This window comes from Dunckerocampus dactyliophorus, chromosome 7 (assembly GCF_027744805.1).
Source record: "Dunckerocampus dactyliophorus isolate RoL2022-P2 chromosome 7, RoL_Ddac_1.1, whole genome shotgun sequence".
Taxonomy (NCBI): Eukaryota; Metazoa; Chordata; class Actinopteri; order Syngnathiformes; family Syngnathidae; genus Dunckerocampus; species Dunckerocampus dactyliophorus.
The window spans coordinates 32,097,240-32,385,597 of record NC_072825.1 but is presented as its reverse complement, the minus strand read 5'-3'; the positions used below and the strand labels follow the sequence as shown (position 1 = coordinate 32,385,597).

Sequence of the window (288,358 nt, the reverse complement as noted above, 5' to 3'; positions counted from 1 at the left end):
ATAACCCCCACATTGACTGGGCTAAATCCACCATTATTAATTGGAGCGTTTTTTGTCACACACACTGTCTCAAATCAGCATGTCCACGAACTCCGCCCGCCCAGATAGAATTGCCGGAAAGAATTGATCTCACCTCGGTACCCTCAGTTTACCACGACCTCCGTGAAGCATTCAGTAAAGAAAAAGCCCAGTCACTTCCTCCTCACAGACCATATGATTGTGCCATTGAGCTACTTCCCGGTGCTACCCTCCCATCCGCACGGCTATTTAACATTTCCAAACCTGAAAGGGAAGCGTTGGAGCAATATATCGCCACGTCTCTCGCAGCTGGCCTCATTCGTCCTTCATCGTCCCCATTAGCTGCTGGGTTTTTTTTCGTGGACAAAAAAGATAAGTCCCTCCGCCCTTGTGTAGACTACCGGGCTCTCAATGATATTACAGTAAAGAATAAATACCCATTACCGCTCATGGATTCCGCATTTAACTCCCTCCATTCCGCCAAGATATTCACTAAGCTTGACCTTCGTTCTGCCTACCATCTAGTTCGTGTCCGAGAGGGTGATGAATGGAAGACCGCGTTCAATACCCCTCTCGGACACTTTGAATATCTAGTCATGCCTTTCGGACTCACCAATGCTCCAGCCGTGTTCCAAAGCTTCATAAATGACGTCCTGCGAGACATGCTCGGCCGCTTTATTTTCGTTTATTTGGACGATATTCTAATTTTTTCATCCTCACTCGAGGAACACACCCAGCACGTTCGTCTGGTCCTCCAAAGGCTACTTGAGAACAAATTATTTGTTAAGGCAGAGAAATGTTCTTTCCACTCGTCGTCCGTTTCCTTTCTGGGGTTCATTGTGGAACAAGGCCAAGTTAGTCCCGACCCAGCCAAGATCCAGGCTGTGGTCGACTGGCCCGTTCCGACATCAAGGAAGCTTCTTCAAAGGTTCCTAGGCTTTGCCAATTTCTATCGCCGATTTATTAGGAATTTTAGCCGGGTCGCAGAACCAATGACGAAGCTCACATCTGTTAAAGTTCCTTTTAGGTGGACCCCAGAGGCAGACGCAGCATTTAGTAAGCTAAAATCTTTATTCACCTCGGTTCCTGTGCTCATTCACCCTAACCCCTCCTCTCAATTCATTGTCGAGGTTGATGCGTCAGACACCGGCGTAGGGGCCGTCCTCTCCCAGCGCTCGAGCGACGACCAGAAGCTCCACCCCTGTGCCTTCTTCTCCCGCCGCCTGACCCCGGCCGAACGCAACTACGACATTGGCAACAGAGAATTATTGGCACTCATCCTGGCGTTGCAAGAGTGGAGGCACTGGCTCGAGGGTGCTGAACTCCCGTTCATTGTTCACACTGACCACAAAAACCTGTCATACCTCCGCTCCGCTCAGCGGCTCAATCCCCGACAAGCACGATGGGCCCTTTTCCTCACTCGATTCAATTTCACCCTGACCTACCGCCCGGGCTCCCAAAACACCAAGCCCGACGCCCTCTCCCGACTACACGCACCGGCCCCGGAGCAACCCCGCCAGGAATACATCGTCCCCCAGTCCCGGATCCTGGGTGCCCTTCAGTGGGATATCGAGCGGCGGGTGGCCAACGCTGCTGAAGAAATCTCCACCCCTGAAGGTTGTCCGGCGGCACGGCTGTTTGTCGTCCCGGGACTCCGCTCCGAGGTCCTCCGGTGGGCCCATGAGTCCAAGGTAGCATGCCACCCCGGAGTCTCCCGCACCGCTTTCCTCCTGGCGCAACGGTTCTGGTGGCCGTCATTCCGAGCGGACGTCCAGAAGTTCGTGGCCGCCTGCCCAGTCTGCGCGCGGAACAAGCCATCTCATCTGGCTCCAGCGGGCTTCCTGCGACCGCTCCCCATCCCCTCCCGCCCATGGTCCCACATAGCACTGGACTTCGTGACAGGACTTCCACCATCTAACGGAAATACAGTCGTCCTCACCATAGTGGATCGCTTTTCGAAAATGGCTCACTTTATAGCACTCCCGAAGCTCCCCTCGGCCCTGGAGACGGCAGACTTACTAGTCTCTCACGCCTTGAGACTGCATGGAATCCCCCTGGATGTGGTCTCAGACAGGGGACCACAATTTACGTCTGCTGTCTGGAAGGCGTTCTGCAAAGCCCTCGGAGCATCACCCAGTCTGTCCTCGGGCTATCATCCACAGAGCAACGGTCAAACCGAGAGAGCCAATCAGGACCTGGAGGCGGCCATCCGCTGTGTTTGCCATCAACAGCCCGCCTCCTGGTCCCTCAACCTGCCGTGGATCGAGTATGCTCGCAACACCTTGGTCTGCTCCGCCACGGGCCTGTCCCCGTTCCACGTCGCCTATGGTTACCAGCCTCCGGCATTCCCATCCCTGGAATCAGAGGTGACAGTCCCCTCCGTGGCCGCCCACCTACAACGGGCCCGCCGGGCCTGGCGCAACACACGGGCAGCCCTTGGTCGGACATCAGAGCGCAACCAACGCCTAGCCAACCGCCACCGCTCAGTCGCCCCTGATTACAAGCCAGGACAGAGGGTGTGGCTTTCTTCCCGTGATTTACCCCTCCATGTTGACTCAAAGAAGCTCCAGCCCAGATTCATCGGCCCTTACCCCGTGGATCGTGTCCTGAACCCCTCCGCTGTTCGACTCCGTCTGCCAGAGTCCCTCAGGATACATCCGGTTTTTCATGTTTCACTCCTTAAACCAGTTACCACCAGCAACCTCAGCCCTCCGGAGGTGCCTCCCCCTCCCCCCAGGATGATTGAAGGCCACCCAGCATTCACGGTCAAGGCCATTTTGGACGTGAGAAGAAGGGGCAGGGGATTCCAGTATTTGGTTGACTGGGAGGGGTACGGCCCCGAGGATCGTTCATGGATTTCCCGGTCCCTCATTCTCGACCCCACCCTCATTTCGGACTTTCACAAGCGTTTCCCAGAGAAGCCAGGTAAGCCGCCGGGTGGCGCCCATTAAGGGGGGGGGTACTGTCACAATGTGCTAGTGACTACCATTTGTTGTGGTTGTCACTGCGTGGTACCTGCCTTCTTCTGGCTTGTTTTTCCTTTATTGTTGCAGTTACACCTTAAGCGGGCTGGAGGCGGGGACGCTGGGCACACCTGTGGCTAATTACCCAATACTCATTTAAGCAGACTACCCACAGCTGGCAGCCGCTGGTTCATTGTTTCGCCTCTGCTGGCAACACACCCGAGTGCTTCTGCTACCAGTCGTTGTTCCATGCTCATTTGGACCTGCCGCCTCCCTGCCGTCCAGCTAACTCCAGTGTTTGTACTTTTCTTCATGGTGTAACTTTCATTTGCCTTTTGTCTCTATTTTTGCCACAACACCATCGTTTTCTGTTTTTGGATCTACTCTCTCTTGCACTTTTTGTCATTAAAAATCCTGAATTACCACACGAACTCTAAGCCTCTGCATCTGGGGTCCTAACCACACCGAGAACCTGACAGAAAGCAGGGTATCACACATTCCCTCAATAGGCAACATGATTGTAATGCATGTGTATGTGTGTTTGTGTGTGTCCGCCATCAGTCCACAGATAGACTATCTCCCAGACACTAATAGTGTCTCCTCAGCCCAGTAGTGAGACACAATTAGTGAACGCAACAAGTCTGTGCTCTTTCATCAGCAGCGTGAGGGTCTCTGGGGTGTCTGCGTGGTCGCTTCTTTTTTACGTTCCTGCTGCATGTTGGAGGTCAAGAGTGGCACTGGAGGCTAAAATAACTTTCCAGCTGAAAACACAATACAACTATTCTGTGGCATCATTGCTGCTGTGGCTGCGCCTGTCTTATCAGGCCGCTGCGAGTGGATGCTAACGGCGAAGGCCTGCTGTTCCCAGGGAGGGGGGCGGGCCCCAATCACTGTGTGTTTGTATACTGGAGTCGGGGGGGACTGGTATGGTGTTGACAGGGCCTTGCCTCATCCATATTTGTGCATGTTTAGCGTGTCAAGATGCCGCCAAGGAGCTCATTCCTGTTTTATGTGGGGACCACATGCATCGTCAGTGTTTCCCATACATGAATTTATTTGTGGTGGGCCTCCACAAATGAATTAGGAACGAACACAAATAGATTTGCCGCTACCGAAACCCTGAAGGTAACGCACATCCTGGACATTATGCCATATTTCTGACTTTGAATCAGTGTCACGTTTGTTATTGTCTGAATTTGGACCAAAAAACTGAGAAGTAGTAAACACGCAAATGCTCTGAAGTTCACATTGTGCAACAAGGCAGAGGTCAGCTCATTTGCATACGGTCTTCCGCCATTCAATTTGAGTTACAATGTGTGCGGACCGTGCTGGTTTGCGATGGTCAAAGTACATGTTATTAGGTGTGATGCTTTGGAAACCACAGCAATGTTTTGAATGCAACAAAATGAGGTGTTAACCACAGCAGCTGAAACATCACTTCCACTGTTTGGTATTTTTTTCATCGTTTTTTGTTCATTTTTGACTGATTTCATTTTAAAACATAATGAAGCCCCCCCCATCCTCCATCCGCAGGAAACGGAGCCCGGTCCGCACCGGGCCACCCCATGCCCGACCGCCAACACAGGACCGCCCCGCCCAGGGACGCAGGAGGCACCGCTCCCCACCCCCCCAACAGAGGCCCGGGCAGCAGAGATGTAACACCCAGCACCTGACCCCACGGAGCAAACCCCTGTGTACCTCCCCCCAAAAAATAAAATAAAATAAAATAAAATAAAATAAGTAAATAAAAAAAAGCACGTGCACACACATAAACACATTGTGGTCAACTGCCCGATACCCGGAAGCCTGGCTGCCAGACGTCCCCCGCCAGGGACCCTGGGCGCACGGAGACACACGGAGACACATGGAGAACGCGGACCACCAGGGAGCAGGAAGACCCCAGGCCATGCCATCCCAATGGCAGGACGCTGCCAGCAAGGCAGACAGAGGAGCTGGCGAGGAGGAAAGCCAGCAAATGAGCAAGAGGGGGGGCAAACGGCCGAGCAGCCAGGCGAAACCCAACACAGCGCCAACCAACACCCGCAGGGCAGCAAATCCCGGAAAGGTAGTGGGAGTGCCGCAACCCCAAGCCGCAGGGAGGCCGAGCACCAGAGCCGGGAAGGCGAGACCAGCAGCAGACCAGCAGCCGGACCCCACCTGCCACCGGGAGCCAGACCACCCACACGCCACCAGAGCCGACGGCGCACCACCCGCGTACCGACCAGCCCGCGGACAGACAGAGGGAGGCAAAGATGCAGACAGCGGCCCAGCAGAGCACAAAAACAAGTGGCGACAAATGCCCAAGCACCCAGCAGAGCACCACCCCGCCAGCAGGCCCGGCCCCAGGGCACACGTCCCCCCCCACGTCACCCAGGCCCATGGTCCCCGTGAGCACGACCAAGCCCCACCCCACCAGACAGACTGGCGCCCCAGCAGCCACCACAGCGCAGCAACCACAAGCCACCACGGCGGCATGCAGGCCATCCTTAGTACCGGCAATGCCACCTGGAGACTGCCGAGTCTGCCCCAAGAGCGCAGAGGCGCCCGCAGCACATGTTAGTCCAAGGGAAGCACCGCAAGCCGCCCCCCCAGCGCAATCCCCGGCATCAACAGGCCCCAACGGGCCACCCCAGGGAAGGGCAGGCGAACCAGACAAAAGCACCCCGCAAGCCAGGCCACCCCAGGCGAGCCACTACGCCGCGATGGCAAGCGGACAGGTCCACGGCCTGTCCGCTTGCCATCCCCGACCCCTGCTTGCCATCCCCGACCCCTGCGGACAGGCGCTGCGGAATAGGCAGGAGGTACCCCAATCCAGCCGGCTCCACCCGTGTATGTGATAAGGTGTGATTGTGTCTATTATGCAATTAAAAATATAAATAAATATAAGAGGACAGCTCTGAAGAGCTGGTCTCTGTGTCCCTGAGGGGTGTATGTGTGTGCATGTACAGTATATGATAGGGGTGTATGTGGGTGATAGCTAACGATGCAATTAAAATTGGGGCACAGCTGCAGTACGGTCGGCCCCTCACCTGCTCAGCCCCCCCAAACCCTAAGTGTCTACTGTGCAATTGAGGGGCAACAGGTCAGTGGCATGGCAGGGGCAAAGGAGCCTCCGCAAGGCAACTCCATTCCTCCACCACGCCTGACCGTTGACCACCCCCCAAAGTCCTATATGTGCAGTATGTGAGGTGGTGCAGTGGAACAGGAAGGACGAGGGCACTTAGCTTACCTTAGCTTAACTTAACTCTGCACAGTCAGACATAAATACACAAACACATCATGACAATGCTTATTAACAACGAGGGAGGGGGAAATGACGCGTGGTTAACTAATTTAACCATCGGGCTCTACTTTTTGCAACGTTAACTTCTCTTTCTCTCTCGCTCTCTCTTTTTTTTGTAACTTTGAAAAGCTTTTCAGAGTGATAAGGCACAAGCGCGCCTTCCCTCAGGATAGATCTATACACACATATACAGTAAATATACCTAAACACACACATACAGTACTGTACACACATATACTGGATATCTTATTCATTAAAAGCTCTATTTTTTACAGTTTAGTCAAGGTCAGACCTGTCTGGCTCAATGTGATTGCCTGCCAGACAGGAAGTGACTCAACGTTGCTGTCCAGAAGGTGGAAACAAAGTTGTGTTTTTCTCCCACACGACGATAGAGCTATCAGGACCCCCCCCCCGGTCATCAGGAGGAGCCAGCCAATAAAGATAAGCTTGGCAGAGGAGTCATCCAATAAATGATAAGAGTCAGAGCATGCCAGCCAATAAAAGATAAGGTGGATGGGGTGGTTATGTGTATGGACTTCCTGGCTAGTTTTTTATTTCTTTTTTTGCCGAGCTGATACGTGTCTCGTTGCTGATACTCTTGGCATCCTGCTGGCATCCGCAGAGACGCAGGACATTCTGGCGAGCAGCAGCAGGGTTCCTGTACATCCTAACTTTCTTCTTCCTTTGCGGAAGGCGTGGCAGCTCAGCAGTCCATTAACTGCTGCACCTGCTGGGCTTAAAGCACTTGTTTCACAAGAAAACACATGGATGCATGCCTCGTTTCTGTAGATTTATCTGAAAGGAACAGTGCAGTAAAACGAAGGCTGATGTCTTGCATTAAAAGTGTACAGCGACAGTAAGTCCATGCAGTCCCACCTTACTTTATACTTACTTTTCTGCTGCTTGTTTGCCATTTTGCTCAAAGACTTGTCTCGTCTGCAGTTTCAAATGGCCATAAAGTTGTAGTAAACGACATATTTTGCCGCTTGTACGTTATAATTGAACATTTTACACACACGAGAAAATGTGGAATTGGGTTTAGCTTATCTTCAGCATTACTCTTCAGCACTATTGGACATGTGAAAGGGAATTCTTCTTCTTCTCCTTATTGAATATACAGTATTACTAAAGATGAATGCTGTGTCTCAACTTGAGTACATCTGTCAGCTCATTTCAATAAGTGTAGAGTAGACCCCCGCTGTTCACCAGGGTTCAACTTTGAGATGCAGCAAAACAGTGAGTCACTTTTGACACACAGCTCGCTCCTCCACCTCCAAACCTTCATACGAGCTCCATGTTGGCGTTTTTCTCTGATTTTGTTAGATTAGATTGGCCTCCAAAACCATTCCCTTCTGTCTTCAGTTGCCATTGTTCACCCATGCCACAATCCGGGCTTACGCCCTAAATGCACCGCACACACTTTTGACAAGGCATTTCACGTCTAAAATGTATAGTTACTCACCACTAAGAAGGAGCATGAAACAGATGGAATCAGAGTCACGGTCTAACCTTTACCTGGTCCTCAGGCTAGCACTACAGCGGCGCTCCTGTCTGTTGGGGGGTCGCCTCCACCTCCCTCTAAGCGGTCGTCGGAGAAGGCGTTTTTTTCTTCCCAAGCTGCATATTCCACACGGCTTGCCTGTTTCATCACTACTTCAGTAAAATGATCTTGATCATATCCGAACTTGTGTTCACCTCACTGCAGGCCGGCTTGACTAGCGCCGCCATCTTGCAATGGCGTCACGTGGTTGCGTGGTACGCCACATGTATGTCACACATTTTAGGATGTATTGTTATATAATTTTTATAAACCACTGACTTGGGGTGAATGAGATGTTTTCTGCTGAAAAAAACGGCCTATTTTTGGAGAATAAAACAAAAAACAAACAAAAAAACCCAAATGTTTTGATGTTAAAATCTGCATATTTGTGGGGTCACGATTGCTGAACTGTACTGTCTACAAAGCCTGCTGTTGTGCACTTATCAGAAATGATGATCACAATATTTATTAGGTTTAGTTATTTTTTGGTTTATTTATTGAAATATGAGTTTTGTATTTTTACTTTGGACGTTTGTATTTTTTTTTCACACTCCACACCCATAGGGGGCAGCATATTGTTCCAAGTTGTATTGGAGTGATGTAAAGTGAAGATAAGCTAAGAATGACCAAAGAGCATTCAGGTTACATTTGAATCGTGAGTGAAATCCACCCGTATATCTCCTTTCTAGGCCGCTTATCCTAATTAGGGTCACGGGGGTACTCGGCGGCACGGGGTACTTTGGGTGAGAGGTGGGGTATGCCCTGGACTGGTCACCAGCCAATGGCAGGGCACATACTGTATAAGACTTACGATGGTGAGTGAAATCAATGTTATTGACGTATTGGCAAAAAGAATGTTGGACCTCAGCTTGGTGGGCTGATTACGCAACATAAAGTGTCCTGCTATTAGTCTTTCCTTTTTTTAGATTGCATTGTTTGTCTTTCTTGCAACGACAATGGCAACGGTTGGAAAAAGTGCTGAGTGGACAGGAAGGTCTGTGATGGACAACGTCAGTGTTTGTACTTCACGGACGTGTCCTGGCTGATTGTTTTTCACTTTCTTAAACGGCCGCATGTTTGATCATCTGACGACGGTGAACGCACACATTATTCTCGCGCGCTCGTCTGCGTCTGACGGGCCCCTAATGGGACACGCGCGCCAGACAGACACACACACACAAATGTGCACGGCAAACAGCGCATGAAGACGGACTTTGAGCTATCAAAGATAAAGTGAGAGTCCTGCTCCATGTCTCTCACACACACACGCACACACACGCACACACACGCACGGACAGCACCATCAACCACCCTCCTTCCTCCCTCCTCCCCTCCACTGCCACACTGCAGTCGCTAATGATGGACAGCTGAAGGCACACTCTTGGGGCGCCAATCAAATTTGCAGACCTGTAATTGGATTACAGCGGGCAGGGGGGAGGGCTTTTATCCCCCCTCCCCATACACACACACATATCCCCCCACCCTCACTTGTTTGTGCTCTCGTCTAAAGTTGAATGATGGACAAAAGGGCGGCCTGTCGACTGGAAGGCTGAGTGCTGATTGGTTGGAGGCGACGTGGCTTTGTTAGAGCTTTTTACTAACATCGTCGTGAGTGTGCGTGTGTGTCGCCGTGAGGCACCAAGGAGCCAAGCATCACTCAGCTCGTTACCTCGTCTCTGTTGCCTTTTCAGCAGGGCTCAACACCAGAACCAGAACCGCTCAAAGGACGGGCCGTCGTGCTGCGATGCAAACGCTGCGTTACTCGCACAAACATGATTGTGGAGATTGAACACGCTGCTGACGAAAAGTTTTTGGAACAAAAGCCAATTTCGTTCGCTCCTGCGGCAAAGTCATGAAACACAAGTTTGGCGGAAATCAGATAAAACACACATAAAACATGATGTTTTATGCACCGCATGCCGGAAATCATTCATATGCCAACTGTACTGTATATTTCATCATGGTTTGGTTCTATGTCAAAGTAAGGATGACTAATATTTGTGTACAATACGTTTTCAGATTTCTACGTTGTAATCAGAATCACTTTTATGATTTCTAAGGTAGTTTTTAAAAATACATTTTGCTGAATTACTATTAAATCATTTTATTTATATTTGAAAATGAATGAGCATTTTTCCGAATGGACTAAAACACTTGTTAAAAAATGCTCTTTATGATGTTGCCTTGACAGTTAACAGCTGACTTGTAGAGTGTCACACTATAGAAAAATTAATATGAAATATTCAACACAAACGCCTGAAGTTATTTATTTGGTGCTTTGAAAAATGATTGTAAAGATATTTAACAATTTCTATCATTGTTTCTGTAGCTGATTTGTGTTATTTCCGACATACTGCAAGTTCATGAAGACACTGACTGTGTATAGAAATACATGGCATGACATATATGCATGCATTTTTACCTATTTTATATTATATTATATATAGGAATATGCATTTTCACATGTGTCACAGGTGAAAGTTAAGAGGCGGTCCAGCACGCGTCCTGGGTGTCTGTGTGGTGTCTGTGGAGATGCTCCACGTGGGAACGTTGTGGGAACGTTGTGGGAAAGTGCGTCCTATCAGCGCTCTCACGCCGGGAAGCTGTCACCTCAGTCAGCCGACAGCAGCCCGGAGTGTCAAACGGAGACGCTAACTGGTGTCGCTGCCTGATGTCACCGCCGTTGCATAAACGGACAAAACATATAACAACAACAACAACAATAATAATAATAATAATAATAATAATGCATCACAGTACAGTATATGCTAGTGTGATAGGATGCCTTGAACGTCTAGTAGGAAAAGCAATAAGATAAAAAAGTTGTGATACATACCTGCCAACCCTCCCGTTTTAATGGTGTCCCGTATTATTCCTGTATTTTAACTTTCATGAAAGTGATGTGCCGGTTGGAAATTATAGTGGAAAGACCAGAATTTCCCTTAATTTTCCCTAATTTTTCTGGAAAATGTACCTTCGTTTCTAATGCAAATGTTATGATAATATGGAAAAACAGCGAAATAAAAGTATCTCACACTCATATGCAGTATTACGAGTACAGTATAATAATCACTCCAATAGGTAAAACACGTGTTGTTTTACTGTATTCCAATCAGGGTTCCAACATACAGTATGTCCAATGATTTTAATGAGAACAATACTATATTATGATATATCCCCCCCATCAGATTGCTCACACATTACATCCAAATATATATTGCACGTAATGGGAGTATGCTGTACGTATTTCTACATGCACCACAGCATCCAACATTCACACCACCAGGGGTGGGCAAACTGCAGCCCACAGGCCAAATCAGGGCCACCATTTCCAATTTCCTTTTTTTTTTTAAACATTTAACATCAAAACTGTAGCTGGCAGCATGATTGCAGCGCTATTGTGGCACGCTTGAGTCGGCAAAATAGTCTGATGCAAACTGTAGCGTGTAGAAAAAAGCAACCTAAACAACACAACACACATGACACAACACACTACTGCACCATGTGGGCATACAAATATCTATGGGCAATACCCATGACAAAAAAACAACCATATATTCCCACCGCAAGGCATGCTGGGTAGCTTGTGGTACTCTTCCCAACGTTTTGCCGTGTTTGTCGCATTTTTGCTAGATTGAATATGTTGAGGAGGTGGCCGGAGAAGTAAAAAGGAGGAGTTAACCTACTCTTGATATCCTGTGTTTTATTGTTCATAGTTCATATTCTTGTTGCAGCTGATCTACCTAGCATGCCTTGCGGGCACAACAGTTTTAAGTTGCGTGTTATGTTTAGCGCTTAGTTGTTGATTGATGCGATGCGTTAACTTGCTGTGGATGTGTTGTGTTTTGGTTTCGTTGCAGCGTGAGCAACTAGAGTATGCCGTTCTGCTTGGTGCCACCTACCGTATATATAGACGGCCCCTTTAGCCCAATGTGGCCCGTAAGTCAAAAGGTTTGGCCACCGCTGCTATCAAGAATGATGAATTATTCAAGTGTACGTGGGCTAAGCTGCAAATCTCCTTCAAGCATCCTCTCACTGCCTAATCTGTCTTTTGTATGCGTGTGCTGCACGACTTCCATGCTGCAGGCTTACATGTCCAGTACAGGCAGTACTGTATTCTTTCAGCGGTGTGTGTGTGTGTGTGTGTGTGTGAGTGTGAGTGTGAGTGTGTGAGAGAACGCTGGCTGACATCTTCCAGAGCCTCCTCCCTAAGAGAGTGTCGCTCAGCCTTGGCTGACGCTGAAACAAACTCAGGACATGTTAATCCTGCAGAGCTCGCCTTTATCAACGCAAAGCTACACACCACAACCCCCATACCCCCACGCCTCCGTACGGCGAGCCATCGCCTACTTTGCTAGCACTTGTTCAGCCCTGTATTTGTTTGCGTGTCCATTATAAAGTATTACAAAACTGTCCACATCCACTTCTTGAAGCCTGAACACTTCACTTGCATTTTGTAACGTTGCTAAGTGCCACACAAGTATAAAAAGAAGTGAAGCCAAGCGTAACATGAAGGTTATGTTTTTTCTTGCTTGTGTTTTGCTTCTTTGTGTTTGCTTGTTTGTTTGTGTTCAAAATAACGTGAAAAGTTCGGAATGGATTTGGATGAAATGTTCAAGAGTTGTGGGAAATGGGATATGGAAGAACTAAGAATATTTTAGGGGTGATCGGGATCATCGTCTGGATCCAGGAATTTTTGAGTGGATTCTTTCACATTGCGAGATAGGACCATTTTCGGCAATTGTGCAACTCCACAAAAAATGGTCAGAGCACTTAGGGAAAAACAATACAGGACACGGTTCTACAAAATATCAATAACTGATCCAAAAAATGTAGGATTATTGTTTTGGTGTGAATCCCAATAAGGGGGGGAACTACGGCGCTTGGCGGGGGTCTGCTTGGCGGGGGTCTGCGCTCTCCGAGTGCATTTGTCACAGTTTAACATTCTTCAAGTGTAAAAAGAAGTGAAGCACAGGTAATAGCATAGAAGAGTCTGTGTTTTAAAATCACATCTTAACATCCTTCAGTGTCATACAATTGTAAAAAGAAGTGACGCTTGGCCTCACCCTTCCTGAGGTGCTGGGATGCCTGAGGATTAAAGTGTACTCCGAGTACCGGATCTGTTTTATTTCTTCAGAAGTACCCGTGGGCGTCCCGCACGGAGGAGCAGTGTGTGAAAAAGTACTGATTGTTGCGTTGAAGGCGTGTTTGCGGAGTCATAAATACAGTCGGGATTAGGAGCGTGTAAACATGTCGGCAGTACCACACAGTGATGGGAAAGTGGAGTGGCTGGAGTGGCGCATAAGTCTGTCTGCTCCTGTTCTTGACACACTCAACAGGATATTTGCTTCAACAACAAGCTGCTGTGCTGACACTTCAACTTTAGCACAAATGAAGGACTCGATGCTACCACTCACGTCAGTTTGAGGAAGACAAGAAGAAAACATGTTTGACATGCTATGAAAGTGATGAAATTGGAAGATTTGCCCACCTTTTCCCTGCTAGGAGATGTTGGGCATTCATTCAACCAGATTTGAGAGGCCGAAATCAAAACAGTTGTCGGTTAATCGGATAATCAATCATTGATCAATTGTTTCAACTCATTCAATACCAACCAAAGACGTATTTCTACGTTTTTTTTTAACCTGAACGCTCTCTCCCAGTGACGAATTGATGTTTTTTACGTTTATTGTGCACGAGAGGAAAAAAGAAGCGATGATAGAGGTCACTGCACTTTTAAGCCACAAAAACGGCCACAAGACATCCTCTACTCCCCTCTCCATAACTGATGATCAGGTGAGAAGTCAGCTGAGGAAGATCAAGGCAAGGAAGGCCCCGGGACCGGACGGCATCAGCCCTAGAATCCTCAAGGACTGTGCTGACCAGCTCTGTGGAGTTCTCAGGCACTTGTTCAACCTCAGCCTGAGCCTGGAGAAAGTCCCGGCCCTTTGGAAGACCTCCTGTGTGGTCCCGATCCCAAAGACACCACGTCCCAAGGAGCCTAACCACTTCAGGCCTGTTGCCTTGACCTCTCACCTGATGAAGACCATGGAGAGGATTATCCTGCAGCACCTGCGACCCCTGGTGGGCACTCAGCTGGACCCCCTGCAGTTTGCTTACCGGCCTCGGATCGGAGTAGACGACGCAGTGATCTACCTGCTGCACAGATCATTGCTACACCTGGAGGACAGCGTGAGCGCTGTGAGGGTCATGTTTTTTTTACTTCTCCAGTGCCTTCAACACCATCCAGCCGTCACTACTCAGAGTGAAGATGGAGAGTGTGGGAGTAGACCAACACCTGACTGCATGGGTTATAGACTACCTCACCAACAGACCACAGTATGTGAGGCTCCGTCACTGTGTGTCTGACATGGTACTCTGCAGCACAGGTGCCCCTCAGGGTACGGTGCTCTCCCCTTTCCTCTTCACCCTCTACACCTCGGACTTCACACACAACTCCCCACAGTGTCACATCCAGAAGTTCTCAGATGACACAGCCATTGCGGGTTGTGTTTCAGAGGGGAATGATCTGGAATACAGGACGGTCATCAGGGACTTTGTCAGCTGGAGTGAGCTTAACCAGCTGCAACTCAACACCAGCAAGACAAAGGAGATGATCATTAACTTCCAGAGGAAAACGTCTCACTTCACACCGGTGAACATCCAGGGAGCAGACATAGAGTTGGTAGACAGCTACAAATTCCTGGGTGTTCACCTTAACAACAAACTGGACTGGTCCGTCAACACCCACGCCCTCTACAAGAAGGGCCAGAGTCGCCTCCACCTGCTGAGGAGACTGAGGTCCTTTGGTGTGTGCAGGACTCTTTTACGGACCTTTTATGACTCTGTGGTGGCCTCAGCCATCTTCTATGCTGTGGGCTGCTGGAGAGGGGGCAGCACGGACAGGGACAGGAGCAGGATCAATAGGCTGATCAGGAGAGCGAGCTCTGTCCTGGACGGTCCTCTGGACTCCGTGGAGGAAGTGGGGGAGAGAAGGATGTTGGCTAAGCTGACATCCATCATGGACAACACCTCTCACCCGCTACATGACACTGTGGGTTCCCTTAGCAGCTCCTTCAGCAGCAGACTGTTACACCCACGGTGTAAGAAGGAGAGGTTCCGCAGGTCCTTCATACCGACCGCTGTCAGGCTCTGCAACACCTGCACCACCTGAACCATGTTGTAGTCACTATGTATTCTTTACTTGCGTATCTTGCTTGCTGCTGTAACAAGTGAATTTCCCCGCTGTGGGATAAATAAAGTACATACATACATACAAGGTGGCAGAAGTGCATTTGATGAGCACTCGGCATGGATTGCATCTTTTCCCTCCATCGTCTGTCTGCACCGCCCATTGTTTTCTGTGTCCTGATTAGCTGTAGACCGTTGTCAATCAATCTCCTTCGTTCCGTCCTGCCGTGTCTCCTGTGTCATCGCTAGCTTGCTCGCTTGCTAGCTTGTAAATGAATCTTCGGTTGGTCTGCATCATTGAACTCTATACTACTGAAAGGGGCGTCCCTGCTGACCGCATGAAGCCATTGGTCGGCCATCTTGCTTCACCCAAAAAAGCACACACGCATACACATACATGTATCTTCATTCACTACATTTATTATGTTTCGGTATAAACACGAATTAACAAAAATTCCATCGAAACAGAGTAAATTTACTAGACCCAAATCTCAAAATTTCCCTCCAGTTTAAGGTTTTTCCTACCTCTATGGTGTGAAATTACAATGCATAACAAGTCAATTTCAGTGTTCACAAGGTATTTGTTATGATAAGGATCTACGTAGTCCATCCATCCATTTTCTATACCGCTTCAAACTCATTAAGGTCACGGGGGCATGCTGGAGCCTATCCCAGCTGACTTCGGGCGACAGGCGGGGTACACCCTGGACTGGTCGCCAGCCAATCGCAGGGCACATATAGACAAACAACCATTCACACTCACAGTCATACCTATGGACAATTTAGAGTCGCCAATGAACCGCACCTGCATGTTTTTGGGAATGTGGGAGGAAGCCGGAGTGCCCGGAGAAAACCCATGCGCACACAGGGAGAACATGCAAACTCCACACAGAAATGCCCAGGGGAGAATCGAACCAATCTCCAGGCTGTTCCTGTATTGGCCAACGTGCTAACCACTAGACCACCGTGCGGCCCGGATCTAAGTAGTATCAAAGTTAAATGCTAGCATACCTTTAGAAGATGATCAGGAAAGTCAAATATTGTTGGAACTGCATTTTGTCCTAATCTAACAGTCTGGCCGGTCCTGTCCAAGTTCTCCTCGGTGAAATGACTTGAACAGAGTTGCGATCTGGCTGCAGGAATCCACCTGTCTCTCCGCATATTTACTACCCATTGCTTTAGAAGTTGAACATTGCAGTGTGGAAATCTAAAGGAGAATAAGGGCTCATTTACAACTACTTAGATGAAAAGATGATTACAGATTTAAAGTATCTATTTTTATTATTTATAAGCATTTACCTACCTGTGAAATGTAAGTCCCTTCTGGCGATTTTCACGAGTATCACGATTTGTGCAATTAATAGCAGCACAAGACGGCATCTCCAACTCCTCTTAGTTCTGAGGCTTTCTTGTTTTGGGTGAAACAACATGGCGACTTCTATACTTCCGGTGGCTTCAAGCCTCCAATGCGCAGCAAGCGATCGGGGCCATTCAGTTATAGAGTTCAGTGGTCTGCAGCAGCATGTTTTATTAACAAGGATACAAAGACGCTACAGTACAGCAGGACGGCGCTGGGACAAAAAAGGCACGGTCACAGGACTGAAATATGCGTGAGTTACGTAATCATTTCTTGTGTTGATCATTCAAATTCAAACGAAGGTTTGAACTTTTTTGAGAGTGTTTAAAGGAGAGAAATGTGATAAAATGTTAATGTCTGCATGAGAAAAGTGTATCAAGTGTGTGGTGGGGGGTTTGACAGCCTTAAAACATAGAGTATATAAGCATTGGAAAAAAATGAAGTTGGCTACTTGGCGGATTTCACTTATTGCGGCCTATTTTGGGAACCTATCCCCCGTGGTAAAGGAGGGAACACTGTATTTCATTTCAAATGTGTCTTTGCCACAATTGAGTTTGAAATAAAAAAGTATGCTAACATTTACCTATATTTGAGTGCATTCTATTTGATGTACGTACATTTGCACCACAACAGTAGCAAGGCTTATTTTGGAGGAAAACTCAACACTTTGAGTCAAGTCACTGCAATAAAAATCTTTGAGACAAACTAGAAGCGGATCAGCACTTTGCTTCTGTTCTGCTGATTCCTTCTTGCATGTTTGTTCTTTGTCCCCAGGCGGCACTCTTAAGAGGCAAAGTGGGCCGCCATTCCACCTTAAATCCTCCCAAAGTCTCTTGAGTCAGGTGTGCAAAGAGGTGCGTTGTGTACAAGATGACAGCCGGGCTTATCTCCTCTTGTGTGCTTCTCATGCGCCGAATGCCTGACGGCCTCCACAACACGCAAAATGGGACAATTTGTGTGCCGCGCAAGGGATGCTTTGAAGTGAGAGGAAGACGATGGCTCGTCTTTTAACATCCCTCGTCTTTTGCGTTCGCCAGGAAGCGCCGAGCTAAAACTTGGCAGATCAAAGCCAAGATGGCTGACAAGCGGCGGAAGACGATGACCTCGGGGAGCGCTTGCACACATTCATGCAAATCCGACCGAGACAGCCATTTTATCTTGGCACAATAAATGTCTGACTTGCACATCATCACACGTGACAACCTGAAAAGGAAGACGCAGGCCGGCTAAAAGCTGCGTCTAATGTCTGCAGAGAACGTTCACGTTGGATCGTTAGCGCAGCTTACCTGCTCTTAGACAAGGGCCTTTTTCCACTGAGGGCCACATGGTGAAAAATGGAAGGATGCAAGGGCCGCTTTGATACTTTGTAAACCGACCCATGTAGACATTCTCAGAAGTTCTAATAGAGTTCAAGAAAACTTTGTGATGTATATGAATTGTTACAAAATACCCCAAAATATCACAAGGTCATTCTTGTAAAATTGCAACTTTTTTTCTCATTTCATTACAATATTTTGACTTTATTCTCAGAAAATGACAGCTGTTCAATTTCTGCTGTTTATTCCCATCATATCTGGACTTTTACATTTTACCCAACCTGATTTTTGCAAAAGTTACAACTTTCTTCTTCTTCTTTGTTGTGTTTGTTTCTCATAATATTACGATTGTAAAAAAACATATTTTTTCCTTTAATGTTTGAGCTTTGCTACTAAAATGACATTATTTTTCCTCATATTACCAGTTTATTCTCCTAAAATTGTGACTTTTTCCCTTGTTAAAATGAACTTTTTCTCATAAGACTGCTGTTTTCCATTTCTGCATTTCTTTCCCCGCAATGCTACCATTTTCTGTCGAGACAGAAGAATGCCTACGACTTATAAAAATAACATGTTTTCTTGAATATTTCAGCTTTATTCTTCCTCATAATATTACTTTACTCTTGTGACTTTTTCCAGTTAGATTACAACTTTTTCTCTTAATATTTTGACTTTATTCTTGCAATGTAGTGTCAATTACTGCTGATTTTGTCATATGTTTGTTACTGTCTGCCACCTGGCGCAAATGGCCCCCGGGCTGCAGTTTGGACACGCTGGTGTTAGATGTTTGCTAGGCTCCAATTGCTCATTCCCAGTGGAGTAACGCACAGAAAACAACTGAAGAGAAAAGTAAAACTAGTAAAATTGTCCTAAAAAGTGTGTAAAAGCAGAGGGATCCTCTTGTACTGTATCTGTCTCGTGGGGTTGGAAATGTAATAGTTAAAATATTAGCTCATAACCTTGCTTAAAAAAAGGAAAATCATGCAAATATTGTCCAAAATCTGTGCCGTTCTTTATTTTTAACTTGCAAGTTGAACAGAATGGAGTTTCCCGTACTATCCCTACAAATGTGCCACGTCCTGCGGTGACATCTGCTGGTCTCATCCTCAGGTTTCTGTATTGCTACTTTATTGCTTGCTGGTACCCCCTACTGCTTCTGCTTTTGTTTGTTCCTCAGATGCTGGTTTACCTGAGTTGGGCAGAGCTACAGGATGAGCACAACTGCGTTCCATCCGCTCAGCTGCAGCAGCACGGCGTGGGATTATTCCTTCTTGTGGACGCTTCACCCTATGAGACTCCTGTGTTATACCACTGTTCGTTCCACGCGTAGTTTTCTATCTTTGCTCTCCTTTTGCTGATTTAGTTGCTCATCCTAGTAGCTCGCCTGACCTGCAGGTAGTTTTTTGTGCTTCTTAGTCTATCCTGCTCTTTCGCAGTGCAACTCGGACTGTATAGCGCAGTCGTCCTCAGTTTGTATTTTTGTGGTTTTTGCCGTATTTTATTAAACCTTTTCCTACCTGGAGTTGCCTCGCGCATGCGTTTTGGGATCCATCTGCTGAACTCCAAGCCTGACAAAATGTTGGTCATGTTTGGTGCCACCTGTTCACCCTCACTCATAAACACATTATAACGGGACTGTCGTGAATGTAGCTCGTCATTCCAGCTCCGTACAGTGGGTGACTTGAAAACATGACCTCGCTCTTCTCAACGAGCAGCGGGTCCCGCTGTGGATTGGATACCAATTAAATAAATCCAGGGCCAGTACCTACGATACTAATATTTGTAGTATTTCTTATTTAGTTATTTTTTCAAAATGTGTTGATCATAATTATTCTATTCCGTTTTCTTCCACCTACCCAGGTCCGGGTCACGGGGGCAGCAGTCTCAATACGGAAGCCAAACAATTAAACAAGATTTAAATTTCCCTTTTTATTACATGGATTTCAGCAAAACATGCCAAATAAGTAAAGGAAAGTAAAACCGATCAGATATACGAGGAATACGTGGAATGGATGATATCCATATTTTGATCAATCTGACCACCTCCGCTATCCAACGCGGTCTGCTCAGAACGCCCTCCATCACCTGTTCAGTTACATCCATTTTTTGTGAGACTCCCCCTCCCCCATGGGTTAAAATATGGGTGGTCTCAGGGCGAGGGCCAGGAAATGGCCGTCCCTTCAATGGCTTGTAAAAATGTGACAAGTAAAACAAGCAGCGAGTAATAAATGGCGTCCCGCTTCCCAACGTGTGAATGAGTGAAAGTGCCAGAGGAAGGGGGGTGGGGGGTACGGTTTCCAACTGGAGGTACTTTTGTCCTCCAAGTCAGCAGTGGACTGTCGTCCATCTTGGCACCCAAGTGGAGTTGCTGCTACTTCCTGTTGAAGGAGACAACGTTCACTAGCTTTTATTCTGACATTTTGGAGATGAAATGACTGGTCTGTCACGTAATCACCACACTATGTTTTTTTGGACATTTTCAACTTGTCCAGATAATGGGGACACTTTTTCTGAACAAACTAAATATACTGTATATGCTGTACATGAATGAGTGTGACTATATGACAGTTGCACTCCTGAAATAAAGTATTTATTGTAGTAAAGGGACAATGAAATAAACAAAAATGTTTTGATTTGAGAATGGTAGCTGGTAATCATATTCCACTACAACATTATTCATTTTTATGACTGATGATCCATTTTCACAATTCTCACAAAGATAAATGGCTTTAATCCAATATAAGAGAACATTACAGGTACATACTGTACGTTGATACAGTATATGCTGTGTCATTTCGTGTCAAAGAAACTACACTGTGCTCAGTTGTGTGGTTTTTTTGTTTTTGTTTTTGGAAATTGTTTTTGTACATTGATCATTTAGAGATGGAATATCAGGATATTTTTGTTATGTTTTATATTTATAATTAAAAGTAAGTATCTGTGTTTAGTAACTGCAGTACCTGTAATTGTATCATTTTGGACAGTGCAGTAGTTCCTCATTTACCCTCCACACCAACAGGGGGCAGCAGACCAACGCACTCACACTGCTGGGAGGAAGGAAATGCTAACTGCGCTCTGCTAACTGACGTCTGCAACAAGAAGAGTGTAAATGTATGACATTTAAGCTAACACACCCCTGTTTGAAACAGATTAGCATTCAACAAATGCTAATATGCTGCATTTGTTGTCCAGTGCAGCACATTTAGGGATTTTCTGCAGGTTTTTTCTGTAAAGTGAATACTTCATTCTTTTCAAAAGGACAATGCCCTCAACACTCACAATTACGCACAATGCAACTATTTTGGCAAAACATCGGAACTTGCTGAGGTTCATTCTTACATTTTTGTCATAGCAGACGGTTCGTCTGCGCGCACGCGTGTGTGTGTCACGTTATCAGTGTTTAACATTGCTGTGACATATTTTGTGTGTCTTATTTGTGATAGCATTGCCTTTATCCTGCCTGCTGGCTTTTAAAAGGGACAATCAACCCAGGAACCATATTAGGTAACATTAGAGGGCACTCAATGGCGCAGTAGAAATGACTTCTACACGCTTATAAGCCCTCGCTTATTGGGGTTAAGTGGTCCCACACACGACTGTAAGTGTATTTCCGTGAAGTAGGATTCCTTATTTACAAATCAAATATTTTTGAAAACCTCTTTATGACCTTCTACATATATTTTTGAACCTTAGAGCCGTCTCCACATGAAATAACACCCCTATTGTCACCTTCAGACTCGTATTGCCCAAGTCAAGTCAAGTCAATATAATCAGAGGAAATAAGCAGTTGAAGACATAAATAAGATTTGTGCTCTTGAAATAAAAGTCTTGTGGATGTGTGAACAGGAATAGATTTCGGGGGACTGACATGAAAGCTCTTCGCTCTTCTCAACGAGCAGCAGGTGCTCTCAAAGGCAGCTCTGTTTTGTTTGTCAATTTAAATCTTTGCACGTTTTGACTCATTTTTTGCAAGTGCGTCATGACCGATCAATTTTAGACCCCCCCCCCCCCCCCCCCCCCCCCCCCCCCCCCCATGCAACACACCACTGCCAGAGATAAAAACACTACATTATGATGATGCGCATTGTAACGTAATTCTTGAAAGTATTGGAATGAAGGTCTTAGACAGGGCGGCCATATTTGTCTTGAACACTTCCAAGAGTGTGTGTGCGCGTGTGTGTGTGTGTGTGTGTGTGTGTGTGCGAGCAGGATATGCAGAAACGTCAGGAATGCTAACAGACGGCTCCGACTCTTATCAGGCTGGGCTGGCTGGCAATCAATTGACGCTCGGTGTGGACCAACCACAGGCCCGGGCTCCCCGAGACAATAATAACAAAGTTGTCTTTTAAAAATGTCATTTATGATAAAGTGGCTCAAACACACACACATGCCAAACATTCAGTCCAGCAGCTCTGGCTGTAGCTCCACCTCCCGATGACATCATCGGCAGTCGGCCGGCTCTGTGAGGCCTCGGTTGTGTTTATGGAGCCGGGCTAGAGATTAGGAGGACTGGAGCGTCCTCTCAGGCTTCTTCTCAAGGGGGTCCCCTTATCGAAGGTCTGGAGACTGGCCCGCTGACACTATCTGCTGGTGTGTGTGTGTGTGTGTGTGTGTGTGTGAGGGCCAGGCTTAAAACGGGTCAAAGCATCAGATATGCCTGTCGCCACAGCGCTGTCATGCTATGGAAATGGCAGAGCTTCATGGGTGGAGCCTTGTCAACAACAACAACAACAACAACAACAACAACAACAACAACAACAGGACACGCTTGAGTCAGGGCGATGACTTCATGGCGCCCACTCAGGAAAAAATTCATACATGTTTGTGTGTCACATGACCTTGTCCACGTATACAGTACGTGTGTGTGTGTGTGTGTGTGTGTGTGTGTGTGTGTGTGCGTGCGTGCGTGCGTGTGTGTGTGCGTGAGATAAGGAGAAGTGTGATGGCGCCGTGTTGATCCTCCTCTCAGCAACACTGCAAAAGTTCCCAGGCTGTGCATACACCTTTAATGAGTGAAAAAAACCTCTCAAGTCAAACACAATAAAGCAAATGACGGAATTAGAAATGATCTGTTCCAGGGTCAAACTGTGGCCGTCGTAAAGGCTTGATAAGCGTACAGGCAATACTGTCACAATGAAGCGGTGAAGCTTCAAAACCATGAAGTCAGACGGAGTCGTATTGCTTTTAAAAAAGGCAAAGAAGAAGCAAAACACGCAGAGTTAAGCCTCGAATGCTTGCTGAACTGCGCTCTCGTTTCATCTTGCATGACGTTAAGCATGATCATTTTCAGTTTGATCTATTCACATGTTTTAGGGCTTTGACTTCATACTTAGACGGCCATTCTGATACTATTCTCATCTCCATGTTGTATTGGGGGTGGGGGCTACATTGTGCTGAGCTCGGGTGTTCAGCAGCCTGTTTCTCCATTAATGCTCCATTAGCCAAATTAGAGGCCTAATTGGGAAGGCGAGGAGATCTCATAAAGGGGAGAGTGTGTGTGTGTCTTAGATGTCCTTTTAAATGTCTTCTTACTCTCTGAGACAGGAGGACAGAAGGGTACGCAAACGAGCGAAGGTGCAACGCCGCGTGAGACTCTGATGACAGTTGCTGACGGCAAGCGGCTGTCTTTCTGCCTTAAAGGGCCAGCGACCGCTGACGCCATTAGCGGGTCATTAGCTAATTAGCTAGCCTGCTTGTGGATGAGCCCCCGGGCCGGTGTGGACTTCTTTGTGTGTGTGTGTGTGTGTGTGTGTGTGTGTGTGTTCTGTTTACGGTAACATCGTGGGGGCCCCTTTTGATGACACATCCAGTCAGACACTTCATTAGGTACATCATATAATCATGCTTTTCATTTCATTTTCACATTACAAAATAGGGAAAAATGGAGGATAATAAGGGAAATGTTCCTAAAAAATACAAAGAAATGAGGGGAAATGTTCCAGAAAAATAAAGAAAAATTATGAGAAAAAAAGGGAAATGTTCCAGAAAAGTAAAGAAAAATGAAGGAAAATAAAGGACATTTTCCAGAAGAAAAGGAGGAATAAGGGAAATATTCCAGAAAAATACAGAAAAAATTGGGGAAATAGGGGGAAATGTTCCAGAAAAAAATGAGTAAAAATAATGGCAATGTTTCAGAAAATAAAGAAAAATTTGGGAAAATAATGGGAATTTCCCAGATAAATAATGGAAAATGAGGGAAAAAGGGATTAATGAGGGAAAATTCTGGTCTCCCACCAAAATGTCCACCAACAACCCCCTCTGGTATAACAACTCAACTGCCAACTGTAGCGCAGCCGTGTTATTTTAGTGGTGGGTTTTTATTTATTCCGAAAGCCTGACTTTGCTGGCTACATGGCGTGTTGTGTTGCTCGCCAATGTTGTCCGAGTCTTAGCAAGCGGACCGGAAGCTGTGTTGCTCTGGCAGAACCATGCCTTTTTTCATGCTGGTTAAAATCGGGGAAACTATTTGACAGGTATGCATTTAACATAAAAAAACTTCACAAAGATATTGTGAAAGATGAAAATATTAGAAACGGGTCTCTCTTAACTTCTCAAGACTTTGGCCTCGTCACTTCTCTCTTCCCTCCTTGATGACTGGCAGCGTTGTTTACCCAGAAAACACAGCAGCATCCACGTATTGTGTCTCCGCTTCCGGGCAAGAGAATGCATGTCGGTGAGATGTTGTTGGACGACTGTGTGTGTGGTCCAATGGTCGACTGAGGTTGGATCAGGTCACACCAGTTTCACACTAAATATGACATACGTGTGCATTTCATCTTCTTCTAGTTCAACAGGACGCGTTGACACATGACCTTTCACGGCCCCTGGGATGATGATCAATCATTTTCATATTTGCTGCTAATCTTTGCTGAGCATCTCTCAGGGGACAAGAAGTGATCGATGAGATGGAACAACAATAATCCCATCACATTGACTTTTGAAGTCACCTCAGAAGCCTGATTTATACAGTAAATGACGGTTTGTAGCTCAGACCAACACAGCATTAAGTATTGGGACAGCTGCAGGAAGTGAGAAGTGAAGTCTTCCCACCAAGTCGGAAGCACACAATGATCCAACAATTAAGATTCAGCCTGGTGCAACCTTTTGTCTTTTCTGTGAATAGTCGTCCTCACAAGGTCCTGTTGCCCTCGTCCTCACAACAACAAAGTATTTTAGCGATGATCAAAGTGACCTCTGTCCCACCGAGCCTTGTGGGCTAACCAGGTTACCTGCCCTGTAATTTGGAAGTAATACAGTAGATGCTGTCCTGTCCTGGGGATGGGCGGTGGGGCATGGGGTGCATTTAAGGAGGCCTCTCCACTTCAATCCTGGTAAACTGGACAGAAACAGGATTAAGTTAAGGGAAAGTGCACTTTTCACATCCCTGAGAAGAAGGTTGAAAACATTCAGTTGATTTGACTCCGGTGTATAGATAGCAAGTATATAGTATGTAGAAAGCAACGCTGCTGAATTGATGAACTAGCCATTTCTGCAAATATGGTGCCTTATGTGGTTCATACTTTACACCAGGAGATGGTGGGCATCTCTAACGTCCATATGAGCAACATTTGTGGGCCTTTCTGTGCAAAGTTTCTAAGTTTGTAGACTTTGAAGCCCCGTCCACTCACCACGACGGTCCACACGCAGCAAACTTGAGTCGATGTTTGCTGAACTGTCTTCGGGGTGGCAGGAGGGGACGCGGTGGGTTGTCAAAACACCTCTGTAAAAAATACACTGCTAATAGATATAGTAGATATGCCCTGAGAATACAATGACCTGGATGGATGACAATATTCACAAGCATGATAGATAGATAGATAGATAGATAGATAGATAGATAGATAGATAGATCTATGTAACAATAGCAGTAACAGTAGCGGTGGAGGCAGCAGTGATGTTCAAGATCAGACATTTGGATGAGCCTGTTGATGAACGGGTATTGTGAAGACAGGGGTCTGACTAATTCTGAGCCTGGTGACATCATAATATGCAAATGAGATGAATACATTTACTCCCATCACAAACTTTGGGCCATACTGATGAGTTCTCTAACATACAGTAAGCCTTTATCTCTAACTGTTTTCAAGCTACAAGCTTTTGAAATAGTAATGTCAAAACTGAATACAAAATCTGGCACCTAAAGGGCGAAGGGATGACATGCTACAGATAGCAACAAGCTAGCTTGCTCAGTATGTCTGCAGTCCAACTTTATCATGCACAATCGGTGTTTATTTGTGAAACACGTCACAGTGAAAGAAGCATCGTGTGTTCATGATACAACATGAGTTCAAGAGAAGAGCTGCTCCCTACAGTGTGTTGGTATCTGTTGATATCAGTATCACAAACGAAGTGCTGGACAATAATCAGTATAAGAGATATTGGTAAGAAGGCCAGTATGGAGCATCTCTACATGCTATGATATGCTGTGATGTATTAACGAGTGCATTTTCCATGCAGGTGTGCGTAATAAAGTGGTGTGTTGTGTGGATAGCTACTGTTTGTTAGTGATCATAGACAGTGAAACCCATGTTGCTGTCCCTTTGATTCTTCGCTTCCGCCAACACAAACGTGTCTCCTGTCCCATATGCGGTTCAGTTAAAGTAACATTTCTCTGCGGAGGCTTGTAATCAAATAATGCCCCCCCTATAAAAGCAATTGTACCGCTATTATCTTCTTAGGGCCCCATTTGTGGGGGGAGGCACTTAGAGCGAGATAGTCGCCAGGACTAATCTCATATTTGGATTTCTAAGTCATCAGATTCGTCGGCCACGCTGCTCCAATGTCAAAGCCGGCTGCTCCCGCTCACCCCAGAGCCGCAAGATGACGCCGACGGCGAGGTTGCGGCGACCTCCTGACTCGGTGGCTGTTTGTGCGCCTCAGCTTAGGCGAGTGTCGGCGTGTGAGGTCATTTAGCACATTGGCGGCCATACCGCGGGGGCTTGTGGAGATGTTTGATGGTGGAAGTGAATATGGATGATTGGTGGACTGCTGGCCAATCAATATCAGTGTCAGCCACTGGAAAGCTTTGATGCGATTAAGCCAATCTGCCTGAATGTGACTCCATGTTGGGAATGTAAACAGTCCTCCAAACGTGGTGACTCAGCATGAAAGGTTTTGGCCAAGCATGTCCACTTTGTAACATAACGATACATGCATGCATGCATACTTTGTTCATTCACTCATTTTGTGGGAAAGCAACATTTTTGGAGGGCAGAAAAGAGGCTAATTGTTGGTTGGTTGTCATGTATGGCACTTTGTTGTATTGTATTGTATGGCACGTCATCCCATAGCTTATCAGTTCCATACCATGCTCGTTGAAATACTATGACAAACCATACAATACCACTTCAGTGTTTCCCACTGTTCTTCCTGAGTGTCCCACATACTGTACATGAGTATTTGTTTTTAGCAAAAGTTCACATGAAGAAAGAGAATTCTACAAATTGTCCATGAACAGTGTGTAACCGTACCCAGGGAGACGGTCAAGGGAAGAGAAGACGATATCCAGCAGGGTGTGGGTTTTGCCAACGTAGGGCTGCATATTGAAGCACACAGCATGTAAGATTTGATATCGGATTTTACGTATAGACTCTGAAAGACAGGCCCCCATGCCACCGCATCTTGCCCTCATCAACGCAAATGTTTTGCCCTGTGTCGGTTTGAATTTATCAACAAGATAATTGGAAACTGGGCAAACTTTGTAAAGTTTGTCCGTTCAATCGTGTGTCCTGTTAATACTGAAATGCAAATGATTTGGTGTCTGTTCCTGGACGTACAGTAGGTTGGCTAAAGTATGGAGCAGACGCCACCTCATCCATACTCCAGTACATCTGAAGGCTCGGCTTTTCCATGAACACATTTGACTTGTAAGATTTGGTGTGGAGAATATATCCTTACACGCCTTACCCTATGGACCAATTTGCTCCCATTGACTTCAATTATTTTACGTTCCAAAAATGTTTTGAGAAAATCTTGCATATTTTTGTGTTTAGCTGCATGTTTGTTACGATACATGTGCAGAAATGAAGTCATTGCTGCCTCAGTCTATGGCCGCAGCACCCCCCTTACTTGGGCATGCGCATGACAGCCACAAATGCCCTCATATTGTGCAGATATTATATTCTGCGAGCTGCAAGTAGTGGAATATGCAGCTGAAAAGAGTGATGGAGCAGCAAAAAGAAAATTTGGAGTGAACGAGAAGGGCCTGCAAAAAGAGGAGGATAATCTAACTCCAATGAAGAAAACAAAGCTGATCGCTGGCTAAAAGCTAGATGGCCGCAGCAAGCGGAACAGGTTGACAGATGGATTCTAGAGCAACGTGCTGCTGGGACAGCTAACAGTGCAGCAGTGCAGGTACGTCTCCACGCCCAGGTAGGTGCAAGGCGATGACTTTACGGGTAGTTTAGGCTCAAGTTAGCTCAGTAACTACACTACCCGTCAAAGGTTTTAGAACATCACTGATTTTTTTCCCAAATGCCAAATCCAAGTGTTTGAAACTGTGTTTTCTATCACTCTCACAACGACAGGAAGTCCCACACGACAGACATGCTTGTTTTGGCTTTGTGAAGGGAAAGTCGCTACATGCTGCCTGCTGCAATGGAGGCGGAGCTGATCGGCAAAGGGGATTGGTGTTTAAAAGCAAGTATCAGGATATACCGATGTTGTGCTTTTACAACAGAAATCGGCTGATACTGATCGGTGGCCGATCGATCGGAGCACCCCTGGTTTAAACACATGATAATGCACCTGTTCTGCTAGAGAATATGGAGCAGGAGGGATCAGTGTTGCCAAGTGAGCAACTTGTTGCTACATGTATATTTAGCCAGCCACTCTTTTAAAAAAAACGACTACGGACAAATCTATTCAAGAGTCTTTTGGTGAGCCTGACATGAAATCACATATTGCTGTTCTGAACGAGCAGCCAATGCAGCTGTGGGTGCGTCCTCCATCTAAAAGCACTTACAGGCGGCTCCATCTTGTTTGTGACACTAAAAAAGTGACAAAATGAAGCGACAGAAGAATGCGCATTTATAGCTACCGTACCATACCACGTAGACCTGCTCCTCTTGTGCTGTCACGCACCTTTAGTTTGGGAAATGTGTGGTGGTTGTCATGGTTTCACTAATATCAGTGAAAACGCTCTCTCTCCACAGGAAGTGGCCGTTGAATGACATAAATACTGGGGTGTTACATAAAGATTGGGTGTATCGTTGTATGGTAGCTGACGGAGGGTGAAGTGGGTGCACCCTCTCCGCCTCCACTAGTAACCTGCATCCACACACACACACACACACACACACACACACACTCACACAGGGGCACTCGGTCCGATGCACGATGGAGAAATGTTCTGCCTGTTCCAGCCGATATTGATCGTCAAACATGGGATTATACAGTCTGGCTCTATAGGCTGAGCGGCCTTTCATTCCCCGGCTGAATAGATAGACTGACTTTGGCTCTATACGTATCTGGATCAATGCAAATCTGCTTCTAGCCTAGCCGTTCAATTGTAAGTGAATTCCATTGACCATAAGTAAAACTTTTTGCTGGCTAATGTGATTACAGAGGGAGCTCCTCACCAACCCACAGAACCTCCCTTTTACTCCTTCCCTGCTTTCCTCTCCTCTCACCTCCATCCTACCTCCTCTCCCACACTGTGGAGGAAGTGATGGCAACAAGCACAAACATGAGCTTTTGCTCATACAGAGGCAAAGCGGCCGTGTACTGCTTCATGTTTCAAAATCAGGAGGGTTCTTGCACTGACTAAATGTCAATCGGAGATATTTACCATCGTCATCATCATCATCAGTGTCTCTATGATGAATTTAACACTTAAATGATTCATTTGTCTTGACTAAAAGGACTGCACACCAAAATAATTACTTTTCTTGTCAACTGGTTCTTCACAAATCAGTTGTTTGTTTTTGCACATGCGTCATGGCCAGCTATTGAAGTTAGACAATAATAGTAACAACAAGTATTGCAGTGCTGTGTGAAACACTGTACAGTAACCCATCCACTGTCATGAGTCCATTGACGCAAAGGAATTAATGCAATATTTTTCTCGCTAGAGCTAACAAGATTAGAGCCCTCCAGACATGAAGTAACACCCCGATAGTCACCTTTACACCCGTATTAGTCAATATAGTAGACATATAGAACATGTGAGGAATGGCTGATAGAAAATTATAAGACATAAATAAGACTTGTGCTCATGTGTCTTGCTGTAAATGTGTTCCAGTGCTAGGGGAGCTGAGTGGGGAGCGGACAGGAAGTGAGTTTTAACTTTTCTTAGCCAGTATTAGGGATTATTGCTTTTTTATTACCTCTTGTGAGAGCTTCAAGACCCGCAATAAAAGCCTCGACCCTAAAGAAGAGAAGCGGTATAGACAATGGATGGATGGATGGATCACAGGGTCTTTGAATGTGTCTTCTGAATGCTGCAAACTTCAATTAGAAGACACTTCATTTAGCCATTGTTATACTTGAAAATCCTTAATTTAGGCAAAAAATACAAACAATTTGCTTAAATATGCATGTTTTTTGAACTAATAGGCCATATTTAATTACAAAGCAGCATAATGTATTCCATATATATTTTTTATGTTTACTCCTGTCCTGTCCAGCCTTTAAAACAGATAGAATTGTAGATCTAAATGCCCTCAAGTGCTCAACAGAGTTACTCTGCCAGGGAGAAGTGTGATATACAATTCCCCTGTTATACAGAATTTATTTGACTTAGATGCTTGTTATTAAGTAAATTTGGAGCAGGAGGGGATAGAGAAGAAGAGAAAAGAAACCAGGGCATAGCAGGGGGACAAAAAAGACAGAGACAAGGACAACAGCAGCAACAACAATTGTGACAACAACAACAGAAACATACAGAACTACATCAGCAAATGTCTGTGATGATTATAAAGACCCTGACGGAAAGGACAAAATAATATCAACAACCACAATGATAATACTGCATTGAAACAGTCACACATTATAGTAGTAATGAAATGATGAACTATGATAGTGATCACAATGATAATACTGCATTGAAACAGTCACACATAATAGTAGTAATGAAATGATGAACTATGATAGTGATCACAATGACAATACTGCATTGAAACAGTCACACAAAATAGTAGTCATGAAATGATGAACTATGATAGTGATCACAATGACAATACTGCATTGAAACAGTCACACATAATAGTAGTCATGAAATGATGAACTATGATAGTGATCACAATGATAATACTTCATTGAAACAGTCACACATAATTCCATATATTTCTGTAAAACCGTGATAGAGTGAAGCTGCGCAATTGGAAGCCAAAAGTGGTGAAAGATTACGCTGTATCTTTAACGACAAGGTATTGTCTTATTAGTCATTAGCGTCAACATTTAAGCATGTACTCTTAACACGGTGCATTTTTGCTCAATTTTTCCACTTTTTTGTTGTTTAATTTTCTATTTGTACAATATGCCGCAAACTGCAAATGGCCCTATGGCCGCATTTTGGACAGCCACAAGACAGTGAAATACTAAAATAACATTAGAATGAGCTATGTGAATTCAAATCATTTATCTTTGGAGGTCTGTTGTGGAAAAGTATGAGGAATGCTGCTTCGTTGAAGGAGGACATGTATGAGAAAGTGTTGAATAAATTAAATGTTCAAATGTTTCATTCCATTTCTACTCATTTATAGTGTTGGCTTACTTTTGGACAATCTTATTACAGTAGACGCCCCTACAACGTAAATAATCAGTTCCGAGAACCTTTACGTTATAGGGTTTTTATGTTATACGAAGCGTAAAATACATGTAAATAGCCTAATCTGTTCCAAGATCTTGCCAAACTCACCCCTTTGGACCTTCAAAATATTCAAAGTCCACCACATATGGTGGGAAAATATAAGAAAACGTTAGCATAAACATTGTAGAGTAACATTCCAATATAAAATAAGGTAATAAATAAGATTACTGTAAATGAATAAAACTGAAAAACAAAAACAATCCTACCGTTCACGAGATGTCTTGATCAGGAGCGCAAGTGGAGGCAGGAAGGAGGAGGAGGAGGACTAGCCTGAGTCGAAACGCGAGTCAAAGAGTCTAAGAGTCAGCTGGTCTCTACACAATAATGCTGTGTGCAACATTTTAATTTGTAACTTAACTTAATTGTTTAAGTTAGTTTCAGGGGGACTACGAAGAGGAAGGAGGTTGAAGGGAGAAGCCTGTCTCTCACAAACTCACGCACGTGCTGTATAACTCAGCCAATGAGATGAGAGCGTAGGCGGTGCCCCGATAACCAGCCAATGAGAGCGTGATGAGTCAGAAGGTCACCAAGTGTTAGTCTGAACTTGCACCGACTTGAGGCATTAATAAAGTTGACTGACTTGATGCTTTATGTTATATGGCATTTCTTCTGTAATACGAAACTAAAATTTTACATAAATTCTTTCTGTTCAGTGGAATTTATGTAAAAGGAGGTTTATGTTACGCGAGGTACTACTGTATTTTCATTTTTTTAATGTGTGAAAGTATAATTTGCTCCATTTTGTTATTGTATACACTTTAACTTCAGCAATTAATGTCAATGTTTGGGTTTTTTTTAAATTTTGACTCGAGACTTGAATTGTTGGCAATAACTTGAAGGTTTTATTCTGACGAGTAAGGTGGGCGTCATTCTCCAAGAAAAACCCCAACCAAATCTGTTGTAAAAAAGAAAACACAGTTGTACATTATGTTCTTGTTCGTGTTTTCGTCCCCAAAAGCGATGTTTCAAGAAGCAGAGGGGGACAGTAACGAGACAACCAACGTCCACTGATTGGACGAGAGGCGTCCTGAGAAATAGACTGACATGCGCACGAATGAATGCTGCGGGTAAATCTAATCTTCCACAAAGCTCCGCTGGCAGCTGTAGTCGCAAACAATAGCGCGGCTAATATTAGAACAAGAAGCTAACTCGATTTGCGTCTTTTTTCCCTTACAGCGATGTGCTGGCGTGTGCACGTAGCGAGCGCAGCTGCCTCTTGATGCACAACGAGCATCTTTGTGGGCGATGGCGGGCAGGAAGCAGAGGTCACTGCCTGTCAGTCAAACATTTGTTTGCGGTCTTTGATATGTCAGCTGATTGTTGACATTGGTTTTACCGTTCAAAGGGTGTCCTTTCACGTGCCAGTATGGTCTCTAGACGGTCTGGACTTATTTTCAAACCATCTAAAATGTCAACTTCAGGATTTCTTTTGTGTAATTTGACTTCCCTTTTCAGTGCGGCCCCGCTGCTGCTTTGCAGGTAAGGAAGCATATTTGGTCACCAAAGTTACAGTCTCATAATGCTTTGCCTCTATGCCGCTCTTCGATCACTCAGCGTCGGTTCCTTGCCGCTTAAAAGTCGTCTAACAAGCTGCTGACAGGCGACTGAATCAGGACAGAAGCAAAGGAAACGGTGGAGATGGATTTAAGCATGCCGGCCATCATTAGCCTCAACCTAATCAAATCATTTTACTCATTGGGAAGTTGTCAGGGACAACGAACGCTGTCTGAGGGTTTCATTCTCTGCTGATACTGCTGCCAAACAAGATCACTTAGCAGCTTTTAATTTGTCCTGTGTGCAAACGTGTGGACACAAGCCTCACAACTGGGAAAAAAAGTGCAGAAAAATACTTCATTTTATCAGCCGACGCAAAACACATGACTTATCTTGTGATGTCACACATTTTCATGGAGCTAAAGCACTTTTTATTAGTACTTGCTGCCGGTGTGACTCCATAGTGTGGCTTCTACAAGCACCCCCAGAGGTCCATGGAGTCTTGTCTGTTCATTTCAGGAAAAAATTGTGGCCCGGTGGCCATTTATACAGATGATAGAAATATAGAAAGTAATAAACACAATGTAAGAAAAATGTAAGACAGCAACACAATGTAAAGAGAAAAATCAGAAAAAATATACACTCATGATCAAAATGTTAAGGCCAGTTGAAAAATGGCAAGAATTGACATTTTGCACTGTTGGCTCTTAAAGGACTTCAAAATGCAAAAATAAGAAATGGGAGTGAGACAAAAAATGTTTTGAGTAAGCAATTGATAGCAAACAAAAGTGTTCATCAGCTGATCACAAGTTTAAGAGCACAGCCTTCAAAAGGCCAAATCTTGGCAGAAATGTGGATTCAGTGTCATTTTGTGTCAGTATTCACACGGTCATGATCTCCTGATGGTGAACACGCGCGGTGGGATTGTTGAGCTGCACAAGCGAGGCCTCTCTCTCGCAGCGCGCCACTGCTGCTGAGGTTGGACGCAGCGAGACGGTCATTTGAAACTTCTTCAAAGATCCTGAGGCTTATGGAACAAAAACGTCAAGTGGGAAATCCAAAATCCAAAAGATGTCACCAGTTCTGAGCGGAGGATCCGATTGGCTGTCTGTAAAGACACGGGACCATCCTCGGCCCAAATGAAGGTTGTTACTGGTGCGGAGTGCAGTCCAGTAACCATCAGACGGCATCTGCGAGAGAAGAAAAAAGGTCTTCAAAAGCCTTTTCTCCGGGAGAGCACCAAACATGGGACATTGAAAGGTGGAAGAAAGTTTGATTCTCCCTTGACCGTCTGATGGCTTCCAAGGTTACTGGCATGACAAGGAGATCCATAGCACAGTGGAGGGGGCGACATCATGATCTGGGGTGCTTTTTCCTTCAGTGGGACAATGGAGCTTCAGGTTGTGCAGGGGCGTCAAACAGCAGATGGGTTTGGTTTGGTTTAGTTTATTAGAACATGAAGGTTCCAATGGAATACATCTCATGAATCATCATTTCACACTTCCACATGTCCAAAAGGAGTAGGAAGAAGCAAAGCTTATTTAATCCTACCCCCCATCCATTCTACATCTAGTACAGTACATGTTGTTCACTTCCTGTATTCCATGTCATGTTTTATATAATAATCAGAATAATAACACATAATAGATAACGGTTAAGACCCCCCCAATATATATAATAATAATAATAATCATAATAATAATAAATAAATATGAATAAAGAACAAAACTTTTTTTTTAAACAAAACGATAAATAACAAACCTGACGGAACATCATTGTGATGATGAAGACTCTTCTGCTTGTATTTAGCAAACATCAACTGCTTGTATTGTTTATGAATGTGCTCATCTCTGTACTTTGTTGGACTTCCTTACTCAATCCATTCCATAGTTTAATTCCACATACAGAAATGCTGTGGCTTTTCAGCGTAGTTCTGGCATATCAATGTTTTAAGTTGAACTTTCCTCTAAGATCATATTTAGTTTAGTTTAGTTTAATTGAACATGAAGGTTCCAATGGAATACATCTCATGAATCATTCTTTGACAGTTCCACATGTCAAAAAGGAGTAGGAAGAAGCAAAGCTTATTTAATCCTACCCCCCATCCATTCTACATCTAGTACAGTACATGTTGTTCACTTCCTGCGTTCCATGTCATATTTCTCCTCTCTGATTGAGAAATACTGGATGAGGTTTTTGGGTAACGAGTTATTATTAACTTTATACATTATTCTAGCGGTTTGAAAGAATACTAAATCTGCAAATTTTAATATGTGATATTAAAAATAAAGGTGTGTATGTTGTCTATACTTGGTATTATGAATGATCATCACTAATATGTGATATTAAAAATAAAGGTGTGTATGTTGTCTATACTTGTTGTATATTTTTAATATGAGATTTCCAACTCATTTTTTCATCTATTATGACCCCCAGGAATTTATATCCTTCCACTTTTTCAATGTCCACTTCGTCTATTTGTATTTGGTCGTACGTATCCTTTCTGCTATTTCCAAATAGCATTATTTTAGTTTTACTTAAGTTCAGGGATAATCTGTTCCTGTCAAACCATGACTTTAATATGACCTTTTCATCCTTGACCTTTTTAATGAGTCCTGTGTGCTTTCACCAGAACAAAATGCGGTCGTATCATCCGCAAATAAGACCAATTTTGCATCCTTTGTAATTTTACAAATACTGTTTATATACAAATTGAACAGTTTAGGTCCCAGTATGGACCCCTGGGGTACTCCACACGTGGTGTATAAACTCCCAGATGTGTATTCTCCTAGCTTTACTAATTGTTTCCTCTTTGCTAGGTAGCTTTTAACCCAATTCAAGACTAATCCTCTAATTCCGTACCTTTCTAACTGCTAGCAAATAATTCATTCTTATTCATACATTTGTCCAACCTATTATTAAATAACTTCTCCACAATTTTAGAGAATTGTGGTAACAAGGAAACTGGCCGATAATTTGTAAATTGGTGTTTGTCTCCTTTTTTGAAAATTGGAACCACCTTGGCTGTTTTCATTTTGCTAGGAAATATTCCAGTCTGAAATGATAAGTTACTAATATTTGTTAACGGGTCTGCGATCTCATTGATGACCCTTTAATTGTTTCCATTTCCATTCCATAACAGTCAGTTGATGTTTTTGCCTTAAAATGTTTAACAATGTCAGTGATTTCCTTTTTAGTTCCAACAGTGAGAAACATAGAATTCACATTCCTATCAATAATATCATTCATTCATCAATTGTGTCTTGTTTTGGAATTTCTTCTTCCAGTTTTGGTCCAATATTTACAAAATAATCATGAAACATTTCAACTACCTCCTTCATGTCCTTCCTGTTAGTGTTTCCAACCATGAAATAGTAGGGGTAGTCAGCTTTCTTACTGTTGTTCTTAATGGCCATGTGGAGATGTTGCCGGTGGCATCCCTCATAACTGAAGGCCCTCGTCTGTCTGGTGTTAGGGTTGAATGGCTATTTGAACAGCTTTAGACAGTGACCCAGGTAGCACATAAGCTAGCAACAGCTCACCAGCTGATGTTGAGTAGCTCACCAAAGGATATTTGCTTCACATCTTTTGATTTTTGTCAAATACAGTATTTTTATGTGTTTTCTAAGTGTCTGTTCAAACATGACACCTGTATTTAGTGACATATGAGCACCCTGAGTGGAGGTGTGCTTTGGAAATAAAGCGCCATTTATATGTTGGCAGTGCTCTCAGCAGCTCTGCCATTAAATTAACAGTTTTTCAATTTCCTCGTGTAACGAATGCCAGCCTGTCAGGCTGCGCAAGTGTACGTTGGTAAACCCCACTCCCTCTGCCTTACACATGGTTGACAGTCCGAGTTTTTAGTCGTGTGGTCAGTGCTCTCGCCTCCCATTACGAAGGTCCTGTGTTCGATCGCCAGTGAGGGCAGTGCGAAACATAAACCGAGTGGAACCACTTGGTTTATGTTTGGCTAGTTGTTGAAGAAAATTTCATAAATAAGTCATTTAAAAATTGCTATTTGTCTTTTTTTTTTTTTTTAATTGTAGACGCAGCAGCGGTACGACACAGCGGCGGCAGTCCGCCCTACCATGCGGCCCACCGCCACAGCTTCAAAAAATCCTAGGGGAAACCTTGGGATGCCCTTCGTGAAGCCATCTTCACCACCTGGAGAAACCTTCCTGCTAGCCTCCTGGAAACGCCCAAGCCTATTTCTAAGAATGGTGTAGCCACTCATGACTGAGTCCTTTTTGAACATTTCATTTCTATTTTCGGGGGGTTTGGGGAGCTATGTTCATCAACTTTGGAACTTTGAAACTTTACTTGGAACCTCCTTATGATCCAGCAGTGCAAAAGGTAAATTCTGAAGAGTTTGATTAGGAGTGTATGTAATGTAATGTAATGTAGTATAATACAAGAAGTATTATACTACATTACTTACTTACATACTACATTAGTACATATTAGTACATTAGTGTCATTATTGGTAAAGAATTGAAATAGTGTATTAAATAGTTGCATTGTTGCATTTTTTTTACATCAACTAAATATTTATTGAGTTTCAATATAGATTGAATATAAATATCCATCCATCCATTTTCTATTCCGCTTCTCCTCATTAGGCTCGCAGGGGTATGCTGGAGCCTATCCCAGCTGACTTCGGGCGACAGGCGGGGTACACCCTGGACTGGTGGCCAGCCAGTGACAGGGCACATATAGACAAACAACCATTCACACACACATTCATACCTATGGACAATTTAGAGTCGCCAATTAACCTCACCTGCATGTTTTTGGAATGTGGGAGGAAGCCGGAGTACCCGGAGAAAACCCACACAAACTCCGAAATCCCCAAGGGAGGATCCAACCCAGGTCTTCCCATCTCCAGGCTGTTCCTGTGTTGGCCAACGTGCTAACCACTCGACCACTGTGCGGCGAATATAAATATAACCAAGTCAAATAGCTGCAAAATAAAATGGCATGGAACCACTTGAGAGAAAATGCTAATTTTTGTAGTATATGGGATGTGAAAAGTTAAAAACTGATGAAATAGAGAACAGCAGTGAGAATGACAATGAAACTCTTGCTAATCTTTTCACCTTTCAGCATGGACAGGGATGATTAAAGCAGTTACTCTGACAATGGGGTCCAAAATAGTTTGTGAGATGACATTTTTCCCCTGCTTTGGAGCAAAGGCCTAACAACGGATGATTCATTGCCCACATAAACATACAACTAGAATATTGTGACAAGTCCGAGCTGCCAACATCCCACCAACTTGTCTTCATGATTTCCAGACGCCCAATGATTGAGTTTTGAAAGAGTGTACGTATGCATAGTGTGTATTTGCTCAGGCCAGGCTGCTCACTGACAGATTGAAATCTCTCTGGAACTTGGGCTTCTTCTTTCTTCATCAATGCTGGCGGCCACCCGCTGCACATGTGCTGCGTGCATGTGCTGTGTATGATTAACATGACGTGCTTACCACGCAGCAAAGCGTGACATTGGTAGCCTTTACGGTGCCCACAAGATGGCCGTGAAGTTAAGCAGACAAGTAGAACTTTGAGTGTGGGTCAAAGTGTTCTTGACAGGCAGAGAGGATTCCCAGTAAACACCTTCAATGTCAACTCGGTAAATTAGTTTAGTAGCTCATTTTTGACCATTATCATCAAAAAGCCACATTGTTGGTGGTGGGTTTGGGAGGGGTTGATGTCATGACATCGTCACATTTGGGCATTGGTCAGTAAAAAACAAGAAAATCAAAGTATTACAAATGAACCTCGCTTATTTTTTTTTTTTAATTTCACAAACAAAACAGCAACATGGTTGCTGAATAAGTCACATGAAGCCTTGGTGTTGCAGTAACAATTTGTTAAACGGACAGTTCCTGACTTACTGTTAATAAATAACGATGATATTTGGCTGTCTCAAAGCTATAAAAGCATTTTAGGTCAAATCCATGGTTTTTATTGAATGTATTATTTTGCCACTTATATATTTACAGTATAATACAAATACAGTATACGTTTGGGGGCAATTCCATTTCCAAAGTTTGGACTGTCTTTCTGTGTTGTATTTTAAAATAAGTGAAAATAATGCTTTTCCCATTTTAGATTCACACATATTGAAATGAATTTGCCAGCTGCTACCGGGTAGGAGCGAATGCAAACAATGACTAATTGGCTGCAGTGGCAGCTTAAGATGAAGCTAATTAGCTTAGCCACTGTGTTGTGCTGTGTGGCGTTATCATGTCATGTTTCTGCATCAGCTCTATAAAGTCAATCTCAAAAGTGTCCCGACATCCCCCTCCTGTCACACACATTCCTATATTGATGTATTTATTTTAAGAAGGCGTCTCTTCCAGGAAGTTTGTCCATGATGCCTGTAGTCCAGTCAAGGCTCAACATGGCTGCCTTCCTGGACGCCCCTCTCCCCCGCCCCACACCGGGCCTCAGCTGCTCGTCAGGGCCACTCGTAGTATCGGCAGCCGAGAGTGGATAAAGATGTTTACTGACAGGCTAATGAACGGACGGGCCCTGCTGAGTTAACCTTGATGAATGGGCGGCCCAGGTGTTTTCAATAAGCACAATAAGCACGGCCCGCCGCAGCCCCGCTGATACCGCTCTAATGCATTATTGGCCCATTAGGGCCCGGCCCGCAGAGACCACTTACGCGCTGGCCTATCAATAACGCGCGTGTCCCGACCCGGGGAATTAGTCATCCTGATATTCTATTTAATCAGAAGGCATAAAGAACTTCATTAGATTTGAACAGGGTTACAGTAACCCAGCAGCAGAGAGGCTTTCATTTCCATAAGAGCATCCATTGCTTAGTGATGTCACACACGGCAAATACAATGATAACGTGTGTGTGTGTGTGTGCCTTCACAAAAACAAAAGGAAGTCCAGCGTTCCTGCAGAGTGTTTGAACTAGAAGAATGAGAAAAAATAGCATCTACTCATATGATATACAGATTTGACTGCAAACACCTATGTTCAAAATCAACAAAATCAATAGCATTCTTGGTCCCGCACATGGCCGTTGAACAGTCATGAACATAAGCACCCAAAATGGACAATGTGCTCAGTGCCTTTTGACCAGTGATCTCAAGCACCTTGGACTTAGTAGGCCTTCAAAATCAATAGGGCCCTGACAATACCCCCCCACTATTGCAAATCATCGGTGTTCTTGCTCTGATATTCCAAAACAACAATACAATGACCCTTGACCACCGATGTCTTTAATTCATAAGGTAACATCCAATTTACTTGCTTAACAAATCACAAATAAAAATCTGTATTATAACATAAATACACAAAATACAAAAAATTACATAAATAGTAATTATCAATACACCAATAAACAGCAGTTTAAATGAAATAAATCACTCTAGAAGTTACATTTACACGACACAATAACTCCACACATCAGCGAAATAAAACACACACACACACACACACACACACACACACACACACACACACACACACACACAGTATATGCAATTTGTACTAATATTAATTAGGCATTGCTTTGCATTTCAATCAATGTGAGTTTTTCCATTGGAAGACTTCATAGTAACTGTTGGAGTTTCACTGAATTATTTGAAGGTTACACTTTGTATTTTTTAGAGGCCATCGTGCTCTTAGTATCCACCTTTATTGCCTAATGGGCCAGCCAGCTCTGGACCACAGCAGCACCTTGCATTGAGAGATTAATGCTTCAGTTTTCTCCAAAACCAATAGGGTTCTTGCTTTGATACACATAGAAATCTGTGTGGTCTTTGTTGACATGCAAACCCCAAAAAAGTCTTAAAGTGCTGCTGAAAGGCATCTCTCTGCACTTGTACACACACACACACACACACACACACACACGCACACACACACACACACACACGATAGCCGTATTGGCATGCAGCTATCAACGCCTTGGTGAGTGCGGCCGAGGGCCCCTGCAATAATAAACTGCTAATTGAAGGAGTGCAGTGAGCAGGGAGGTGTCAGCGGCGCGTCCGGCCGCTGAAAGATCAGTGCGCCTCTGCAGCTGACCCGGGTGCGAGTGCCGTAAGAGGCCGTTACAGCTCGCTCCTGAGTGTGTCACATGACTCCTAACTTGTTCCACGTAGCGTCTTCAATTCAGTCAAGGCTGTGTCAACACGTCCAAACAGCCAATAATGCGTAATAGCCTGGAACCAACCATCTCACATCTGTATCTGTTGTATCCCCTACACGCTACATGAACCACTACACTACCATCAGGTAGAGTCAATAGTGGCCATCATAAAAGCTTGATTAAGTGGACATGCAATGTTTTAAAGTCACATTTGAAAACTCTTGACGCTCATACAAGTGTAAAAAGAAGTTAACCACTGTAAACACACACACAAAAACACTGAATATAACAGGAAGGTTTAATGGTCACCTTTCTTTTTTCTTTTTTTTCTTTTACATTTTCAACTGAAGCAGTGTTAATAGCATAAAACATAAAGCGTAAAAAGAAGAGAAGCAGCGTTAATTACTTGAGAGAGTTCACTTTTAAAGTCACATTTTAACATTCTTAAGTCACGTAGTGTAAAAAGAGATGAGGATGTTTTGTTTTGTTTTTAAGTCACGCTTTAACATTAAGTGTCATACAAGTGTAAAAAGAAGTAAAGCAGTGTTAATAGTATAAAATGTTGCCTTTGTTTTTGAAGTCACATGCTAACATTCTTAAGTGTAATAAGAAGAAAAGCAGTGTTAATATGCTAACATTCTTAAGTGTAAAAAGAAGTAAAGCAGTGTTAATAGTATAAAATGTTGCCTTTGTTTTTGAAGTCACATGCTAACATTCTCAAGTGTAATAAGAAGAAAAGCAGTGTTAATATGCTAACATTCTTAAGTGTAAAAAGAAGTAAAGCAGTGTTAATAGTATAAAATGTGGCCTTTGTTTTTGAAGTCACATGCTAACATTCTCAAGTGTAATAAGAAGAAAAGCAGTGTTAATATGCTAACATTTTTAAGTGTAAAAAGAAGTAAAGCAGTGTTAATAGTATAAAATGTTGCCCTTGTTTTTGAAGTCACATGCTAACATTCTTAAGTGTAATAAGAAGAAAAGCAGTGTTAATATGCTAACATTCTTAAGTGTAAAAAGAAGTAAAGCAGTGTTAATAGTATAAAATGTTGCCTTTGTTTTTGAAGTCACATGCTAACATTCTTAAGTGCCGTACAAGTGTAAAAAGAAGTGAAACGTTGGCATAGAAGAGTGTGTTAAGTTTGTGTAAGGCACATTTTAGCATTGCCATACAAGTGGAAAAAGAAGTGAAGCAGTGCTCCACAGTAGCTTGTTGCTGCCTGGTGACGCCTCCGAGTTTCTTCTTTTGCTCTTGTCATAACTGGTATAGCCACTAGGGGGTCATAGTTAGTTAGAAGTCTGAATTGGCAACTTGTTAGATTTCTTGGGCGGATGACATCACCTCCTCTCTCCCTACAAGGGCCTCTGTCTGCCCCCCCCCCACCACGGATGAACCGAGGGCCCTTGCCAGCAGAAAACAGACCCTTATGCGGCATGCAGGAAGCCATGCAGAATGCTCATAATCTTTTAATACGTGCACAGGCAGGAAAGATTAAACCGTCAGGGTGTTGACAAGTGACACAGGAGCCCACGTACAGCCCCCACACCCCCCACAACCCTCCTGCCACTATCCAAGCCTCGGACTGCTCAGTGACTGTTCACCTTCATTAAAGCAATTGGCTTTCCAGATTGTTCCCAATACGCCATCATTCACGTCTGGGTAGTAAGAGGCTTAGTCCCAAATGTCTGTGGTAATGAGAGGGGGGGGTGTCAGGGAAATAAACACAGAGCGGCAGACGATGAGATTAGCGTGAGAGAAAGCGCTTTGGGATGAAAGAAAAGTCACGTTAGTAAAAGTTGTTGTGTGCAGAACAGGACAGCAACTGGGGGGGGGGGGGGGGGGGGGGTCCTCTTTTTCACACACTCAACTGTAGCTATTTGCTTGTGGAAGCTAACTCTTCTACTCCTGAACGGCTGCACACAAAAGGGGGAGGAAATGCACGCCCCATAGGGGACCAAAGCAGAATTTGACTTGGAACCAGAATTTAGCTGCATGTTGTAGAGTAATACAAATACATGGGAAACAGATGAGTGGCACGCAGCAGCTGTACCATTACACCACCAGGGACTGACAGGGGAGCGGGTGAGTTGTGCCATTTTATTCTCTTATTCTGCTGCGCTGGCAATCATTGTGGCAACGGGTGTGGTGTCAGATAACCTGTCTTTTTATTTTTTTCCTCTGCTGCCTCAGGATGACTTGGTGCACTATGCCCCCCTTGCACAAAATGGGGCCTCCCATGGACAGTGGGGCCCTTTGCACAGCGCGCAAACCCCAAAGTTTGACTTGAAATTTATCACACTTCCCCCTGTAACTTGAGGGTGGCCGAATCACCAGCAAATTGTTGGTACACACCTTTAAGGGACTGACAAGCACATGTGAGCAAGACTGGTTGCTGTGCGACGAATGAAGCCATTGGCAGTTTGTCCAATGATTACAACTGTGACTTCCACAAAAAAATTGTATTTCTTCATGTTAAATTTGTGGCCTTAAAAAGCTGACTATAAGCATTTCTGTCAGTTACGTCATGGAAACGGCCCAAATGCCAAATATCTAAATGGCCGACTACCAGTGCACTTTGCAGGAAGTCTAGTTTTATTATCCGCATCACATGTTGTTTTTATTTTACATGGCTGACGTTCCCTGTCAGTCTAACAGTCCACATCGCTCGCCTCATGAGTCCATTAGCCACAAAGTCCCAGCTGGGTGAACCAGCACCCCCCCCACCCCTCCCCACCACCAGAGGGGCCCCAGTGGCATTGTGTGGGCTCTGAAAGGGAGGTCACTGATTTGGGCTTATTATATTACAAGGACCTTCCTCAGCTGGATGCTTAGCTGCGCATGTAATGGTGCATGTTAGCTCGGCGCTTTGCCTCACACTGTGCACACATACCACCAGCAAATCCTTGATGAAGACCTTTGAAACCGAAAATATAACTTCTAAAGTAACTTTATACGGGAAACCTGAAGACGTGTGGTGGTTGCAACTTGCATAGCACAACAAGACACCAAGAATAACTGAGCAAAAACTTGAGACTACCTACAAATGGACTCATGATAGGACAAGAGACAGCTGGGCAGGATGCCAGGGAAAGGAGGGAGCTGATTGGTTGACACAGGAAGAACAGGCCAGACTCGACCAGGTGGACACAATTTAGGAATGAAAAAATGAAAAAGCCTTAAATAAGATGTGGTATTGCACCTTCACGTTTGTACGGCCAGTGTCATTTGAAAGGGATAGCAGTGCAAGTACGAAAAGAAAGAAGTATGGACATTATGCTCCATATATTCATATGCATACATGGTTGCAAATATGTAACGTGCATATTTATGGCACATGATTTTAGGGCAGACAAGTGCAAACTATGGGCTGATAGGACTAGGGCTGTCCTATCTAGTCTTTGTGTACTGTATTTGAGTTGTCTAATCTATTCTCTGTGCATGAATAGGACTAGAGCTGTCTTATCTAGTCTTTGTGCATCAACAAGACTATAGCTTGTCCTATCTAGTCTTTGCGCATGACTAGGACTATAGGATGAACCGATGACTACTCTTTGAGCATGAACTGATGAAGTCTGCTTGGAAGAGATGCAAAACGTCTTCTCAGACAACCTGAGCAGTCCAGTCACGATCGTTTTCGTGCCCTGAGAATTAGAAGTCAGAGCACAACAAGGACAACCTCAACCCGTCAATCCTGTGACTTCATCAGCCCTCGATGCTTTGTGGTACAAATCTTTATTGTACCTACTTGAGCACCGCTGGGCCCAACAAAGGTGTACTGTGGTTGATCTCCATCACCTGTCAGTCTGATTGGAGATTAGACAGGAGCTTTGGAGAAGCTCGGTTCCATTTGAAAGTTGAGCACCATCAGCTGGCTTTTACTTAGTCTCGTGTCGGAGTGTCTTGAGTGTGACTTTGCAAATAACCACTTCGGAGTTGGCTGTATATACACCTTCTTTTACATTTTCATACTCCCTGCTTTTCCTCTTCCATTTAATTGCCCCGTGGATGGAAAAAAATGTAATTTCGAATCTGTGTATGTCCATGATATCTGGTGAATTGACAATAAAGGCTCTTCAATCTGATGAAATTCTTAACTTTCAGAACCAGAAGACACACTTTTCTGTTGTGTTCAGGGGACAACACTGTGAGAGTCTTGATTCATTCATTCATTCATGCGCAGCGCCGTCATATGACTGCATGCTCTGCACATTGGCCTAATCATGGGGAAGAGATGATCATAGGCCAGGAAATGGCAGCACAAGGCCAAAGGAAACAATCTTTCTGCACCGTCTTAAGCCAATTATTCTCTCAACCCTGCCACTTGGCCCCCGCTTTCAGCAGTTTTTCTTCCAAGTCTGGTTTGTAAATGTATTCTGTTGAGCTACGTTTTATGGACTGTTCACAATACCCTTAAGGTGTTTGGAAATGCAAATCTTTTGTAAAACCAAACGTGTGATTATAAACACTTTCATGGAGCAACATGAGCCAGAGGCAGTTTTAGTCTAATGAAACCAGACAACTGTTCTGATTCGTATCAGAGTGAGATGTCCCCTCGTTGTCTGGCTCTTATTTTACTTATCGTTTTATCTTCCCATCGGAGCGGCAGGTGAGGGCGGCCGACAAGCTTTGTCCAAGCAAATGCAGGGATTCAAATGCTGGAGGTCAACGTACGTCTTAATCCCAGCAGCTGTGTTGGCAGGATTAAGACTTTCAGGGCATTTCCATGCCGCTGACCCAGGAATTAAACAGCCAAAGGTGTTACACCTGCTGGACTAAAATACGTTTTTTGTCTGATTTCTCACTAATAGTAATAGTAGGTATGAGATAAGATATAAATATAAAAATACTGCATGGTTCCAATACAGATAAGAATGTCACAAGATCACATGAGTCCGACCTAGGATGTGATAGCAACCACCCTCCCCTGCGGTCTGACTGATGTGGTGTTGGGGGGCTGAGGGTGCGTCCCTGGAGAGTGCTAATTGAATTGTTTTCCAGAGAATACTGAGGAGGCTTAATGTTGGGATAAGTGATACTTAAGCAAGGAGTGATCATTGACAGCATGTGTTGCTGCTGCCTAATAAACGTGTCACTGCTACACAGGGGGCCAGTTGGCCTCGAAATGAATTCCCCCCTGCTCGTCCTACCCCGCACATGTACACTGCGGGGATGTCTGCATTCAAATACCCAACAAAGACAAATAGAGTACTTATTGGGAGCACATATGGACCATTAGATCAATGAATTGAGATGAAATGTTCCATATTATAGTATTTTTCACCCCTTTTTAAATGCGTCTGAGGTCCCATAATTGTCCAAAATCTAAACTTGATGCTGGAATTTAGACTATTAGATATTATTTTGGATTTATTTTTTGTAATTATTTTTATTTTTTATTTGAGAATTGTATTTATTGAATAAATACCTGCCAGCAGTTTGCAGTTTTTTTTTGTATATTTTATTAAATGTAAAGCTGTTTACACAAAAGCTAAGCAGTTTCATGGTATGTATTTTGCATTTAAAGGCACCAAACCTTGACCTTAAAACCGAGGCACATTCTGTGATTATGGCGTACTGTTATACGCTGTAACTTTGCGCTTGTCCAAGGTAATGGATGTCCTGAATCACATAAAACATTGTAATGTTGACACAAACGTTACGATTACAGTCACATTTCAACAGACATGCTAGGTGAGCCTATTTGCTGAAGCAAACAGCATGATCGTACTCCCTATGTTGATGACAGACAAATAATGTAAGGCTCCAGGCTTCGTTTTAAGATGTGTAACAAAGCCTGCTTTTTTAATTACAATATTTTTTTTCTACACGTCTGTGAAGTGGTGGCCTCAGATGTGAGGCAGGCTCATCTTGCTAAGAGCGGATCGGAGCCCAAATGGAAGTCACGTCAACAACCAGTGAACCTGCCAGTGCCACGCAGTTTGCTTTAAAAACACACTTTTCAATACCTTGTCCAACACCATCGTCACAAACTCAACCCTCCACAACCCCGACAACAAGTCCACCTCACTTGTATTTTGGCCAGGTCGGGACAGGCTGGGAGTCGGTGAGGAGCAGCAGAGGGTTCTTGGTCGCTTAAAACTATGGTTGATGCTGAGCGACGGCAGAGATGCAATGTCAGCAGTTTGCCAAATGTTAGCAAGACTGCTTGTTAGCGAGCCTTGAGTTTCCATCCAATTTTTGCTTCGTCCAGATGTCTGCTGCTGATGTCTGCCGCCACACACACAAAACCACATCATCCACCGAGAATCTGTTTATTCTGGGTCTGGACACAAAGTGCTCAGTCTCCTCATTGAAAGACAATGAAGTTTGCCACAGCCTGATGAGGAGCACAGGGCAGGTGTAACTGCTGTACACTTACTAAAACTTTACAAAAACACACATTGTGAAGTATAGTTCAATAATTGAGGGCACAATGGATTTAATGAACGTTCGTGAGGATGGACTTTTGCGGTCCTTTGTCGACATCTGCTGGAACGTGAAGGCACTACGTGGTAAAGCCTCTGGTCACCTTACGTCTTGCATGAAGAAAAAGACCAGGTGTGTATTAAATGCTGCTTTTTTAGGAAGTCCTGGAGAGCTGATTACACAGGCAGTCAATAGACTTACTTATTGACCCCATCCTGTCTCGTCTCGTCTCGTCTTCCTTTTCTTCTTTGGTGCTGTCGCTGTTTGGGACTATTGCACAGACCACGTTTTGTCAACTGTAGCCCATTAAGGAAAATACTACTGGGTGTAGACACACCAGGAACTGTTGTTTTCAAGTGGACCTAGCGTTATTCTTTGTAGGTTGGTGTTTGTTGATGTTGCCTTTTGATGATGAAGAAGCTTTCCCAGGTGACTTGTATCTCCTCCTTGAGGCTCCACAATTGGACCCTGTTTTCCAGAGAAATGAAGACGTACCACACAAGCTAATATTACAAAGAATAATGACCATTTTAACTTCATCATGTACTTAATGTTACTCCAGACTTACTACTTTGTGTTGGGACACCATCAGGACTCATCTTCCCTTTCTTCAGTTCTGGCAGGCCAAGGGAAGGACTTCTGCAAAGAGTGTAATAATAATAATGATAATAATAATAATGCTTGGGATATGACATCAGCATTTGTAACACATAAACACCGGGACCTCCAGTTTCAGAAGTGGGCCAGGTCCTTTTCCTCGTCTCTGAGGTAGTAGCCTTACTACTTCTTGGTCTCTGGACATCATTTAGGGTTCAATTTTCTTTTCTTTTTCGTTGGCGATTCTCTGTGAGGATCAAATATTGTAGGCCTTAGTACTGGTGTGGTCAAATACATTTTTCTCTTTGGAGATCCTACAAGATACAGCAGCTTCCAGTCTATAGGTCATTTATAGATAATACTGACTGGGAATTGAAAACGGGTCTAAAAATGGGCCTCCGCCATTTTCTTTTGTGGTGACGTGGTCCTACTGGACAAATGCGGTAATTAGTGATGATTTTTGTGCAAAAAGAACTTTCGAGGTTTACAGAAGATGTACCTTTTGGTGTCTTCCGTTTGTCCCCCACTCTTTTATTGCTGCCACAACTGAAATGACATTAGAGTGAGATACAAATATAGTAGAAGAGTTAGCTGAAGACCACAAAGTGTTACTTGGTGTTCCTTTGCGCTGAAGAATCGGCCGTGGCAGTGCTCGTTGTCATATCAGAGTCCTCAACCTCAACTGAACCGTTAAGAGAGGAGAAAACATTTTGTTCAAGACCTACGCTGGTTTGAAATCCAACAGCAAAACTAGAGAAACTTGTAAATATGACCACAAGTGTACGAACCCGTCTCATCAAACATGATTTCAGATTGGGTTACAACAGATCAACGATTCCCAAACATTTCCTCTGGTATGTTCTTGCATGACCCTTACCATTTAGCGTCCGGTCACCATTGGGGATGATCTTCCCTGCCTTCCTGTTTTGTAAGTTTCTGCAGAAAACAAGTAGGAATATAACTTGCAGATTTTGAAAGCAATGTAAACCTATCTAGACATTTACAAACCTTGACTGGTTGTCGTTTGGCCCTGCTGACTCAGCTTTGGACATCCTGTCAGTCATCTCTGAGGAAACATCTTTAGGATGTATGGGAACCAAAAGAACTGCATGTCAGTGTGCATTGATCCGTTAAGTACAGTACTGTACCGTTAAGTTTCAAATGTACCTCTTTGTCTCTGGATACCATCCTTGTCCTCCTTTTGTGGTTTTCTGCAAACCAAAGACTCAATGAAATATGCAACAACAACAAACCAGCATGTGTTAAATGTGTTTCGGGCATACCCTGATACGGGACACATTTTTTTATGGGGTGGAGACTTGTGAAGGCTGATAGCAGCAAGCTGATGCGAGATCGCCATCTGTGTATCTGAGGAAAGGTCCTTGAGATTGAGGCCCCCCGTGATGCGTGACGAGATCCTCAAGATGTCAGGATGCTCTCTTTGGCTTTGCCAAAGGGGGGTCTTGCTGGTGGTTGCCTCCTGGTCCGAGGCCAGTGACTTGCTGGCCTGAATGTCAGAGCTTATGCTTTGATTCTGACAGACCTCCATCATCTCACAGCTCAGTTTCACACTTGAAGAGAAGATATCGGGAATTTAACCACATTACCTTAAGTGACTTATGGTTGATTGACTGTGAACGTACTAGAAACTGGTGGCGTGGCTGACGATGTCAGCCATGGTGATAAAGGGGTGCTGGAGAATCTGACTGGGTGTAAGTCGCTGGCTGGCATCAGGCCTCATTAGCTTTTTCAACAAATCCACAAAGCTCTCCTGGTCTCGGACTTCTGCTGTAGTATCCTCATTTGAAAGATGAACAACCTGTCGAACCTGGACCAAAACAAACCAACAAACCACAACTTTTATTGCTAAGACACAAGCATCCTTTCTTTTATTCCTGAAGAAAATACCTCCGCCATTGCCTAGTTGTTTCACACTCAACATATTGGGCTTCTTTTTAAAATATCTTCTGACCTATTTCTCCAGGAATGTTACAGGGGAGATCATGGACAACAAAACAACAGTATCCCTGGAATTCATAGCTGTGTACCCAAGTGTGCAGCTCTGCCTGGATCTCAGCATGAACTGGTATAATAGCTGTCAATTGGCATTGCAGTTTGACAATAATATTTTTCAGCATTCATGTGTGGAATTCTGAGGGAAGTGACATTTTGGGTTCTTTCTATTGTTCTCTGCAGTCACGGTGGTAAAATGGATGAAAGCTTGATACCTCACAAAGGTCATCCACAGAGTTGATAAAACTGTCAGTGCAAGCGACGTATCCGTACTCGTTTGGCGTCTGGAGAGAAATATGTGAATGAACAAAAATATCTGAATGCCACAAGAAGGTATCGAATCAAGGGCTGTTCTATTGAGATGTGCTGGTAGGATTAATGTTTAAAAACAAAACTGTCAATACAGGAGGTTCCTGCTTTTGAATGAGGAGCATTTACCCGAGTAGGTTTCCAATGGCTCGTAGTGGATGAGAAGCTCATCCCTACAACTAAAGTTACTGATAATGACTTTGAATGTTTTCATTACCTTTAGTCTCCAGTGAAAGGACCGAAACCCCAACTCTTTCTTGTAAAAGTAAATGGTGTTCAGTCCAATGTTCAGAAGTCCTTGAGGCAAATGGCCAAGGATGTGCTCTATTTTTCTCAACTGTAGAAACAAGATGGCACAAAGCATGAATCAGTTATGATCAGTTAAGGTGCTGACATGTCATTTTAGAACTTGCCATGTCGTATTCACAGGTGCTATAAAAAAGTGGTGAGCCCAAAAACAGCTCTGCAATAATGCAACCCAGAGACCACACATCGATGGCCTCTGCGTAGGGCAAGCCGAGGATGATCTCTGGGGCCCTAGTAGAAAGTAAAGTAAGAAAGAAATACCAAATTATGCAGTAAATATCAGCTATTTCTTAACTGAATATCTCCTTCAAAGTGTCCGTAATGAACAATCAGGCAAAACTATGCTTTGTGAGGTCTACTTTGCTGACCTATAGCGACGGTTCTGAAAATGTCTGCCCTGGTTTGTCTCTGAGACGTGCTGAGCCAAGCCAAAGTCGATGATTTTAACTTTGTATGGCTGGTTGACGTGGTCTACCATCATGATGTTGTTGGGCTTCAGGTCTGCGTGGATAAGTCCAATACTGTTCAGAAAATGCAGGCCGGTGGCCAGCTGAAGACATGAGTACATATAAATGGGGTTTACCTATTTACACCTTTGTTTGTCAACAAACAAATCTAGCTTAGTTTCCCAATGAGCTAATTGACACGTTGTGCTGCATACTATTCAAGATTCAAGATTCAAGAGTTTTATTGTCATATGCATAGTAAAACAGGCAGTTATACTATGCAATGAAATTCTTATTCTACTATTCATACTATTGTTTCACTTGACACAATCAGTTGAATTTCTATCCATCCCTGTTAGACGGTGATGACACATTTCTCAACCATAGACCAAACTCGCAGCAATGACCTTGCAGTATTTGACATTATGAGTTGAAATGTACCTGATGCAGGATGGGCCGGATCTCTTTGACAAGGAGGCATTTAGTGGGTCTGGTGTTCATGAAATCCCAAAGATTTATATCCATCATCTCAAACTCCAGACACATGTAGACTCTGTCTACAAAGATGCTTTTGCACTGGATCAAGTTGACCTTGTCCGTGTCGAAAGCCATCAACGTTTGCAACGTGCTGACCTGGCACACGTGTTGACATTTGAATATGTTCAAAGAACCGTCATCCGTTTGCTTCTCTCACCTCTTTCTCAAACTTGTCCGGGGCGTCGATGTGCTTGAATATCTTCACGGCTACCTCCTCTCTGGTGGCCGTCTTCAAACACTTGACCACATCTCCAAAGGTGCCCTCTCCCAAGAAGTCGAGAATCTCGTAGTCCGACTTTGGAGAATGGAGGACGTTCAAGTACCTGTAGGCCTCAAAAGGCGAGCAGGACTGAGTGACGGCCTTCTCTTCAGAGGATGTGAGGTCTTTTGCTGGTACCCTGTAGTCTGGGTTCTGGAGGACAGTAAACATGTAGTTGTACTTCATGGTTTCTGAGTTGTTGATGCATTGAGACCTTTTGAGTGGTCTACCATAGTTGAGTAGAATGCAATGTAATGTATTCTACTCCATTAGGATTTTACTGCTGCTACCAACCTGTTGTGAAGCCATTGTCTTTTCATGGCCGACACAAAGAAAGAAAACATAAAAATTTTGCAGCAGATTAAAAAAAACAAAGTAAAAAACTCAGTTAAGGGTAGTTTGTTAACTTTAGAGGGGAACTTTTATTTTTATTTTATTTTTTACATTTTCAGAATTGTCTTAATTGTGAAATGAAATTCAAGTGGTCAGGTCCTGGAAGGTTTTTGATGTTGTCATACAGCTCTAATACGAGGTGACAGCTCTGTATGGTAAATATCTATATCCTCTTCATGCCCAAGTGACATCACATTGTGATGACATCACACTTATCAGTGACAGCGTGACCTCGTTAGTTCGCCACATGTAATGATAACAGTGGTACAGGAGTCAGGGGAGGCAGTTTGTGAGCTGAAAGGTGCTTGTCGCTGCCGTCCTTCCGCAGAGAAGAAAAGACAGTGTTTTTTTTTAACAGCAGCACCAGCTAGAGCTAGATTTAGAAACAAGCCAAATACATTAAAGATATTTTAATGCCCCGCTGAATGAAGGAATGAATTTGACTGTCAAGATGGAAGATTATATATCTAAGCTCACCAGAAGGTGTTGAGACTTTTACAACAAAGTATCAGAGTTATTCCTAGAGAAGGATACGGTGCATGTAATGTACTTTATAAACAAAACAAAAGGTAAGACCACAAATGATTTTTACTTTATAAATAACTCAATAAATGGGACTAAGAAGTAATGATTTCAGGTTATTTATTTCAGACTTGTTCCCCCATTATGAGCCTCCTCCCCCAGGGCTGGCATGGAACCTGCAGCGTGCACCGTTATACCAACAGGTTCATGCATCCTTTGCGCATTTGCAGAGAATGTACCCCCTTGCACGAACTGGGCCCCTCTGTGGATCAAAGTGCCCTACGCACAAGAGTTAGTCCCCGTAGTTTCCAAGGCATGGTGCTGCAAAAACAGTAATTAAAAAAATGGCAAAAAAATAAATATTGATTGGCTCACTGGGAGCACTCACAGTACTACAGTATGTGTAGTGTTTCAAGGTATTATATATCTTTATATAATTATATAGTTTTTCCTCTTTTTTTGTAATATGAAACATTGAAATGAAGTACCAATGAAGAAAAGGCAGCTGTGGCCATTAGATAGTGGAAAACCACCTTTGGCCACAAGAGGCCAGTGTTGCATCAAGAGATTCCTCGGTTGTATTTTTGACAAAAATACAGAGACTTTTATCCATCCATCCATCCATCCATCCATCCATCCATCCATCCATCCATCCATCCACCCACCCACCCATCCAACCATCCATCCATCCATCCATCCATCCATCCATCCATCCATCCATCCATCCACCCATCCATCCATCCATCTTCTATGCCGCTTATCCCCATTACGATCGTGGGGGTGTATGCTGGAGCCTATTTTGCCATTTGTTTAAAAGTAATTTTTGGTTTAAAAGATGCTGTTGCAAGGAATTATACTAGATTTTTTTTCATAATATACATCCGTATATATATTTGTGTGTGTATATATATATATATATACATACATATAAGATTCAAGAGATTCAAGATTCAAGAGAGTTTTATATGCATAGTAAAACAGGCAGTTCTACTATGCAATTAAATTCTCATTCTGTTCATTCTCCCAAGAAAAGAAAGAAAACACAAGAAAATGAATAAGAACATAAGAAACATAAATACCAATAAATTAAGCAACAACAACAGAAGAGACATTAATACAGCTAAATAATGCAAATAAATAAATAAATAAATAATAAAGTGCTATGAGTGTGTGTGTGTGTGTTGCGTGCGGCGTGTGTGAGTGCTTCGTTGAGAAGCCTGATGGCCTGTGGGTAAAAGCTGTTTGCCAGCCTTGTGGTCCTGGACTTCAAACTCCTGTAGCGTCTGCCTGACGGTAGGAGTGTGAATAATGAGTGTTGTGGATGTGTGCTGTCCTTGATGAGGTTGTGTGTTCTTCGTAGGACTCTAGTTTTATAAATGTCTTGCAGTGAGGGGAGGGCTGCCCCAACAATGTTCTGTGAGGTCTTGATCACCCGCTGGAGTGCCTTCCTATCACGTGTTGTACAGTTACCGTACCAAACAGTGATGGAGGCGGTAAGGACACTTTCCATAGTGCATCTGTAGAAGCAACTCAGGATTGTGGTGGACATGCCAAATTTCCTCAGTCTTCTCAGGAAGTACAGTCTCCTTTGGGACTTCTTCAGAATTTGTTGGGTGTTGTGAGACCAGGTGAGGTCCTCGCTGATGTGTGTGCCAAGGAACTTGAAGGTTTTCACCCTCTCCACCTCAGTCTCATCAATAAACAGGGGTCTATGCGGCTCCTTTTCCCTTGTTCTTGGGTCGATGATCATCTCTTTAGTCTTATCTGTATTGAGAAGGAGATTGTTATCACGACACCAAGCTATGAGGTCCGCCACCTCTCTTCTGTATGATGTTCCAACACCACCAGTGATCAGTCCGATGACTGTAGTGTCATCCGCAAATTTAATGATGCTGGTGTTGTTCTGGGAGGCCACGCAATCGTAGGTGAAGAGCGTGTAGAGGAGCGGACTCAGCACACACCCCTGTGGGGTCCCAGTGCTCACAATTCTTGAGCTGGATGTGCGATTGTGGACTCTGACTGACTAGGGCCTGCCTGTTAGAAAGTTAAACACCCAGTTACAGAGGGAGGGTGACAGGCCTAGTGTGAGGAGCTTATCTGTGAGTTTGTGGGGGCTGACTGCATTAAAAGCAGAGCTATAGTCTATAAATAGCATTCTGACGTATGTGTCCTGGCCCTGTAGGTGAGAAAGGGCTGTGTGGATGGCAGTGTTGACTGCATTATCCGTGGACCAGTTCTGGTGATATGCAAACTGTAGAGGGTCCACAGCGGCCAGGATACTCTTTTTGATGTGGGTCATGACTATTCTTTCAAAGCACTTCATTACAATAGGAGTGAGTGCTATAGGGCGATAGTCATTCAAGCAGGTCATGTTGCTCTTCTTGGGTACGGGCACTATGGTGGTGGACTTAAAGCAGGTCGGTACAGATGCTTGTGCAAGCGACAGGTTAAATATGTCAGCAAGCACATCAGCTAGCTCTGTGAGCAAACCCGAAGTGCACGTCCTGAGATGTTGTCTGGGCCTGCTGCTTTTCGTGGGTTTGTTTTGTTCAGAACCCTCTGCACATCAGCTGATGTCACCATGAGAGGTGAGTCCTGTGTGTTCCCCAAGTTCAGCCACCCTCTCTGCTCATCAGGAGTTTGGGTGTCAAAGCGGGCATAGAACTCGTTCAGCTCATCTGTAAGTGTGGTTTGGCTGGACGTGGCTACGCTACTCTGCTGTCGATAGTCTGTGATGTGCTGGAGCCCCGCCCACATGCGCCGAGGGTCTGAGGTGGAATAGTAGCCCTCCAGCTTCTGTCTGTACTGTCTTTTGGCCTCTCGTATGGACCTCCTCAGGTCATATTTGTCCTTTTTGTAGTCCTCAGCGGTGCCCATGACAAATGCAGTCGAACGAGCACGTAGCTTAGCCCTTACGTCACAGTTCATCCACTGTTTTTGGTTCGGGTATTTTCTGTAATACTTGGTGGTGCTAACAGTCTCTATGCATGTGCTAATGTAGCCAGTAACAGCAGAAGCATATTCATCCAAATCAACAGTACAGTCTTCCCTCCCCGCTGCAGTTTTAAACACATCCCAGTTTTTGCAGCCAAAGCAGTCCTGAAGTACTTGATCAGTTTCTTCATTCCACACTTTAACTGCTGTACTTACAGGGGGAGCTTGTTTGAGAAGTTGTCTGTATGTTGGATAAAGGAATATAGAGATGTGGTCAGCCTTTCCAAAGTGGGGTCTTGGAACAGCCTTCAAAGCACCTTTCATGTTGCTGTAGACTTGGTCCAGGATGTTATTTTCCCTTGTGGGAAAGCTCACATGCTGGTAATATTTGGGGAGGACAGTCCTGAGGTTGCAGTGGTTGAAATCGCCAGATATAATGAATACAGCGTCTGGGTGTTTGGTCTCGTGTTTATCAATGATGTCTTGCAGGAGGCCTAGTGCGTTAGCAGTGTTAGCTCGTGGTGGAATGTAAACAGCAGTTAAGTACACAGCGCTAAACTCACGAGGCAAATAAAAAGGTCTGCATTTACCATCAGCAGCTCAATGTCCTGCGAGCAGTGCTTTTCCATCGTCTGTACGTCTGTGCACCACCGTTTGTTTACGTAAACACAGACGCCGCCACCTCTGTGTTTACCAGACGCTAAAGTCCGATCTCCCCGGTAAGCGGCAAATGTTTCCAACTGGATCGCCGAGTCCGGTATATCCTCCGTCAGCCAGGTTTTTGTGAAGGTGAGGACACAGCATTCCCTGATCTCACGTTGAGCTGTAATCCTTGCTCTTAGTTCGTCCATCTTGTTTTCAAGAGAGCGGACATTGGCTAGCAGCAGGCTAGGTAGCGGTGGCCTAGTCGCTCTAGCTTTTAGCCTAGCATGCAGGCCGGCCCGCTTGCCTCGTTTACGCCTCGGATGCTTTGCTCGCCGGGTATTCCGCTCACCAGGCCCGCAGGCTGCTGCGTTCTCCCGGCACAGAAGAAAGCCAAAGTCTGAGAAGATGAATGAAAGATCATGATGAACCATGCCGATGTTCAAGAGTGTCTCTCTGTTGTAATGTACTGCGTGAGTGTTGAATGTCCAAAATGAACAATAAAATAGCAAAAAATAGAAAAAAAACGTGAGAGTGAGACAGAGACGTCTGCCACGGAGGGCGCCATCTTTGAATTATTTGTGTATATGTATATATATATATAAATACAGTCAAACCTGTCTTAGCAGCCACCTGTATAGAACGGCCACCTGCCTATAGCGGCCACTGAAACTCACGTCGCCGATGCACTTTAATCGCTTTATTAACAGCAGTTTATTAACTAGTACTGTAGTTCTTTACAACTTTTATCCGCAGTCCCACAGTGCCCTCTACTGGTCAACATGTAACAGTATAATAACATGTATCTGCAAACACAAGAAGCTTCTAATCACAGAAATGTTAATATGTGCGCGAATGGCCGCCAACATGTCTATCACGGCCACCTGTCTATAGCGGCCACTTTTGCCGTTTCCCTTTAGTGGCCGCTATAGACAGGTTTGACTATATATATATATATACAGTATATATATATACAGTATATATATATGTGTGCGTGTGTGTGTGTGATGAACTGGGCCAATCTGCTTCAATTAGCAATCAATCAATGAAGTGAAGAGAGTGGTTCGGCGTTTGTGGTTTTGTTTGAAGCCAAAGCTCCTTTTAATGATCTTTTTGCTCCCCAGGCTCTGAGCTCATGCTGTATGGATTAGAGCGGCTTTAAATGAACACTTTATTATCTTCTCTGGAATATTGACCTGAGAGGGCTGGGCTGTGGTATTATTTTCAAGTCGATACAAAATGAATGAGCGCATTTTTGTGTGATTGTAAAGATGATGTATGCTCGTGGCTTCATTTGTCCACTGTGCTGCATCTAAATGTCCTTTTACAAGCCACATTTGTGTGTTTACCCTCCATATGTGCGTGTAATGCGGCCCTCAGGAGTCGTGCTGTAGCGGGTGAAAATGACAACGGTGGCAGTTTGCAGCCCACAAATATCTTCAGTCTGACAGGCCCGTCAGTGTATGATGCAGTGGCTGACCTTTGAACTCTGCAGGTGTACACTTATTACAAACTGAGTCACTGTACTACCAAATGAAGAACTGTTGCACTGAAGGAGGTAAGTAATGCGCCGCTTGTCAACCGCATTCATAATTCTAGTGAATAAGTCTTATTTTTACTCCACTGTGTGCATAATGCACGCATGTCCAAACTTTTTTCACCGGGGGCCACATACGGGAAAATCAAAGGCTGCATTATGATATTTTTCATTTTTTTAAACAGGCTAAAACCAAACTAAGTAAACGTGCTAAGACGTTCTACACGTTGAAGGATGTATTTTATTGTAGTTAGCATTAACATTTCAACTTATTCTCATTGCTTAACTGACCTTTACTTTCTTAAATATTCAGCTTTGAGCTTTGTTAACATTTTAGACCTCCGAGCACTGTGGCCACCAAACAATTATCCATAAATTGTCTAATTGACTGTTTAAAAAAAAGAAAACAGAAAAAAAATAGTAAAGCACATTATTTTTTCATTAAGATGTCAGGGAAATCCTTGCAGATAACCAAGACAAGGACTGGACTGTATAACTACTCAAAGGAACAGACTCACACCAGCCAAGATTGTCTTTCACTCGAGTAGGACAGCAGAGCTCACACCTGCATGTTTGCTCCTCTACTGTCAAAGTTCCGCCGTCCGCGCCCGCTTTTTATTAAGTAGGAAGTAAAGTCACACAAAGAAATGGAAAATTACTGGAACAGGGTGAGGAGGGGGTCAGCTACGGGAGTAAGGTGAGGAGGGGGTGCTGACCCAAAACCTATGACCTTGGCCATGTGCACAGCACACTGCTTTGGTGTTTTAGCACATTTTCATAACTGCACAAGATGACTCTAACAAAGACTTCTTTCACAACTCCCTCCTGTATGGTGGCACAGGTACACCAACATTACCACACCCATGGTCACCAAACCAGATCTCGTGGGGTAGTGAGCGAATGGGGAAAAATGTTAGACTCATCTTCCCCACTGAAAAAAAATTACCCACCAAAGCAGTATGAATTTTTCCCATGTCAAACAAATGCGGAAGCATTTCCAATGGTGGAGGTACCAGGACAACCAGGAGGTGGTCCTGTGTATGTCTACCGACCTTAGACGCTTACTGAAATTTAGCGTCCTCCATGCCCAAACCACAAGATGACTTGGACCAGTTTTTACAAGATTTACGAGCCATGGTACATAGTCACCGACTGAATGGGGCAGAATTGGCAAAATTAATGGCCCTGACAACTGGAGCTAAATACGGAGCGTGTTTCACACATTGCTTGTCGCTCTGCTGCCGCCTGTCTGCCATATGTCCGCAGTGCACCTCAGCCGGTGTAGGCGGAGACGCCGGAGCGCACCTGCGGGCAATCAGCAATCGGGACTCCTCTTAAGCAAGGCAGCAGCATCTGATCTTTGCCAGATTGTACTCCATGACCTCCTGTTCCTTGCTCCCGCTCAGTCCGGCTCCACTACCCTTACCCTGCTTTCTGGCTCATTACCTTTGCTTGCATTTACCTGCTCTGTACTATCTTAGTGTTTTCCTGTTGGTTTGCCTTCAGTGTTTTTTGTTGTTACTTCTAGTTTTTTCCTGACAGCCTTGTGCTGTCAGTGTTTTATGTTTCTTACCCGTAGTGGATTTTCCTTTGTTTGTACTTTACCTGTTTGGACACCTTTTGTTATTAAACTTTATTTTTGCATTTAGAAGTTGCCCTAGTCTTGCGTTGGGATCCTTTTTTTCTTGCTGTGGCATCCGCCACTCGTGACAGAACAATCTGGCCAAGATGGATCCCGCAGACATGGAGCACTTCCGCTCGGCCCTGGCACATCAAGGCCAATTAGTCGGTGGCCACGAGAAGACTCTCCAAGGCATCATGGAGGCCATATCGGTTCTCTCCGCTGGCATGGACGCTCTCAACCAACGACTTGCCAGCACCTCCTCTCACCCACCACTAGAGGTCGGTACGTCCCCACACGCCTTAGACACTCCTAATGGCGCAGCTGCGTACGCACCTGTGCCTCATCAGCCGCGAGAGCCAAATATCCCTCACCCCTCTCGCTTCTCTGGAGATTCGGACTCCTGCAACCAGTTTTTACACCAGTGTTCTCTTGTGTTTGACCAGCAGCCCACCACGTACTCATCGGACCAATCAAAGGTAGCATTCATAATGAGTTTACTCTCGGGTAGAGCCGCTACGTGGGCTATGGTCACGAGCACTTCTATGCCTGTCATACGCACCTCCTTACCTATGTTCCTTGAAGAAATCAGATGAGTGTTTCGGTGGCGGACTTTTCTATTGATTTCCGAGTGCTTGCTGTGGAGAGTGGGTATCCCGATACCGTCCTCCGAAGTATTTTTCGCAAAGCACTCGATGTACATATTAAAGATGAGTTGGTGGCCAAGGACAACACTACCTCTTTCAACGGCCTTATAAACTTGGCCATTGAGCTAGAGAACCGCATAAAGGAGAGGGTAAGAGAGTACACCCAGGAGGGATACTACGGCAGGGTGTCGATTCCTAGGAGGATACCATGACCACCTCCTGAGGGACAGACGCTCGAACCAAGGATCGGGGACGCCGTGGCCGTACTGCCAGAGGTTCCCATGCAACTTGGAGGACGACGCCTCGCCGCCGAGGAAAGGGCACGTCGTCGCAAGCTGGATCTCTGCCTCTACTGTGGTAATCCGGGGCATCGACTCCTCCAATGCCCCATTCGACCCCATCGTCACCAGGGATCGACTCCTGGATCATCAGCGGCGCTAAAGCCAAGATCCAGGAGCAACCAACCGGTTCCTGAGGACAATTCAGCCATGGGGAGCTGTGAGTATCCCCAGAGTTCAGCCACTACAGCTGAGGAGGGTCCCTTCAAGAGACTTCAAATTAAGGGAGTAGTCATAAAGAAGGGTAGAAGTATTGACATAGCCGCCCTTATTGACTCGGGCGCTGATGACTGTTTCTTGGACACAGCGTTTGTTCTCAAATATAATATCAGTATGATTAAGTTACCTGCTACTAAAGAGGTCTTGTCTTTGGGTAGGCGCTTCCTGGCAGCCATTACACACCAAACCGAACCGCTTATCCTTCACCTCTCCGGTAACCATTCCGAGACCATCCGTTTTTATATCATGCCCTCCCAGTCCGCGCCACTAGTTCTGGGGTTAACCTGGCTTAAGCTTCACAACCCACTCATAAATTGGAACAAGTTGCACGTCTCCAGTTGGAGTCCATTTTGCCATGCTAATTGCCTCCGTTCAGCAAGGTCCAATGTTCCCTCTTCCGTATCCCCAGAGGAAGTAATAGAACTTACAGGAATTCCTAGCGAGTACCATGACTTAAAGCAAGTGTTCAGCAAGGACCGTGCTCAAACACTTCCCCCTCATCGACCTTACGACTGTGCCATAGAATTACTCCCTAACGCCACTTTTCGTAGCGCCAAATTGTATAACATTTCCGCTCCAGAACAGAAAGCCCTCAAGGAATACATATCCTCCTCCTTAGCAGCCGGTCTTATTCGACCATCTTCCTCGCCACTTGGGGCAGGCTTTTTCTTTGTTGCCAAAAAGGACAAATCTCTATGGCCCTGTATCGATTACCGGGGGCTCAATAGCATTACTGTCCGCAATAGTTACTCTTTGCCTCTTATGGATTCTGCCTTTTCCGCCTTACACACGCATTTTTTCAAAATTAGATCATCTTGTGCGCATTAAGGATGGAGATGAGTGGAAGACCGCGTTTAACACACCGCTGGGGCATTTTGAATATCTGGTGATGCCTTTTGGTCTCACGAACGCCCCGGCAGTGTTCCAAAACCTCATTAACGACGTCCTCAGCGACATGATAAATCAGTTCTGTTTCGTATATCTGGATGACATACTTATCTTTTCCAGGAACCTTCAAGACCACACCACTCATGTCCGACTAGTTCTCCAACGATTAATGGAGAATAGGCTCTACGTGAAGGCAGAGAAGTGCGACTTTCACGTCACTTCGGTGCCATTTCTGGGGTACATTGTGGAGAAGGGTCAGCTGCGTGCCGATCCCGCCAAGATCCAGGCGGTGGTCGAGTGGCCTACTCCTAAATCAAGGAAGCACTTGCAGAGGTTCCTCGGGTTCGCCAACTTCTACAGGCGATTCATACGTAATTTCAGCAGCAAAGCAGGACCTCTGACTCGGCTTACATTGCCTAAAGTTCCGTTTGTATGGACCCCAGAGGCTAATTCTGCGTTTAACACACTCAAAACCTTGTTTACATCCGCTCCGGTTCTGGTACATCCTGATCCTAATTTACAATTTTCTGTTGAGGTTGACGCTTCTGATACGGGAGTGGGAGCCGTGCTGTCCCAGCGGTCCCCGGTCGACCAGAAGCTGCATCCCTGCGCCTTCTTCTCGCGTCGCCTCACACAGACTGAAGGGAACTACGATGTGGGCAACAGGGAGCTGTTGGCCATCGTTCTCGCGCTGCGGGAGTGGCGGCATTGGCTGGAGGGCGCAGTTCATCCTTTTATAGTTATCACCGACCACAAGAACTTATCCTACATCAGAACCGCCCAGAGACTTAATGCCAGACAAGCCCGTTGGTCACTGTTCCTAACACGCTTCAATTTCTCCATCACCTACAGACCCGGTTCACGCAATATTAAACCTGACGCCCTGTCCAGAGTCTTCAGTTCCACGGAGGAGGGAACAGCGCCGGAAACCATCATACCTGTGGCCCGGGTGTTGGGCGCTGTTCGGTGGGAGGTGGAGAAGAAGGTGTCGGAGGCTACGGAAGGGGAGGAGTCTCCAGAGGGTTGTCCGGCTGGTAAATTGTTTGTTCCAGAGACACTGAGACCGGACGTATTACAGTGGGGCCACGCATCTAGAATTACCTGTCACCCAGGAACCAGACGAACTCAGCTGGCATTGGCGCAGAGGTTTTGGTGGCCCTCCATGGCGGCGGATGTGAAAGAGTTCGTCGCGGCCTGCTCTGTCTGCGCCAGAAATAAGTCGTCGAATCAACCTCCGGCGGGTTTGTTACAACCTCTGCCCATCCCGACCCGTCCCTGGTCACATATAGCTATGGACTTCATTACTGGACTAACCTCTTCCAGAGGAAACACCACAATTCTGAACATTGTTGACCGGTTTTCAAAGATGGTACATTTTATTGCATTACCTGGATTACCTACATCACTGGACACAGCTCGACTCTTGGTGAGACATGTCTTCCGCATCCACGGCATTCCACTCAATATTGTTTCCGACAGAGGACCCCAATTCACTTCCAAGGTATGGAAGTCCTTCTGCAAAATGCTCGGGGCATCGGTGAGCCTATCATCCGGTCATCATCCCCAGACCAACGGCCAGACAGAGCGGGCCAACCAGGACCTCGAGGCCGCCTTACGCTGCGTCTGCCACCGACACCCGTCATCCTGGTCCGTCCACCTCCCCTGGGTGGAGTACGCGCATAGCACCCTTGTCAGCTCGGCCACAGGTATGTCACCCTTTAAAGTCGCTAATGGATACCAGCCTCCTCTTTTTCCGTCTCAGGAAGCGGAAGTGTCAGTACCATCGGTCCAGGTCCACCTTCGCCGCGCCCGAAGAGTATGGCGAGAGATGGTAGCCGCGTTGAACCGCACGGCGGAGCGCAATCGCCGCCTGGCCGACCGCCACAGAATTCCAGCACCCGTCTACCAGGTCGGTCAGGAAGTCTGGTTGTCATCCAGGGACTTACCACTGGCCGGAACCAGCCGGAAGCTTGCACCCAGATTTGTGGGACCATACCAAATTGACTCCATCATCAGTCCCTCCTCCGTCAGACTTAAACTACCATCAGCACTCAAGGTACACCCGGTATTCCACGTCTCCTGCCTCAAACCTGTGTCCTCCAGTCACCTGTGCCCCCCGGTCGAGTCGCCTCCTCCGCCGCGCCTGATCGATGGCCATCCAGCATACACAGTGAAGGCCATCTTGGACTCCCGAAGGAGGGGCAGAGGGTTCCAGTACCTGGTCGACTGGGAGGGTTACGGTCCTGAGGAGCGTTCTTGGGTCTCCCGCTCCCTTATCTTGGACCCGTCACTCATAAGCGACTTCCACCGTCTCCATCCTAACAAGCCAGGTAAGCCGCCAGGAGGCGTCTTATGAGGGGGGGACATACTGTCACACATTGCTTGTTGCTCTGCTGCCGCCTGTCTGCCATATGTCCGCAGTGCACCTCAGCCGGTGTAGGCGGAGACGCCGGAGCGCACCTGCGGGCAATCAGCAATCGGGACTCCTCTTAAGCAAGGCAGCAGCATCTGATCTTTGCTAGATTGTACTCCCTGACCTCCTGTTCCTTGCTCCCGCTCAGTCCGGCTCCACTACCCTTACCCTGCTTTCTGGCTCATTACCTTTGCTTGCATTTACCTGCTCTGTACTATCTTAGTGTTTTCCTGTTGGTTTGCCTTCAGTGTTTTTTGTTGTTACTTCCAGTTTTTTCCTGACAGCCTTCTGCTGTCAGTGTTTTATGTTTCTTACCCGTAGTGGATTTTCCTTTGTTTGTACTTTACCTGTTTGGACACCTTTTGTTATTAAACTTTATTTTTGCATTTAGAAGTTGCCCTAGTCTTGCGTTGGGATCCTATTTTTCTTGCTGTGGCATCCGCCACTCGTGACAGCGTGTGTGGGTGCGTTTGACGGACGTCAGCCAAATGGCAACCCCATCCCGTATGAACTCCTGGCAGCACCTGAAGGTTTGTTCGAACAACTCATGACACAATGCGGTAGAGTTTACCGTGCATTCAGCGACCCCCGAAACATCACTAAATGTTTCCAGAAATCAGACGAACCAACCGACGAGTTCTATCACCGACTCAGAAAAATATTTAAAGCACATAGTAGAATACTGGAAAACAATCAAGAGCTGTTTGCGAGATGATGTGGCTAAATATGTGAAAAAACATAATGTAAGAGTAAAAATAAAACAGGCAAAACATCACCCGATGACTCATCAGGTGATGAACAATGACTAGACGTGGTCCAGGAGGGTGCGCCGTGGCTAATCCCAACAGCACCTCCTCAAGAGACACCTAAAAGTGAGGATGAAGAGGAGGATTTAGACATTATGAACAGTTGCGTGGATAACCGTTTTGACGTAGAAGAATTATTGCTGAAACACCAAACTGACCCAATGAAAAAACCTGAAGTCACCCTATTGGTCGAAGGAACCCCCACTGTCTTTTTGGTAGATAGCGGAGCCGATAATGCCAAATGTATATCAATTTGTGAACAAAAAAAACCATCTCAAGCCGTTAACATTTTTGGTTATTTATGAAAAAGTAAATAACCGTAGCAGGTTGAATCTACAACACGCACATTTCTAGGTTTTATTTTTATGACATAAATTGGTAAAGTACTATACATTGGATTAGTCTGAGCGTGGCCCACGCAGCCTTCAATTTTTCTGTATGCGGCGACGGCTGGCCCTTTAGGCAATATAGGCGGATGCTGAGGGTGCCGTGGCCTTCAGGTTGTGTCCAAAAATTCACATTCAAGATCATTTTAGAAAATATTTTCATATTTATTTTGTGATAAAGAATGTATACTGTATTTAGGATTTTTTTTGTATTTGTAATTTGTTCAACTTGCAGTCAATGAGGTTAAATTGGACTGTGGGGCAAACACAAATGAGCAACATTGTGTAAAATATAATCATTTTTGCACTGAAGGATTCATTTTTTTCTGTATGTGGATGATTGCAGCCATATTAAAAAATGAATGCTGAATTTTCCATCAGAATAAAAAAGCACACATGTGGACATTAAATAGAAATATTTTTATAATATACAAATTGTACAGCTGTGGCGAACAATAAGAACGAGGACGCCAGCATAGCAAAGGTAAAGAATACTTTCTCTTCCTCCATTTAGCACAGCGACGACACTCAAGACGCTCCACGGAGGTCAGCATCAGTAACCAAACAATAGCGCACGTGACATCACGGGAGAAAAGATGGCAGCTGATTGGACCGCGTCCTGCCTGTCATCACGTATTACACAATGACATCATCAGCAGTGACATCTCCATGTTAGCTTCTTAACACAATAGGTAGCTGGAATTAGAAATATTCATATCAAACGCTACGTTAGACCCAAAGTCCTCCTTTTTAATGGTCGTCACTGCAACCAATCGGCACTGCAACCAATCAGCCCTAATGGAGCACGGTAAAACAAAAAAAACGCTGTCGTGTGACCTTGATGACGTCATTGATGTGACACTTAAAAGATGGAAAACAAACCCAAAACAAAGAAAGTACGTTTGTTTGTGTTCTTGCCATGGTTGATTGGATGCTTCAAGGATGAGCCTTGGGAATACATCATGGACAACCTCCTGTGGCTTGTCAGAAGTTCTTGAAACTTTCATACCTTTCTACCCACCAGTGCGTACAAGCTAGCCAACTAAAATTTTGACCAGGATAAATAAAATTGGGTGTGTTTTCTGTTATGCCATCCATCCATCCATCCATCCATCCATCCATCCATCCATCTTCTGCTTTTCTGAGGTCGGTCGCGGGGGCAGCAGCCTAAGCAGGGAAGCCCAGACTTCCCTTTCCACGGCCACTTCGTCCAGATCCTCCCGATGGATCCCAAGGCCTTTCCAAGGGCAGTTGAGAGACATAGTCTCACCAACGTTTTCTGGGTCTTCTTCAGGGCCTTCTAAACACCTCCCCAGGGGGGTGTCCAGGAGGCATCCTGACCAGATACCCGAGCCACCTCATCTGGCTCCTGTCAATGCGGAGGAGCAGCGCTTCTACTCCAAGTTTCTCCCAGACACCCTACGGAGAAAACTCATTTCAGCTGCTTGTACCTGCAACCTTGTCCTTTTGGTCACTACCAAAGCTCATGACCACAGGTGAGGGTAGGAACGTAGATGGGGGGGTCTTCACCACAACAAACCGATGCAGCGACGCTGCACCAATCTGCCTGTCCATCTCGCGTTCTATCCTTCCCTCCCTCCTGAACAAGACCTCGAGGTACTTCAACTCCTCCACTTGGGGCAGGATTTCATCCCCGACCCGAAGATGGCACTCCACCCTTTTCTGGGTGAGAACCAAGGAATTAGACTTGGAGGTACTTATTTCTGGTATGTTACCAATGTATTGCTTCCTGATTTAAAATATGAGCCCACAGCAGCTTTAATAAGGCCCCCTGCTACCATGGCAATACAATTGTTTGAAATACAGCGGGACCTTGTTCATTCATTCCACAAGGTTCAATGGAAGCCGCAACACACGTAAACCAAGGTCATTTTTCCCATAGGAAATAATCCAAGTCCAATGAATCAGTTCGAGACACTTAAAAATATTAATAAAAAATACATTTTAGAGAGAATAATTATAATTTTGCATGCAGAAAACAATGTGAAACATAAATGAGGAATGGGAGGAACTTATTGGGGATGCAGACTTCCCATAAGTCCTTTTTGTCACCTTGTTTATCAAATTGCTGCCACTCGCAAATTTCTTTGGCCCCATGGTGGGTTATTTAGCAGTCGCACTCAATAAAAAATGCACAGATGGTGAGTCAGCAACGCATAGGGTGCTACTTGGTTACGTGCAATGTTGTAAGAAAACCAAGGTTTGACTAAATGTGGACAAAAGTATTAGGCCACCTACAGGAAATGAAAAATGAAGTCAATAAGCTTCCATTTTTAGGGTGCACTCATGAGGCCATGCATACCATGCTGTACTTTGGTGCGGTTGCCCCTCTTTTTCCTGGCCCCCAACGGAAGTAGCCGAGCCGCAGCCCATTCGTTTGTCCTATCACTTCTATTCTGCTGTTTTACTGCAATTTTCAATGACTTTGTGGGTTATTTCCAGTCTTATTTGGTGTTATTCTGCATGATTTCTACTGCGCGAGGTGGTGGCTCTCATGAATTGCTTGAGTGAATGAAATGTCTGTTACGCACATGAGCGAGCATGCCGTGGGTTTGTCTTTTGCATTATTTTGTGTCTTTGTCTTGTATTTATATGATGTTCATATGGCCTACCCCTTCCAATCGTGCCAAAAGGGGATGTGTGCTGTGCTGTGACACGTGGTGACCCCTCAGTGTAGAAGCAGGAGCCCCCAGGAGGTAGCTTGCAGGATCAGTCAGTCATTGGTCACTCCAAACTTTTTTCATCAATTCATTTTGAAAACATTTTTAAAATGCTTTTAAGACTGCAGACTGAAGTTTAGCAATAATAAGAATTATAAGAATACAAACAGTAAGGCTAAGCTGGTCTTCTCGGCGCCACACCAGAACATCAGCAGACAATTGTTGAGTTTTCACACCCAAAAAAAGAGAAAGTTTTATCTGTTGGCATCAGATTGATGCAATGACATGTTGTGGCCAGTAGGGGCGCAGCTAGTCAATAAACCAGTTCTCAACATTCAGGTGTTGAAGAAAACGAGCATTTTTGCGGTCATATCTGAAGGCAATTTGCTCAGGTACCGGGGGGATTTAGTTGTCAATATCGGCCTCACTTAGTCCCCCTCCCCCCAACTCACACCCTTCAATAAATGCATGCTTCCTGACAGACACCCTACCGACAAAATCCATTAGCGAGCTAATGACAGCCATGCAGCGGATGTTGCCTCCTCCCACCTTTTGTGACCACCGCCAGCCCCGTTTTTAATACTACAATGCTGCACAATGCCGTGACAATAAGCTACTGTTGCAAATGATGTTTGCAAGGGGGTACTTAACGAGAGGTCAAAGCAATCCAAACCGATTTATTCTGGAGCCAATTTATTGTATTAATGGTGCCACTTTCTTTGTCTCCATTTGGCTGGGTAAATACAGCTCTACAAACTCAACAAAGGTCCACAATAATGTATCTGGAGATTGCCCTTCAGTCGCAAACAACACAACCCCTGCTGTTGCTAACGTTCAGCTCGCAGCCATCGTTAGCATGTTGACAAACTGTTGCTGAAAATGAAAGCGAAAGCGTGAAGTGAAGACATCCGCTCGTGTAAAAGCTACATTGCATTCAGATGAATTTCACATCCTCATGTTTGGAACATTCTGTATGCAAGGTGAGCTAGCATCTTCTCGCTCTGAAAACACCTCAGGGAGGCTCGGAGCTCGGCATAAACAAAGATCTCTTCACGCTACTTTGGATTGCCTGTCGCAAACAAACACCTCCACCGGTGTCCCCCACCCCACCCCAACCAAGTTGTCATTACTGCATGAAGGAACACTTTGACAACGCAGAGTAAACTAAAGATAAATCTTTTCTGTCTTCAGACAGCCAGTAGTATCAGCGTTCTTTGTCATTGTCGTTCCGATTCTGTCTGACCTTTCTCCAAAAACATCAACACTGCATGTTGAAGTCAGTTTCTGTCAGTCGTAAACATCTCGCACACAGCCCGGCCTTTTCAAGGCAGACGGTGTGCAGGCAAGCTAAGCGCTAACAGATCGCTAGCTAGCTTGGTCATCGACGCCAAGGCTCAGACGCTAAAATGTAATACATTTTTTTTGTGGATCCTCATCCGGTTCCTTCATAGTGACTACAACACATAATACATTCACAATGTGGTTATACAGCAGAATCAGTGGGCACGTGACAAGCTACAGGAAAGATCTCTAGACTGCGGCAGCTTGTGGAGATCCACAATGAACCCGGTATGGAATTCAAGAACTTAAGAGGTAGGGTCTACTCTTGTGAGATCTCATTCATCGTTGTGGTCGGAGAGTCCATCACGCTGTCCTTAATGGTGACCTCTACGGTTTGTGATTTCTCTGGGTCTTTATCTTTTTCGTTCCCTTCGTCCTTTTCCACGCCATTTTCAACCACAGCTTCAACTTCTGCCTCCTTGTTGTCGGAGGTCTTCGGCTTGGTCGGGACAGTTGCGGCGGTTTCTGTCACTTCCAGGACATCTGTCTCCTCCAAAAGCTCCGGGTGGAGTTCAGACTTTACTGTATCACCCGTCTCTTCTTCCGCTCCTCTGTCTTCTGTCTCAGCCATGTCCTCTCTCCTGTGGACAGGCTCTGCGTGGACATCGCTCACGTCTTCAATCTGCTCATCCTGCTGTTTTGGTTTCTCACCCTTTCTGGTTATACTTCCTTTCCTCTCATTGTCTTCCTCGTTTCCAGCCTTGTCTCTGCGGTCGGGAATCTTGGGACTGTCTACGTTTTTGTCCATAGTTTTGGTCTTTTTGTTCTTGGCTGTGTCTTTGATGCCATTCTTGTTGGACTTGCCGCGGGGTTTGAAGATCAGCTTCTGCAAACATTGGAAGTTTATGTTAGCATGACAGCATCTGACAAAGATGAAGACTCACAGTCTTGAAGGTGTTGCTCTGACATAACTAGCAGATTGAGAAGACTGTCTGGTGTGGACTATTGAGAAGAGGAGTTTGTAGCCGGCAGGCGAGCACTCTGCGCAAACACAAGGCTAAACTAATTGAACACGCTACTGAGTCATTGAAAATGTCAGCGGGGTCCACAGCCTGCATGGATAGAGACAACGTGCATGGTTAGCTACCTGCTAAATCTTCGACCTATTCTGTTTGTTGTGATGGTGGCTTAGCATACATTCAGGTCACTCAAAGTCATCATGGATTCATTGCATTCGGACAAAGGTTAGCTTTATGGGTTATCTCTACAACTCCAGGTCATCTCTAACAAATTGCTTCTGTAAACACATTTCGTCCACTGCTGAGGCTTAAAAAAAAAAAAAGATGATTGGTTTGTTTGGAAGGGAAAATCTGTGAAACACGGCCGTGGCAAAAGGGCGGTAATGGCCGTGGATATACGATTGGCGGCTGTAGCGGTGACAAGCAAGCGACCTCGCATGAGCCAAGAATACAAGGAGAGGTTGTGTACCTTGGATTCCCTCTGCTTTCGGCCCAAGACGGGTCGCTGCAGGAACACAATCTGTTTGGTCGCCAGACTACCATCACTACAGAGGACAGAATAAGAGATGATCATTCATGAATAATGAATAGTCCTTCATGCAATTAATGGCTCAGTAGTACTTTGGTACACAGGCATTGAATGGATTGCATTTACAAATACATCAACATCAGGCATTGGTGTCTTTTTAAGATTTATTAGTATAAACAGACTAATACTTAGTAGGGCATCGACCTCTGCCAAGGCCAAACTGTCAGCAAAAGAGAATGACCTTGGCTTAGAGTTTCCCAGTGAGTTTAACCTTGGGTCATATTTTGCCAAGAATGTCAAGCTGTGGGTCAGAGTTGAAAAAAAAAATGTGACCAGTGAAAGTGTCTGAAACTACAGTTAGTAGTAGTTTGAATAGTACGAGTAGTACTTGTAGTTGGGAGAGACTATCAGTGTCTGATCCACCTTGTGCATATAAAAATGCCAAGTTTTCGGTTTAAAGATGATTTATTTGACTTCTTTACTACAATCAAACACTTTGGCGACGTTTGATGTAAATAGCGAGGGTGCCCCGCCTACATTGCTGCTGCTACCACATTAGCACATGCTGTTGTTGTGAGCATGTGGGTTCCAGCTCGGCGCTGCTGGACAGAAGTGCTGGAGTGGAGTCTGGAATGGACTGCTTGTATCCGAGTCTGCAGGCCGATATCATCTGATTAATTTTTTTGCTGATATCGGACCGACATCTGATAGGAATACCGTATCAGGACACCCTGAGTAAATACCGTGCTGTAGTCACATGAAAGGATTTCGTGTACAGCTAAGGTTCCCAAAGTGGGGTACACAGATTTCCATACGGGGTATGCGAATAAAAATTTAAAACAGCGTGACAACATTAGCGCCTAGCACTGCGATTTGCAGAGTGCACTCGAACGCCTCATGTGAACAGCCACAGTGCCGGTAGTACCGTGCAGGAGAAAGGTGACCACGTGAAGTTGTTTGCTGTTCTGTGTGCATTTTATGAACAAATAAGTAGGTTTAATATTAAAGATTTCATTTATGCACTCAGGATCAAAATCTGAAGACCAGTTGAAAAATTGCAGGAATTTACATTTTGTGCTGTTGGGTCTTAAGGAGGTTCTAAGTAGAGCTTCAAAATGCAAAAAGAAGAAATGGGAGTGAGACAAAAACAATTTTGAGTAAGCAATTTATTGCAAACAAGGATTAAAGTGAAATAGGCTGTTCATCATCTGATCAAATTCTAAGATCATAGCAAAAAAAACAAAACAAAAACAAAACTCCCTATAATAGAAATAAATTGTTGGAAAAAGGCCTCAGTGACGAGTAGCTGTGCCATTCGTGTTAATTACCTAAAAACAGGTTTAGGCATGCTTGATGCCAGTGTTTCCAGGAGGCTAGTGGGAATGTTGTTCCAGGTGGTGAAGATGGCTTCATGAAGGGCATCCTCTGTCTGGAACTGATGCCCATTTTTGTAAATGTCCCATGCCATCCATCCCCAAATGTTCCCATTTGGATTTAGATCAGGGAAACACGCAGGATGGTCCAAAAGAGTGACTTTATTTCTCTGGAAGAAGTCCTATGTCAGGCCAGCATTGAAAGCGGCAGCCTTGTCCTGTTGAAAAAGCCAATCATTACCACACAAACAAGGGCCTTCAGTCATGAGGGATGCCCCCTGCAACATCACCACATAGTCATCTGCCGTTTGACACCCCTGCACAACCTGAAGCGCCAAGTAGACGAGACCTTTTTAAGATGTTTTTTGTTCTTAAAAGCCTTCTCTCGCAGATGGCGTCTGATGGTTATTGGACTACACTCGGCACCAGTAACAACCTTCATTTGGGCCGAGGATCGTCCCATGTCTTGACGAACAGAGATTTGGGTCCTCCAGCTCAGGGCCGGTGACAGTTTTTTGGTTGTTTGACTTTCTGTTCCATAACCCTTACGATCTTTGAAGAACTCTAAAAGGACTGTGTTACTGCATCCAACATTAGCAGCAACGACGCGCTGCGAGAGCCCTTGCTTATGCAGCTCAATAATCCCACAGTGTTCAAAGAGAGAAAGCTTTTTTGCCTTTGCCGTCAAGACATCATGACAGTGTGAATACCTGACCGAAGATGACATTCAATCCGCATTTTTGCCAAGATGTTGGCTTTTAAAGGCTATGGTCTTAAACTTTTGATCAGCTGATGAACAGCCTATCACTTTCACTTTTAATGCTTGTTGCTCACTCAAACTTGTTTTTGTCTCCTATTTCTTCCTTTTGCATTTTGAAGCTCTCCTTAGAACCTCCTTAAGATCCAACAGTGCAAAATGTAAATTTTTGCAATTTCTAAAATGGTGTTAAAATTGTGATGAGGAGGGTACTGTGTGCTAAGTGAGAGCGGGTCTACCGTGGTGCTGTGACTTATTAGTACGCTTGTGAGCTGTATGAGCCTTCATTTGATTGTTCACTGGATGCAATACGACTATGGTAGAAAGTTCTTATGCTTCTCTAACAACTTGTCTTCTTAGGGCCGTTGGGCGGTCCTTGAACAGGCCATAGTTGTGTGCAGTGTGATGCAGATTGAGACTTACAGTATGTGTGTGAGACTTATGGTTGACTGCCTTAGATGTTACAAATGGATGGAGGGTACCAGTTGGATTCTGGGATGTACGGTCCCATGGTTCCATTTACGGTGAACAAAAGTGGAGAACTTTACTGGTCCTGCACCTTATTGCCATAAAGACGTCACAGAACTTCCATGGCAAATGATGATTTTCTTGTTAACCATTTTGTACTGAGCAGATATTCAGTCAGATATTCCTCTGCAACTTTTCTACGTTGCAATCGTTGTCACTTACTAAGGAAATGTTGCCAATTGTGAACTGAGCTAACTTTCTGGTATTCAATGCAATGACACCGAAATGCGACTAATCCGACTTGTTTGGAGAAACCAGCTCACGTTTGTGGTAGGACCTCTTAGCTGCCATCATCCGTCAGCGTCGCTTTCACGCTAGAGCTTGCAGGAGACACACTTTGTAAATTTGTCTTTGAACGTCTCTTCTGCTGTCCAAACAAAAGCTTCTATCACTTCCACATGCCCGGTGTCATGCTTTGGTTGGCGCCCCTCTGTGATCCGCAGCCTTTATTCTTTATTTATTCCGCTCTCATTAATGAGACGTCGGCTTGGTTTTATCATCCAACGCAGCCTGATTGTGACAACTTTATTGTTGTTTCTGCTTTATCGCTTTCATGTTCTGTCCTGCTGTTTTGGGCTGAAACAGAGATATGTTTCCTCACCGCGATGTCTGCCTCCAGCTTAAATAACACATGCACACAAAGGTTGAGCGTGTTCCACATTAAGTTTCCACATTGCTCTGGCTTGATGATGACTAGGAGCCTTAAAAGCCGGCTACAAATCTTCCCATTTTCAACATAAAATAGACGTTACAGTCCTCCAGCAGAAGGCTTACTTATAAACCACCCAAAGCCTAATAGAACTTCTCTTTTTTCCATTATCTCTTCCTTTCCACCATCTCTCCACAAGCTATTTTCTGGCCTGTCAAGAATGCTGGACGGCTTCCTGGAGAATCAAAGCTGAGCGGTAAGTGTGCACTTCCCAGCTAAAGCTTCAGTCTATTACAAGAGAAGACGGGCTTGTTGAGAAAATTACAGGTCTTTGTTAAAGCTACTCTGCTGTGCTATTAGGACTTGAAGCCCCGGGCTGGATCTACAGACCCTTTCCAAAAAATTAGAATGTCATGGAAAAGTTGTTTAATTTCCATAATTCCATTCAAAAAGTTAAACTTTCATAGATTATAGATTCAGGGCCCACAATTTAAACGATTTCAAGTATTTATTTGTTTATTTTTACATAATTTGGGCTTCCAGCTCATTAAACCCACAAAAACAGGAATTCAAAAAATTAGAATACTGTGAAGAAATCAGCCCAAATTTTGCAGGGCATGAATGTTTTAAACTGAGTGTCACACACTAATCATCTACTAAAGTCAAATCACCTGCACAGGCTTCCCCAGGTGTCATTAAATTGCTTCAGTTTGGTTCAATTGTCTCAGTTGGGTTCAATATGGGGAAGACTGCAGACATGACAACTGGCCAGAAGACCATCATTGATACCCTCCATATGATGGGTAAGCCACAAAAGTTCATAGCTAAGGAGGCTGGTTGTTCACAGAGTGCTGTGTCCAAGCATATCAATGGAAAGTCTAGAGGAAGGGCAAAATGTGGCAGGAGAAGATGCACCAGCAAAAGAGATGACCGTGGGCTTCAGCGGATTATCAAACAGGGAAGATTCAAGAATCTGGCAGAGATCCAGAAAGAGTGGAATGAGGCGGGAGTCACAGCTTCAAAAACCACCACATTCAGACGCATCCGGGAGATGGGCTACAACTGTCGGGTTCCTCGGGTCAAGCCACTTGTGAACCTGAGCCAACGTAGGAAGCGTCTCCACTGGGCCAAGGAGAAGAAGGACTGGACTGTTGGCCAGTGGTCCAAGGTCCTCTTTTTCCCATGAAAGTAAAGTGTGCCTTTCATTTGGGAATCACAGTCCAAGGGTTTGGAGGAAGACGGGTGAGGAACAGAACCCAAGCTGCCTGAGGTCCAGTGTGAACTATCCACAGTCCGTCATGATTTGGGGTGCAATGTCCGGTGCAGGTGTTGGTAAACTCTGCTTTCTTAAATCCAAGGTCACCGCAACAGTCTACCAACATGTTTTAGAGGACTTCATGATTCCTTCTGCTGAGGATCTGTATGGAGATGCAGATTTCATCTTCCAGCAGGACCTGGCCCCTGCCCATACCGCCAGAAGCACCAAAACCTGGTTTGATGCCCATGCCATCACAGTGCTTGACTGGCCAGCCAACTCACCGGACCTAAACCCCAATACCCCAATCTATGGGGTATTCTCAAGAGGAAAATGAGGGGCACCAGACCCAACAACAAAGAAGAGCTGACAGCAAGCATCAAGGAAATCTGGGCTTCCATAACTCCCAGGCAATGCCACAGGCTGATTGCTTCAATGCCACGTGGCATCGAGGCAGTGATTAAGGCAAAGGGATTCCCAACCAAGTATTGAAGATTGACATATCATTTGGAAAGTACCATATTTTGATTGATTTGATGTGATCCTAATTTCTTTGTTTTTTTTCCTGCAAAAACTGAGAATGGTGATTTCTTCACAGTAATCAAATTTTTTGAATTCCTGTTTTCGTGGGTTTTATGAGCTGGAAGCCCAAATTACGTAAAAATAAACAAATAAACACTTGAAATCGTTTAAATTGTGGGCCCTGAATCTATAATCTATGAAAGTTTAACTTTTTGAATGGAATTATGGAAATCAAACAACTTTTCCATGATATTATAATTTTTTGGAAAGGGTGTACTTGCTGCTAATAGTACCTGGAAAGATTATCACTACCTGCCATAAAAAACCCTGAACAAAACAAATACTGCACCTTAAAATGAATAGATTCTACACCACATTATTGTCATTGTGTCCAGTGAGCAACTGGACCAGGCGGGATCTGTCCTTTCATCCACCGCATCTAGAGATGTTTCTTGTAGAAGACTGAGTTCAAACTAAATGAAACAGTTTGTCAATATCCAAGAAGAGCGCCACTGGTTTGGAAGGAAAAAACGCACAAGGCATGGCAAAGGTAGTTTCGGGTAAAAAGTGAAATCAGACCATGTTTGGTTTTGGCGCTCAAGCAGTCACAACTTACAATGAATCTGCGTCACACTTTCAAGCGTTGTTGGTCCACAGCAAGAACGCTATTCATTTTAATGGATACCATACCACACAAGGCATACCTGTGGATGTTGTTATTCATCCAAGTCAATGAATTCTCAGGACATTGAATCTACTGCATCTGGACTGTTCAGGTTCTTCGAAGATGTTTCGCTTTTCCAGGGGAAGAAACACTTGTTTTTCTGTTTTTTTCTCTTTGTCCTATCTAGTCGAACTAGACTAGACAGGACAACTCTGTCCTGTCAGACTAGACTGGTCAGACTTGACAGTCTATCGACAACTAGGTGGGACGACTCTAGTCTCACACATCTCACAAGATGTCCTGTCTAGTCTATTCTGACTAGTCTGGGACTATGGAAACACGACAATGATATGAACTGACACAAGACTCAACATTCTAATGTCAAAGTTTGCATCATCACCACTTTGAAGCGGTCTTTCTCACATTCTTGCCATTAGCCAGCGTGTCTACAATCCTTGCATGCATTAACGTAACAAAGCCTTTCACATCCGTGTTTTGTTGCTGAACGATGACAAATGAACACCCACTGACTGTAATGTAATCACCATCTTGGTTAATTGAACACAGCCAACTAGAGACAAACAGCCAAGACAGTTCATGTCGTGTGGAAGACGTCGCAGAGCGTCCGCCGGAATCCACACCAGACCGCAAACGCTTTGTCCGACGACACAAAACGCGAGGAGTGGAAGGCGCACGAGCGAGCGTAATGGCTATGGCCCCAGTGAAATGTATCATCAGCCGTCACGCCTCAACTCAAATTGTTTGGAGGCTGGGTGAGAAAAGAGCTGCTTGTTGGACTGTATCTAGGCTAGGCTGATTAATTAGCCCTGTTGTGTTGCTCTAAAGGGGGGTGTGGTGGGGGGTTGTAAACGACTGAGATAATAAATCATTTGTGAAAGAGCAAAGAAAAGACTCGGTCAGTGTGCTGATGGGAATATCACACCCTTCTACATCAGTGCTACTTGTGGACGATCTCAAGTGATGGACTTCAAGAAGCTCCTTTAGAGCACGTCTCACATGTCTTACATATCTTACACGTCTCACATGTCTTACATGTCTTACACGTCTTACACGTCTCACATGTCTTACATATCTTACACGTCTCACATGTCTTACATGTCTTACACGTCTCACATGTCTTACATATCTTACACGTCTCACATGTCTCACATGTCTTACATGTCTTACACGTCTTACACGTCTCACATGTCTTACATGTCTTACACGTCTTACACGTCTCACATGTCTTACATATCTTACACGTCTCACATGTCTCACATGTCTTACATGTCTTACACGTCTTACACGTCTCACATGTCTTACATATCTTACACGTCTCACATGTCTCACATGTCTTACATGTTTTACACCTCTCACATGTCTCACATGCCTCACACATCTTACGCGTCTTACGCATCTTACACGTCTTACACGTCTACACGTCTTACGCGTCTTACGCGTTAAACGTCTTACACATCTTACACGTCTACACGTCTTACGCTTCTTACGCATCTTACGCGTCTTACACGTCTTACACGTCTACACGTCTTACGCGTCTTACGCGTTAAACGTCTTACACATCTTACACGTCTACACGTCTTACGCTTCTTACGCATCTTACGCGTCTTACACGTCTTACACGTCTACACGTCTTACACGTCTTACGCGTCTGACACGTCATACACGTCTACAAGTCTTACGCGTCTTACACATCTTACGCGCCTTATACGTCTTACGCGTCTGAGGCGTCTTACACATCTTCCAGGTCTCACATGTCTTACGCGTTTTACGAGGCTTACACGTCTTACACGTCTACACGTCTTACTCGTCTTACGCATCTTAAGTCTGCTTAAGTCTTACACGTCTTACGCGTCTTAAACGTCTTATACGTCTGTCTACACGTCAACACGTCTTACACGTCTTACGCGTCTTACACGTCTTACACGTCTTAGGCGTCTTACGCATCTGACACATCTACACGTCTTACGCGTCTTACACATCTACACGTCTTACGCTTCTTACGCGTCATACATGTCTTACACGTCTTACGCGTCTTAGGCGTCTTACGCACCTAACGCGCCTTACACGACTTACGCGTCTTAGGCGTCTTACGCATCTTACACGTGTCACACGTGTTACGCGTCTTACACGTCTACACGTGTACGCGTCTCACACGTCTCACACGTCTTACGCGTCTTACGCGCCTTACACGTCTACAGGTCTCACACAGCTTACGCGTCTTACACGTCTACACGTGTTAGGCGTCTTAGGCGTCTTACACATATTAAGTCTGCGTAAGTCTTACACGTCTACACGTCTTACGCGTCTTACACGTCTACACGTCAACAGGTCAACACGTCAACACGTGTTACGCGTCTTACATGTCTACACTTCTACACGTCTTACGCGCCTTACACGTCTTACACGTCTACCCGTCTTTCGCGTCTTACGTGTCTTACACATCTTACATGTCTACACGTCTACACGTCTTATGTGCCTTGTACGTCTTAGGTGTCTTGCACGTCTACACTTCTACAGTACATGTCTTACGCATCTCACACGTCTACATGTCTTTCGCGTCTTACGTGTCTTACGCATCTTACGCGTCTTATGCGTCTTACACGTCTTACACGTCTACCCGTCTTTCGCGTCTTACGTGTCTTACAGATCTTACGCGTCTTATGCGTCTTACACATCTTACATGTCTACACGTCTACACATCTTACATGCCTTATACGTCTTTGGTGTCTTACACTTCTTACACATCTACACGTCTTACGCGTCTTACGCATCACACGCGCCTTATACGTCCTACACGTCTAAGGCGTCTCACGCATCTTACACGTCTCACACGTCTTACACGTCTTACGCGTCTTAGGCGTCTTACGCATCTGACACATCTACACGTCTTACGCGTCTTACACATCTACACGTCTTACGCTTCTTACGCGTCTTACGCGTCATACATGTCTTAATCGTCTTACGCATCTTACGCGCCTCACACGTCTTACGCGTCTTACGCGTCGTACACGTCTTACTTGTCTTACGCGTCATACATGTCTTAATCGTCTTACGCATCTTACGCGCCTCACACGTCTTACGCGTCGTACACGTCTTACTTGTCTTAAACGTCTACACGTCAACAGGTCAACACGTGTTACGCGTCTCACATGTCTACACTTCTACACGTCTTACGCGCCTTACACGTCTTACACGTCTACCCGTCTTTCGCGTCTTACGTGTCTTACGCATCTTACGCGTCTTATGCGTCTTACACATCTTACATGTCTACACGTCTACACATCTTACGTGCCTTATACGTCTTAGATACAAGATACAAGATACAAGAGAGTTTTATTGTCATGTGCATAGTAAAACAGCAGTTATACCATGCAATGAAAATCTTATTCTGTTCATTCTCCCAAGAAAAGAAATAAAACAAATGAAAGAATAAGAACATAAGAAACATAAACACATAAACATATATACCAATAAATTAAGCAACAACAACAGAAGAGACATTAATACAAGCAAATAATACAAATAAATAAATAAATAAATAAATAAATAAATACATAAATAAAGTGCTATGAGTGTGTGCGTGCGGCGTGTGCGAGTGCTTCGTTGAGGAGCCTGATGGCCTGTGGGTAAAAGCTGTTTGCCAGCCTTGTGGTCCTGGACTTCAAACTCCTGTAGCGTCTGCCTGATGGTAGGAGTGTGAATAATGAGTGTTGTGGATGTGTGCTGTCCTTGATGAGGTTGTGTGTTCTGCGTAGGACTCTAGTTTTATAAATGTCTTGCAGTGAGGGGAGGGCTGCCCCAACAATGTTCTGTGAGGTCTTGATCACCCGCTGGAGTGCCTTCCTATCACGTGTTGTACAGTTACCGTACCAAACAGTGATGGAGGCGGTAAGGACACTTTCGATAGTGCATCTGTAGAAGCAACTCAGGATTGTGGTGGACATGCCAAATTTCCTCAGTCTTCTCAGGAAGTACAGTCTCCTTTGGGACTTCTTCAGAATTTGTTGGGTGTTGTGAGACCAGGTGAGGTCCTCGCTGATGTGTGTGCCAAGGAACTTGAAGGTTTTCACCCTCTCCACCTCAGTCTCATCAATAAACAGGGGTCTATGCGGCTCCTTTTCCCTTGTTCTTGGGTCGATGATCATCTCTTTAGTTTTATCTGTATTGAGAAGGAGATTGTTATCACGACACCAAGCTATGAGGTCCGCCACCTCTCTTCTGTATGATGTTTCAACACCACCAGTGATCAGTCCGATGACTGTAGTGTCATCTGCAAATTTAATGATGCTGGTGTTGTTCTGGGAGGCCACGCAATCGTAGGTGAAGAGCGTGTAGAGGAGTGGACTCAGCACACACCCCTGTGGGGTCCCAGTGCTCACAATTCTTGAGCTGGATGTGCGGTTGTGGACTCTGACTGACTGGGGTCTGCCTGTGAGAAAGTTAAACACCCAGTTACAGAGGGGGGGAGACAGGCCAAGTGTGAGGAGCTTATTAGTGAGTTTGTGGGGGCTGACTGTATTAAAAGCAGAGCTATAGTCTATAAATAGCATTCTGACGTATGTGTCCTGGCCCTGTAGGTGAGAAAGGGCTGTGTGGATGGCAGTGTTGACTGCATCATCCGTGGACCGGTTCTGGCGATATGCAAACTGTAGAGGGTCCACAGTTGCCGCCGGGATGCTCTTTTTGATGTGGGTCATGACTAGTCTTTCAAAGCACTTCATAACAATAGGAGTGAGTGCTATAGGGCGATAGTCATTCAAGCAGGTCACGTTGCTCTTCTTGGGTACGGGCACTATGGTGGTGGACTTAAAGCAGGTCGGTACAGATGCTTGTGCAAGCGACAGGTTAAATATGTCAGCAAGCACATCAGCTAGCTCTGATGAGCAAACCCGAAGTGCACGTCCTGAGATGTTGTCTGGCCCTGCTGCTTTTCGTGGGTTTGTTTTGTTTAGAACCCTGCGCACATCAGCTGATGTCACCATGAGAGGTGAGTCCTGTGTGCTCCCCAGGTTCAGCCACCCTCTCTGCTCATCAGGAGTTTGGGTGTCAAAGCGGGCATAGAACTCGTTCAGCTCATCTGGAAGTGTGGTTTGGCTGGACGTGGCTACGCTACTCTGCTGTCGATAGTCTGTGATGTGCTGGAGCCCCGCCCACATGCGCTGAGGGTCTGAGGTGGAATAGTAGCCCTCCAGCTTCTGTCTGTACTGTCTTTTGGCCTCCCGTATGGACCTCCTCAGGTCATATCTGGCCTTTTTGTAGTCATCAGCGGTGCCCATGACAAATGCAGTCGAACGAGCACGTAGCTTAGCCCTTACATCACAGTTCATCCACTGTTTTTGGTTAGGGTATTTTCTGTAATACTTGGTGGTGCTAACAGTCTCTATACATGTGCTAATGTAGCCAGTAACAGCAGAAGCATATTCATCCAAATCAACAGTACAATCTTCCCTCCCCGCTGCAGTTTTAAACACATCCCAGTTTGTGCAGCCAAAGCAGTCCTGAAGTACTTGATCAGTTTCTTCATTCCATACTTTAACTGCTGTACGTACAGGGGGAGCTTTTTTAAGAAGTTGTCTGTATGTTGGATAAAGGAATATAGAGATGTGGTCAGCCTTTCCAAAGTGGGGTCTTGGAACAGCCTTCAAAGCACCTTTCATGTTGCTGTAGACTTGGTCCAGGATGTTATTTTCCCTTGTGGGAAAGCTCACATGCTGGTAATATTTGGGGAGGACAGTCCTGAGGTTACAGTGGTTGAAATCGCCAGATATAATGAATACAGCGTCTGGGTGTTTGGTCTCGTGTTTATCAATGATGTCATGCAGGAGGCCTAGTGCATCTTAGGCGTCTTACACGTCTACACTTCGACACGTCTTACACATCTCACACGTCTCACACGTCTACACGTCTTACACATCTTACGCGTCTTACACGTCTACACATCTACACGTCTTACGCGTCTTACCCGTCTACACGTTTACATGTCTACACGTCTACACGTGTTACACGTGTTACGCGTCTTACGCATCTTACATGTCTCACACGTCTCACACGTCTTACGCGTCTACACGTGTACACGTCTTATGTGTCTTACGCGTCTTACACGTCTACATGTCTTTCGTGTCTTACGCATCTTACTCGTCTTATGCGTCTTACACGTCTAAAGGGTCTACATGTCTTACACGTCTTACACATCTTACACATCTACGCGTCTTACATGTCTTACACGTCTACACGTCTTACGCATCTTACATGTATACACGTCTACACGTCTACACGTCTTATGGCGCGTAAGATGCATAAGACGTCACGTCTTACGCATCTCAGGCGTCTTGGGCGTCATACGCATCTTACAAGTCTCACACGTCTCACACGTCTTATGCGTCTTACACACGTCTTACACGTGTACTCGTCTTACGCGTCTCACACATCTCACACGTTTTATGCGTCTTACGCGTCTTACACGTCTACATGTGTACACGTCTTATGAATCTTACGCGTCTTACACGTCTTACACGTCTACACGTCTTTCGCGTCTTGCGTGTCTTAGGCCTCTTAGGCGTCTTAAGCGTCTTACGCACCTTACACGTCTTATGCGTCTTAGGCGTCTTGGGCGTCATACGCATCTTACAAGTCTCACACGTCTCACATGTCTTACGCGTCTTACGCGTCTTACACGTCTACATGTGTACACGTCTTACGCGTCTTACACGTCTACACGTCAACATGTCAACACGTCTTACGCGTCTTACACGTCTTACACGTCTACACGTCTTACGCGCCTTATATGTCTTAGGCCTTTTACGCGTTTTAGGCGTCTTACGCATCTCACACGTCTTACGCGTCTTACACGTCTTACGCATCTTACACGTATTACGCATCTTATGCGTCTTACGTCTATACGTCTTACGCGTCTTACATGTCTCACACGTCTCACACGTCTTACGCATATTACGGGCCTTGCACGTCTTACGCGTCTTACGCATCTTACACGTCTCACGCGTCTTACGCGTCTTACACGTCTACACGTCTACAAGTCTACACGTCTTACGCTTCTTCCGCGTCTTACACGTCTACACGTCTTACGTGTCTTACGCGTCTTACACATCTTACGCGTCTTACACATCTTACGCATCTCACACGTCTCACACGTCTCACGCATCTTACGCGTCTTACACGTCTTACGCATCTCACGTCTCACACGTCTCACGCATCTTACGCGTCTTATGCGTCTTACACGTCTTACGCTTCTTACGCGCCTTACACGTCTACACGTCTTACGTGTCTTACACGTCTTACGCGTCTTACACATCTTACGCATCTCACACGTCTTACGCGTCTTACGCGTCTTACACGTCTTACGAATCTCACGTCTCACACGTCTCACGTATCTTACGCGTCTTATGCGTCTTACACGTCTACACGTCTACATGTCTTATGCGTCTTACACGTCTCATACATCTCATGCGTCTCACACATCTCAAACGTCTCACACGTCTTACCCGCCTTACTCGTCTTATGCGTCTTAGGCGTCTTACGCATCTTACACGTCTCACACGTCTCACGCGTCTTACACGTCTTACACCTCTACACGTCTTATGCATCTTACGCACCTTACACGCCTTACGCGTCTTAGACGTCCTAGGCGTCTTAGGCGTCTTATGCATCTTACATGTCTCACACGTCTTACGCGTCTTACACGTCTCATACGTCTCACGCGTCTCACACACCTCAAACGTCTCACATGTCTTAGACGTCCACACATCTCACACGTCTCACACGTTTTACACGTCTATACGTCTCATACTTGTTTGGTCTCATTTCCTGATTTCAAAAAGCATATTTTTATATTCCTTTCATCCACACGCAAATGTAGCTTTTTGTTCCTGGAAAAGTCATGAACGAGTAAGGAAGTTGTTGACTTTAGTGTTGCTTTCATTTCGTGAGGTGAACTTATAACCCGTCCGGACGAATACGACAAAACAGAGCATTAAAATATCCGACTGGACAAAATGCTCCTGTCACACGATGAGTGTGTTTTAATGTGGACGGGTGTGGATGTAGATGTTTTTATCACCGGTTGGGAAAATGTGTGTTTTTGAAAATATATGTACATGGCCTTAGACAACATTTGAGTCGTTGTCTAAAGTAAAGCAGTCAAGTCTTGGGCGAATCCGCTAATCTTTTTTCACCGTTTTCGCCTTGCCACACCGTCCCACCGTTTTGGGGGAGTGAATCCATACTTCCTTTTATTAGAAAATACAGTATTCACATAACACAGTCAAACACTCCTTACTTTTTGTACAATTCGGTTTTCCACCACAATTTTTGGCAATATTTTGTCCCAGTTTTTGTACACGTTAGGGTCAAACATTGCACATATCATTTTGCGGAATTTTATGATTGATTTTCAACCACAATTTTCCCACTAACGCGCTACTTTTTGTACTATTCAGTGTTCAACCACAATTTTTGACGAGATTTCATCCCAGTTTTTGTACACGGTGTCAACTTTTCTATGGTACCGAAAACCAAGGTTTCACTGTATTGTTTGTGGTACGCCTGCAGCATGTACACGATCAGAAAGCCATTGCATCATACATTTTGACTGACATGACTCCCAGTCAGAGTTTTTCTACTTTGGCTTTAATCCGTGTGTGTGTGGACAGGGCCTTAAAGGAGCGGTGTGTGAAGAGCTTTTTAATTTGAACATAGAAGCTTTCAAACCTAGTGAGAGCTGTCACTGAGCTCCTTCTTTAAAGCCAAAAGCGGATGTCGCCGCCACCAGTGATGCGTCAGCGAGGACTTAGAAAACTGTAACGGTTTCTTCGAGGAGATTTTCCTGTGACAAACGCAGCTTCTCTACTTAAAAAAAAAAAAGTGCTTCCACTATGACTTGGTGTGAAGCAGATTTAGGTCAGCATCTTCTGCAGGAAGTTTGTTCTCACCACAACCCAGACAAGGTGTGCCACTTTAAACAATGTAGGCCAAAGCGTTGTCTTTTATACCCTCACTGGCCACTTCATTAGGTACTCAGTCTAAACAGTCAATAGCAGAGCCGCAGCAAACATTGTCATGGGATAGATCTTGTAATCGTGCCTCGACTGCTCAATTTTCACATCAAACTACAACAAAACATGAAGTACCAGAGCAGCATCAAACACGTCGCTGCAGTTACAGCTAGCCATCGGAAGAGAGAACAACCGACAACTCCTTTTAGTGAACGTTGATTACCTGTTGGTTTTGATGACAGGTGTCGGCAGCACACAGGTGAGTCTCCAGCCAAACATTGCCAAGGATTGCAGCAAGGGAATATAATCAGCCTTCACCTGCAAACCCTGCACACAACACAACACAAAGCCTTTATTACACGTCTTTTACAGTTAGAGCAACGTGTCCAACGTGCTGCCCATTGCACATAAAAAAAAAAAATACAATTTTACATTTTACAAGAAAATTAAAAAACAACAGCAAAAGTGGAAAAATCAGTTGTCATTTTACCAGAATAAAGTGTAAATGCATCCATCCATTTTCTATACCGCTTCTCCTCATTAGGGTCGTGGGGGTATGCTGGAGCCTATCCCAGCTGACTTGGGATGACAGGCGGGGTACACCCTGGACTGGTGTCCAGCCAATGGCAGGGCACATATAGACAAACACTCCCATTCATACCTATGGACCATTTAGAGTCTCCAATGAAGCTAGCATGCATGTTTTTGGAATGTGGGATGAAACCGGAGTACCCAGAACCCCCCCCCCCCCCCCCCCCCCCCCCCCCCCACACACACACACACACACACACACACACACACACACACACGGGGAGAACATGCAAACTCCACATAGAAATGCCCAAGGGAGAATCCAACCCAGGTCTTCCCATCTCCTGACTGTTACTGTGTGGCCAACATGCTAACCACTAGACCACCGTGCGGCCCTAAAGTGTAAATATTAAGAGAAAATAGTTATAATCTAACAAGATGAAGTCGTAATTTGACGAGAATAAGGTACTATTATGAGGAAAAATAATGTCATTTCAGTAGCATAAAGTTGCAATATTAGAGAGTTGGACTATTATGAGAAACAAATAAAAGAACCACTAAAGTTGGCATTTTGAGAAAATTTGTTGTGTTACAACAATAAAGTCAAAATAGTGTGGGAATAAATTCATAATTGGCGGAAGAAAATTTACAAGAAGGAAGTTGAAATAGTTGGGGGAAAAAACAACAGCAGAAATGGAAAAAAACAGCTGTAGTTTTACAAGAATAAAGACAACATTTTAAGAGAAAAAAGTTGTTTTTGAAAGAGAAAAAGTCACAACTTTATGAGCATAAACGATGTCATAAATGATGTCATTTTACCAGAGTTGAAATATTAAAAGAAAATTTTTTTTTTTTTTTAATGTTGTCATATTATGAGAAACAAAACACAATAAAGTTGTTATTTTTGGAAAATTAGGTTGGGTAAAAACTTATATATATTGGAATAAGGTCATAGTGTTATGAGGAGTCCTCATTTTATAATAACATTTACAAAAATGTAAGAAGGATGTGGAAATATTTGGGAAAAATAACAGCAAAAAAGGGGGAAAAAAGAGCAATGCAATGCTAGGTAATACGCTTTCTCACCTGTATCACAAATATATCACAAATATCTCCATGTGCTGGTTTCAAATATGCAGGTATCAAAGTGGCCCTTGCATCCTTTCATTTTTCAGCATGTGGCCCTCGCTGGAAAAAGTTTGGACAGCCCTGGTTTAGAGGTCAATCGATAGAGAGGTTGGACATCAGGTAGACTCCTTAGTTGTCCTTCATTTTCAGCAAAGCGTCTGCCAAATGAAACTCTTCACTTTGAAGCAAACGTGTCTTTTGCTGCTGTTTGTGCTTTTTTTGTGTGTGTGTTTGTTTTTATTCTCTTCCGAGTGAGTCATCGCCGCTTTGTGTCGGTGACATCTTTAGATCACGCGTGGATAAAAATAGCAAGGATACTTGAGGGAAAAGATCATGTTCATCGTAAACACAAGAAAAATACACACAGGACGTAACGTGCTCTCACAGAATGCAGCAAACACAACCTTGACAAAGATATTTATTTAAAAATAACATATTTTCACCTCTCTGATGTCAAAAATGTTATCAAGCCGCATGGAAACATACCTGCAGGCTGGAAAGTGCAACAGGTGGCGCTATTAATCCTGACTGTGAAGCCATTTTAGCCAATCAGAAGTATGAAAAAGTCATTTCTGGACAAACAAAACAAAACAAAGAAGACGCTTTGCCTCTCATCCGAGCAGGCTTCATCAGTTCATGCTCAAAGACTTGATAGGACAGCTCTAGTCTGAGGAGACGTTACAGAATCCAAAGTATTTATCCTGTTTCAGTTGGGGTGTACCTCTGCCTTTAGAGAATAAATACTCGGGTCCTGCACCATCCTCTCAGACTAGAGCTGTTCTATCTAGTCTTTCAGCAGGAACTGACGAAGCCCGCAAAACGTCTTGAAGAAAGAACAGTCCAGCTGCGATGGATGACCGGGATGGATGAGAATATTCACAGACCTCATTCCATCCTTCCCACTAATTTCAACTAAATCATCAAACAGGCCCTCAAGAAGAAGAAATGACCTCATTTTCAACAAAATCATCGCGGCCCGAGACAGTTAGCATTAGCATACAGCCCTCATTTGCCTAACGACCCTCTCGCTGGTTGATGATGCGATGCGAGCAATGATGATGAGTCGCGAAGGCGTCAAGGCCGAACAAATGATCTCAAAGAGCATCACAGAATCGTGGCCTTTCACTTTCTGCATGGACATAAGCTATCTACCATCATTGCCGATGATTCTTTGACAAAGAACACTATTTATCAGTCAAGAGATGCAGAGTTTCACAATAAAATATCTCCTACTTGTTTCTTCAACGTTAGCATTAGCCACCCGGTTGCTACTTTAGACCTGCCAACCTTGTACCTTTTTAAGCCATGCTAGCTAGGCTAGTCAGCCTTTTTCAAGAGAAAGCCTCTCAAAGTTGAAGCTAACTGAAAAGGTTGACAGCTTGAAATATGTCCACTTCACCAACAGGCAGAAGTCTCACACAAAAATGGCGACGCCCTGTTTAAGCCAAGGGTGTCCATTACATCGATCGCACGTCAGAAGCCTTTAAATAAAATTGCAGATGCAATTGTAATAGCTTTATTAATGTAAGCTACTTTTTATGATACTCTTATTTTATTACCACTATTAGACAGGATGTGCCCCGCTCTTATTTTAAAGACCGGAAGTGTGATGTGTGTTGAAAATGTGTTTTGATTATGGCTGAGTGAAATAGCTACGGAGTGCGTCTTGAAGCTGTGGCTGTTGTCCCTATTTCACACGCAACTAAAATGCTGGGTTATGCACTAAAACACAACTCATACAGCCTGAGTAACACACACACACACACAGACGCTTTAGCATGCTCTGCTAAACCAAGCTAACCCAGCTAGCTTATACTGGCTATTGCTGTACGTGAGCTAATGCTGACGTTCGGTGGCTAGGAAGAGTATCAAAGTTTTTTTCGCCGACTTAGCCGATGTTTCTGGTTGCCGCCTCGACATTTTTAGTTCAGGAGAGACCTGCCGCTGCGAATGAGCGGTCCGCTGCCGAAATATTTCCACACACTCTTCCCGTGCGAGCTCCCCGCACCATGAGAGAGCAGTCCGGGCACAGCGATGGGGAACTAATGCTGTCGCTACGGAGTCGAATATCTAACTGCCAACGTGAATTAACAGCAACACACACGAATATCCAATGTCCAACATGAAACTAACTTTACCAAAGTGCAGAGTGAACCCTTTTGTCATCCAGCCCGTGCGGTAAAGAGAGAGGAAAACAAACACGCATGCGCACGTCAATTTATCAAGGCCAGCAAAATGGCCGACTTTGTTTTTTTTATCGTTCGATTAATCGATTATCATGACAGGCCTACGTTGACTTGTAGCAGCTAGTTATGTTGAAAGAAGTAAATTGTTAGATGCTCTGCTCCGCATCTTGAACTCCACTATAGAAATGTGTGTTTTCTAGCCTTTAGCTTGTGCAACTATTATTTCATGGTTACGTTGAAAATGTGCCCATTGCTGAAACTTTGTTGCCTTGACTTCAGCTTATTGTCGTTTGCATAATCATTCTCATTTCCGGTAATGTTTGAAAGCAAATGCTAAGTAGACGTAGTACATGATCAATGTGTATAATGAACACAACATGGCTATCTGTGTGCTGCTCTGCTGCCCTCTGGCTGTTTTCTGTTGCAGCACACGTGTACTGGCAGGAGGATCTAATTTGGCACACCTGCATGCAATTAAGGAGGCTCTTCTTAAGCTGCAGCCAGACACTAGTCCAGTGCCGGATTGTTACACAGCCTACGCCAACTACCTGCTCTCTCCAGCATCTAGTCCTCTTGTGTCGCTACTCTCTGGTCAGCTACTACAGTGTATGCCTTCCCTTCCTGCCGTTGGGTATTTCCCTGCAGTGGTGAGTGTCTTTTTCCTGCTTGATTGTTCAGCAGTGTTTTCAGTTGTTTTCTGCCTACTTTTTGTGCAGCTTTTTGTGTTTTTGTATTTTCCACTCTGCTAGTTTTCCGCAGCACCCTAAGTTATACAAGTACTACCGTTTTCCCTGTGATTAGATCCAGGAGGTTTCTGTTGTACTTTGTATTTTTGTGGTATGTTTTTCCACGTGTGGACATCTTTTGTTACGAATTTGCTGTCTCTGCATTTTGGAATCCAAGTCCTGGCATAGCCGTTCCTAACAATTTTGGCTGACATTACTGAGGTTATCTACAAAACCATTGAGGAATTATGTGTCATTATTAGGCGTGTCACAAAACACTCATGAGATCAGACGACATGCAATATTGGGCTCACGAAAACAAGACAAGACGATATTTTTACATTACTTTAAGAAAACTACAACAAAATATAGGAGTGGACAGACATTTTGACTTAAGTGAGTCACAAAACAATTTTTGAAGTGTTTGATGACTTTGCATGCATCACCTAAGCGTGATGCTTTTAATGTCACGTTTGCTTGTTGCTCTGCTGCCGCCTATATGCTGTGTCCACAGTGCATCTCAGCAGGCGAGGGTGGAGTCACCAGAGCGCACCTGTGGGCAATCTTAATTACAGAGGACTCTTAAGCAAGGCAGCAGCGACATACCATTTGCCAGATTGTACTTCCTTACCACCCGCTTCTTGCTACCGCCTAGTCCGACTCCCTGCTCCTTACCCTGCTCTCTGGCTCCCGGTTTACCTGAGCCTGCTTAGTATTTCTGATCTGCTCCTGTAAGGTTTGCCTTCAGTATTTTTCTGTTGTATTATAGTTTTTCCTTTTTCCAGCCTTTTGCTGTTAGTGTTTTTTGTTACTACTTACATTATTGGATTTTCCTTTTTGTACTTGCTCAACTCTTTTGTCTGCATTGGGATCCTAACCCCTCGCCGTGTCCCACGGCAACTCCTGACATTTAACTTTTTTTTTCCCAGAAATTGAAACAAAAACTAAATGATCAAAGTTACAATAATGACGGCAGTCATCGATGTTTGGTTATGTAAAGAAACATGTAAAATAGTTTTGCAGTAGATTCGCTTTGTGTACGCTAAAAGAACTACACTTCCCACGATGCTTGGAGTGCTGACTCGGGAAGCTGTGAAACAGACGCTACTATCGCATGTTTTGTTAGAAGTCTTCTGCAGTGATCGTGTTTTGATCTGACAAATCTTAAGTAACTTTGATCACATGTAGAATTACTACAGCTTCTGCTTAGACATTAACACCGCGGCAGCTGTTCAACTCCGATGGGGGGAAAAAAAAACGCCACACATCGCGAGTGAAGCTGGAACACCAAGGTAGGTTGGATTGCAACGTCTATAGTGTGTGTGTACAGCACTTAATGTGCAGTTCCAATCCTGCCTCGTGCACTGTCATTTTGATAACCAAGTTGACGTACCTATGTGTTAATGTGACTGCATCATCGCTGTGTTTGTCAACCAAGTGTTCAATCAATGTCAAAGTGAGGTTAAATGTTCACTGATCCCCATGCATTCATGAATGTACAGTAAAACTATCAACTCAATTTCATTGGATTTGGGTTTTTTGTGGCAAGAATTGGGTTAGAGTGGGTTTCAGCTTCTAGAAGGGATTCATGACACTAACTGAGCTTCCGTGGTGTTTCCTACTTCCAAGCCGTTCCAAACGCAGTCCAGCCAAGCTTGCAAGGCAGGGTAATGAAGAAACCAAACAAAGCACATATCAACACGCAGCTGCCCCTTTTCTCATTTGCTTGAGGCAGAGGTGCATCTCTGTCCTACAGAGGTTTATGCTGGCTTTGTTCCCAGAATAAGGCTCGCCTCCATAGCCTGTCGACTAAATAAATGGAGAAATCATTTTCCCTGGAATGACTTTGTGCTCTTTGTAGTAGTTGAGAGTTAATCACACTCCCGCCAGTGCAGCCCTGACTTATTATGCACGACATCAGTGACCAGCCAGCCCCAAAAACAAAGTCATCACGTGGCAGTCTTTTTCCATCGCGCTGTCGGAGATTGTAATAAAGGAGCATGCAGGAAGAGGAGGGACCAGTTGTCCCGAAATCATCACGGTCGGAGCTCCTTTAAATAAAAGGATAAAGTATAGACCACTTTGGCAATTGAACCTTTGGAGTGCCTGCCCTTTCTATGTGAGGATATTTCATAAAAGGTGGAATTACTTTCTCCCATATGTTAATTTATACGACAAAATAATACGATAACCTTGCAATCGAAATAGCCATATATTTTCCTTTTGCTATCAATTTGTACAAAAAATGAATCCATTTTTCCATAGTAAATAATGTCAATCTCAAGACATCCACAAATATGCAATTTATACAGAATGCTTAGAATTTTACATGCAGAAAATGCGAAATAAGACCAATTTCTTTTTGAAATGCACTACTGCCACCTACAGGACTGGAGTGGACCAGTATCACCACAGCCTGTCGTCCAGTCCCACTGCAAGTTCAAATGCCACAGTGTTTTTCCTAACCTTTGCCGCGATCAATGCACGTAAAGTTTGTTTTCAGGACTCGGCGTTGCAGGCTGCATGTATGTCAAATTGCTCACTAGGTCACTCCTTGTGTTTTGTCTTTTAAATCAGGACTTGACTGTGGAAAGTGCAATGATAAGAAAGAACATTGAAGTAAGGTTGGGCTCTCGCAACCACGAAAATGAAACCTAAATTAACAGTTAAGTTTTCTCACTGGGGATGCTTAAAGAACTTGACAGACTACTATTGAGGATTTTGGGCGGACAAGACCCAAACTGCATGTATTCATGGTTCTGCATAGATTTTAGCATTTGGATAGCTTGTAGCATATCCTCCACTTCGGCAAGCCCTGCAAAGGGTGCCGCAACAAAGCGGCTGAAGAGCTGCGGGTTGCCGAACCCTCTGGTCTGGAGCCTAACCGATTACTCGATTCATCAAAGCAAGCTTCAGATGAATCAACTAAGAAATTACAGTCAAACCTGTCTTAACGGCCACCTATAGAGAAGGGCCACCTGCCTATAGCAGCCACTGAAAAATCCCCCCCAGCAAATGTACATGTTATAGACCCTGTGTATACCAGTCACCTGTCCAACGCGGCCAGCAGCCACCCATTTTGTCTCCTTTGGTCAATATCTGACCGCATATAGCGGCCAAATTACCAACTCAAGTAGAAGCTTCATGCACGAAAAAGTTTTGTTTTTCAATCAATGAAGCCGTCGTGTGTAGACTTTAATTACTGAGTCCTAGCTCAGTCACAATCATTCACAAGATCCACACAAACTGTCAGCTGTTCCACATAAAAAAGCCGTCTTCTTTTGAGCTTGCTATTTCCTGGTCAAACATGTAACTTTAAGAGCATTTGCACCAAAACATTACCGCAAAGTAGGCTGGGAACAGGACGTGCTCCCAGCGACGCTACAATAAAAAAAACATACGCTAGCATGCATGCGGCAGCGGGAGCAAAACTGAGTTGGGTTGAACTTAATTGAAGTATTTTAGAATGTACTCACGTTATTTTTCATCAATCCTCATCCACAAATCCATCAAAGTCCTCATCTTCTGTATTCGACACAAACAAAGCCGTCTTCTTTTCCGTTCGCTACTAGTCTGTTAACTTGTCAGTGTTATTCAGCTCCGAAGCAAAGAAGGAAACTTCTCCTGTTGCTTCTGCCAACTTTATTTATTGAACGCGGCCACCAGACAGCAGCTCAGAACACACACACATCTCTCAGCATCGTCTCTCCTTCCTGCTTGCCCACAAGGCAAAGGTTAAACAAGCCCCACTACATAGCTGTCCAGCCAATGCCTGTAAGAAATGACGCCGTTTATTTCCTGGTGTGCACTGGTCAATACTGTAATGCCGCTTGTTGTGGGGAAGGAGAGACTCACGTCGCCGATGCACTTTAATGGCTTTATTAACAGCGGAGAACACTGCAGGACTTTACATCCACGCCAACATAAACACACTTCCCAACTCTCTCCAAACTCACAGCTAGCACTGAGCCTAGCTCTCCTGCTCGGGACGCCCACCGTCACTTCCCGTCACTTCCTGATGAACTAAAGCTGTAATGACACTCTGCCGTATAAAAAGTAAAATATTAAAAACAAGCGTAAGACATTACTAGCACAGCTTTGTTCTGTGGGTCGTGGATAACAAGCCTAGTAGTGCTGTACAACTTTTATCCAGTCTGCAGTGCTCTCTACTGGTCAACATTATTATTTTTTTCCCTTGTTTTTTCTCCTCTACTGGTCAACATTCAAACTGGACGCCAACCTGTCTATAGAGGCCACCTGTTTACAGCGGCCACTTTCGTCTCCCTCTAGTGGCCGCTATAGACAAGTTTGACTGTAATTGTTAGTTGCCACCCTTCCCAATGTCCGATATGCTGATATTTTCCAATACCCATGCAGGCAGCAGCTCTTCCCTCAAACGGATGTTGGGAACGCCAGCCAGTCCGTGGCGTCAATGAGGTTGGGCAGCACTGTTTTAAATCGCCTCTGCAGAATCACTGGAAATTTTTCAACAGCAAACCATGCTTCTGGTTTTTAGTTCGTCCAACTTTGAGACCTGATCCAGTCAGAATGAGGGCAAAAAAAACCTAGCAAAACATCCTGGTTGGCACACTCGTGTTAGGATGAACCTTCATCATATAGTTTACTTCTCAGCTCCTATGTGAGGCTTACTGCACTTTACTACAATTAATCTTTTCCAAACTAGGCTTTGGAAATGAACTCCTTTGATTTTGAACGTTATGAGACTCTCCGGCTAGCTGGAGGTCAGCGTTGTTCCTTCTCTTATCGACCACTTCCGAGCCCAGCCTCTCTTTCTCTCAGCGATGCTGCAAATGAGCCTCTAGCTGTCTGTCTAACCCCCGCCGCAGAAGACGGATACATCAGCCAAAGGACACTTGTGAGACATGTGAGTTCTACACCACCAGTCCGTCCTCAGAGTGGAGGGCGCCGCTGATGAATGCTTGGAATTAGCAGTGTACCCTGGTATTGCAATGCACATTTTCCCCACTGCAGGGTTAATAATCATGTTAACAAGCAGTCGAGTGCATGCTGAAGCAGTAGCGGGATCTTCTAAATAAGGGTGTGAACTAGAGTGGGTGAGGTTCCTTTAGGCGAGCATCTTTAGGCAAAAGCCATTGAAAGTCACACTGTCCCACTTGATGAATAAAAGTGGATGAGCAGCGAGTGAATGAATGAATGAGCACAAACAACCCAAAGCTTGACGTAAGCCAGCTGGTGGCAAAGACTCTCCTCCGTGAGGTCTTCATCAGCGCAACGGTGGACGTTCAAACATCAGCCGTCCAATCGTAGAGCGGACGGCTGTCCTAAATGTGTTTTTCTGCTAACGACAGCGGGATGACATTTGAAGTGAGTCTTTTGCTTGCCGAACACGTCCGCTTTTTGTCCTTTGTTTCCTCTGACTGACATTTGTATGTTTTTAGCTTTTTTGTTGTTGTTTTTTCATCAGTGCTTCCGCTGCAGGCTGTGTTTTTCCATTATTTAGCTGAAAGACTTTTAACTATTTGTCTGTTTGGCATTTATTATTTGTTTTTACCTCGCATGTGACAGTGTCTGTTTGTTGGCTCCATTTACCTTTTTTGCATTTATTAGTTTCTTATCATTAAATTAGACTTAATTTCCTTTACTTCTTTTTCAAGCATCTTCCACTTTATTGCGTTTTGCTTCGTGCATCTTCTGAACATCAGCGTTGGGCAGTTGAAACCATGTTATGAATGTTCTTTGACATTTTACTCACTCAGAACATGTGTGAAGTAAATATGTCGTCCACACAGCTGAGCTTCAGTGAACATTGCTGACACTGCACAACCTGAATGCTTCTTTTAGTAGCGTCAGAAGACATCTTAGACACATTTATACTTCGAAACATCCAGTCTATGTACATTTTTACACTCCAACATTTCAAAGTCAGCCCCAAATGGACACGTTAGCGTAACGTCCTGCCTGGGAGCATTGATTTCACATAGCAACATAGAAACAAACGCTACACCCAGCACGAACTTTTCTTTTCCAAACTCAAAAACAAAAACACGGCAGCAGTGGCGGCAGCGTCAATATGTTGCATTACCTTGAGCGCTACGCTAATGCAAGATGGCGCCCTCCGTGGCAGACGTCTCTGTGACACTCTCCCGTTTTTTTCTATTTTTTGCTATTTTATTGTTCATTTTGGACATAAAACACACTCACGCAGTACATTACAACAGAAAGACACTCTTGAACATCGGCAGGGTTCACCATGAACTTTCATTTAGCCTCTCAGACTTTGCCTTTCTTCTGCGCCGGGAGAACGCAGCAGCCTGCGGGCCTGGTGAGCTGAATACCCGGCGAGCAAAGCATCCGAGGCGGAAACGAGGCAAGCGGGCCAGCATGTATGCTAGGCTAAAAGCTAGAGCGACTAGGCCACCGCTACCAAGCCTGCTGCTAGCCAACGTCTGCTCCCTCGAAAACAAGATGGACGAACTAAGAGCAAGGATGACAGCTCAACGTGAGATCAGGGAATGCTGTGTCCTCACCTTCACAGAAACCTGGTTGACGGAGGATATACCGGACTCAGCGATCCAGTTGGAAACATTTGCTGCTTACCAGGAGTTTGAAGTCCAGGACCACAAGGCTGGCAAACAGCTTTTACCCACAGGCCATCAGGCTTCTCAACGAAGCACTCACACACGCCGCACGCAACACACGCACACACTCATAGCACTTTATTTATTTATTTGTATTATTTATCTGTATTAATGTCTCTTCTGTTGTTGTTACTTAATTTATTGGTATTTATGTTTCTTATGTTCTTATTCTTTTTCTTGTGTTTTCTTTCTTTTCTTGGGAGAATGAACAGAATAAGAATTTCATTGCTTACTATAACTGCTGTTTTACTATGCATATGACAATAAAACTCTTCAATCTTGAATGCGCTGTGTGCGAATATGAGGTGAAGCTAGTGGCTAGCCGGTGTGGTGTGGCGAGGTGCGTAGTGACGCCATAACGTAGTTGTTGGGTGTGTTAACAACAATAGTAACAATGTCGCTGTGGCTTGGTTAACATGCAGGAGCGGCCCTGTCTCCCATTTCGTGCATCTTATATCTTTAGGATGCACAGAAAAGGGAAAGAAATGTGCTCATGTCTCACATAAGGATTGTGGATGATGGGCGACATTCGTCAAAAAGTGCAGTTTTCCTTTAAGTTGTATACATGTCAAATCTGCATTCTTCTCCTCTTCGCCACAATGCTCCGATTTCACGCCTTTACGACTGGTCAGTCGCTGAGGACCCCCTTAACCGGTTAGGTGCTAATGATTATCAGCAAATGGTAAAGAAGACGTGCATATCCAGCGTGGAACAGTCCTTCGTCCACTCCTGCCTGTGGTGTGGCGAGAGCACGGTAGGTCTTGAGCACCCTGAAGTAGCAGGGGTAAGTTAAAAACACAGCAAGCTCATGATATGGCACTTCCACATCATGGTGAAAGGAGTACAAACATACATCATTCTGAAAACTTGTAGAAAAATGTAGAATAGGGACCCTTTAAGGACAGTCAGATTTGACCTTGAATCTGATGTGTGCATTCCTTTATTTTCATTCTAGTACGATAAATTGTATAGTAGAGGAGAAAGATGTTTAAAGTGATGTCAGATAAAGGCAGAAAGCTTAAATGTGGAGAAATACTTGAATTAGTGGAGTGGCGTGAGAAGGAATGCACTAAACTTGCTTTCCAGCTTTTTATACAAGCCACGCTTGGTATGCTTTGGGGAAAGAAATGCTGAAAATGTAAAATGTCAAGTAAAAGAGAATGTTCTGTGCTGGTAGAAGCTGACCTTGGAGTGTAAACAGACTTCACAGTTCATCCTCACCTCACGCTCACGAGCAACGTGACCGGCTGATTGGACCGAGGCCCCCATTAGCTCGTTTAGCTCGTTTAGTCGGTCAGTGCAGAATCCGAGCATCATATGGACAAGAAGATGTCCTTGCACACACGGAAAAGTCTAAATTCAATTACCAAGATAGCATCTGCACACATCCACAACAACATACTACACACAAGCAGCAGACTGTTACACCCACGGTGTAAGAAGGAGAGGCTCCGCAGGTCCTTCATACCGACCGCTGTCAGGCTCTACAACACCTGCACCACCTGAACCATGTTGTAGTCACTATGTATTCTTTACTTGTGTATCTTGCTTGCTGCTGTAACAAGTGAATTTCCCTGCTGTGGGATTAATAAAGTACTACTACTACTACTACTACTACATACACAAACACACTTCCGTACTGTACCTCAGGGGTCGCCAACGTTTTTCCTTGTGAGAGCTACTTTTACAAAATGAAAATTTTGTAAAAGTAGCTACTCACTCACCCAAGAGCTACTCATTTTTGTAACATTTATTTTCAGAGCTTATTTTAAACCCAAACAAAGTGAATATGCTTGTTTTACCAGAACATGAACAAAATGCTGGTGTCCACAACTCACATGTTGTATTTCACAATGCATTTCTTTCTACTGTTCTTTCATTATTAACTGAACACCTGAATGAAAAGCAGGCTTGCGGGCACCTCATGTGGTCGTGGGGGCTACCTGGTGCCCACGGGCACCACGTTGGTGACCCCTGCTGTATGTACTTCAGTACACGTGGACAAGCCACACACCTTTAAACGACATTGGACAGAAATACATTTGAACAGCAAACATTTGCTGTGGACAGATGTAATCTGGAACAGATAAGAGCTTCTTTACAGTGACATAGCACACACACACACACACACACACACACACAAGGGGTCCATGTCAATAAAATGTACTGTAGCATTTTAACAGCCATTAACAAATACCACCTCAAGACCAATAAAACGGCAGTGATGACGACAAAAAAGAACCAGTGGATGATTTTAACCCCAGAAACCTGACAAATGTGACAGATGAAACATTCCACAGAGGTCTTGCTAACTACTCACATCGATGATGGTCCACTGCTCCACCACGATGGCGTCATATATGGCACTGACCTCGCTGTCACTCGCCTCCTGAAACACGAAGACACTGTCCACCGACTTGGGGAGCGCATCTGCACACAAGAAGACAACCCTGCAAATTCACGATTTTTGGTCAAACATTTTTAAACATTCTTTTTTTCCTGCTAAAATATGCCCTCATCCGCCCTAAGTCAGTAATAATACGTGAGACTAATGCATAAAATGTACAGAATACATACAGCCTGATGTACTACTGACGTGGCACCAGTGCAAGATGTAGGCGCCCTTCAGCGGCACTAGCACCCAAGGTCACCTTTCTTATAATCTGGCCTCAAAACTTGCAGCAACGTGAACACACATGACTTCATATATGACGATAAGTCATACTGCAGGCAAGAAGTGTGGATTATGTAGACGTGGCTTAGTCTGCTACCTTCTAGCACGAGCCTGACAACCAGGCTAAAGGCTAGACCATGACTGCCATGCCACCTGATTATCATTTACATCACTTTTATTACAACTGGTGATCCAACATGGAAGGGGAACGTCCACGTTGGGCTGGCAGGAGGGTTCGGAGCGGGAGGAACGAGCTATGTGTCTGAGATACATTTTTATGGCCGTCTCAATTACTCTCAAGTGGTCATGGACGCATATAGTACTGTACACCAATCCCTCGTTTATCGCAGTTAATTGGTTGTAGACCCGACCGGGATAAGTGAATTTCCGTAAAATAGGATTCCTTTTTTATATAAATAGAAGATTTTCACAGTTAGAGCACAGAAGACCTCCTCAATATGTTTGTTTTTTACATTATCAGACATTTACATTATGAAACAACACCTCTATACTATGCTATATAGTATTACCCAATGCAGTAAACATGATTCAGAGTTGAGTTTTAGCTTGTTAACAGTAGCCCGTGTTCGGGATTGTTGTGCCTGTTGAGAGATCATTCAAATCTGCAATAAAAGCCTGTTGTTGTGGCAATAAAGTCTGGTGCTTGTGTGTCTCACCCAACATTACAGTAACATTACTGACACCTAGTGACCAGTGTAGAATACTACATCTCGTCTGCCTGCGTTATATTTGTATTTTAGTCTATTTATGCTTGAAAATGCTTCATTTATGCAAAAGTGTGTAACATTTCCCTAATTATGTATTTTTTACCTATTCAACCACGAAACAGAATGATTGAATAATACGATGTATTTTTGACCAACGGTGATAGACTGAAGCTGCGAAAAGGAAAACACAAAGCGGTGAGGGATTACTGTACACAACAAAATTGTACAATGACATGAGTATCGGGAAACCTCCAGGAAGTGATGAGTGAAAGCTGTGGCGTCTTTGCAGGTGGAAAAGCTTCCACACTTTTGGAGAGTGTCACCAATGTTGGAACTGTCCTCGATCCTCCACTCCTCCAAGCATGGCACTTGCTTCGTGCTTTGGGAATAGACAAGGCTCTCCCCCCCACAGTGGTCCCACAAATTGGAAGCAAAGATAACCATCATGAAAATCAACCTCATTTAATTCTTGAAGAGTTGGGATGGTGTACTCCTCGACTGGGATGTCATGAAGAAAAGACTTGTCTGATGACAAACCAATCAAGCTCCCAGCTTCAGGAGATGATGGATGAACGCTGGCAATGCGTCAGTGCGGTCGAACTACGAGGTGTGGAGATACTTGAACCTGTCTGTTAGTCTCATCCACGCACAGACGCCTTTTCTCTCTGCATGGCTTATTGTCATGTGACTGGCATCCTAGACAGAAAACCACTGCAGGCCTCATGACCTCACACACACACACACACACACACACACACACACAGTCTTCCAGGCTAGTCTGAGTGCTTTGTCATGAATGCCATGCCATTACACACTAATACAGTTTGTTGTAGCCCAGACGCAACACAAGATACTCCACATTTCATTATTAGACCACAATAATAGTGTTGGGAGGGGCAAGGCCTGTGGCTGCAGCGACAGGAAGCAGCATAGAAAGGCAGACGAATGGTATACCCCACCCCAAAACACAATTAAGGCCCGTGCACTCTCAGTTTGAAAACATCTCAGACATCTGCCGGTTCGCTCCACTGCAGACATTGTTAGCTCTAGCTCCGCCCCCTCCTCCTTCAAAGCTTCCAGACTGTGTGCGAAGGTGTTTGGAGCAAAAGTACGTGCAGTACACAACGGGACATGACTGTATAAGGCGATAGTCAGGTTGTCTTTCTCTTTCACTTGCAGATGCCATGACTGGATGAAAGCTGCTCAGTGTCAGTGCCATGCATGATTGGTGCTTAGTCATCAATAGGTTGCCTTCAGTCCCTTGCCACATTGCAGTTTGACGTCACTTCCTGTCCACCACCCATTATGCTGCCCTACTAGCACCGGAACACATTAACTGCGACACACACAAGCAGGAGTTTTATTTCTGTCTTATCCTGTGTGTGTTATTTTCTCTGATTATATCTACTACAGCAGGGGTCACGTTGGTAGGTGGTCCTGGACTTCAAACTCCTGTAGCGTCTGCCTGACGGTAGGAGTGTGAATAATGAGTGTTGTGGATGTGTGCTGTCCTTGATGAGGTTGTGTGTTCTGCGTAGGACTCTGGTTTTATAAATGTCTTGCAGTGAGGGGAGGGCTGCCCCAACAATGTTCTGTGAGGTAGCTTAGCCCTTACATCACAGTTCATCCACTGTTTTTGGTTAGGGTATTTTCTGTAATACTTGGTGGTGGTAACAGTCTCTATGCATGTGCTAATGTAGCCAGTAACAGCAGAAGCATATTCATCCAAATCAACAGTACAATCTTCCCTCCCCGCTGCAGTTTTAAACACATCCCAGTCCTGAAGTACTTGATCAGTTTCTTCATTCCACACTTTAACTGCTGTACTTACAGGGGGAGCTTGTTTAAGAAGTTGTCTGTATGTTGGATAAAGGAATATGGAGATGTGGTCAGCCTTTCCAAAGTGGGGTCTTGGAACAGCCTTCAAAGCACCTTTCATGTTGCAGTAGACTTGGTCCAGGATGTTATTTTCCCTTGTGGGAAAGCTCACATGCTGGTAATATTTGGGGAGGACAGTCCTGAGGTTACAGTGGTTGAAATCGCCAGATATGATGAATACAGCGTCTGGGTGTTTATCAATGATGTCATGCAGGAGGCCTAGTGCATTAGCAGTGTTAGCTCGTGGTGGGATGTAAACAGCAGTTAAATACACAGCGCTAAACTCACGAGGCAAATAAAAAGGTCTGCATTTCACCATCAGCAGCTCAATGTCCGGCGAGCAGTGCTTTTCCATCGTCTGTACGTCTGTGCACCACCGTTTGTTTACGTAAACACAGACGCCGCCACCTCTGTGTTTACCAGACGCTAAAGTCCGATCTCCCCGGTAAGCAGCAAATGTTTCCAACTGGATCGCCGAGTCCGGTATATCCTCCGTCAGCCAGGTTTCTGTGAAGGTGAGGACACAGCATTCCCTGATCTCACGTTGAGCTGTAATCCTTGCTCTTAGTTCGTCCATCTTGTTTTCAAGGGAGCGGACGTTGGCTAGCAGCAGGCTTGGTAGTGGTGGCCTAGTCGCTCTAGCTTTTAGCCTAGCATGCAGGCCGGCCCGCTTGCCTCGTTTACGCCTCGGATGCTTTGCTCGCCGGGTATTCAGCTCACCAGGTCCGCAGGCTGCTGCGTTCTCCCGGCACAGAAGAAAGGCAAAGTCTGAGAGGCTAAATGAGAGTTCATGGTGAACCCTGCCGATGTTCAAAAGTGTCTCTCTGTTGTAATGTACTGCGTGAGTGTGTTGAATGTCCAAAATGAACAATAAAATAGCAAAAAATAGAAAAAAACGTGAGAGTGAGACAGAGACGTCTGCCACGGAGGGCGCCATCTTTGATGATGCTTAAATAGGGGATGAAATATGCATGCATTTAGCCTTCTTTGGGCCTTTCTGCACTGGTAGTGTGGAGTGAGCATGTGACCCCTAAACAGGTAACGGCTGTTGGTTTTCCAGTCATCTGACAGCTTATCTATATTTCAGACGGGCCGACAAGACGACCGGCGTCTGTGATTGTGTGTGATAGGCGTCAGTGTTGCTGGGCAGAATATGTCTGGCACTGGCACTCTTTTTCATGCCATTTTGGACATGGATTGATTCTTCTAATTGCCTGTAGGAATTGTACAATCAGTAGCAGTTAGTAGGAGCCGTTCCTCGACTGTGATGTAAGTCCCGTTTGTAAGTCTGAACTTATACCCAAATGGAACCCGACTGGTTCAGTCATCCCCACGCCGCGCCTGGGCTTGAACCAGAGACTGCAGAATGAGAGACGGGAGCGCGAGCCATCGAGCCAAAATCCCGAGCTGTCCACTCAATGTCCAGTGTGTCTCTTAAGGTTTCAGGGGAGTGAGCTTTACCAACGCACTTTTGCACCGTTACACGAGTTATACCTCAATGATCTCCTAAGTCACAGAACACATGAAGGACATGTCAAATACAATAAGTAATACAAAGATTAAAAACAGTCATAAAAAAGAACAACTCCTCCTTTTTATCTTCGTGGTTATCCTACCTTATCGTCCCGGTCTAGACTGTAAGGATAACCCCCCCCCCTTCTCCCAGTTCTCCTTGTAACAGCGCACGGAATCCATGACTCCTCTAGCATTCATTAACATTCAATCATCTTCATCCTTAATGATGGTCGCCACAGTGGAGCGCTTTTTGGCGGGCGTTTCTTCTCTCTCTGAGCTTTTTATGATGTTCATCCGTTCATGACTTTCCTTTTCTTTGGCACACTTTCTACCTGGCAGAATAATGGGCGCCACACACGGGTGGCAACATCGCCTCTACTCCATTCATTTGTCACGGTCACGGTCGGGTCTGGAACCGATTAACTGCGATAAACGAGGGATTACTGTAGCATTTTTTTCTTTGGTAAATGTGTCATAGGCATTGCTAACTGTAGTGATTCAAAGTACCTTGCTACGAGTCTCAACAACTCAACCTCTAAAAGCACATCATGCACTTCATTGGGTACACTTCCACACTCATCCAATAGACCACTTCATTTTCAACAATGTTTATTGTGCTTTGCAGTGGTGTCCAAGCGCTCATTCTAATATTTCGAGGCTGTGGTGTAGCAAAAGATGCTAACATGATTATTGATGCTTCTTTCCTACACTAGACGATGTAAAACAAAGAAAACAAGCAGCATCAGTAACGTTTGTGGATCACGGCTAATGCTCAGCAAATCCTTTGTTAGTCCTGCACAGTCTGATGTGTAACAAAAGGATTATCTCACTGCATGAATGTCAGCTTTTTAATTGATTTTATAATCGGCCTCCACAGTGGACGCTCGTGCCAGCTGATGTGCATTTTTCCTGCATTTGTGAGACGTCAAGAAGACGGAAAAAACGCAAAACCTGTTCACGAAACACATCCACGCACACCTCGCCATGACTTCAGTCCTATTTGAGTCTCACGTAGGCAGCGCCTCTTTCTCTGCTGTTGTCTTTGCCCAATTTTAGAAGTCGCAGCGCGCCGACTGCGGTGCGTATGAATAGCGGAGCGTGTCACAAGAAAGGCTGTAAATCCTCATTGCAGCTCTAGAGAGGGCTTAAGCTGTTCAAGTGACAAAGGCAAACTCCCGCTTCGCACTTCCTGAGGAAACACCACTCCAGGGAGGCAGTGGCAACATCATCAACATGTTTGTGTGTGTGTAAGCAAACGCGTGCAGTGTGCAGATATATGAACGTACCTTTCTAATACCTGTAGTCACAGCAACACACACACACACACACACACACACTGCAAACACAGACCCTAATGTGCTCTGATGCCATGTCACCATGACAACACATGTTTACATGGAGGAGGACAGGAACATGGGGTGCTCTCTGGAACAACCTGCGTTACCCGTTTGTACACAACATTTACTGCAAGCATATTCAGTAGAAATACATTTAGACCAGTGATGTACGCTGAGGGTCATGGCTGGTGAGGCACTGACTCCTTTGGAGTCAGATGTACATGTACAGGTGTGGCATTGTACTGTTTATTTTACAAAATTACATTGAAGACATGACGCAGGCTGTAGAAAGCCACCTTGTGTAAAAAAAAACCTTTCTGCAAATATTCTGTCGGCGACATTGTCACGTTCCGCCTGACAGTTTGGACTTTTTGGTTTGATTGTTTTATGCTATTGCTTTTGTTTCCTGCTTGGTGCTTTCATTTTGTTATTTCTGTTTCCTGTGTGGCACTGTATGAATGAACTCCACTCTTATTAAAGTGCACCTGCTTACGACGTTTAATCACACTAATCCCTCGTTTGTCACAGTTAATTGGTTCCAGACCCGATTGGTTTCAGACCCTTGAGAAGTAGGATTTCTTTTGTAAAAAGTGAATATTTTTGTAGCTAGAGCGGTAAATGCATTTTTTAAACATTATTAGAGCTCTCTAGACATGAAACAACACCCCTACAGTCACCTTTACGCTTGCATTCCCCAATATAGTAGACATAATAAGACATAATAAGAGAAAATAAGCCATTCAAGACAAAAGTAAGACTCATGTTTGTGTGTTACTGTAAATGTGCTAGGGGAGCTGAGTGGTTGGAGGTGGACAGGAAGTGAGTTTGGGGGTTTAGAGTTGAGTGTTGGGCCACGATAGTAGCCCGTGTTAGGGATTATGGTGCCTGTTGGGAGATCATTCCAACCTGCAATAAAATCCTGTTGTTCCAGTGATCAAGACTGGTGCTTGTGTGTCTCGCCCAACATTACAGTAACATTAATGACACCTAGTGACCAGCGTAGAATACTACATATCACCACAATGTCTATGAATTAGTCTTCTGAATGCCTTATATTTGTGTTTTACTTCATTTTGCCATATTTAAAATATAAAAAGTAACATTTGCTTAAATATGCATCTTTTTTAACTAATCGTCATCTGTATTCAACCACAAAACAGCAGGATTTATGAATTAGTATCATTTTGAAAAACAGTGATAGAGTGAAGCTGCACAAGGGGTTACTGTAGTTCATTGTTTGTGCTTTCACTCCATACACGCCGTTCGCATCTCCATTTTTTTCTTTTCTCTTTTTCTTTCTTCGGGACTCTTGTTACCTGCATGTTGGATGCATTCCGCAGCATCTCCCTAAGCTGTTTTCTTGTTCCCTGGTATTCTTCCATGGTGAGTTTTTGTTAGCCCGAGCTGTGCCTCCTAGCCCTGCTTTGTTATTTTGGGACATTTATGCACCGCTTCGCTCTGTGAGAACTCATCTTGTGTTAATGAAAGACTTTATTGAAGCTTCCTGCCACCGTTTCTCTGCATGGTGGGGTAACGCTTAATCAGATCATAGCAGAACGTGACAGACATGTTGAAAAACGCAGCACGGTTTGTGAGGGTTTCTGCCCTGCACATGCACATCCACACATGTTATGCTCATGAATGCAGATCATGCATTTATAGCTCAGGCCAGTGGACAAATAGGAAATATTTTATCCATCCATCCATTTTCTATGCCGCTTCTCCTCATCATGGTCACAGGGGTATGCTGGAGCCTATCCCAGCTGACTTTGGGCGAGAGGCGGGGTACACCCTGGACTGGTGGCCAGCCAATGGCAGGGCACATATAGACATATCTTATGTTATCATGATCCATCCATCCATCTTCTATGCCGCTTACCCTCACTAGGGTCACAGGTATGCTGGAGCCTATCCCAGATTATCATGAATTATATTTATATGATCATTATGACAGCTTTTTCATATCATGTGGCTTTGAAACTCCATCCTTGCCCCATCATGTGCTCTTACGGATAACATTGTATTCATACTCTGTCATCTACTGCGGACATATTTTTGTGCACAGAAGACGGGTCACAGTTTTGTTTGAAGCATGTTAAAATTTTGAGTGTGAGTACCGTGCTTTAGACATCAGCGTGACACAAACATGTTATGAAGTTGTGTTTTTTTTCCTCCTTAGATGAACTTTTATGTGATATCCATCCAATTTAAATCTGAATGCTATAAATCCCAAAGTGGGTATTGCTGTAGGGGGTATGTGAATAAACATTGAAAACGGCTTGACTACATTAGTGCCGGACGCTGAAATGTACCTAATGTGCTCGAACGCCTCATTTGAACAGCCACAGTGCAGGAGTAGCCAAGTAGAGTGCAGAAGACTGTTGTGCGTGTGTTAGATGAGCAAATAAGTACGTTTGATGATTAGAAGTGTTTCATCTTGATGATTGATGTTGTGCGTTCAATGAGAGCTGGTGTTCTTACGTGGCGCTGTGAATAATTAGACAGAGGCGAGCTATTGAGTGAAGAACCAAGAATTACAGGAAAGTAATGCAGCACTGAGAGCCACTCTCAAAAAAGAGATTGAAGAAAAAGACTAAATCATTGAGCAAATGAAAATCACCATAGATGACATGGATCAGAACATGCCAATGAATGACGTGGTCGTGACAGGGCTTCCGATCGAACCCAGGTCCTATGCCAGGGCAGTTGGGAATGAGGACGAAATGGATGTTCCGTTTTCTTCTTCTTGCGGGTGGTGGGAGTCAAGTGGCAACCAGCTTTGAGGCGCATTACCACACCTACCATGTTGGAGTGTGGCTCAGAGTTACCAACGTGATACGGCAACTGGATTGGCCCGATATCGTGGCGGAAGCCGATATTATCCATCTTCAAAATACAGTGGCTCGGCAGCGATGGGATCGGGACATCCCTTTTAAAAAATGGATTTAGAAGGTCGTAAACAGGTTTTTTATGCTTTAGCTAAGAAAATACTCGATTCATAAATAAGGAATCCTACTTCATAGAAATTCACTTATCACGGCTGGTCCGGATTAGATGTTGGGAGTGGCTCACAGCCACTCGTATTTGTCAAGGATGCCAAAAGAAAACGTTAATCTGACTAAGATTTGCAGCAGCATTACCAGTGCCAACAAATGACCAGACTTCCCAATCAGGTCGCTTTGCACGACAGGAAACTGTAGCGCTGCATGTTTGCACATTTGGGGACAGTCAACACTCGCTGCTTCATTTCAGTTCTGACTCATTTCTTCCATGTGTACTGATATCTGTCGCTTCAAAAAGCCCCCAAACAGCTGATTTATCACGGAAAACCACAAGAAATGTCGCAGTTAGAGGATAAAGAAAAGCTTTTTTGTCTCAAGTTAAAACAATCTAGGTCAGGGGTCACCAACGTTTTTCCTTGTGAGAGCTACTTTTACAAAATGAAAATGGCCAAGAGCTACTCATTTTTGTAACATTTATTTTCAGAGCTTATTTTAAACCCAAACAAAGCGAATATGCTTGTTTTACCAGAACATGAACAAAATGCTGGTGTCCACAACTCACATGTTGTATTTCACAATGCATTTCTTTCTACTCTTCTTTCATTATTAACTGGAAACCTGAATGAAAAGCAGGCTTGCGGGCACCTCATGTGGTCGTGGGGGCTACCTGGTGCCCACGGGCACCACGTCGGTGCCCCCTGATCTAAGCCATGAATTGACACTGAGACGATTGGGTCGCTGCCCCGAGCTGAGCTGCTGTTTGATACCATTAGCTGCTAGCCACAAACGGACAAACTTTTGTACTGTAAAACAGGAAATGTTGAGTTGTTTGTTGTGTAAAAGCTTCAACTGTTCATTCCCGAACAACAAGTGAAGATGACAATAAGAAGAAGAAAGCTGGAAGTCTAATAATACATTTCATTCCAAGGCTTGTGGAGGCGTTCTCATTGGCAAATGACTCATTTGTGACTGTTGTTTACTTTGAAAGAAACCTCCTAATCCGCCCCCCGACACGCCCTTGGGTGGGAAGAACCCAAACAGGAAATACCTTGGATGCCAAAACAACTCTGAGGAATCTCCAAGCACGCACACACATATACATTACCGTTAAGGCCCCCCAGGTGGAAGTGTCCGTCAACCAGCGAGGCACCGTTATTAAAGTGCTGAGTCATGTGGTCCAGCCAGTTGGCCTCCACCTCTTTCATGCCTTCATCGCAGGTCTGGACCTTCAGCGGGACCTTGACCGTGTAGTATTTGGTGGGACCCTCACGGACAGCAGGGTGGTTGTACAAGGCCAGTAGCTCCACCCCTGTGGAGACACCACACCAACCCTATGAAGCATTTAACGTCACTTCATTAGCATGGCGTGTGGTCAGTTAGCATCTGGAGTGATGCGCCAACTTTTGTGACGTCTTTTGAGACCCAAACAATGAGAACCCATACGACACGTTCTCCGAACCTGCTGACTCCAAGTAACAATGGAGTCAAACTTTCAAGTTGAGGTGAACTCAAATGATATAAATGCAATGTTAACTTCATAAAAAATGAAACCTTAAACTGCGTACTGCTGTGCATATCTGCATCTGTCTTTATTTGACTTGAAAACGACGTCTCTCCAGTCGTCTCCTCTACTGCAGCCGAGCGAGTGAGGCACGAAGAGCGTCTCTCGCTGCTCTGTCTGTGTGTAATCCAGCTTCTTGCTCTGCAGCTGGTGTGTGTTAGAAGAAAAACAAGGCATTCAAGGCGCTTCCCACGTTAATTAATGAACCACTCACACAAAACCATGATATCCCTGTCAGGATCCAGGGTTAAATCTGCAATCGAGAAAAGCCCAAACGTTTCTTTAATGTAACAATTACAACCGTGGCATTTCCATGAGGGTCCTTGTAAACATCTCTGCAGGTGCGGAGAAGGAGTCATATGCAACTGGGAATCGGTACTCATTTACTCAAAACACTCGACTCGTTCACCAACGTCACATCTCTAAGGCACACAAGAACTGCATGCAGTTTTCAGGATGGAAGTACAGGCACTACTTCAGCATGGATGATGTAACGTGAAGTAGAAATGATGTCTGCGTTACTAATTCAATTACTTTTTTGGGAAAGTAACTATAACGAATAACTTTTTTAAAGTGATTTGCCCAACACTGACTGTTAGTACGGATGTTTTACTCACAGTGATGGACAAAGTGAGCGACATGAAAATGAACGAATGGAGGCTCATTTGTTTTCTGATTAGCGAGAGTCAGGATGCCCTCCTGTCGGTTGCAATGACGAGTGTGCTTTCACGTGCTGTGCTTTGCCAAAAGCTGCAGAAATCCAAAAGGTTGAGTCCTATCTCATGGCTCTGTGCATTGTGTCCATTAGCATACGCTGCGCTGTGTGCGACTGGATGGCGTGATAAGTGCTGAAATGCAAAATCCGCCCCGTGGCTTACTTTTACTACAACAAAACGTGCGGCGAATCAAAATCGGTTTACAAGCTGCTAACGCTGCAAGTCCTCAAATATTCCCGCTATTGTTTTCTGGTAGGTTAAAAGGGAGCATTTATGCTGTAAGCCAGTTAATGTGCGGTGGAGCAGTGAATAATGCATTAAAGACTCTCACGATCACTCTTTACATCAAGAGGAAGGATACAGAATGCAGCCGGCTTTTTGCTTTGTTTTTTGTCACACTGGGAAACATTTCCTCCGCTTGCACTTGGAAAGACACAAAAGCTCTCCGTGAAGTCGTCTGCTTAGTGCACGTGAACCCCAGTCAAGCAGATGGAAGAGCAGAATGTGTGACATCACCACCGACTGGCCTGCCCACATAAACACACGCACACACATCGAGGTAGCAGTGGCAGATCAGTCACTCCGGTTCTGGTGTCATCGCAGCAATGGATGAATCATTCATTAGCGCTTCCTGTCAGGCTGCTCAGACGGACGCGAAGGCCGGATGTCAAATTCCCCCAAATGTTGACATTTTGTGGAGTCACAGAGGAATATTCACAAAGCACCAGCACCGGCACAACATTGGAAATGAAAGTTCCCAAATCATCACCCGTCCAAACACACAGCGTTCGCGAAGGGTCGCTGGCGTCATGTAAACCACGACACCAAACAGTAATACCAACTACATCCAGCCACTGGTGGATTGAACAGATCCTTGCACTCACATCAACATTTTAACACCTGAATTGTCATTAGGTTAGACTATGGACTCCAAGTTTGAGATCTTGGTTATCGACTGGAAAAGGGTGGCGTGCCATCTCTGGGTCGTGGATGAGATCCTGCCCCAAGTGGAGGAGTCTAACTCCCTCAATACCAAAGACGTAGTTGTACGTTGGTGGCACAAGTGCAGCATGAGAGGAAGAAGAAACACACAGGGTAGGGACATTTTGAGACATGCACACGCACACACACACACGCACACACATGCACACACATAGTTCAGCTCCAACTCACATAATTTAGCTCCAAATGTGAAAACTGTAAATAGTTGATGGTGTTATGTTTGTAAATAATTGGTTATTTGGATGATTTTTAGTGTTGTTAATGTTGATATAGTTGTTTAGATATTTGAGCTGTCACAAAAGCAAAAAATATTTGTGTCAAAGTGGAAGTTCTGCTTGAAATGTATCTTTTCACAAAAAGCTTGTTTTCTCCCTTTCCTGGTTGGGAACTGACATTTTCCTGAAACTTACCTACTGTACGTTCTACTGCTGATTACTAAAGAACACAAAAAGGTAAAAATGAACTTTTTTTCTGATGAAAGACGAATCTTTGTTTTGGTAGCTTCCATGTTTACACACCCATAGAACCTGTGCCTTGAAAAATCTGTCAAAATTGTCTAAAAAGGGCCGTACTGTAGGGGTTGTCTGGCTGGAACTGAATGAGTTAAGTAGCTTGGGGCGTTGTTCATGAGTGAGGTCATAAGCTCCAGAGCTTTGGATAGTGACCGAAAGGACAAGATTTTGGGCACAAGGGGCCAAAATGGGCCTGTGCTTCTTGTTTTAGGCTCGGATATGTGGAAGAAAATGCATGGGTGGATAGTAATAACTACTTGTAATACTCTAATTATGTTAAAGGTGATTTGATTTTTTTTTGGCACCCCCCGTACGCCACGGCGCCCTTAGCATTTGCCTATATTGCCTAGCGGGCGATACGGCTCTGTTTCAGGGTACCACCCAAGTGACAAGACATTTTCAACCACCAGTGCTACAATACTGTACTGTTTTCAGAGCGTAAGAGGAAGGAAATGAAGGTGACAGATTGTAATCTTTAGTGTGTTTATCGTCTTTAGAATGTGGACGGTATTGAAAATCTAGAAGAACCTTCAAAAAATGATATCAGATTATGCTGATCCTCTTTCGAGCGCCTGTGAGTGCAAACTGCAGATGAACAGATACTTTACTGTGAGGCAGTACACAAGAGAAAATAACATCAATCTTTTACCAAGGCCTCCCGGTTCAGAGATAATAAAGACAAACAAGATGTCTTTACCCAGCTGGCATGTGCCGGGTACTGTGGGTGACCTTCCTCAGAACCAATAGTGCTGTTTTGTCGCTTTAAGGCCAAGAAAAAAGACGAGTTGTGTTTTTGGTTCTGCATCGCAAAGCAAAGGACTGAGCAATCATACGAGCTGGTTCTGCATCAGCAAATACACAACTAAAAGGGTCGTTATGGTCAATTTTCTGCTACATGAGGAGTCAACAGCTAGCAAACTGTTATTGTTGTTGGGATGTCGTTAGCATGTCGCTCTGAAGGCTCATCAGATTGTGGCGCCGACTGTGACCGTAACATTACATCATGTTGACGTGTGTTTGACTAATCTACAATCCATCAGAGCTGCAAAGATGTTGATGTCGCATGTTTGTTGGCGGGGAAGCTCAGTCTGAGGTGACTGTCTGATTTGTCAAGAGATGACTGCCGGGATTAAAGTCTCTTTTTCTCTTATGCGAAATATCTGGGTCGTAGACCGTGCAGGGTGTGGACGTTGAACCTTATAAGGACTGAATGTTTGAAGCTATTAACTTGAAAGTGACATTTGTCTTATCCCGTCGTCTCATCTGATAGCACGAACAAGAAAAGTACCAGCCAGACTGGTAGCACTTCTGTGGCAAATCAATCCCAACGTGACCATCTTCAAGCCCAGTCGCGATTCTCCTCTCTCTGCTGTGAGTGTCAGAGCCAAAGCCGGTCGGACGTCCACCTCGAGATGCGCGGAATAGTGTCGACAAGCCGGCAGAACCTCGGGCATTAGCGGGGGAAGGAACATGGAAGCTTGGCACGGCCTCCCTCACACGCCGTCTGCCCGCTTCGCCCGCGCTGCTGGCAGCCTCTGCGAAACGGACCAGGATGCAGGCTGGAGGCGGTGCGGGATAACGGACCCAGGAATGATCTTGAAATGCACCGTGGGGAGCCCCAGATGGACCAGCGTGTGAGTCCGTGTTACATGCAAATCACACATACATGTATTATGTAGCGTAGATATTAATAGAGTCCAAGCACACAACATAGAGTGCTGCTCCCACTGGGAGGTACATCTTGAGCATGGAGCACTCACACGTATCAGGAATAAATGCGAGTAGGGAGGTGGGCGTCTCCATCTGTTAATCCAAAAGCCTCCAACAACGCCAGGACGTAAAATGTTTCCACCAGTGTCATCTGCTGTCCCTCTTGGGAGGGGACTGTCACGGAGATGCAGTCACGCACGCCTCTTTTTCTGGGTAGACGGGGGATCTGAGGCACGTAACTGCGTGAAGCCCGCCACAACCCTGCGAAACCGTTGCAAAGAATTTCACAGCTTGCGTTGGCTAATTGGGATTTTTTCATTATGTTTTTTGAAAGCACTGTGGCAACGAGAGGAATGATTTAGCCGTGCAAGAGGATTACATCCCCAGGCGGTGTGTTGTTGTGTAACATTGAGGCAACAGCAGGAAACAACACCTCCGCAGTCGCCAAGGATTTTTAAACGTGCACTTCAACAGCCAAAAGTGTGCTGTAGAGACCTTTAGGGTCTTCAGAAGCGGGCTAGTCCAGTTAGAGCTGTGGAAGTGTGTCCATAAAGGAGGACATGTAGCTTTTACTTTTTACCACAGTGCTACACACCCCAGTGGAAAGCTGTCAAACACAAAAAAATGAGTTACTCCATAACCCTTTTTTTCACCCAAACCTTCATCTAAAAATCCCCGTCACAACAAGAAAGTCCAGTTCCAACAAATGGCTTAAGCAGCTGCGTCCTTTCCCTGGTTGAAATCGAAGTGACCTTCCATTATCTTAATTATGGCTCATTAGCTCTTTGTGTGACATCCTCATCAGAATGTTTGGATTTGTTAGGTGGAAAGACATCCTGTGTCTCTAAGGGGTCTAAAACGGAGCACAGTCGGAAAAGTTGACCTTTAATGACCCTCCCTGGGCCAATTAGTGTGTATTTCACTGTTGGTCGAAAGCAGCGGATAATTCGCACAACACAAATGCTGCCACTTTGTTTTAGGCAGCCTGACACTGATGCATTTGTGCAAGACTTTTAATAGCTGTTGAAACACAAACATTCTCACCAATGCTACTTTGTGTTCTACTGTTCTTGCTCAACACATTCAGAGTCAATAAGAAAAAAGCAAATATGAACACACAAGTCCATATTTTTTGTTTTTTAGTCGTTTTGGACAAAAGGCTATAATGATATGGCCTCCAAGCATCAAATGGAATTGTTGTGGTGTCCCCCCTGTGCTGCTCGCAGCTGCTAGGGAGGATATTTAAGCTGGGCTATTGGTCATTTGGGAGAGTAAGGCATGCTGTGATGTACAGTGAACCACCGCACATTCGCATTTCTGCATTTGTGATAGATTTTTGGTCAAAAATATATCTAAATATATAAATATGTGATAATACAGGTGAAATGTACGGCACGCGCAGAGTATCCACAGGTTCTTAAAAAGTATAAAATCCAATCATTTGAATTTAAGGCCTGAAAAAAATGAACCTTAATCTCTTGTTTATCGTGGCTAATTGGTTCCATACCCGACCGTGATCAGTTAATTTCTCTGAAGTAGGATTCCTTATTTATAAATGGAATATTTTCATAGCTAGAGCATAGAAAACCTGTTTACGACCTTCTAAATAGGTTTTTTAACATGATTACAGCCCTCATGAGGGCATGACATGAAGTGACACCCGTAGAGTCACCTTTACACACATTACCCAATATAGCAGAAACATATAGCAAAGAGAAAATAAGCCATGTAAGACATACATAAGACTTTGAATGTGTTGACAGGAAGTGACGCCAGGGGTTCAGAGTTGAGTGTTAGCTTAGTGTAGGTTACAGTAGCCTGTGTTAGGGATTATCGTGCCTGTCAAACCTACAATAAAAGTTTGTAGTTCCAGCAATCAAGTCTGGTGTTTATGCGGTAATACTACTGCCACCTAGTGACCAGTGTAGAATACTACACATCATCACAATGTCTTTGAATGTGTCTTCTGAATGCCTTGGCTTAATTTTTGCCATTTTTATGCTTGAAAATGTTTAATTTGGGAATAAAAACAATCATTTTGCTGAAATATGTGTATTTTTTGACAAATCATTTAACCACAAAACAGCATGATTCATTAATTAACATATTTTTTAAAAACCGTGATCGAGTGAAGCTGTGAAATTCGAAGCGCATAGTAGCGGGGGACGACACATACCCTGTACTGGACATACATTTCAGTTTCACTTTGAAATGTTTTGATTTTTGAGTACATCATAGCATCACAACAAAATGAAACTGAACAAAGTGAATGACTTGTTTTAGGTGATAGTTGAGCATTTTGTATTCTAATGTGAAAAAACTGTGAATAAATTCCAATACTTTGCAAGTAATTCCAGGCCGCTGCCACAGCTTAATAAATGTACCTGTTCACGGATCGTCTTGCTTTATCACTTATTAGTAGTGAGTACCTTGACATTTGATGATTTAAAATGCATTTAATAAAACAATGGCAGGAGAGTTTGGAGGGGGCGGGAGTCTGAATTACTCAGGGATTTTGGCTATTCGTTGGTTGGTCCGGAAGGAAACCTTGGCAAAAAGCGGGGATCGGCTGTAACAATCAACATTTTAATCATCTTCCAACTCGTCGAAACAACTTCGCATCCCATGTTCTCCTTTCTTATGAACTCTGGGTGTGATTGTATGATGGTGACCATGGCGACCACTCACCACTGGCTTTCTGCAGGTATCTCAGCCTCTGCTTCATCTCTGGTCCGTTGTCCTGATTGTTGTTGTGACACGGAGACTCCTCCTCCGTCAGCTCCTCCGATATCAGAGACAAAGCGGCCGAGAGTTCATCCCGGCTCCCTGAGTGGTTCCCGGCGTTTCCTGGTACTTTGTCTTCAGACCTCTCTAGGCCAGAGGAATCCTCCGGAGTAACCGGTTCTGCATGGAGGGCGGGGCTGGAGGGGTCAGAGGGGCTGCAGCTGCCCAGGGAGCCGAGCACAGAGCTGGGACTGGAGTGAAGGGACAGGGAGGGGGTCTCTGGTTCCCTGATTCTGGTGCAGGGCGCCCCGTACGGTTCCTGGATGAACCCCACGAACATGACCCCCTGGTCGGCCGCATCCTGGATCTGCTGTTATGTCAACAACAAACAAAAAGTTTGAAAATGTTAGGAGTGGAATGTCGCGCCACAGCAGTGTGTGAGCCACAAACCACACGCATGCTATTTTTTACAATGAACTAATAAGACTTCAGGCATCCAGTCGAACAAAGACCGCCAGTCAATAGCGAGAGCAGAATACGGCAGTAAACCCGATACACATTTGACATGGACAAAGCGCACATGCTCAGTCGTGCTGCTCATCCTGCAAGCACGACACTTGCATCTAAAATGTAGCCTTTTTAACATCATAGCCTAACACTCGGTGACAGTAACACGTTGCATGTTTCAATTTATCTCTTTGTGTTCCCGCTTCATTTATTTGATGAAGAGAACCACACACACACACACACACACACACACACACACACACACACACACAGTTACATCCTAGTCAACTGGCATTTTATGTCCATCTTGTGATGGTAGCACGTAGAAAGATTGAGCTATTCACTGTCAAAGAATGTTAATGATGCCATTCTCAGCATCCATACACAGGCCCCTGCTTCCTCCACCCCCACCCCACCCCACTCCCCCACCACACACCCCCACCCCCCTTTCCCATCTCCATCTCGAGCGTCTGTGATGGAAGAGAATAAAAATCAAATTGCAGGTTATTCACTATGAAATTAAATTGGAAAACAGTCAAATGGTTTCCCAGCCTTATTGCTCAGTGCGCTTCCACGCTTCCACGCCACGCTGCTCCTTCCATTGTGTCCAAATGGAATCACCCAGATAAAAGGTTGTTTTCATTTAAAGCTAATGCAGGCAAGCGGTGGACGGGGCGGGGGTAAGAGATGAATGGATGGGAGAGATCGCTCCCTCACATTTGGATGATTGAATGGATTTTCAGTAACACTATCATCATTAACATCATTTCATGAAAGGCCTTGTTTGGCCAAGTAGAACATACGTAGTAATAATAATAATAATAATAATAATAATAATAATAATAATAATAATATAATACTGTCTGCCTTGCTGGCGCCGTCCTAGCGTTGGGAGGGTGTGGCCTGGTGTCTTCCTGCTCCACGGCGGTCCGCGCTCTCCGCGCCTGGGTTCTGGATTGTATGTCTGGTACCCCGGGGTCCCCGGCTCCGCTGCTCCTTGGGTTACCAACGGGGATAGAGCGAGGCTTCCGGGTGTCGGGCAGTCGACCACTGTGTGTGCGCGTGTGTGTATGTGTGCGCGTGTGTGTGTGCGCGTATATGTGTGCATGTGTGTGCGTAGGAGTGTGTATGTGCGTGCGTGTGTGTACTTTAATTTATTTATTTATTTTAGTTATTTCTTTTGGGGGGGCCATACAGGGGTTTGCTCTGTGGGGTCGGGTGCTGGGTGATACGTCTCTGCCGCCCGTGCCTCCGCCGTGTGGGTGGAGGGTGTGCCTCCTGCATCCCTGGGCGGGGCGGCCCTGTGTCGGGGGTCAGGTGGGGGTTGGCCCGGGGAGGGCCGGGCTCCGCTCCCTGGGGGTGGGGGCATGGGGGGATTGGCGCTTCTGGCGTGGTCGGGCTTCTTTCTGGTTGTGGGGGCGTCTCTGGGCCTGCCAGTTTGTGGCCCCCCGTACTCGTCTGCCTTTGTGGGCTGTGATCTTTCGCTGGTCTCAGGGGTTGGCAGTCTTCCGGCCCGCCGGCGCCCTGTCCTTGGCTGGGATTACCTCTCTGCAGCCCCTTGCTGGTCTTCCCGGGGGGGAGGGCTCTCTGGGCTGGCTCTTGGGGCACTGATCTTTGTGCTGCCTGCCCCTGTGGGCCTGGTGGCCTTCTGACGGCGGGGGCTCGGCCTGGCTATTTGAGGCGGGGCTCTCTGGGAGGTGGAAGGCGGCCCCTTTCCTTTCATGCATTCTCAGTGACAATTACACGCCCACACATTCTTGCACCTTTATAGATATGAAGTCTTCCCTACATACAGAGATACCTGTACATATGCACACTCACAGTACATACGTACTTCCCCACATTACTCACTGAGTTAACCAGGGTGTTATTATGTTGTTGGTTTTATTACAGCAACGGTGATATCAGCAGTATGACTATAGTTTTTTTTACAATGATGTGCATTACAGTAATTATCATTCTGTTCACTATCATAGTTCATCATTTCATGACTACTATTATGTGTGACTGTTTCAATGCAGTATTATCATTGTGATCACTATCATAGTTCATCATTTCATTACTACTATTATGTGTGATTGTCATTGACAGCGTTATCATTGTGGTTGTTGATATTGTTTTGTCCTTTGTCCTTAAGTCCTTGTTCGTCTTTATAGTTGTCAAAGACATTTATTTGCTGATGTCGTTCTGTATGTTTCTGTTGTTCTGTTCTTGTTGTCACAATTGTTGTTGTTGCTGCTGTTGTCCCCTCCTACTCCGGTCCGGTCGCTCCAAATTTGCTTAGTAACAAGCATCAAAGTCAAATAAATTCTGTATAACAGGGGAAGTGTATATCACACTTCTCCCTGGCAGAGTAAATCTGTTGACCACTTGATGGCATTTAGATCTACAATTCTATCTGCTTTAAAGGCTGGACAGGACAGGGGTAGAAGAAAAAAAAATAAATAAAAATAATCATAATAATACCATATAAAAAAAGATAATAGCGTCATGTGGACTTTTGACAGAGTCAGAGAGGTATTCAGTGAACAATACAACATGTTCATTATTGTGTCCTGTATCATACTGAAGGCTCTTTCTCATGTTTTGGTTACCTTATTTCACTACATGAGAGGGTCAAGTACAACCACAACAATGACCACATTGTTAGATCATACAGTACACTTCCTACAGCTCTAGTATTTGCTCCGTGTTTTGGACAGTATTTATTGCGTGTCCTTCACAAGGTCGCTGAACGACGTAACATATTTATATGCAAAAATTGTAAACATGGTACTTTCCGCAAATAGTGTGGGGGGGGGGGGGGGGCGTTTATCTACTCAGTTGCAGATGGGGTGGCAGAATGTCTTTTAGCAGGCACAGTAGCCTATCGTACTTGTCAACCCTCCCGGTTTCCCCGTTTTCTTTCTCTTGTTTACATTTGTTCCCAGAAATTTTCTGCATTTTAACTTTCACCAAAATCCCCTCCGGTACCGCAGGTGACAACGGTGACGGTATCCAGGTGAGGACAATGGTACATATTTTTTGCCTAAATTTAGCACAAAAATGGCTACATGAACTAAAATAGAAACATCAGTCATTGACATTGTGATGATATGTAGTATTCTACACTGGTCACTAGGTGTCAGTAATGTTACATTGCTGAGACAATAGCCACTGCAGGAAGTACTGTACAGAAACCACACGTTATGAAAGGAACAACAACAGGGAAATTTGGGGTGTCTTTTTTATGCGTTATGTCTTTTTTTCTGTTCTGATGTCTACCATATTGGGTAATATAGTGTAAAGGTGACTATAGGAGTGTTATGATGGCGAGAGGGCTCTAATTAAACAGGTTTTCTATGCTCTAACTACGAAGATATTCACTTTAGAAATAGGGAATCCTACTTTGCGGAAATTCACTTATCACGGTCAGGTACCTTGCTGTACTGTATATACTGAACTAAAACATAAAAATAGCACTTTTCTTTTTGCGCTCATCATTCATGAGCTGAAAAAAATGCTCAAACTTTTTCTTTGTATACAAAAAGGCCTATTTCTCTCACATGAAAAACCGCCCCAAATACACAGCACATTTTGGAGTGGCCTTTTATTGTAGCCAACCTAAGGTACACCTGTGCAATACTCATGCTGTCTAATCAGCATCTTGATATGCCTCACCTGTCAGGTGGATGAATGCTGAAAGCTCACCAACACAGATTTAGACAGATTTGTGAACAATACAGTCGTCCCTCATTTAACGCGGTTAATTGCTTTGAGACCTGACCACCATATTGAATTTAACAAGAAGACTAAAAGACAACACAACATCAGCAAAAATGAAAACCTCAGCGGTAATCTCACAAAAAAAGATGTTATAAAAAATATAAATATAATATAAAAAATACTAATAGCAATAAGTTTTAATGTAATGACAAAAAAATCGTAATTTTACGAGGAAAGTGTCCTAATATTGTGAGGAAAAATAACATAATTTTGAATGATTAATGAAGGACGTTATTTTTTTTTAAGATGTAATATTATGAAAAAAAACTAGGTTGTAAATTTTGGAAAATTAGGTTGTGGAAAAAGTTATGTTATAGGAATAAAGTCAACATTTTATGGCAATGAAGTCATAGTTGCAAGAAGAAAGTTGAAATACTTAAAAAAAAAAAACAACAACTGCAGAAATTAAAAACACAGCTGTAATTTTACAAAAATAAAGCAAGAATAGAAGAATAAAAAAAATAGAAAGTCTCAATTTTACGAGAACAAACTTGTACTATTAGGAATAGTAATAGTAAAAAATAATGTCATTTTAGAAACATAGAGCTGAAATATTCAAGACTTTTTAAAGTCGTAATATGAGAAACAAAAAAATCAAAATGAAGTTATTTTTGGAAAAGGTTGGGGATAAAGTTCTAATTAATAATAATTATTATTCTACTAATAATAATTGCTATATGTGTATAAACTCTAAATAGTATGGGAATAAAGTCATAATATTGTGAGAAAAACATTTAGGAAGATTATCTAAGAAAAAAGTTTAAATATTTGGAACAAACAAAAACAACAGCAAAAATGGGGAAGACTGATGGTAATAATATGCTATAGGTTCTTAGCATATCTACACGTGCTGCTTTACAACATATGAAAGTGGCCCTTGCATCCTTTCATTTTTTCATGTGGCCCTCATTGGAAAGTCGAAAGTCGAAAGTCGAAATTACAAGTCGAAAGGAAGGTATGTAGGTTTTTTTTCTCTGAATGTACCAGGATAATCCCGTGCCCCTGCCTGTTTTTTGTTTTTGTTTTTGTTTTTTCTTGTGCCCCTGCCTGTTCTCCCTGTAATATGCCCAAAGATGACATCATATGGTGCGCATGAAGCCTTGAGAAATGAACCTTTTCGTGAACCAGATGGATGGAAAGATTCTAGGTCACCCCTTGTCCTCGCTACTCAGTCTGTTCCGGACATCTCGCCCTTCACCTGTCTGGTTTCAAATCTCCACGCATGCGCATTGTGTGCTCTTGCACTTCCCCGGCTTCACCATCGCCGCGGCCGAGGCGAACCGGCATCCAAAGATTGAATCAGGTAACATCTTCAAAATGCACACACTTTCCGAGCAGTTTCAAGTTTCGCTATGAGTGTTAGAAGCAAGTCTTTATTAGAAGCACGTCGCTTTTCTCTCATTGATATTTCAAAAGCAGAGTTTGATTTACTACCTGCTTTGATTAGCTCAGTCCTCATGCTAGCTAACTTTTCTTCTCACCTCAGATTAAACCCTCTCTCCCAGATATCGAAACATTTCTCAACACCATAGAATTACCAAAATTAAATGACGAACAGGTGACCAACTTAGATGTACCCATTTCATTAATAGAACTCCATAACGCTCTACACCGGTTGCCGAATAAGAAAGCACCAGGACCTGACGGTTTCCCTGCCGAGTTTTATAAAACATTCTGGTCATCACTATCTCCAATATTTCTTAGAATTGTTTTGGAAATTAAAGACAGTTCATGCTTGCCTCCAAACATGAACTCAGCTACAATCAGTCTCCTGCTGAAACCGGATAAGGACCCAACACTACCTTCCAGTTATCGTCCAATTTCACTGATTAATGCAGATCTTAAAATAATATGCAAAGCGTTAGCTATAAGGCTGGAAAAAGTTACCCCTCATATAATACACCCTGATCAATCAGGATTTATCAAGGGGAGAAACTCAACTAGCAACGTACGCCGTCTAATCAATCTGATTGATTACTCTATCATCCATAATTTAGAAACCACAATTGTCTCATTAGATGCTGAAAGAGTAAACTGGAAATTTCTCTTTGCAACACTACAACAATTTGGCTTTGGAGATTCATTTAGAACATGGATTAAAATACTATACAACACCCCGAAGGCCTCTGTTTGGACCAACAATCACATCTCTCCAGAATTTACTTTACAAAGAGGTACTAGGCAAGGGTGTCCACTCTCTCCCTCACTATTTGCTATCTTTATCGAACCTCTTGCAGCTGCAATTGGACAACATATAACTATTATGTAATTATTAATATAAAGTATTAAAGGGATCCACACCACAAATGTTCATCATAAGATAAGCCTTTATGCTGATGATGTATTACTCTTCCTAGATAATTCACATTCCTCACTTCACCAATCTATCTCACTCATTAACAATTATAGCACCTTCTCAGATTACTCCATTAACTGGTCTAAATCCACAGTACTGCCCATTAATTTTGGTTTCCAGAGCACCCCCTCTATACCACTGTGTTCAGGGAACATTAAGATTCAAGATTCAAGATTCAAGAGAGTTTTATTGTCATGTGCATGGTAAAACAGCAGTTATACCATGCAATGAAAATTTTATTCTGTTCATTCTCCCAAGTATTTGGGTATTAACATTTCCTCCAACCTGTTAGACCTGATCCGCTTGAATTATACTCCACTATTGAAGTCAGTAGAGGATGATCTTGCACGTTGGAGAACCTTGCCCATCTCACTTACAGGCAGAGTATCCACCGTGAAAATGATGATTTTACCAAAGGTTAATTATCTATTTTCCATGATCCCCACCAAACCATCGATAATTTGGTTCAAGTCATTAGACTCATATATAAATAAATTTCTTTGGAAAAATAAGCCAGCACAAATAAGTCTCAAAACGTTACTAAAATCTAAAGAATATGGGGGCTTAGAACTCCCAAACTTCCCGAACTACTTCCTTGCAAACAGGTTACAGTATATCTTAAAATGGATCAACCCTAACCCATTGGATTATTTATGGCTAGACATCGAACAATCACTTAGCCACGAAATCCCAATTTGTAACCTGCCCTTCATTAGCCAAATCCTCTGGAAAAATAATTGTTTTAAAAGTATAAATATAAGCACCACTCTGACAGCTTGGTGGGAATTTCTAAAAATAACAAAATTCTCGCTCACTCCTTGCCAATACACTCCCGTCTGGAATAATCCTGACATCTTGCTTAAAAAGAAACCATTAAATTTCCCAACATGGCACGAAAAAGGAATAAGTTGTATGAAAAATATAATTATAGGAAACAACTTTATCTCATTTAACGACCTTGTTACACAGTATGGAATAAATCATAACAAATTTCTTGAATACATACAAATTAAATCCATAATTAAAGCAAGTTTCAGGACTATATCATGGGAAAGCAATACCACTATTGACCAATTTTTTTAAATATCTGCCCCTAAAACATTATCTAAATTATATGTTCTTCTTTCAAAAAATGACAAAACAATCGGAGTTCCAATCTCCAAATGGAGCTCAGATTTATCTACAAGCTGTGACCCTGAATTCTGGAAGCAAATATGTCTTAATAATTAATTATTTTAATAATTAATTATTTTAATTAATTATTTTAATAATTAATAATAATTTTTATATGGACTTATAGCTTATTCACTTATTCACCTGCTGAGGAGACTGAGGTCCTTTGGTGTGTGCAAGACTCTTTTACGGACCTTTTATGACTCTGTGGTGGCCTCAGCCATCTTCTATGCTGTGGGCTGCTGGAGAGGGGGCAGCACGGACAGGGACAGGAGCAGGATCAATAGGCTGATCAGGAGAGCGAGCTCTGTCCTGGACGGTCCTCTGGACTCCGTGGAGGAAGTGGGGGAGAGAAGGATGTTGGCTAAGCTGACATCCATCATGGACAACACCTCTCACCCGCTACATGACACTGTGGGTTCCCTTAGCAGCTCCTTCAGCAGCAGACTGTTACACCCACGGTGTAAGAAGGAGAGGTTCCGCAGGTCCTTCATACCGACCGCTGTCAGGCTCTACAACACCTGCACCACCTGAACCATGTTGTAGTCAATATGCATTCTTTACACTGTTCTCTTTATTTATTGGTATTTATGTTTATGTGTTTATGTTTCTTATGTTCTTATTCTTTCTTGTGTTTTCTTTCTTTTTGTGGGAGAATGAACAGAATAAGATTTTCATTGCATGGTATAACTGCTGTTTTACCATGCACATGACAATAAAACTCTCTTGAATCTTGAATCTTGCTTGCTTGCTGCTGTAACAAGTAAATTTCCCCGCTGTGGGATAAATAAAGTACACACATAATGCTTCTCGGTCAATAAATAATCCCAACCTACAGCTGATTCAGTTTAAAATCCTTCATAGAGTACACTACACAGGACATAGAATGTTTAGAATGGGCTTAACTGACTCTAACATCTGTACACACTGCTCAGACCATAGAATGGATGACTACTTACACTCCATGTGGACCTGTGCTCCCATTAACAATTTTTGGCACCGAGTGTGTGAGGACCTATCTTTGGCACTTGGGTTCTCCATTCCTACCTCCCCTTTACTATGCCTGCTGGGCGATCTCTCCACAATTGATGTAGAAACAAACCAAACACAGCTTCTCATCACTGCATTAAGCATCGCCAAGAAAACCATTCTCATCAATTGGAAATCAAGGAAGAAAGTGAACATAGCTCTTTATAAAAATCTTTTGTTAGATCATATAGCTATGGAGAGAATGTCTGCTGAATCTAAGGAACAAATGTCAGAATTTCAGTCTATATGGGCACCAATAATTAATTCCCTGACCTGACTCTGGGGGGGGTGAGGGGGTCTGTCTTTGCCCCTGGGGGTCTCGTTCATCTGGCTCGGGGTGTGGTCCTGGTCGCTGGGTGGCCCTGGTGCCTCGGGGGCGGGCGGGGGCGGGCTTGGTGTCCCGGGTCTTCTTTGCTGGGCTGCCTGCCTGGGAGGGCTGGTGGGTGGTGGTGTGGAGTGATACGGGTCGGGTGATGGGGTGGGGGCGGGGTCGGGGGGGCCGTCCAGGGGGCGGCGTTGGTTGACCTACGGGGAGGTGGGTGGGCGGGGTGCTGCATCCTGCGGGTGCCGGGCGCCTACTGCTGCTGGGGGGGCCCGTGTGCGGCTGGTGGCGCTGGCTCTCCCTCGCCTCCTTTGCCTCTGGGGGTGGGGCGGGGTCTGCGGCGTGGCGGGGTGCGGGGCGGGCGGGGGCATCTGCTTGGGCGCCGGGCGGGGGGCCGCTCCTCTCGTGGGCCCTGTCGTGCGGTGCTTGCTTCTCTGTCCCTCCCTGGCGCCTCTGGCTTGTGTGCTTTGTGGGTGTGGCCGTGCTCCGCTCTATGTGGGGTCCGGTGCTCTTGTGGTCGTCGTAGAGTTGCTCCCTTGCCCACCGTGGTGGTATGCGGGGGGCGCGTGGGCGTGGTCCCGCTGTCCTGGTGGCGGTCGGATCTGCCTTGGGGCGTGTGGCTGGTCCGTGGTGTTTGGCGGTTTGGGGGTGGTGCTGTGGACGCTACCTCCGGTGGGGCTCCGGTGTTGGGCGGCGCTGGGGGTATCGCCTCTGGTTGGTTGGGTGGGCCGGACTGGGCATCCTGGCGGGCCGGGTAGGGTCTGTGGTGTGTCCTGCGGCCTGTGGCTCGCCCGAGCCTGGGCTGTGGTGGGTGGCCAGTCGGTCATGTGTCCTTGGTCCCCCCCTGTTCGGTTTGGGCAGCGTTGGGGTGTGGGGCCCCCGTCCTTTCTGTTCCACTGCACCACCTCACATACATATAGGACTTTGGGGGGTGGCCTAGGGTCGGGCGTGGTTGGGGAGGGGAGCTGCCTTGCGGTGCTCCTTTGCCCCTGCCATGCCACTGACCTGTTGCCCCCCAATTTTAATCGCAGCGTAGACACTTAAGGTTTGGGGGAGCTGGTCAGGAGAGGGGCCCTCTGAGCGGCAGCTGTCCCCCGATTTTAATTGCATCATTAGCTATCATCCACATACACACCTACCATATACATGCACACAGATACACCCCTCAGGGACACAGAGACCAGCTCTGCATAGCTGTCCTCTTTTATTTTATTTTATTTATTTATTATTTTTTAATTGCATAATAGACACAATCAGTGCCCCAGCTCTTCACCAGGGCTGACTCGGCAGGACGCGGTGGGTGCTCCGAGCCACAACCCCCCCAAACAGGTGAAACAGTGTCGCTGTCTTCACTCGCACTGCTCCTTGAGCTTTGCTTCTCTATTGTTGTTCCAAACGTGTCACTTTGGAGTCCATTGAACAGCTGGTTTTACGCAGCACAGCCTGTTATATCTGTTAGATCCTCTTGGACTAAACTGAATCCAAGTATTTGGCTCACCCGTCCCGTGCTTACACTGTTTTATATCAGATAAAAACAAGTACAATGCACCGGCCAAAATGCAACGTTTCCGCATCGGCCATCAGCCAGCAATCCATTCTACTTGGTCCCATAAGGTAGGCTATGTCAGTGCAACATAGCGACACTCAAGTCACAAGGCTCAGGCCAGTTGTGAGTGGACAAGGTTGAACGGATGCTGGCTTATGTGGAAAACATGGCTTTTGGCATGCACGTTTAACTCAGTAGTGAGTAAGCAAAGGACAGGTGGCTGAGCCAGCCTGCTTGATTTCAGTCCAGTAATAAATGTGAGGAACAATCAACAGATAAAGAGGTGGTGCATAAAACGAGATGCCCGGACACACGGTTCCACAAGACAAGTATCTGTGTGTAAAATGAGGGATGCTCCACTTGCCAGGAACGAGGGCCATGAGGGAGTGATTTGAGCAAGAACCACCACTGGAGAGAAGCAAAGCTCGAGGAGTGTGTGGATACAAAGTTGTGAGTCTGGACAGTGTCCTGCCCAATCAGGCCCGCTGAAGAGCTGGTGCACTCTTGTTACCACGAGGAAAGTGTAGCCTCACTCAAAAGTGCTTTTCTATCAACCTTTGGACTCACCCAAGCCTGTTGTTTTGCATCATGCATCACCTAGACTGGCATTAGTAACACTTCCTAAGTGTTCTCTTCATATTATACTGTTATTTTGTCAAATTAGAACTTGAATCTGATATTATGTTCTCATGCCGCTTCAAAAATATTTTTGTGTGGTCCTTCTAACAGAGAAAAAAATAAGAGGAAGGAGGAAATGAAAGAAGTAAAAGATCCTGTTGGCAAACTATCGTACTTTCACGACCATAAGGCGTACTTAAAAGTCTTAAATTTTGTCCAAAATGGGCGGGGCGCCTTTTAATGCGGAGCGCCGTATGTGTGTGTACCGAGTTCCAAAATGTGTAAGTGTTGCTGCATGACTTTTATGAGCGGTAATACAATAATGCAAATGACCTTTGCCCTCCAAAGACAAAACATTGTGGTTCTGAAGCACCTGTGAAGAACTCGCTGGAGCTTTGGTCTGCACTTCAGTTGCCATCTGAGGTCATCCAGGTGGGAACATTTGATTTTGTTAGTACTGGAATTATGACAAACATGTTTTTATTGCTGAACTTCAGCAGATAACCAATAAACATCTGCCAAATTCCTTCTATGCCCATCTTGACATGCACACCCCCCGTATGACCACGGCCTTCAGACAAAAGTCTTCCAAAAGCAGCAAGACAGCTGATGTCCTGGCAGCCATTTTCAAAGTTCCTGATGAACAGGTGTGTACTACTAAGCCCAGTGATGTTGGCCACAGTATGTCTTCTAACTTCATATGTGAAGGCTTCATATTGTCAACACACAACATGATTAGACATGTTGTTCTTGACTGCAGTACTGCTAGCCTTCAAGTGTTCCTGGTGTACGCTGATGTGTCATGAATCAGCAGCTGCCAAGGTCAAGAGGAACATCTCTACTCCTGTTGAAAAGAATCCTGTACATATACTGTAGGTCTGTATTACTGTGCTAAGTACTGTATGGACGCACCTTTTACTTGGTCTCTTTACCTTTTTTTAGAACTGCCTTTCACTCTGTCCCCTTGTTTTTCTCTGTTATAGCAGAGTTTCCATCCTTGTTTCTCCTTTTTGTCTCACGCTCTCACTGCTCTCTCTCTCCTCTCCAGCTTATGGTTGCCCACAGGTGTAAAACAAACTTTTGGTTCAAAACTAAACACTTTTACAAATACACAAAACACTTCTACAAATTTACATAACAAATATACATATACACAAAACACATATACACATTTCTGAAACATGTTTACAAGTGCGTGCAACACAAATACAAATCCAGTTGCTGACCGAAAGTGTAGGTCCCATGTATCAGAAGGGAGTGAACTGTCAATCAGAATTGCGCCGGTACAGTCAATCTACGGTTAGACGGGTGTGGCTTACATGGATCAACATTACATTTATTGTGAAATAAAATTATATTTGAATTTTATTTCAGGTGTGTACTTGATTATTCTTATGTTCATTACGTGCTCCATGTGCTGAGAAAGGGCCTGCTTGAGCATTTGCTTTGTGACACACTCTCCATGCAGCTTTTCTCAGTCTTGAGGGACTCGGCGGAACTCGATGCTAACAGACCCTGTCTAGAGCAGCTGCACCCTGGCCTGCTGTTTAGAAGCTTCGGCTGGAAGATTCAGCTTTGATCTCAGGATTCAGCAGAGGTTCAACTGCGGGGGTTAGACGCATAAGGATGGTGCGGGTTAGTCGTGCTTTTGGCCAAGAGGCTGCTGAGCTGTGATCCACGGCCACCGTCAGCACAGCCCAGGGCTGCTACACCTCCACAAAGGTACAGCTGTTTGTCTAGAGCTTCAGCGGGGCTCCTCAGGATTCAACCGAGGGTGAACAGATGCACGGGGATGCTGCAGGTTTACAGAAATTAGCCCCAGACGCTAACTTGCCAAGTCTGGGCTAATACGTGTAAAACTGTCGTGGCTCTGCGAGGGTGTGGCCCGTCTTCAGGTGGTACTGCGCGTGGCCTGAGCTGCACTAAGGACGGCTACGGATCACAGCTCTGCAGCGTCTAGTCCGTAGCTCTGCTAACCTGCACTGTCCTTGTGCATCTGAGCCCTGCCGTTCATCCTCAGCTGAATTCTAAGATTAAAGCTCAGTTCTCCAGCCGAAGATGCCAAACGGCAGGCCAGTGCAGCTGCTCTTATCGAGGTCTGTTAGCACCGAGTCCCACAAGCCTTGGAGGAGCTGCTTAGAAACAATTTCGGGAATAACATTTTCAAGCAGGCCCTTTCTCATTAAATAGAGCACATATGTTACATTAGAGTAATAAAGTTGTTGTCTGAAATCAACTTCAAACAGAATTTTATTTCACAATAGCTAATATTTACACATGAAAGTCACCCCTGCCTAATCGTACAGACTGGACTAAACAGCAACTAGATTTGTATACATATTTTTTGTATTTTTTAATTTTGTTTTGTGTGTTTGTAAAATGTTTTGTGTATCTGTTAATGTGTTTAGTTTTTAATTGCAAATTTGTTTTGCCGCTCTTCTCTCATTTTGTTCGCTGGTCTCTTGCGCTCTTCTTTGTTTTCCCCTTCGCTGTTTCTCACTTTTCTCTTTTTTTTTCTTTACCCAGATGCAACATGATGTCTACACCCGACACACAACTGTGTTCCATGCCCAACCCGCTAACCTGCGTGAACAAACATCAGGGTTTTTCATCACCTGCGATGTACGTGCCAGTCTGAACAGCACACAATGCACTTTAAGATGAAACTGAAAAGGTTTTCAGTCCTTGAAGTTACCTGCATGAGTTTCCTAAAATATCCGTGTTGATTGTCACAGGAGGACGCGGAGGGGCCCGATCTGTCTACTACGCCTGGCTCTTCTACCTAAGGTCCGTGGCGGAGGAGGTCATCCGGTGAACTATGGAAACAAGATCTACGTGGTCTTGGAGGGTCAAGAGATCGTAACATTGGGAAACTTTGGAGAAGCCGTCCTGGGAATGTTTGGACAAAGAAAACACTGTTTGCAAAGAAGAACTACAAGAACTATTTGTGGAAAAAATGTTTTTAGACAAAATGTAAATTGTTGCAAACTTGACTGAAATAAAACTGTGAAGTTTATTTTTTTCCCCTCAAGGCTACGTTACAACCTTCTGGTGGGATGCACTTCAAGAGCTTGGGAAAACATCTGAATAAGAAATCCTTCAAATGTTCATGTTAACGTTTGCCAAATCTTTTAATTTATATTCTTTAATTTTTTATTACTGTTAAATGTGAAAAGTATGCCAATAGTACATGAAATCTTTAATAAAATAATAAATATAATTTTGACAAATTAATTTTTTTATCTTTCTGAAATTATATTTTTCAGTTAATTCACACCAAAGTAAATTAAAAAAACAATGTACTACTTACTCAATATTTTTAGTATCTACAGAAATAAAAAAAAAAATAGGATTTTAAACTTAAAAAAAGTTAGGCAGCCGTTTACATAAACATTTTTAATTACTGCTAAATTCTTCGGGTTTACAGTGTAGGCGGGCCCACTATTTGAGAAAACTGGTGAGTCCACCTGCTGATGCTGGTGCAACGAGTGCAGACTCACAAAGTCATGGTGATCTATTCATGATATGTGATTTGTGTGTGGATGCGGCATGAACAGATGCACCCAACACGTCGCCTCAGGTGCCACCATTTCCCCGTGGCGTAAACATTGTGCGGTTGAAAGGTGCGAGAAGGGGATGCAGGCGTTTCCACCGCAGGTCAAGCAGCCTTTGAGGTCGAAGCACTTTGCATCGCTTGGTTTCCCCTTCATTAGCCCCCACAGTTCACCCATGAAAACTTGATGGAATCATTCCGGAAGCATCCTGCTGGCAGCATATCAACAATTTCAATTCTGACTGGGAACCGCATTTCCTATTTCTTTCCCCGGGAAAGTTATTAAGGCGGCGGTGGGAGGAGGCATCTGAAGGTCAAGATGGAAGCTGGCGGCGGCAACGGATAATGACAGAAAGCAAAAGTAATGATAGAGAAGGAAAGACCGTCCATCCACGTCCACCGCACTTGTAATGGAAGTCTAGCATGGCCGCCGCCTCTTTCTCAGCTCAGCAGATTAAAATGATAAGCAGCAGTAATGAGGTCCAACAGGACCGCCGTGGCATGACTAATGGAAGGGAGAGGCATCGGGGTTGCTAAGTACACAGATTACACAAAGAAGAGATGGTGGTTCGTGCGTTCGTGTCTTCCAGATTAGCATTCATTTCTTAACTCTCTTGGAGGGGCTTCTTGGTCTTTTTTGGAGGCTGGATTCAGAACATGATCGACATCCATAAGTTTGCATGTTCTCCCCGTGCGTTCATGGGTTTTCTCCGGTAGTCTGGCGCTCCATTACATCCCAAAAACAAGCATGTTAAGCCTCGGTCACAACCGGACGTATGGATTTTTGGCCGTGTGATATGTGGCGTTCCCCAAATCGCTGCGTTCTTGTTTTTTTTGGGCTCGTGGAGAACGTAGTTGTGGTGACCATGAAAGACTAAGCTCACCGCACTCCCGACATACAACCTGGAAGTCGAATGAGCGTACCGCACACAAAATCTCAGGCTGCTTGGACGTACAGCTGTCGCTTCATTTGTACAGCCAACGCACGTAAGTCGGAGGACCAACATCCGTCAAACTTGCAACAGAAGTACTGACCTTGTGTTGCATGCGCGCTTTGTATGAAGGTTGCAAGAACTACACACGAGCGGTATGCTGTTCGTACCGACGTAAGATCCGTACCAGAAACTCACATTTTTTTACGACAGAGCTTCTGTGACATCACGTGTTGTGATATTTATTTATTTTTTCAACATAAATGGTCAATAACCATATGTATTGTGTGTAATGTATTGGGTGGGTTCTTTTCCTTATTAAAAGACTTCACCGGTAGGTAGATCAGGGGTGTCCAAACTTTTTCCAGCGAGGGCCACATAGTGAAAAGTGAAAGGATGCAACTGTGCCACTTTGATACAGTCAAACTTGTCTGCACAAGTGGCCGCTATAGACAGGTGGCCTCTATAGACAGGTTGACATCCAGTTTGAATGTTGACCAGTAGAGGGGAAAAAAATAAAAAAAAAGGGAAAAAAATAATAATAATGTTGACCAGTAGAGGGCACTGCGGACTGCGGATAAAAGTTGTACAGCACTACTAGGCTTGTTATTATCATGGTTCATGGTTTTAATCCTGAACATGCATATGAGTCAAACAGTAGCACATCACATAGTACAATTCACAATTTTGCATGTCCAAAAAGGAGTAGGAAGAAGCAAAGCTTATTTAATCCTACCCCTCATCAGTTTCACATCAGTTGCAATACATTTATTCACCTCTTGTTCTTCCAAGTGTACTTTGTAGGTCTACACTACAATGTAGTGCAATCATAGCCAAGGTTTTTACTTACTAAAAGGAAGCTAGAGGCTTAATAATAACTAATAACTGATGAAATACTTCAATTAAGTACAACCGAACTCAGTTTTGCTCCCGCTGCCGCATGCATGCTAGCCTATGTTTTTTTTTATTGTAGCGTCGCTGGGAGCACGTCCTGTTCCCAGCCTACTTTGCGGTAATGTTTTGGTGCAAATGCTCTTAAAGTTACATGTTTGACCAGGAAATAGCAAGAAGACGGCTTTTTTATGTGGAACAACTGACAGTTTGTGTGGATCTTGTGAATGATTGTGACTGAGCTAGGACTCAGTAATTAAAGTCTACACACGACGGCTTCATTGATTGGAAAACAAAACTTTTTCGTGCATGAAGCTTCTACTTGAGTTGGTAATTTGGCCGCTATATGCGGTCAGATATTGACCAAGGGAGACAAAATGGGTGGCCGCTGGCCGCGTTGGACAGGTGACTGGTATACACAGGGTCTATAACATGTACATTTGCTGGGGGGGATTTTTCAGTGGCTGCTATAGGCAGGTGGCCGTTCTATAAAGGTGGCCGCTAAGACAGGTTTGACTGTATTTAGTAAACAACACATGTAGACATGCTAGGAAGCTACAGTACAGTAGCTCAAGAAACACCTGCATTTCACCTGTGGAATAGAGGGGAAAAAGCTACTCAAAATGATGTTTTTTCCATAATAATACCAGTTTATTCTTGGAAAATTGTGACTTCTGTTCTTCATTCGTTTATGACTTTTTTCTTAATATTTTGACTTAATTGTCATAAAATTACAGCTATTTTTTTCCATTTCAACAACAATGCATTTTTTTCTTTATTTCAACAGTGTTACCAAAATGATATTTTAAGTTTATTTTCATAAAATTGCAACTTTTTTCTCATTAGAAATGTTTTTTTTCTCTTAATATTTGACTTTACTCTGGTCACATTTCTGCTGTGGATTTTTTCTATATAATTTTCCAAATATTTCTACTTTCTTTCTAATATTTTGACTTTATTCCCATGTTAGATAACAATTACAACTTTAGTCATTGTATTTGGCTTTGCCTTTTTTCTTTAATATTTCACCTTCATGCTACTAAAATGACATTTTTCCTTACTTTATTCTTGTGAAATGATGGCTTTTTTCCTTGCTAGATTACAACTCTTCCCTTAATATTTGGACTTTTCATTGATTTTCCCATTTTTGCTGCTACTTTGTTTTGTTTTTTTTAGTTTCCTTGTTAAATTACATTTTTAGACTGCGCTGCGGGCCGATAAAATCACAGCCGCGGGCCGCAAATGGCCCCTGGGCCGCACTTTGGACACCCCTGAGGTAGATGGTCTTGATTCACTAAGACCTCATGCAGCACATGCGCAGATGCACCACAGGTGTATCCGGTCATGTAAATAACAATATGCTAACAAATTACAAGAGAGACATAGCAAACACACATAGCATAAAATACAAATATACATTGAGAAATACAAATACAGATACAATAAACCATATACAGTAAAACATAGCCATAGTGTGGCAAACACACCACCGACTTCCTCGACATGCATGAAGCACGTAAGAAATATCTGCACGTGCGTTGTTGGTCACACTAATTACGTATGTGGGGTGCACGTATGGCACACGGCACACAGGGGAGAAAAAAGTGACATTTCGAGGCTTCAGGCTAATTGGAGACTCTAAATCAGAGCCTTCAGACTTGCAGTCTGTGGCCCCATATTGTGTGGGCCCCCCCCTACTTGACACCAAAAATGTGCCGCCTGTGAAGCCATGGTGAGTTCAGAAGCACTTCTTCTAATGTTATTGTTTTCAGTCTTTAAACAGCAACCAAAATGACTTAGTGCAACCCCGCCCTCTTACCTTCTTGACGTAGCCCTGGATGAGCTCGGGGGTGGGCACCTGCTCTGCGGCCAGGCACTTCTCCAGCTGTAGTTTGCATGGGGGGAGCGCGGGTTGCCTCCTGTCCGCCCTGCAGGCAACACAGCAGGAGAAAAGGATGGTCAGCCTTGCTTGCAAGCAAACCATCTAATGGGGGTGTATGCACACTTAAAACATTTTTAATCCCTCCTTCATCGCGGTTAATTGGTTCCAGACCCGACCGTGATTTAGAAATGGAATATTTTTTATATATTTAGAGCATAACCTGTTTACCACCTCCTGAATATGCTTTTGAACATAATCAGAGTCCTCCAGACATGAAATAACACTCCTATAGTAACCTTTACACATGTATTACCCAATATAGGAGACATAACAGAAAATACATACAGAAGACATAAGAGACTCACACTTTAGCAATGGAAGACTTCCTTGTCTTTTTGTGGACAGCATACTTCCTGCTGTGTCTATTGTCTTATCAATGTAATGCGGGCGTATCCAAACATTTTCCACAGAGGGCTTCATACACACAAATCAAAGGATGCGGGGCCACTTTGCCATTTTTAAAATATATTTTTGAATTTAGAAAAAGGCTAAAAAAACGACTTAACTTAGTGGTTAGAACATGTAAAATAGGCGTTTTGTGTCCGTGATTTGTGTTTTTTCACCATTAGTGGGGATCTTGGTACGTTACCCCCTCCTGTACGTGCTGGAGCTCATCCTCGAGGCAATGCAGACGCAGCCTCGTGCAGACGTGTGATTGCTGCCCTGTTGGAGGCCACAACGCCGACAAGCACACAACTTCTCCATCCTACCGCATGGCAGGCACGACACCAAAAGTAGGAAATTTGATGCAAATCTCCCCCAACAACAACACCCCCGCCCCCAACATACACCCTTGGAGGCCACATGAGTGTGTTTAGGTTCTATTTATAAGAAGATGTTTCCCATTCTTCTCTCGTGTTGGCCCTGAGGAGGAGCAGGAGAGGAGCGTCGCTGCTTCCATCTCCCTGCTGCTCATCCTGTTGACACACACCCTTTTCCTTGCTGCATGTGTGTGTGTGTGTGTGTGTGTGTGTGTGTGTGTGTGTGTGTGTGTACATTTGCCCTGCGTGACTCCTGGCTTTAAGATGGGCACGTGGCTTGCAGCAGTGCACATGAGAGAATCTCATGGCCTGTTATCGCATGTAAAGACGCTGACACTCGCCGACTCTTAACACCTCCCCAACACACACACACCTTTAGTCGTTAGTCGTCTCTGAACCTTCATTCATCATTATATGCTTCCAGGTTTGTGGGAACCCTTTGGGGAAGGGCCTTTTCTGTTCCCAGTGCACAAAGCAAGCTCCATAAAGGAGGAGTTTGGTGTGGAATAACATGAATGGTCCAACATCCGCCATCTCTGGACACAAAGTTCCCACAGTCTCACGCTAAAATCTTGCAGAAAGACATTTACTTACTTTTGCATGACAATGTTGGGCTTTGCTATTAAAAAAAAACCTTGCTTGGGGTCTGATAAGCGTTGGTGGTGTTGGTTGCCATGGTGACAGTTCTACCTGTTCTACCTGCAACAATGAAGTGTCATATTTACTGAATCAATGAGCTTACTTGCATTCACTTCATTCTAGAAGCTAGAAGCTTCCTAACAACAGCATGGATTTTAGAAGCCACTTTTCAAATGAATGAAAAGCTTTTTTAGAGAAAAACGTCTATGTTGTCATGAAAACGGTCCCTGGAAGAGGATTGTGGCGTGAAGTGACTAATGCGCCGTATGACACGTTAGCCGGCTAGCTGCATCAGAAAAGCGGTGCTCTCGTGCAACATGCGCAACCGGCGAGGCTATAAAAAGATTCCCAGTCGAGAAGTCGACTCCCTCCGGCTCCTTTTTCTTCGCACGAAGAGCGTTGCTGGGAGCACACGGAAACATTTCTTCTCATTTTCACCTGTTTGTCATTCCGTGTGAGCCTGTCACCTCTGTTGCTCTTTAGTGCGGACCTCGTCATTATCGCTCTCCTGCAGCCCTGCCCACATCCTTCCTTCCTTCCTGGCAACGTGCGGTGCTGATGAATACATCCCGTCAGCCGCTGCCTGCTCAACTCTCAGTCTTCCACATGGCTACCTAATGGAACACTGGGGGGACTTGACAGCTGACATTTGATGTTTTCTGATGGGTCAATTCATTCCTGGGGGCGGGTGGGGGTAACAGATTGCTTCTCATGTCGTGTTAGCGGTACAGTGGTGTACTGCAATGATGTTTCCTTTCTTCAACGTGGTCTTTTGTCTTCATGAAAAAGCTTCCGATGAATTGACTTTCTTGGAAAACTAGCCCGGCTGAAAAGTTTACAAGTTTGTGAAAACTATTGATTGGACAGTCTGCATTTTTTGGGTTTATGTCACTTTTGTCCCGATTAGGGACACTCCGATCAGGGTTTTATGTGGCCGATTCCGAAACCGATTATCCATGCGTCAAAGTGACTGATACCGATCACATGGATTCATTATACAGTACATTTTTTTATTTATGATGAGCGCTATTAGCCTGGGGTGCTGTAAAAGTGGGACAAGTCAGGACAATTCCAAGGTCCCCTGACAGTTGTGGGACCCAAAAAAATAGGTAATAAAAATGAATAATTCAATACCAAAGACATATTTATACATTTTCATGAACCCAAACACCTGATCCCAAAGACTTATTTGTACGTCTTTTACATTTTTTTGCGCGAGAGGCAAAAAGAGGTGGCGATGCAACTTCACACGAATGGATGTTACTTTTAGAGCAGTTTTAAGCCATAAAAACGGCCATGAGGTGGCTCAGCATGGATCATTTGCATGTAAAAACACACTCAACAGCAAGGAGGAAGTAGAAAAGCGTGGAGGAGTGTAGTATGAAGAAGTTTACGCATTGTAGGGACATTTTAACACATGCACATGCACACACACACACACCTGCACACGCATGCACACACAGTTTAGTTCGAAAGGTGAAAATTGTAAATAGTTTGTGCTTTTATATTTGTAAATAATTGTTATTTTGATGGAAAACAACCCCTTTTGTGTTATGTTGTGGTATAGTTGTTTAGATATTTGGTTTGGTTTGGTTTAGTTTATTTGAACATGAAGGTTCCAATGGAATACATCTCATGAATCATCCTTTCACCGTTCCACATGTCAAAAAGGAGTAGGAAGAAGCAAAGCTTATTTAATCCTACCCCCCATCCATTCTACATCTAGTACAGTACATGTTGTTCACTTCCTGTATTCCATCTCATGTTTTATATAATAATCAGAATAGTACATAATAGATAACAGTAAGACCAAAAAAAAATAAAAATGAATATCTAAGTTAAATATGAATAAAGAAAGAGTTTTTTCCTTTTTTCTTTTTTTTCTTTTTTATTTTCCCTTCCCCCTTTTTTCTTTTCTTTTTCTCCTCCTCTTTCCTTAAAAACACAAAAGCAAAAAATATATATATATATATATACAAAAAAAAAAATATATATATATATATATATATATACACACTCATACTCAGTAATTAAAGTCTACACACGACGGCTTCATTGATTGAAAAACAAAACTTTTTCGTGCATGAAGCTTCTACTTGAGTCGGTAATTTGGCCGCTATATGCGGACAGATATTGACCAAGGGAGACAAAATGGGTGGCCGCTGGCCGCATTGGACAGGTGACTGCTATACACAGGGTCTATAACTTGTACATTTGCTGTGGGGGATTTTTCAGTGGCTGCTATAAGCAGGTGGCCCTTCTATAAAGGTGGCCGCTAAGACAGGTTTGACTGTATATATATATATATATATGTGTGTGTGTGTGTGTGTGTGTGTGTGTGTGTGTGTGTATATATATATATATATATATATATATATATATGTAACGAACCTGACAGAACATCATTGTGATGATGAAGACTCTTCTGCTTGTATTTAGCAAACATCAACTGCTTGTATTGTTTATGAATGTGCTCATCTCTGTACTTTGTTGGACTTCCTTACTCAATCCATTCCATAGTTTAATTCCACATACAGAAATGCTGTGGCTTTTCAGCGTAGTTCTGGCATATCAATGTTTTAAGTTGAACTTTCCTCTAAGATCATATTTAGTTTAGTTTAGTTTAATTGAACATGAAGGTTACAATGGAATACATCTCATGAATCATTCTTTGACAGTTCCACATGTCAAAAAGGAGTAGGAAGAAGCAAAGCTTATTTAATCCTACCCCCTTCCAATCTACATCTAGTACAGTACATGTTGTTCACTTCCTGCGTTCCATGTCATATTTCTCCTCTCTGATTGAGAAATACTGGATGAGGTTTTTGGGTAACGAGTTATTATTAACTTTATACATTATTCTAGCGGTTTGAAAGAATACTAAATCTGCAAATTTTAATATGTGATATTAAAAATAAAGGTGTGTATGTTGTCTATACTTGGTATTATGAATGATCCTCACTAATATGTGATATTAAAAATAAAGGTTTGTATGTTGTCTATACTTGGTATTATGAATGATCATCACTAATATGTGATATTAAAAATAAAGGTGTGTATGTTGTCTATACTTGGTATTATGAATGATACTAATATGTGATATTAAAAATAAAGGTGTGTATGTTGTCTATACTTGGTATTATGAATGATCATCACTAATATGTGATATTAAAAATAAAGGTGTGTATGTTGTCTATACTTGGCATGATGAATGATCATCACTAATATGTGATATTAAAAATAAAGGTGTGTATGTTGTCTATACTTGGTATCATGAATGATCATCACTAATATGTGATATTAAAAATAAAGGTGTGTATGTTGTCTATACTTGGTATCATGAATGATCATCACTAATATGTGATATTAAAAATAAAGGTGTGTATGTTGTCTATACTTGGTATCATGAATGATCATCACTAATATGTGATATTAAAAATAAAGGTGTGTATGTTGTCTATACTTGGTATTATGAATGATCATCACTAATATGTGATATTAAAAATAAAGGTTTGTATGTTGTCTATACTTGGTATTATGAATGATCATCACTAATATGTGATATTAAAAATAAAGGTTTGTATGTTGTCTATACTTGGTATCATGAATGATCATCACTAATATGTGATATTAAAAATAAAGGTTTGTATGTTGTCTATACTTGGTATTATGAATGATCATCACTAATATGTGATATTAAAAATAAAGGTGTGTATGTTGTCTATACTTGGTATTATGAATGATCCTCACTAATATGTGATATTAAAAATAAAGGTGTGTATGTTGTCTATACTTGGTATTATGAATGATCATCACTAATATGTGATATTAAAAATAAAGGTGTGTATGTTGTCTATACTTGGTATTATGAATGATCATCACTAATATGTGATATTAAAAATAAAGGTGTGTATGTTGTCTATACTTGGTATCATGAATGATCATCACTAATATGTGATATTAAAAATAAAGGTGTGTATGTTGTCTATACTTGGTATTATGAATGATCATCACTAATATGTGATATTAAAAATAAAGGTTTGTATGTTGTCTATACTTGGTATTATGAATGATCATCACTAATATGTGATATTAAAAATAAAGGTTTGTATGTTGTCTATACTTGGTATCATGAATGATCATCACTAATATGTGATATTAAAAATAAAGGTTTGTATGTTGTCTATACTTGGTATTATGAATGATCATCACTAATATGTGATATTAAAAATAAAGGTGTGTATGTTGTCTATACTTGGTATTATGAATGATCCTCACTAATATGTGATATTAAAAATAAAGGTGTGTATGTTGTCTATACTTGGTATTATGAATGATCATCACTAATATGTGATATTAAAAATAAAGGTGTGTATGTTGTCTATACTTGGTATTATGAATGATCCTCACCATCTTTTTTGCAGTACAGTGAATGAGTGAAGATTGCTTTTGAGCTGTCACGAAAGCAAAAAAATTGTGTCAATGTGAAAGTTCCACTTGAAATATATCTTTTCACAAAAAGCTGATTTTCTTCATTTTTTAGTCGGGAACTGATATTTTCCTGAAACTTACCTATGTTGTACTCCAACCCTTTTTTTCTGGCGAAAGACAGGAGTGTAATGTTTCTTTTGGTAGGTTCCATGTTTACTTAGCCATACAACACAATATTCTGTGTGCCTTGAAAGATCAGTCCAAATGGTCTAAAATGGCCGCTACTCAAGGGGTTGTCTTTTGAAAAATGGCTGGCATTGAATGACACCGCTGACAAAGGCTGGTCATCTCGTCCGATGAATTCAGCTTTTTTTTAGGTTATTTGCTTAGCATTCTGACTGTTGCACGAACACGAGCGAATGTGTTATAGCGTTTTGGCTGCATTAGCGACCATTGGACTGATGATCAGTCCGCACCGCAAGCCAAGAAAACTCACCATACTCCATCAAGTGCTAGTCCTACCCCCAGCAGATCATTTTCATGGCATGATGGCAGATAAGTACTGCCGTTAGTTGGGGCAAGACACAACACTGCACGGAGGGATGGCCACGGGCCACAGGTCATCGCCTTTTGTGATCTGTGTTGAAAGCCATTTATCGGCATACGCCCATCACGTGCTTTTTCACAGAAATCGGCCCATACTAATCGGTGGCCAATTGATCGGTCCCAATTTAGAAGACACCCCAAGCCCCTTTGTGTGCAACTGGTTTGTACAGTGGTACGCCGGTTTTTGTAGGATTTGGTTTTCAAAAATTTTTTTTTGCCAAAAACATGTCTTGGTTTTCATACGGCCAAACATTGCACTTGACGAACTAGTCCGTTTGCACGCATATCACTTGGCAAAATCGAGTGCCCAAACAAAGCAGCCACGTGTTGCGGACTCGCTGAGGAGAAGAGTGGTTCTTTTCGAGTTGGGGCACTATGATCGATTCGATGCCCTGAGAAAACAATGACCCGGGTGAATGACAATATTCACAGGCATGCTGTCTTACACGCAAACAACAGGTGGCGACTTCTCGACTCACAACTTCTCCCAAGACAAGTTCTCGCACACAGAGAAATGGACGTGATACTGCCTATGACCCACCCCAGCCCAACCAGGAGCCCTGCCAACTATGCGTCGGTCCGCTACAGACGCGGGAGCAGTAAGTGTGATCATTTTGTTTTTCTTCAGCAGATAGGCGAACCTGGGCCGCACGGTGGTCTAGTGGTGAGCACGTTGGCCAACACAGGAACAGCCTAGAGATTGGGAAGATCTGGGTTGGATTCTCCCTTGGGCATTTCTGTGTGGAGTTTGCATGTTCTCCCAGTGTGTGGGGGGGGGGGTTTCTGGGTACTCCGGTTTCCTCCCACATTCCAAAAACATGCATGTTAATGTTAATTAGTGACTCTAAATTGTCCATAGGTATGAATGTGAGTGTTTGTCTATATGTGCCCTGCCATTGGCTGGACACCAGCCCAGGGTGTACCCCGCCTCTCACCCGAAGTCAGCTGGGATAGGCTCCAGCATACACCCACGACCCTAATGAGGATGAAGCGGTATAGAAAATGGATGGATGGATGGATGGATAGGCGAACCTCATAAGGGTGATGTTAGTGCTGTAGCTAACAAAGCTATGCTAGTGTGGCTAACCTTGTTTCCTTACAAGTCCTGAGGACTTTAACAAGGAGAAAAGATGAAAACATATCAGCAACTTCTCTCCATGCCAATCAGAGCTTTTCTTCTTTTCACTCAGACACACACACACCAGTGACCACAGAGAAAAGTGCTTGAAAAAGAGTGGTTGTCTGGTTGTGAATACGCCACTTGAAACTTCTTCTGTGGCTTGCATCTTTAACGTGTTCTCTATGAACCTCTGATGAGCACAGAGCAGCTTCCCTGTTATTCCATCCTAATGTAGTTAAATTCACAATGGCAGTCATCGTTTTTATCCTCGGCGAAACCCGTCTCTGATGCATTATTTGTTGTTTTTCCACTCTTCAGTCTGTTCTCTGTTTTCCGAGGTTCTAGATCAGCATCAGTGATTCCCAACCGAGACATCTGGGATTCAAGTTTGTGTCCGTTGTCAGTCCAGAAAGAAAAGGGTGTGTGCTTGTAAATAGGTGAAGAACAACACGTACCCATCGCTTAGCTGCACCAGGATGGCGCGGTAGAGCTGGTGTTGCGGGCTGTTGGACTCCGGGCCACAGGGATGAATGAAGGGATGGATAGCGGCCAGAACGAAGCCCTGCTGGTAAAGTTCCGCTAACTGTCCCGGCAGCTCTCGCACCGAGGACAGGCGCAACGTGGACGTCCCCCCTGAGACACACAAATGAGCAGTTACTCCCTTAACCAAAGAACTTGACAGTTGGTAACAGTACAGACCACATGTATTTGTGTCCCATTCCTGGAAGCGACGTAACATTACAGGAGCTTTTCTACTTAGCACAAGTTTCATATTCATTGTTTCATATTCATTCATTGTTACTGGCATTGTTACTGGCAGACTGCGAACAACCGTGCAAGTTTTCCTTAATCCAAAAGTGAAGAAAAGGTAAAGAGACCGTGTAAATGTCATGGCTGACATTCTCTAATAAGAATCGGCAGCTGCAGCGGCAGTTAACTATAATTAAAATTGGCCTACAAGAAATAAATAAATCAAGATCTGACAATTTGCAATTCAGATTTCCACAAAGTCATTTACAATTCACTCCAGGTTCTAAATTAGCCCCACGCTTCCAAGCACAGCCCCTCAATCTGAGGCTTAATAGGAGAAGATCAAAATCCAATCAGCTCTGATTGCTGACGCTGCACACGATCGGCAACCTGACCGTCCAAGAGGCGAGCGCGCCGCCTAACGAGCTGCAATCAGCCAGGGTGGTTAAGTAACAGGAAGTTAGCCACCTAAAGAGAACAGGGAACCTGAGGCCGTTAGCTAATGACGCTAACATCAATCAGGATTTAGGCTGATGAGCACATTAAAAGGACAACTATTACATGGAAAAAAGAAGACTAAAAAGAGGTGAAGACAAAGAGCTAGCAAGTTAGCATAGCTCTTGGCTGCTGGGATGTTGGACGGCTGCCTTCGCAGCGTTGCGCCACGCTCAGCTTGCTGGAGGCCAAACAGCTGTGGCACATGGGACAGCGCCAAGACGGGGACGCGAGCACGGAAGAGGGTGGTGGTGGGGGGGTCTGGTTGTCTGCTGGAGCTGTCAGCAGAGGCGGGAAACACCGCTTTGGCTCATTAGAGTGAAAGTAGGAAAGTCAGGGGGAGGTCAGGCTGCAAAATAAATACTTAAAACACTTTAGCTCTGGCCTGTCTCAGGCCGTAGTGCAACGGATAATGACTCAAATGTTTTGGAGGCGCCCCTGCTATGCAAAAGTGACTTTTTAATGATGTTCTTACAGCAGTATGTGACCCAAAGGCAGCGCTTCTCAATGCTTTTCTGTCACGCCCTCACTGGGGGACAGAAATATTTTGTCACCTCCCACAATTTGAAATACAATTGAGAAACTGATAAGATCTATGAAGTTCTCTGTACTCTACAGACTGAACTCAAAAATGAAAGCAGCAAAATGCAGCAAAATTGAGAGCAGTGACGCATACGAGCGTAGAGTCAAGAGTCAAACTGCATGCTAAGTACCACAAATTCAAACATGTTGGCAGGTCGGCACTAATATTGAAAGTCCTCCCTGCCTTTCACTTCCCCCAGGAATTTGAGAAGCACCCCCCTAAAGGCCAAACATGAAAAATCTATCATCTCCCTCACTTGTCTGCTTCACTTTTGAGAAAAGAGGGGGCACCAAAGCTTGCTTTTGAAGTCCATGAAAGAAAAGCCGCCTTCCTCATGGACATATTGCCTCTGACTTGCCGTGCTAGACAAGCCCACCCTTCATTTTGTAAAAAAAAACAAAAACAAAAACGCAGGCTTCACTACACATCTTAAAATAAAGCTCTGCAACTGTCCATCAGTCAGCAACATTGGGACCTGTAAGTTTGATCGTTTTGTTTTTCTCCAGAAAACAGGCGAGCCTTGTATGATATTTCTGTTATGATGTGATGCAATGTTAACACTTTAGCTCACAGATGCTACGCTATTGTGGTCCCATCCCATCGGGCACTAGAGTACATGTGTTTTACTGAAACACTCCATACATCTCCAGGCTGTTGCAGGGCAAATCAACATTCTTCTCCCGTTGGCCGAAACGCTCAAACTTGGCAACCTCCTTCCCCGACCCCGCCCACTCTGTTGCAATTGGTCAGGGCTGGAGGGTCTGCTCTTTGTGACCTTTATTATTGAGATGTTTCGAAAGTCAAATCTTCTGCAGTTCATGAGTGTGATGCTGACATCTGTTACACAACGTTGAACAATAAAGGCTGACAAACTTTAGACACGGGGTTAGACGGAAACGGTGTGAAGAGGGAAGCTTCATCCAACTTTGAACTGGAGCTCCTTCCCGCGACGCTGCCACATCTCCGTCAGTCAGTCAGCACGTTTAAAAATAGATGAGTAAATATGAAATTAATAAGCTGAAAGATTCAGCGCACACAGGCGCCTCTGGGAGAGACGCTTCCACCGCATTTGCATGGAGGAGAAAATAGGCTGGCATATTTTATCCACCCCGCTGCCACTATGCATCTTTGGATTATTACCTACAGGACAAACAGGTCCTTTATTTGATTGGCCAAAATATTTGAATATAAGTAACATGTACGTCGTCGTGTGTAACACACGTGTAGACACACATGGTTGGTGGCAAACCACAATGTTCTCTTCAAATTGTCTCCTGCCATCTTTGATTATGAGGTCACACTCCTTCAGCAATTCGTCAACATCACGTTAGCCTGAGGGGACACCCGCTCCCCCTCGTCCCCCTCATCATATATCCATATAGACCCCCCCAACACTCTCTGTGTTTAATGGTACTGTCTAACTCTGCAGGCTAACATCATTTCACGGAAAACCAATTTGTTTCTTGTCAGGCAGAAGCTTCTATTTTGGTCGCGAGGAGGCTGTGCATCTGTTTTTTTCTTGTAAATGACACAAAGTGAAGAATGTGACTTCCTGTTTTCCATGTCAGCTTTGGAGCTTTCGGATAGACTCGCGCAAACTCCCATTTGCAGCGTTGTTTGTCAACGTTGCACACATACCCTCACATTTCACTGTCTCTCGTGTTGCCAGACAGCTACACGACAGCAACGTCTGTGTGGTGACTCATTTTCAGTGCGCAGGTGGTCCTCATGTTACCACATGTTGTGTTACAACTTTGTGTTACAAACGTGTTACGTTTCATGTTACAGTGGTTTGGTGTTTTGCTGTTTTGTCTTCCAATGTTTCATGTTACTTTTGTGTGACGGCGTTATATGTTACAACTTTTCTTCTTACGGTGTTTCAACTTTTCGTGTTACGCTGTTTTTGTGTTACACTGTTTGTTAAAGTGTTCCGTGTTATAAGTTTTAGTTTTATGGCGTTTTGTGTTACGACATTTCATGTTACAACATTTCATGTTACAACATTTCTGTATTACAGTGTTGCAACTTTTCATGTTACGCTGTGTTGTGTTACACCGTTTTGTGTTACGCCGCTTCATGTTACAGCATTTCGTGTTGCAACTTTTTGTTTTATGGTGTTTTGTTTTACAGCATTTTTGTGTTACTTTTTTCATGTTACAGCGTTTTGTGTTGCAACTTTTCGTGTTCAGCGGTTTTGTGTTACACCGTTTTTGTGTTATAGCGTTTCATGTTGCAACTTTTTGTGTTATGGCATTTTGTGTGACGTCTCATGTTACAACTTTTTGTTTTATGGTGTTTCACTTTACAGCATTTTTGTGTTACGTCGTTTCATGTTACGACTTTTCATGTTACAGCGTTTTGTGTTGCAACTGTTTGTGTTAGGCAGTTTTGTGTTACAGCATTTCATGTTGCAACTTTTCGTTTTATGCCGTTTCGTTTTACAGCATTTTTGGATGATGTCGTTTCATGTTTTGTTTCATGTTACAGCGTTTTGTGTTACAACTTTTTGTGTTCAGCGGTTTTGTGTTACAGCATTTCATGTTGCAACTTTTCATTTTAGGGCATTTCGTTTTACAGCATTTTTGTGTTACGCCGTTTCATGTTACAACATTTCATGTAACAACTTTTCGTGTTAGGGTGTTTTGTATCACAATGTTTTGTGTTCCAAGATTTCATGTTAAAGCGTTTTTTTGGGGTTTTTTTTGAATTGTGTACCTGTATACTGTATACAGTATGTGTATATGTGCATACTTGTGTAGGTGCAGATGTAAGTGTATACATGTATGCGCGTGTTTGTATGTACACACATGTACTGTATGTATTAGCAACTGATGTGCTACGAAGAAGGGGTAGGATTAAATAAGCTCTGCTTCTTCCTACTCCTTTTCGGACATATGCATGTTCGAAAAAAATTAAACCAAACCACCAAACCAAACCACAAACCATGTCAACTCCGCAACCTGATGTGGATTAAGCGCCATAGAAAATGAATGAATGAATGTTTGATGTCAAATGAATTGAGAAATGATTCAGACTGCACAAAAAGAAAAGGAGAAGTACTTACGTGAGGAAGAATACACTCTTCTGGTGGCAGTGCGCCAAAGAAAAGGAAAGCCAAACGTGGTGAAATTAGACATGGTAAAATGCTCAGAAAGTAGAGAAATGCCAGTCAGACTCCACAACCATCATGAAGGATAAAGACTTTTGAACATGTGAAAGAATCTGCTCCTCAGTGATAACTAAGCAGTGTAGTGGGCTCATTATTTAGACGACTCCTCGTTGTAAGCCTTTTTCTCCCTCCTTTGCAACGCCCCCTCCGGTGTTCAAGACAACCACAAGGATCCTTTTTACTACTGTTTCCTGTATTCGTTTTTTTATTGGTGTATCTTTTATGTGTTCTGAGAACAGCGTGAGTGACTTAGATGTTCATTTAGGAATAATTTAGCTTAAGTTCCGACTTCCACGTTCAAAACTCCACTTACAAAGTTTACTTTGGGTCATATTGTCCCTGGAGAAGATGAATAAAATGTTTGCAGAAATGCGATTCACGTAAAGTAGCGATGTAGTGCTTGTCCTTGGATCACGTCCACACGTCCTCACAATGCTAATGAGGAGGAGAAGGCAGGATAAATCAACTCTACACGGATGACGAAATGTGGCCTGCGTGTGCCCGTGGACGAGATTATTAGCGTCTCCCAGAGTGATTAGCGCCCACTCAAGAAGTGGCCTGCGGCGTTGTTGCCACAGCTAATTGAAAGCCTTCCTTATTTACTCTTCTTCTCCGCCAGCGAGGTTGCACTTCCCGCACAACGAGCACGCGCCGTAGCCTCCTCCCTCCACCGGGACCTCTTTGCGCACCAAAGGCAAGAAAACAAAATGAGGGATCACAGATGGATTAATCCGCCGGGGGTAGAGGAAGATGAGGAGGGAGGGGTGAGGTTGGGAGTGTATATGTTTCAGTCATTTTCCAGGCCGGCCTATTTTTTTTGTGTTAATTCCTTCACGCCTTTTAACTTGGAAAGCTGCAAGCATTGTAGCGCACTGGAACACTCCGTGATTGAGACATTTGGAGGAGTATTTTTAGACCCTGTGCTCACTTAAAACCCCCACCGCTCCTTGGAGATGATTGTTCTTATCTCAGTGCTTCCGCTGCGCTTCACCGTCAGACCATGCAGGTCTCGTCCGACAGTGTGTGTCTCCAAGAAGCATCTACTTTTCACGTGTATGCAGTAAACACAAGCATAGCATGACAAAGTGCTAACATGAATGACATTTACATTTTCACATCGTGGTAAGTTAGCATATCCACTGATGTAAAACCAAATGATCAAACTTAAATCTCCCGCGTCTCTACTTGACTGACGGATAATTGGCAGAGCCCCGGGCTGCGTTTTAAGATGTGTCGCGAAGCCTGGTTGATTTATTTTTCTGACAAAGCTGTCCTCTGTCAGGTGGTGGACGTAGTCGGCTTAGATGAATTGGGTACTCATGAGTAAAGCATTATAATATGCCAGGATTACACTACAGTATATTCAAAACATTTGTATATTTGTATGTCAAGTCTCCTTATGGGAATCCCAAGCGTGGGCATTTATGCAAATATCCAACCTATACATTTGATAATAGATGGAATCACTCACTTTTACAAAAGACAGCAACAATTTCAAACAATTATCCTTAAAAACCTCTTTTAAAGATATATAGCAAAGCCTGATTTTTAAAAAATGTTTTTACAAAGTCATCCTCTGTGGTGGAGAGCTCATCTAGCTCGGGGCGGCTACAAGGCGGGACCACGACGTCTTCCATGACGCCATGAAAAGCTGCGTCTTCGCTCCAAAGTAAAGCAAACACGTGAGCGATACGATAACTTTGTCTCACATGTGGCGCTCATAAACAGGCTCTAGGGACACACGTCACTGCTAGCACGTCATTAAAAAGACATTTCCATTGTGACTTCTTCAGGGTGTTGGTGTAAATGTTTGCGTTGCGTTTATTTGACACCGTCAGCAATGTGAGTCACAGCGATGCTCGCCCGCCAAATAAACGCAGCAGCAGATGTTTCTTATTTATCGCCCTCCTCACATGAACGGTGCTGTGCTCTACGTGCATATTCACTCTGCTGATGTCCTCGCTTTAAACTCAACGTGTCCGCTGACCACCTACACAGCCGCCGCCTGCCTCGCAACAAGCCTCATTAAATAAGCGGTACATATTTCTTGCACGTTCCTGAAGCTACCGTATTTACTCCAGACCTTTTAGCTGCCTTTGAATGTTTGCTTCCAACACAACTCAGGAGGAGTGAAGAATGAACTTGATGGACTTTTGAATAACATTATATCACTACCGTAACAGGGACATTGGTGTGCAACATTGGTATGACCCAAGGACCGACCCATGAACTTTTTTATCACGGTCAGGACCCAGAAAACGATGCTTGTATCGAGCGGGCAGCCACTTTATCTAGCTCTGCATGCGCTTTAACAGGCTGCTGCTCAGCTGCTGGTGTGAAAGTACTGCTGTTTACAATGAACTCATCAGTGCTATTAATGCTGGCTGCTTATACCGCTATTACCACATTGCTTGTGTCACTGCTGTATTGTGTAATACACAAATCCCTCGTTTATCACTGTTAATTAACTCCCGACCCGACCGTGATAAGTGAATGTCTGCGAAGCAGCATTCCTTATTTGTAAATGGACTATTTTTGTGGTTAGATCATAGAAAACCTGTTTATGACCTTGTAAAAAACATATAACATTATTAGAGAGCTCTAGACATGAAATAACACCCCTATGGTCACATTTACACTCCCATTATCCAATAGAGTAACCATAATAAGAGAAAAGCCATTAAAGACATAAATAAGGCTCGTGTGTGTTGCTGTAAATGTGTTTTGATGCTCGGGGAGCTGAGTAGAGGGAGGACAGGAAGTGACATCGGTGGTTCAGAGTTGAGTTTTAGCTCGGCGTGAGTTACAGCCACAACAGTAGCCCGTGTTAGGGATTGTTGTGCCTGTTGTGAGATCATTCAAGCCTGCTATAAAAGCCTGTTGCTGAGTAACATTACTGACATTCAGTGACAAGCGTAGATCATCACAACGTCTTTGAATGAGTCTTCTGAATGCCTTAAATCTTTTGTATTTTAGTTCATTTAGCCACTTTTACACTTGAGAATGCTTTATTTTGGAAATATATATATAAAGGTTGTTTGAATAGCCACATTTTTGTACTCATAAGAGGCCATATTCAATGACCAAACAACATTATTTATTAATTATTATATTTTTGAAAAACCGTGATGGAGTGAAGCCATGACATCTGTAGCACAACGTGGCTAGGGATTACTGTATATTGTTGACAAATACCCATGTGGTCAAAGAGAGCTTTCGTTTTCCTTTCCACTTGCTCATGCACTGCAAATCATGATTAAAGCACCGTTCTATATAATATGTTTTCACATGAATACGTAGTAAAGTAAATGTACACTGGATCCCCGCAGATGCATGGATCTGCAGACTTACGGACTTTTGGGCATTTCGGGCAGTTTTTTCCGCAGAAAACACGTGCCATTCACCATAAGGCCGTAATAATTTAGACTTAGACTTAGACAGACTTTATTATCCACAAGGGATATTGCTTGGTTACCGCAGTTCAGTTGCAGAAGAAAAAGAAAAACACGCTTCAAGAAAATGCAATGCAGTATGAATAAAATACAATACAATAAAAAGAATGTAAGATTTGCATATTTACAAACAGTCTGTAGAAATATGGTAAACAGAAGTAAATGTACACTTTATACAAAGGAGGGTAGCAAGTACAGCACAGCACAATCATGTGGTGAATTGTCTTTAAAGACAGGTGAGTTACTGTGGCGCTTGATGGTGTGTGGAATAAATGATGTCCTGTAGCGTTTACTGTGGGAATGGAACTGGAAGAGTCTGTTGGAGAATGAGCTCCGCTGCCCCTCTATTGTCCGATGGAGCGGGTGGGTGGGGTCGTCCATGATGGAGAGCGGTTTGTCCGGTGTTCTCCTGTCTCTCACTGTTACAAACGCCTCCAACTAAATGTCGATAACTTGTTCAGCTTTCCAGATCGGTTTGTCCATCCTGTTTATGTCATTTTTGCTGGAACTGCTCCCCCAACAAATCACAGCAAAGTACAGGGCACTGGCAACCGTAGACTGGTACAACACCTCCAGTAGCTTGCTGCACACATTGAAGGACATGAGCTTCCTCAGGAAGTAGAGTCTGCATCGCTGTTGTCCTTCCAGTCCAGTCTGCTGTTCATGTGGACTCCCAAGGACTTGTAGTGGTCCATATAAATATGCCAGAATGAAAGTCAAATGTAAAAAGCAGTAGAAAAGTTTTTACTGATAATGTTTTATCGTCCATCGTTGCGATTTGGCACTTTGTTCGGCGGTCCTTCAGCGCACCATAATTGCCGTAAGATGCAAAAGTGAAACTTGCATATAACTTCTACACTGTGCCTCCGATTCCATCTGTTCATGGATCATCTCACATTATCAATCACTCGTGGTGAGTGGCTACAGTATACATGTTACACTTGAAAATGGGTTTAATTGACAAGCTAATCAAATCCTTTTAACAATCACTTTGAGCTGAGACTGAGGCAAGTGTGCTGCTGCTGATTTTTGTGAGGTGGGTGCGTTACTATTGCCAAATGAGGTGTATATGACATGACAACACGTACAGTAAGTGTTGTCTGTCTACCGGCGGTGCACATGCATGATTAATGCCGTGCTCCATAAACCTGTGTGGCCTCATAAAGTCTGTGTGCACTAATTGGCCTTTTGGAGCTAAAAGCACCAACCTACTTTCCTCCCTGTGAAGTCATCATATTGTTATTCAGCGTCCAATTAAGGCGGCCTCAGACCTCGGAGGGGCCGTCCTCTCCTGCGAGGAACCCCGCGGGTCTCCCGTTTTCAGTCGTTAGCCCGCAAACGCGGCCTCAACTCGTCTGTCCTCGTCGCCGCTAAGATTCCCCCACCGTCCCTGAGGTTTCTCTGCAGGCGTCGCCTCCTCCTCGCCATGGGAGATCTGCAGTAGCAACTCAGACCTCCTTCTTGTCTTTGACACTCCCCCCCGCTTCTTCTTTTTCCTCGCCGCACTGAGCATCAGCAGTATTTTACTCTTTCTCTGCCTGACCTGCTTTGTTATTTCCACTAACATTAACTTTTATTTAGCAGATGAGGACCTGTGATCAATAAACAAGGAAGGCGCCCATGAGGGCGAGTTTCAAATGTGGTCATTGCAATGTGTTGCCAAGTCAATTATTTATAAAGAACATGTGTGGCACCAGTCTGGATACAAAGCTGCTCTAACCTGCATTGTTTGGATTCCCTGGGGGAGGTCAGGGCTCCTGTAGTGCAGTGAGGTAGTGGGAACATACAGTAAGTGTACAGTAAATTCCTCCATCATCCTACGTCTTTGTGGGGTGCTTTTATCCTTACACCGTTTCATAAAAAAGACTGCCCCTTCCTTCCTCTTCTTCGTATTCCAAATCTCAGTGGTTCGAATATTAGCAGTCATGTCCCAGAGGGAAGTTTGCTGGAGCCCTCGGGCCAAAGAGTTGTGCCTTAATTACCCAACTAATGACTCTCACACACACATAAGGCAGAGCCCTCCATCTTGTATCACTCTGCACCGGTGACACCCCTCCTAATGATTGCAGTTGCTCTCTGCCTGCCGTAACGACGCTCGTATTCATTCATTCACCCCATGGCTCGTTCGGAGCCATTAGCTGCAACACGCGGCTGTTCAATCTGAACCTACATCTTTGTCCACACTGACGGGACATTAGGAAGGCCCTGACTTGGCACTGGAAACGTTGGAGGGACAACTTGACCTTGAAATAATCTAAAAGAACAAAACACAATTAAATGGAAACTGGAAACTTGAGCGGAATTGTTCGAACAAGATTTTGGACAATTACTGTCGTGCTGCTTCTTTTAAGCAAAATTGGCCTACATTTGAGAAGATAACGTTTGTGGTCCATGTTGAAATCTCAAGTACAGTGGAACCTTGGTGAGCATCATTACTCTGTTCCAGGAGGTCCGATTGTGACCGAAACATACATGAACCGTATACATTTTTCCCTTAAGAAATCATTTCAATCCAGTTAATTCATTCCAAAAGCCAAAATGTTAGCAAAAAACAAGTTTTTTTATAGTTTGACATGCAGAAAACAATTCTAAATGCATATAAAAGTTGAATGAAAGCGATAAATAAACATTAAAGGTTACTTTTAGCGTCACTGAAGACGTGAGTGTTCCCAAAGACACAATGTGGCAGCCAGATCAACACGTTCACCTTCCTGTTTTGTCATGAGTTATTCCTTGAATTCTAGTCGTGTTTCTCGCCTCAAGTCTCTGCTTTTCTTTTGAGCACGGCTGCAAAATATGTGCCACCATTTTGATTAAGAAGGTGAGGAAAACCGTTGAATTCAAGAAATAACTCGTAGCAAAACAGGAAGGTGGTGTCCGTGTCGATGTCGTTGTCACATCGTGTCTTTGGCAGCACATCTTCAGTGAAGATAAAGCTAACCTCACATGTTCATTCCTTCATCATTTATACGCCTTTAGAATTGTTTTCAGCAGGTGAAACTATAAACACGTGTTGTGTTGACAATTTTGAGATTTGTGCCGCAACTGTGTTAGTTAGCAAAGAACTAACCGCTGATGACTTCACAGACGGGCGACGGAGCTGACTTCTGGTTCCTGTTTCCATTTACTGGCAAGCTAATAGTCTGCCAACAAGGACATTTTGTGATAAAAATACAGTTAGAACACAGCTGGACTCACGCAGCGTATCAATAACATAACAAGACGCACGCCATATTCTACGCTAACCGGATTTTTCATATTAACCGAAAAACACATGAATGGGGACGTATGCTAACCAAGTTTACACTCTTTTTATATGTCCCATTTTTTTGTATGATTCAGTTTTTGTTGAACATTTTTCATGAACTGTTTTTTCATTTTTTTTGCATTAATATTTTTACTTTTGTTCTTTCCAAAAGAAAAAAAAACAATGTGAGGAGAAAAAAATCACACCCAAAAATGAACAACAAAAACGCAACATGCTCCTCTTAAAACAATTTTCACAAAAATGTTCCCTCAGTTTTCATTGAATAGTGCACGTAACAAACCAGTCAATTTGCCGTGTACTGTATGCAGTGTTCCGCCCAAACAAAGCACTGCTGGCTGACTGTCGGTGCATTTTGCTTTTTATTGTGCGACTACTAAATAACCCGCCATGGGCCCAAAGAAAGTTGCCAGTAGCAGCAATTTGATAAAGAAGGTGAGAAACACTACTGAATTCCATCTCGGGATGTACGGGAAGTCCTCATCAACAATAAGTTCCAATCATGTCTGCATGTAAAACTATAATTATTCTTTATCAAATGTATTTTTGGGTGTCTGGAACAGATTCACTGGATTTACATGATTTCTTATGTCTCGGTTTTTGTACCTTTCGGACCTTCTGGAACCGATTCATGATGAGAACCGAGGTTCCAGTGTAGTATGTGGTGAAACTACAAAAAAGAGCTCACACGTGATTGGTTTAATAAAGGTTGCCATGGCTTAATATGAGGGGAAATAAAGGTTTAAGCGAGTGAAAAACCCCCAAAAGCAAAGATGAGGAGTGAGATGAATGCAATTGTAAATGAATAAATGTGTAATCAGGAACGTTTTAGGACGAGGTGCTTAGCTTAGCGCCATGCTGGCACCAAACTGGACTGCAGCTAAATAAGAACAGAGGTTGTGTGAGTAAACAAGACATCTAAATGCTAATGCAGGTGCTTTCTCTTTGTTGGAGCATCAAGACTGCTTGCTTAGAGTCATTCCATTGGTGGAAGCAATGGAGACGTCCAAAATAACTAAAGTGAGATCATTTTCTTTCGGCTAAAGACTCTGATGCGATGTTTTGAAGGTACGCTAGTAAGTGACAAGGCAGTGGGAGCCTTGATGTGGGGAAAGCATCTATAATCTGTTCAGTAAAAAGCTTTTTAAATAGAAGTATTGGCCCAGCCCCCATTTCACTGGCTTCCTTTTTGTCAGGGACTAAAGTGGACCTCCATCAGGCTGACAGGAAGCCTCCAAAGTGCGTTTTGTCCGCCTCTGCCGCTGACAGCTCTCAGTTGCCAGGAAACGCCACTGCCGCTGGAGAAAGCGTGAAGGGTTAATCGAGGGGAGTCTTTTGATGCGAGCTGCATCGTGCAGCCGCACTCAACTTCCTGTAGCGAGCTTTAAGCCAGACGCCCTGACATTAGTCCCCTGTCAAATGGCACATTTTCTGCCAGCTTAAGACGCCAGCTCGCTGACATTAGCATTGCAAAAGAGTGCGCAAATTAAAATTTGAAAACATGACGATTAGCTCTGGATGTGTCGAAGTGGCGCCGCGGGTCGTCCATTAGATGCACTTGATTGGTGCGTAATTACCACGGGAATCGTCAGGCTGAGACCAGGGCAAACAAACACGGCCGTTTTTTTCCTCCTGGTTGTTTGGACCGCATCGCTGTTGGAGACGCAGTCATAGATCACACAATTTAAAAGGCTTTCAAATCGTACTAAAAAATAAGAGCAATATATTTGGCTACAGCGCTAGACTCTGAATGCCCCTCTCTAGTGAAAGTTACGTTTGTGTAGAAGTGAAAGTTTAGCTTGTATGAGTGACAACAATGTATCCATTGTGTGTCTGCCTTCCATCAGTCTTATGTAAGTGTTGTGCAACTCTGATGGAGCTAAATGTGTGTGTGTGCGTGACATTCAGATATTCCTGGAAGACGCTGCAATCAAGAACTCATTTGCAAAAGTACAGTGGCACCTGACTTTTTGCTGGTCCAAAAGGTCTGACCAAAACCAAAGCAAGTTCTCCCAAAGGAAATCCTGGAAAGCCAGTCAATCCGCTCCAGACACGCTTTGTTACGCGCAATATGTACAAAAGTGTACAAAAACCAGAGCAACATTTTTGCGGACATTTTCAGCGAAAACCAAACCGAGGCGTTTGAAAACCGAGGTTTGACTCTTGTCAGTCTGATACAGTAAGCTGGAAAAAAAATATGTTGTAAAATGAATACCTTTATGGCTGTGTCACTCAAAACTGATGCAGTTTTTAATCCTAAAGGACTTTAGGACGGCAAAGGGTCTCCTACAGACCAAGGTCTATGGTCTATGGAGGTTGAAGAGAAAGTAAGACATTAACTCATTCAATAACAAAGACGTATTTATATGTTTTTTAAAGCCAAATATCCCATCCCAAAGACATATTTATACGTCTTTTATGTTTTTTTGCGCCAAAAGCAAAAAGAGGTGATGCTGCAACGCAACTAGGTTGCAGAAGTGCATGTGATAAAAGTGCATGATGACGCAAGAAGAACATGGGGGAGTGTAGTGTGCAGAAGGTTACCATTACCATTACACACACACACACAGGCAAACACGGCAAACACAGGCATGTACGTGCACGTGCACACACGCGCACACACATAGTTGGGTTCCAAATGTGAAAATAGTAACTAGCTCCTTGTGTTATATTTGTAAATAAATTATTATTATGTTTAAAAAAAACACCTTTTTTGTGTTTTTTTTGTGTTGTGGTATAGTTGTTTACATATCTGAGCTGTCCCAAAAGCAAACATATTTGTGTCAAAGTGAAAGTTATGCTTGAAATGTATCTTTTCACAAGAAGCTGGTTTTCTCTCTTTTTTAGTCAGGAACTGATATTTTCCTGAAACGTAGCTACTGTATGTTCTACTGCTGATTACTAAAATACAGAAAAAGGTAGAAACAAACTTTTATTTCTGATGAAAGACGGGAGTGTAATGTTTCTTTTGGTAGGTTCCATGTTTATATAACCATACAACACAATATTCTGTGTGCCTTGAAAGAAAAGTCAAATGGTGTAAAATGGCCGCGACTGAAGGGGTCGTCTTTTGAAAAACGTGTGGGATTGAATGACTGAAGAGTTGAAGGCTTGGGATCAGTCAAAGTGTTTGAGGAACTGTTTTGACTGTTTTGTGTGTGTGGAAAACACACTTGACATTCCTCCAGGAACGAGTCTGAGATGTTCCTCGCCTTTGACGTAAAACAAATGCGACATGTTACCTCGGATGCTCCTTTCAGGAAGTCCAGACGGACCACCTGACTGGGGAAGGCTGGGTGTCTGCTGAGTGTGTCCTCGTGTGGAAATTCATTGCAAACGCCAGAGAATGTTCACATGTCACAATCTTACATCAGAGCTGGACTTTTCGCACAGGTGCATGTCAGAACACACGGTCTTGACGTGGCCTTCAACTTGATGGAAGTGGACAAATGTTCCCATTGGAAGCCCTTTTGTGTCCAATCTAAGAGTAATGTACCACGTAGGACATATGTGTCTCCATGGTAACCGCTTTTATGAGACTAAAAAGAAGCAGTCGTCGCAATATCGCGTTTTTTCAGAAATTCATGAAAAAATGCTGTCTGGTGGTAGACTGTGGTCTATTATCAGTCAAAACATATTGAAATACAAGTGATATGTAGTGTTCTGCTCACATTACCTTACATTTCATGACCTTAACACTGCATGAAGTCAGTTAGTCATGTCCGACATGATAGAGTCCAAAAAAGGTCTCCTCGCATTGTGTCTGGAAATGGCACGTTTTTGGCTTCTTAAGTTTAGAAGAAATACATTTCAAGATTCAAGAGATTCAAGAGAGTTTTATTGTCATGTGCATGGTAAAACAGCAGTTATACCATGCAATGAAAATCTTATTCTGTTCATTCTCCCAAGGAAAAGAAAGAAAAACACAAGAAAGAATAAGAACATAAGAAACATAAACACATATACATAAATACCAAGAAATTAAGCAACAACAACAGAAGAGACATTAATGCAAGTAAATAATACAAATAAATAAATAAATAAATAAAGTGCTATGAGTGTGTGTTGCGTGTGGCGTGTCTGAGTGCTTCATTGAGAAGCCTGATGGCCTGTGGGTAAAAGCTGTTTGCCAGCCTTGTGGTCCTGGACTTCAAACTCCTGTAGCGTCTGCCTGATGGCAGGAGTGTGAATAATGAGTGTTGTGGATGTGTGCTGTCCTTGATGAGGTTGTGTGTTCTGCGTAGGACTCTAGATGTATAAATGTCTTGCAGTGAGGGGAGGGCTGCCCCAACAATGTTCTGTGAGGTCTTGATCACCCGCTGGAGTGCCTTCCTATCACGTGTTGTACAGTTACCGTACCAAACAGTGATGGAGGCGGTAAGGACACTTTCCATAGTGCATCTGTAGAAGCAACTCAGGATTGTGGTGGACATGCCAAATTTCCTCAGTCTTCTCAGGAAGTACAGTCTCCTTTGGGACTTCTTCAGAATTTGTTGGGTGTTGTGAGACCAGGTGAGGTCCTCGCTGATGTGTGTGCCAAGGAACTTGAAGGTTTTCACCCTCTCCACCTCAGTCTCACCAATAAACAGGGGTCTATGTGGCTCCTTTTCCCTTGTTCTTGGGTCGATGATCATCTCTTTAGTCTTATCTGTATTGAGAAGGAGATTGTTATCACGACACCAAGCTATGAGGTCCGCCACCTCTCTTCTGTATGATGTTTCAACACCACCAGTGATCAGTCCGATGACTGTAGTGTCATCCGCAAATTTAATGATGCTGGTGTTGTTCTGGGAGGCCACGCAATCGTAGGTGAAGAGCGTGTAGAGGAGTGGACTCAGCACACACCCCTGTGGGGTCCCAGTGCTCACAATTCTTGAGCTGGATGTGCGGTTGTGGACTCTGACTGACTGGGGTCTGCCTGTGAGAAAGTTAAACACCCAGTTACAGAGGGAGGGAGACAGGCCAAGTGTGAGGAGCTTATTTGTGAGTTTGTGGGGGCTGACTGTATTAAAAGCGGAGCTATAGTCTATAAATAGCATTCTGACGTATGTGTCCTGGCCCTGTAGGTGAGAAAGGGCTGTGTGGATGGCAGTGTTGACTGCATCATCCGTGGACCGGTTCTGGCGATATGCAAACTGTAGAGGGTCCACAGTTGCCGCCGGGATGCTCTTTTTGATGTGGGTCATGACTATTCTTTCAAAGCACTTCATAACAATAGGAGTGAGTGCTATAGGGCGATAGTCATTCAAGCAGGTCACGTTGCTCTTCTTGGGTACGGGCACTATGGTGGTGGACTTAAAGCAGGTCGGTACAGATGCTTGTGCAAGCGACAGGTTAAATATGTCAGCAAGCACATCAGCTAGCTCTGATGAGCAAACCCGAAGTGCACGTCCTGAGATGTTGTCTGGGCCTGCTGCTTTTCGTGGGTTTGTTTTGTTTAGAACCCTGCGCACATCAGCTGATGTCACCATGAGAGGTGCGTCCTGTGTGCTCCCCAGGTTCAGCCACCCTCTCTGCTCATCAGGAGTTTGGGTGTCAAAGCGGGCATAGAACTCGTTCAGCTCATCTGGAAGTGTGGTTTGGCTGGACGTGGCTACGCTACTCTGCTGTCGATAGTCTGTGATGTGCTGGAGCCCCGCCCACATGCGCCGAGGGTCTGAGGTGGAATAGTAGCCCTCCAGCTTCTGTCTGTACTGTCTTTTGGCCTCCCGTATGGACCTCCTCAGGTCATATCTGGCCTTTTTGTAGTCATCAGCGGTGCCCATGACAAATGCAGTCGAACGAGCACGTAGCTTAGCCCTTACATCACAGTTCATCCACTGTTTTTGGTTAGGGTATTTTCTGTAATACTTGGTGGTGGTAACAGTCTCTATACATGTGCTAATGTAGCCAGTAACAGCAGAAGCATATTCATCCAAATCAACAGTACAATCTTCCCTCCCCGCTGCAGTTTTTCAAGTTTTTCAAGAAGACTGGAATGAGATTTGACAAAAGGACGCCTGTATGAAGAAGAAGACATCATACAGGACATTTATCATTCAACAAGCTAAAGAAGCACATCAAATATGTATATCAGAAAGGAGTTGGCAACAATGTTGAGTGTGCAAGAGGGAACATTCTAGTCAGTTACTAGATAAGAATAGAAATAAGATGAGAGCATCTTAAATAGTGTTCTAAGGAACAGCACTATTTTATGCTGGGAAACACGAATAAGGATGACATGAATGAGCTACTTGAAATGTTCAACAATTATTTAGGAAATATTGGAGCTAAACTGGAAGAAGACATTCCAAACCTCCAGACAATGGAGGAATGGAATGAAACCAGAGATAGGATCTCAATTCCATGTTCCACACTGATGGAACTAAAATCACTGACATTGTCAACAATTTTAAGGCAAAAACATCAACTGGTTGAAAAGGAATGGAAGTGGAAACAATGAAAAGGGTCATCAATGAGATTGTAGAAGCGTTAACATAGATTAGTAACTTATTGTTTCAGACTGGAATATTTCCTAACTAAATGAAAATAGCTGTGGTTCCAATTTTCAAAAATGGAGATAAACATCAATTTACTAATTACCAACCGGTTTCCTTATTACCACCATTTTCTACAATGATGGAGAAGTTATTTAATAACAGGTTGGACAAATGTATTAATAAGAATGAATTACTAGCAGGCAGTCAATGTGGATACAGAGCCAACATTTCAACTTCTATGGCACTGATGGAAATCACGGAGGAAATCACTACTGCTATGGACAACAGAAGATGTGCAGCTGCTGTATTCATGGATCTGACAAAAGCCTTCCATACAATTCATCACAATATCTTAATGTCAACGTTAGAAAGGTACGGAATTAGAGGATTAGTCTTGAATTGGGTTAAAAGCTACCTAGCAAAGAGGAAACAATTTGTAAAGCTAGGAGAATACACATCTGGGAGTTTATACACCACGTGTGGAGTACCCCAGGGGTCCATACTGGGACCAAAACTGTTTAATTTGTACATCAACGACATTTGTAAAGTAACAAAGGATGCAAAATTGGTATTATTTGCAGATGATACGACCGCATTTTGTTCTGGTGAAAGCACACAGGAACTCATTAAAAAGGTCAAGGATGAAAAGGTCATATTAAAGTCATGGTTTGACAGGAACAGATTATCCCTGAACTTAAGTAAAACTAAAATAATGCTATTTGGAAATAGCAGAAAGGATACGTACACAGCAAATTGAGGAGTGTTAATTTTTTGGTGTTGATGAGAATCTTGAAGTTGGAGTGTCAATCTTACACTATTTGGAGTTGATCTAACACTGCATTTTCTTAAAAATGTTAAATTTAACACTGGATCATGAAAGTGTTGTAGTTAAAATGGAGTGTTGAAAATGTTCAAATCTTGTTAGTGTCACAATAAAGACATTCAACACTTCCACACTCCATTTAACACCTAACAGTGTTCACGTGTCTTAAGCTCCGCCCACGGACATTTCATTTAGACTCCACCCCTCACTTCACGTTGCTGATGGAAGAAGTTGATAATTAGGAATCATTTTGCATCAGTAGGTAAGTAAACGTTTAAATAGATGAACTAATTAATTGTGTTGTACCTTGTTTACACATAAAAAACGTTAGTTTTTGGTGTGATATTTAAGACTAATAAACTGAGGCAGCTGTTTCCACCCAAAGCCTTTGCTAATGTTAGCTCGTGTTTTTGCTAAGTTATATTTTCTATTTAGTGTTGCTGTGAGCTGAATCGGCACTGCCTGTGCAACATTTGGCAAAGTAAGTGAACGCTACGTTATATCTTCATTTTTAATGAGCTAATGGCTAACTAGCTAATTGGCAGGAGGAGCCCCCACAAGTAGGCCTGCTGGCCCCCAGCAAAGGACTTGATATGCTGTACAAGATACAAGATATCAAGGTTGGCAACTCTAATTGTTACTTTAACTTAAAAATAATTGTCAGGCATGTGTTGGAAGTGAACTACACAATTTTTTTTTTAGAATGATGCATCTTTATTTTTCTTCTTGATTCACAGAAAACCTTTGCTTGAGTCTTACATGAATGTGGTAAGTAATATCTTTTTTTTTTAATCAATGCATAATAAGCCCTGCAACTGTGGCAATTCCATATTTATTTAATTATTTTAGTAGGATGTTTTATATTATTATTATTATTATTATATTTATTCTTATTCTCAGAGGTGGATGGAGATGTGTAGACTCCACTATCCCTTCACCCCAGTTATCGCCAGTTGGTGCGAGCCTCCACTCTTGCCGACTACATCCCATTCATTAGGTTCTACAATTTATCCTTCAGCCCACAAGAGGAACCCAACAGAACCAATGGATCAGGATGAAGCATGACGGGTAAGCTTTGAGTAAATAAATGTAAAATTAATATTATCAATGATATGTAGTGTTTTTATGCATGACATTGTTTTATTGAAAAATCCTCTTGAATTCCCATGAACACACTATATATCATTTTAATATTTTTTGCAGAAAGTCGGTGGTGTTTTGAGGGCCAATCTGAAAGGTGAGGAAATCTTCAAGGAGTGCAACAAGACTGAAACACTAACCGATGCAAGGTGTAAACAGATGGTGAACATCCTGGCTGCAGATATGATGGAGCTGCATGGGTAAGAAGAACTTCCCCCTTTCCATTAGAACAGTCATTCCATGTAAGACCATGTACTGTGGGAATGGTTCTGTCTGTGATCATTAACTATGATTTGTTTTGAAAGGAGGGTTCCGCCATCATGTGTGATGAGAAATTACGCCCTGAGAATTGTGACTTGTTTTCCATACCTAAAAGATCCATTCTCCAAACCTGGATATGTAAGTGTCTTTTCAATGTAAAACCTAAAGTACTGTTTTTGTTTTTCCTTTAGGTGTGTAGTTTGTATTAAACTCTTGTTTCAAATATGTTCATAGGATGCTTAGCTTAGCGGCAGTGGCTCAGGAGGTAGAGCAGGTCGTCCAGAAATCGTAAGGTTGGTTGATCCTTGCTCCCTCCACCCAGTCACTGTTTTGTCCTACACTTCTCCTGGCTCTCAAAGCCGTTCCAAGACTGTTTCTTCATGATGGTCCAAAAACCAGAGGAGAATATCTGTTAACTGGTCAACAGCTGCTTGGTGAGGAGTGCAAGGAGGCGCTATCTACAGTAAGACATTCAGCCGATGAATCCGTGGTCGAAGAAGATGAGAGCAACTTTCCAGTATCGACAGAATATGATCCAAGCACAAGATGTATCATCGTCTGTTCTCAATGTGTTCCCTCACTTCCTTGATGTTCCTGGATTGGTAAGGAAATCTTGAGTATTTGGACTATTTCCGTATTAGATTACCCATTACATCAACCATTTGTAAACCTGTAGGCCTACAGTATATGAAATATTCATGTCTTGTTTATAGATTGACCAGGATTTCTCAATGATGTTTGGTGATGAAGTATCTCAGAGGTTCCTGGCTAAGTGGTCAACTGTCTTCAAACCAAAAGTCATTGCAGACTTTAAGACTCTCCCGCAAAAGCAGAACATCGATGAGTTGCTGTCAGGAACTGAACCTCAACCTGATGACAGCTGTGGGTGAGAAGTTACGGTATAGATTACCATGTTGGTGTGTTCATATGTACTGGATGTAGCTTTGATCTACCTGTGTTCAAGAAGATCTGTGATATAATAAAACACAAAGAATGTGCTTTCATAATAGCCTGTAATGTAAAAAAACTATGTACTATGAGGACCTGTTTAACACGTACTGCATAGAAGACCAAATGCTTGAGTTTTCTGTCATGTGTTTAAATGAACTGACTCATTTCAGACCATTTGACAAGCAGTACTCTAATGACAATTGTCAAAAAGCAAACATACTGTAGTGCCCTGCTGTTATTTAAGCTGTCTGTTGGAAATGAAATGTTTTGGAATAAAATGTATGAAGCAGTCAACTAGTCATTTTTAAAAAATGTTAAAATTTTATTTTGAAGTAGTAGATTAACACCTTTATAGTGTTAATGTTGCAACTCCTTTTGAGAGTAAAATGACACTATAAGAGTCAATAAATGACTCTTAAGAGAATTAATTTGTGACACCTCACACTAGTGTTAAAAAAATGCAACACCGGTTGGTGTCGAGGAGTGTTAAATTTTAACTATATAAATAGTTAATATTGACTCTACAATGGTGTAAAAATGGCTACACTTTCAAAAGTGTTAAAATAACACTTTGTAGAGTGGACCCCATGGGACACTTTGAAAGTGTTGAGATTAACTCCTACAGTGTCAATTTAGGCCTGCTGAATTTGCTGTGTACGACCAAATACAAATAGACAGAGTGGATATTGAAAGGGTGAATGAAAATACATTTCTGGGGTCATAACAGACAAAAAAATGAGTTGGAAATCTCATATAAAATATCTACAACAAAAGGTGGTGAGAAATACTTCAATATTGAATAAAGCTACATTTGTTCTTGATTAAAAAAAAATCCCTCCGCACTGTTTACTGTTCTTTGGTATGAGCATATCTAACGTATTGTGTGGCGATACGGGGCGATCATTAGGAAAGCATTCTTCACTCACTCACTGTACCGCAAAAAAAGGATCATTCATAATGACAACATACAAACCCATTATTTTTCAAATCACACATATGCCCTAACTACAAAAATATTCCACTTATAAGTAAGGAATCATACTTTGCATAACTTCACTTATCACGGTCAGGTCTGGAACCAGTTGATGGCAATAAATGAGGGATTTTTGTTCTGTTTTTTTCTGATAGTAAGGACATCCAAAGTGCGTCAGTCTCTGTAAAGTAACACTGAAACCTTTCTCAAGCAAAACTGTTCACCTCAGTCGAGGGTCTAAAAATATCCACATGGTGTGAAACGGTTCCAGGCTTGCAAATTGCTCCTGACGGTGGAACGCAGCAAGGCCTCCAGTGACCCGTTTGCTGTGCTTGGAAGTCCGCATGTTGAGACCCAAGTCAGTACTCCACACTCACCAAGATGTTCCGGTCATGCTTTTAAGCTTCTTTGCTGTTAAAACGCTGACTTCACAGATAAACTCTTAGCCTTTTACTCCTTCAAGTGGCCTCACTCATGAAAAAAACCAGTAGTTACAGGGAAGCGGTGTCCAAACGTTTTCCACTGGGGGCTGCACATAGAAAAATTGAAGAGTGTGGGGGCCTCTTCACGTTTTCATTCATTAAACATACTCAGGTTAGGCTGCTGCGGCGGAAACGCTAGCATATGCTAATAGGAACACATCGCTAATCCATCACCCGGCTACATGGGAAGTAATTAAGTCCAATTATAGACGCCGCGTAGCCCACACACCCTGCAGACAGGGACCCTGCTGAGCAACAGGTGGTCCCTTGCTATAATATATCAATTCTATTTATATTATATTAATGATATTATTCTGGCCATTACATTTGATGTACGGTATATTATTTATATACATTATATTATGTTTTAGATTTATTATACTATTTTATTATATTCATTTTTTTACTCCTCCGAAAATAAGCTGCTGAATCGCAGATTTTTTGACACATTTTTTATTTTATTGAAATAAACATCTCATTCACCCTGAGTTGGTAGCAATTTACAAATGCTGTTATTTCGCCAAGCGTGGAGATGTCTGGCTTTGTTTGGCGTTCCTTGAACGCATCACAGTTGCGTGCACCTGTGAAACTTGTAACTTTCTCCAACGCGACCACAGCTTGATAAATCCGTCTGTCCATTGATCCATTGTATGGCGTCATTCATTAGCGTACCTATACGCTGGTGCGCTCAAGGACGGCTAAACAAAGTGCAACATCGCAATGCTTAACGGAAAAAAACACAGCGAAGCATAACGACATAAGTGTGTAAAAATTGTGGGATTTTCTAACAGTGTTGCATGTATGCTGTTTTATCACATGAGATTAAAACAACCTGTTCAGAGAAAATACATTGAAAAATATCATTTTTGACCAAAAATCTGCAAATTTGCATGAAATTCTTCTCCATGCAGCCCTTGCTGGATAAAGTGTACTTTACGTGACTCACAAACACCCCGTAGCGAGGGTCTCTCAGTACGCAGGAGGGCCCTAAAGACTTTTGAAGTCAGTGGAGCTGAAAGTGTTGTGCTGCATGTGGTGTAGAGGAGCAGCAGCCTGTAGGTACATTAAACCTGGACCCAATCAGGCCGCCGGTGGCCGCCTTCGTGGAAAACCTGCCCGCACCGCAGCTGTTACAAGGTGAAATCCGATTGCTTCTCCCTTGTCTCACTTCCACGTCTGCAAATTCATCACGCCGACAAATGGCTCCCACCCATGCGGGAGCCGGTGCAATCAAAGTACAGCGCGCATGCAAATCGACCTCAATCAGCAGCCTATTTTACGGCGTCGCCCCTCCTCGAGCGGCGGCTTGGAAACGGTGGCGGGCAAATTGTTAGTCCACGCCTGCGAGAGTAGAATTACATTGAAGACGGGCGGGGACGCTGTTAGGGGCGGCGGCAGACGGTCTGGAGAGTCCCAGCAAGTCCATTGCACTTTGAAGTGTTCCACCACAAACGCAACGAAATCAAATGGAAAGGTCATTGTCATGCTGCGAGGATAAAGATTTGATGCACTTTCACAGCTAAAGTTAGCACTTTAGCACATGTTGCACACTAGGATGTAACACAAGGATGTAACGCCATATTTGCATTTGGTGGTACCCACATGGTACACATTCAGTGACGGACAGGACGTGTTTATGGCGTACCGTGATGATCGGCTGCTGAGCCGCTGTATTTTGAAGATCGCATAATATCGGTTTCCGGTTTCCGATATCGGGCCGATCCGGTTGCCGTATCACTTTGGGAACTCTGGGCCGCACTCCAACATTACGGGTGCGGTGATGCGCCTCAAAGCTGACTTGCCACTCGACTCCCGCCCCTTGCAAGAAGAAGAAAAGGCAACACTGCCTTGCAGACATGTCCGCCGTGTACCCTGGGGAACTTGGTTTCACGTTGGACGTCGGCTGTTGGGCTGCGTAGCTACAGCGCTAGTTCCCCCTCACTGTGCATCATGGCGTAGGGAGCTCGCATGCACGTGGCGGAGCTTCGTGGTGGCCAATGGTGGCCAATGGTGGCCACCTCACTGGCCATCTAGACATTTCAGATATCAACTGATTGCCACTCAGTTGAAAAAGTTCTGCAACAGGAAGTGCTGCTCCAACCACTGGTTGTTTAAACTAGGGACCGTCAATAAATTACCATTACGCTGAAGCGAGTTTGTTAAAAAAAAGTAATATGTTCAAAATCACACCACAAATGGATCTATAACTAACGCTCGAGTGTGTGTGTGTTGCTGTAAATGTGTTCCGGTACTAGGGGAGATGACTGCGGGGCGGACTTCACGTCACGTTGGAGCTTCAGAGTTGAGTTTTAGCTTGAAGTGGGGTTACGGCTGCAACAGTAGCCTGTGTTTTGGATTATTGTGCCAGTGGTGGGATCGTTCAATAAAAGCCTGTTGCTGTGGCGATCAAGTCTGGTGCTTGTGTGTCTCACCCAACATTACAGAAAAATTAGTGACACCTAGTGACCAGTGTAGAATACTACATACCATCACACGTCTTCTCAATGCTTTATATTTGTTGTTTACTTCATTTAGCCATTTTTATGCTCGAAAATACTTCATCTAGGCAAAAAATGTCAGATTTGCTTAAATTTAATTGGTGTCCCCCTGAGATAAAATGTGTACAGTTAAAAAAAATACAACTTTATTAATGTTCTAGTCATTGTAAATGCTTAAAATGATATTTGTTTAGTAAAATGAGTTTTTACAATGACATCTTTTAATAACATGTAAAATAAAATAATAGAAAATAGAAAAAAAAAAAAAATTCATTCATTCATTTTTTTTCTATGCCGCTTAAGCTTCACTACGGTCACAGGGGGGTATGCTGGAGCGAGAGGCGGGGTACACCCTGGACTGGTGGCCAACCAAAGGCAGGGCACATGTAGACAAACAACATATTCACACTCACTGGACAACTTCAAGGCATCAATGAAGCGAACATGCATGTTTTTGGAATGTGGGAGGAAGCTGGAGTACCCGCAGAAAAGCCACGCCCGACAAAGCTGACTTTGGGTTGAGTGAACGTAAAACATCGCTCAGTGGGAGGCGGTGCGTTTGACTGGTTATTAAAACCTTTTTTTCACCATTTGAAAACAACGTGAGCACGATGTGTGGAATCGCTCAGGTTCCGATGACACGTTTGTCTGCTCACTTTCATCATAATTGCGTTTTACAGTCTTTGGAAACCTTCTCAGTGGCGGAAAAACTCACAACACACCGTGGAACCGCCCACTCGGGAGGAAGTGAGGTCAAGGCTGAGGCCACTTACTGCGCATTCCGCCGACTCGCCCTCCCCACCCCACGCAGCCTTGGGACAATAGTCACTAACCCCTTGGTCTCACTGCCGCTCTCTCTCAGCACATGAATATGTGTGTTCCTGTGGGTTGTTAAGAGCAGTCTGACTGCATGGCAACACCATCAATGGAACCTTATTGGATCCCACCCAGACGACGATCGGTGAAGCTTTGCAGGGCGGCAAAGAAGCGGCACGGCGAGAAGATGGCATGCTGGGGGAAAAAAAGCTGCAAACCTATGAAGATATCATCCATGTGTGCACACACACACTGTACATGGGATGCACACGTACTGCTACATGTATAGCGTTACATACAGTACACACTAGGGATGTATACGTACTGCTACATGTATAGCGTTACATACAGTACACACTAGGGATGTATACGTACTGCTACATGTATAGCGTTACATACAGTACACACTAGGGATGTATACGTACTGCTACACACACACCATAAAGTTGCATTCATGACTCGACACCCGTCTCGCACATGCCGAGTCGCTGTCTGATATCTGACAGGAACACACCGCACTGCTGCACCGCGTCACTGCTCGCACACAGGAAGCGGTGCAGCGTGCAGCTACAAAGCAACACTTCCTGTTGCTACACAAGCTTTTGTTGAAGGACATGAAAGCAGTGAAGGGACTCGTCTGACGTCTGACATTGTCAGCAACTTAAATTTCCCCCCCTCCACCTTTGCTTAAGGAATAGTTAAGGTAATGAATACTAATTCATTGAAATATAATATAGAGTAATAATGATAACATTGTATAGTTAAGGTGAGTAATACTACTGAATTCAAATCAAATGTAATAATACTGATTATTTTTATTTATACATAACCTTGTGGTGACATCATCTTTAGCTGTTTTTTTATTTTGTATGGCTAGAATTCATATTATTTGGCCAAAATACAACTTCATTCAACTTCATTCATTTCTATTTGTATACTTGTATTGATAAAGCTATAAAAACGTGTACATTTTGTGAAAAAGTACACAGGTTGTGTGTCAAGTAGGCTATTCTAGTTGGCAGTCAGTGTATTTTATCTTATTGTTTTTCATCTGCTGTTGTTTTGGTGAAAGCAGCTGAAAATGCAGCAGAAGTAATGTCACACATTACAATTCTTACAATATTGCCAAAGAAGCAGTTTGAAATGACAGTAAGTAGTCGTATAAAATATATGCCAACCCTGCTTGCTCTTTTTAAGAGCATACAGCAACGATGGCAAAGGACGTCTTTATGTTGGAATCTATCATTTCCAAAGGACAATTTCCTTTTCTTACAAGACTTTTATGTGCATCTTTGCTGGAGGCGGCGGCAGTAAAAAGAAGAAAAAGACAAAGCAACAACAGATGACCGTGAATCTTCGACTCAATGTCACACTCGCCTTCAATAAGCGCCATTCAATTCCGGCTGAGGAGCCAGCGAGCCGCAGGGATAAGTCCCAGCTCTCCCGCCATCCCAGGACTAATCTCCCTCCGGAAAGACACTGGCTTTCCCGCTGACCTCTCCTGCAGCGCTGCCTTATAACTGAGGGACAGACAGCGGAAGGATGGCAGGGGGGAGGGCGTTTTCATGTCACTCACCAATCGCCGTGACGACTGCTTGTATATAATTGGAGACGTGGGGTTCTTTTAAAATCACCTTGAGATTTGTGTGATGGAGATTATGCTGGTCTTGCGAGGACATGTTATATCATGTGGGGGGACACTGCATGGTGGAGACATACTGCACAATGACAACTTATGGCAAGGTGGGGGGACATATTGTACAGTGGGGACACATCACATGGTGGAGATTCATGACAGGTTGGGGACACGTTCTCTCATGGGGACCTATTGCAAGGTGGGGGGCCTATGAGGACACATCACAAGACGGGGACACATTGCACAGTGAGGACCTACAGTATTGGTGGGACACATCACATGGTGTGGACCTATGGGGAAACATTGATTGGGTGGACTAGTGGCATGGGGGTAACCATTGGCAAGGTGGCAACACATTGCCTCATTGGGACTGTGAGAACCAGTGTTGGTGGGACCAGTGGGGACACATCACATGGTGGGTACCAACTGCACTGTGGAGACCTGTGGGGGACCATTGCATGGTGATTCATAGGATTGTATCGTTTACAATGAGACCCGACAGTGACAAATCATACTTTGGGGACTTGGGGACACACTACATAGTTAGGACCTCTATCCATCTATCCATCTAGCTATCCATCTATCCATCTAGCTATCCATGTATCTATCCATCTATCTATCTACAGTATCTATCTATCTATCTACAGTATCTATCTATCTATCTATCTATCTATCTATCTATCTATCTATCTATCTATCTATCTATCCATCTATCCATCTAGCTATCCATGTATCTATCCATCGAGCTATCCATCTATCCATCCATCTATCCATCTAGCTATCCATGTATCTATCCATCTATCCATCTAGCTATCCATGTATCTATCCATCTATCCATCTAGCTATCCATCGAGCTATCCATCTATCCATCCATCTATCCATCTAGCTATCCATGTATCTATCCATCTAGCTATCCATCTATCCATCTATCCATGTATCTATCCATCTAGCTATCCATGTATCTATCCATCTAGCTATCCATCTATCCATCCATCTATCCATCTAGCTATCCATCTATCTATCCATCTATCCATCTAGCTATCCATGTATCTATCCATCTATCTATCTACAGTATCTATCTAGCTATCTATCTACAGTATCTATCTATCTATCTACAGTATCTATCTATCTATCTATCTATCTATCTATCTATCTATCTATCTATCTATCTATCTATCTATCTATCTATCTATCTATCTATCTATCTATCTATCTATCTATCCATCTATCCATCTAGCTATCCATGTATCTATCCATCTAGCTATCCATCTATCCATCCAGCTATCCATCTAGCTATCCATGTATCTATCCATCTATCCATCTAGCTATCCATGTATCTATCCATCTATCCATCTAGCTATCCATCTAGCTATCCATCTATCTATCTACAGTATCTATCTATCTATCTATCTATCTATCTATCTATCTATCTATCTATCTACCTACCTATCTATCTATCTACAGTATCTATCTATTTATCTATCTATCATGTAGCTATCCATCTATCCATCCATCTATCTATCTATCCATCCATCTATCCATTTAGCTATCCATGTATCTATCCATCCATCTATCCATTTATCTATCCATGTATCTATCCATCTATCCATCTAGCTATCCATCCATCTATCCATCTAGCTATCCATCTATCCATCTAGCTATCCATGTATCTATCCATCTATCCATCTAGCTATCCATGTATCTATCTATCTATCTATCTATCTATCTATCTATCTATCTATCTATCCATCTAGCTATCCATGTACTGTATCTATCCATCTATCCATCTAGCTATCCATCTATCTATCCATCTAGCTATCCATGTAACTATCCATCTATCCATCTATCTATTTATCCATCTAGCTATCCATCTATCCATCCATCTGTCCATCTATCCATCCATATATCCATCTAGCTATCCATGTATCTATCCATCTATCCATCCATATATCCATCTAGCTATCCATGTATCTATCCATCTATCCATCCATCTATCCATCCATCTAGCTATCCATGTACTGTATCTATCCATCTATCCATCTAGCTATCCATCTATCTATCTATCCATCTATCCATCCATATATCCATCTAGCTATCCATGTATCTATCCATCTATCCATCCATATATCCATCTAGCTATCCATGTATCTATCCATCTATCCATCCATTTATCCATCTATCCATCTATCCATCCATCTAGCTATCCATGTATCTATCCATCTATCCATCCATTTATCCATCTATCCATCCATCTAGCTATCCATGTATCTATCCATCTATCCATCCATTTATCCATCTATCCATCTATCCATCCATCTAGCTATCCATGTATCTATCCATCTATCCATCCATTTATCCATCTATCCATCCATCTAGCTATCCATGTATCTATCCATCTATCCATCCATTTATCCATCTATCCATCTATCCATCCATCCAGCTATCCATGTACTGTATCTATCCATCTATCCATCCATATATCCATCTAGCTATCCATCTATCTATCCATCTATGTTCTTCCGCTTACCCGAGATCAGGTTGCGTGGGCATCAGCCTAAGCAGGGACAAATCACATGTTGGGGACTATCAGGACACATTGCATAGTGGGGACCTGTTGGGGACAGCATCAGCATCTCGGCACTCAAAGCTTTTTTTTTTGTACATTTGGAGGCAGTTTACGAGCCTGTGGAGACAACTGTCTATGATGTCACACCACACTAATGAAACTACATCACCAAGTATCAAGATGGAGTATCAAGCAGCCTAAATTGCGATTGTTGTGACGGAGAAAATCTTCGGTCTTGTTTTCTCTCAAGCGCATTTTCGTTTAACAGCTAATGAATGAACACAGCCCCGACTAGGGATGGAATTTCCTGGACCATCCTTCACAGTAGTTCGTCAATTACTCATCGCTTCTTGTTTGCGTGTTCATTTTAGGCAGACAATGCCAAATAATGTGTGGAATCTGAAACGATACTCTGGATGAACAGAAAGAAGTTGAGACCTGAGGCTCAGAGCTAACAATGAAAACCTGGAAGCAAGTCTCAGAAATACAGTGGCTGATTAGTCCAGTGGATCAAAACAAAAAGCTAACAAGGTAGCAAGCTTGAGAGAACTAACTTTTTCAGGCTGGGACCCGATGGTAACACATCGCCTCATTGGGACTGTGAGAACCAGTGTTGGTGAGACCAGTGGGGACACATCACATGGTGGGTACCAACTGCACTGTGGAGACCTGTGGGGGACCATTGCATGGTGACCCGATCTCATGTGTCGTCTCATGAGATGGGTGTGGGGACAGATGAAGAGGACAGCGAGACGAGCGGAAGTTAGACTATATGTCAGTATGGACTTTTGTCCACACTTTAGGGACAAGCTGTAATTGTGGTCATCTGCCATGCTGGTAGAACACTGTTTAGTTTGCATGTAAAATAACAAGAAAGGAACTTTGATGATGCTCCGGTATCTTTTCTTGCATGCTGCCAGGCAAACATGGGAAGCCAAATGCTGACAGAGACGGAAGAGAGAACAATAACGTGAGGCGCTTATCTCATCTGGTATTGTTCATTATTTCTTCCATAAAACTGTGAGGATTTATGTGCACACCTCACAGCCGTGCAAGAGGCCACCTGGGATGATTCCCTGCTTTAATTAAGACCGCCAGCGGAAAAGGAAGCTCGCAGCACTACATGAACTACAAGGTCATTGTTGTTCCAGGAAGGGAGAAATCTGCTGATGCAGTGAACTCGCTCAGCCACCGGGGCGGCGCCGCCTGGCAGACTGTGATCTCGAAGACACGCGCTCCCTCGGGAACGGACGTTATCTCCCTCCAACACACACGCACTGACAGTGATGGACAGAGCCAGGGCAAAGTGTATTAGGAAGCGCACACAGCAGGCCCCGCCTACATGTCAGGTCCCATACCAGCCAGGATGGAGATGACGGTGGTCCTCGACTCCTTCATCCTCCATCCTGTCAGCCCAACACGCTAATTGAGACTAATCAACTGCCAGGGCCAACAAAACGTGCACTACATCTCCCGGCTTCCCGGACCACCAGCACCACCCGACCCCCCCGGCTAGCCTCCCATCATCTTATCACGTGTGAGTAAGGGGACGACATAACTAAATGTACACATATAAGCCACTTTTTTAGGAACACCTGCACAATGGAATAATTCATTGACGGCACTGAGTGTTTATGTTTCAATCTAGAGAGAAAAGGTAATAACGTCTGAGGACGAATAATGTCATTTTATTAGCATTAAGTTGAAATATTAAAGAAAAATACATTATTTTTTAATATAATGTTGTGAGAAACAAACTAAATAACAAATAAGGTTGTCATCTTTAGCTTGCAGAAAAAGTTATAACATTGTGCGAATGAAGTCAAAATCTTGTGGGAATTAAGTCATAATTACGAGAAGAAAAATTGACAAGAAGAAAGTAAAAATTGTTAGAAATTGACTTTATTTTACAAGAATAAAGTCAAAATATCAAGAGAAAAGTCATATTCTAACCAGACAAAAGAATAAACTTGTAATATCATGAGGAAAAATAACGTCATTTTAGTAGCTCAGAGTTGAAAGATTAAAGGAAAAATATGGAATTTTTTAAAGTCAAAATATTATGGGAATAAAGTCCAAATATTATGGGAATAAAGTCAAAATATTATGGGAATAAAGTCTAAATATTATGGAAATAAAGCAAACATATTATGGGAATAAAATAAAAAATATATTATGTGAAAAAAGTCATAATATTATGGGAATAAAGTCATAATATTATGGGAATAAAGTCAAAATATTATTGGATTAAAGTCAAAATATTAGGTGAATAAAGTCAAAATATTATGGGAATAAAGTCATAATATTATGGAAATAAAGTCATGATATTATGGGAGTAAAGTCCAAATATAATGGGAATAAAGTCAAAATATGATGGAAATAAAGTCATAATATTATGGGAATAAAGTCAAAATATTATAGGTATAAAGTAAAAATATTATGGGAATAAAGTCAAAATGTTCAATTCAAGAGTTTTATTGTCATGTGCACAGTAAAACAGCAGTTATACTATGCAATGAAATTCTTATTCTGTTCATTCTCCCAAGAAAAGAAAGAAAACACAAGAAAGAATAAGAACATAAGAAACATAAATACCAATAAATTAAGCAACAACAACAGAAGAGACATCAATACAGATAAATAATACAAATAAATAAATAAATAAATAAATAAATAAATAAATAAAGTGCTATGAGTGTGTGTGTGTGTGGCGTGTGGCGTGTGTGAGTGCTTCATTGAGAAGCCTGATGGCCTGTGGGTAAAAGCTGTTTGCCAGCCTTGTGGTCCTGGACTTCAAACTCCTGTAGCGTCTGCCTGACGGTAGGAGTGTGAATAATGAGTGTTGTGGATGTGTGCTGTCCTTGATGAGGTTGTGTGTTCTTCGTAGGACTCTAGTTTTATAAACGTCTTGCAGTGAGGGGAGGGCTGCCCCAACAATGTTCTGTGAGGTCTTGATCACCCGCTGGAGTGCCTTCCTATCACGTGTTGTACAGTTACCGTACCAAACAGTGATGGAGGCGGTAAGGACACTTTCCATAGTGCATCTGTAGAAGCAACTCAGGATTGTGGTGGACATGCCAAATTTCCTCAGTCTTCTCAGGAAGTACAGTCTCCTTTGGGACTTCTTCATCATTTGTTGGGTGTTGTGAGACCAGGTGAGGTCCTCGCTGATGTGTGTGCCAAGGAACTTGAAGGTTTTCACCCTCTCCACCTCAGTCTCATCAATAAACAGGGGTCTATGCGGCTCCTTTTCCCTTGTTCTTGGGTCGATGATCATCTCTTTAGTCTTATCTGTATTGAGAAGGAGATTGTTATCACGACACCAAGCTATGAGGTCCGCCACCTCTCTTCTGTATGATGTTTCAACACCACCAGTGATCAGGCCGATGAATGTAGTGTCATCCGCAAATTTAATGATGCTGGTGTTGTTCTGGGAGGCCACGCAATCGTAGGTGAAGAGCGTGTAGAGGAGTGGACTCAGCACACACCCCTGTGGGGTCCCAGTGCTCACAATTCTTGAGCTGGATGTGCGATTGTGGACTCTGACTGACTGGGGTCTGCCTGTGAGAAAGTTAAACACCCAGTTACAGAGGGAGGGAGACAGGCCAAGTGTGAGGAGCTTATTTGTGAGTTTGTGGGGGCTGACTGTATTAAAAGCATAGCTATAGTCTATAAATAGCATTCTGACATATGTGTCCTGGCTCTGTAGGTGAGAAAGGGCTTTGTGGATGGCAGTGTTGACTGTATTTGACAAAATATTATGGGAATAAAGTCATATTATGGGAATAACGTTATCATATTTTGGGAATAATCATAATATTATGGGAATAAAGTCATAATATTATGGGAATAAAGTCAACATATTATGGGAATAAAGTCATAATATTATGGGAATAAAGTCATATTATGGGAATAACGTTATCATATTTTGGGAATAAAGTCCAAATATTATGGGAATAAAGTCATAATGTGATGGGAATAAAGTCATAATATGATAGGAATAAAGTCATAATATTATGGGAATAAAGTCAAAATATTATGGGAATAAAGTCAACATATTATGGGAATAAAGTTAACATATTATGGGAATAAAGTCATAATATTATGGGAATAAAGTCATATTATGGGAATAAAGTTATCATATTTTGGGAATAAAGTCCAAATATTATGGGAATAAAGTCATATTATGGGGATAAAGTTATCATATATTTGGAATAAAGTCATAATATTATGGGAATAAAGTCAAAATATTATGGGAATAAAGTCAACATAATCTGGGAATAAAGTCATAATATTATGGGAATAAAGTCAAAATATTATGGGAATAAAGTCAACATATTATGGGAATAAAGTCAATATATTACGGGAATAAAGTCATAATATTATGGGGATAAAGTTAGCATATTTTGGGAATAAAGTCATAATATTATGGGAATAAAGTAAAATATTATGGGAATAGGGCCGCACGGTGGTCTCGTGGTTAGCACGTTGGCCAATACAAGAACAGCCTGGAGATCGGGAAGACCTGGGTTCGATTCTCCCCTGGGAGTTTGCATGTTCTCCCCGTGTGCGCGTGCGTTTTCTCCGGGCACTCCGGCTTCCTCCCACATTCCAAAAACATGCATGTTAGGTTAATTGGCGACTCTAAATTGTCCATAGGTATGAATGTGAGTGTGAATGGTTGTTTGTCTATATGTGCCCTGCCATTGGCTGGCGACCAGTCCAGGGTGTACCCCGCCTGTCGCCCGAAGTCAGCTGGGATAGGCTCCAGCATGCCCCCGCGACCCTAATGAGGATGAAGCGGTATAGAAAATGGATGGATGGATGGATTATGGGAATAAAGTCAACATATTATGGGAATAAAGTCATAATATTATGGGAATAAAGTTATCATATTTTGGGAATAAAGTCATAATATTATGGGAAAAATACTTACAAAGGTTATTTAAGAAGAAAGTTGAAATATGTGGAAAATAAAAAAAAAAACTGTAAAAATGGGGAAAAAAGAGCAAAGGTTCATACTAGCAACACTAATAATGGGCTTTTCACCCGTATCACAAAGCTGAGATGCAAATGTTTCTCTAAATATAACTTCTTGGTGTATCAACATGTGTTGTTTTACAAAATGTCAAAGCTGCCCTTGCATCCTTTCATATTTCAGTATGTGGCCCTCGGTGGTAAAAGTTTGGACACCCCTGCTGTAGACACACTTATTACTTTTTCATAATGGGGGACATTTAACCGACATTGTGCCAAGCTAGCTGATCGCCAGGCGGTGGTCACCAGGCCTGGCCAATCAAACACAGCGTGACTAGCTTCAGCGATACAGTACAGCGTGTGACCTTGAAAACCGACAGAGCATCTTTTCCTACTCAGCAGGCCGTTTGCCGCTCGTCATACATACTGAATGGATGTTTGGAAAGTTGTGTATCATGAACTCAAAATGAAAGAAAGCTAGCATATGGGGAGCGTGCACTCAGTTAGCAAATGTTGATGTTAAAGTGCAACATGTCATGCGCTTCTCCCGCGTCTGAGGTCATAATGTTTCTCTGAGGTAGCGTATGTGTGGGATGCAGCACAAACACACACAGCTTTACATCTCCAAGAGGCCAGTAAGTCTACAGTTTAACGACCACAACATGTCAGTTTAACAGGTTCAGAAGGGCAGTATTGATCTCTCAGCAGCACGCATGTCGTTGTTCAAAGCTTCAAGCAGATTCCTAAATCTTATCTTACCGTCTTTGCCAATCAGGAAGTCCAGGTAGCGATATGTGTAGGCCACGCCCACTTTGGTCTCCACCTGTGGTCTCTTGAGGGTGGAGTAGATCTTCCCCGGGCTCTTCTCCTCCGACGTGGGCTTCATTTTGCGCAGTCCGCAGCCCATGACGCCACCGTCTGCCGATCCTGGTGACAATGGGACAAACGATTACAACTTGATTGACTTGACAACACCGGCTTTTCAACGCTCACAAATCAGCACCAAACACTTTTCACCATGTTGGCTCTTTGTGTCAATGTCAAACGCCATCCATCCATCCATTTCTACGCCGCCTGTCCTCACTAGGGTCTCGGGGTTATGCTAAAGCCGATGGGCGAGAGGCGGGGTATACTGGACTGGTGGCCAGTCAATGGCAGGGCACATATAGACAAACAAGCATTCATAACTACGGGCAATTTAGAGTCGCCGGTTAACCTAACAGGCATATTTTTGGAATGTGGGAGGAAATCCGTGGGAGTATCCGGAGAAAACCCACGCACGCAAACTCCACACAGAGATTCGGACCCAGATCTTCCCGATACCCTGACTGTGTGGCCAACATGCTAACACTAGGCCTCAGTGCAGCCCGTCAAACGCCAAAAAACCTTCATTTTTCATTTTTTGACTGTCACCTGAAGGAGATATCCTCCATCAAAGTTCACCAGCAATACGATCAAAAATGAAATCACAACAAACCCCCTTGACTCATACCTCTAATTAAAGCCCTTGATGAGCGCTTCCCACATCTGGAATTATTTTGTCCATTTCCCCTTCAATGATGGCACAATGATCTGGAAAAGCACATTTTTCTTGAAAGCATCACAAATCGACACAAAACATTTGATAGGTTAGCATACACTACCGGTCAAAAGTTTTAGAACACCCCCATTTTTCCAGTTATTTATTGACGTTCAAGTTCAATGAATAGCTTGACATGGTACAAAGGTAAGTGGTGAAGTGCTAGAGTTTAAAAAAAGGTAAAATTATTAAAAACTGAAAGATGATGTGTATTTCGGAATGATTCAAAAGACTTGTTTCAGAGACCACAAAATAGGTCAACAATTTCAAGCTGTTCTGCAAAAATGGAGGTTGATCAAGCCTTGGCAGTTGGTGCAACGCATTCCTACAGGTGTTCCATTCTCTGGAGTACTTACATCCTCCTCTGTCTGTATAAAAACAGAAATACACAGAAAAATACACTGTGGTACTATACCCTCGTGAAACTACACCCTTTCTCCAGCATTGTATTGTATTGGAGAAAGAAATTTCTTGCTCTTAAAGTGGCAAGAAAAACGGGAATGAACAATGGAAGAGAGACAGATCATTTTAACGCTTAAAAATGGATTAAAAAATGACTATATTTTGAAAAATACAGTCAGATTGGGTCACATCTAACTAACCCATTAAAAGCTATTTTATACTATTTGACTTGAACCTGAATGTAGTTAGATGCGTGTGTTGGCGTAATACCAAAAATGGGTCTCTGTAGGCTCTCAGTCGTACAGGAGTTGTCCATCGAGGGAAAGGCTTCTTGAGACGTCATCTGTACTTCTGTGAAGAAGGTGTCGGACGTTTTGCTCCTCATCCGAAGAGCTTCGTCAGCGAACTAATAAGTGCTGGTAGCCTAGGCCTTATCAGTATCAGCCAGTATCAGAGTCGTTCATACCCAACTCAGGGAGCGACACTTCCCTTTTATCGGAGGTGTTAATAGCAGGAAAGGATTATACCACTACTCCGCCCAGGCTTAGTGTAAGGAACCAATAGGAGGAGGGTGTTGGCACACCAATTCCGTCCACTCTCACTGTATTTAAGGCCTAGGCTACCAGCACTTGTTAGTTCGCTGACTAAATAATTTTTTGTGCAAAATGACACATTAACATAATTTTTTAAGAAACTGTCCAGGGCTGGGACGGAGCCCGCACCCTCCGCCCTCAAAGGCAGCAGCTGTAGCGTTACACCACGGCTGGCTCTGGCCGGTGCTCTATTCCGTTGTCACAGACTCACAGACTAAACTGTTGTGATTTCCTTGTGAGGCTTTAGGACAGTGAAGGGAAAGCATTGGAGCAAATGATGAGCTGCTTGAAATTAGCCAGCTTTGCTGCTTAAGCTCAAACATTCGTTCAATGTAAATGCAACATCTTCTAAAGAATCTTTGAACATTTGTATCTGGTAGGAAACCTACCCCTACCATGGCTACAGTACTGAATATACAAGCACGTACGTTTTGTAACAGAACCTTTTCCCTCTGATGGTGGCAAGCCTGGTAAACCATATTTGCAGCAAGCACGCTCATTCATTTGAATATCTGGTTCAAAGACGCAGAGGCAAACATTACGACTGAGAAATGAAAACATTAAAATGACATTAACATTGTGTATTTGTGTAGAGATTTAAAAACAACAAGTATCACCCTGGTTGTTTCAATCATCATCAAGCACAAATGACTTTGTCTTTCAGGCTAAAAGGCAGTTTTTGTGCAACATCAAACAAGCGTAAGTGTAAAGGATAAAGTAGTAAAAAAAAAACAACCTACACGCATAGAAAAATCAAACATTCACACAGAAAAAGCATAAGGAAGAAGAAGCTGGTTCAGCCGTTGCAAATAAATAGATAAATAACGTTGATTTGTCACAACTTCTCTCTTCCTCATTCCCACAGAGACCAGACAAAAGGAGAAGCGTCACCAACGTGCTTTCCCAACTTCAGGTCAGCCTGATGCTTAATATCAGCATAAATGGATGGATGGATGATTATTTCATGGATGGTTGTATGGTTGGGCTCATGGATTCATAGATGGATGAATGGACAGAGGGATTAGTGCATGGATGAAAAAATGAAAAATGCATGGATGTACCGACGGACAGTGATGGATGAACAGATGGATGGATTATTGTATGGATGAATAGATTAATGGCTGGGTGGATGATGGTTGGATGGATGGGCTGCTGCATAGGATGAATTATGGATGAGATGGTGAACAGATGGATGGATAGATTCTTGGAGTTAGTTGCATGAATGGATGGCTGGATTATTGCATGGATGAATGATGGATGGTTAACCGATGGATGAATGATTGATGAACAGATGGATGGATGGATTAGTGTATGAATGAATGGTTGGATGCATGAATGGATGGCTGAATTATTGCTTGGATGAATGATGGATGGATGGACAGTGATGGATGAATGATGGATGAACAGATGGATGGATTATTGTATGGATGAAGGAGTGGATGCATGAATGGATGGCTGGATTATTGCTTGGATGAATGATGGATGGATGATTGTATGGGTAAATGGTTGCATATATGAATGGATGAATAGATGAATGGCTGGATGAAGAATGGATGGATAAACCCATAGACAGTGATGGATGTACTGACAGATTGTTGCATGGATGAATAGATGAATGGCTGGATGATTATTTCATGAATGGATGGGCTGATGGATGCATAGATTGATGAATGAATGGAGGGATGAATGACATATGGATAAACTAATGGACAGTGATGGATGAATACATGAACAGATGGATGGACGGATTATTGTATGGATGGTGGTTGGTTGGATGTCTGAATGGATGCTGGTATTATTGCATGGATGAATGATGAATGGATAAAGTGATGGATGTGTGATGGGTGTACTGATGGATTGTTGCATGGATGAATAATGGATGAACGGATGGAGGGCTCGTAGGATGGATGGATTATTGCATGGATGAATATGAATGTGTACATGTCAATGAATGGATGGATGAACAGATGGATTACTGCGTGGATGAATTACAAGATACAGTAGATGGATGAATGAATGAATGATGAATGGATGTCACCTTACCCAAATCCCTCCATGCTGCTGCGTCTATTTAAGGAACATCGGGAGGTTTGATCAGGACACAATCAGCCAGCCGCCGCTTCAGGGATGACAGGACAGGGAGTCTATGCAGAGGGGTGGGGGTGGGACTGGGGAGGTCTGGGCAGTAGGAAGTGTGTGTGTGTGTGTGTGTGTGTGTGTGTGTGTGTGTGGAGTGGGGGTTGAACGGGACACAAAAGAGGAAATGAGCAGACGGCGGCTTCATTAATGAGGTGAACGGCAAGAATGGAAAAGGTGCGAATCACTCAAGGGAGAAAGAAGGAATTTGGGGCTGGCCAGCAGAGAGGGAGGAGGTGCTGGGGGCTGGGAGGGGATTGGAGGGGGGGTTCCAACATGGCGAGGAGTCAAGAGAGCGTGAAATGAAGAGACCACTAGAAAGTGACCAGCCAACCAGCAAACAAAGACGAGGGAACAAGACGTGAAAATCTCTGTGAGCCTTCTTCGACACTCCGATATTGCGGCCGTATCTGTAAACAGGAAGTGTTGTGGCTAACGAAACGGGCCACTACACTGCACTTGTGATTCATCTGTCAACGAGCCGCGTGTTTTGCAAGGAAAACCAACAAACTGTCAACTGATGATTTCAGCCTGAGTAAGCTAAACTAAGCTAAGCCAAGGCTTTCTTGACTGCACAGAACGACAAAATGTCCAAGGTTGTATTTTCTCATTTCAAAAACCAGAACAAGTTTTGTTAGAAAAATGTGTTATATGTGCACTTAAAAAATGATTCCTGAATGTGAATTTATTCGTAGCTTGTTGTCCTTCGCGTTCTTCATCCTATTTTAGAAGCATCCTTGGGGTAGAAGTCCTCCACATGCTTACCACCTGATTCAAACAGCCTTGGGTGTCTGAGCATGTGAGTTTGCCCTTCACCGTCTCTGTCCTTCACAGGAGGAGGACCTCACCCCTCCCCTCGCATATGTTGTCTCCTACATTTTAGCGTGAATAGCCAGATATTTTTTTCCTGAAGCCGTTTGTTCGGGTTGCAGTGATTTGTCTCTTTGTACCTCTCTTTATTCTCAGAGAAGCTGTCTTGTCTCTCTGACTGATTGATCTATTGATTGTGGAGTGCAACATGCTAACATAGCCACGGCTCCCGAAGCTGCTCACTCACTTTTTTCACCACTGTCTGTATTTGTATGTGTAATCCAACTCGTCTACTTCTGAACCACTGCATACAAAAGGGTGAAAGTCTGTCAAAACATGCACCCCGACTTGAGAAGCCACCTCTGAACAGAGGGGGAGGTCTGCGGTGTGCGACACCACCGTTCTCCCAAATACAATGCTGTCCTTTCCTCTCTTCCGAAAAGATTCAATCATTTAGCCTCTAACAAATAAAGAAGGCGCAACCACCGTGGTTTCAGGTATGTCCACGCCCATCATCTGAATGGTATGCTAACAAAGGTGATGCCACCCAAAAGACCATCGTTGGTGGGGGGAAAGGCCCCACTCTGCTGTATCCTAACCATTGTGATTTGATACCACAAAAGAGCAAAACCATTCCTGTATGGACATGCCTCCTCCTTCATAGGATAAATACACTGGATCTCAGACTAGAGCCGTCCTATCTAGTCTAATGTAGTGTTTGTCCCACCTCGTCTTTGAGCATGATCTGATGAAGCCCGCTTGAATGAGAGGTGAGACAAACGTCCTGATCAGTCAAGTTGCAATCGATGGAGTGCCCTGACAATACAATGACCTGGATGGATGAAAACATTCACAGGCACCCTGACTCGTTGCCTGTGGTGTTATTTTTCTGACAAATACACCACATAGTGGCGCTGTTATTCAACTCCAAAGTTTGACTTCCAGAAGTGAGATTGAATTGAAACTTGAGCTCAATGCGTTCTACGAAACAGCAACTGTAACTTTCAGGTGTTGAGCCAAATCACCACGAAATTTGATACACACTTTTAGGGGACTGGCAAACACATGTGCGTCATATTTGAGCAGGATTGGTTGAACAACATGGACGCCATCAAGCAAAACATCTTTGGAGGGACAGGGGCGGGACTGTCATCTTAAACTAAGAAGAACAATGGATTGGAGTAGCAACATGGTCACCAAACACTCATGTGGTAGACCAACACAACCGCAACAAGAAGAAACAAACCAGAGACGAGAGAGAAAGTGATAAGAAACCAAAAGTGATTTGAAAGGAGACCAAAGTGTGGAATTGATGCTATTTGAAGACTGAAAATGTCACAAAACACTGTGCTGTCTGTGAGGACACTTTGGGAGAGCAGTGAAACAAAAACAGGAAGAGGAACATCGGTTTCCTTTCTGCTGAATTAGCAACCATCCCCTCCGACTGTTTTTGTCCTGTTTGGGGGGGCCGCTGTCAGTAAGAACGTGTTATTGTTTCAGTTGGAAATGACACAAGTTGAGCCAAAATATTGATACTATCGATATCAAGGTATCAATTCTGATAACTGGTACCAGATAAGTATCATATAAGAATGTGATTTTGTAGTTCTGCATAACTGATCAGTAAATCGGTATAAGCATTTATTTGGATGGAGAATAAGTAATGATGCTGTTTGTGTTTATTTGATGACTGGTCCTGGTTTCATTTCCTATTTGCTTGTATGACTTTTTGACACTCAGCAGAATGAGGAAGTGTAAACGCAGACTGAAAACAAGCCCACACACTACTGTACCAGTCAGTAACACACTACTGTACTGTACTGTACCAGTCAGTAACACACTCCTGTACTGTACCAGTCAGTAACACACTACTGTACTGTACTGTACCAGTCAGTAACACACTACTGTACTGTACCAGTCAGTAACACACTCCTGTACTGTACTGTACCAGTCAGTAACACACTACTGGACTGTACCAGTCAGTAACACACTCCTGTACTGTACTGTACCAGTCAGTAACACACTACTGTACTGTACTGTACCAGTCAGTAACACACTACTGTACTGTACCAGTCAGTAACACACTCCTGTACTGTACTGTACCAGTCAGTAACACACTCCTGTACTGTACCAGTCAGTAACACACTACTGTACTGTAACAGTCAGTAACACACTCCTGTACTGTACCAGTCAGTAACACACTACTGTACTGTAACAGTCAGTAACACACTCCTGTACTGTACCAGTCAGTAACACACTACTGTACTGTACTGTACCAGTCAGTAACACACTCCTGTACTGTACCAGTCAGTAACACACTACTGTACTGTACTGTACCAGTCAGTAACACACTCCTGTACTGTACCAGTCAGTAACACACTACTGTACTGTACTGTACCAGTCAGTAACACACTACTGTACTGTACCAGTCAGTAACACACTACTGTACTGTACTGTACCAGTCAGTAACACACTCCTGTACTGTACTGTACCAGTCAGTAACACACTCCTGTACTGTACTGCACCAGTCAGTAACACACTCCTGTACTGTACTGTAACAGTCAGTAACACACTACTGTACTGCCCTGTACCAGTCAGTAACACACTCCTGTACTGTAACAGTCAGTAACACACTACTGTACTGTACTGTACCAGTCTGTAACAGTCAGTAACACACTACTGTACTGTACTGTACCAGTCAGTAACACACTCCTGTACTGTACTGTACCAGTCAGTAACACACTACTACTGTACTGCACCAGTCAGTAACACACTACTGTACTGTACTGTACTGTACCAGTCAGTAACACACTCCTGTACTGTACTGCACCAGTCAGTAACACACTACTGTACTGTACTGTACCAGTCAGTAACACACTACTGTACTGTACTGCACCAGTCAGTAACACACTACTGTACTGTACTGTACCAGTCAGTAACACACTACTGTACTGTACTGTACCAGTCAGTAACAGTCAGTAACACACTACTGTACTGTACTGTACCAGTCAGTAACACACTACTGTACTGCCCTGTACCAGTTAGTAACACACTACTGTACTGTACTGTACCAGTCAGTAACACACTCCTGTACTGTACTGTAACAGTCAGTAACACACTACTGTACTGCCCTGTACCAGTCAGTAACACACTCCTGTACTGTACTGTACCAGTCAGTAACACACTCCTGTACTGTACTGCACCAGTCAGTAACACACTCCTGTACTGTACTGCACCAGTCAGTAACACACTACTGGACTGTACCAGTCAGTAACACACTCCTGTACTGTACCAGTCAGTAACACACTCCTGTACTGTACTGTAACAGTCAGTAACACACTACTGTACTGTACCAGTCAGTAACACACTCCTGTACTGTACTGCACCAGTCAGTAACACACTACTGTACTGTACTGTACCAGTCAGTAACACACTCCTGTACTGTACTGTACCAGTCAGTAACACACTACTACTGTACTGTACCAGTCAGTAACACAGTCCTGTACTGTACTGTACCAGTCAGTAACACACTACTGTACTGTACTGTACCAGTCAGTAACACACTCCTTTACTGTACTGTACCAGTCAGTAACACACTACTGTACTGTAACAGTCAGTAACACACTCCTGTACTGTACTGTACCAGTCAGTAACACACTCCTGTACTGTACTGTAACAGTCAGTAACACACTACTGTACTGCCCTGCACCAGTCAGTAACACACTCCTGTACTGTACTGTAACAGTCAGTAACACACTCCTGTACTGTACCAGTCAGTAACACACTCCTGTACTGTACTGTAACAGTCAGTAACACACTACTGTACTGTACCAGTCAGTAACACACTACTGTACTGTACTGTACCAGTCAGTAACACACTCCTGTACTGTACTGTACCAGTCAGTAACACACTACTGTACTGTACTGTACCAGTCAGTAACACACTCCTGTACTGTACCAGTCAGTAACACACTACTGTACTGTACTGTACCAGTCAGTAACACACTACTGTACTGTACCAGTCGGTAACACACTACTGTCCTGCCCTGCACCAGTCAGTAACACACTCCTGTACTGTACTGTAACAGTCAGTAACACACTACTGTACTGTACTGTACCAGTCAGTAACACTCCTGTACTGTACCAGTCGGTAACACACTACTGTACTGTACTGTACCAGTCAGTAACACACTCCTGTACTGTACCAGTCAGTAACACACTACTGTACTGTACTGTACCAGTCAGTAACACACTCCTGTACTGTACTGCACCAGTCAGTAACACACTACTGTACTGTACTGCACCAGTCAGTAACACACTCCTGTACTGTACTGTAACAGTCAGTAACACACTCCTGTACTGTACCAGTCAGTAACACACTCCTGTACTGTACTGTAACAGTCAGTAACACACTACTGTACTGTACCAGTCAGTAACACACTACTGTACTGTACTGTACCAGTCAGTAACACACTCCTGTACTGTACTGTACCAGTCAGTAACACACTACTGTACTGTACTGTACCAGTCAGTAACACACTCCTGTACTGTACCAGTCAGTAACACACTACTGTACTGTACTGTACCAGTCAGTAACACACTACTGTACTGTACCAGTCGGTAACACACTACTGTCCTGCCCTGCACCAGTCAGTAACACACTCCTGTACTGTACTGTAACAGTCAGTAACACACTACTGTACTGTACTGTACCAGTCAGTAACACTCCTGTACTGTACCAGTCGGTAACACACTACTGTACTGTACTGTACCAGTCAGTAACACACTCCTGTACTGTACCAGTCAGTAACACACTACTGTACTGTACTGTACCAGTCAGTAACACACTCCTGTACTGTACTGCACCAGTCAGTAACACACTACTGTACTGTACTGCACCAGTCAGTAACACACTCCTGTACAGTACTGTAACAGTCAGTAACACACTACTACTGTACTGTACCAGTCAGTAACACACTCCTGTACTGTACCAGTCGGTAACACACTCTTGTACTGTACCAGTCAGTAACACACTCCTGTACTGTACTGTACCAGTCAGTAACACACTACTGTACTGTACTGTAACAGTCAGTAACACACTCCTGTACTGTACCAGTCGGTGACACACTACTATACTGTACTGTACCAGTCAGTAACACACTACTGTACTGTAACAGTCAGTAACACACTCCTGTACTGTACTGTACCAGTCAGTAACACACTCCTGTACTGTACCAGTCGGTAACACACTCCTGTACTGTACTGTACCAGTCAGTAACACACTCCTGTACAGTACTGTAACAGTCAGTAACACACTACTACTGTACTGTAACAGTCAGTAACACACTACTACTGTACTGTACCAGTCGGTGACACACTCCTGTACTGTACTGTACCAGTCAGTAACACACTACTGTACTGTAACAGTCAGTAACACACTACTGTACTGTACCAGTCGGTAATGCCGTGTTTTAGTTTAGTTTATTAGAACATGAAGGTTCCAATGGAATACATTTCATGAATCATCCTTTCACAGTTCCACATGTCAAAAAGGAGTAGGAAGAAGCAAAGCTCATTTAATCCTACCCCCCATCTATTCTACATCTAGTACAGTACATGTTGTTCACTTCGTGTATTCCATCTCATGTTTTCTGTGATAGTCAGAATAATACATAATCCATATCGGTAACTCCCAAAAATAAGTAAATAAGTAATAATCGTAATAATAAGTGATAATAAATAAATAATTAGATAAATATGACTAAAGAATTTTTTTTTCTTTAAACAAAACGAAACAAGAAATAGCAAGCATCACAGAACATCATTGTGATGATGAAGACTCTTCTGCTTGTATTTAGCAAACATCAACTGCTTGTATTGTTTATGAATGTGCTCATCTCTGTACTTTGTTGGACTTCCTTACTCAATCCCTTCCATCGTTTAATTCCACATACAGAAATGCTGTGGCTTTTCAGCGTAGTTCTGGCATATCAATGTTTTAAGTTGAACTTTCCTCTAAGATCATATTTCTCCTCTCTGATTGAGAAATACTGGATGAGGTTTTTGGGTAACGAATTCTTATTAACTTTATACATTATTCTAGCGGTTTGTAAGAATACTAAACCTGCTAATTTTAATATGGGATATTAAAAATAAAGGTGTGTATGTTGTCTATACTTGGTATTATGAATGATCCTCACTAATATGTGATATTAAAAATAAAGGTTTGTATGTTGTCTATACTTGGTATTATGAATGATCATCACTAATATGTGATATTAAAAATAAAGGTGTGTATGTTGTCTATACTTGGCATTATGAATGATCATCACTAATATGTGATATTAAAAATAAAGGTTTGTATGTTGTCTATACTTGGCATTATGAATGATCATCACTAATATGTGATATTAAAAATAAAGGTTTGTATGTTGTCTATACTTGGTATTATGAATGATCATCACTAATATGTGATATTAAAAATAAAGGTGTGTATGTTTTGTACACTTGGCATTATGAATAGTAATAGTGTTCAAAGAGGTGTTTAGCATACGGGTCCTCAGGGAGTGAGTCAGGTTGGTTTTGTGAATTGAAGTGAAAAGGATGCTCCAGGGTGTCGTGTCTGAGAAAGAAGAATGAAAGCTGAGGACTGATGAGGGAGGCGGGGCAGAGTAAATAATAACGTCTGACATTCGTAGACGATTCAAGGATCGGAGTGGCAGCCAAGGCGAACCCTCCGTACAGTCCCAAGGCCCAGTCACTCACACAGAGATGAAGGAAGCCATTACCATGGGAACAAGGCCCTCGCAGACTCGGAAGAATAATAGGCAGCAATCTCTCCAGCCTCTCCCGCTTTCATTGTCGCTTCCTCTTCTTCTGCTCCTCATATGGTCTCTCTTCAGGACTGCCGCCTTCCATCTCCTCCCCCCCCAGCTGCCAGCCTCTCCTCTTGCATGTGTTTGACTGGTAATGCATAATCCATCCACGCTGGGATTTGTTCCGCCGTGGCTAAAACATGATCTCTCCCGTATGATTGCCCTCCAGCAGGACAGACTCAAAGTTTCATTTGGAGAAGAGTACTCCTGGCAAGTTCAGTGTGTCCTCCTTAAACATTTCTGATGTCTTCTTGTTCTCTAATCTTGCTCCAAGTGTAATGGATGTCAGCTAGTGCCACTGTACAGATGTAAACCTCACTCCCCGACACCTTAAGAGTCACACTGAACATCAAGTTGACAGTCCAGGCTTATAGCTTGAACCTCATTAAGCGGACGTTGGTTCCAGCCTCAAGCCACACCTCACTCCCTGACACCTTAAGAGTCATGCAGGACATCAAGTTGACAGTTCGAGATTTAGCTCAATGGCTAGTGCTTCCAACTTTTGTTCAGCGGACCTTGGTCCTAGTCCTGGTCCTTTTCCTTGACCTTGTCCTAACCACCGATGACAAGACAAGTCAATGCTCCTTGTGTGAATATGAGGAGTGAGGCTGGTGGAGTCCTAATGCAATGCAGTGCAACCAACAGCAGGGACAGCACGTAGAGGACAGTGTGTCCACTTTATCTACAACCCCAAAATACAGTCAAACCCCGCCCCCGTTTTGGTATGAATGTCTGTTTTCATCCAGTATTGCACATAGCACACTAGTGTGTAACGAAACTTCATTTTAAATCCACGTACACTAGGTCCCCAACTTACGAACATACGCTATGAGAACAACAGACGCTGGGCAGAGAAAGCTAAATGGAAAGCTGAATTGTAGCTGTATGATAGAACCCGGACAGAGCGTGTGATTAAAGTTTATGAAGAGTTAATAGGCCTGCTTAATTCTACACCACCCACAGAACACTACCTCTTTTAGAAGAGTCTAACCACCACCACCATTTGTCCTTTTTTTCAATAACTCCTCCTCCTCCTCCACAACGACGTATGCTCGACCACTCCTCTTCAAAGGTAAATAATATATATCATTACGTATTATTATATCACTTTTATTATTGTTTTTTTCATTCATTATCCTGGTTTAATATTACTACTGCATCCAAACTCATATTTACATACATACACATATACTGTATATGTATACACGTACATGTAGTACCTATATCATTGGTAATATTACCTTTTACCCTACTTAAGAACAATTCCACTTAAGAACGGTCATCTGGAACCAATTGTGTTCGTAAGTTGGGGACTTAGTGTATTTTAATGAGCGCCTTACTAAGGGTGAACAAAGACTCATGTATCTTTAATGTATGATGTCTGACGATGGAGCATGGTATCATTTCAGTGAATAGAGTCTGATTGATGCGCAGCAGTCAAAGTTGGGTGGTTTAAAACAAAGTAGAACAATTAAGCATTTATTCACACCTTTGCAATATTAGAGCTAAAGCTGCACGTCTGTGAGATTAGGATGCTTTTTCTTTCCTTCAGTCTAGTCTTCATTCATATGCACAAATTCTCAATTAGACTCAGCACTTCATATTAGCACAAGGATACATCCAGGCTCGTGTACACAATCACCCAATAATTGAACTTGTTCAGGGTAGGAATCATTTTGGGCTTACGTGCGTAGACTTGTTTGCAAATGTACATTCTTTCAAGTCTGCCTAACGAATCCTAAAGCAAAACCATCAGACATTCATAATAATGGGGGAAAATATTAGCTCATGTATTTCACCAAACACAACAGTTTGTTCCACAGTTTTTACTCATGGCTTTCCTAGTAGGACAACAAATCTATTTTTAATTCTGTCCAAAATCATCAAATGTGAGGTATAGCTGAGGTATAGCTTTTTGAGCGGGAATACAATAATAATAATAATAATAATAATAATAATAATAATAATAATAATAATAAAATGGAGCCTCAGGGCAGAGGCTGCACCGGGGATGACATCGTTGTCAGGAAAAGCGATACGTCGCTCAGCATGAAAAATCTGACGCCGCTACTTGACATGTGATCATCCCCCGACGCTCCTTTCCAAAATATAGCAGCCAATTTAACATCAGCGGAAGGGTGATGCAGACTCTTTTCATCCACAGTAAATCTACACTCTCTCGTGGTTACTAAAATGCAACATATGTACAGAGACAAGGAGAATGGGTGATAAGAAAAGATTTTTTAATCTACGGCAGCTCCATTTGTGCATGTTTTGGTTTGGATTCTTGGGTTTTGAGCTGTGATTCAGAGTTTGGGCTGTAGGGGGCAGTGGTGTTTTTCTCATGGCTAGAGCCAGGCCAAGAGAGAAGAAGTGTGGATTTCATATTGCTGTAAGGGCAGCCAGGGCGCATACTGAAGAATGAAAGGGTGCCACTTTGATATTTACATATTTACATATTTTGATATACACAAAACGTGTCGTTATGCTAAGAAGTTGTATGTATTTCAAGAAAAACACTGCATTTCAGCTCTGTGATGCTGTATACTGGATGTGAAAAACACGATTATTACTACAAACGTCGGTCTTTGCTTGTTTTTCACACTTTTGCTGTTTTTTTCCAATTTGCTGCATATTTCAATTTCCATTATGACATTCAATATTTTTTCTCATTAAAATACAACTTTTATCTCTTAATATTTTGACTTTCTTCCTGTAAAGTTACAGCTGTTTTTGGCCTTTCTGATGTTTTTTACAATTTTTCAAATACAGTCAAACTTGTCTATAGTGGCCACTAGAGGGAGTCTGTAAAAGTGGCCACTTTAGACAGGTGGCCTCTATAGACAGGTTGGCGTCCAGTTTGAATGTTGACCAGTAGAGGAAAAAAAAGAGAAAAAAAAAGGGGGGAAAAAAAATAATAATGTTGACCAGCAGAGGGCACTGTGGGACTGCGGATAAAAGTTGTACAGCACAACGGATGTTCTTATTCTTCTTCTTGTGTTTTCTTTCTTTTCTTGGGAGAATGAACAGAATAAGAATTTCATTGCTTAGTATAGCTGCTGTTTTACTATGCATATGACAATAAAACTCTTGAATCTTGAATCTACTAGGCTTGTTATTATCCACGACCCACAGAACAAAGCTGTGCTAGTAATGTCTTACGCTTGTTTTTAATATTTTACTTTTTATACGGCAGAGTGTCATTACAGCTTTAGTTCATCAGGAAGTGACGGGAAGTGACGGTGGGCGTCCCGAGCAGGAGAGCTAGGCTCAGTGCTAGCTGTGAGTTTGGAGAGAGTTGGGAAGTGTGTTTATGTTGGCGTGGATGTAAAGTCCTGCAGTGTTCTCCGCTGTTAATAAAGCCATTAAAGTGCATCGGCGACGTGAGTCTCTCCTTCCCCACAACAAGCGGCATTACAGTATTGACCAGTGCACACCAGGAAATAAACGGTGTCATTTCTTACAGGCATTGGCTGGACAGCTATGTAGTGGGGCTTGTTTAACCTTTGCCTTGTGGGCAAGCAGGAAGGAGAGACGATGCTGAGAGATGTGTGTGTGTTCTGAGCTGCTGTCTGGTGGCCGCGTTCAATAAATAAAGTTGGCAGAAGCAACAGGAGAAGTTTCCTTCTTTGCTTCGGAGCTGAATAACACTGACAAGTTAACAGACTCGTAGCGACCGGAAAAGAAGACGGCTTTTTTTGTGACGAATACAGAAGATGAGGACTTTGATGGATTTGTGGATGAGGATTGATGAAAAATAACGTGAGTACATTCTAAAATACTTCAATTAAGTACAACCCAACTCGGTTTTGCTCCCGCTTTTTTTTTTTTTTTATTGTAGCGTCGCTGGGAGCACGTCCTGTTCCCAGCCTACTTTGCAGTAATGTTTTGGTGCAAATGCATGTTTGACCAGGAAATAGCAAGCTCAAAAGAAGACGGCTTTTTTATGTGGAACAACTGACAGTTTGTGTGGATCTTGTGAATGATTGTGACTGAGCTAGGACTCAGTAATTAAAGTCTACACACGACGCCTTCATTGATTGAAAAACAAAACATTTTCGTGCATGAAGCTTCTACTTGAGTTGGTAATTTGGCCGCTATATGTGGTCAGATATTGACCAAGGGAGACAAAATGGGTGGCCGCTGGCCGCGTTGGACAGGTGACTGCTATACACAAGGTCTATAACATGTACATTTGCTGCGGAGGATTTTTCAGTGGCCGCTATAGGCAGGTGGCCGTTCTATAAAGGTGGCCGCTAAGACAGGTTTGACTGTATTTCAACTTCTTTCATGATTTTTTCCCATAATATTTGGACTTCATTCTCATAATATTATAACTTTTTTCTGCAACTACCCAAAAATAACAACTTTATTTTGTTTTGCTTGTTTCTCATAATGTAATATAATACGACTTTATTTTATTTACTTTGCACTGAACAGGAAGTCACTGTGTGCATGTTTTAATGCTGTGTAACTAGACAGTTGTTGTCGTTTCACGCTGCTCTAGCGGTAATAATAAGTTGATGAGACTACAACACGTTGACATAAACAAAACTATTTTTCATAGAAATGACCCCTTTGGTTCTCAAATTTTATGTCAACAAAAGCGGTCGAGCATTTATGTCGTGTCGACGTAAACTTTTTGTCGTAATAATAATGATAATAAACCTGCCTTTGCGCTCCACCCAAAAGCACCCCCGACATAGACGGAGACGTGAAAGGAAATCATTTAGGGAGGTACCACCCTTGATGTGCAATGTTAGCTCCCTCATGCTAACTCGTTTTCTGTCGTTAGAATGGACAGAAAAGGGAAAGAAATATGTGTTCATGTTTCACACAAGGATCGTGGACGATGGGCAAACTTCCACAAAGCAGTGCAGTGTTCCTTGAAGCGGGTTAGTAACACTGTTATTACTTCACAATGACTGCAGATGCCTTCTGTTTGCCAGAGCCGCGACATCAGCCTCTCAAACACCTTTTAGAAGAACTAAAGCCAGCAGATCCTTATTGTCCAAACAAATACACAAAAAGTCCCCGCAGACAGTGAAATATGTTGATGTTCTTGCAGAAGAGTGAACCGCATGTCAATTCCTTCCGTTTAGGAATGGATTTAATGTTCATTGCGAATAAGCAGAGCCAGCCCCCGCATACCTATGCTGTTAGCTGACCAGATGTTCTTTCTCATTCTGGACCTTCCCATGAGCTCTACCGTGCACTTTGTCCACCTTTTGCATATGCCAGTGTTTCCCATACATTCATTTGTTTGTGGCTGCCTGCCATCATCACATCACCACGACGCTGCCTGTGAATGTAGCTTGTCCTTCCAACTCTGTACACTAGATGGCATCGTAATTAAACTTCCTAACACTCCTCAGACGCAACTGGTATGCCGGAGAATAAGAAGACATAGCAGGAGGGATCAGTGTTGCCAACTTAGCAGGTATTCAGACACCTCAAAATTTTGTTTTTTTCCCCCCCAGAAAAATGGACGAGCAACAAATCTAATCTGGTCTTATTGGCCATTTTTGGAGACGCTAAGACAGGGGCACGGCGGCCATTTGCGGCCCGTGGCTGTTTTTGTATTGGCCCGCGGGATATTCTGAAGAATTGTCATTGTCACTACTGTAATGCCCTTTACTCTGGAATAAACCATAAATGACTCTCTCGCTTCCAGTTAGTCCAGAACTCTGCAGCACGGCTTTTAACAGCAACCAAAAAGAGGGAGCATATTACCCCAATTTTAGCTTCCTTCACTGGTTGCCTGTGCGTTTTAGAATTGATTTTAAGATTTTATTGTTTGTTTTTAAGGCTTTGAATGGGCTGGCCCCTCAGTACATCTCGGACCTCATCCAAATCTACACTCCAGCGCCACATTGAGGTCCGAAGGCCAGCTCCAACCGGTGGTGCCTAAGACCAGACTTAAGACCAGGGGAGACCGGGCCTTTTCTGTAGTCGGCCCAAAGCTGTGGAACACTCTCCCCCCTCATGTAAAAACGGCCCCCACAATTGAAAGCTTTAAGTCTCGTCTTAAAACCCACTTTTATTCTCTGGCTTTTAACTCGGCGTGAGTCGTGTGGTCCTCTGTGTCTTTTATTATTTTTTAGGTTTTTATTGGTTCTATTTATTTTAGTTTTTAAATTAAATTTACTTATTTATTTTTTACCTTCTTCTTGGACTTTTGGCTTTTATTGTTTCGATTTCTTGTTTTAAATATTTTATTGTAGTACGTTTCCTTGTTTCTATTTGATCTTTTAGTTTTTATTGTTGTAATTTTTATTTATTATTTACATTTACATTCCTTTATTTACTTATTATTTATGGTTTTGCTAGTCTGTGCAGCACTTTGGAAACAGTGTTTATAAAATGTGCTATATAAATAAAGTGGATTGGATTGGATTGGATTTAAAGTCATTTTACAACAATAAAGTCAAAATATTTTATGAGAATAATGTAATATTATGAGGAAAAACAACATAATTTTAGGATCGTAACGTTGCAATATTAAAGCAAGATGTTTTTTTTAAGTCATTATATTAGGAAAAACAAAGAAAACAACCAAGTTGTAACTTTGGAAAAATGAGGTTTCTGAAAAAGTTCTAATGTCACGAGAACAAAGTCAAACTGTCGTGGGAATGAAGTCCCAACAACGACAACAACATTTGCAAGAAGAAAGTTGAAATAGTTGGAAAATTTAAAAAAATTGAACAAAAACAGTTGATTTGACAAGAATAAAGTCACAATATTAAGACGAAAAAGGCGTAATTTGAAGTCAGTAAACTCGGAATATTGTGTGGAAAAATGACATCATTTTAGTATTTTTAGCAGAGTTGAAATATTCAAGAGAAAATGTTTTTTATGAAGTTGCGACATTATGAGAAACAAAGACAATGGGGTTGGTTCCTAGTTGAAGTTCTAAATTGATGGGAATGAAGTCAAAAGATGATCAGCGGAAAATTTACAAAGAATATTTAAGAAGAAACTTCCAATTTAAAAAACGGCAAAAATGGGGAAGAAGAAGAAAGTGAAGTTGCTACCCTTTCATCTCAAAGTGGAGATGCAGTTTTTTGTCTTGAAATGCATCCTGCATCACGTCTCAGCCTGCCTACATGTGCTGCTTGGGAAAGCGGCCCTTGCATCTTTCGTTATTCGGTATGTGGCCTCGGGGGACGTTTGGACACCCCTGCTCTAAGACGAAAGAGCTCTTCTCCTGCTGCTGTCTTCTCTCAACGGTGGACCAAACAAAGGTTCCCACAAAGACCCTGTGGAAGCATAGAGTAGAACGTCTGTGGAGTCACGTGTGCACGGTAGGCACCTTTAAAGAGAGCTGCTGCTCTGTGGGGGGTGTCAGACGTGCCAGGAAGTCTTCAGACATCTGGACCTCAGAGGGGAAAAAACAACCAACGCATTTTTGTGCTCCTCATAGCCATTAGTGCAGCAATTACTTCACCTTTGACCCCCTAACGGTTTCCTGTGGCTCAGCGACATTGTAGCACGGTGACGCACGCCTGCCCACCACACACACGCGTTTTCACGGTGTGAGCATTCAAGCTTACATACGTGACACACATTCATGTGTACACTGTGTAGAAATGCGTGTGCGTGTGCGTGTGCGTGTGAGGGAGAGAGAGAGAGAAGCCAAGACTAAAGTTAACAAGAAAGCTCCACAAGCTGGAACTAATTATGAGCACTCTCACTCTCTCATGCACGCGCGCGCACACACTCTCATGCCCCCCGACTTCCTCCTCACTGACATAGCCCCTCCCCCCATCTTTTTTCCTGACATCCCTCAGCTTGTTTTTCCACCTTTAACCTTTAAGTCTCGTGCATGTCAACACGCAACGCATGCACGCGCACGCACATCACGTTTAATCCTCCTGGGGCGGGTGACGTGATCGTGCACTTCTCGAATCCCGGTGATTGGATCCAGGTTGGACATTTTCGGCATTCCACCGCGAGACACCACTCGGTACCCGTCCCGTCGAGTCATGCGGCGCGTGCGATGAGGAGGAGCGCGTGCACGTGCGGCAGCGAAACTCAAAACAACTTGTCAACTTTGCAAACCTTGGCGCGTAAAGGAAGTGTGTGTACAACGATGGAAGGGAAGGTCTTACCTGGATCAAAGTTGAGAGCGTGCACGCGGAGGCAGCGTCACGCGGCGTGAAGCATCAGCGATGAAGGAAGGATGGAAGGACGTGAAAAAGGTTCTCTCAGTCTCTCTCGCTCTCTCTCTCTGTCTCCCTCTCTCAAGCTATCTGCCGTGATCCGAATCCTCCAGAACCGGGATGAGCCGGTCCAGCTCGGTGGTTCATGCTCACACTTGTGGTGAGTAGGAGTGTGTGCGCGGATGTTCTGCCGGATGCTCAAGGCGAGAACATCTTGTCACATTATTTACCCCCTTCCTTCCTCCCTTCCTTTGTGACGTCCTCTCTGGCTGGCTGTCAAGTAGCGCGTTCACGTGATAGTCTGGACCAAAAGTGATGAGACTTGTGACCCGGCAGAGTCCAAGTCCGCTCTGGTTCCAGTCGACTGGATGAGGAATCCATCTGAGCAGACGTGAGGGGAGGGGAGGGGAGGGGAGGGGAGGGGAAGGGAAGGGAGGGGAGGGAAATACCAGCCTTGGAGGGAGGGGGCTGCATGTTTTGGGATGGACGAAAGTGAGACATTCAATATAATAGCGTATTCATTCATTCAATCCAATAAACACATTAAAAGTGCTGCTATCACATAAACACTACAGGATCAAAGAAAAAAGCTTAAAAAAAATGTCAAAAACAGCCCAAAAAACCCCAGATCACATGCATGAGAGAAATGCTACAAGTTAACGCAACAAAAGGGAAGTTAGCTAGGCTGCCAGGACGTCTAGCAACGCTGCCAGGAGCCTAGCTACGGAAAGTTAGCCGGAATACAAGGAGGACTTAGCCAGGCTACCAGCAAGTTAGCCAGAACTGAGGGATCTCTGTAAAGACATAAGCAGGCTGCCAGGTGCCCATCTTTCGATGGTTCTGTATGCGGCCCCTCCGCTCCAAAGGTTTAATGCCACCAGTGTGTCTTTTTTGGTGATGGCTGTTGTGAAGGAGTCATGGTTTTTGACGTTGACCTTCTCAGCGCCAGTCTTGGCCCAGCAGGGAGTGACTGACTTCATCATCAGCAGAACATGACTGCAGGCCACACACTAATGATGTCGCTCTTAACGTGACCTTCACTTCTTCCCTAATGACTGTGCGTGTGCGTGTCTACTTCACACTTAACATTCTTCCAGACTCACTTCTATCCATCCATCCATCCATCCATCTACTATGTCGCTAATCCTCACTAGAGTCGCGGGTATGCTGGAGCCTATACCAGCTGACTTGGGGCGAGAGGCGGGGTACACCCTGGACTGGTGGGCACAAAGAGACAAACAAGCATTCACTCTCATATGCACACCTATAGACAATTTAACATGCTAACATGGAGGAAACTAGGCACCTCACTTCTACATTGTTATTATGATTATTTTTATTATATCTTGGTGGTGTTGTCAGAACTACTGGACTGAGAAGTGATGATGCAAACCCTTTGTTGGCATACTTTGTGATCATTTGTTTTGTTTTTTTTAACTTGGCTATAATTTTAAAGAGGTGAGAGTGCCCCCTAGTGGCCGATGGGGAGAAAGACGCCTCAATGTGAAAGCGTGTAGTTTTCCTCTTCATATTCACTTCGTACAGTAAACATCAACGTCTTATGACATCAGAGTCATTTAACGGGAGGCTGCAGTTCCAGAATGCAATTGGGAGAAACTACCATGTTTGTAGCACATTCCTAAAAACGACAGTGTGTGTTTTTAAGAGCCAACAGCCAAAAAATGGTAGTCAAAGATCCTCTACGTAACAGATCTTCTGTACTGCCGAAATGGTTTGAAGAGTTAGGCTTATGGGTAGGGAGCACTTTTGCAGTATGTCCTTAAAAACAGCAGTGGTCTTGTCACATAGATCGACTATATGTCAGGAGCACTGCTCTGTTAACAAAACTGCTAGTCAAAGATCCTCTATAGCAGGGGTCACCAACGTGGTGCCCGCGGGCACCAGGTAGCCCCCCACAACCACATGAGGTGCCCGCAAGCCGGCTTTTCATTCAGGTTTTCAGTTAATAATGAAAGAACAGTAGAAAGAAATGCATTCTGAAATACAAACAGTGAGTTGTGAACGCCAGGATTTTGTTAATGTTCTGTAAAACAAGCATATTCGCTTTGTTTGGGTTTAAAATAAGCTCTGAAAATAAATGTTATAAAAATGAGTAGCTCTTGGCCATTTTGATTTTGGAAAAGTAGCTCTCACAAGGGAAAAACGTTGGTGACCCCTGCTCTATAGCCAATCACGGATCCTGTATACTACAAGAGGGCTCTTGTATGACCTACGGCAAAAACCCTATGATAGAGGATCTTTGAGTCGTATTTTTGCAGTAGGTCATTAAAAGCTGCAGAGCGCTCTTGGCATATGGAGGATCTTTGACTAGCATTTTGTGGGTTGGTTCTTAAAAACAGCAATGGTCCTGTCATATAGAGTATCTTTGACGAGTATCTTTTTGGCAGTAGGTTCTTAAAAACAGCATCAGCCTTATCATATAGACTCTGTCACATACAGGATCTTTGGCTGGCATTTTGTGGCAGTGGGCCCTGATAAACAGTAAATGTGTTATCATATAGAGGATCTTTGACTAGATTTTTTGTAGTAGGTTCTTAAAAACAGGAACGTCCCTGTCATATAGAGGATCTGTGACTGGCATTTTTTTGGGTAGGTTCTTAAAAACAATAGTGGTCCTGTCACATAGAGGATCTTTGACTAGCATTTGTTGGCAGCAGGTTCTTAAAAACAGCAATGTTCCTGTCACATGCTGTCAAATAGAGAGAAAAAGCCAACATGAAGACAACCATTACTTGAAAAGGCAGGCGTTGGTAAATAAACACAAACAACATGAAGCATTCAAATCACACCCAATTTTAGTGTTCCATTATTTTCCAAGGGAGCACATGGATGAACGCGTAAACAATGAATCTCTCAGCACAGGTCCAGTCTGACCTCAGTCCAAGTGGTTTGGTCCAGTCAGACAGATGGAGCACACCTGGTCCATGTTGGCCACAGTCATGTGACCTTCCTGCGCAGGTGGCCAGAAGAAAGACGGAGGTCCGGTGTGGGTAGATTTTGTGTAAAAATGTGACAGATGTTATAAATTCAAAGTACTGCCATGAAATCTACGCCTGCTGTGTTGTAGAAACAGTTCACTATTTCATCCATGCACAAATAGCTGAGGGTTTCGTGTGCAACAAGTTGATGTTCTTATTCTCCCTTCCTGCAAGCGAAAGAGGACCAGAAAATGTTTCCAAGAAAACACGTTTAAAGCTTCTTTTTGTTTTCCATCACTTCCAGCGCGCCTGGCTTCATGCATTAAGCCGTCAGCTTGCATGCTGCTGATGGCCTCTCGCTGCCATCACTCCATCTGTCATGGCTGTTATTTCAGTGCTGCCTCGTGCGTCACTGGGGTTCTCTTCTCAACAAAAACAAATGTGCAATTGTTAAAAAGCAAGTCATCCAAACCTAGTGTAAGGAAGGAAGGGAGCTGCTTAAACTTGCGTTATGTTTACATGCTAATGCATTGCTGCTAGCTCGAGCTCAAACAGTGTAGATGAGCTAAGATTGCTAAATAAAGAGTAAAAAAGAAAGATGGCACCTTCAAAACTAAGATGGCCGACAACCTGTGAGTCTTACATCAAAGGTTTTTTGAGGATTTTTATATACGCTTTAATGATGAACATGTATACCAGATTCGGTGATAATTGGACGCGCTGGTGGTGTGTGCTAAGATTTTAGAGATGTTTAGCGTTACAACGTTTCATGCTACGTTTTGCGCTACGATGTTTGGCATGACAACCTTTCGCATAACGATGTTTCATGCTACGACGTTTTATGCTACAACGTTTCGCAGGACAACATTTCGTGTTGCGACGTTTCGCGCTGCAACTTTTAGCATTACAACATTTTGCTGTAAGCGTTTCGCGTGATGATGTTTCGTGCCACGACTTTTCACATGATAGCGTTTTGCGCTATGACATTTCACGCTACAACGTCTCTCATGACGTTTTGCATGACAACATTATGCATTACAACGTTTTGCTCCATGATGTTTCACGCTACAATGTTTCACAGGACGACCTTTCGCACTACACCGTTTAACATTCCGTTTTGTGCTATGATGTTTCGCATGATAACGTTTTGCCATTTTACACTATGATGTTTAATGACTACGACATTTCGCCTTACAATTGTTTTGAGCTACGATTTTTTGCACTACGGCCTTTTGCGTTATGGCGTTTTGTGTTATTACGTTTCCTAGTTAAGACAAGACACACTCTCATAAATGATCAATACTGACGAGGTATCGCATCACATGTCGCATGACAATGTTTCACGTTACAATGGTTTGCGTTATGACGTTTCGCATTACGTTTTGCTCTATGACATTTCACGCTCCAATGTTTTGCCGTACGACGTTTTGTAGAATGTTTCGTGCTACAATGTTTTGTGTTACAACGTTTTGCTCTACGACATTTTGTGTTACAGTGTGCCTTTGTGGCACTTTGTGTTATTACGTTTCCTAGTTACGACACACTCTCATAAATTATCGATACTGAGGATGTTTCGCATCACATGTCGCGTTGCAATGGTTTGCGTTAAGACGTTTGGCATTACAACATTTTACTCTGACATTTCACGCCCCAACACTTCGCGCTAGGACATTTCGCATGGCAACGTTTCATGTTACGATGTTTTGCCCTACAGTGTTTTGCACGACATTTCATGCAACAACCTTTTGCGCTATAACATTTTGCATGACGACGCTTCGCACTACGACCTTTAGCATTACAGCGTTTTGCATTGCAACATTTCATAGTTACGACACGCTCTCAAAAATGATCCAAACTGTACAAAATGAAAAGGAAAACTTGCTATGTGTGCACAGCGGAAGAATATGGAGGCATGCATTGCTACACTAAGGAAGTACAAACTCACTTTTGTTCTTTTTCGTTAACTTTTTGCCCTTCTTTATGTCTCCCAGGCGTAAGGCAGACTCCTGCACTAAGTCTGCTCTCCTGTCTGGGAAGTGAAAATTAAAATAAGCCCAATAGGCCTGTCTCTCCCTGTCTTGCAACGTCCCTTCCAGTGTGTTTTATTTCATTCTTGTACTGAATGATTTTATTGCTGTATTTGATGTCCTTCATGTGTTGTGTGTACAACATGAGTGACTTAGATGCTCCAACTTCCACTAAAACTTGACCTACAACGCCGTCTTAGGACATAGGAAGGAAACGGGTGCCGTATTCTATAGGAAAGCACACAAAAAAGCCAAAAGTGGAGACGCTCACGCAGCTGAAGTCCAATAAACTATGCTGATGTCTCTTCTTGATTTGGTGTCGCCTGTGTTGTGGTGAGTACACGTCACATAAGAGCAATTTTAGGCTTCTTTCCTATGTACTTATTTTGAAATGCAGCAATAAAGATGAACTAATGTGAAATATTTTGTGTTGTAGGTACTTGTTAGTCAGTCAGGCACTACTTTGTGTGGATTTTTACTACGAAAAGTATAATAAGAATGCCTTTTTTAATGCTTTGCTTTATGCTGCCGATTCCAATGCGATCATCCATGAGTGAGATCAGCCAATACCGATCACATAGTTTAACTGTATCTGCTCCTTTGTGGTATCTGCTCCTTTGTGCAAAGAGGAACAGGATGAGCACTGCCAGAGCCCTACAAAATGAACCTCCAGCAGGCCACTGGTGTGAATGTTTCTGACCAAACAATCAGAAACAGGCTCCATGAGGGTGGCCTGAGGGCCCGACGTCCTGTAGTGGGCCCTGTTCTCACTGCCCAGCACCGTAGAGCTCCATTGGCATTTGCCATAGACCACCAGAATTGGCAACTACACCACTGGTGCCCTGTGCTCTTCCCTGATGAGAGCAAGTTCAACCTGAGCACATGCGACAGACATGAAAGGGTCTGGAGATGCTGTGGAGAACGTTATGCTGCCTGCAACGTCATTCAGCATGACCGCTTTGGTGGTGGGTCAGTGATGGTCTGGGGAGGCATATCCCTGGAAGGACGCACAGACCTCTACAGGTTAGATAACGGCACCCTGACTGCTATTAGGTATCGGGATGAAATCCTTGGACCCATTGTCAGAACCTACGCTGGTGCAGTGGGACCTGGGTTCCTCCTGGTCCACGACAATGCCCGACCTCATGTGGCTAGTGTATGCGGGTAGTTCCTGGAGGATGAAGGAATTGATACCATTGATACCATTGACTGGCCCCCACGTTCACCTATATATATATACAGTATATATATATATATATATATATATATATATATATATATATATATATATATATATATATATATATATATATATATTCTGTTATAATAACGTGAGTACATTCTAAAATACTTCAATTAAGTACAACCCAACTCAGTTTTGCTCCCGCTGCCGCATGCATGCTAGCGTATGTTTTTTTTTATTGTAGCGTCGCTGGGAGCACGTCCTGTTCCCAGCCTACTTTGCGGTAATGTTTTGGTGCAAATGCTCTTAAAGTTACATGTTTGCCAGGAAATAGCAAGCTCAAAAGAAGATGGCTTTTTTATGTGGAACAACTGACAGTTTGTGTGGATCTTGTGAATGATTGTGACTGAGCTAGGACTCAGTAATTAAAGTCTACACACGACGGCTTCATTGATTGAAAAACCAAACTTTTTCGTGCATGAAGCTTCTACTTGAGTCGGTAATTTGGCCGCTATATGCGGTCAGATATTGACCAAGGGAGACAAAATGGGTGGCCGCTGGCCGCGTTGGACAGGTGACTGCTATACACAGGGTCTATAACATGTACATTTGCTGCGGGGGATTTTTCAGTGGCTGCTATATGTAGGTGGCCGTTCTATAAAGGTGGCCGCAAAATAGTGTAAATTCACTTTCATACAGTATCTATATACAATATATATATATACTGTAAATTCATTTCCATACTTTCATACAGTATCTATAAACAATATATATATACTGTAAATTCACTTTCATACAGTATCTATATATATATATATATATATATATATATATATATATATATATATAGTGTAAATTCACTTTCATATAGTATCTATATATGGAGGATAAATATGTATATACAGTATCTATATTGTATATAGATACTGTATGAAAGTGAATTTACAGTATATATTCTATATATATATATATACTGTATATACATATATATATATATGTACATATATATACTGTAAATTCAATTTCATATAGTATCTATCTGCAGAAGAAATTTCATTCACATCTGATGGTGCCAAATATGTTCATTTTGGCCCGGGACTACTGTGTACGTGCAGCTTATAGGTTGGCGTGGAAACCAATTAGAGCGCTAGCTAGGCCCACATGACACTTGATTTTCTTCCCTGGACATTTTGATGATGTAAAAAATGTGAAAGGCTGCTCTGTTGACTTTTAAGTTGAAACGTGGCAGCCCAAGCCTAATGGCAAGTCTTTGTCAGATTCAGACGTTGTACAATGTTGTTTACAGCCACGTTACGGTGACAAGCTCATTGCTTCACAACAGATACAGTATGTGTCCACATACAGGACATATGTGATGTTACACATATCGCTATCGCAAATTGAGAGTTGGACATATTTTGGGTGGTTTTGACCAGTTAAGGTGTGATATTAAAACATGAAGAGGGTGAATGATCCAGCCAATGCAATCCAATAGAATTAGCATGTAAAGTTCTAGTTGATCTTGCTATTTTTTTTTAATTATTTTTTATAAATGACTGAGTGTAAATCATACTGGGTAGCTTTAGCTCCCGAAATAGGCCTCTGACTGCTTTACTGTGGAGGCCCTTTAGTGCCAGAATTCATTCAATATGAAGAATCAAATCAACGGATTGAATTATCAATCTATTGAATAAACAGTCATGACGTAAATAAATACATAAATCTGTCACAAAATCAATCAAATATACATGATATTTTACAATTGAATAAATGAGGTCATATGTTTTGTTTGTTTCTCATAATATTCACACAAATAACATCTTTTTGTTTTTTCCATTTCAATTTTCCAAATATTTCAACTTTCTTCATGAATAATATTCACACATTTTCTTCTCGCAATATTATGACGCTATTCCCAAAATATTATGACTTTATTCTGATAATATTAGAACTTTTTCCACAACCCAATTTTCCACAAATTACAACTTTATTTTGTTTTGTTTGTTTCTCATAATATTGCGACTTTAAAATGAATATCCTCTTTCTTTAATATGTCAACTCTATGCTACTAAAATGACATCACAATGTTACGAGTTTATTGTGGTAAAATTGCATCTTCCTTTTATCTTTTATCTCCTAATATTTTGACTTTATTCTTGTAAAATTACAGCAGTTTTTTCATTTGTGCTGTTTTTTTTACATTTTCCAAATAGTTAAACTTTTTTCGTAAATAGTACTTATACATGTTCTTCTCGTAATATTATGACTTTATTCACAAAATGTATTCAAATAAGATTCTTAAATATGAAATATTCTTAATAATATTCTGAAAACTTTTTCTCCAAACCAACTTTCCAAAAATTGCAACATTGTTATGTTTTGTTTGTTTCTCATATTCCCACTTAAAAGAAATGAAATCTCTATTAAAAAGACTAAGTTTATTCTGGTAAAAATTGCATCTTTTTTTCTCGTTAAAATATGACTTTTATCTCTTAAAATTTTCACTTTATTCTTGTAAAATTAAAGCTGTTTTTTTTTTCATTCCTGCAGTTTTTTTTTTAATTTTCCAAATGTTTCAACTTTCTTCATTCCCAACATATTTTGACCTTATTCCAATAATATTAGAACTTTTTCCCAAACCCAATTTTCCACACATTACAACTTTATTTTGTTTCTGCTAAAACTACAGCTCTTTAAAAAAACAAACAAACATATTATTGTCTTTAATGTTTCAACTCTGTGCTACTAAAATGTCGTTATTTTCCCTCATAATGTTACGAGCTTATTCTGACAACATCGCACCTCTTTGTCTTGTTAGAATACGACTTTTTCACTTTATTCTTGTCAAATTACAGCTGCTGTTTTAATTTATTTTACAACTACTTCAACTTTGTTCTTGTAAATGTTCTTCCCGTGGTTATGACTTTGTTCCCATAATATTAGGACTTAATTTTTTTAACATTATAACTTTTCCCGCAGTTTAGTTTTCCAAAAATGACAACTTTATTGCTTGTTTTGTTTGCTTCCTATAATATTAGGATTTCAACTTTACGGTACTAAAATGATGTTATTTTTCCTAATAATATTACGACGTTATTCTCGTAAAAAGACTTTTTCTTGTCAGATTACAACTTCTTTCTCGGAATAGTTTGACTTCAATCTTGTAAATTTACTGCTGGTTTTTGCTTTAGTTTTCTTGTTAAACTACATTTTTAGAATGTGCCGTGGGCCCATAAAAAAATATCCAAGTGCCACAAATGGCCCCCACGCACACATTGGTTTGGCTTTGTCTTTAGCTCTGTTGCGACAACACTTCTTCCAAAAGAGGGATCAGCATCAGCAAAGGTGTGCGTTAAGAGAAGACGACGCCAGTGTCGCCATAGGACTTGTTGACCAGCAGATGACGCTGTTGTACAACCGACTATCTCTTTGCCAGTGTTGGTAGAGGACGTGAGGCAGTGCCCTATGAACTCATGCAGAATAACATCACTGCCTTTGTGCCTCTCATGCAAGCAAGCTGCCGTGTTAGCCAGCTAAATGAAACTGTGAGTCCCGCATGCGTTGATGTATGCCACACTGTCACAGGTGTCAATGTGCACAAGCGTGAGAGCACCATTGAGCGGCCAGATGCTGCGAGAAGAGAGCGGGCATGCGGCATGTATCCCATCACTGGAACATTACAGCTGACCTGCGCCATTCTACGCTAGTATCATGTGTGTTCTTGTGCTCAGTGCACACCGTCCCAAGTAAACTCAAATACGCCTTACAGGTCCTTCATACCGACCGCTATCAGGCTCTACAACACCTGCACCACCTGAACCATGTTGTAGTGCTTTACTTTACTGTTCTCTTTACTTGTCTTGCTTGCTTGCTGCTGTAACAAGTAAATTTCCCCGCTGTGGGATCAATAAAGTACATACAAAACAATAGTAGTCAGTGTACAGCTTGTATCGCAGCACAGATTTACTGTCAACACACAGCCATGACTGTAAATATCTGGCAACACAAGACAGTACACCACACAGTGAACATCATCACCTTCATCTTCCTCAGCAAGACGCTTGTCATCTTAGACTCATCATGTTGGAAGACTGACATCTGCTTCACGATGTCACCGGACATGTTGGAATGTCTCTTACCCAAAAATGAACCACAGCTCCCCAAGTCCCTCCCGGCAGCACTCATGCAGCCCCATACCGTGATGCCACCCACCACCACGCTGGCAACACACAATTATCTTGCTGCTCACTAGTCTTGGAAATCAAGTTTACCCTCAATAAACCGCAGCTCCACAGTGCCGTCAGCACTCATGCGCGCTACCATGTTGAAATTCACGTTTACCCTCAATAAGCCACAGAACCCTCGTGCCATCAGCACTCATGCAGCTACCACCACCACCATGCTAGACTGTAGGCAAGACACACAGTTATATTGCCAATCACTTGTGTTGGAATTCATGCTTCCCTCAAGAAACCGCAGCGCCCCAATGTCGGCAGCACTCATGCACACTATGGCAACTACCATGCCAAACTGTAGGCTAGACATGATTATCTTGCCACTCACCTGTGTTGGAACTGATGTTTTTGTTTTTGTTTTGGCAGGCCTGCTGTGAAGGAAAGTGGGAAGAGCATGATGCCCAAGACGTGAGTTGGGGTAAGGCACTATACATGAAGGGATCGACATGCACATTACTTCTTCTTCGTTTAGTGGCAGACTACAGCCATATCTTAGAGGTGTACACCGCCACCTACTGTGTTATGTAATATTATGCAACAATGCACGTTATACTTTCTTCACTCATCTTTTGCAGCTCTGTGTCAACTGGAATGCGTTGTCAAGCAACGCAAGCACACGAAAGTAAACTCTAAAAAACAGCCACCTTGTCAGGCATAACTGTCACGTGTTATTACTTCACAAACACAAAGACTCGGTGCAAACTTGAAAGTAGTGTTTCCACTCAGACAGGTCTGGTCTATTGGGTTTGATGCAAACCGGAGGACGCCTCGCCTGTCAGTTAAAATAATAATTACCTTTGATTGGCAGCACATCCTGTTTTGCCAGCGCGCGTTCACGACAGCTGCAACACCAACTTTGTTGCCCGAGGAGACTTCTCCTAGCTTGTGGACGACATTTCAACAACGAACTGCTGCTCGCCGTGTGTTGGACGGCGAGTTGTGTGCCTCCGGTGGTCCATTTGTTCCGCTTTTAGCGAGAAAAGCTGAGCTGAAAAGGGTAAGTAAAGTTAGCTAAATAGGTAACTAGCTAGCTGGAGCTAAGTAGCCGTGCGCATGCTGCAAGTTGGACACCTCCCATGGACAGAAGACCCGAGCAGACGACATGGAGCTAAGATGGTGACTTTATTTCTCTTGTAACACAATGTGATATTTCCATCAATACATGTTAGTGTGATGTTGCCAGCTGGTTACAAGTTAGCATCCCTCTCGCCTTCTTCTTGCTCATTATTAGCTAGCTACCAGCTCGCTCCGGTATCGTAATGAGCACCGACACCAGTGGTTCCGCTGTCTCCCTGCAGAGCACAATACACCGAGTACACGCCTCCGTCGCTAGCCGAGCGACACCACCGTGCACCGGCAGATCGAGCAGCATTCCGCCCCAATGATCCCAGACAGGAAGCTGGACTAGAAGCCATCCAGCTGCTTCTTTACCGTGTGTGTGCGCGCGCGCTGGCTGCGCCAATGGCGGAGTCCGGGGAGGACGGGACCAGCCTGGATCACGCCGGGGACACGGCCGCGGTTGGCGTTCAGGCGCCTAGGAAGACGCCCGGCGAGGGCTCGGTTTCAAACGGCGACTGTGGCATGTGTGACAACAACACGGTGGCGGGTTCTGGAGGACCCCAAGGCAGGGTGGAAGCGTCCGTCGACCCGGACAATAAAACAGACATCCCTCGCAGGAGCAGCATCATCAAGGTGGGTGAAAGATGGGAGTTATTGTGGAGTTCCATAAAACCCTCAGCCTCTAATTGAATGAATGCCGCAGATGACTTTTGTCGTCATCACTCCTTTGGCACATTTCCACCCAACACTGTCAGTGCCATTTGTTATTTGGATGCTTAGTTTGACATGATCAGCACACAGCGTACGTTGAGTATTTTGCAAACACTTGTATCAGCTTTGCCTAACGGGCAGCAAAGATGATGACACCAACAGGTCGGCCTCATATCCAAACAACCGCATGTTTCAAATCCCCTCCAGACATTTTCCCAAGCTGCTGTGCAATTTCAGTCCTGCTACTGTTGGCACGCCTCAGTGTGAATACAACACATTTAAACATGACCACAGTACTCTGTTGGCATTAATGACATGAAATCCACATAGTCCCAAAGCATCAGGATGGTTGGAATGTGCACGGATTGCTTCACAACCCTGGTTGGTTCTTCAGTTGTAAGCAGCAGGAAGTTCAAGTAGGAAGTTTGGCTGTTTAGGATTTGCGTTACTTTGTTGCTTTGAGATAAGTGAGTAAGTTGGGGGAAACCTTTTATGTGTCCGTTGTACATGTAGATGACGTGAATAATGATGATGTGCTGCAGTTAAAGTAATGTTTATGGAACACTGCATGTACCTGAGTGTAAACATTGTGGAGCCACCACTTGCTCGTTCAGTGGAAGGCTAATCATCAGGAAGGAAGGTGACCTCACGAAATGTAACAACCTAATACTTGTTTCCAACAGTGACTGTTGATGTGTGTCAGTAGGTGCTGCTGTTTTGGTTAGCACTCTTTCATGTCTGCATGTGTGATAGTGTCATAGTGACCATTTCCATTACCCATTTGTTTCTGGCATCTCCTTGAGGTACTATACGTGTTTTACTTAGTTTATTTTCATCGTAAGGGCTTTTGTCGGGACCATTTAGTGCATCTTTGTTTGTCTTAAAAAGAATGTGAAGGGAGCAGGTGTGGTCTGATGAGAGATGATGTGTTTGAAGGACAGTTCTGGCAACCGTCGGACTAATGGAAACGGACTGCGACAACACTGTGCACATGCACAAGAAGACACTTGTGCATGGAGTTGGACAGTGTAATGTTGACACTGATGTGCTCCAAATTGTCTCTTACTACCCAAGATGTCGTCTCCCGATCCAAGGCAGTGAAATGCAGTTTATCTCAGTGGGATGTTTAACTCCCCTGAGCTTCATGCGCCATCACCAGCGACAAGCTGAGCCTTTAAATGAATCATTGAGCTGCTTCAGGGTCCTTTTTTTAAGCAATGGTTTTGATACAACCACTTAGAAAAGCTACAGAAATTGTCTCTTTGCTGCTCTCATCGGGATTCATTCTGGTCCAGAAGTTTCCACACTGTGCCTCATCGCGCATTCAAACGGCTTTCCTGCAAAGCCCCAATGCTCAGTGGCCTAAAAAAAAGTCCCGTATCACACGACACAATCAAGGCCCTCATGACTAGTTGCACCGGGACATGATTGATATGCACAATGAGTCAGTTTGAAATCATTGCCTTTTTTGTGGTATTTGCTGTGCAATGCCAGGGCACAGATGGATAAACATCACATGAGTCACAGCCACCATAATTACTTACGATAACTGAAATCTGATGTTTGGCTGATATGAAGAGAACGTTGTATTTGTAGCTTATGTCTAGTTTACCCTGGCAAACAATAGACACAAGGCCATGTAAACATTTCTATTAGGAGTGGCAGTACGGGAAAGAATGCACAAAAAATGCATGAAGGAATTTTCCCTTGTGGACCAATAAAGGCACATCTCATCTTATCTTATCTTATGAGCTAACTGTCCAACCACTCCAACTGTTTTGATACTACAGTGATCCTTCGCCACTTTGCGCTTAGATTTTTGGGTTTCATTAACTCGTGGTTGAATATGGCTCATTATTAGTCAAAACATTTGTCGTCTTTTCTGACATTTTACGTATTTTTTCCCTAAATGTAGCATTTTCAAGCATAAAAATGGCTGAATGAACTTAAATACAAATATAAGGCATTAATTTAAAAGAAGAAGCATTCATCAGACGTTGCGATCACATGTAATATTCTACACTGGTCACTAGGTGTCAGTAATAGCCAGCGCAAGAAGTACTGTACAGAAATCGTAAGTAAAAAAGGAACTCTCCCAATGCTAACGTGTGAGTATATATTTTGTCTTATTTCTTTTTTCTGTCTACTATATGGGGTAATAGGAGAGTAAAGATGACTGTAGGAGCCAAATATGTATGTACTGTGTGACTTGCTCGCATATATAAGCCAAGGGGTAACCGCTAGTCGTCACGTGCAGATCCGGAAGGGCTTTCAAGTTTCGACCGCCGTGAGTGGAGCATTTGTGCTATGCTAACCGTGGAACTTGTGATGTTATGGGACTTTGTGCACATGCATTGTTGCGCGTTGTAAACTAGCTACTGGGCTACTATAGTGACTATTAGTGTTACTTCATGGCTGGAGGGCTCTATCCATCCATCCATTTTCTATAACGCTTCTCCTCTTTAAGGTCGCGGGGGACTTCGGGCGACAGGCAGGGTACACCGCCAGCCAATCGCATTCAGACAATTTAGAGTCTGCATGTTTTTGGATGTGGGAAGAAACCGGAGTACCCGGAGAAAACCCACACACGGGGAGAACACAAAAATGCCCAAGGGAGAATCAAACCCAGGTCTTCCCGATCCCCAGACTGTTAATGTGTTGGCCAACATGCTAACCACTAGACCACCGTGCGGCTCTAGAGGGCTCTAATCATGTTAATAACCACATTTAGAAGGTCGTTAGCAGGTTTTCTGCACTCTAATTATGAAAATATTCCACATACATAAGGAATCCTACTTTGCAGAAATAGGGTCTGGAACCAGTTAACCGCGATAAACGAGGGATAACTGTATATTTTTTTCGGATTTATCAATCTGCTAACTTTGCTAGCCAGTGGAACCAAACCCCATTTATGTTATTTTGCGGTCATTTGTCTTTATATAAAGACATAAAGTCTGAATGCAACAGTTATAATAAAAAACAACGAAGAGCTGAAGCAAAAATTCTTTGAGCCTTTGTGAGCTACTCCAAATGAGTTGGTGAGATACAGTAGGAGACCCCTGTGATAGTATCGTCATCATAAGGCTGGACACACAGTGTGTATTCATTGAAAAAAACACAAATAGTGTTTTGAGGACAAGACCTAATTAGTATAATGACAGCAAGAAAGTCAAGTTGTTCAGTGACACTTAGTGAAAAAGTTAGTACGTAGCCCATGAACGTGACATCTACTTGTGGCTTCCCCGTGGGACAATGACGAACTCAGAACGAACCGCATTGCTTGTTTGTTCTAAAAGAAAATGTCAATGTGGTAAAAAAATCACATATGGAGTCCGAAGACCAGAAGCTAGGTACAGCCAGTAGACAGCTAGGCAAAGCATGTAAACAAAAGAACAAGAACAGGTAAGGGAGTGATCAAGCATGCTGGCATCGATTGCCGTAGCCCGTGGCGAGCTCAATACACAGCGGACATGTAGGATTCTGGTTTTGTGAAAGGCGATGTTTTCTTTCGGAAATCGTCCACTATGGACCGGAGCATCCCCAAGTACAACATTTACAATTGTCAGCGCCAAACTAAACACACTCACTCACAAATGCACTTTTACTTCCTGTTTTCCTTTTGGCAACACATTTAAGCAACAAGCTACTTACTTCCTCTATCTGCTGGTTAAATATTAAGATCCGTTTTGCCTCCAGCTTGAAAAAGTTGGAACTACTCTACCTTTGTGAAACTCCACACAGTCAACAGATTGATAGATTATTTATTGGACTGGTGTTAAGTGATTGATCGTGTTGATCTGGATGAGGATGTGGTGAGGACAAGACAAACCACGTAGTATCATGTTTAGCGCTTAAACCACAGTACTAACAGTTGTGTGTCTTCTATTAAAGTTTCTGAACAACAAACAAAACAGTGTTTGCTGGCGGCATTTTTGTTTGGGATGTAAAACATTGAACTGGTTTGTCTACCTGCAAGCGATGAACGGTTGCAAATGAGCAGGTGTTTGATTGTGACGGGTGCTTCTCTTTACATTTTTACATCCCGCTTGCTGGAATTGGATGACAACCAGCTGTTAGAGGAATAGAATACTGACCGAGTAGCTGCTTTATTTTCTGTTTCACCCAAACATAGAAACCAAGGTTGTTCCTGAATGGTTGACCCGATGTATAAAATACACCTGAGACAAGGGTTAGTTGTCACACTAGTGTGAATTGCCCGTCATCAAAAAATATTTCCGTAACCATTCATACACTATATTTAAGCTTAAGGTGTTGGCTTGAAATGTAACAAAGAAGTAATCCAAGACACTTGGACACATTGTGACAACCAATACCATCGCGGGGATGGTTGTCACACACTATGGGCTTGTTCGTCACAATGTTATTTTAATGGGAAAATCTTTTTAAAAAGGCAAGAAGGCAGAAATGCATTTGAAAACTTTATCCTCTAGTCACACTAGAGGTAGAATGAGCCAGAATGCCGTTGGAATTAAAATTTGTAGTTTATTCCTGGATATTCGAAGTATATTCTAAAAGATCAGAGTGCAATTCAAATATTAGGGCCGATTCTTGTGGCCGGCCCGAATCTTTTGAGCATGTTGAAAATTTCAGAGATGGATTAGAAGGGTAAACATATTGTACGGCATTCAAAAGGTACTCTAACTGCACTCTGACTGCATTCAAAATATTCTTACGGTATTCCAGCAGCATTTCAAACATTCTGATAGCATTAAAAAAAAAAAATGCAGCCAGCTCCCGCTGAAACATCACTATGAAGCATCTCCGTGGTCACATCACTTCATACGCCAAGGATAAAAGGAGCCAAGTGGACTTCACCAGCGGCCGCCGGCGTGGACAGAAGCCCGCCAATTGTCATCACGTCATTCAAAAAGAGCCAAGCTTCTCCTGAATGTGGTTCTGCTTGATTGGTGCTGATTGGTGGCTTTACATCTCTAGGCCAGCCTCCTGCATATGTGATATATATGTGAGTCCATGTGACCACCAACCCAAGAATTTGACGACCAACTCCAACTGGAATTTCTGTAAGCATCGAGGCTAACGGCCGTGTCAAACTATTTAGCTAGCCATTAACAATGTAAACTCTAGTTTTCCCTTCACACTTTAAGGGCATCTTCTTTTTTGTTTGGAACCCATTGTTAAAAGCCTAGAAGACAAATACCGAGGAGCTGAGTATTTACAATTTGATGCGAAAAACACAAAAACTTGAGAAGACTGGTGAAGGTGAACTCTGATCCCAATTCTGTAGTGATATGACCGTGTGACAATGAACTTGGTTTATTTCACATTTTGAAAGTGTTGCTACAAACCAAATGTGTGTTTAAAAAATGTCAAATAATAAAAATGAAACCCCAAAGACCTTATATTCTTGAGGTTGAGCATCACAGAGAGGGCAGTTTAAGGAATATCAATCCTGTAAATATGTTGTTTTGCTTGTTCATGTGGTGTTTTGGTTGGATTTTAGCCACGTGCAGATTATTTGAATTTAATTGATGAATTGCATCTGTAAACAATGGAGGCAGGATGGAACGCATTCCTTGGCAATTCTAGCTAGTTTGTGATACAACAAACAACACCATGTTAGCTATGGGAAGCGTTTTTATTGCTCACTACAATGCTATTCTCCCATCCCACTAAAAAATGTAATTATAATATTTGAATCAATGTAATTTAGTTACATGATCTTCCTGAAAAGGATTACAGTGAACCATCACCAGCTCTCATCTTGTTTCCTTGCTTTGTTTTAAATTGACAAATGCTGTTGAGTTTTTGTAAGAAAGTCAAACAGTTGCCTCTTGTCCGTTGGCTAATCTCACGTTGGCTCATCACGTCTGTGAGCAAGACACAGGTGTTTTGAATATTCAGCCACAAGTTGTTTTTCCACTCTGATAGAGCACCATTGTGACTTCCTGTGCGTGGGCGTGCGCACACCAGGTGCTGGAGCCATCGCCACTGGCATGTAGAAGATATTCTACCAAGCATCGCTTACTGTGTGTGTCCCTATAAGTGGGACTCACTAACGGTACGCATTGCTTCTTCTTGCATCAGCCCGAGTATTGCTGAATTACACAAGTGTTGCTCGCCTCACCCACTTCTTTCCTGGATTGCTCAAATGCCCTGCAGCCTAAAAAAAACATGACTGTTTGGGGGAAGTAGAGGGGCTTCATACTCCGCTGAGTATAACCTAAGGAAGTAGAGGTTAAACTTCAGAAGAAGCCGGCCAAGCCAACAGGAAGCAGACACAAACCATCGCTATGAGGCCGCCGCGACACTAACAAAATCACATTCTTTCTCAGCTCTTTAGGATTATGTGCAGTCATGCATTTAACTTTTTAAATATACGGAACACTCAGTGAACAGCAAACAGATGTGAGTCGTTATTTAGCGCAATGCATTTTTTTTGTACATGCATCACATTCCCTGTAAGTGTGCCTGTCATTCACAATATACAGATACTTGCAGTGCTTGTATTCATTGCTAGCATACTTTCTGCTAGTGAGGAATGTGTGCAATGATGAAAATGGTGATAGAAAACCACACAACGTTCATATCGCCGAGATCATCACTTAAGCGTCAGAGGTATTTACTTAAGAGTTTGACTGCACTAGACAGTGGAGACGTTCATCAAGCCACAAGGCAACGTGTTAGAAAAGAGGAACATATGTCATGTGTCAGAAAGTCATTGTATTCCCTTTATTTTGAATACTCCCATTAGGATCTTACATGACAGCTAAGAAAGGTTTGACTTTTCCTGAACTCCGCAGTGATTGGAAAGTAAAAGCATAACATTTTAACCTTGTGCTGAACCTGCTGCTGCCGCTGCAAAAAAAAAAAAAAAGAAGGATTCACTGAAAAATGTCAGCACTGCTGGTGAATTTGACTCAATTTGTGTCGGCAACTTTTCTCCTGAGGGAGAGTCTTGGTAATGTACGGTGACAGGTACTCGTAGTCGACCAGGAGAGTTGGAAGCGCAAAACATGCTCACAGCTCAGAAGGCCAAGACCCCAGTAATGGATGCGACTTGTTTGTTAACGATTTGGGGAGCCAAAGCTGTCACTTTCATTTATTTTAGAGTATCACCAGTCTGAATGTGTTTTAAAGTCGTATTTTCATGTGCACATGTTTACGACCTCATTCGAATGTCCGCAGGATGCCTCAAGGCAGCGTAAGGAGAGAAAGAAGACTGTGTCTTTCAGCAGCATGCCCACAGAGAAGAAGATTAGCAGCGCCAGCGACTGCATCACTGCAATGGTGGACGGCTCTGAGCTGAAGAAGGTGCGGTCCAACTCTCGCGTTTACCACCGCTACTTCCTGCTTGACGCCGACATGCAGTCCTTACGATGGGAGCCCTCAAAGAAGGAGTCGGAAAAGGCCAAGATTGATGTGAAATCCATTAAGGAGGTTCGGACGGGGAAGAATACAGACACTTTTAGAACTAATGGAACCTATGATCAGATATCTGAAGACTGTGCTTTCTCAATTATCTTTGGCGAGAACTATGAGTCCTTGGACTTGGTGGCCAACACTGCAGATGTAGCCAACACCTGGATTACAGGACTGCGGTACCTGATCTCCTATGGGAAACATACCTTAAACATGATAGAAAGCAGTCAGAATAACATGCGTTCTTCCTGGCTTGGTGAACTTTTTAATGAAGCAGACTGTGACCGCAGTCAACACATAACAATATGTGCTGCTGTGCAGCTCGTCAAAAAGTTGAACCCGGGACTTAAAAATGTGAAAATCGAACTGAAGTTCAAGGAACTTCACAAAGTGAAGGACAAAGTTGGTTCTAAAGTGACGAGAGACGAATTTATTGAGGTCTTTCATGATCTTTGCACAAGGCCAGAAATTTATTTTCTCTTTGTTCAGTTCTCCAGTAACAAAGAGTTTCTGGATACAAAGGACTTGATGATTTTTCTGGAAGCTGAGCAGGGTATGGCACAAGTAAGTGAGGACACCAGCTTAGAGGTCATTCAGAAGTATGAGCCATCGAAAGAGGGTCGGCTCAAAGGTTGGCTCTCTCTGGATGGCTTCACCAATTATCTTCTATCTTCAGAGTGCCATATATTTGAACCTGAACACAAAACTGTATGCCAAGACATGAACCAGCCATTGTCCCACTATTACATCAACGCTTCCCACAACACGTACCTTATAGAAGATCAGTTCAGAGGTCCTTCTGATGTGACGGGCTATATACGTGCACTCAAGATGGGTTGTCGCAGTGTGGAACTGGATGTGTGGGATGGACCTGACAATGAACCTGTCATTTACACTGGTCACACCATGACCTCGCAGATTGTTTTCCGCGGTGTCATTGACATCATCAACAAATATGCCTTTGTTGCATCCGAGTTCCCACTGATACTGTGTTTAGAGAACCATTGCTCGTTGATGCAGCAGAAGGTCATGTTTCAGCACCTAAAGAAGATCCTCGGAGAGAAGCTCAACCTAGATCCTCCTAAGCCTGAAGACTGCTACCTCCCCTCTCCCTCAGAACTGAAGGGAAAGATCCTGCTGAAGGGTAAGAAACTTAGCACCAATTGTACTGCTTCTGAGGGGGAGGTGACAGACGAGGATGAGGGGGCAGAAATGTCTCAGCGAATGAGCATCGATTGTGCAGAGCAACAAACCATCGCACCCAAGAAGTTCCAGTTGTCAAAGGACCTTTCTGATCTCGTCACATTGTGTAAGTCTGTGGAGTTTAAGGACTTCCCAACGTCATTCCAGTTTCAGAAGCATTGGGAGCTCTGCTCTTTCAATGAAGTCTTTGCCAGCCGCTGTGCGAGTGACTTTCCAGGGGACTTTGTTAATTATAACAAGAAGTTTCTAGCACGTGTTTCCCCCAGTCCCATGCGGATTGACTCTAGCAACATGAACCCACAAGACTTCTGGAAGTGTGGTTGCCAGATTGTGGCAATGAACTACCAGACTCCTGGCCTCATGATGGATTTAAACATTGGCTGGTTCCGTCAGAATGGGAATTGCGGTTATGTCCTGCGTCCAGCCATTATGCGGGAGCAGGTCTCCTATTTTAGTGCCAACACAAAAGACTCAGTGCCTGGTGTTTCCCCACAGCTCTTACACATTAAAATCATCAGTGGACAGAACTTCCCCAAACCCAAAGGCTCCGGTGCAAAAGGTGATGTTGTAGATCCTTACGTGTACGTGGAAATACACGGTATTCCCGCTGACTGTGCTGAGCAAAGGACTAAAACGGTCAACCAGAATGGAGACAACCCTCTGTTTGATGAGAGCTTTGAGTTTCAGATCAACCTCCCTGAGCTTGCCATGGTGCGCTTTGTGGTGCTGGACGACGACTACATCGGCGACGAGTTCATCGGCCAGTACACCATCCCTTTCGAGTGTCTGCAGCCGGGCTTCCGCCACGTTCCGCTCCAGTCTCTCACGGGTGAGGTCCTGCCCCATACCTTGTTGTTCGTTCACGTGGCCATAACCAATCGACGAGGCGGCGGCAAACCCCACAAAAGGGGTCTGTCAGTGAGGAAGGGCAAGAGGAACAGGGAGTATGCCAGCATGAGAGTGCTGCTGATCAAGGCTCTGGATGATGTCTTCAAAACAGCCTTGCTGCCACTCAGAGAAGCTACAGACCTAAGAGAAAACATGCAGGTAAGACTCTCACATACTACCCATCTACACACCTTGAAGTGTTTTTGTGTTTACGTAGCTTCATACAAAGCATTTATATCGTTTTAGTTGTCCATCCATTTTCAGACTTGTCGCCAGCCAATCACAGAGCACACATGATGGCCCACTCGGGGTGGCTATCCACACGGAAATGTTTTCTGGTCAAAACGGCGAAGTATTTTATCGTTTCAGCCTCTCATCCACAGCACCTTGACATTGTCCTCATATTTTGTTGTCTTATACTCCATAATGACTGGCAGAAGTAATTCCACTTCTCATGAGACTTGAAAAGCCGAAGATGACAGACTTATGCGCGTGCGTTCGTTCTTCTTCTATGGTTTGGTGTATTACGCGGTTCCGCCCACATCGTGTTTGTTCACAGCGCCACACATAGGTGTGCTTGTGTATTGCATCGTTTTCACTCAATCATATATGCAACAATTTACTAATCCAGCACAGTGTGGACGCGCCAAAAAAAAAAAAAAATTCAGGAATCTTCCTGTGTAGACAGGGCGTCATGTTCACACTAACATTCATGCCTATGGACAGTTGAGAACAAACGTGTGGACTCCAGTCACAGTTCTGAGGGTTTGACTTGACAGTGTCATCAAAGACTTGCAACTTGACTTGGACTTTAGCATCAGTGACTCAGGAATTGACACAGACTTTAGTGTGATGACTTGAAAATACTCCATTTGTGTGTGTCCTTGGGCTGGGCGATTTTATCGATCTAGCAACATATGTCTTTATTTTGTTTCTTACTGCCACTGCTGTCATTATTGCTAGCATTAGCAAGTTGCAGATACGCCAACGTTGTCTCTTCCGGTTCACGCAGTCACGCAAGAGAGACTATCGGCAGTATACATTAGTTTAGCACCTCAGTGCTTAAAATCAGATTTGTGGGAGCACTTTGGCTACTTTGAATAGAAGTATGGCAGATTGAAAGCTGTGTCGTTCTCGGCAAATACCACCAAGCTTCCGGCCAACCTAAAACGTCACCATCCGGACAAGCTAATGCTAGCTGAAATGCTAGGAGGATGTTTGTCACTTGAATTATTGGCTATTTTGGGAAGGTGATGGCACTATGTTTTGAAGGTTTGAGGATGCCCGCTGACGTTGTGGAAGTTCAGTGTAAATAAAGCAACAGTCAAGAGACCTCAACACAATTCCAGTCTTCAAAATAAGAGCGCTGTGTTCCACATCCTGTTTACATGTAACAAAATAAGGGTGTCATAAAAAAATAGTTGACATTGCCTTACCTGATGGCTAGACTGGCTACCCCACACATTCAGTGTCAAGCTAAAAAAGCTGTGGAAATAACTTGATACACTTTTTGCTAACACTTCGTTCTACATTATAGCGCACTTTCTACTCTTTTCAAAGGCTTTTAAGCCACAATTTGCATTGTTTCAATAAATGGAAATCATTTTCGTGTCACATTTTTTGTATTCACTGTGTCCAGCATTAAGTTGTGGACTCTGTCCAGTCAGAGCCATATATTGTTTAATTGATGCTTTCACTGTTCACTTCATTTCATTCCACCCAAGTCGATTGAACACTCAGAAAATTCCACCAAAATCACACGGGCCCATCACATTTTTCAGAAGACGATACAACTGTATATAATCATATGTTATGGTCGGGTGAATATCTATATATTGTATCGTATCGTGAGATTAGTGTATCGCTACAGCCCTAGTGTGTTGAGTAAAATGTGTCAAAGTATTCAATTACCGTGATTTTTATTATGTAAAACTAAAATGGTCGTTACTATGTAATTTCCAGCAAGGAAACATTTTTCTTTCCACAAACCTGACTCATTGAATGCATCATCCAATCAGTTTCAAGAACAACAAGGGTGTGGATTACATTTCTCTGCACTGACTAAATCCTGAATGCTATGTCAGCACTCTTTTTGTGTGACTTTCGGTGAAGTCTTGTCATTGACGCTGGTCTTGGTATTTCAAAAATAAAACAACTCAAAATGCATTCATTGTATTTGTCCAATTGAATAGATTGTTACGTTATTAAATGGCATTTTATTTGGGAAACACAGAATATGCTTATGGCTTGTAAGGATAACTTCAGACTTGACTCCACCTGTCTTGTTTTGACTCGAGACTTGACTTGGAATTGCACGTCTTTACTTGACATCTGAGATTAAAGACTTTATACTTACCTGAGACTTGGCTTTCTCCCACCCCTCAGTTTCGAGTAGAGAACATGCAAACCCCACACAGAGATGCCTAAACATCTGAACCCTCAACCTCCTGACTGTTTAGCTTGATTTATTTCAGAAATGCATGCAGTGTTACATTGAAAATGTCACATATTCACGATGCACTGTTCAACATGTCAAAAAAGGAGCAGGTAGAAGCAATGTTTATTCAATCCTACCCCCTCTACATATCACCGCAGTCACTAATTCAGTTATAGATTTGTTCACTCTGTGTCCACATACACCAATCACAAAAAGATGGGGACATCAGGCCCCTGCGAGGCCAACATGCTAACCACGAGGTCACCGTGCGGCCCTGATATTAGTTGTATTTGTTCAGTTTTCCTCGTATTAGTTGAAATACCACAGCGAAATTCCAAGTGCCAAAATGGAAGTTGTCACTCTTCCATGGTGTCAACTTGGTGTAAAGTAGAATTTGTGGCAGGATTTCCTGGGCACAGAAGTGATTTCATCATGTTTCCTTCCCCTTCTGCAGAATGCCATCGTGTCCTTTAAAGAGCTGTGTGGCCTTTCAGCCGTGGCCAACCTCAAGCAGTGCATTTTGGCCCTTGCGCCTCGACTGAGCGGTCCAGATAGCAGCCCCCTTCTGGTGTTCAACCTTGCTGACCACTATCCCGTCATGGAAGCCCAAGCCCTGCTGCCAGAGCTTCTCAAGAAAGTTGTCACCACCTATGACATGGTGAGTAGCAGTCAGGGAAGGACACAAATGTCACCCAAGGTCGTTTTGTAAGCATTGCACAGACAGCAATTACTTTGAGGGGGAAGCCAGCGGTGCGTCCCAGCATGTATCCATTCATCAGCACAGAAAACCGACCAGCGGGTGCTCCGGTCCGATCGATAGCTTGACTTTGCTGCTCATAATGGGGACAGTAGACACGGTCGGCTAATGGTGCTGGAGCTTGGTTAAGTAATAAAAATCAATGGTCGTGCATTACGCAACATGCCACCGAGGCTTTCCCGTCTCCCTTTTTACACATCTGATTCTCTTCCAGTTATTCTTGGCACATTGAGAGCGAGCGGATGTTCTGTCAGATGCAACACAACCAGTCAGCTACTTTGAATAATTTAGCAGTTAATCAAATGCACAATGCATGCCTTGGCTGCTAAGTCAGTGCATGATGCGTATGCATTGAAGAAGTGTTACACAACCTTAGAGCATCTGGAAGGGCGGTTGTGCTCACCACACGATTAAGGTGCCAATCAGTCTTGATGGAAAGAGTCTGAGGAAAATTGAGTTTGGTGGGAGAGGGAGAAGAAACTGTGGTTCAGATGAGGAGTAAAGGACTAAGTGATATGTCTGAGAAGACAACACTGATTAAGAATTGAGGCCTCAGTGAAACCAGCAAGGGCAAAGACATGCAAATAACATAGACAGAAAACATCATTAGAAACACTGAGCCACCACTGGGAGTGACTGGGATTCAGCTTCCTAATTGGCAAAAATAGAATCTGGGTCTCCATCCTTATCCGTTAGTGTGTAGGGAAGGGAAAAGGTAGAGATGCTTACCCATGCCTTTCTGATGCCTCATTGTAGTTTCCTGCATACGACAGTGGGGTGGGATGATTACTATGGAAAGAGGACAATAAGATCCACAGGGAGAAAGAAAGCCCTGCACTGTGTACTGTACTGACACGCTTAACAGGTTACATAAAGGAACATCACATGGTTACATTTGCACAATTAACTATGTCTGAAAAGAAGCAGGGAGAAGCATTAATGCTACCCCGTCACCATGTCTACAATCATACCTCGTTTATCGTGGTTAATTGGTTCCAGACCCGGCCTCGATAAGTGAATTTCCCTGAAGTGGGATTCAATATTAACAGAATATTTTTGTAGTTGGAGGATAGAAAGCCTTTTTATGACGGGTTTGAACATTATTAGATCCCTGTAGACATGAAATAACACCCCAATAGTTACTTTTACGCTCCTATTATTCTTTGTTTACATCACATTGCGCATGCTGCTGGATCTCTGCATGGCCACCACTAGCATAGCAAGCTACCGAGCTAACTAGTTAGCCTCTCCTATTTACTTCTTGTAAACTTAATTTGGAATGAAGTGGGGCCAGAAGGACAAATAAGCCAAAAACGTACCACTTCCACACAAAATAAGACGAGAACCTTTTTTTTCACTCGATCTCAACCACGGCATGTCGGCTTGGCTCTGCTGGCTCAGTAACCAATCTTCATGCAGTGTGAGAAAGTGTAATCTAACGTCATGTCTCATAACATTACTGAGGCCTGGTGACCAGAATGCTACATATAACAATATTTTTTTTACTAATAATAGGCCATAGTCAACCATGAAACAGCCATCATTTCATTCAATGTAGTCAGGGACTGTATTACTAAGTCTTTACACCGTAACTTTTACATGCTGACATTTGCAATATTTCCTTTGCTTACATGTTGCCATTTACATTATTGGTGCTCATAAATGAATGTGTTTATTGGTATTGTCAACCACTCCCACTCTCCCCACCCTCCGCAAAGCTGTAAGCCTTGGGGACAGAAGATGGTCTTCTTTTCACTCATGGGGGAGGTAATACAGCATGTGAGTGTTAACTGCAGCTGCAGCGATTGCTCTGCCAGGGCTGCTGCTGCTAACATTTACTGTATCACTTGGTGCAGTCACCTAAATAATAATCGCCTTTATAAACATAAACCTCCACTGTGCTGTAGGGATGTCACAAGATATCGTGAGATTAAAACATGACGAGTTCTCATTCAGTCTCGTGGGCACTAGGACTAGGATGACAAATTACGTAATTAATTCATCGCACAGTAAATGAAAATGAACTCAATGGTTTTGCTGTCCTCAATACAATATATTATGTATACTGTATGTTTTCCTCATCTCTTGCCTCCAAACACGCATGAAGAGGGTTCACTCTGCGCATTGCTTTCAGCACCTTGGCTCTTTGTCTCGGTGGGTGTAGGCGGGGCCGGGAGCATACGCACAGAGTGCAGAAGAGTGTAGTAGAGCAATGCAAGGTAACATATTAGAATTGAAATGAGTAGATTGCAATATATTGTCTATTTTTAGACTTGTGAGGAGCAATGCAAGGTAACGTATTAGAATTGAAATGAGTAGATGGCAATATATTGTCATATTTTTTCATTGTACTTGTCTCGTGGCACCCCTACTGTGCTGTGTTCTCATTCTTTAAATGCGCCACATCTGAAATGAACATATTTGGGGTGTTTCCATTTTTCCCGCCCTGACATGTCCCTCTGTGATTCCACTCCCAAGGTCAGGAGGATGCTTGATGCGCTTTTCTAGCGAGTACCTCTCCCTGGCGCTCTCCTTGACTGGTGTTGCTACTGAAGCGTATGTTTACCTGCATATACAGTGGTATGAAAAAGTATCTGAACCTTTTGGAATTTCTCACATTTCTGCATAAAATCACCATCAAATGTGATCTGATCTTTGTCAAAATCACACAGATGAAAAACCAGTGTCTGCTTTAACTAAAACCACCCAAACATTTATAGGTTTTTATATTTTAATGAGGATGGCATGCAAACAATGACAGAAGGGGGAGGAATAAGTAACTGAACCCTCACATTTAATATTTTGTGGCCCCCCCTTTGGCAGCAATAACTTCAACCAGACACTTCCTGTAGCTGCAGATCAGTCTGGCACGTCGATCAGGACTAACCTTGGCCCATTCTTTTCTACAAAACTGCTGTAGTTCAGTCCGATTCCTGGGATGTCTGGCATGATTCGCTGTCTTGAGGTCATGCCATAGCATCTCAATGGGGTTCAAGTGTGGACTTTGACTTGGCCACTCCAGAACGTGTATTTTGTTCTTCTGAAACCATTCTGAAGTTGATTTACTTCTGTGTTTTGGATCATTGTCTTGTTGCAGCATCCATCCTCTTTTTAGCTTCCACTGTCTGACAGACGGCCTCGGGTTTTCCTGCAAAACATCCTGATAAACTTTTGAATTCATTTTTCCATGAATGATTGCAAGTTGTCCAGGCCCTGAGGCAGCAAAACAGCCCCTAACCATGATACACCCTCCACCATGCTTCACGGTTGGGATGAGGTGTCGATGTTGGTGAGATGTTCCATTTTTCCTCCACACATGACATTGTGTGTTCCTCCCAAACAATTCAACTTTGGTTTCATCAGTCCACAAAATATTTTGCCAAAACTTCTGTGGAGTGTCCAAGTACCTTTTTGCGAACATTGAACGAGCAACAATGTTTTTTTAGACAGCAGTGGCTTCATCCGTGGAGTCCTCCCATGAACACCATTCTTGGCCATTGTTTAACATATAGTTGATGTGTGCACAGAGATATTGGACTGTGCCAGTGATTTCTGTAAGTCTTTAGCAGACAATCTAGGGTTCTTTTTTACCTCTCTGAGGATTCTGCGCTGAACTCTTGGCGTCATCTTTGGTGGACGGCCACTCCTTGGGAGAGAAGCAACAGTGCCAAACTCTCTCCATTTGTAGAGAACTTCTTTGACTGTCGATTGATGAACATCCAGACTTTTAGAGATGGTTTTGTATCCTTTCCCAGCTTTATACAAATCGATAATTCTTGATCGCAGGTCTTCAGACAGCTCTTTTGAGCGAGCCATGGTGCACATCAGACAATGCTTCTCATCAAGACAATTCTTACCAATTCTGTGTGTTTTATAGTGGGCAGGGCAGCTTTAAACCACTCATCAGTGATTGGGCACACACCTGACTTGAATTGTTTGGTAAAAATTGGTTTCAATTGCTCTTTAAGTCTTCTTAGGCAGAGGGTTCAGTTATTTATTCCTCCCCCTTCTGTCATTGTTTGCATGCTATTCTCATTAAAATATAAAAACCTATAAATGTTTGGGTGGTTTTAGTTAAAGCAGACACAGTTTTTTCATCTGTGTGATTTTGACAAAGATCAGATCACATTTGATGGTGATTTTATGCAGAAATGTGAGAAATTCCAAAAGGTTCAGATACTTTTTCATACCACTGTATGGCAACCCTCTTTAGGACATTTGAAAAGTCACAAAGCAGCCAGCATAACTGTCTGCAAGTCTGCACACTCAATTTAGGCTCAGCTTAGCACCACAGGAGCTAAACTTCCACATCTTCCACAGATGTCAGCGTCATGATGTGCTTCTGTGACTCACTCTGATGTTTTGACGTTTGCTTCTTGTGTTCTAAAATTACCTGAGGAGCATTTTCTTTTCAAAAATTCGGGCCAAAGCGAGCTACATGCCTTGGCGTTGAGGGTGAAGGAAGACTGGTAGCTTTTAATAGAAGCCTCTTGTGTCTCCTTCCCTCTAATTTAGGCTTTCCACAACAACCTCGCCCACAGACCTTCCTGTAATAACAGCTGGAGTCTGTGAGACCTCCCTGCACGGAAAACCACAGCGAGACGACTTGGCTCGCGACACTAATGCGAACATTGTGTTTGTCTCGTCTCAGGTGATCCAGACCAGCAAGACTCTACTAGAGAACTCGGAGGGGGTCTACGAGAGGATCCTGCAAACCCAGAAAGCAGGTGAGAGATGGTCAGATGACAGGAGAGCAAACACTCAGTGAAAAGTGCTCACATTCATTTCATGCCTGGTTTCCTGCAGCAACACCATGTTTGAGAACAAACACATAGGAGAGCAGGTAGATCTGATTACACGTGTTGGCATAAATGCAATTAGCCAAGAGTTCATTCCAGTTGCTCTTTGGAGAGCGTTCACTTCAGTCATGGTCTCTGTTTTAGTTGAAGGCTTTGGTGTAAGCAGGCGGAGTCAACATCAGGTCTAAAAGACGCGATCATATTTCAAGTTTCTCTGTCATTAACTCTGTCATTAATGTGCTTTGAGGTCCTCATTTAGTCAGAGTTCACTGTTTAGTCAGAGTTCACTGTTCAACTTCACTGTTGACTGAAAAATCATCATTTTTATGTTCTTTCTTATGGTGGTCCATCTTTCTCAGTGGTTACCCTTCTAAAACAGTTCAGGATATTTCAATCTATGGAAGATGCTATTTGGTCTCCTCTTCCTCTTCTACTAAGCATCTTTTCAAGCTGTGCGGCTCTCCAGGATGTGATGCAACTGTTATTCTTACACACAATGTGTGAGCCCCGTTTGACAAATGCTTCTTTGGCAGTCATCACTTTTGCTAGCAACCAGTAGTCCACCCCGGAGTGAGAGTATAAACAATTAGCCACCCTTTGGCTCAGTGAAGTCAAACATTATTCTTGGATTATAAACATGTGGCAAACTCATAAAGGTCAAGGTTACAAAATCAAATCCCCTCAGAGGTGTTTGTACATGCAGTGTGCAGCGTGGTGTCAGAAGTGGGTCACAAACCCAATTCCTACTTTACATCAACAGTATGGTTCCTGCAGCAGCAGCCGTTGAAGTTGTGAATAATCCATCACAAACAGCTCAGACACTCTCTCCTTGAGAAAATAAAAGCCTCAGCAGCATCAGACTCCCATTTAAATATATCAAGTAAAATAAAAGCCTGAGCGGTGTCGGAGGTGCGGACGTCCTCCACGTCAGCCAAGTTCCAATTCGCTTTGAGCGCCGCTGTTGTTCCTCTGCTCGTTTTTTTAATCAAAGAAAAGGCCTTGCGTAAGCAGTGACAATAGAGGCGCACACACACACACACACACACACACACACACAGAAAGAAAAAGGGGCCTGTGGGGTGTTGCTAAAGCAAAAAGCAAACACAGCTAAGTCCCCAAAATTAAGAGTTGGTTGTGATAATCTCAGTCAAAGTGAACAAGCTCAGCGTGTGTAAGCCAAAGCTACAAAACACTGGAAGCAGCTCAACCGTCTCTGCCGTCTCCAGACAGTTTAGATATCCAACAGTGTGTGATGTCTAATTATCTCACACACACACACACACACACACACACACACACACACACACACACTAAATCTACCTGCTTAATATTGAAACCTCTTAATGTAGTATTCATAGTTGCAAACAACAGAGATTGCTCGCTAAATTAGAGTTTGCAGCTCGTGATGGCATTTGGATCTCCCTCGTGGATTGTATATTTTCATTGTAAGTCAGCTGGGATTGGCTCCAGCATGCCCCCGTGACCATAATGAGGAGAAGCGGCATAGAAAATGGATGGATGGATGTCAATGTTTGCCTTATTTTTCACGTGTTGAGATGATTTGATGCTGTATCTTGACCATGACCACGAAGGAGTAAGATCTCGACACGCATGGAAGGCATACGAAATATCTGAACGTGCGTTGGCCGCACTAATTACGTATTGTATGTGGGGTGCATGTGTGGCGCATGACAAACACAGGAGTTGGCAGCGTGACCTGCAGTGCTATTTTGGCACGCTTGAGTCACCAAAATAGTCTGAGGCAATCTGTAGTTTGTATAAAAAGCTACCTGCTGCACCATGTGGGCATACAAATATCTACGAGCAATACCCATGCCATAAAAAAACACCCATATATTCCGGCCACAAGGAATGCTGGGTAGCTCCCAACGTTTTGCCGTGTCTGTCGCATTTTTGCTTGATTGCAGCATATGTTGAGGAGGTCGTCATAGAAGTAAACGAGGAGGAGTTAACATGCTCTTCCTATCCAGTGTTTTATTGTTCATAGTTCATATTGTTGTTGAAGCTGGACTGGCCAGCATGCCTTGCGGCATTTGGAAATAACAGTTTCACGTTATGGGTTATGTTCAGCGCTTAGTTGTTGATTTATGTGTTGCGTTAACGTGCTATGGATGTGTTGTGTTTTCGTTTTGTTGCACTGTCAGCAAAATGTCATTCTACTTGGTGCCACCTATATATAGATGCCCCCACCTCTCCACTCCCTCCTTTATTAACCCAATGTTGCCCGCAAGTCAAAGTGTGCCCACCTCTGTTGTATTGACACTGCTTCAAACTCCGTGCAAGACTCAACACTGCGTTGTTCAAAAGAGCAACACACTACAACACCTTCCACAGAAACACGATTTAAAACAATAGTAAAGTGTAAAGTCAAGTGCATTGGTTAGGAACACATACATCAGGAGAAAATCGGAACGTAACACATTGTGAACATTGCGACATATTTTTGATCTTGAAACAATGTCACTTCTGTTATTATCTGAATTTTGATGACAAAAAAACTGGAGAAATAACTAAAATGTGTTGGGAGGACAATGAGGTGTTATACTTGGGAATCAGAGCAGCTGAAACGCAAGTTCCACTGTTTTGTGTTATTTATTTCATCGTCTTTTGCATGCCACAAAGTGCCGAGGCAAAAACAGGCTGAAATGGACATCAGGTCATGTTTTATACACAACAGACACAAAGAAAATGTTCAACACCTCATGTTTCCCCTTTTTATTTGGGCCTCATGCTCCTCAAAGTGAGAGCAGCCTTTACTTTCTATAGTATTGTCCCTTGAGATGAAAAGCAGAAACTGGTGCTACACTGGAGTGTAGCCGTGGTCCGACAAATTGTGTAACGCCGTCTTTGCCATGTAGTTGTTCACGTAGATAGATTTATATCCCACGCGGAGGAAGTTTGAGAGAATTGAGGTCAGCCGATGGAGTGTGTCTGCGTTTAACTCAACATTTGCTGTCCTTGCAGAATCATGCTGCAGAGAATGAGCTTCCCTCCTCATTGCCTGCCAGACTCTGTCCAGTGTTGCTAGGCAACCTCTCCCCTGTGTGTGCGTGTGTGAGTGTGTGTGTGTGTGTGTGTGTGTGTGTGTGTGTGTGTGTCAGATTAACGTGTGCACCTTAAGCAGCTTGTAGTCATAAAGCAGACGTCTAACGAAAGCTTGTTAAGGTAAATAAAAGAAAGTAAAGTATATTGAAGGTAAAGAGTATGAAGGTGTCCTACGGTGGCGTGTTTGTGGAGGTTAAACGTGCGTGTCCGCGTCTTCGGCTGGTGTCAGCCTTGAGAGGCTATAAAACAACCCAACACCTCGCAGGTTATGGCAATTTGCCACCAAGGGGGTCTCTCCTCCTTGTTTCCATGGCAACAGCACCAACAGGAGCCGGGAGCAGCGGCTCCAGCTGATGGAAGCGCCACCAGCGTGAACGCGTCTCGCACTTGAGCGTGCAGAAGTGTTCACACTCCACGTGAAAGCAGCAGCGAGCGCTCCAGGAAGCCAATTGTGGCCCTTTACGGCAACTTTGAGCTCTTTGTCGGTGAACGTCACACGCGTGCACCTTTTTGTTTTGTTTTTTTCTCCTACCTACATTTCCTCCTCATCACACAGCGTGCATGATTGTGCACTTCTTTGTTCCTTCCTTTCTGGCTTTCCAGCTGGAGGCTTCTTTTCGGCAATAAAAACAGCAATAACAGTCTAATTCATTATACCCCCCAGACACACACACACACACACACACACACACACGCAGTGAGAGAACAGGAATTGTGCAGAATGCGGTCACAGCAAGCCAGTGTTTACCTTCGTGTCTTCACAGTGACAACACATTGTAACAGGCTGTTACTAGAGGTGGGTGATGCTGTAGATTTTGAGCCAATACCAGGTAAATACAGGGCCAGTATTGCCGATACCAATTTTTCAAATCATTGAGTAATTTTTCAAAATAAAAAAAACAGGACTAATGTTTTTTTTGTTGTTTGTTTGTTTGTTTTAAACGTAAAAAAATATTTTGTACAAAATATTCATCAGGGAATAAGTCCTGGGACACAGAATTTACTTGACTGGACTTGCTCAAAAAATTGTATGCCATAAAAAGGAATAATTGGAGAATTTTGTTGATATACTTGCATTGTCTCATCCATATTGTTAAATTGTTCACAAATAAGTGCCTCGATACAATTTTTTTTTTTTTTTCATTTATTTGATATAGTGTTCCCTTCGCTCCATCGAGGTTCATCTATGGCAGACTCGCCTGCTTTTTTTCCTTTTTGTACAGAGTATAAACGCTGTTACAGGCCGAGCTTGGCCCTTTAAGAAGAACTGCATTGTGGGAAATTGAGTGTTGTAGTTCTGTACTTTAGCACGAGACGGGGGGCCTCTCTGTTCTCTCTCTTCTGTCTGCACCACCCGTTGCGGTCTGATTGGCTGTAGACCATTGTCAATTGATCTCCTTTGTGCCATCTCTTGTTGTGGTCATGGCTAGCAAACTACCTAACCGTGTGAGCTGCTTGCTAACCGCGTGTGACACTCAACGCTGTATGGTTGAAAGTTTTTTCCCCGACAAAACCCGCAATGTCGACGAAATGTTCTGCGCCCAAAAGGCAGAGGAAGCCAGTCATCACACAAAAAGTTGGACTTGCGGACATGCTGAAGGAAGGCTTTGACAGAATACTGTAAATCAGGGGTCACCAACGTTTTTCCTTGTGAGAGCTACTTTTACAAAATGAAAATGGCCAAGAGCTACTCTTTTTTTGTAACATTTATTTTCAGAGCTTATTTTAAACCCAAACAAAGTGAATATGCTTGTTTTACCAGAACATGAACAAAATGCTGGTGTCCACAACTCACATTTTGTATTTCAGAATGCACTTCTTTCTACTCTTCTTTCATTAACTGAAAACCTGAATGAAAAGCAGGCTTGCGGTCACCTCATGTGGTCGTGGGGCCTACCTGGTGCCCACGGGCACCATGTTGGTGACCCCTGCTGTAAATTAATCTTCAGTTCATGCAAGACGAGGACGATTCAAATACAGCAGGAGCAATATGTTTCAACAGGGATACAAAAGCTCTATAGGTATACCCAAACGGTGCCAGGACGAAGAGGAGCGATTGGAGGAGTGAATTATGCGCAAGTCACTGAATAATTTCTTGAGAGAAATGTGACAAAATGTTAATGCCTGTCTGGGGAAAGTGTATAAAGTGTATGGTGAGGGCTTTTACAGCCTTAAAACATATAGAATTGTAAAAAATATAGTTAGCTACTGTGTGGATTTCACTGATCGGGGGCTATTTTGGGAACCTATCCCCCGCAAGAAACAAGGGAGCACTGTATTAATGAATGGATTGTCTATTTAGATACAGTCAAACATGTCTATAGCGGCCACTAAAGGGAAACGGCAAAAGTGGCCCCTATAGACAGGTTGGCGGCCATTTTGAATTTGTGCACACACATATTAACAAGTATTCACAAAAAGACTGGAGCAAAACCAAGAGACATGGGGGAAAAGGCTCTGTTGACACATAAACAGGTAGGTAAATCTAGGTAATAACAACAATAACAACAATGACCCAGCGCCGCACATTCGACGGCGCTGGCCTTTTATCCGCCACAAATGTTAATTGACCGCAGCTGCGCGGCCACCAGGCATGAAGCGGATGCCTCTTCCTCCCCGGGGAAGGCACAGCCTGCCAAATAAGAGCGCAGGACAGCAGACGCTCGCTCCTGTCCTGCAGAACGTCACAAATTTCCATCTTTGATTTTTTTTAAAACACGATTTTAAAAGCAAGAAATAAAAATTTTAGTGAACGAGCCCGAGGATATATGTACAGGATATGCGTGAAGCAGTCATGAATGGGTGTGTGCGTGAACAATTGAGTGGGGAGGAGGTGCGAAGATCGTCGTAAAATAACAATACCATCACTCCTTTCTTATTGAATGGGCTTCTAATCTCTAATTAGTCGGCAATTAAGTGATAACTTAGATGTTTTATTCAGGTATTTTGGCTATTTTAGAATCTATTTACGGCATTGCAAAGTGGGAAGATTACTGTTTTGGCCGTCATTGAATCTTTTCAGGGCGGCATTGCAAAGTAAGAAGACGGCTTTTTAATGTCAAACTAGGACTCAGTAATTAAAGTCTAAACACAACGGCTTCATTGCTTAAAAAATGAAACTTTTTCATGCATGAAGCTTCTGCTTGATTCGGCATTTTGGCTGCTATATGCGGTCAGATATTGTCCAAGGGATACAAAATGGGTGACTGCTATACACAGGGTCTATAAGTATACTGTTGCAAATACAACAAACCCACAGATATTTATGAAAACAAACAGACAAGAACTGAAAGATACCCGTCTCAACGCTGGTATCGATAATATCAATATTTGGATCGTTGCGCCTGCCTCTACTGTTCTACCTTGTAGGTTTGTAACTGTGAACCAGACATATGAACTGAATGGAAATGATTCCAATGGTTTCTGAAGCATGAGTCTGCGCTTTCCAGTGATGTATGGGTCATTATTCAAGATTGAAGAGTTTTATTGTCATGTGCATGGTAAAACAGGCAGTTATACTATGCAATGAAATTCTTATTCTGTTCATTCTCCCAAGAAAAGAAAGAAAACACAAGCAAATGAATAAGAACATCAGAAACATAAATACCAATAAATTAAGTAACAACAACAGAAGAGACATTAATACAAATAAATAAATAAATAAAGTGCTATGAGTGTGTGCATGTGTTGCGTGCGGCGTGTGCGAGTGCTTCGTTGAGAAGCCTGATGGCCTGTGGGTAAAAGCTGTTTGCCAGCCTTGTGGTCCTGGACTTCAAATTCCTGTAGCGTCTGCCTGACGGTAGGAGTGTGAATAATGAGTGTTGTGGATGTGTGCTGTCCTTGATGAGGTTATGAGTTCTTCGTAGGACTCTAGTTTTATAAATGTCTTGCAGTGAGGGGAGGGCTGCCCCAACAATGTTCTGTGAGGTCTTGATCACCCGCTGGAGTGCCTTCCTATCACGTGTTGTACAGTTACCGTACCAAACAGTGATGGAGGCGGTAAGGACACTTTCCATAGTGCATCTGTAGAAGCAACTCAGGATTGTGGTGGACATGCCAAATTTCCTCAGTCTTCTCAGGAAGTACAGTCTCCTTTGGGACTTCTTCAGAATTTGTTGGGTGTTGTGAGACCAGGTGAGGTCCTCGCTGATGTGTGTGCCAAGGAACTTGAAGGTTTTCACCCTCTCCACCTCAGTCTCATCAATAAACAGGGGTCTATGCGGCTCCTTTTCCCTTGTTCTTGGGTCGATGATCATCTCTTTAGTCTTATCTGTATTGAGAAGGAGATTGTTATCACGACACCAAGCTATGAGGTCCGCCACCTCGCTTCTGTATGATGTTCCAACACCACCAGTGATCAGTCCGATGACTGTAGTGTCATCCGCAAATTTAATGATGCTGGTGTTGTTCTGGGAGGCCACGCAATCGTAGGTGAAGAGCGTGTAGAGGAGTGGACTCAGCACACACCCCTGTGGGGTCCCAGTGCTCACAATTCTTGAGCTGGATGTGCGATTGTGGACTCTGACTGACTGTATTATGCTAATCATAGAGACTACGCCACTGCAGCTCCAGGAAACGAGGCTTTGATAGAAAGCAGAGTGGGTGGGAGTCAGCAGCTGCAGTCCGTGTTGTGACTGAGAGACTGTGAGCTTTGTACTACCAATACTTTCGAGATTCAGTGAATCCTAGTTCATGTTGTACATCCCACACTAGGGATGTCCTGCTCCCATCTTCAGGATCGGGATCGGCTGCCGATCCACTGTACTTTTGAAGAACGGATCAAATCGGCTTCCGCCACAAGATCGGTGCTGTGGATCCGGTTGCCGTATAATATTCGTGACTCAGGGTCGCACTCCAACATGGTAGGTGCGGTAATGCGCCTCAAAGCTTGTTGCCACTCAACTCCCCCCACCCGCAAGAAGAAGAAAACACACCACCACCATGCAGACATGTCTGTGGTGTACCGTGGTGACGGTAGTTTCACGTTGGATGTTGGATATTGGGCTCTGTGGCTTCTCTCTCACTGGGCCTGGACTGCTGTGTCATGGTGTGGGGAGCTCTCATGGGAAGTGCTGCTCTAACCGCTGTTTTTTTATACTAGGGACCGTCAATAAATGACTACTGCATTGAAGAGAGTTTGTTAAAGAAAATGTCATATATTCTAAATGGATCTACAGTATAACCATGTCACATGATTAGTCCTACCCTAAAAGTATTTTCCATTTTGATCTTTTATTGGATATTTTATTGTAACCCTGACTCAAAGAGGTATGTTCCAAAAGCCAAACAATATTGTTGGTCATGCTGTGGGTTTAAAAAGCACATTCAGCAATACTTTGCTTGCATTACTTTTAATGCTATTTTCATACTCACATTCAATTCACAGCTTGCAAAGGCAAGACTATGTACAACATCAGACACGCTATACTTACACTTCCTTTGGAAAGCTTTACAAATAATGTAACTATGGCCTCAAATTGCAAGTTCATAAAAATACAACCTTGTGACCCAAATAAAGCCTCAAATACTGTAGGTCTATGTACAATTATTCCACTAAAAGTAATACATGACTAAGCTTAACACGCATCAATAAAATCGTTTTTCTGTCTTGCAAACATAAATCATTTGTCATGTGCTGAATTAAAGCATAACCCAGACATCAGCAACGCACGTAAGGAGACATGCCAGCATGGCATCATGAAGGCAGCGTTGGCCGCCAACTCCATCTTGAGAGTTAACCACTGTCCTTAGGTCGGTTAAATGCTAACCGAGTTTTGGACAACAAGATAACTGTTCCGTTAAAGTTGGTTAAGTCTACTCAAACAGTGGTTTAAAAAAAATTAATATAACAGTTTTGAACAAGCCGGTGCAGCACTTTACACTTCCAGGATTCCAACTATAGGTGTTATTGCTAAGGTGCTACAGTGCTAAAGTATTAATAGTCTCTCATCTTCTTGTACAGCGATGGAGTTCCACCAGAACCTCAATGACCTGGCCGTGAAGGAAGGCCTGAAGGGCAGGAAGCTTCACAAGGCTGTGGAGAGCTTCACGTGGAACATCACCATCCTGAAGGTGAGAAGCACAGCTGACCTGTTGTGCTGAGAAGTCCTTCTTGCAGTGATGCTGTGAACTATTCAGCCAAATGCCGCAGGTCCCACTTAGCCTTCCAGAAGCGCACGAAGATGACACGTAAGCATGACGTCTCACGTGACGCCTCACTCTGACGTCCTCCCCCAGGGCCAGGCGGACCTCCTGAAGCATGCCAGGAGCGAAGTCCAGGAGAACCTCAAGCAGATCCATTACGCTGCCCTGACATGCAACCTGAGCAAAGGCAGAGCAGATGGCGGCAGACGCAGCCTGGAGGTCATTCCCGAGAAGGCTACGGCCGAGGAGGAGCTCACCACCACTGATGACGACGACAACTGAAGATGCTCCAGGACCTTCTCTCCACTCCCGTTGCCCTCGCCGTCGCTCCAGAGTATTGTCACATTCCACTAACATGCCCAACGTAACAATGTCCTATTTAAAGTTACTGTAGGTCTTTCTGCTGAAGAATCAACAGCGGAACCTCCAAAGCCCAGCACATGAAGTATGGTGCTGTCATGCATCATAAAACCTTGAAGAATTGGACAGGAAGCGTTTTAAGTAGCATTTTTCATACAATAACGTGCGTAAGTAGAAGTTAACCACGGTAAAATACATTACGATGAAGTGAAATGTTCCATGCAGGCTTCTGAAAAACTCCCACTTTTATTCACAATCGTCAGTTCATCAAACAGGAAGTAGATTCAAATTCAGATCCAAATTAAAGGAAGTAGAATTGAAATCCCAGTTGATCATTTTGGCGTATTCCAGAATCATGTTTGACCACATGATCCATACATGACTCTTGTACATACTGTATATCATAGTATGTACAGTGTATGTATAGTACTGTATATATAGCATCTTGTACATACTGTATATCATAGTATGTACGGTATATCATAGTATGTGCAGTATATGTATAGTACTGTGTGTATATATAGCATCTTGTACATACTGTATATCAGAAATATTATTACTATGCTCGTCATGCACATACTGTATTTTACAGTAATTAACAGCAAATGTTTTTAGAGACCAGGGTGGTCCAAAGTACGGCTGCACGGTAGCAATAAAATCATAAACCAAAAATAACTCAGCAAAAATGGGAAGAAAAGAAGCTGAAATGTTGCTACTTCTGACTCATATTAAGGCTCTAAGTCTTGAAATGTATATCAGGTTTTTTCTTAGCCTGTTTACAAAGTGTAAAAGTACATAAAAATATGAAAGTGACGCATCCTTTGATTTTCGGTATGAGTCCCTCTGTGGAAAAACAATGAAGAATAAACGCAACCTTCTATAAAACATGAATTTCATGTATTCAAACATACAAATGATGGAAAATGGTTTGAAAAAGACTTCATTTCCCAGAATGCTTTACTTTATCCCGAAGCATTTTGACCAATTCTTCCTGTTACATGGCTGTAAGGATTTATTGCATTGGTTAGTGTTCCCTCGCTCCGTCGCGCCTTCACCTTTTGCTGACTCGCTGTTTTTTTGTGCAATTTTAGTGCCTTTTGGTTTTTGTTTTTTTTGTTTGTTTGTTTGTTTTACAGCATATGAATGCTGTTACAGCACGAGCCTGACCCTTTAAGAAGAATTGCTCTACTCTCTTGGCTGTAGACCAATGTCAGTCAATGTCCTTCATACTGTCTCTTCTTCTTGTCATGGCTAGCAAACGAGCTAACTGTGTGAGCTGCTTTCTAACAATAGAAGAACCAGAAGAAGCTAGCTGCGTGTGACTCTGAACGCTGTATGGTTGCAAGTTTCCCTGACAAAAACCACAATGTCGACCAAATGTTCTGCACCCCAAAGGTAGAGGAAGCCAGCCATCGCACAAAAAGTTGGACTTGTGGACATGCTGAAGGCGGCTGTAGTGTGTCTTTATGGAATACTGTCGTTTAATCTTGGATTCATGGAGGACTACAAGGAGGAGGAAAATACGATGATGGGAGCAATATGTTTTAGCAAGGATACAGACATCATGCTACAGCCCAACGGTGCCAGGACGCTGAGGCACGGTCAGATGAGTGAAATATGTGTGAGTCACTTAATCATTTCTCGTGTCCAACCTGGTAGGTTGAAATGTGAACTTTGAGTGTTTAAACGAGAGAAATGTGATCAAATTTTAATGCTTGTCTGAGAAAAGTGTATGAAGTTTATGGTGAGGGCTTTTACAGCCTTAAAATACACAGTATAGAATCTTCTTAACAGTGTAGAAATATATAGTTGGCTACTTTGTGGATTTCACTTACTGCGGGCTATTTTGGGAACCTGTCCCCGCGATAAACGAGGGAACACTAATGCTCATTTTGAACTGAGCAGCCAGACACTTCCCTACGTCACAATAAGTTCCATTTCCTGTGCTATGGCTATCATCGCACTTTTTCCAATGTGCTGTTTTTGAGGTGTTGGAGGTTCTGTTGTAAATGATTCTGGCATGGAAATCACCCTTTCTCTGTGCATTTAAATAAGGTAGCGCTTGTTCTGGTCGTGTAACGACTAGTTAAAGACTCGGTGGACCAGAGAGACACACACACACACACACACAGATTTTCCTTAAAGCACAATTCCGAATGTAAAAGTGAAACGAAGAAATGTTTACATTCCTGAACTTGCTCTTGTGTGACGTGTAGATATGGAGTGACCTGTTACTTTTTTGTCATTTTATTACTGTACACTTGGAAAAAATGATTTATTTTAGAGAGAGAAAGAGAGAGAGAGATTAAAATTTTTATTTTTATTTTTTTAGACATGTTACCAGGAAGGCTCGCCAACCAGCATGAGCAGAACACACTGCGGACTTTTCATGATTATTTTTTTTTTACTTTACCTCCTGTGTCAGGGTGCTACACGAAAGTTTACTCTGTTCTCTTGAATTCATCCTTCCATGGGTTTGCTGGATCACCGTATGGTTCTTGCTGCAGTTTTCCCCACAAAGGCCTCGACAAATCCCCAGTAAAGACCAGGGAAAAACCTGTGAGATGTTTCCAGTTTGAATGAAATTAGCTAAGTCAAACTGCCTAATGACAATAAACAAGACGCCCTTCATTTTCTACACTGCAGAGTGAGGCGTCTTCCTGAGCAAAGCTCTCTTTGGCTGAGCGTGCCCACACAGGAATGGTCCAAGTCCACAATGAAGCAGCAAAAACTAGAGTTTTCTTCTCGCATGCTGGCTGAGAAGCTACAGTAAACGAAACGACCCATTTTCCTAACGGTTGGTGCCATTGCTTTTTGTTTTCTTAATGTCCACTTGTCCACTCCAACAACACAAAATGCTGTCTTTGGGTTTCTGTGCTGCAAGAATGAAAAGCGTTTCAACTCTTCATCGGTTCCATCTTTAAAAAATAAATAAAAGTGTGATAAATACTGATAAAAACATGTATGCACAGAAAGGTGGAAGCATATGGTTGTCTGAAATGTCTTGCTAAAGCAAAGACTGAAGGACAAAAAAGGTCACTCTGGTCATTAGAGGATCTTTGACTGGTGTTTCTGCAGAAACAGCAGAGAGCTTGTGTCTATGATCTTTGGAGTTTGTGCAGAAGATTCCTTAAAATATAAGTACTCTGGTCATTCGAGGATCTTTGACTAGCTTTTTAGCAGTCAGAAGAAAGAGCAGAGAGCTTCTTTAACTGGAATGTTTGCAGCAGATTCCTTAAAAAGAGCAATGTTCCTGTCAGATACAAGATCTTTGACTGGCATAGATTCCTATAAACAGCCAAGCGCTCCTGAGCGTTGATGCAGCAGATTTATAAAAACGGCAGAAAACGCTTTGACTAGTGCATTTGCTGTAGATACCTCAGCATAGCAAAGTACTCATGTCATATATACGATCTTTGACTAGCGTTTCTGCAATAGGTCCTTAGAAACAGCAAAGTGCTCCTGTTGTAGGATCTTTTGACTCATGTTTTTGCAGCAAATTCCTATAAAACGGCAATGTTTCTGTCAAATAGAAGATCTTTGACTGTGTTTTCTATAGATTACTATAAAAAGCCGAGCACACCTCTACAGCGGTTTCTGTAACAACAGCGAGTGTTACTGTCATATAGCGAGGATCTTTGCCTAGCCTTTTTACATACTGTAACAGTAGAAAACTGTCACATACTGTACATCTGCAGTAGATTCTTGGAAACAGCAGAGAGCTCCTGTCATGTCTTACACTAGCATTTGCAGCAATGTTCTGTCACATAGAAGATCTTTGACTTTTGCAAGTTCTTAAAACCAGCAGAGCACTCCTTCTATATAGCAAATCTTTGACTGGCATTTTGCAGCAGGTTCTTTAAAAACAGCAAGCGTTCCTGTCATATACAGGATGTTTGACTTGCGTTTCTGCAGTAGATTCTTAGAAACAGTAGGCTGATCCTGTCATATACTGTAGGATCTTTGACATGCATTTTGTAGCCGTTTCTGTAAAAACAGTAAGCTTTGCGGTCATATTTGTGTTTTTGCAGATTTCTAAAAAAAAAAAAGCAGTGCACGTCTGTCATTTAAAGAGTCTCTGACTAGCATTTTTGCAGTAGAATTCTAAAAATAGCAAAGCACTCCTCATAGCGAGGATTTTTGACTACCATTTTTGGAATCGGTCCTTAAAAACAGCACTGTGACTGGCACAAACATCTCGTCCTTGTTGGTCCTAATGTGTGACTTTATTGTTTTATTTACTGTATGTCTACCATCACGTTGACTTGACATAGAAAATGTGGGGTGGACTGAAGGTTTCCCTCAGTAGAAAGATGAAGAACATTGTCAGGTAGATGCTGCGTGAAGTGCTCCCCCCCCCTCCCCCCGACGTCCTTACGGGCCGTGCCGTCCATCAGCGCGTGGCACTCCGAGTCACCCCGCTGCAGCATTCATGGCTTTTCTTGGGGAATGTTTCACGCTCTGCTGGTCTCTAAACGTCCTGTCCTCGAGCGTCGTCCTCCTGCTTTATGGCCAGCAAGCGACCGCTCTTCTGCAGCACTTAGCGGCCTCGCCGCGGCTTGAGCGCTGCCATGATCCCGAGCACGTCAGCAGGCCGCCGGCAAGGAGGAGGCGGACCGGGGGGTGTGCACATGCTGATGGCTGACGTCAGCGTGCTCGCAGAGGTCGTCTCCAGGCTAGGACACAGTCCTCCGACGTCCTTTAAATGTCCAACAAATAGGGCATGTCATCATTAAAGACAATATTCACAGCCTCCGTCCAACATTTCACACTAAAAGACATATTTATCATCTTAGCAAGTGTTTTATAGCTTTTAAAGTTGTACCAAAGAAACATATCAAACACTGTTATGTTTGCTATTTCTCTTTAATGAACAAAATGTGTCTTCTGCTGCTATTTTTTCCTTCTCTGCTCCCAACTTTTTCTGCAAGAAGTTGAAAAGCAAACTGGTGGACACAAAAGGCGGCGACATCATGGCATCATCAGAGGATTCCAGTACGGCATGTACCTGTTCACCCTCATAAACACATCATAATGGAACTACCTGTCAATGCAGCGTGTCTTTCCAACTCTGTACAGTAGATGGCATCGTACGCACATGGGCTGCCAGAGAAGAATAAGCAGGACGGATCCGAGTTGCCACGTTAGCGACTTCTAGCTGGATTATTATGCAGATTCCTCTGGAGGAGACTCCGACATGAAAGCATGCATCGCTCTTCTCAATGAGCAGCAGGTGCTGCTGTGGGCACCTCCCCCATCTAAAAGACCTACCAGGTGTGGGGGCAAGCATAAGGCTCTGGTGCTCTGTGCCAAATCTGGTTCTTGGGACATGGAATGCCACTTCTCTGGTGGGGAGGGGCCCCAAGCTTGTCTGGGAGGTTGAATCATTCTCACTACATAGTCAGACTCAACTCGACCCACAGTTTGGGTTCTGGACCCAAACTCCTCAAGAAGGGCTGGACCTTGTTGTACTCTGGAGTTACTGCAGGGTGGTGAGCTGGTGTGGGCTTATTGTGGGCGGGGGAGGATGCCAGACAGACCCGGGAGACCCAAACGTGTTGTGAGGGTGTGCTGGGAACATCTAGCAGAGTCTCCAGTTTGGCGAGTCTTCAACTCTCACCTCCGGCAGAGCTTTGCCTGCATCCTGGGGGAGGACAAGGATATCAAGCCCAAATGGGCCGTATTCCGTGCCTCCATTGCTGAGGCAGCCGATCAGAGGTGCGGCTGAAAGAGGGTCGGTCGGTGCCAGTCGTGGCGGCAATGTTCCCACCCTCACCCATATGGTCAAGAGCTTTGGGTCGTGACCGAAAGAATGAGTTTGCGGGTACAAGCGGCTGAAATGGGTTTCCTCCGTAGGGTGGCTGGACTCACAGGAGCTCGGTCATCCAGGAGGGGCTCAGAGTACAGCCGCTGCTTCTTCACATCAAGAGGAGCTGGCTCGGGCATCTAGTCCGGATGCCTCCCGGACGCCTCCCTGGTGAGGTGTTCCGGCCAGGAGAAGGCCCCCGGGTAAGACCTATAGGACACGCTGGAGGGATTATGTCTCACAGCCGGCCTGGGAACGCCTTGTGTCCTCCCGGTGGAACTGGAAGAGGTGGCCCGGGACCGGGAAGTCTGGACTCCCCTACTGAGACTGCTGCCCCCCGCCACACGGACCCGGATAAGCAGAGGAAAATGGATGGACATCACGGAAAGAAAATGTACAAAGATTATTTACGCAGAAAGTTGAAATATTTTGGCAATTTTTTCTAAAATAGCAAAAACGGGGGGGAAAAGAGCAAAGACTGAAGTTGCTACTAATAATAGACTTTATCACCTACAAAGCTGACATGCACTTTTTTTCTTGAAATATAAATAACGTCTTAACATATCTACATGTGCCCCTTGCATCCTTTCACTTTTCACTATGCGGCCCTCGTTTGGGCGCTTCTGCTGTAGTTGGTATGGAAACGTCTGCTGTATTTACTGGACAGTGGGCCTCATTCATGAGACGTTCTTACGCACAAATGTGTTCTTAAAGCCTTCTTACGAAGATTTTTGGCATTCACGAAATGTGTTCTTAACTCCCAGTTCTTAGATCTAAGAACAAATTCTACGAATGCTCAGGAGGACTCTTATGCACAAGCAAAGCTTGCACTTTCAATGCGCAATCGCCCTCATGATGGATTTTGCAACCTGATCCCAAAAAATGTAGTGCAAATAAAATATCCCAACAATTAATTATCATCAAAACAACTAAAATATACTCCATGGATAAATATACACTAAGTCCCCTACTAATGAACATCCGACGTGCGAACATTCGGAGATACGAACACAAGCCGACTGGTCTATTTTTTCATGTGTTTTGCCTTATAAGTCCATATTTATACTGTACATGCTTGACCAGCAGAGGGCACTGTGACACTGCTAATGGGACCAACACATACAGGAAGACGAGGAAGGCTCAGAGTTTTATAATAGAACCCGGACAGAGCGTGTGATTAAAGTTGATGAAGAGTTAATAGGCCTGCTTAATTCTACACCACCCACAGAACACTACCTCTTTTAGAAGAGTCTAACCACCACCACCATTTGTCCTTTTTTTCAATAACTCCTCCTCCTCCTCCTCCACAACTACGTATGCTGGACCACTCCTCTTCAAAGGTAAATAACATTTATCATTATGTATTATTATATCACTTTTATTATTGTTTTTTTCATTAATTATCCTGGTTTAATATTACTACTGCATCCAAACTCATATTTACATACATACACATATACTGTATATGTATACACGTACATGTAGTACCTATATCATTGCTAATATTACCTTTTACCCTACTTAAGAACAATTCAACGTAAGAACGGTCATCTGGAACAAATTGTGTTCGTTAGTTGGGGACCGAGTGTATATTCAAATCCCAAATCATCCAAAAAAAAAAAGGAATTTCACAATTAGAATATGTAAATATTTTCTGCCAATAAAGTCCTATTTAAATTGCATAATCCACAGAACCCACAAGAACACATGTACAACCAAAAGCACACACGTACACGCTCCTGCATGGAGCGCACCATCGGTATACTCAAGGGACGCTGGATGTGTTTGGACACTGCAGGTGGAAGGCTGCTCTACACACCAGAAAAGGTACAGTAGGTTTTGTAGTATTTAATATTAGGTTTTAGTTTATTTATGCTTTGGAATGGCAAAAAAAATAAGCAGCGAACATTCAGTTTCTTTGTGAAGGCTCTCATTAATCCAGGAATTCTCCATTGCAAATATGTTTTATTTGGCCAACTGGATAAATAATTGATTCTCTGTTGTTGCAGGTGTGCAGGATAATAATGGCCTGCTGCGTCTTGCATAACATCGCAATGAAACGTGGTGTGTCTATTGCGCACGTAGCACCCCCAGATAACGACATGCGCCCCCAGCCACGTCTTGAGCCAGAGCACGGGGCTGCTGTATTAATTAGGCAGCGTCTAATCAAATGTAACCACAGAAAAAATACATTGTCACACACAAACTATGTATTTTGACTTTATTTTTCCATCATGATTGTGTAAATATTTTCTAGAGTTTCTGAAATGGTTTGGTTTCTGATTGATGGCCCACCTCCCGTTTCCTCCAGATCCCTCCGGTGCAGTCCAATCTTTTTTTTAGTCTATTTTAAGTCAAAACACTTCTTTTTAACCTCTGCGGTGGCGCGTTTCTCCGTGGAAACGGCATTTATGTTTCCTGCAATGGTGCTCCATGCCGACTCTTTTTGGATGGCCTGATGACCGGTGGATACACGTGAAAATAAGGTGGTCTTGTGTTCGCTCACTCCTTGTAAAAGCACCTCTATTTCAGCAGAATTGAACTTTTTCTTTCGTTTGTTGTCCAGCTGCTCCTCAGTCTTGCCCTTGCGCGTTGCCATCTCCGCCTCCAGCTGCCTGTTGTTGACCTTATATAGGAAATAATAGGCGGTGACCTATGCAAATTAGGGCTCACATGCACGTGCATCGCAGTTGGCGTTCATCAACCTAAGAACACCGGTGCGAACGATTATCCCTACTTAAGAACGTGTCGTGAATGCGGCGCAGTTTCCAACCCGCGCCTTCTTAAGTACACTTCTTAAGAAGACTTTAAAGAAGATGTTCGTGAATGAGGCCCAGTGTGTTTATTATCGCGGTTGCAGTTTGCGCTGTCATGTCCTCCTCAAGGAAGCCGACGAGTTTGTCAGAAAAGTGAGACGCCTTCAGGAAGGAAGTCTCGCTGAATGACCCGTTGTTGGGTCACCATGAGTGTGACACAATAACGACTTATTGCCGCTGAGCATTGTGGTTCTGTTTGGACACGTGCCACAAATTCTCTGTCTGTCAGGACTTTGCTTCCTCTCTTCTCTCTCTCTCTGAGCGCATAATGGCGCCTTCTTCCCCAAAGCATGACGTGACGGCAGCTGACGTGCACACTCCCTCGGGACTGACTGGAGACGTTTGACTTGTGAAGTCAAGTAGAGAAATGAAAGAAAGCAGCTGTGGTTCCTCTCTAATCCACCGTGAGCGGAAGTAGTGCAGCATGGAGCAGGAAGTAAACGGCGTGCGGGCGTGTACACCGTGACCCTTTAAAACACTTTTAGCAGTACGACAGGTCCGCAGGTCTACAAAAATCTTGTAGAAACTCTTTTAGTGGTCTTTTGCTGCTACCTGGTGGCTGTGATGATTTACTGCAAGTGTGGCACAATTAGTAACGACGGGAGGTGGGAGTTAAGGGGCTCAGCCACTGATCTAAAAAAAAGAGTGGATCGAGCTTCTGTTGTTTTATTTTTGAAGCCAATGGAAATTTGCGGCGGCCATCTTGGTGAGACCACTTTGCTGTGAGACAACAGTATGGCAACGCACTGGTAAAACTTCGATTGATCGTATAGCCACCAAAATCAACTGCTAAAGGTTATAACTACTCAGATTTATACGCTTTTGTGTCATTTATCAAGCTAGTAAGATGTATTTTAGCTTCGAGACGGACGAAAAATTGGCTGTGTGGCAGCCTGCAAACATTGTTTACGTACGGAATTTAAAGTCTATCTTTGTCTAATTATTTTCTTACGATAAACCATTATTTTTTTTTTATCTCAGGATAAGGTTAAGGCAGGAAGAAAGCAGAAATTTTGTCACATGTCTTCTACCTTTGCGTGAATCATGTGTGGTATCAGAATGAATGTAACTTGGTAGTTGTGGTAGCTTTTAAAAAAGCTGTTTTTTGGTACAAAAAGACATTAGATAAGTGCAAATACTCAAAGCCTACTGTAAAAAACTGCATAGAAATAATTTTATCATTGATTGCTAGGCTAGGCACCAAAAAAAGGCCTAGTTGTTACAGGAAGGTGTAACTAGAAAATTCTTGCAAAACCACCCATCAAAGTTCATACTTTAACTTTTGGTTACATTTCGAGAACTTTTCAAAGCAAAGCCGTTCAAGTAGTGGCACATATATCAGGTCAAAAAAAGGTGCCAAGTAAAAGTACTTACGAGTGGAAGGTTCTTAGGAAGTGCTTTTTAAGTTGTGTTTCCTCATCCTCGCTTCCTTCACTGGCACTCCTGATGTTTTTGATGATTTTTCACTAATTCTGCGTTCGTATACCAGCACAATCACAAAGCTGTGGCGTGTAAGGTGGTCTCACCAAGATGGCGGCGATCGAAAAAATCTGGCTTCAAATTTTGGCGCGTGAAAACGATAGGTTGCTCGATCCCGTTTTTTTTAGATCAGCTGCATTCTTTTAGCACATCATTTCCTGTTCTAAACACGACCGTGACTCGCTTGAACGTTTCCGGGTCAAAACACATCTGCAATGCTCTCTGCAGTTTGTTGTCTTTACGATCGATGTTTTGATTTAGTATGTTAATGAACATCTGCAACAAGTATAGCTGCTCATTTCCATCTGCTGCGGTGAATGAAAGAAAGCCAATGCTAAAATGCTTAATGCTAATTCAACTTTTAAGTATCTAATTTAGCAACGCCAGTGGTCCGCCAAACATCACCCAAATGCTGTGCAGGGAAACCGTTCAGTCTCAAGCGGCGACTCTCAACTGGTGGGCCGGGACCCAAAGTGAGTCGCGGATCAATTCTGGGTGTGTCGCAGACAGCAAGTCAAATATGTAATTAAAATATGAGATGTACAGCTGATGTTTAACTTACTTTGAAATAAAATGGAGCAATATTTTAGACATCTTCCTTCACATTTCTCCACATGTAATTACTGTATGTGCAGAAAAAAAGAGACTAAAATAAATACAACTAAAAATGCCTTAAAAGTGTAAATAAAATAAAAATGATTACAAATGACAAATTAAAACATTTAAAAATAATACAAATAAATAATGACTTCAAAGCATAAACATAATAGAGATAAATACAAATTTAAAATGACTTAAAAGTGTAAAAATAATTACAAATAAATACAATTATAATACAATTATAAAGAAAAGTGCAAAAGAAAATAAAAATAACTTAAATGAAAAAAAAAACAAATAAAAATGTTTTAAATAGAGTAAAAATAATAGAATAATAGAAATAAATATACACAACAAGCCTATTTAAGAACCCTCTGGTCTAAAGGCTGGATTATGCTACAGCGACGTCACTACGCGGGCCGCTCTGACGGCGTATTGATTCATTTGTAGCTCTCCGCCCAGGGGCGTGCACTTAACATGCAATTCTCCACTAAAACGCTTGACGTGGAAAAAACACGACTCTCTTTTCTCGTTGACGAGCAAGTTTCGGGTTAAGTAGTAAAGAACATCCATAAACACTGCGAGTGGCTGGCGACCAGGCCAGGATGTGCCCAAATTCAGCTGGGATAGGCTCCAGCATAGCTGGAGCAACCCTTATGAGGACAAGTGGCATAGAAAAGAGGAGGAGGGGGGCATCCATATAAAACTAACGTATTGTAATGAACGTATTGCTTTTGGAACTTTGATGTTTTGAATCCTGATGTTCATGAAATCTAAATTGACAAAAGGAAGTAGAGGAAGTAAGGACAATGACTAGTATGCAGTTCTCCCTCCGCACTGCAGGAGGCGCACACCGCGTCACAATGACGCAGCAGTAGAAGAAGAAGACGGCTAACATTTAAACTGATATGGCTAGACACACTGGAAGTGGACGTTTAGCGACAACTGGACAAGATATGTATTTTAACCGATATTGCAGTGAAGAAACGGATGTATTTACCGTGTAATGAAGTAGGCAATGTTTTGTTGGATAGTATGCTGCTAATTTGATTTCGTGTGAGGCCAACGATAATTCATCATATATTAAGCAAGGAATTTCATTTTTCGGACCGTTTGGACACTTAATCACTTTAAGGTGTCACGTTACAACCTGGCGAACAGCAGGGATGTTGCTACGCAGCACACGAACTCGTAACATAAGACGTAGCAGGTGACTAAGTACACCGTGACCATCGACGACTGTTGGAAACGTTAAGAAGCAACTTAATTAACTTAAAATCATGCTGTGAGCCCGGAAGTAGCGATGCAACAATAATAGAAGTCCTGTTCATTATTGTTTTTTAACGATACCACCTGGCCCTCATAATGTCTGAAAATTCTGTCCCTTGGTCAAATATAACCGCGGAGGTAGCTGACAGTGAAGTACTGTATTGCCACATAGTTGTCATATTTTCGGCCACTAGATGGCAGGTACAGCTTGCGGCTGGGTTACCTGCACGCGGACATAATTTCCCCACACCCCCACCTCCTCAGGCGGCTCATAAGTTTTCAATCTAATCATGTTCTATTCAGCAGGGAGCATCATCACACCTGCCAACTTCCTTGTTTGCTCCCACAATGCACTGCAGCAACTCCCCTCAGTGGTGTCACGGTGAACATATGGCACTTTATTAAAAAGAAAGAGAGAGAGAAAAGAATGATTTGGTGTAAAAGCTATGAGGTAAAGTGGGACCTTTTACAATGTTGGAACCAAAAAGTGCTTCCACCAACATTTATGTGGAAATATAAATAACTCCTCCACACTTTTTGGGGTGATTTTGCGACGCTCTGAGCTCCCCCACCCCCGGCACATCTTGGGCCTTTATGTTTAGCACATTGTTCATCAGGCGGCGCAGTCCTTGGTCCATTAACATGGCAGGCAGCGTTGGAGGTGACTTTAGCCGCTAATGAAAAACAGATGTGTCCATTTAATAGACCTAATAGTTTGCGGGAGAGCGAGGCCATCAGCACAGAAATATCTATTTGCCTCATTAAAGCGCCAGGCTTGATCGTGATGAGAAGAGGCCTCATGAATGAGGACAGACGTGTTTAGCGACTTGGTGAAACGGCACAGTCCGCCATGGCCGCTGGCAATGGACGGAAGGAACAGCAATGATTTATGGAAACTGGCAGCTTCCTGGTGGGGCGCTGTGGCATCACATAACAAGTTGGTCATTGCGCCAACTAAATCTTTAAAATGAGATCTGTCTGTCTATCAAAGCCAACCACGTGACTGCTTACGCTGTATGTATTTGGTTGCTTGCTATTCCATTTATGTTCTTTAGATGTCCGTCCTAGGCATTTCACACTGTTTCAGCCTGTGGACTTGGAATGCTAATGCTAAAAGCAACGTTGGCAGGAAAACATCTATACCCTAACCCGGATATCCGAACTCCGCATCTAACCTTAACATCTAATTTGCATATTAACTTCACGTGAAGACGACGGGATCTTAACTCTTACAGGAAACCTGTAGGAAGCGAACCCCCACCTACCTGTCAGAGTGTAAGAACGTGTGATGTACAAGTCGTTTTAACTGCAAGATAACGTGGAGGCTGGAGGCGTTAGGATGTAATTATTACGCTGAACAGAGTTATTATTATTATACTAAATCCAAAATAATCCTAAATATAACATGATTAGATGGCCTGTCACGATAACAAATTTTGCTGGTTGATAATTGTGCTACAAATTATCATCAATAGTAGATTTTATCGGCAACATTTTTTCAGACAATTTTTTCAGTATTTTCATGAGGTGTAATTCACAATTGAACCACTACGTGGTACTCAAGTACCGTGTATGGTCAACCTGTGTGAGACATTAGCTTGACACAGAAGTTTTGCAATGTAGCCAGTGACACTGTCTCAGTGCACTGTTTTGTTTATTTGCCAACCAAACGCCGCAGCAAGCACCGACTGTCTGGGCGAAGGCTCCGCTGCCCGAGCACCTCTATTGCTATTTTTTTTTTTCCCCCAGTTGAGAAAACTGTCCATGTCAGTTGTCTGTGTTCATGCGCCGTTTGAAACCAAAATATTCCCACACTGTGGCTGTGGCATCGCTCTTACCGTCATTTATGTGTAAGCTGGCTCACGAAGCTGCTAGGGTAGTAGCTAGTAGCCCCGTCTCCGCAAAGAGGCTGAATGAGATGAGAGCCCACTCTCTCTGTTCATTCCACTATCGAACCAACGCACACAGACAGATGCAGAGTGAACCCTCCTGTCATCACAGAGACGAGCAGACATGCAAACACACACGTACATGCAAAGGTCAATCATCAAGGCCGTCATAATTATCAACCTGTTTTTTTGTGTGTGGAAGGTGGGAGGTTCTGTGTGGGGGACTGTCTAGCACTGGATTGGATTCTATGAGTTCATGTGGTACAGGACGATCTCCTAAACCTCTGGATGGGACGTAGCCGTTTTTGAGAATAATAAACTCAGAAAATATCCTTACTGGGAAAAACAACCCAACATACACTTGCAGTGTTTCTGGGGGGGGTTGTTAACCTACAACAACCTAACTATCCAACGTCTTCTGGACGACAGACTCTGAGAAAGCATAGTTACCTTGAAGGATTCTTTCTTGTCATTCCTACAACACATGCATGCACATGACGAGGTACGAGATCAAGCACTGAGGCCTGGTTTAGCCACAAAATGTAAATATAAAACATTGTAAAATATAAAAACATAAATATATGCGATTAAAAAGTATTTGCATTAGTGCACAAGAACAATCCTTGCCTCCTTTTCTAGGATTTCATCCTTCTTTGTCTTTTAGACGTCATTATGGCGACTTCAAGAGGACCCTCTCACTTTACACTGCTGGCGAAAACCATCAACCCTTTTTTTAAAACCACCCACCATCTGTCCCGTGTGGCGGAAGGCAAACCTACACCACCAGGCATTGAACGGCTTGAACGGGCATTATGTCTCAGGTGTCATACCATAAAACCCTACCCCGTTCACAAGCCTCCAAAAGACCAGTACGGCCAAAAACTGGACTCATTGTAAAGCCCTGAAGAATGACATTTTGCCAAGAATCCATAAATTGGCAACATTGGATGACTGGCAACAAGCCATTGCAGTGGCCAAAAAGTGGGTTGTCTACCATTATGGGGGCCGAGATGGAGATCAGGCAGATGCTGGAGACGTCAGAATGTCCAAAAATTAGTCCGGAACCAGACAAGCACTTAAACCTTCCAGAGGATTCATCACTCTACCGAATCCCCGACCAGAAAACCCGGATCCAAAGGACTCCGGGTTTGAGTTCAAGAAGGAACCCTCTCCTACCTTCCAAGATGATTAACCGAGTTAAGAAACGCCTCTCCTCCACCAAAAGGTCGTATGTGTGTAATCTCTGTAAATTACTTGACAAAGGTATGTTATTGCTTTCCATGGTCCACCAAATAAAGAAATGGGATGTGTGGAGGAAAATGATGAGAATTGTGGGTGTGAAGATCAAGACAGTTTGTCATGATCCCCATACCCATTCCTCTCCAGTCCCCTTTCTTTGGTGAATATTAGGAAACTGGAAGAAGAAGTAATAGCTAGGCGTGGGACCCCATCCTCAACCAAACCCTAACCTTAGCCCCCTAACTGTAAACCCTCCCTGCACCTCCTCCAAAGATGTTGGGCGATATGGAGTAGAGGTTGAGACATTCTGGTCATTCGGGGTAGTGTCGAACCCAAGTACCTACATTTGACCTATTTCCCCCCAACCCTTCTCTAAATGTCTGCCCCGCTAGCCAGCTTCTTCCCTAACCTTTTCCCTGTGTGGCTATTCTGTATGAAGGGTGCTGACATGGAGGGTAGGGGGCAAAGTCGCCTTAGGAACTTTCCAGCCGCCGTGTGGGATCAGGCGGCACGGCGGTTGTGTGAAAGGGAAGATTGGAAAGACAGAACAGGGCTTTCCACCCTATTGTGTTGAAAGAAATTGTATTTTGTACGTCACACATCAGATACTGGAGCTGGGATTTTTGGGATCTGTGGAAAATGTACATGTGGGAAAGAGGCTCGGCTGTAAGTGAATTTATTGTGTTGTGACTGGAAACTCGGGGAATCTAATCAAAACTTGAATTGTGTGAGATGACCACTTTGTGGTCCAAATAGAAAAGGACACATCCTACCTAAACTCCTAAATGCTACAGTATGTGGCATATTTGATGAAAGCACCCACAGCAAATGAAACCTTTGAAGTCTACACTTCAATGACGTGTTAGTTTGGATTTCAAATCCATTGTGGTAAAGTATACAGGCTCACTCTCACTGTCCAAATACTTCTGCATCTCACTAGGAACTGTCATGCCAGCATCACTGATAAGGAAGTAAAGGCCCAAGAGCGTTTACATTTGCTCCTAAAGTCCCGGCCTGATGATGAGGCCCGACATGCTTCCTCAGCATCAAAATGTTTGCGTCCCCATCATGTCACTCATCCTCGTATAGCTCACCTCGTCTTCTTCACACTAGTTGGCGTACTTAATGAGCTCATTGGCACCGAACGGATCTGCTGTGTGTGCTGGAAAATAAAAGCTCCCCTGGCGCCTGAACTCACCTCCAGTGGGAAGCCAAGGGGCTACATGAGGTGTGTGTTAGACAAAGGATGAAAGTAGTGTGACAGCAAGAGACGCTTTAGGTGCCAAAGGTCATGGAGAAGTTAAAGGAAAACTGCACTTTTTTCATGGGAGGTCCCTTTTTTCACTCTGAAACCCTCTAAAAAACCCCTCTAACAACGTTTTATATCCATGCTGTGATCATGCATTCACACTGATAAAGTTCATGGATGATAACATGCAATACTTGCAGTATCTTGATGATTTTATATTTTGATGATTTTTAAACATTACCAAAACTTCTTTCCTAGGCGCATTGATTAGCCCAGTGGTCACCAACCCCCGGGCCGTGGGTCATTTGGTACCGGGCCGCACAGAAAGAAAAAATAATTTCCATTATTTCATTTTTTAAAAATGTTTTATTTTGAAAAGTGGCTGGATTTTCTCCGTTACATCCGTCTCACTTGATGCATGTCCATTGTGGGTGTGCTAACTTTCTCTCGACGCACAGATAGACTACTACTGTATTTGTACCATTTTTCTTTCACCTCATATGTGGTATAAATGCTGATACTATGTGGGAATGCATGAAGGTAAGTTTGGATGACTTATTGAGTGCTAATGTGCTCATTTGTCTCAAGCTAATTCATGCTAGCACTGCCTGTTAGCACACACGTCAAACAGTCATGTCATCATCTCTCTGGAAACACTGGTGGATGGTGGTCACCATTCGTTTTGTGCTTTTAATTTGATGTTATATATGTTATGTTATCAAATCAGCGTTGTGAGTGACGCTGAGACTAGTGGCTAGCAAGGCGTCGTGTTACAGGTCAGTTCTTTTATGTTTCGTTAGGGCTTTAGCGTTAAATACTGCAGGGACCTCCCATGACGTGCATTGTTAGCTGGCTCATAACCCCTTTTCTCTTGTTTCCAGGCACAGAAAAGGGAAGGAAATATGTGTTCATGTTTCACATTAGGATTGTGAACGATGAGCAAAATAAAAAATAAGAAAATTGCAGTTTTCCTTTAAGTGAAGGCTGAAGTCACATGACCCATTTCACCAATTTACACATATGTCACATGTAATAATCATTATTTGCTGGAAAATAGTCAAACATCAAACTAAATACAGAAGGATATTTGGACAATTTGTCTTATGTTTCTACCCTGAGTGCATAAAAGGAAATACAAATTGAAAGTGAAGTTGAATATCAAGAGTGCACAAAATAAAATGCTAAATAATAAACAGGACACAGGTGGTTGGTGTGTTGATGTCAAATTTTTGCCGAAATTTTACCTCTGCACACATTTTCCGGTTAGCGTACAATATTGGGCACGTTTTGTGTTGTTACTCTGAATGTATTTTTCGTATTTTTAGCACAAAACATCCTTGCTAGCATCCTGTTACCTTGCTAATACCTGGAAACAGGTGTCACTGCGCAATACGTACCCGGAACGCAATCGGCCCAAATCTTGACTAGGTCACTTCCTCCTTTAGCTAATGTTTACGATAGCGCTTCTGCGGCGTCACGTGCTGTGGTAGTTATTATTTTTGAAATGTATGAAGATGAATGGTAAATAAGCATACTTTATATCTGTCATATGTTGGGAGGTTATTCTATAAGTTCAAATACTTGGTTAGCATGAGGATGTTTCTATCGTCTTATGACTTCCACCAAGACTGAGCTACGTAAAAACGTACGTAATGCACGTAGCACAATGTAAGCTCATATCCGGTTACGTGTACCGTACATAAATAAATCAAATAAAACACATAAAATGCAGTCATATTTCAATGTAAACAACTGTAAGTAGAGTGTGATGATGAATTCAGCTATTTATTTTCTAAACGGGAAATCACATCCATCCAAACATACAGTATCTTCCTAGCAAATGCTTTTGTGTGTATTTTTTCCAGTGGCGAAAAAAACCTCGTAAAATTTATGCAACAAACAAAAGAAGGCTTATAAATTGTCCACTTGCACCATGGATGTGATATAAGATAAAAACTATTGATAATGTTATTGCTCCAATACTCAAGATTCAAGATTCAAGATTCAAGAGAGTTTTATTGTCATGTGCATAGTACAACAGCAGTTATACCATGCAATGAAAATCTTATTCTGTTCATTCTCCCAAGAAAAGAAAGAAAACACAAGAAAGAATAAGAACATAAGAAACATAAACACATAAACATATATACCAATAAATTAAGCAACAACAACAGAAGAGACATTAATACAAGTACATAATACAAATAAATAAATAAATAAAGTGCTATGAGTGTGTGTGTGTGTGGCGTGTGGCGTGTGTGAGTGCTTCATTGAGAAGCCTGATGGCCTGTGGGTAAAAGCTGTTTGCCAGCCTTGTGGTCCTGGACTTCAAACTCCTGTAGCGTCTGCCTGACGGTAGGAGTGTGAATAATGAGTGTTGTGGATGTGTGCTGTCCTTGATGAGGTTGTGTGTTCTTCGTAGGACTCTAGTTTTATAAATGTCTTGCAGTGAGGGGAGGGCTGCCCCAACAATGTTCTGTGAGGTCTTGATCACCCGCTGGAGTGCCTTCCTATCACGTGTTGTACAGTTACCGTACCAAACAGTGATGGAGGCGGTAAGGACACTTTCCATAGTGCATCTGTAGAAGCAACTCAGGATTGTGGTGGACATGCCAAATTTCCTCAGTCTTCTCAGGAAGTACAGTCTCCTTTGGGACTTCTTCATCATTTGTTGGGTGTTGTGAGACCAGGTGAGGTCCTCGCTGATGTGTGTGCCAAGGAACTTGAAGGTTTTCACCCTCTCCACCTCAGTCTCATCAATAAACAGGGGTCTATGCGGCTCCTTTTCCCTTGTTCTTGGGTCGATGATCATCTCTTTAGTCTTATCTGTATTGAGAAGGAGATTGTTATCACGACACCAAGCTATGAGGTCCGCCACCTCTCTTCTGTATGATGTTTCAACACCACCAGTGATCAGTCCGATGACTGTAGTGTCATCTGCAAATTTAATGATGCTGGTGTTGTTCTGGGAGGCCACGCAATCGTAGGTGAAGAGCGTGTAGAGGAGTGGACTCAGCACACACCCCTGTGGGGTCCCAGTGCTCACAATTCTTGAGCTGGATGTGCGATTGTGGACTCTGACTGACTGGGGCCTGCCTGTGAGAAAGTTAAACACCCAGTTACAGAGGGAGGGTGACAGGCCAAGTGTGAGGAGCTTATTTGTGAGTTTGTGGGGGCAGACTGTATTAAAAGCAGAGCTATAGTCTATAAATAGCATTCTGACGTATGTGTCCTGGCCCTGTAGGTGAGAAAGGGCTGTGTGGATGGCAGTGTTGACTGCATCATCCGTGGACCGGTTCTGGCGATATGCAAACTGTAGAGGGTCCACAGTTGCCGCCGGGATGCTCTTTTTGATGTGGGTCATGACTATTCTTTCAAAGCACTTCATAACAATAGGAGTGAGTGCTATAGGGCGATAGTCATTCAAGCAGGTCACGTTGCTCTTCTTGGGTACGGGCACTATGGTGGTGGACTTAAAGCAGGTCGGTACAGATGCTTGTGCGAGCGACAGGTTAAATATGTCAGCAAGCACATCAGCTAGCTCTGATGAGCAAACCCGAAGTGCACGTCCTGAGATGTTGTCTGGCCCTGCTGCTTTTCGTGGGTTTGTTTTGTTTAGAACCCTGCACACATCAGCTGATGTCACCATGAGAGGTGAGTCCTGTGTGCTCCCCAAGTCCAGCCACCCTCTCTGCTCATCAGGAGTTTGGGTGTCAAAGCGGGCATAGAACTCATTCAGCTCATCAGGAAGTGTGGTTTGGCTGGACGTGGCTACGCTACTCCGCTGTCGGTAGTCTGTGATGTGCTGGAGCCCCGCCCACATGCGCCGAGGGTCTGAGGTGGAATAGTAGCCCTCCAGCTTCTGTCTGTACTGTCTTTTGGCCTCTCGTATGGACCTCCTCAGGTCATATCTGGCCTTTTTGTAGTCCTCAGCGGTGCCCATGACAAATGGAGTCGAACGAGCACATAGCTTAGCCCTTACATCACAGTTCATCCACTGTTTTTGGTTAGGGTATTTTCTGTAATACTTGGTGGTGGTAACAGTCTCTATGCATGTGCTAATGTAGCCAGTAACAGCAGAAGCATATTCATCCAAATCAACAGTACAATCTTCCCTCCCCGCTGCAGTTTTAAACACATCCCAGTTTGTGCAGCCAAAGCAGTCCTGAAGTACTTGATCAGTTTCTTCATTCCACACTTTAACTGCTGTACTTACAGGGGGAGCTTTTTTAAGAAGTTGTCTGTATGTTGGATAAAGGAATATAGAGATGTGGTCAGCCTTTCCAAAGTGGGGTCTTGGAACAGCCTTCAAAGCACCTTTCATGTTGCAGTAGACTTGGTCCAGGATGTTATTTTCCCTTGTGGGAAAGCTCACATGCTGGTAATATTTGGGGAGGACAGTCCTGAGGTTGCAGTGGTTGAAATCGCCAGATATAATGAATACAGCGTCTGGGTGTTTGGTCTCGTGTTTATCAATGATGTCATGCAGGAGGCCTAGTGCATTAGCAGTGTTAGCTCGTGGTGGGATGTAAACAGCAGTTAAATACACAGCGCTAAACTCACGAGGCAAATAAAAAGGTCTGCATTTACCATCAGCAGCTCAATATCCTGCGAGCAGTGCTTTTCCATCGTCTGTACGTCTGTGCACCACCGTTTGTTTACGTAAACACAGACGCCGCCACCTCTGTGTTTACCAGACGCTAAAGTCCGATCTCCCCGGTAAGCAGCAAATGATTCCAACTGGATCGCCGAGTCCGGTATATCCTCCGTCAGCCAGGTTTCTGTGAAGGTGAGGACACAGCATTCCCTGATCTCACGTTGAGCTGTAATCCTTGCTCGTAGTTCGTCCATCTTGTTTTCAAGAGAGCGGATGTTGGCTAGCAGCAGGCTTGGTAGCGGTGGCCTCGTCGCTCTAGCTTTTAGCCTAGCATGCAGGCCGGCTCGCTTGCCTCGTTTATGCCTCGGATGCTTTGCTCGCCGGGTATTCAGATCACCAGGTCCGCAGGCTGCTGCGTTCTCCCGGCGCAGAAGAAAGGCAAAGTCTGAGAGGCTAAATGAAAGTTCATGGTGAACCCTGCCGATGTTCAAAAGTGTCTCTCTGTTGTAATGTACTGCGTGAGTGTGTTGAATGTCCAAAATGAACAATAAAATAGCAAAAAATAGAAAACCACGGGAGAGTGTCACAGAGACGTCTGCCACGGAGGGCGCCATCTTTAACAACATTATCAATACTTTGTACATGATAGCAATCTAATTGATCTTATTTATGATGTATTGTGTAAAAGTAAGACATGAATAAGATCAAATTAAAAGCACTAAATGAATGGCGACCCCCATCCACCAGTTCAAGTGTTTCCAGAGAGATGATGACATGGCTGTTTGACGTGTGTGCTAAAAGGCAGTGTGCTAGCATGAATTAACTTGAAACAAATGTGCACATTAGCACTCAATAAGTCATCCAAACTTACCTTCATGCATTCCCACATAGTATCAGCATTTATACCACATATGAGGTGAAAGACAAATGCTACAAATACAGTAGTAGTCTATCTGTGCGGCCTGAGACAAAGTTAGCACACCCACAATGGACATGCGTCAAGTGAGACGGACGTAACGGAGAGAATCCGGGTGGAAACAGGATGGTGGTGTTGAAGAGGATCTCGCTGCCACTCCGTGTCAGTCAATCCCGTCAAGAATCACGTCTTCCATGAAGGTAAAAGTAACCTTAAATGCTTTTTATTGCTTTCATTCATCGTTTATATGTATTTACAGTATATGCTTTTCAAATTGTTTTCTGCATGTAAAACTATAAACCTGTTTTGTGCAACAGATGAATTGGGTTTACATGATTTCTTATGGGAAAAGTTGATTCACTTTGTGTCTGTTTTCGTTAGTCGGACCTTCTGGAACGGATTGACGCGAACAAAGTTTCCACTGTACTGACTGGTTTTCAGACCCCTCCGGACCCGCCAATACATTTAAACTGCACATATTGGAGTGGCCTTTTATTGTGACCAGCCTAAGGCGCAACGGGGCAACGATCATGCTGTCAAATCAGCATCTTGATATGCCGCGCCTGCGAGGTGAGGATTCTGAAGTTTTAGTTGTAGAGCATTTTTGACACATGACTTTCAAAAATTTGACTTTGAAATATCTTCCAATTTATTTTTGACTGTTTGCAAATGAGCCAGAAGGGGCTCATCAACCCACTTTGTGTGTAGGAATTCAGAATGTGTGGCATTCTGTTGCACTTTTTGGAGTTGGTACTTTGACTTTGAAGTTTGCTAGCTAAGTGACTTTGTAGCTAAGTGAGCAACAGCCTTTGTGAACCACACTTTCAGTCTAGCTAGCTCATCAAGCCACTCTTTTAATATGCACGTCTATGAAAGGTCATTTGTCTTGCATGCGACAGACCACCATCAATGCGTTTGTATCAATTCTAGCACGTCAGAACCTTGAGGCCCGCAGCATACAAACATGGCTGCTCAAGTCGCTACCAACCACTTGCCTGAGGAGTCATTCTTCTTCTTCTTATTAGCGCTGCCAGTCCCCAGGAGCGCTGCGGAACAACGAGCCTCCACGAGGGTGCCGTGACAAGTGCTCAGCGAGTCAGCGAGGCGCTAATAACGGCTGCCAAGTGGAGCTAGTGAGGAGCTAATAGCGAGCGGTGAGGGACGGACGGGCGCCACCGCAGGGACGCGTCCAACTTGGCCTTCCTGAGACCCAAGGCCCTGGGGGTCGAGGCTCGTAATTAGTAGCCAGTGACAACAGATGAGAAGATGAGCATACACAAGGGTCTGGAGAACACAAACAATCAACCCCTCCCTCCCGCGTCATATTCTATTAGTTTAGTCGTCAGTGGCAATTAGTTCAGCAGCAAACAAATGATGTCACTGCCAAAAGTTGGCGGGTGGAGTTTTCAATGTTTTGCCTACTACTAGCTTTAGTAACAATAAAATACCATGTAAAGGTAACGTAATATATAACAAAAGTACAGATGAGGTACAGTTCATCCATTTTTCTTGACCTAGCATGAGCACAGAGTGGTCGCTTCAAGAACTGAATGGACTGTTCCGTTTTTGACAGAAACTTAGTTTTCTGCCTAGTTCAGTTTTAGTGGTAAATGGCGTAGCTTTCTGTTGCTAACTAACAAATTCAACTTTGTGTGTAGCATTTTCTTGCTCGTTAGATATCCAAACCATTTTCACGATGTAGTTTTTTGGCCATAGTTAGCTAGCTAATCTTTCCATTTTATGTGAATCAGGAATCCTTGTGTGCTGCCACAGTTAAGCAGCCCGCTGGGGAAATATTCTCGTCTCAAATATTTCATTCACGATGTGGCAGTTTTCACGACATTGTGCAACAGTAGATTGATTGATTTTGGCCAGTTCTGCGATTCCGTCCGTGATTCCAGCAACACGGGAATCATAGGGTGCTACCTGCTTTGCTCGCCAGCGAACCAATGAATCTTCATGATGTAGTAAGCTAGCGGCTACATTGTAGCCTGCAGCAACTAGCCAGCTATCTGAATAGTCTGGTACTTCGCTTCTTGTGATTCATTTGTTCCAAAAGGTCACACGAAAACCTAAGCAATTCATCTGTTCCAGACACCCAAAAATATCTACAGAAAATATCTTTGATGGTTTGTGATCTGGTCTGTTAACACCTTTACCATTTTGCAACATTAGCTTCCTTGATTTCTTCTTGCTTCGCCAGGACGGAAATCACTGTTGATGTGGCAAACGGATTAGTTTGTGTGAAATTCCCGTTTGAGTTTGCTGTAGCATTGTGTAAACCCGTGTGATCCAAGATGGCCGAATAAACGAGCAATGTGGGGAGAAGAGTCCGCCCCCATCTTTGGTAACACCACACCATTCGACATATCAAAGGGGAAAATACAAGTTTGGTACAGGCAATATTGTACGGAATTTTTGCTGAAAACCGAATCGCACGAAAACAGGGGTGTTTTGAAAACAAGGTTTGATGATTATTTTTTTTCTTTTTTAAATTTTTGTTATTGGAGCTCAATAAAGTATGTGTCTGTCTGTGATGAGCCATATTACAGTAGTGGAGTACAATAAATACTTTGATACTACGGTAATTTGATCCAGTTAGCACCCTGATGCTATTTAGCCATTGCTGAATCTTAGCATTGTAGCATTCTGAAGCTTTAAAGAATATTAATGAAGCAAGGAAGTGAGAAGGGAGCACATTCCATTCCACCTTGGCTAATAAACACCAGCAAGCTGACATTTCAGAACAAATCACGTAGAAGACATGTTGTCCTTCATACAAACGTGATGCCGTCCGTCCTTGCTGTGGGCTTAAGAGGGACTGAAATGATGCATTCTCATATTTTGTTAGTGAAGCATCTGTGCCTCGTTTTATGTGCTTATTTGGCGCCATCCAGATTCATGCCCTGAGACGCCAAACAAACAAAGTCCTGTTTTGACCGTGATGGAAGCGAGCTGACGGGGCGTCGTGTCGGGAAACCTCCTGCTGCGCCTGTTGCTGCAACACAGTATCTAAAATGCGGCCCCTCATGGCTGCACCAAGGCCCGGGGGCTGATGGGAGCTCCTGGGGGAACCATTAGTGCCGGCATCGGCAACGTGGCGCCCGGGGAGCGAGGGCAACTCACTGGAGAGAGCGGTGCAGGGGAAGGCTCTCACAACACCTGTCACCCCCCCGCCTAATGAGAGACACAATTAGCAATTAACGGCGCGATCTGTCAGGGCTAATACCTGCCCCGCCTGCATGTGTGTGCACGTGCGAGTGCACGAGAGCCTTTGATCAGCACCTCCGTGCAGGTAGGGAGTGAGCACCGCAGCGGGTAGATGGGTGATGCCACGCTGGGAAGGCCTGAATTGACTCTGATTGTCAGCACTCTGCAGCTTGTTGAAGAGCTTAATGGCCGCCACTCCGCCATGAAACTGTGAGCTTTGGCAAAAAGCAACATCCTTCGTCTGCGTTCTTCAGTCTCATGCAACGGAAGAATGAATAGAAACGCGTTTCTAGCCAGCGACAATATTGATCCTCGCTCCTCACCTGCCCGTCGTTTGGGAAAGAAAGGAAGCGCCTTTGACTGCAAAGATGTTTGAGCGTGATTGAAAGTTCAAAATGCACGTTTCACATAAACACATCTTATGTTTGTGTGTGTTGAGCATTTGGCTTGTTTTGGTCCACAGGAAGTCAAACGTCAAACAAAGACGAAGACATTTTTAAAATTGCAAACCACAATTAAAGTGAAATAGGCTGTTTTATCAGCTGATCAGAAGCTTAACACCATAGCTAAAAATGGCTTTGGGGGGATGTTGCTCCCGGTGCTGAAGATGGCTTCACGGAGGGCATCCACTGGCTGGAACTGATCCCCAAATGGTTTCAGTTGGATTTAGATCAGTGTAAGACGCAGGACGGTCCAAAAGAGTGAGCCTATTCCCCAGGAAGAAGTCCTTTGTGAACTGCAACGTAGTCCTGTTGAAAAGCCAGTCATCACCACGCAGACGAGGACCTTCAGTCATGAGGGATGCCCCCTGCAACCTCTCCACAATGCCTTCTGCCGTTTGACACCCCTGCACAACCCGAAGCTCCATTGTTCCTTTGAAGCACCCCAGATCGTGATGGCGCCCCCTCCGCTGTGTTGTGTGGAAAACATCTCAGGTGGGATCTCCTTGTCATGCCAGTTACGTTGGAAGCCGTGAGGACCGCCAAGGTTCCATTTTTTTCTCATCATAGAATCTCATGTTTGGTGCTCTGGTGCAAATTCCAAAACGGGATGGTCCCGTGTCTTTACAGAAAGCCAATGGGATCCTCTGGCTCGGGGCCGGTGACACTTTTTTGGTCTACCACTTGACTGTTTCTGTTCCATAATCCTCAGGATGTTGTGAAGAAGTTTGAAAGGGTTGTCTTGCTGCTCTGAGAGGCCTCGCTTACGCAGCTCAACAATTTACAATTTATATTTGTCTCACTCCCATTTCTCCTTTTTGCATTTTGAAGCTCTACTTACAACCTCGTTAAGACCCAACAGCACAAAATGTAACATTGTGATGAGGAGTGTGTTAAGTTGATTAATAGTCATTGATCATTCATTGATCAGGCATCTCCATGGACACCTGAGACAATGTTTCTCCCATTCAGTCTTGAACAGCTAATATTGGCCCAACACATCATGGGGGTGTCTGCAAATGTCGCGTGTCGTTCCAGCGCTGTACGATAGATGGCACCGTCTGCTTCTTCACACACCTGGTCTGCCAGAGAATACGCTGGAGCAGGCGGGTTGCCAGTTGAGCACCTTTGTTGCTGTTTTTAGGAAGTATTCAGACTCCTCTAGGCTCTACTATTCCCTCGCCCCCAAAAAAACGACTAACGACAAATGTAGTGACGAGCCTTTTGGATGCTGACATTAAAGCACCGCCCCTCTCCCATCCAAAAGCACTCATAGGCAGCTCCGTCTTGCTTATGACCTAAAAAAACCCCACCAATGAAGCGCCAGAGTTGATTTGTATGTGTAAACATGATTTGCTTTTTTGCCTCTCCCACATGTTGAGGCCAATTATGCAAATGATTCAGCCACAAATAGATTGCAGTCTTGTGCAATTTAGTATTTTGACATCTCCAACGGACGTTGGACAAGTGTCAGGTTCAAACTCCTGTGACACTTGTGAAACACAGCAGAATGACAGAAGAGACAAGACAACAAACGTAGGAGGACGAGGACGACGAGGAGAACGGAGGAACCCACCAGAGTAGCCTTCCCAAACCGCTCTGAATGCGTTCTCTGAGCTCTCGCTCTTTATTTGGGTGTTCCCCAACTACAAGGTTGTGCAACTCTAAGGGATGGGGTGAGCAACGCAGCTGCATGTCTTTCCTATGTGTGTGCGTCTCTGTGGCAGGTACCAGTGATACACGTGTGGTATGAAGCACATTTCAGCACAGCCTCGAAGGACTTCGGTTAGGATGCGACTGCATCCTTGGAGTCAGCAGACAAGGTGGCGCCGTGAGTCGTCACTTTCTCTGTTGCTGGGTCACCGCTGCATTCCTAAAACAGACCTTCCTACAGGGCAACACACTTTCACGCTGCTACGATACATGTGTGATAATTATATTGCTGCTTAGTTATGTCCACTTCCAACAGCATCTCCATTGAAGACGTTTGAAATGACAACAAGAGGCAGACGTTTTTTGTGAACACACGCACAGACCATCATCATCTTCATCATCAAATTGGGTTACACCAGGAAGTGTGTGTGTGTGTCGTCATCAGCATGGTAATTGAGTCGGCCCGGTTGGTCAGCAGGGAATTGAAGCTCTAAATCCAATTGTGGATTGGTACAGTACCTCTCGTTTCGAGTGGTGTGTGTGTGTGTGTGTGTGTGGTGTGTGTATCACCCATATGTCACCATCTCCAATTCAGACACTTTGAATATGCATGAGACGCAAGCGGAGGTTCCGGTGACGGCAGCGTTTGGGTTGTATGGCTTTACACTCGTTTGTCACCATTGAGGAAGCGGAGTCGCCAACACAAGCTGAAGAGCGTTGGCCCTAATTAAGATGAAAGCGACTCAGTGGGGATGTTGCTCAACATGTTGCTGTCAGATACTGGCTTCTTTTTTAGCGCAGGACCACATGCAGCGCTGCTAAATGGCGGTTAGCTTGTTGTCTACTTAGCTGGCTGGTTGGCTTGTGGCGTCCTTTGGGATGTGACGCATTTATCAGCGTTTGGCGCTTGGCAGTTAGTTACCAATTTGAACGAAACGATGCCTTTCGTACCCCAGGTGGAACCTCTTTAGGGGTGAGTGACTCATTTTCACTTTCCAAAGTTTGTGTCACTCTGCTGTGAACGGAACGATCCAACTTCCAATCAAAATGGCAGCACGTGCTTTTATTTTGATCCTGGTCACTGGTCTCGTTAGTTCTCACTGTCGGTTTACCGCCATCATCGTCTTTCCAGGCATTCAACGCTTAGACGTTTAGCTAACTCATCAGCCTCCGATAAGCAGAGTCCGGTGTGCTTTAAGTAAGAGTTGGGCGACACGACGTATGACTACCGGCCGGCCACCAAGCGAACCCAGGACTAGTATCTTCGATAACGATGCTTTTTACTTGCAGGTTTTCCCACAATCATTGCATTGTTTTAGGAACAAAAATGAATACTAAATATTTGATGAAATATTGAAATATTTATCAATATAAAAAATCTAATAGAATGATGTCATATTTTGTATGAGCAAAATAAAATCACTGGTGCAAAAACTAGACTAAACAATGTAACAATATTCAGTCATCCCTTGTTTCGCAAATGATTGACCCAACCGTGATAAGTGAATTCCTGATTTATAAATGGAATACTTTTGTAGCGGGAGCACTGAAAACCTGTTTACTGCCTTCTAAATATGGTCTTTAACACTATCAAAGCCTTCTAGACACGAAATAACACCCCCACAGTCACCTCTGCACTCGTGCTAGCCAATACAGTAGACATAAGAGTAAACAAGGCTCGTGTGAGTGTGAGATGTTGCTGTAAACCAGATTGGGACGTGGCCTTCTTCGCCTGTTCAGTCGAGTCATTTAAGCTTGCGTTGAAGCTGCAGTGGTGACACGCGTACCAGAACTGCCATCATCGTCATGTCTCATTTCCCGGCAAACTTTGTCGTCAATATCTTTTCACCACCGACACTCCAAGATGACACAGCAGCGGCGGCGGCAGCCATAAATCTCAGTGTCGCTAATGAAGTGCGTTTAACAATAAAAGGCACTACAAGTGGAACATTTCATTTACACCGAGATCAACGTCGGTGACAAACGCCCCTCTTGCAGCGACTAGTTAGCGAGGAGATGTTCCGCGGGCGATCCAATCCATCAGCGAGCGGCAGCGGCGGCGAGATCAATCAAAGCAGGAAGAAGGGAGAGGAGAAGGCTCGGAGCTCTTCTCCCGCTATTGTGGTCTTTATTGAAAAAGTGCCACTAATCACCGCGCATGATCTTCTTCCACGTCGTTTCCTTCCTCCTCTTCCTCCCTCCTGCGTTTGAGAGCAGGGTGAGTGATCGCCATCCGGTGGAGTCGAGTGCTCCATCGGCACCAACGCTCCATCTGTGACCCGACGCGTTTGTGACGCCACACGTATGCCGTTCATTTAGGACGGCCTCACTCAGCCTCTCGGTGCTCCTCAGCTACGCTCTTCTTTCCCATCGACGCCCTGCTTCCTCCTCAAAGCACCTCCTCGGGCTCAGGACGCATCCTTTCCTCCCCTCTCAGGCCTTCTACATGGAAAAAAACACGAGACTTCTGCTCATTTATGATAGATATGGAAGACATATCATATAGTATCGACATTATTTCAACTGAGGTAATATTAGTTTATATTTAGCAAATGAGTACATTTTGACCTTCACGTGTCTGTGCATGCTCTTCTACTGTCCAACACGGACGTCTTCAGCCATTAGGTGGCGCACTTCTCTCACATTTCAGGCGGTGGGCGACCTCGCACGACACACGTGGCCTTCATCGAGTAAATATTCTCAAATGTTGTTTTTATCATGAAAAATAAAATGCAACATCTGTTGTCAATACATTTGGAGACATAAGGGTGTCCTCTGAGGGAGGCGTGCAAATCACAGGCAGTGCGTGTGCGTGTGCGTGTGCGTGTGCGTGTGCGTGTTTTAAGCAGAAGACCAATGCAAGCGGAAGACTTGTGAAACGTTGTGGTGATGAAGGACATGTTAATGTTTAACAAAGCGTGACAATGAGGGCTGGATTGGACCACGTGTGTGTGATTAATGACATTGCCTGTCTCCCCTCAGCCCTCACAGGTTCCATACCTGCTACGGAACAACAACCTAATGGTCGCGGCTATTTGCTGGAGAACTCCCACACAGTCGTAATGGCGTTGGGATATGGGACAGATAATGATGATAAGAACAACAACAATAATCAAAATAAATGAAAGATACAAAAAATATTGATCAAATTCATATTAAAAGGGAAATTGTAAAAAGTGTGTATGGAACTGATGATGATAAAATTGAAAACATTTAAAAATAATAATTAAAAAAAATAATTTCACTCAGAGTTCAGACCTCCACCGAAGCTGAACCGTCTTAATTTGAATCAGCACGGAGCGTCTCAGTTGTCTTTATCCTTCTGCAATATTTTGCTTTTACAGTAGATGTCAAAAAATGTCCTTCTTCATCTACAGTAGATCTGCACCAAAATGTAGCCTCGTCCCACCAGGCAAAGCGTTTTCAAGTCTCTGCATAATCCTGCATCAAACAGCAAAGCATCCATCCATCCATCTTCTTTGCCACTTCTCCTCATTAGGGTGGCGGTGGTATGCTGGAGCCTATCCCAGCTGACTTGGGGCAACAGGCGGGGTACACCCTGGACTGGTGTCCAGCCAATGGCAGGGCACATATAGACAAACACTCCCATTCATACCTATGGACCATTTAGAGTCTCCAATGAAGCTAACATGCATGTTTTTGGAATGTGGGAGGAAACCGGAGTACCCAGAAACCCCCCCCCCCACACACACGGGGAGAACATGCAAACTCCACACTGTGTGGCCAACATGCTAACCACTCGCACACCGTGCGGCCCACAAAGAGAACAAAACTCATTTCAAATGTAGGTACACTGTATAACTTCTCATGATATCTTTTATTCATTTGTTTTCATAATAATTGTCAAGAACTACGAGTACAGGAAATCAAGTGTCTGTTAGCAAAAACACTTCTCAGACAAAAGCAAATACTTTGAAAAGACAACTTTACAGGGCCGCACGGTGGTCTAGTGGTTAGCATGTTGGCCAACACAGGAACAGCCAGGAGATGGGAAGACCTGGGTTGGATTCTCCCTTGGGCATTTCTGTGTGGAGTTTGCATGTTCTCCCCATGTATGTGTGTGTGTGTGTGTGTGTGTGGGGGGGGGGGGGGGGGGGGGTTTCTGGGTACTCCGGTTTCCTCCCACATTCCAAAAACATGCATGTTAGCTTCATTGGAGACTCTAAATGGTCCATAGGTATGAATGTGAGTGTTTGTCTATATGTGCCCTGCCATTGGCTGGACACCAGTCCAGGGTGTACCCCGCCTGTCGCCCCAAGTCAGCTGGGATAGGCTCCAGCATACCCCTGCCACCCTAATGAGGATGAAGCGGTACAGAAGATGGATGGATGGATGGACAACTTTACATGACTATCTTGAACTGAATGAGTGGTTTGTTTTTAAAAATCAGCAGGTCGGAATTGTGCTCGTCGAAAGTCCCATTTTCCTTGCTGACTGACGAAGGTAACTTCTTTCATCTTTTTGCCCCACGTTGTTTGAGTCAAATTCAAGACAAGTGGATCCATCATTCATCTGACTGACTCGTGACCTGAACTTTCCAAATGAAACCTGCGTGTATCTTCCCAATCAATAACGTCTGTCCCACGGACGAAATGACACAGGAATCATAAGACTTTCTCATTTTAGACGTTTCCTTTTTCAACCTGGCACCACCGACTTGCTATTTTTCCACCTCGATGCCGCCCCTCAACCCTCCTCCTCCTTTGCCACCCCTTCATCCTCCATGAGGGCCCGGGCGCTGTGTCCCCTCCTCCTCCTTTTACAATTAAGGCCCAGGCTCGGGGCTTTTATGGTCACAGGAGCAGATGCTTGTTGTCATTTTTATCTTCATAACTGTGTGAAATGACAGTGCTGGCCCCCCTCTTCCTTCCTCCCCCACCGCCTCGCTATAACTCCTCTCTAGCTGCACTGAATCACTGTGAGGCGAACACTTTTGATGTCTTTCTGACACTTTTAGCCTTCACTTTGATGACGTGATATTATTTGTTATACTTCTACTATGAAAAAGCTGTGATGCGTGCTAAAGTACTTTATCTCTGGTACCCTTTTGTTGGGGGTAAGAAGTCGTAGTGGGAGATACCACACCTTTTGGCATCAATCTGATACCAAGTAAATACAGGTACAAGTAATACATCATCTGCGTGTTGATGAGCGGCCAGAACTCAAAAGCTGGTGGCCATAGCCTCAGCCTTCTTGATATTATACGTATATATTATATCATACAGTGGAACCTCTTAGTTTAGCATAGTTTTTTTAGTTAAGGCCAAAATGTTGCCTTGGTTTAGAAACATTTTCCAGTTAGCATACAATATGGCACGCATCTTGTCATGGCATTAATACACTGTGAGTGCAACTGTGTTCATACTTTCCTTAAAAATCATAACACGTCCTTGTTAGCATCCCATTAGCTTGCTCATAAATGGAAACGGGAACCGTGTCACTACGTGAACCGGACCAGAAACGTGATGGGTTCTGCTCATGCTCAGGACCAACGTCACTTCCTCCTCTCAGATTTTTACGACAGTGCTTCTGCAAGGTCACGTGCTGTGGGAGTTATTTTTGAAATGCGTGAACATAAATGCTCAATTACCATGCTTCACGTATGTCATATATTGGGGGTTTATTTTCTTAGTGGCACTTATTGAAGGACTTAGCTAGCCGTGGATGTTTCTATCATCTTTATTCAACAAGACTGATCTACGTAAAAACATCCGCAATGCCCGTAGCGCATGCGCAGATGCGTGACACATGTAAACGTCACATCCAGTCACGTATAATATACATGAATAAATACCAGGGATGCTCCGATTGATTGGCCACTGATCAATATCGGCCGGTTTCTGTAAAAAAACCCACGTCATCGGCGTATGCCAATAAACGCCTTTCAAAGCCTGTCACAAAAACCGATCAGCGTGCGGCGGAGGAATCTTACATGTGTGCTGTGTCAAGTAGGGTTGCCAACAAAATGACACGTCTCGTATTGTGCTTGACGCAGGCTATGCCAATCGATGCCAGTTTGTTTGACCACTCCCTGACCAAACCTACTGCAGTTGGACTATTCTTGCATCTTTGTTTACACGCTTTGCCTAGCTGTCACTGGCTGTACTTTACTTTGGCAGCAGCTAGCTCGCTAGTTAGAGTTATCCACCTAGCTTCTGGTCTCAGCCTCCGAATATGACTGTTTACCACAGTAGCACAAAAGCACCAGACTTTATCGCTGGAACAACAGGCATTTATTGCAGGTTTGAATGATCTCACAACAAGATTGAAGAGTTTTATTGTCATGTGCACAGTAAAACAGGTAGTTCTACGATGCAATGAAATTCTTGTTCTGTTCAATCTCCCAACAGGCACAACAACTCCTAATACGGCAAGATGAAACAACTCTGAACCTCCGACGTCACTTCCTCTCCTTCCCTGGTGAACACAATTACTGTATAGCCACACACATGAACACAAGTCTTATTTATGTCTGAGATGGCTTAATTGTTCGTATGTCTACTGTATTGGGTAATAGGAGTGTGAAGGTGACTATAGGGGTGTTATTTCATGTCTAGAGGGCTCTACGGATGTTAAAACCTGTATTTAGAAGGTTGTAAACAGTTTTTCAATGCTGTAGCTATGAAAATATTCCATTTATAAATAAGGAATCCTACTTTGAGGAAATTCACTTATCACTGTCATTTTTGTAACCAATTAACCACGATAAATGAGGGCCCACTGTACACGATTTCTGATGGGGGAAAATGTATTTGGTTAGAGTACTTTTCGGTTGGAGTCAGACCTTTTGGAACGAATAAATGATGCTAACCAAGGTTGGTTCACCCGTTATCAACATGGTAAACTGCTGGTTCATGTCAAACGTGAGAACTTAATAAAATATCCTTAATTCTTAAGAAATGGAGAAGGGCCAGCATTAAATAAGCTCTGCTTCTTCCTACCCCTTTTCGGACAGCTTTTTTTTTTTTAAGCATGTGGTAAATGCGGTCAAGCGTTACCATATAAGACGCTCGGTGGGAAGACCACACAAGCAGGGGTGTTATTATTTTCCCCCTGAAAAGATGGATTTCCTCGCAAGCGTCCCGGCGCCTGCTCCCCTCCTAATTATTCCAATTATCATGGCTGTGGCGCGGCAAACGTGATTAATAACCGACAGGATATTGTTGTGGCAATTTGCCATATGGCTGTGGGACTCGTGCGCCGTCACGATTTTGTCATTAGCCTCGACTAATGTTTGTCAGAGGCACGCAGCCATGACAAGCTCGGCTTCTGCTCATCCTTGCACCCCCCCAACCAACGTGGAGAGGGACATGCTGCAGGGGGGCGGCTGACTGGGAGCGTTTGGATATCTGTTCCTATACCATAGAATCTTTTGTTCGGACACACTGGGAGGGGAACGTCACCTGTCGAGTGGGATGGACCGAAGAGGGAAGTGTGTGTTGTGTATTGTTGTGTGTCATGTCACATGCATGGAACACACACACACACACACACACACACACGCACGCACGCACGCACGCACGCACGCACTTGGGGAGGCGAGGAGTTGACTGTGAGTCAACTGTTTTTCTCGGCAAGAGCTCTCTTGTTAAGACCTGTTGGTATTCTCCAGATGGCAATAAAAATGCATGAGCTTGGCTGCATCCGTGGAGAAGAGCTCATCCACCAGAGAGAGGGAGGGAGCGACACAGAGCAGGAAAAAACAACTACAGAACCTCAGAGGAAGGAGAAGAGAAGGGTGGGGGGGAGAAAGGTAGAGAGTCGCCAAGCCGATCCTCGGAGGAGCGAGCCGAGAGCTTCAGATGAGTGCGACGCCACTTCCAGCTGCCCGAGTGAGGATGTGCGTCTTGTTATCTCGCCTGTCAACTTAAGACAACGCCTTTTCTCCTTGAGAGCGACGCTCGGTGCGAAGATGAAATGAAGAGGATGCTCGGGAAAGTTTGCAAAGAACTAAATGAGATTAAGTTGGAAGGAAGTGGTGCCCTTGACAAAGGCTTTTATTTGGAAATAAACAAACTTTACAAAGACGATCATGTTGTCGGAGACGTGTTCCTTCACTCCTTTTTAGGGGAGTCACGAGACACTGAGTTCACGGGATGAGATGATACACGAGATTGTGTGTACGAGAACCACTTTTAAGGAAAGTACAATGAAAAAATATATGACAATGTACTAACTACATTTTCACTACGTTGCACTCTTCTGCACTCTGTGTGTGTATGCTAGTGGCCCCGCCTTCACATACTGAGACAATGATGTGTGACTTACTCCATTCATGCCGTTGTTCTATGGAACAAACGTGGCAAGGTGCTGGAACCAATGCACAGAGTGAACCATTTGGAGGTGGGAGACGAGGAAAACAGACACACACGGCACACGGTAATATCAAGATTCAAGATTGAAGAGTTTTATTCATGTGCACAGTAAAACAGGCAGTTCTACTATGCAATGGAATTCTTATTCTGTTCATTCTCCCAAGAAAAGAAAGAATAAGAACATAAGAAACATAAACACATAAACAAATATACCAATAAATTAAGCAACAAAAACAGACATTAATACAGATAAATAATACAAACAAACAAATAAATAAATAAATAAATAAGTAATAAATAAATAAAGTGCTATGAGTGTGTGCGTGTGTTGCGTGCGGCGTGTGTGAGTGCTTCGTTGAGAAGCCTGATGGCCTGTGGGTAAAAGCTGTTTGCCAGCCTTGTGGTCCTGGACTTCAAACTCCTGTAGCGTCTGCCTGACGGTAGGAGTGTGAATAATGAGTGTTGTGGATGTGTGCTGTCCTTGATGAGGTTGTGTGTTCTTCGTAGGACTCTAGTTTTATAAATGTCTTGCAGTGAGGGGAGGGCTGCCCCAACAATGTTCTGTGAGGTCTTGATCACCCGCTGGAGTGCCTTCCTATCACGTGTTGTACAGTTACCGTACCAAACAGTGATGGAGGCGGTAAGGACACTTTCCATAGTGCATCTGTAGAAGCAACTCAGGATTGTGGTGGACATGCCAAATTTCCTCAGTCTTCTCAGGAAGTACAGTCTCCTTTGGGACTTCTTCAGAATTTGTTGGGTGTTGTGAGACCAGGTGAGGTCCTCGCTGATGTGTGTGCCAAGGAACTTGAAGGTTTTCACCCTCTCCACCTCAGTCTCATCAATAAACAGGGGTCTATGCGGCTCCTTTTCCCTTGTTCTTGGGTCGATGATCATCTCTTTAGTCTTATCTGTATTGAGAAGGAGATTGTTATCACGACACCAAGCTATGAGGTCCGCCACCTCTCTTCTGTATGATGTTGCAACACCTCCAGTGATCAGGCCGATGACTGTAGTGTCATCCGCAAATTTAATGATGCTGGTGTTGTTCTGGGAGGCCACGCAATCGTAGGTGAAGAGTGTGTAGAGGAGCGGACTCAGCACACATCCCTGTGGGGTCCCAGTGCTCACAATTCTTGAGCTGGATGTGCGATTGTGGACTCTGACTGACTGGGGCCTGCCTGTTAGAAAGTTAAACACCCAGTTACAGAGGGAGGGTGACAGGCCAAGTGTGAGGAGCTTATCTGTGAGTTTGTGGGGGCTGACTGTATTAAAAGCAGAGCTATAGTCTATAAATAGCATTCTGACATATGTGTCCTGGCCCTGTAGGTGAGAAAGGGCTGTGTGGATGGCAGTGTTGACTGCATCATTCGTGGACCGGTTCTGGCGATATGTAAACTGTAGAGGGTCCACAGTTGCCGGGATGCTCTTTTTGATGTGGGTCATGACTATTCTTTCAAAGCACTTCATAACAATAGGAGTGAGTGCTATAGGGCGATAGTCATTCAAGCAGGTCACGTTGCTCTTCTTGGGTACGGGCACTATGGTGGTGGACTTAAAGCAGGTCGGTACAGATGCTTGTGCAAGCGACAGGTTAAATATGTCAGCAAGCACATCAGCTAGCTCTGATGAGCAAACCCGAAGTGCACGTCCTGAGATGTTGTCTGGGCCTGCTGCTTTTCGTGGGTTTGTTTTGTTCAGAACCCTGCGCACATCAGCTGATGTCACCATGAGAGGTGAGTCCTGTGTGCTCCCCAAGTCCAGCCACCCTCTCTGCTCATCAGGAGTTTGGGTGTCGAAACAGTTACATGTGCATGTGGTGGAAGAATATGTCGTCATCTGACATCCAAGAACCAGAAAGTGAAAGCGAAAAGTGAAGTGAAACCGGATAAAGCAATATCTGTAGAAAGTGCGTTTAATGCTGCACTGGTGAGCTGTAATAAAGACATATCCTAGAATTCTCTTGACGTCTATTCACAGGCCGAGGATTGAACCAGCAACCAGGTTGGAGGAGCCATGGCACCGTGCACAGACTGAGCACAATGCTACATGTTATTTCCACCGAGTGGTTTGGAAATGTGGGATTGGGTGGCAGATGAATAAGTGGCGGAATTGAATTGATTGAACCAGCAACCATCAGCTTGAGAGACAACCAATCAACCAACCACCTGAGCCATGCCGCCCTGTAGAATAAGTGGAATGTTCCAATAATGGAAAATTATTTTTCACCAGTAGGGGATGCTATTTAATTTGTTCATTCATTTTTAGCAGATTAAAAAAGAAATGTGTTAATCTATTCGGGACTGAACCAGCAACCATTAGGTCTGAAGATGAGCGCTCTGTGGCCTGAGCCATGCCACAATGGTACACGTATTGTGAATTCCACCAGTAGGGGGCAACACTGAAATTGTCTGTTCATTTTCAGTGGGAGAAAATGTCACAGAAAATCTTGAATTAAGGAAAATGCGAGGATTTTTAGAACAGTCCTGACATGCAGCCTACATGTCTGAATGATCTGAACATTTTGATGTTGGAAGGCTTTGAAGCGGTTTGGTCAAAACTACGTGGTGTAGTGGTCTCATTATTGAGACTTCCTCCTCCCAATAAGCCTGTCTCTCCTTTCTTTGCAACTCCCTTTCCAGTGTGCCAGACAACCACAGGGATAGTAGCCAGTAATGGAATGTAACCCTGTCATCCTGCAGTGGCGTGAATGCTTTCAGATGAAAAAGTGTGAAAGTGAAGGCGGGTAGCGGCGAGCGTCAAAGATGGCAGAGTGATGTCAAGACGTCAACGTGGTGCTGAAGAGGAGGATACGGAGCTTTTCATAGCCGTAATTAAAACGGGAAGATAGATTCGGTAATTGAATAAAAAAATCTGGATGTAAGCAACATCTGCGCCGAGCACATAAATCAGCCCAACGAGAGGCTGCAGATGCCATAAAGCGCCGTGACGGCGACGCGCTCGGGCTGACGGATGCGACTCGGGGCGAGCTCGTGTCGGACTCTGCCGCTTTTAATGTGCACTCGGAAATCAGCACAACGTCAACAACACGCCGCAGGAATACCGACACACGGAACAGAAGCGGGAAGCGCAGACGCCACCGTCCACGCTGACACAACAGCCTTTCACCTTTTTACCAACAACGTCATTTTTGGGAAAAGGCGTGGCAATAACGCGTGAATGAAGAAAAAGTAGTCATGTGTGGTCTGACGCATGTCAGTTAACAGTTCATCCAAACTAGATCAATAAGATGGGCTCACAACGTGAAGAATAAAAACAGGAAATCACATTCGCACCAGTGAGACTCGTTAACTAAGTTAACATTTCATACTGTCAACACTGCTTCACTTCTTTTTACACTTGTGTGACACTTAATGTTATAATGGCACTTCAAAACAAAGTTAACATGCTATGCTATTAACTATTAACACTGCTTCATTCTTTTTTCCACTTAAGAATGTTACAATGTGACTTAAAACATGGCGTGTGCACTTAATCAAGCTTTTAGGATGGCCACAGTTTGACCCTGGAACAGACCGTTTCCATTTTCCTTGTTTCCTATGGGAACAATCACAACAAATGAGAGATTGATGAAGTTTTGTAAATGAGAGCTTCTCCTGTAAAAATGTTCAGAGTTGTGTTACTTCCTCTCAACAACATCAACGTAAACCACAAACTGTAAGTCGAGACACGACAGGAAGTCGACAGCGCAGAAGAGGTGACACTCGGCAAGGTGGAGGCCTTTCTCACTGCATGTGCTTGTGCGCGCGTGTGCGCGTGTTCGCACGTGTGCACGTCTCACCACTAAATCCACCATCTGCTGCAGAGAGCACGTCGCTGCTCACCATGACCAATGGTGTCATTAGTTGATTGAATAATTACAGCGGGACTCACGTTTTGGCTAGCACGACTTCTTCACTGCACCACCGTGTGCGTGCACGTGTTTGCGTGTGTGTGTGTGTGTGTGTGTGTGTGTGTGTGTGGGAGCTGCGGGCAAAGTGCAGCAAGCTCATGTAACTTTCATGACCCGCACATGACGACAGAGTGGGCGTGTGGTGTTTTTCCACCTAAGCTGTTTAAACGTGTCCTGTCGTGGACGTGATGGAGGACTTTAAACGAGTCTTCTTCTTGTAAAACTTTAAAAGGTAAAAAGTCAGGAAGGATGAAGTGATGAAGCGTCACCGACAAACGCATGCTACCTTCAGTAATCATTTTAGATTTTTATGGTGCTTTTCAAGGCACCCAAAGCACTTCACAATGAAGTGAAGCCATTATTCATTCATTCACTCCTCAGTCACACACTGGTGGTGGTACTCTACATCCGTAGTCACAGCTGCCCTGAGGTAGTCTGATGGGGTAGTCTTGCCCGGGGACACAATGACAGTGACTGGGTGGAGGGAGCGAGGATGGAACTGCCAACCTCCTGAGCCACTGCCGCTCCTTTGACCCCAGCTACTCTCTGCACATCTTGCGTCTCTTCTAAAAGCAACAGGGTTCTGACCCATACATCCATTGATAACCCATGAATGTTTGAAGAACGTTTTATCTCTCAAGCATCTTGGCCTTTCAGTACACCACAGTGGTACCTCGGTTAATGTCCGCCCCTGTTAGAGCCTTGTTCGGTTCACAACCAAAATTTTTGCAAAAATGTTGCCTTGGCTTGCGTTCGCCTGCTTGTTTAGCATCCAAAATACTGTCCAGGTGTTTTGGATTACGAAATCTCCCGATACTTGCACGTGATGGCACAATGCATTGTGGGCTGCGGGAGCCATTTTGGAGCAACAGCGGTTGTTTACTCCCAGAACAACACCAGCATCATTAAATTTGCGGATGACACTACAGTCATCGGCCTGATCACTGGAGGTGTTGCAACATCATACAGAAGAGAGGTGGCGGACCTCATAGCTTGGTGTCGTGATAACAATCTCCTTCTCAATACAGATAAGACTAAAGAGATGATCATCGACCCAAGAACAAGGGAAAAGGAGCCGCATAGACCCCTGTTTATTGATGAGACTGAGGTGGAGAGGGTGAAAACCTTCAAGTTCCTTGGCACACACATCAGCGAGGACCTCACCTGGTCTCACAACACCCAACAAATTCTGAAGAAGTCCCAAAGGAGACTGTACTTCCTGAGAAGACTGAGGAAATTTGGCATGTCCACCACAATCCTGAGTTGCTTCTACAGATGCACTATGGAAAGTGTCCTTACCGCCTCCATCACTGTTTGGTACGGTAACTGTACAACACGTGATAGGAAGGCACTCCAGCGGGTGATCAAGACCTCACAGAACATTGTTGGGGCAGCCCTCCCCTCACTGCAAGACATTTATAAAACTAGAGTCCTACGAAGAACACACAACCTCATCAAGGACAGCACACATCCACAACACTCATTATTCACACTCCTACCGTCAGGCAGACGCTACAGGAGTTTGAAGTCCAGGACCACAAGGCTGGCAAACAGCTTTTACCCACAGGCCATCAGGCTTCTCAACGAAGCACTCGCACACGCCGCACGCAACACACGCACACACTCATAGCACTTTATTTATTTATTTATTTGTATTATTTATTTGTATTAATGTCTCGTCTGTTGTTGTTGCTTAATTTATTGGTATTTATGTTTCTTATGTTCTTATTCTTTCTTGTGTTTTCTTTCTTTTCTTGGGAGAATGAACAGAATAAGAATTTCATTGCATAGTAGAACTGCTGGTTTACCATGCACATGACAATAAAACTCTTCAATCTTGAATCTTACTGTAAATCACGGTGTATAAACCACATCCCCATTTTCAGGCTCATGGCGGGGAAAATTTGTTTTTACTTCATAAATGCTTGCCAACTCTTTCATCTCAAATCAACATGCGTAAAGGTACTAAGCAATTTCAAAAAGAAGAAGAAAGGAGAAATCTGCCGTCCATCAATTCATCTGCAATGGAATTCATGTAAGAAAAGTTTGCCGTCAACTTGCCGATGATGTCCGCTCTCCAACGCCGGATGACTGACTCGTCCACACCGTGCTGCCGTCCTGCTGCCCGGTTCCCAAACTCTTCTGCATATCGGCAAACGGAGAGTTTGAATGCTGCTGTGAAAGATCGCCGTGGCATTTTAGCTTTAGCTGCTTTAGCTTTAGCCTTGATTTAATGGTAGCTAATGTTGATTTAGCGGTGATGCGAGCGGCGTTCTGCGCATGCGCATCAGTTATCCACGTATTGTACAGAACACACAACGCTGCATTGCTTCAGTGTGGATTTGAATAAACTCCAACGTATTGGATTTTACATCATCTGTTTTAATGGAAGCTTAGGTTAGCTTCAGTGTATATAGAGATCGTTTCACTGTGTGAAAACAAAGACACACAGCAGTCAGGTAAGTGAAAAAGGAATTGCACTTTCAGCAACTGTACAGCAGAGGGCGCTAAAGTCAAAGCAACAGTCTGACCCACAGACGGCTCTTCTAAAGTCTGCTTCTGGTCAATTTCTGTCTGGTCACAGACTTGTCATCGTGTATAAACCGCACCCCGATTTTAGGTGTCTTATCGGTGGAAAAAAAGCGCGGTTTGTACACCGTGATTTACAGTACTTGTTGTAAGTGAGCGATACACCACAGAACCAACACACGGACCGCGCAAAAGACAAAGGTGACGGAGACCTCTGAGTTGTACGACTTAAAGAGAAGACCGTCGTCATTTGAGAGGAATGTAAACGTGACGGCAAGGCTCAGTCATCGTACACTTGCATACACAGCATCCCACGTAACAGTCTCGCAACCCGGCGGCGCATGGAGGGGGACACTCGGTGTTTCTGCCCGTCTCACTTGACATCCATAACGCTCGTTTCTGCTTCCAACAACAAAACATGAGCATGCACACTTACCGTACTGTAGCATGTTCAAACACAGCGCACGTCACCCTACAGTGGCTGTTTTTTTATTTGTATTTGTCTATATTCAACAGCAAGGTACGTGTCTATTGGTTCTAGAATGGTGATATTTACTTTGATAGATTTTTTACATTTTTGCAAATTGTGGTTGCAGCAGAATGTCTTTATTTTGTTAAGTGATGGTTTTGTGGGGGGGTTCCCGACAAAATTAGGTGACAGTGGTGTTAAATGTTCAGTTGTGCATTCATTTGTCATTTATAATTATTTTTATGTCATTTTCTGCATGTACAACTATAATTATTGGCTATAAAATGTGTTTTTGTTAACATTTTTGGGTGTCTGGAACGGATTGATTGGATTTACGTTATTTTCTATAGGAAAATATGTTTTGGTTAGAGTCCGTTTTGGTTTGAGTTGGACCTTCTGGAACGGCCTAACGACGTTAACTAAGGCACCACTGTACAGGGTTGTGGAACATCGTTGGAGGACCGGAGTCAAGATACATGCAGTACACAACAAGGACGCACATGCCTTTTTAACCTTTTCAATTCAAAATCAATAGGGAGCGTTTTGCAAGCATGTTTGACCCCCATATGGATCATTTGTCAGAAGGTGTGAGCTGATGAGCTCAACAGCAGTCGTACAGGATGTTGATTTTTTTCTTCTAAGCGTGTGAAAGTATGAACGTAGCGTTCCTCTCTAGCCTTTTATGGCGCAACAAAGGGCGTAAAAGGCAGCGAGACGCGTTGATCATCAGCATTAATTGGATAGCGAGGGAGGATGGGAACCTTTGTGGCCATAAAAATCCAAAATAAATAGTTGGGGAGGTGAAACTCGGGGAGGAGACATGCGATCATAAATCGTGGAGTAATGACACGCTTAGCCATAAATGACTAAACAAGGGGCCATTAAGCCACGCATGACTTCTCCTGATGTCTGTGCAGCAGATGTTAATAATTTCTCCATAATGGAGGAGAAGGAGAACGGGAAGGGGAACGCACCTTGCCTCGGTCACGTTGGGGGAAATGTCAAAAAAGGGTCAGCCTCGTAAAGCAAGCGCTTTTTTTGGGGGGGGGGGTGCTTTTTGCTGTGCCAGCTCGCGATGGCGACGGCAGATATCGTCACTTTTAGCGATTAGCTGCAGCAGCAGCAGCGTGACACCAGGAGATAAGCCATCAACACGATCACATCAACTGTGATCTTCATTCACCTCCGCTCTTCTTTTTCTTTCTTAAGGCAACAACCCGCACGTCTTATCTTCTTACGACACGCTAAACATTTCCTTTTGCTCTTTTCTTTATGTCCAACTTTCTGTCTGCAGTTTTTCATCTGTAGATGCTGCACACGCACGCACACACGCGCGCACACACACACACACACACACGCGCGCGCACGCACACACACACGCACACACACATGTACACACACACGCACACACACACACACGCATGCACACACACACGCACACACACGCACACACAGTGTTCAGGGCCGTGTGCTGATGTTTCAAAGAAAGGACACTCATTTTTTTATTACATATTTTTATTAGGGGGCCACACGGTGGTCTAGTGGTCAACATGTTGGCTACACAGTCTGGAGATGGGAAGACCTGGGTTGGATTCTCCCTTGGGCATTTCTGTGTGGAGTTTGCATGTTCTCCGTGTGTGTGTGTGGGGGGGGGGGGGTTCTGGGTACTCCGGTTTCCTCCCACATTCCAAAAACAATAATAATAATAATGATAATATGCTGTCACCTGTAACACAACATTGCCTATAAAACACTTTTTACAAATTGTTTTTTTGCCTTTTTACAAAATAAGTATGTATAAATATAAAAATGGCCCCCGCACCCTTTGAAGTTTCCATATGCAGCCCTCACCGGACACCCCTGTGCTAGCTCATCGATTCTTAACTCTTGTTTAGAAGCTGCATCCAAGCCACGCCCCGCAAACGATGCCGATTGGTCCAGTCTGGTTTTTGACCGACATGCATCGGCCAATAAAAAGTTGTGTACTCGTGATGTTACACACCCGTGTTGTCGGCACAGACGCACAACAAAAGTTGAAAAAGACTTTTGTTGCTGTACGAAGATGAATCAGTGCGATGTTACGACTCCACTCTGACACTTTATGATTGCAATTAGAGCAGGTGGATTATTGGAGCGTGTTATGAGACGCGCTACTTTATCGGCGGGTATAAATCCACAATACTTTTTATTGTCAAAAGAAAATAAAAATCTGGAAAGAAAGCATTTTGTTGCAGCTGGTGAAGGTCATTTAACAGAGAAGTTGAGGAAAATGAGGCTTTGTGTGGACGAATTGTCTTCCTTCAGTTGATTGAATGTTGTCAGTGTCGGCGGCAGGCACAGAGTGTCGTCTGCACGCCAGACCTTGAGACGTCAACGCAGCTTGTGTTCACATGACAGGCAGCACAATTTCAATTGGTGTGGGGGGGGGCCTTGACGTTTTGGACTGACAAATTCAGATTTATTTATTAGCTTGAAATTGCAGGCAACAAAAGATACCAATCTTTTTGTCTTTCCTCTTCAGGAGGCAGAATACAAATCAAGTGCTGTCACCCAACAAAAACAAATGCAGGTGGTCGTCCGTGTGTGCCACTCTGAGTTTAGTGGGTACACGCGTGCTGTTGTAAATGAAAAACGTAAATACGGGACTCGCTTGAGGAATATTTACAGAGGAAGATCAACACCATCATCAGGGATGAAGATGCTATGGTAACGTCTACCCGGACATTGGAGGGACGACTACTGTCGGCAGAACCGCGCCAAAACAACACCGGCAAACTCAGACACAGTTGGGACGTTCACAGACGGTGGGAAATCACAAAACTCTCTGCCACTACAGTATCCTTGGGCATGTTAAAGGATCTATAGAAGAGCTCCTTTGATGCTGGCCTGCGGGATGCTTCAACCAACTGGAACTTGCCAGAACACAAACAAGCGTCCATCGCGGCAGACAACGGAGCCAATGTGGTGAAGCTTAATTGCTTTGTTTAACCTTTTTCATAGATTTTTTTATATGGTTCATGCAGATTGTATTTTTAGGTGAAAGAAAAAATATCACAAAACTAGACACGGATTTCCAATGCAGTGCAGCCCTAATGTTTTGAATCAAGAAATGATGAAGCGGCTCGTGTGTATTTCTCTCCTCTGGTCGTGCCCCTTCGCCCTGGTGCTGTTTCACTCTAGTCTTTTTGCTCCTGTTGTCGTGTTTTCCTCCTCCTTGTCCTCCTCCTTGAACCGAAGATTCATTTCATTTCATTCCACAATGGCGCCCTACCGCTGGTTAGCTTCTTCTTCTTCTATTGTTTATTGGTGGTTAGCAAGCACATCACACACTTAGCTAGTTTGCTAGCGATGACCAAACAGGAAATGGCACAAAAGAGGTTGATTGACAATGGCCTACAGCCAATCAGGACACAGAAGACAATGGGTGGTGCAGACAGAAGAAAGGGAAGAGAGAGAGAGAGACAGCAGCCTTGTGTTGAAGCACAAAACTACCACACTCAACTTCCCACAATGCAGTTCTTCTTAAAGAGACAGGCTTGGCCTGTAAAAGTGTTCATACGCTGTATATTTTTTAAAAACTTCCCATCATATAAGTTTGTATGATTCAATAGATTTATGTTATAGAACCAACCTCATGTTACCATTTTTTAACAACATTTATTTGATTTTGTTTGTTTTTCATAATTTTAACTTTTTAAAAAATAGCATATTTGTTTCCTTGAATATTTCTGCACCGTGCTGCTAAAATGATCATCTGCCCTGATAAATATTACGTTATTTTCCTCAAATGTGGACTTTCTCTTGTTTAATGACAACTTTTACCTTTTAATATTTTGATTTTATTCTTGTCAAATTACTGATGATTTTTCCATTTTTGCTGTTGTTTTTTTCTAGTTTCCTTGATAAATTAGATTTTTAGAATGTGCCACAGGCCAATAAAGTAAAACTACAAATAAAAAAGGGCATTCCATGTGTCGTCAGGAAAGCCAACTTTAGGTTAGACTTTAGGTCCACTGTTCCACCCTGACTTACTGATCAGGTTTCTTGCCTTAAAAATCAATCTTCAATGTTTGAAGTAGCGATGGCCGTTGTGACATGTTTAAAAAATACGTTTTTGTTTCAAATGGAATGGAAGAATGTCACTCTGGAAGTTGTGAACTCCTGTTTCCATGCCAGAGTTGTATTGCTGACGTCATCGCGGAGGTCGTCACGTTGATTCTTCCTTAGACAGCAAACCGGTGGGCACTCATTCAACAGCACCTCTGCTGGTTGTCGGTAAGTATTGCAATCGCTTCGGGTTGTGGACGACAACATTCTTCAACTCTTTTTTAGGCTCTTTTCAATGTTCTTCCTCCACCTTTAACCACTTTAATGAATGTGCTTCATTTTGTGCTTCATTGACTTCTTAGAGTAGTTTGCTACACAGCTTCGCCTTCGGGGACTCCAATTTGGCCCAAGCATGTGTCTTGTTTCGCTTTGTGTGTGTCTGTGTGGGGTTTTTCGTGATTGTCGCTTACACGCAGGACCGGACCCCCAACAAAGCGCGTTTACGCGTTATCCCAACTGTTCCACAAAACGCAGAGAAGGTAAAAATAAGCCCCGACATGCGACAATAGTTTGCGAGGGCAGGACAACAGACGCTGCGCAGATTTATTTGGAAGGAGCGGGACGAGGCGGGAGGCTTTCTAAATCCGTCTTTTTCGCCCGTGATGGACTTGGCGTGAAGCGGTGACTCCATGTTGGATGGGGAAGAGACATTTGCAGCACAGTTCTGCCAGACACACACAAACACGCACACACACGTTTACCTTCCAACCTGCCGCTCCACGCTGGCCCGTGAATCCCCGCGCGTCGGATCCCAGCCAGGTAATTACCGGTTAAAAATATTTCATCCCATTGTCTGCGAACAAAGGCAGCGGCGTTGCGAACAACGACAAAGAGCTACTTTACATGCGTTCGCTTTGCTCGCCTGAAAACGCCGGCTTTGTTTGCACGCCGCATGAAGGTGTCACACACCAAATCCGCTGCTACTTCATATTTAAATGCAGCTGTCACGCTCGCTTTCCCCGTGCGGCACGGAAGCGGGACAAAAAGCTGGCATTTGTGCTGTGGGGCGCCATTCCCTCGCAGGTAACTGACGACAGGACGCTACACTACCAACCTGATTGTAAGACTGGACGCCTCTGAAATGTCCTCTCGTTTCCGTTGCATATTTAGTAAAGCTAAATGCAACTGGTGTGGTACGTTGAATGTGGAGGCACTCGCCACCGATGAACGATGATGCCAGATGATTGACCAACAGCCTGGTCGGCGCTAGAGAAGGTGTTTCTCCAAGCCGCTTTGGAGGAGTAAAGGCACGGGCGCTGCACTCTGTCTTCCACTTGAAGCTGTGGCAGCGTCTCTTATGAAAGTTAGGAAAAGTTTGCACTTGTGAGCCTCACAGCTCAATTACGGTGGTTCAAGGACGAAATCTCAACACTTGATGAACAAACGTTATCGATGAAGCGTGAAGACATAATTGTGGGCTTTTTTTGCAACAGTGGTACTTGTGTGCTGTAAGTTTGACCTGTATTATCATGTATTTCTACTGCAGATGACCACCCACTTTGGCCAATTTATTGAGGAAAAAATGTCATATTTACATATTTTGACATTTATATGTGTTATAGTGGTTAGCATGTTGGCCCCACAGTCAGCAGATCAACAACATCTGGGTTGGATTCTCCCCTGGGCATTTCTGTGTGGAGTTTGCATGTTCTCCCCGTGTGTGTGTGTGTGTGTGTGTGTGTGTGTGTGGGGGGGGGGGGGGGGGGGGGGGGGGGGGTTTCTGGGTACTCCGGTTTCCTCCCACATTCCAAAAACATGCATGTTAGCTTCATTGGAGACTCTAAATGGTCCATAGGTATGAATGTGATTGGTTGTCTATATGTGCCCTGCCATTGGCTGGACACCAGGCCAGGGTGTACCCCGCCTGTCGCCCCAAGTCAGCTGGGATAGGCTCCAGCATACCCCTGCGATCCTCGTGAAGGTAAGTGGCATAGAAAAAGGATGGATGGATGTGTGGGGATGCAGTTCTATTTACTTCCTGTAGACTGTTTGACAATATTTGCTATTTTTATATGCAATATTTTAGAATGAGATGCTTTTAGAAGAGTTATGGTAACAAAAGAAAGTATTTGTAGGAAGTTTCCCTGCTGCACGTACAGATGAAGCTGCTGGAAAATACACCATGGTCCCTTAGACAGCAAAATAAGAAAAACAAAAAAAAACCTTGATGGCTTGAACACGTCGGTCCCAAAATGAAATGTTCTTCACCAACTGGCCTGTCAGCCATCTTTGATGTACCTGAGGTAGTTTGTGTGTAATTTTGCCGCCTTGCAAACAAACAGATGTGACACAACAACCTGCACATGCTGGGTGTATTTTGAAAAATATTTTGCACACTTTTTGGTCATCCCCCCCCCCATCACACGTGCAAGTGAAGAAGCGAACGGCGTGTAAATAATTGGATAGCGCCGGCATATGGCGAGGTCGCGCGTACAAGGAGGAACTTGTCAATCAGCCGCGCCAATCTATCCACGCTCGTACGTACGCAACTCACAGTGGCAACTGCCGACGAGCAGACGCGTTCGCTTCAAGACGTGAAGGACCTGTCACGAGTCGTACTGGCACAAACAAACTTTGTCACGTTGTTGTCGGCGCTCACACTGGCAGCCATCTTTAGACTCCATTTTGGTGTGTTTTCACTTATTTAGGGTTGTCAAACATTCCCTCACAAACTTTTTCTTGACTTTTGGGCAAGCGATACAAGCACAATAGTGTGTGATACCTGTGCAATAATGTATGATACCATCCATCCATCCATTTTCTTCTGCTTGTCCGGGTCCGGGTTGCGGGCACAGCAGTCTCAGTAGGGAAGTCCAGACTTCCCGGTCCCCGGCCACCTCTTCCAGTTCTGCCGGGAGGACACCAAGGTGATCCCAGGCCAGCTGTCCCAGGTCTGACCCGGGGCCTTCTCCCGGTCGGGCATGCCCGGGACACCTCACCAGGAAGTGAGGTGGAATTCGGACTAGACGCCCGGGCCACCTCAACTGGCTCCTCTCGATGTGAAGGAGCAGCGGCTCTACTCTGAGCCCCACCCCCAGATGACCATGAGTCCAGCCGCCCTACGGAGGAAACTCATTTCAGCTGCTTGTATCCGCAATGACCATAGGTGAGGGTGGGAACATCGATGGGGGGCTCAGCTCTCTCTTCACCACGACAGTCCGGTACAGCGACCGCATTACTGCAGACGCTGCGCCGATCCGCCTATCGACCTCACTCTTCGACCTTCCCTCACTCGTGAACACGACCCCGAGATACTTGAACTCCTCCACCTGGGGCAGGACCTCATTCCCAACCCACGCTTTTCCCACTGGGAACCATGGCCTCGGATTTGGAGGTTCTGAGTGTCATCCCAGAAGCTTCACCCTCAGAAGCAAACCACCCCCGTAAACGCTGCAGGTCACAGCCTGATGAGGCCATCAGGACCACATCGTCTGCAAAGAGCAGAGCCCAGACCCTCAGGCCCTCCACACCTTGGCTGCACCTGGAAATTCTGTCCATGAAAATGATGAACAGAATCGGTGACAAAGGGCAGCCTTGGTGGAGGCCAACGTCCACCGGAAACAGGCTTGACTTACTGCTGCAAACCGGGCTCCTGCTCCGGATGTACAAGGACCCAATGACACGTAGTACAGCACCCCCCCACAGGACACCGCAAGGGACACGGTCCCATGCCTCTTCAAGTCCACAAAGCAATAGACTTTCTCAGGGAGGCTGAGGAGTGTGATCCCCTGTAGTTGATATGCACCCTCCAGTCACGCTTCTTGAAGAGGGGACCACCACCCGGGTGTGCCAATCCAGAGGTACTGTTCCCAACTTCCACGCAGCATTGAAGACACGTGTCAGCCAAGACAGTCCCTCAACATCCAGAGCCGTGAGGAACACGGGGAGAAACTGGTCCACCCCTGGAGCTTTGCCACTGGGGAGGGTTTTGACCCCCCCAGACGCCTCAGCCACGCTGATGGAACTGTCCTCCTTCCTGTCCTCAGACTGCCTCCTCTGTGGAAGGCAAGTGTATGATACCTGTACAATAATATGATACTGGAGCATGGTTAACGTGCACAGGGGGTGCATTCCTAGTGATACCATTGCAGAAGAATTGACACAAGTAGATGACACCAATGAATAAGAAGTGATCTCATGGCACAGCAAGAAACATAAACCAACAGTGGTAGATACAGGTGCATATAAAGTATTGCAATCATGTGTGATACCAGTGTGTACGAGCAGCAATATCAGTGCACAGCAAGTGATACAAGCACAATGATTTAATGGTTTAATTCATCCTGAACATGCATGAGTCAAACAGTAGCACATCACATAGTACAATTCACAATTTTGCATGTCCAAAAAGGAGTAGGAAGAAGCAAAGCTCATCAGTTTCACATCAGTTGCAATACATTTATTCACCTCTTGT

General features: G+C 43.7%; 3 protein-coding genes and 1 long non-coding RNA gene across 21 annotated transcripts; 2 read left to right on the top strand and 2 right to left on the bottom strand.

Moving 5' to 3' along the window:
* Positions 1 to 42,990: 42,990 nt before the first annotated feature.
* LOC129184723 (homeodomain-interacting protein kinase 3-like) lies at positions 42,991 to 53,514 on the bottom strand. Of its 10 annotated transcripts, none has more exons than XM_054780948.1 (14): positions 51,874 to 53,514; positions 51,621 to 51,812; positions 50,645 to 50,764; positions 50,334 to 50,402; positions 49,749 to 49,933; positions 49,389 to 49,676; positions 49,273 to 49,316; positions 49,114 to 49,183; positions 48,983 to 49,041; positions 48,718 to 48,787; positions 48,472 to 48,651; positions 48,077 to 48,352; positions 47,710 to 47,976; positions 42,991 to 47,618 (listed from the first exon to the last, which is right to left on the bottom strand). In XM_054780948.1, exons 1-12 carry the CDS (start codon positions 52,159 to 52,161, stop codon positions 48,310 to 48,312), a joined length of 1,608 nt encoding a protein of 535 aa, XP_054636923.1. In that variant the 5' UTR covers positions 52,162 to 53,514; the 3' UTR covers positions 42,991 to 47,618; positions 47,710 to 47,976; positions 48,077 to 48,309. The 10 variants fall into 10 exon arrangements, with proteins under 10 accessions (XP_054636923.1, XP_054636924.1, XP_054636927.1 ...); XM_054780949.1 differs by having other exon boundaries at positions 42,991 to 47,976; positions 48,077 to 48,147; positions 48,233 to 48,352; XM_054780952.1 differs by having other exon boundaries at positions 42,991 to 47,976; positions 48,472 to 48,532; positions 48,605 to 48,651.
* A 3,946-nt stretch (positions 53,515 to 57,460) lies between these two features.
* LOC129184722 (raftlin-like) lies at positions 57,461 to 209,698 on the bottom strand. Of its 2 annotated transcripts, XM_054780945.1 has the most exons (12): positions 209,401 to 209,698; positions 208,934 to 208,976; positions 198,171 to 198,689; positions 178,424 to 178,591; positions 142,804 to 142,981; positions 134,669 to 134,777; positions 116,122 to 116,527; positions 109,038 to 109,241; positions 99,119 to 99,228; positions 85,832 to 85,935; positions 70,772 to 70,847; positions 57,461 to 70,169 (listed from the first exon to the last, which is right to left on the bottom strand). In XM_054780945.1, the coding sequence occupies exons 4-12, from the start codon at positions 178,569 to 178,571 to the stop codon at positions 69,603 to 69,605; spliced, it is 1,902 nt and encodes a 633-aa protein (XP_054636920.1). In that variant the 5' UTR covers positions 178,572 to 178,591; positions 198,171 to 198,689; positions 208,934 to 208,976; positions 209,401 to 209,698; the 3' UTR covers positions 57,461 to 69,602. The 2 variants fall into 2 exon arrangements, with proteins under 2 accessions (XP_054636920.1, XP_054636921.1); XM_054780946.1 differs by lacking the exons at positions 198,171 to 198,689; positions 208,934 to 208,976; positions 209,401 to 209,698 and adding exons at positions 179,157 to 179,236; positions 179,916 to 185,001.
* LOC129184724 (uncharacterized) lies at positions 162,313 to 163,134 on the top strand. The gene is made up of 4 exons (XR_008571954.1): positions 162,313 to 162,432; positions 162,568 to 162,704; positions 162,810 to 162,903; positions 163,000 to 163,134. It is a non-coding gene; the product is annotated as an uncharacterized LOC129184724 (long non-coding RNA).
* On the top strand, positions 209,116 to 243,725 carry LOC129184721 (inactive phospholipase C-like protein 2). 8 transcript variants are annotated; one of them, XR_008571951.1, is made up of 9 exons: positions 209,116 to 209,721; positions 209,904 to 210,297; positions 217,543 to 220,026; positions 222,759 to 222,962; positions 227,713 to 227,788; positions 236,889 to 236,998; positions 237,164 to 240,227; positions 242,365 to 242,425; positions 242,510 to 243,725. XR_008571951.1 is itself a non-coding variant. In XM_054780944.1 (7 exons), the coding sequence occupies exons 2-7, from the start codon at positions 210,067 to 210,069 to the stop codon at positions 237,350 to 237,352; spliced, it is 3,294 nt and encodes a 1,097-aa protein (XP_054636919.1). In that variant the 5' UTR covers positions 209,116 to 209,602; positions 209,904 to 210,066; the 3' UTR covers positions 237,353 to 240,391. The 8 variants fall into 8 exon arrangements, 3 of the variants coding, with proteins under 3 accessions (XP_054636919.1, XP_054636916.1, XP_054636917.1); XR_008571952.1 differs by having other exon boundaries at positions 242,362 to 242,425; XR_008571949.1 differs by having other exon boundaries at positions 242,365 to 243,725.
* The last annotated feature ends 44,633 nt before the right edge of the window (positions 243,726 to 288,358 follow it).

Coding starts and splice junctions, on each gene's coding strand:
- LOC129184723 (XM_054780947.1), bottom strand. CDS start 52,161: ATGAAGTACAACTACATGTTTACTGTCCTCCAGAACCCAGACTACAGG. Junction 49,677..49,748: donor AGCCACGCCACCAGTTTCTA/GTACGTTCACAG, acceptor CTTCTCTTCAAG/TGTGAAACTGAGCTGTGAGA. Junction 49,042..49,113: donor CCAAACGACAACCAGTCAAG/GTTTGTAAATGT, acceptor TGTTTTCTGCAG/AAACTTACAAAACAGGAAGG.
- LOC129184722 (XM_054780945.1), bottom strand. CDS start 178,571: ATGGGCTGCGGACTGCGCAAAATGAAGCCCACGTCGGAGGAGAAGAGC. Junction 134,778..142,803: donor CTGGTGCAGCTAAGCGATGG/GTACGTGTTGTT, acceptor TGTTGCCTGCAG/GGCGGACAGGAGGCAACCCG. Junction 70,848..85,831: donor CCTGTCATCAAAACCAACAG/GTAATCAACGTT, acceptor TGTCCTCTGTAG/TGATGGTAGTCTGGCGACCA.
- LOC129184721 (XM_054780944.1), top strand. CDS start 210,067: ATGGCGGAGTCCGGGGAGGACGGGACCAGCCTGGATCACGCCGGGGAC. Junction 220,027..222,758: donor ACCTAAGAGAAAACATGCAG/GTAAGACTCTCA, acceptor CCCCTTCTGCAG/AATGCCATCGTGTCCTTTAA. Junction 227,789..236,888: donor CCTGCAAACCCAGAAAGCAG/GTGAGAGATGGT, acceptor CTTCTTGTACAG/CGATGGAGTTCCACCAGAAC.